Below are 267,047 nucleotides of genomic sequence, written 5' to 3' on the forward strand. Positions count from 1 at the left end.
CCGCTTTCGAACCCCCACCCACCACCTACCAAACCATCACCCAGACCCTCTATCGACTACGTGATCTAGTGCTCGGGAGATATAACTTCCAAGTCCTCTTGGTGACTTTCTTCTTCACTGCGCTAGCAAGTTCCGATACAAAGCTGCTCGTTCAATACATTTCCAAACGCTACAATTGGACCTTCGCACAAGCGGGATACCTGCTTTCAGCCAAAGCACTCGTGAACCTCACGTTGCTGGTCGTAGTCGTCCCCCGGCTTATCAGCACGTCGATTCCAGCAAAAGCTGTGATAGGCGATGATGTTAGGTTGAACGTGATGGGCGCGAGGGTGAGTATTGCGGTGTCGGTGCTGGGTGTGCTTTTTGTAGCTGTGGCAGGGAGGTTTTGGATGTTGCTTACTGGTACGTTTTCTCTTGCATTCTCGTTTACATGGATTATGTGAGCTGATGTGTCTAGCACTCATTATATACGCCCTGGGTTCTGCTCTGCCGGTGTTCACCATGTCGCTGGTCAAGTCGTCGCTTGTCGCGCTGGAACATTCTGATGCGCAGGACTTCAGTATTGTCATGTTGACTAAGACACTAGGGTCTTTGGTTGGCGCGCCGTTGATGACTGTGCTATGGATTAAGGCTATTGAATTAGGAGGTGCGGGATTGGGGTTTCCGTATGTGGTGTCTTGTGTAAGTGAACACTCATCTTTGGTAAGGAGCATACTGACTGCATCTAGGGGCTGTATATATGTGCATTCGCCATTTTCACGCGATTACGCACTTAGTTGTTCAAAGACTACCGTGGATTGTAAAATGTACATTGGAAGAGATCATATCTACATAAATGGTTAAGTGGTTGTATACTTCGCCCCGTTGTCCATCCAGCTACTCATCTCGTACCGACCGGACATGCCCTCGCTCTCTCCACTGCCCCTCCCCGGATCCATAACCCTGTCTCTCAGAGAGTCTCTCACAGAATCATGACTCACAAGCCTGCCTTCACTCCCAGCTGAATCCCTCTCCCTCCTCGTCATAACTCTCGCCCCGGCGCCATCCATATCGTTGCCAAAATCTCTCTCCATGACCATCTCCTCTTTGTCAAGCATCGCTGTTACACCCCTTCCGTTCCCATGGACAATGATGCGGGTCTTGTTCAGAGAGTGTTTGACTGGCTGTTTTGCGTTGAAGATGTCGCTGATTTCCTCGAGGGTGCGGCGACGTGTTTCGACGAACAAGAAGTAGATGACGATGAATTCGAATATGTCCCAGAAGATGAATAGGAAGTAGTACTGCGAGGAAAAGGTTAGCAGGGGTTATGAGCTGACAAGGTGATCAGACATACCTTCCATCCTGCGCCTGAAAACGCAATTCCAGTAACAAAGGTGTTGTAGAAGTTTGCAATGTTCACCCAGAAGTTGTAAAACGCCATCCCTTTGGCCCTAGATTCATATCGTAGACACTCGACCGGATATAGCTGCTGCAACGGCGTGTAACCTGTCGAATAGACAAACCCGAAGATAAAGAAGAACGCGATCACTGCTCTTGCCTGTCCGATCCTCTCGATTTGCGGTGTATGATTTGCATCGTAGATTGGCTTTCCATCTGGTCCCTTTTTGAGATTGGTGGCAACTAGGGCGCAGACAATAGTGAGGATGCCAACGAGTAGGCCGGTGGATACGAGGAGTTGGGGTCGACGGCCCCAAGAGTCGGTGTAGACGGCACCAAACACTGCGCCGGCAAATGAAACAACGTTCTGCATGCCATTATAAAGAAGGCGCGTGCGATTGTTGGCTATTCCAGCGCCCTGAAGTATAGTTGGGTAGTACTGCAGAGGTAGAGGTACGAAGTCAGTATATGTCTCACATGCACTCCGTACAGTCAAAACTTACGTAGGATACAGGGCCATTACCTGACCACTGTCCAAAGAACGCCATGCAGACTACTAACATAGTTCTGTACCGAGCTTCTCGTGAATTGAAGAGTTCTCGGTAATCCCACCATCTTTTATCTGATCCAGTAACGCTGATATCTTCGACCATCTCTTTATACTCCAGCTTGACGATAGGCGAATCGCGATTACCCTCGCCATGAAAGCGTGCCATAGTATCCAGGGCTTCCTCATGACGGTCATTTGCGATGAGCCATCTAGGCGTTTCTGGCAGGAACGGCGAGCTCACAAACACAATTCCAGCGAATATCATCTGAAGCCATATTGGAAAACGCCAGGACTGTGATCCGTCGATTTTGCTAGTTCCATACGGAACAAACGTGCCTGGGATCCCGCCGACGTACCAGAACGTATTGAAGATTCCTGTGCAAATGCCGCGGTATGATGGGTGTGCCATCTCAGACACATAAGCGGGACCAGCGGTCGAAGTGATAGCAACGCCAAAACCGAGGACGAAGCGACCGCCCATGAAACCTGCTAGGTTGGAGCACGACGCTTGGATGCAGGCGCCGGTTATGATGATGGAGGTACCAATACACATTCCCCATTTTCTTCCTCTAAAGTCTGTTGCAGGGCCAGCAACGAAGGATCCGACCAGATTCCCAATGGTGTAAATGGCATAGACGATTCCGGTAGTAGGAGTTCCCTCGGTCTCGTTAAAGTTGAAATAACTACGATACTGAGGGTAGCTGTTGATTGCCCCCATAAGCGATCCATCGTATCCGTTGATGCACGAGTTGAGTGTGGCGATGAAAAGGCAGAGATATAGCTATCACATCGTCAACACCATCCTGAAACAACGTTTTTGTCATAATACCTTGAACATGGCCTTCGTCCATGGCCGGACATTAGCCTTGGCCGTTGCATCGGCAAAAGCAACATTCTGCACCTGGCGAATCTGCGTCGAGCTGCTGCGCTCCGTATGCGAAGTGTGCACATCCCTCTTGTGGCGGTAATCCATGTCGACCACGGGAAAAACAATACTATTGTTGAAATGAATTGAACAATGAAGTCTTCCTCAAGCCCAAGGTAACGAACAGCATGGCCCACGCATCAGCATTCGACAGCCAGAAACACCGCGGAGCTGCGAGTGCGGACGCAAGGCACAGTAATATATTCCGTCGCCCATCCACGCGACCAAGAAATCCAGATTCGCCTCGCCAGTAAGAACAGCGTGGGCTATACATCCCCGTCCTTAAAGCGCAGCCTCGCATGCATGTGGCACAGTGCAGGGGGGTCCCGCATGATGACCGGGTATTTGCAGACCTGCGGATTCGCTTAAGTCTGGGGAGGAAGCAATGATTGGAGTCTAGCTTGAAGGGTAAGATGAGATGGCTTGGGGTTGTGAGTGGCCATTTCACATGCTGCTCAAGGACATGTAGCTTATGCGACAGCTTTCTGACTGTGTATCAGTTGGGTGTTGGTGGAGGCGCATCCCGCATGTTGGTGGAAAAGCCCTTGTACCGAATGGAAGTATTCCGTTTCAGAGAGTGAGACCTCGCGGAAGCGATGGAATAATCGAGGAAGCCACCGAGGCCGCCCATTCGTACCATGCCGCAATCCCTTCGCTTCGCGACTGCCTGGCGTTCTGACACAGGGCAGATGCAGGCGTCATCGCACGCCCTTGTGAGACCTGGGCTGAGCTGCAGTATCGGCGGCGAGAGCGACGTTTGGCAGTCTGCGGTACATGTTTGATGCTATTGTTCAAGAATTGTTGCCAATGTTGATGTTTGCGAAAGATGAAGTCTAGAAGACGGCCCTGCCGCCCTCCACCCGCAAACCGAGCTAGCGGACCGAACAATCCGGGGAACGCAGGGGAGGGCGACCCGCTGTCCAGAACACCTGAGCCGTCTTCAGCTTTTCTTCGCGACAATTGCACCGACAAATGCTTTACGCTCACGAGGACAGCATTTACAGCTAGCAATGGTCAATTAACAGGCTACCTTTCAAATGCAGTCTTGTCACTGAAAGCCAGCCCCGCTCGCCACTACTCGGCCTCTTAATATACACATATTGAGCTCCACCTCCACTACCGACATAGTATGCCAGCGGTTCCTGAAAGACCAGGGATCTTCGTGTCGTGTGATCCGCCATACCTTCTTCAGGGTTCTGGAAGCCAATACATGTCTCTGTCATTACATCACCACTTGCGCACGCTGGAGTCATTAATATCAAAAGTAAACCCTCTGGCTATTATACATGCATCCTAGTCTAAAAGGCGACGGGGAAAGGTGGCTCTACAAGCCTCCCTATAACCTATGATGAATGCAAAAGCTACCTCCTCCACTGCGACGTCCAACCGCCAATAGGCTGATAGTACAGAAACACACTGCTCACGCTCAAGTCCGACGACGTCGTTTACTCGTCGTCGTCCGGGTTCGTGTCGGACTCGTAGATAAACTCACCCGGAGTGGAAGCCTCGGCCTCGCCCTCATCCACCATGTTATCACTGACCGGCGCTGCAGCAGTTGTTACTGATATGCCTTCTGGTCCTTGATCTCCTGAAGAGCCCGACGCGCCTGGGGCAGGGGCAGGCACGGCCTTCTTTACCTTGAGCTCTAGGAGCGTCTTCGGTTCTGAAGGCTTCGTGTCTGTGAGAAGAATGACACCGAGTGTTGGCTGGTGATGGGTTAGCTTAAGGATCTTCGGCATGGTGAGCAAATGACTAACCTTCTTCACTGGTACATATCGTTCGCTTGGGAAGCTGATGTACTTCACTTGGGGCGGCAGTACACGCGACATGTTCTCCAGCTCGTAGCCAACCTTCTCCTTCTCAACCTTCTTCTTTGAAGACTCCACATTTTGGGCACCGTCAGCCTTCTCGCCATCTTCCTTCTTAGGGTCCTCGTCTACGTCCATCTTGTCGTCGTCCGCAGGCTTGGGTGTGGTAGGAGTGTGGTCCACATCCATGCTTTCCCTCCGCTTTTGGCGCTCCTTTACCATCCGTCGTCGCTTATCTTGAGCGGTGGTGGATAGGACTGCGGTCTTGATCTTCTCGGGCGCCTCTTCTGCCTTGACCTCTGCGTCTGGCGGGTAATCGAACATGCTTGGCCTAGTGTTGCTGTGGAACTTGAACGACGGGATCTCCAACTCTTGGTCTAGACCAATGACGGCGGTAGACGTGAAGCTCAACGAGAGGAAGTGAGTCAGAGGGAACCAGTACCAGTACTGGGTGAAGACGGCCATACCGACGATGGCCGCCATGTTCAGGTTGCCGGTCGGCGTCTGCAGACCGATTGTGCAATTCCTGCCTCCGGCATCAATGATACCCAGGGCAAGAGCAGCACCGAACTTGGCCATAGCATCCTCGTGGCGATCGCTCACCACCTTGGCCAGCTGCTTTCGGATAGATGCTACCTTGGGGTTCATTGCCTCGTTTTGCTGTACCATGATCATGGACAGCGCAATCAAAGCACCTTGTCGGACGAAGTCGGTTGAGTCCTTCATCATTGGCTCCAACAGATCTACGGCCTCTGGGAGACCAGTTCCCGCGCAAGCAATACCCAGAGCCATGGTGGCTCCGTATCGAACATGTGGGTTGTATGACTCTGCGAGAAGCTCAACCATGCGGGGAACACTGCCTGGCTTCCTGAAGAGGATGAAACCCAAACTCATGACTGCAACTCTTCGTACATCATCGCTGACGTCACTGACGGCAACGTGAAGTAACCTTCGGACGGCCTTGTTACTACCTGTGCCACAGTACGCAAGAGCGATAGTCATGATACCTCCGTATCGCAGCGTTGGGTCTGGGTCGTCGAGGAGACCGTTGATGAGCTCGTCAGCAGCCTCTTGTCTGCCGTACATGATGAGTGCCATGCCCATGGCTAGACCACGAACAATCTTCTCGTGCTGTGTGTCGTGCGCGTACTGGATCATATCTTCGAGTGCCTTGATGTTGCCAGTGCCGAGCATGACAAGACCCATGGAGAGACCGACAGCCTCACCGTTGATGGCGGAGTCTGTGTACAGAACGTTCTTGAACGCCTCGAAGATCTCCTCGGAGCCAGTGCCCATGCCAGCAACACCAAGACCAAGCGCACCACCATGCTGGATGACCTCTTCAGATGCGTTCTGGAACTGCTTCAGGAGGAGATCAAGAACGTTGGATCCGTGGTTCGCGTAGATCAAACCAAGAGCGTATAGTGATCCACCCTGCTCGTAATGAGAGCCCGATGAGACACTGTCCTTGGGCAGGTAAGGCTCAAGAAGCTTCTGCCCTTGTGTGATGTTGCCGCGGTGGATGACACCCAGAGCAGCGGTCGCGGAGAACTTGGACCAGTTGACTGCCTTTCCTAGCCATTCCAGGTTCTCGCGGAAGAATGTGTCATTGGTAGTGCCAGCATTCATGAAGGCGTTGGCGAAGGTAACACTGGAGTGGAAGATGGAGTTCCTAGCCTCTAAGCTGTCGCGGACCTTGTTGAGCACAGCCTTGTCTGTGCGGTTGTTTCTGTACAGGAACTCGAGGTTCAATTCGATGCTCTTGGTTCCGCGGAGAATGTAGCGAACATTGTTGTAGACCTTGATCTGATCTTCACTCGCCTGGTCACCCTTTGAGTTGCTAGTATCCACATCTGCGAGCAGAGAGTCCGACTCGCCTGCATCCGATGGTTTCTGCGCGTCTTCCTTCTCAGCTTCCGGCAGCTCTTCCATGATCTTTGTGAGGAACTCTTGCGTGCCGTTCTCGTAGAGGTCGAAGGAGATCTGGTATGCGACTGCGCGAGACTTGTCGTCTCCTCGCTCAATCAGCTGCCGGATGAGCTTCGAAGCCAGCGAGTGCTGGTTGAGGTATACGACACACTTGGCGATGGAGAAGTAATCGGGGTTCGGGATTTGGTCGTCGTTGAGGAGATCCAGAATCAGGCGGAGGATCTCGTTCCTGAGGCCTCGCTCTTGTACCACGTTCATGCAGATGTCAAGAACGTATTCCATCAGGTCCTCGCTCTGTGCGGAGGGCTGCGCGGGCTTCTTGCCCTGCTTCTTTCCGTCCTGGCTTGCGCGGACAATCGACTCGCGCAGGACATCGAGATTCCGCGCCTCGATGGCGATTCCAACGACCTGCTTGTAGTTGCCGCTCTCGTAGCAGCTCTCGAATATCCGCCGTACAGTGCTGTGGAGGTTCTTCTGCACGTTTCGCTGCAATACCATTGGGGTGGGGTGAGCCCCTGGAACGCCGGCATTGCCTCCTCCGGGGAGTGTAGGGTCGAATGTCGACGAGTCTTCTCTGGAGAGAAGCGACTTGGAGGGTAACGCGGACTGGGAGAAGGGCGTTATCGGCGAAGCAAGACTGGCTGCAGTGCTGGCACCTCCTGCCGCGTTTCCGGAGAAAGATGTGCTCAGTTGAGGAGGGGCCTGGCTCGCCTTGCTGACCGGAGTCGGGGGGTTGTGCATGACGGACAGCGCAATGTACGTGTCTAAGCATTTGGCTGGAAAAAGCAAGTTAGCAAACTGTGCTCGAAGTCTGATGAACCCGCTGTTTCAGCTCGTGATGAAGGTGAACATGAGCTGAAAGTGAAGCTCGGTTGTCCGCGGTGTCTTACCCAGTATGGTCTCCTCGAACTCGGCTGCCTTGTGGATGTCGAAGAGCTTGCCTGCGCCCAGGGCGAAGACCATGCTCTCATTGTACTCTTGCAGCTGGTAGTACACCTTGGCGGCTACCAGAGCGGCCAGCTCTCGCTCGGGGAACGAGTCGTCTTCGTAGAGCGCCTCACTATGACGCACCCATGTTAGCAGCTGTTTTGATGGCGATATGGCGATGAGCGCGCGTAATAGCTCAGCTGGGTTCCTTACATTTGACTGACAGACCCCGCGACCTCTGGCCACAGCAGGTCGATCTCCTCGTTCAGCCGCTGGAGGGCGAACGAGCGCAGGGCCGGGTCGGGTTCCGAGAGGAAGCCGACGACACCGGCGGCGGACGTGAGGCCAACCATTGTATTGTGTCTTGCGGGAGCAATGTATGGCGTCGTGTAGTGGGACGGCCGTCCGCGTGGGTGGTGAGAGAGGGAGCTGTTGTTGCGGAAGTGGGTAGAAGCGTATGGAGCTGCGCTGTGGCGCCTGCGGCTTGCCTGAGGTCAAAGGATAATCTGAGGCGGTGCTGCGGCGGACTCTATGGTGACGGTCGCAGTGAAAGAGGGACGGGAAGATGGAGGGTGGGTGGTTGATGGGGGATGGCGTGGCGCCCTTGTGGTGTTCGGGGAATCGTGTACGTGATGGTCTAAACAGTAGCTCGTGAGTTTCGGAAGCGGCGACCCTGGTCCACTTTGAGCATGACATAATACGCTACTGGCGCATCACTCCTACGATAAGCTCCGGACTTCCACGTCACTTTGAGCATGCACTTGGATGACAGTCTGCATGGTACGAACAGGGATGAAACAACTCATCCGAATTACCAGGTGCTCTGAAGTCTACATCAGCATAAAACCAGGAGTTTGTGAACATCCTAGGCTTGTGTCGAGAGTGATACTTTATAAGAGGTAGGTCAAACTGGGTATCTTGATTCTAAAGACTAAACTCCGTATAATGCTGCTGATCCCATCTTCGTTGTGCCTCTGGAGATGTAACGCCGCAAAGATCAGATAATAATAATACAAAGCACCTCGTGCAAGGCAGAACCTGAACAGGCCTGGCGCGTACATTGGAACAAAAAATGAGCATAGTTGAACACCTAGCATCAATGTAGGCTCCACGGTGTTGAGTTTTCCCCTTTTCTAAGCGGCATGCGTGATTATGCGTGACGCAACCCGCAGATTGTTCATCATTCCGCTGATTATGTCCTCAAACTCGGTAGGCTGCTTGAGCCTCACCTTGTCTGCCTCAGCGATGAGAATATCAGAATCCAACTCCAACTCCAGCTCATGGTTCTTGCTAGTGCCTTGTGTGACCTGCGTGAGATCAATTTGGTATGCGCCCAGCCATGAATAGGACATGCGGTCTTTTTGTCGCTGCATACTCTCCAGCGTCTTTCCTGGCTCTAGCGCGGCCTTGAGGCTGTCAATCGGGCCTGGGAAGTCGATTTCGAGGTTGATACCGATGCGATAGTCCCACTCTGTCTTAGGAGAGCTGATCTCGAGGTTCCCTATCCGATGTTTTATCATGGCTCGCACAAAGTCGCCCGTGTTCTTGTCGCGGGTTACGCGGACCCTTTGCCGGGTACCGGATGCGCTGATGAGACGCTGGACTATAGGATTCAACGTGGAGAAGCCTTCCTGGTCGAGTTCGTAGAACATGTCCGTCTCGTAGGTATGTCGGTAATCGATCGGCGGGCGCGGAGCACCGGGTATCTTCGACTGCTGGACCTGCGCGTTGAGGGCGTGGTTCATGCGCTTGTGTTGCAGAGCAGTCATAGTGCTTTCGAACTTGACATCCAAGGCTTCAGACTTGATAACGCATTCTGTGTTCCAGACCCCGCGCAGTCGCTGGTCAGTCTGCTTTTCTAGGATCTGACCCCAGCGCGCTTCGACTTCCAGTTGCACCTTTGGATCTGCGATCGCGTTTCGTACCGCCTCGTTGTTGACGGCTGTGGCCCAGATGAATTCGCATACTTCGTGCGCGACGACGTCGTAGAGTTGCGCATCGTGGAACATTGGCCGCGCGAAGCGAGAGAGTCCAGAGGCAGTGGCGGCTGGAGGAGGAGGCGCGCCGGCATCGCTGTGCGCGTGTCCGTTTCGTTCGGCGTTCGGAGACGGTTGAGGTCGCGGCGGTGGAGGGTGAGATGGAAGCGCAGGTTGCGCGCGTGAGTGTGCCTGGGGGACTACAGCAGGCGGAGGGGGACGCGACTGTTGACGTTGTTGCTCTTGCAGCTGCCTGAGCTCAGGCGGAAGCTGTTCGCCTTCGCGATACGCCCATATGGGCTTGGGGTCATGGCGCTTCCGTTTCAGCGACATCTGCTGCTGGCTGGGTTTAGGCGTCGGTATCTTTGCGGCGGGAGTGACAGGGGAGGATGCGGGAAGGGAATGGGGGTGGGAGAGTGAACGGCGCGGTAGCACCGATGCTTCCCCATCGTGATTTACTAGCGCAGATATGTCCATCGTGGGTTGTGGTAGGGTTGTGCGTCGGACTCACCATCGTGTACAGATGCCTAGTGTTGCTGGGCGCACGGACGATTCCACTCTGGGCTCCTTTGTTCCAACGTTGTGCCGCCTCAGGTACCTGGGTAGCTACTGCCTATCTAGCATGCGACCATCACTTGGAACTTGTGCGAAGAGGTAATCATTAAAGAGTTTGCTTGATCCGCTAGTGTTTACACCAAATCTTGTGTCCCTATGCGCCAGACCGTCATTTGCGCAAACGAGTCATGTATATGCGCCTCCTTGCAGCGCACTCCACACCTTCTATCTAAACAACCAAACGTCCGCTCCGACGCTACCTTCACGCGTCTTGGTCAAGGCCAAGGTCTTCCTGCGCTGGGACAATGCGGAGTGTGTTGGTGTGTCCCATTCCTCCCCTCCAGCCCTGTACGCAGATAACTGGATCTCCCTTGCTGAGAACACCGAGCTTGATGGCGTTCATGATTCCCCACTTCAAACGGCGGTCAACATCCTCCTGCCATGGCTCCGTCTTGAAGTCGGGCTTCTTCTCGGGGAAGTAGAATGGGTAAACGCCGCGGTACAGGTGTGAATACTACGCAAGTTAGCCAAGGGAATCCCTGTGCACTGGAAAAAGCAAAACTTACCCTAGCAGCCATCTCGTTGCGGGTAACCATGATGATAGGGCAGACGGGGCGGTACTTGGAGACGAGGCGGGCGGTGGTACCACTAATGCACGTTAGAATCACAAATGTACAACATGCTAGGAGACTCACCTCGTGGTCAGAACCAAGATGGCGCCAGCGTTCTGCTCAAGACTGGCACTGACGGCAGCCATGGCACAGGTCTCGGTAGTAGGGCATGGGACGGGTGCCAGCTTCCTCAGCTCATCGAACGCGTTGACGTATGGGATAGCGACCTCGGCGAGCAGGCAGGTCTCGTGCATCATGGTGACGGCCTCAACGGGGTAGTCACCCTTGGCGGTCTCTCCAGACAACATGACACAGTCGGCACCGTCGAGAACAGCGTTACCGACATCGCTGACTTCAGCGCGAGTTGGGCGCGGGTTGTAGGTCATGGACTCGAGCATCTGGGTTGCGCAGATGACAGGCTTTCCGGCAATGTTGCACTTGGTGATCATCATCTTCTGGGCGATGAAGACCTGGCTGGGCGGGATCTCGATACCAAGGTCACCACGAGCGACCATGACACCGTCGGTCTCCCTCAGGATCTCGTCGAAGTTGTTCACACCTTGCTGGTTCTCGACCTTGGCAATGATCTGGATGTCCTTGCCCTCCTCGCCGAGCACCTCACGGATGGCAGTGATGTCGCTGCCACGGCGGATGAACGAGGCGAAGACCATGTCGACCTTGTTCTTGACACCGAACTTGAGATCGGCCTTGTCCTTCTCGGATAGCGGGGGAAGATCAATGTCGGTCTTGGGCAGGTTGACACCCTTCCTTGACGAGATCTTGCCGTTGTTGACACACTTGCACTTGAGTGTCTGGTCGTCTGTGATCTCGAGGACCTCAAATGAGAGGACACCGTCATCGACGTAGATTATGCGACCAGGTGCGATGACCTTGGTGATGTTCTTGTAGTCGACGTACATGTTCTTGTCGTCGCATGCCGTGGCATATTGGTCGTCGGTGGTGATGTTTATGATGGAGCCAGCCTTGATGGGGATGTCGGCATCGCCCACAGTGTTACCAGTTCGGATCTCTGGGCCCTTGGTGTCAAGGGCAATAGCCAGAGGCCGGCCGGGTTGTGTCCTCTCCGCCTCGCGCGCATGGTCGATGACGGACTGGTGGTACTCGTAGGAGCCGTGGGAGAAGTTCATGCGAACGACATTGAGACCAACTTTGCGGAGGGAGTTGATCTTCTCGGCGGAGTTTGTCTTGGGACCGATGGTGCAGATGATGGAGGTTCTTCGGTACTCCTTGGCAGGTGTGTACTCAGTGTTGAGCTGGCTGAGCCACTCGATCCTGGTCCTGCCGGAGTTGAGGTGGTCTAGACTGTATTGCTGTCAGTAGGTGTTGGAATTGGATGCTTCTATGTAGAAGCAACTTGTAACGCGTGAAGATCTGAGCTCAACTGCTAGAGTTTCTGTGAAGAACTGCTGGCGTTCTGTTGTAAGAGAAAAATCTATACGTACGCGTTCGCCATTTCTGCTGATAGTGTTCAGAGAGAGGGCTGTGAAGAGGGAAGACTGAGTCGCTGTCGCGGAGTGCGGGGCCGGTTAGAGAGTCTGTGTGAGGGACTCCAATTGAATGCGCGACGGCTGGGGGATGAGAGGAAGAGAGAAGAACAAGCTGCTCTCTGGAAAACGGCGGTCGACGGGTTTATCTTGTGCTGCGACGGGCTAGAAGTTTTGTTGGCTGTTGAGCGTGTTTTGGAGGGGCAGTTAGTAGCGCGCTAGTATGCTGCTTAGTACGTGGGGCTGCTGCACCCTGCGGCGGTTTGGATATGAGAATTGGAAACAGATTGCAGTCAGAAAATGGTCTGGAGACGGTTTGGTTGAATAAGAGTCTTTCGTTATGCGCCGAACCCTGGGCCGACTGCCTGCTGGACACGTCCCATGGTTGACTGTCGTGACGCCCATTTGCTTCTTCCACTCCGCCCACGTTGTCGCCTCATTGCCCTTGAACATCCCGCCCAGATAAGCCAGCCATCCGACGCGCATTTGCAAAGCGATTGAAAAATCTCGGCGCCTGCGCTCTGGGCGTATCCGGCTAGTGGGCGGTTGTGCTGGTGCGCGGCCGGCTGCTGGCGTGTAATGGATTTTTCAGTGGGTTACCCGCGCGGAGATGGTCGTGTCTTGGAGGTTTCATGGGGTCAAGAGCAAGACATCGTCGCGGCAGGCCCTTGTTATATAGCAGGCGCACCTGTCGTAGGGTCCGCTCCTAAATCACCCGCAGCTGCTCCGCATGCTTGCCCGAGGTCAAAGGGAAGGTCCCATTGATGCGACAATACGGTCCAGTTCCATATTAGTGGGGACCGTTCTGCGTATCTGAGCCTGTAGGACATCGCGGACAGTCGCATAGGTAGTCGATAGAGATAGTCCCGCGACGGACATGCCCATCTACGGGTAGCACCTGAGCTCGATCGAATTGATGCACCTGTCACATCGGCTTTTAGACCCTCTACACTAGGGAACCCTGAGGTCGTGTGCCAGCGCAATCACATGCAGACAAGTGACTAAGGAAGGGCACCAGCCACACCTCCACTCTACACCGCATCCCGCATCCTGCACTCAACAACAACACCCACACCCACCGAACCTCCTGAACTCCAGTCGCCACGCTCTCCCCAAGCAGCCTCACGTAGCCTCACATTCATCCGCCACCTCCCACGTCGCCCATCATGGTCGTATGTCTACTACTCTACTACTGCGTTTGTGGACCACCGAGTCGCATGTTCCGTAACTCACACAAGTAACAGCTCGGCAAAGTCGCACATTACGCCTTCGATGCGGTATTAAGTACGCACCCTCACTTTCGCCCCAACCATATCTATTGCTAACAGCCCCCCAGTATCCGCCTTCCTCGCCGGCGTCCGCCGCTCAACTGGCCTCACGTATGTCCCCATCCATCCCTCCTAAGCGCCACCCAACCCACCCCTCCTCCACAACCCCCCGTTTCGAGCCGCGCAAAACTACAAGATCGGAGCTAAAGCTAAACCCAGACCCAGTGTGAAGCCAGATACTTTCGGCGAAAACCCCAGCGCCCAGAAATGGTTCGAAAGCTACCTCTGGGTCGGCGAGACCGTCATGGACCAGAGCGTCGCCTTCTTCGGTTCCAGTTCCTACTTTGAGCGCAAGCGATAGATGCATTGTATACCCTTCAGCGACGAAGTCACGGCGAAATGTGATCTGCGGATGTGCGGAAGATGAAACGCTACACGAGGCGGGCGACTAGAAGCTCTGGCAGCCGGGGCTGGCTAGATGAGTCGTGGTGCGTAGGGCACAGCTTGGCGATACCTTGTCGGTATGGAAGTTGGATGAAGAGCACGGCGTCGAGTTTCCCTCTCGATTAGCAGGCAGACGGCGTTGGGGCGAAACCATTGTCTATGAGATTACGAATCAAAATTATTCCAACATGCCCCCTCTTCGCTATCGACGAATTCAGGCCTATTTGGCTATCACTACCCACTCCATGCAGGGTATCATACGCGTATATGTATAAATCGAGAAACAGGCTGATGACCACACACTTATGTCCTCCGTTTGAATCTAAATCCAGTCTCCTCATCATCACTATCGTCGTCCCTTCTGCCGAACCTCCCCTTCTTACTAGCAGGTTGCCCACTCGCAGCGTCAGATCCTCTCTTCTTCCCCCTCTGCGTCTGCGTGCCCTCAAGCTGTGTCTCTACAACCCTCTGCGTCCGCCCACTACTCTTCTGTGTTCGTTGTTCCGGAACCTCCTCATCGTCCGGTCCGCTGTCTTCAACATTAATCACTTCTTGCTGCGCCTGAGACTGCGTGGTCCGTTTTCGACGAGTGAAGCCACCGACTTCTGGCTCTGACGAATCGTCCGCTGCTGCGTTGCGACCGCGCCGGCTATCGCGTGAACGGAAGGAGGGCTCGGTGTCTTCGAGGAAGAAGGCGTCAGTGAGGCCGAAGCCCTTCTTGGCTGGTGCTTCTTCAAGCGTGACGATGACTTTGTGGGCTTGGACGCCCTGTTCGGCACCACGGCGACGGAACCTCTTAAAGTTCTTGCGACCGTTCCACTCAGCGTTCCAGCGCTCGTTATTGGTTTGACTTTGATTGCGCGAAGGGCCTCTGTTCTGCCGAGGTAGAACGTCCATCTCTTCTATTTGGGCCAGGTTCTTCAGCTCAGTGATGTCGATACCTTCAAGCGCTTCTCGCAAGCTCTCCTCGTCTGCCTTGCGACGCTCCTCTTCTTCTTTGATGCGCTTACGAGTATGCTCGCGGATATTGAGTTCCTTTTCGGACTTGTCTTTTGCCAAGTTGAGTCGCTCCCGAGCAGCTGCTATAGTGGATGCTCTTTTCACCGGGCCCCCTTCTTCGGGCTCGACAGAAGCCGATGGCGCACGCGTAGCTGCTCTTTGTGCCCTCATTTTGGCGGCCGTCGGGAACAGGGTATCTATCTGCTCTTCTTTCTCGATCGTCTTTCGGGCGTTTGATGGCGGAGAAGCTTGACTTGGTGTACCTGATGCGTTGCGTGCTTGCGAAGCTGTCATCGATGGTCCTCGTAGTGGTACAGACTGCTGGACGTCTTCCACTGGAGGATTTTCGACTTTCAGCTTCTTCTTCGGGATGGGCTCGTCATCATCAAAGCCCGTGAAGCGGCTCGTCTTTGGCCGGTTGATGCGCTTTCGTGGATTGATCTTTGCGGGCTCTTCCGTAGGAGGTTCGTTCTCCTCGGGGGCCTGCGACGGTGCTCTAGATTCAGACATTGGTGTTGGTTGACGCATAGACCGGCGACTGCTTGCGGCCTCTGGTGGTGCAGTAGCAATCACTTCTACAAACAAGCTTTGTATTGAGGCACGGTCCCCCGTGAGAATCGTGTCGAGAAACTCCTTCTGTTCGATTGAGCGCTGCCCAAGTGCCTGATCGACGCCGATCCGAAAGCTCTTGAGCCATTCGTCCTCGACTAGTACGTTTAAGCGCACCGTTATGACAGGGAGCTTGTCGCCAGGTTTGCCGCGTCGCTTCTTTCCTGCCACGTTGTGGACGTGATTGACATACTCGTCTACCGTTGTCTCGCCAAGTTGTAGATTGTATAGTAATGCCTTGCCGCCTCCACCAGTGACGGGATCCAGCAAACTATTGTGTTGGCTTTCGCTCAGAAATATAAAGGTCAGCCCAGAGAAGACTTCTGACCGCGAGGGATCAGGTAGCAACATCTCATGTGGCTGGTGAACCGGCTCTTTGTCAATTCCAGGTATATATTCCTTCTCCGCTGGCCACCATGCATCGAAATCCTCTTCTAGCTTCGAAGGCAAGTAATTGTTTTCTTCATCGACCGATGGAGCAGCCACAACGAGGACTTTATCGAGGAATTCTGTAGTGACGATGTGTTTGGCTGAAGTCAGACCCGAGAGGACTTTGGGAAGGTTCCGTTTCGCGGATATGACGTGGGTGGTCTTGTCGAATACGAAATCGGTTGTAGTCTTGATATCTAGGGTGTGTAGTTGCGCGCTGCGGGCTTTATTCTCTTTTGACTCCTTCGAAGCATATGTAAAGACGACTGGGCGCCAGACGATCTTGAATGGCGCATAGCTGGCAGCCAATCTGATGGTATGTTCGGTGCCTTTCAGGGTCTCGCGGCTGTATTCTATCGACCCATCGGAGGCCTTCTGGCTCTTCAGGGTAGTTTTCTCGTCGATTGTGACTCCCTGCCTGCAACTCAGATCCGTCACCTCAATCTGTGACCTCTTGTGAAGCTTTGTGCCGTCTTCTGGTGCTGCGTCATACACCTTCAGCATAACATGCTTGCGCGAGACCGCCTTGTTGTCGATTTTCCAATTTTTCCCTTGTGGGCCGTCTTTATCGTCTGACTTGGTGCGACCGAACAGTTGCTGTGATCCGGGGCGGAGCCAGACGCGCTTGCCTCCGAAGAGGCTCTCGTGCTCCAGGAACCACATTGCGGGGGCGTCGGTACGAGAGGGCTACAAGATGGGTAGAGAAACGGCGGGTGGGATGCGCATTGTTGTTCTCGCGGTGAGACTGCGCGTGCAATTGTCTCGTGTGGTGTTGGCTGTGTTCACGACTCTAGGCTGAAGTGCGCCGACGCCGAGTCCATGCGCGATGTCGCGGTGTCAGGTGAGACGCTAGCGCTCCTGCTTCCTCTTCACGATCCCAGCAACCGCGATCAGGCATCACCCATCACTGATTTCAGCGTCACAACAAACTTCAAAGTCACCCTTCTAGTGTTACCATGCTATTGCACTAAGCTTGGCGTCTTTGCATGGACCAAAACTGCGACTTTAGAGCTTCACGACTACAATTATCAACCTGGCCAAGGATCCCTAACCCGCAACCACCTATTATACTCATTCTCCCATGCCGAAACTCTTCCTGGACATCCGGTAGATCCCCAGAGACACGCTTTCACGATGAGCTTTCACTTGTGACGTGACGAAGGTCAAATGTCCATTAGGATATCTACAGTATTCTACCAGCAACACGCGCAACCCAAAACTATGACCCTGTTGGGTATCACAAAACGAACAGCAGACGAGCGATGGACCTAAAAATAACGACAACACAACATCTTCATCCATCCCATTTCATGCCTGCACCTCAGACACAGTCTCTGAAGCTTCCCGCATTGCTTGTTTGGCAGCGGCGTTCTTTTCTCTCTCCTGCTGGATTCGCTCAGCGTACAGACTCTTAGCTCTCATGGTAGGGCCCCATTTGTAGATGAAGAAGACCGGGGCGCAAACAAGAGCGGAGATGGCGGACAAGACCCAAGTCGAATTTGTGACACCGAGCTTCTTGTACATCGGACCGGTGTAGAAGGAGCAAATACCGGCAAGGACGTCTCGGGCGAAGCCATTGCCACCGGTGGCTGAAGCGGAATACGTGCCTCCGTACGCGGCAACCATGTAGTCGATCGTGGCGAAGTAGATGGCGAGATTTGCGCATCCGATCAGGACCGCGAAGATGAGGGGCGCAATCCAGGGAAGGGGTGGGCCAGTTACTACAAACGCTGACCCGAACAGGCCAATTGGCAGGAGTAGGACGATCCAGCGGAGGGCTGATAGTCGGCTTTCGGGGCTCAACACTTTCCCGTTGCTGCGCTGCTGGTTGTGTTTTCGGATGACGGGTACGTAGAGCACTGCTGCTAGCCAGTAGCCGATGAAGAGAGCGAACAAGGCGAGCCCTAGCTGACTAGGAGTGAAGCCCCATCCCTCCTTGCCGAACACGTAGCCGTATGACTCGAGGAAACTGAAGATGAGGGCGTCGCTGAATCCACTGAGCAGCGACAGGAAGCCAACGATCGGCTCGCAGACTAGCATCTTGTATGGTCGACCCATGATCTTGCCACATTTCTTGAGGTTCAGCTTCTCCGTCTCGGTCGGACCGACGACATTGGCATCTGGATTCTGCTTGCGTTGCTTCTTGGCTACCTTGTTAAGCATAATTGTCGACCTGGTCTCCGGCACGAAGCAGAAGTGAACGAACTGAACAGTGGCGCCTAGGATAAGCTGGATCCAGAAGTTCCATCGCCAGTGAAGGAATTGCTCGATAGGACCTCCACAGATGCCGCCAATTACTGGAGACAGTTAGCATTCCATTCCTCAGACATCTACGACATGAGCGTTACATACCTGAACCTAGACAGCTCCACAAGCTGACCCAGAGGATAGGGAGCTGCTGATCTTCGGGATCGAACATGTCCGCAACCATTCCGAGTGTGACGGAGCCGCCAGCAGAGCAGATACCGCCGAGCAGACGCGCAGCCAGCACATGGCCCCAGGACGTACTGGCACCGGCCATGATCTGCCAGATGTTGACGGTGAAGAGGGATATCTGCATGACTGGCCAACGTCCGTACTCCTCGGACCAGGGTGCCCATAGTTCGCACCCAATACCGTACAGGATCAAAAACCAAGCCATACCCGCTCTTGCGTTGGTGAAATGGTTGCTGCCGAGATGGTAGTGCTCGTTGAGCGGCCCAATTGCGTTGGAGTAGACCGCTGCGTTGTAGTCTGTCGCCTGTTAGCCTCGTTCGACTAAACGGTTGGCAAGACCACTTACTCATGCTGGTTTGGCAGAGTCCAACGACAGTCAAAATTGCCCATTTCTTCTTGTTTGAGAACGCATACCCGGTCTTCTCATATGCGTTCACTTCGTTGAGCTCCAGGGGGCCGCTGGGTTGGGCTTGACGGCTGTGTGTCGCGACCATCTCTATCGCATCCGCAGCTTGCTTGTTGCGGGGGCCAGAGCCACCAGAACTGGCGTCGCTGTCGTTCCTAACTTGGGTCGTCATGATTTGGGTGTTATCAGTAAGTTCAGTCGTGGAAGTTGAACAGCCTGTAAGACACTGAACTCTAGATAAGGCAGAGTGCAGTCGGCGGTAAATCTGGGAATGTGAAGGTTGAAAGATGGAGAGTGCGGGGAGGCGACAGATCTTATGGCTGGCATGCACGACGGTGGAACTTGGGACGAGAGTCCCAGCTCTGTACTGACAAAGGTCAGCACATATGCAATACACCTCGATGTAGTGGACCCCGTTGACGGAAGCGCGAGACGGCCCGCCCCTTGCTACCATGGTCCTCGAATGCGTCCGCGCACATTTGCTCGCAATTACCAGCATCATTTTCTTCGATTCAATATTAACATATCTCCGCTTTTAAATGGACTCAAGCAGAGATACTACCAGCCTGGAATGGCATCAAAAAACATCTCTCGCAACATTTGCTGCTCGACAGGCGTAAGTTCATGCACACCAACCCCTCCCCAGGAATGAAAGTCTGGTTCGGAACAACGCGGGGAAGCATTACCACTACAACCACTACAATCATGCAGGCACATCACGGGTCGAAACCCCTCGCTCAGAAGTAGCGTACCAGTTTACCATTTCCAGCCATTTTGAGAGGCACGTGAGCAACACCCTCTCGCGTATGCTCCCCACACTCTATCTACATCGCTCTCCATTGGCCCGAGCAAGTGCGCAAGTCACATGAACAATACCTCATCACCACCTCACGATGCTCCGCCTCTCCAGCCGCGCATATGATTATCAGGACCAGTCGAACACACCGTCCCCCTCATTACTGCCATCATCGCTCCACTCCCACTCTTCATTACCCCACGGCCGCAACGGTGTCCAACTGACTCCCCTTTTGCACTCAAACTCGCGCTGTAGAACTTGGAAGTGCGCGTCCAACTCTGCCCTCAACTGCATAAAAGCCGCCTTCTCGTCCTCGGCACGGGATGTCGAAGTTATGTGGGTCGTATGGTTGCGTATCTCATCTTCGCTGATGGGTTTGAAGAGATGCACCAGTGGCCGGGATTCGACTGGGGGACGGGAAGTGGAGTCGCAGTTAAAGGATGTGAGTGTGATGGATGGCTTGCCGTCCTGTTCCATCTCGAACGTCTTTGTGTCTGGCATAGGCGTACTTCTTTCGCTTGAGTTCATATGCTTTGCATAGTCGTAGGCCATCTCTAGGTTGATCGAGGAGTCGCTATTTACCACTTTGGTACTGAAAGCGCCCCGTGTGGCTTCGTGCTGCGAATCTTGGCGTTGCGTTGACATAGCGGCGCTGATACTCAGCTATTACCAGCATGAAATGAAGAGTTGTGTCACTTCTATACGCACTACAAACGCGAGGTTGAAACGTCACAAGCAAGCAGTCAGTCGCATGTCTCTCTGTTCGGAGACAAACGCTCATTGTTCGGTGATCAGCAAACGACCAACAATGAGTGGTATCAAAGGATTTGCCACGAGACTTCACAGTGCACGAGTTGTCTAGATGCGCAATGATGTTCGTGTCATGTATTGTTTCCACTGGTGGCGACGACATGCGTATGCACCAGTCGCAGACGTCGCTCCTACTGTGCGACGATGTTCACCAGTGTCCTACCCCATCGAGTAGCAGAGTCCTTCCACTTTGACCACAGTAGTCAAGAAGATGGGCATACTAATGATCAAGATAATCCTTCCCCGAAATTCCGACTCCTCAATCAGCACCGAGCCTTGAATGGTGCGGGCGGACGTCCGCTCGTGAAGTGAGAGCCTGTATGTGTTTGTGATTAGCGTGAGTCTGCCAGGAAAGGAAGTATATGCATACCACATAAGCCGCCGTTTCAATGCACACCCGGGATGTGACACAGTTCATGCCGATCCCATAGCCTCCCACCATTGCTGGTGAGCAGAGCAGACCTTGACAAAGTATCTGTCAAGCTCGGCGCGCTGCATAACCATGAGCTCGCGCTCAGGTGCCACCTTCTCAAGATCCATCTCATGCTCCATTGCGCGTATGAGCATGATATTCTTCTTGGCTTCGTGGTCGAGAGGAGCGCGGTTGGTGGTGTTGGTGGTAGCGACAGTCGTGGGTTGGATACTAGGCGTGGTAGACTTCTTAGCAATGCATGCGTTGAGCAAATCTTGTTGCACGCGCAAGCCCTAGAATCTGTTAGTGGATATACATTGCATAGATGTGTTGAGACTCACTTCTTCAACATGATCGATACCGGTTTCTGACATAGCCACCTTCCAGGCCAAAGCCTCGCTCTTGGCGTTGACCTGTTCGTCAACTACCTTGACTGGCGCCTCGAACACTTTCGCGTTCGGGTTCAGGTCTAGCGAGCTGAGTTGTTTGTGAGCTTGGACGAGGTCGTCGGTCTTGGTCCTCAAATGAGGAGGTATCGACTTCTTGCGGATGCTCTCAGGGCGAGGGCTCTTTGTACTAGCAGTCAACGTATCCTGTCCAGCGCCTTCTTGCATGGCTTTCTCAATAGCGACAGCCCAATCTGGCGGTTGGCTCTGGGTGGGTGATGCTGAACTTGTGGAGGCCTTCGGTTTTACTGGGTTCTCTGGACGGCGAGAGTGTGATACGAACATTGACTCCATCGTTCCCTTAGGAGGACCCGCGACACGTGTGGCTGGCTTGATCGCGGACAGCTTGGGCCTAGAGGTCTGAACATGTTCTTTGACAGCGTTCGCTGGAGGTGAAGCGGGACTAGCACTTTGGATCACGTCTCGAGGGAAGCCGGTGCTGCGTGCAGCTGGAGCTGGCCACTGGCCGATTCCACGGCCCAGAGAGCTTCCGTTCACGGATGAAGATGAGGCACCAAGCTGGGTTGTGGCAAGCATCTTCGCTTCCCGTCGGAACGATTTACTGCGGCGGTCGTGTTCCGGATCGCGATTGAAGCGCGGGTCCGGAAGACGTCCAGGCCTAGCGATGCTGTCTGCATCCGGTTGCCCTATATCGCTAGGTCAGCGTGCGTGACGAGAATTCTCATGTCTGAGATTACATACACGTCTCAGCCTCCGGGGGCGGTGCAGGGAAGGCATCCCATACAAAGGCCGGGGCCGCGCTCACTATACATCTGTCAGTTCCCACGCCAACATAGCAGCAGATTGACCTGCAGCGTCATCGAGCAAGCTCACCTGTATTCTTGGGCGTGAGGAACGGCATTCTCACTATGTGAGCGCGAGCGCTAGGAGATACTGAGTTCGCAGATGTTGAGACAAGGTTGGAAGAAGAAGTGCGGCCAAACCCTGGAGGTTGTTGACGAGGCAGCCGGCTAGCTCTTGCCGCCGATTGGAGTCGAGGTGAGCGCGACTTCCCAAAGCGGAAGCAGCAGCCTGGAGCACCAGCAGCTGAAACCTTTGCTGGGTGACCACGAAATGACGTGGACCTGCTAACTTCGAAAGACCAACAGGTAGGCGCGGACTCAACTAAGAAGCTTACTCGAATGGATTTATAGCTATGCGATGGAAATTTGTGGATATTGCTGTACGTGAAAAGACTATGCTCGGAAAAGCGAGATGACAAGATGATCTGAAGACTAGAGGATAGAAGAGGATGTAGGACTGGAGAGAGCAGAGTCACGTCACGGGGCAACGGCGTCTCTCACCTCGGGAGGGACATAACATGTTTGACTTCCCACAGCTTACCAGGATAGATAAATGCTCTTTTGAGTTACTGGAGTTTTGCAGATATGGAGTAGTTGGAAGCTTCTTGTTGTCCTTATCAGGCCCGAGCGGAGGCCATGAATGAGGGTGAGATTGAAGACAACGGGGGTGATTCGTCGCAAAGCTCGAAAGCTGCGCTTGCGACCTCAGAGAACGCGTCTTTGTCTACGGCTACGTTGTCATCCAGATATGCGTGTAGCTCCTCTCCTGGATGATGTGCCCGGCGAGGTTTGTGCTGCCTCAGAAGCGGTGCCGCTAAGAGCCGGCCGCTAACCAAATTGATCGTTGATGACTACTAACTACTATCCCACGTGAGACCGCGACAAGCGGAGATCTATTTCTACATCTGATCGTCGTGCACACAGGTTCGTTGGGCTTTGGGATTTCGCGTAGGCATCGTTCGACGGTTCAGGGAACGCAATCACTCCTACGCACCGTACTCACGCCCTGAGTTTGCTTGCTTAACCACCTGCAGCGGCTGTTGCGCGTGGTAAGCTGCTCAAGGCTGCGAAAGCACGCACACTGGGTCTCCACGACCAGCTTCACTCACTTTCCTTTCTTCGTCATTCTTTCATTTAACGAGTCGCTACCTTAATTGGTAATAGGTGGATCAAACTGCACCTGCCACAATAGAGCAGCCTCGCACTTTCTTCGGTTGCGGCGAGGGAAACTTGCTCTCCCCAATCCGAACTCGCCATTTTCGCACTTCTCTCAAAAGTCATCAACTTCTTCCGCAAAATGGCGGGAAAAGTCACTTATTCACGGCGCCCGAACAAACGCCGCGCACCTCACGACCGCGATCCAGCAGATGAGAACGACGACCGTCACAAGCGGAATAAAACAAATACCGAGCCAAATGGATCGCGGCTACCGACACCACCCTCAAGCCGACGAGGAAAGAAATCCTGGTTCAACGGTCCCGTCTCCATTCCTGATGACGACATGAACCCTCCGCGCTCCATCTTCGATAAGGTTCTTGAAAACAAGAAGCATCAGGCCCCAAAGCCGCATCAGCGCAGTGTCCAGGGTGACCGTGAGAACTTCAAAGGCCTTATGAAGACGGGACAAAAGTCGAGAGAACAAAACGGCTGGGCGAGGAACGGCTCTCTGCCAACGCCACCAGCGGAGGCCCAGAAGAAAGCCCACCAGCAAGCACGGAGAGATGAGAATTTCGCGCGGTACAAAGGAACTATTCACAGGAACGAGCCGGCGATACTAAAGTCATCGCCCACGGCGCCAAACCAGACATCGCGGCTCTTCGAGCGGGTCATTAAAAACGAGCAGCCGAAAGCACCATATAAGCCGAAGGCATACAAAGCTGAGGAGATCGCAGCACCACGGCGAACTATAATGGGGGAACGTCTGTCTAGAAGTTCAGACCAAGCCCGCAAGTACGTCTCAGACACCACTGACCTCATGCACAGGACTGACTGTATCAGATTCAAAACGAACCAGACCGACTCGCCTCTCCTGCAGCTCCCCGAAAACGTGAGGAATCTCATCTACACTTACACACTTGGTGGTAAGACTATCAACATCGGCTACCAGACCTATCACCTTACCTTTGATCCCACAAAGCCCAAAAAGGTAAAGCGGGTTACTCCTATCTTCAAGTACCAGTGCACAGTATACGATGGTACTCAGAATCCCTTTAAGACGATATCCCAGCCCTGGGTCAAGAGGCCCACCGTGTTTACCTTGCTCAACGGTGTCTGCCGTCAGATGTACCAGGAAACAGCGACGCTGCCTTACAGGCTCAACCTAATCGCGTTCGACTCGTATAGCATCATGTTCAACTTCTTGTTCCTGGAGAGCCGCCTGCACCGCGAGCATCTCGATGCCTTCACCGAGCTTTTACTACCGAACCAGCTACCCGGGTCAAATGCACTCGCCCGCTTGAGCAACGTCAGCAAGGTGTATCTAGGAGTCACACAGGAGGGAAAACCTAAGGGGTGGTACCGTGTAGTGCGTACTCAACGCGAGGAGCCGAGACTTGCAAGAGTCATGAAGTAGTGTGAGGCATGCATGGTAGCATGAATGTGCACATGTTGGCTTGAAAGGAGTTTCGGTGCGACTGTATGGCATTATTGTTTATTAGTTGCATGATACCCGGTATGGCAACGACGTTATGATCCAGCTACACGCCACCATCTCATGGGCGAGGCCAGTATCCATCGGGTAGCTTGAAATAGATTCTCAGAACAGAGGCGATTTGCTGCATGGACAGTTGCGTTGTTTCTTTCCTTTTTTGTACACGTATAGAGGTATAGAGTGTTGAGTCAGTTGGGTGTGAGTCTGACATGTGAAAGAGGCGCCAGCTGTAAGCCGGTCCGTCCGCCTATGCGAATGGCCACGACTGACTGTGGCACACCCATATTCTTTTTTGAGGGTGCATTGTCTCATGCATAGAGCCTCGTGGACTCACAAGATCGAAGATGGCGGTCAAAACAGGTAGGGATGGCTGCCCCACGTCTGCAGCTTTCTCCAGATCTGCCGTCTGCAGCGCGGGATCGCGATTTCGGACGAGTAACTATTCGCGGCGCTACACGGCCTTTCTGAACTAATGCTGCGTGCCCAAAGTTCACAATTAAGGGCTCTTGGGAGTCGAGCACATCAACAGGTGGTCAGAGGACTCTCGGCCTTTGATACCAGCTACACGTAAGACACATGATCCATGGTGCATGTGCAGTAGTCTGCCAACACTGGACCTGCAGGTACAGGTGGAAGCTGCGTGTCGTATCAGCGTCGGTTGACGACTACTGCCGACGCGACACCCTCGCCGGCTTTGTTTAGTTGATCCTTGCCGATGACGATGTACCATGCGCATGTCCCCACGCTCCCTAGCATGCGCTGCACGCATCGAATACTTCAAAGGCGTCAATGCCGACCTTTCTCGCGCTCGTTTCGTCGTCCGGCGACAACATTGCACAAGTATTGAAGTGGCAAGCCTGTGACGCACCTTCCGCGACTTGCGCGACCGAGGCGCATGACCACCCGCAGTTGACCATCTCCGGCCACCCTACACCGCGTCTTCTCGAAAAGCACTATTACTAGGCTACAGGCTCCCTCGACCGCGACAGACTCCCTGGAAACCGACTTTCCTACTTCGACACCACCGCACGCTGCCTTCACGACCACTCGATCTACCGATCCTCCTACCACCGGCTAAGCCAGGCTTCGTAGGATTCGCGCATGGCGTGTACCGGCGCTCGATGTCATTGCTGTCTGACACCATCTTTACAGGCGGCAGTACGCGACTGCACGTAAGAGGAGGACAACATGGGCAGAAATCCATAAGGAAGAGCAAAAGCCATGGCGGCTTCCTCGGACCCCTGGTGCAGCTGGCCAGGAATCCGTTGGGGACTCTGGGCGACCCAGTGGGCGACTACCATGTTCCTGAATTAGCCGTGGATGCTGCGGAAGCAAATCGTAGGCAGGTCCTGTACCTGCACATGAAAGACGTGGGTTCCTCAGATTGGTCGTGCCCTTTCACATGCTGACGAGATCGCCACGCAGGCCGAGACATACGACCAATGGAAAGCCGCCGCGACCGAGCTCGATATCCTAGAAGGAAACGAAGCCTGGAAAGAAGAGGACGACACTCCGGAATACAATGTGGATCTGGTTGCTGCCCGGCTGAAAGAGCTGGACGATGCTCGCATGAGCTGCGACGTGAAGAGGATGCTGTTCCTGATCAGGACCACCCTCACACGCGGTTTGGGTGACATGGGCGACCTGCGTCTGTACAAGCACTCGCACATTGGAACCAAGCGTCTGATCGAGAGGTACATCGAGTCGGCTCAGCAGACTATGGCCGCTTTGCTGGACGTCTCGGAGAAGCAGGGAGATCAGTGTCCTATCGAGCCGCGGCGACTGGTCGATCAACTGCTTCAAACACGCCAATCATTCGGTAGGAGCGCATTGTTACTCTCAGGCGGTGGGACCTTTGGGATGAACCACATCGGCGTTGTTAAGGGTCTTTGGGACGCTCGTCTTCTCCCACGCATCATATCGGGAGCCTCTGCAGGAAGCATCGTCAGTGCGGTCCTATGCGCAAAGACCGATGCAGAGATCCCGGAGGTTATGCACCAATTTTGCTTTGGAGACTTGAACGTATTTGAAAGCCCGGATCACCCAGAAGGCCTGATCAACAAAGCAATGCGCTTGATGAAGTCTGGAGCTCTTTTTGACATTGCACATCTCATGAGAGTTATGCGTGATCTGCTAGGCGATTTGACCTTTCAAGAAGCATACAACCGGACTCGACGTATCTTGAACATTCCAGTTTCGACTTCGTCGCTCTACGAATTGCCCAGGCTCTTGAATTACATCACAGCGCCGAACGTGATGATCTGGTCTGCAGTGTAAGTTCACGAAACCAAGGAACCATTATGGCTATGCTAACGCTACGTAGATGCACGTCTTGCTCAGTTCCGCTCGTCTACAAGAAGGCATCTCTGCTGGCCAAGGACCCGAAGACCGGCCTGGAAGTACCTTGGGATCCAAACCCTGACGCGACGTGGATCGATGGCTCAGTAGACAACGACCTACCGATGACCCGGTTGGCCGAGATGTTCAACGTGAATCACTTTATTGTCTCGCAGGTCAACCCACATGTTGTTCCCTTTCTGGCGAAAGAGGAGGAGATTGTCGCTGCAGAAGCCCAAGGCGCCGCCAGTGGTCCCGGTTGGATGAGTCTCTCAGCTAGTCTTTGCAAGGGTGAGGTAATGCACCGCCTCCAACAGCTAGCGGATACTGGATTCCTCCCAAACCTTGTCACAAAAGGACGTTCGGTACTGAGCCAGAGATACTCAGGCGACATCAACATCTTCCCCAAGATCAACTACGCGGACTTCCCTAGAGTCTTGAGCAACCCCACGCCCGAGTTCATGGTCGGATGCATGCTCACTGGACAGCGAGCTACGTGGCCAAAGCTCTCGCGGATACAAAATCATGTCGCCATTGAGCTCGCGTTGGACGACACGATCCAGAAGCTCAAGGGACGACTCGTCTTTACACCACAGCAAGACGTCAATATCAGGCGGACCAGCTCTCAGGATAACGATCTCGCTCAAAGAAAGCGAGCGAAATCGACGCATAAGATGACGCGCTTCGAGCTCAGGACGGAGCCTCCTAGCCCTGTGCTGCGGAAGTCTGCACCCACCAGTCCTCTCTTGTCTCGTGCAGCCTTGAGAGCGTCCTCCCAACCGCTTTCCGTTGCGAAGCAAGCTCAAGGCGCAAACAACGCAAGGCGCCAGTGGACCGAGACCATCCAACTCGATCCCATGTCGTCCACGAACGACACGTCTGACCACGACTACTTTGCCGATCCCGAGTCAGACACTACAGACAGGCTCTCTTCACCCTCGCCTTCTACATCGCCCACCTTCACCGGTCCCACTCTCTGGCCTTCAACCCCTCAAGCCATGATGCAAGCCGCCCCACAGCCCACGCTACAGCCCACGCCACAGCCAACTCAAAGTCCGCTCAGTCGTCGTACCAACACGCTGTTCAACCTCACCATGACCTCGGCCGCAAGGTCCCCCTCCAATCCAAACGTACCAAGCTCACCAGAGCTGCGGTACAAGCGCCTATTCCACCCTCCAGGGCCCGCTACACCCGATGTTAGTGTAGGCCCACCGATACTGGATGTAGAGCCCGTCAATACAACACGTTCTCCGTCTGCTAGCAGACCTGGTAGCCGTCGCGGCAGTGCATCGGGTCTGCCAATCGATCCATCAGGGACGAGGGGCATGCTGCTAAGGAAGAAGAGTTACATGTAGCGTGGATCGCTGAGCTTGATGTCTTTTTCGCGATTATCCTTCTTATACATAGTCTTTCACATTCTGTTCACCCTTTGACCTTCTTCACACACCTTTTCATTTGTTCAACCAGCATGGAAGGCGAATCAGATAGGTCGCCATACGATCCGAGAGAGTAGACTGGAATACCAACAGCAACAGCACACAAGAGTAGTGATACCCCTTCCGTGTACTGTATCTCTATAAACATACATAAGACGTAGCAGAGACCAGATCATACAGATGATGATATAAATACACAATACAAATCCAACATTACACGTCGCCATCATCATTACCTCCATCCCTCACCCGTTCATTACCCACCCATCAAACCATTCATTCATTCATTCATTCGTTGACCCCTCCCTCTCCGTCTCCCTAAAAACCTGCTTAACCTCCTTCCCCCTCCACCGCTCAAACAACTCATATCCAAATACCAACACAATCGGTAAACTCACCATTATCGCTGTGACACGGCGCGACGCGGGTTTGTATTTGGGTGGCAGCCTGATGTCGGGTGTGGGCTCGATGAGGCGCGTGGGGTGTTGGCGGTGCGGTGGGGACGGAGGTGCTTGTTGGTTTGAGGGACGGATGCTGGTTGGGTAGGGGTTTGGCGGTATGTGGCGGGTGGAGGTTGTGGGTTTTGAGAAACGTGGGTATGGGTTTGGAGGTGGGGAGACCGGTGAGGGTGCTTTTGTGGGGTGTGAGGGGAGGGGGATTGTTGTTGGGCGTGGAGTGGTGGGATTCGTAGTCGGTTTTGGAGGAGGAGGCTTCGTGGATGCTGATACTGCTGGTTTCGACGGCGGGGACGCTGGTTTTGTTGTCGGTTCCTGGGTCTGGGGTTGTGGCGGCGCAGTCTTCTTGTCCGTACTCGACGCTACCTTCTCCACGACCTTCGCAGCAGACTGTGCCTTCTTGAACGTCCCTTTCGCTTGTACCTCCTCTAATATCTTGCTTGTAGACGGTGCGACGGGCGTGGGTTGTTCGAGCGCAATTGGCGACTGGGGCGCATCTTTCTTCGCGGCAGGAGTTGCAGGAGGAGCAACCGTCTTTGCGCTTTTCACAACCGTCTTCTTCTCTTTCTTGACCTCCACAGGTTTCGCCTTTCCAGCGGGCTTCGCGGCGACCTTCTTTACGGCCGCCTTGCTCGCTTCGACCGCTGGTATCGCCCCCGCATCCTCGGCTACGACTTTCTTCGGGCGTCCGCGTTTCTTAACCGCTGGGGGTTCACTCGGTGGTACTGATGCCATTGTCGCTGTTCAATTGGCGTGCAGACAGCATGCGCAACGTGTCTGAGAGAGTAAGGAGGGCGAAATGGGCGTTGCGACACGGCGACTAGGGCGGGCGCATTTCGAGGGGTGAAGCGGGAAATTTTGGGCGAGTATGATTTAGGCGGAGATGAGATGCGATGCAGGGATGCGCGCGCATCCAACGGTTCGTAGCGTGTCTGGGGACAGGCGTGACTTTGCTGCATGGCGACTAGTTTGCATGAAGATAGCTAGGCACTCCATGTGTACTTCATTTCATTCATTCAGATATCTACGTTACAGCATTTACAAACTCCATGACACGTGTTATACCGGCAATTCAATCCAACACCATCAACGCCTTATCGTATCGCAATTACTTCTGCGCTTCTTCCCTCTTCACTCTGAAGAAGGCCAGTTTGGCGAAACGTCCTAATTGTCCCCAGTAGTGCCGACCAGCAGAGTGGTCCATGATTCTCTCTAGTAATCTCACGACTGCCATCCTGACATCCTGTCGGGGATGAAACAAGCCTAGACTAAGATAGAAGAGGCCAGCATCTGGGATCACACAGAGCAGCTGCAGGATGGTGTCGTACTGGAGCTGCGAATTCGCCTTGCGCTCAGAGTCATTCGCGATGGAAAGTGACTGGGCCATGGACGACAAATCACTCGAAGAGGCATTCGCACTCTCACTAGGTGGTGAACCCGCTTCTTCAACGCACCGCGCGAGTGCAAGATAGATGCCCGCAGATTGATCGTGCGTAAGTTTCAAGCATCGCAGCTTGTCGTGCTGGTGGCCAATGTCAAGACCACGCACTGGTCTCTTCTTCCAATGTCTCGCTAGATCTTGAACGCAGCTGTAATAACTCCTTGTGTTGCGCCAGCCCTCGATGCGGTGTACATTTGCAGCGAGCTCGCGTAGCTTGTGGTTCTCGTCTGGCCAGACGTAGCCATGTCCAGAGACACCATATGCGCCAACGTCGGTCTCGTGGGAGCCAATGTACAATGCCGAAGCGCCATAGACCGTCTCTTCGAAAGCGGCCGCGATGCGGGTGAACTTGAGCACCCACGAACGCCACTTCGCTCGGATGGCATTCTCGCCGTGACGGTTGGCGATGCTCTCGAGAAGTCTGTCCATAAATTGGGTGTCGCCGGTAGGGTCGACGCCGCCGCCCTTGCCGTCAAAGGCTGGTGGTGCCCCTGGCCCATTCAGTGGTAGGCCCTGTTGCTGGAAGAACATGGACCCCTCTGTGGGTGATGCCGTTTCAATGCGATTGCTGATCTTCATGCGACCGGTCGGCAGATCGCAGAGCAGATCCCACCACTCGGGCTTGTAGGAGAAGGCGGGGTTGGTGACGCCAGCAATAAAGCCAGGTACCTTCAGCAGGTCATCTACTTTGGTAAGATCGGTATATGGGAACGCATGGCGAACGAAGCCACGGAGAATGCCACCAGAGGCCAGAGCACATGCTGCCAGTACAGCTTCAGCGACTTCGCCTGAAGGACGATTATGTCCGATGAAGATGATGCGTTTTTGTGTGAGGAGGGCGTTGACGAGGACGATGATGGGGTGAGTGAATGCGCCGCTCGTAGTCAGATGTGGGTGTAAAGCGAAGGGCTGCGGTTGCGCAGCATGAGGCGCGGAGAAGGTTTGGATGAGCTTGATCAAGGAGAAGTCGCCCACAGTCTCTGGACTCAGAGCGGTGGGTATCTTGACGGGGACAGGTATGCCGTTGTAGTTGATCTTGGACTCGAACTCGTGCGTGTCTCGCGGGACAGTGTATGTCTTCTTGCGCGACTGAGGATCTGAAGATGTTTCGACAGAGTCTCTCGCTGCATCGAGCTTCTTCCGCTGCCGGACCATGAGCTCGAACTTCTCCACGAACATGTCTTTTGCGTCGCTGGCGCCAAGCACGAAGTTCTCCAGGGGGGAGAGTCTCGGGAGAAGTGAGAGGTCCATGGCATTGAGGGCGTTGTATAGAGATTCGAGGGTCTCCAGGACAGGTGCCCTGAAGTATTCCTCAAGAGCCAGCAGTAGCAGGGGCTTGTATATGTGCAGGAAGGGATGGCGCGTGCATATAGCCATGGCTTTGACGATGGCACCTCTACATAGTGTTAGTCTTGCCAAGTTTATGGAAATGTTATTCCTACCTCTTCACTGTATTGTCCTGCTTGGTGTTGACAAGGTTCAAGACATAGACTAATGGGGGCCCGTCGGGGTCTGGCTCCCCCTCGCTTTCGGTGTCGTCGTCGCCGTCATCGTATTCGTCGTCTTGCTCTTCAGTACCGGCAGTCGCATCGTCGTCGCCGTCGTCTTCCAGGCCCTCTTTCCGCCGCCGTCTCCGCCTCCTGCGCTCTCTCCGTGCTTCGCGCTCCTCCTCTTCGGCTGTGGTGTCCTTGTGCAGGAAGAAGATGGTCCAATCTTGACTGCGTACGTGCGCCTGATCGGGCAACATGAGCTCTGCTAGCATAGTCTCGTCTCCACTGATAGCCGCCGGGTACTGGTGCTCCATGATGGAGCCGCGGTCAATGTCGAACGAGGCGACCAGGATGTACTCGACATGGTTCTCAACTGCGTCGGCGGGATACTGCGAGCGCAACTTGGCGGTTCCTCTGGGAATGGCGGCCATGGAGGACTGGTACGACTCGTCGTGCGAGGACTGGATCGAGTCGTCTTCGTCGCCCTCGCGGAGCATGGGGGGTTGCGGGGAGCGAGCTTTCGGGTGGTGGCCATTGCGGGTAGAGGGCGATCGCGAGGGAGGGAACGAGGAGAAGGAGGGCTGGCGCTGCAGGGAAACAGGCTGAGCGGCATTGGGCCCGCTTGGCCGCTGTGCGATTACTTCAGCCATGAGTGTCTCCATCTTCTTCTGTACGGGCACCTGGCGACTCGGATGCTACATTATAGATCGACGGCGCTAGGGGAGCCTAATGTAACCGTCCCGAAACAACATGACGCGCTGTAGCTGGCGGCGATGGGGGATTGATCCAGCAGGCCGTGGGTCTGGGAGCGTGAATGGCTACCGCATAGTATCCGGAGCTGTGACTATGCGTGTGACCCGCTATGCTGCCCGCAGAGAGTGAACGAACCCTGCATGCCCACGCCAATTACCCATGTCAGCTTATCGATAGGCTCGTTGCTAGGCCATCCCATTGACAACACCAAACAACGCGACGACCAGCGACATCTCCAAAACGAATATACGCACCATGGTATGCTGGACCCTTGTGAACTGTATGAATGCGACTAATCCAGATATGCAGTCTACAACGCCAACGCCCTACAAGCCCTCGCCCCTCTCCTTCAACAGCCCGCGCCAGTCGCCCTTCCGCAGACCAGGCTCCATCAGAGAGAGCTCACCATCTACCCTGCGACCATCGACGCCAAACAGTTCGCCTCTAAAGCCCAAAGAGACTCCGACATCCCCTGCGCAGACCCCCAACCGTCTGTCTATCGGGGGCAACCCATCGCAAAACCCGCCATCCTGGCTGAATGCACGGGGGACGACGGGCACCCCAGAAGCGCCCAATTCGCCTTCTCGAAATCTCTCGCCTGGACGCAATGTCTCGCCAACGCGGAATGTTTCCTCGTCTTCGCAGATGACGGTGCGCCCTCTAAGCACATCATCCATCGCAGCCAAGTTCGAGGCCGCCGGGAGGGACGACGCACCACCGCCTCTCTTCAGCAGAAAGAAGTCACCACCTGTCGAAAATACCGAGCCAATTGAGAGTTTCAAGCCAGCCGAGATTCATACTCCGGTTGAGGAGCTCAAGCCGGCGGAGACATACAAGCCAGTTGAGACGTTCAAGCCAGTCGAAACCTTCAAGCCCGTCGAGACCTTCAAGCCTGTCGAGACATACAAACCCGTCGAGACCTACAAGCCAGCAGAGCGCACAGCGCGACCAGCACCCATGCAACGCATGGCCTCCAGCGACGCCCTCTCCAAACTGCCCCCACCCCTCCTCCACAGCATGCGCGAATCCTTCAGCGTCATGGACCGCGACGACGACGGCCACGTCAACTCCGCCGACGTCGCAGACATGCTCTCCCAACTCGGTCTCTCGGCCACCCCCTCCCAACTCTCCACCTACTTCAACGGCGCACAATCCATCAACCTAGCGACCTACCTGACAACGCTATCCGACCTCCTCGGCAACCTCTCCCACCAGAATGAACTGACCGCCGCGTTCGAAGCCTTCGATGATAATGACGATGGGCAAATTGATCTGGCGGAGCTGAAGGACGCGCTGTTGCATACTGCGCCTGAGGCTGGGGAGAGGAAGTTGACGGAGCGGGAGATTGATATGGCTATTGAGGGGTTTAGTGGACGGAGGGCTTTCGCTAAGGGAGGGAAGAGTTTGGGTAATAGGACCGAGGTGTTTAGATGGCAGGAGTTTATGTCTAGTCTTACTGGTGGGGGTGGTAATGGTGGTGAGAATGGCGAGGGTGCTGCTGCGCCGGCGTAAATATATCCACGGGAGGCAAGTGCAATTGGGTTCTGGGTTTGAATTGGGATTTTGGGTTTATGCGCAAACAAGTGCGGTTTTATGTATACCAACGAGTATTTGATTTATGCACGAGCAGCGCTTATTGTTCTCTTATCCGATAGTGTCATTTCCTGTGCCTGCCATTGAGATCGTATACTCTGTGAGTGGCTCAGCGTCCAGGGTTCAGCGCAGAATCGACCAATGAAGTAGAGCACAGCATTTCCAATATTGCTCTTCTGACACACTCCCTTGAAACTAGGTGTGTGTGTGTGTGTGTGTGTGTGTGTGTAAAAGAATACTTAATCGCTCAGATGATACCGGAGTCAGGCTGCATGCAACCCGAATTCAACCCGAATTCATGGTTGCCAAAGGCTCATGATATCTGGAGCGCGGGCCCAGATCTTTCTTTGAAGTCCTTCAAGATCTCGAGAATGAACAAATCAATCGCTTTTGTAAAGCCTTTGGTCTCCCTATAACCCAGCAACGACTTGTAGATCCACCGCAGATCCAGCAAGTCGTCTGTTCTCTCGATCTTGGTATGTCTGGCCTCCTCCTCCCTCTACTCCCCATGCACTGTTCTGAGAAGTTTCCTACGAGCGGCCCGCGTCTTTATCTCATTAGATGTATACTTCCAGTTCGAATAAGCTCCGGGACGTGTCCAATATGCATTTTGGAGTTTCTTGTAGCGTTCTAGATTTTCCTGTAACTCATGATCAGTGTCCGGGTCGTGTACGGGTGGACGTTCTGAAGCACGGTCAATGCAGTGGACGATCGCATCGACGATGACGGTGGGCGAGATGTCGGTCGTTGTTCTAGTGAGTTTGAGTGAGGGGTCGGGATTAGGACCCAGACTTGCGTCAGTATCGGAACCCCATGTCTGCCATCCGGGTGCAGAGCATACTACTCTGAACAGCGGAGTCAGTTCGTCCTTCTGATTTTTCCTGGATATTTCGAGAGAATGGGTTGTGGATAGGTGATTTCCGGAACGCTTGTGTTGTCGAATGTACTGAACAGTAGCTGGTTGCATTTGTTAGTCTTGGATATACATACAGTAGACCAATACAAAGTTCATGTCGCTGCGCGATAAGTGCTTGTCGTGTTTTGTTGTGTCCATAGTCATGTTGACTATGAATCGGAAAAAGCAAGCTTGTGCGCTTCATACATGGAGCTTACCTGATGAATCCCGGAGATTGACCTGTCTCTTCTCGAATATGCGTGCCTCTGCTTTTCCATGCCAGCCCTCGAACCACACTGTACCCTCTCTGAGATCGATATGCAGGTTCCCGGTGGGGCTCTGTGAGACCGGTTGCATGCGACAGCAAGTCATGTATAGATGAGCTGGCCATGGTGGAGGAGATTCGTGTGATGTTTTCGCGAGTTTGTGTGGCTTCGGCTGCTCAACGTCTTCTGTCGCTTTGCGTTTGAGGCCGCTCTCTTTGTCGACCATTGATGAAAAGATGCCGGGTTCTTCCTTTGGAAATTTGGTCGTGATCGCAGGCTTGATCATAGGCTTGACTATAGGCTTGACGGGGCGGGTTTCCGTTGTCGATATAATGCTAAGACCAGACACTGGAGGCTGAACGATGCGTTCCAGGATGGGATCGGTGCTCACGGTCTGGATAGTACTGTTCGACAATTCGGATTGCACAGCAACCTCGGGCATTGTCTGCGTAAAGGCACATGCTGTCATGCTACCCACACTGGAGCAGCGCAAGCCTTGGAATGTCCAGTCCACGACTCCGCCATTCTCACCTTGATAATTTACCTTGAGCATTCCATCGTTCTTGATCAGGCGCAGACCCAGTCCTACAGCGCTTAACTCAAGGCTGGATCTCATTTCTGTGGTAGTGTCGTCAAAGACTTCGTCTGCACTGTCCTCAAAGTCTTTGCCATCCAGTACATAGACCATTGGCTTTCTGTTAGGCCGTTCGTGGAGTATTGTCAGTATGCCGGGCTGTAGGTCGTAGATGAAGAGCGTGAGTCCAAGGACAATGACGGGCAAGCCTCTCGTCTTCCTGATCATCTCGTATTTGTGAGCACGATGGCGGAAGCTTGGTTGGGAGAACTTTGAGAACAACCACGTCGGAAGCTTTGACAAGTATCTCGAAGAGCGAAAGTAGCGAGGAGGTTGTGAAGCAGGTGAACATGAGATCAGTAAACTCGGGTATAAGAAGCAGGAGAGGCAAAGGGTCCGCTATCACTTGGATGTCTCTCATCTGTGCATGGTGAAGTTCGTCTCTCACCGTAGATCTGAATCTGACCTGCTCACCTCCTTCATGATCAGGGCACGAGGTGAAGGTCGTCAAAGAATTGGCTACGATGCCCGGTCTGGACATGATGTCACTCTAGGATGCTGTGTCTGTCATCTCACGACTGCGATGAGTTCTGAATCGGAGATAACATTCCCGTCTTCTCTGAGCTCGTAAAACGGAATCGAATGTCGTCACTTCCAACATTGAGGCTCTGCAAACGTGAACGGGCTACGCTCGGCGATGAATGTTCGGGCTGATGGCACAACATACCAGCCTCTTCCTTTCTCAAGCCGGCCGGATTGATCCCGAGACGGGCCATGAACAATGACGGTGAGCAAAGATGGGAAACAAAGAACATGTTGGTCCATTAGGAGCCGTTGCCGTGGTTCATGCATGGATGGAGGCCTTGAGAACCCTGTTGCTAGCGTAGGCTGGACACGTCCGGTGGCTCCTGCCATTGGAGGACGGTACACGTGATGTACAACACATCGGCGCGGATTAGAAAGCTCCAAAAATTGCCATCCACTCGTTGGATAATGGCTGTGAATAGTGTTGAAATAGACCTGAAAGCGGCTAGCACTGGTGAGCTGGCCGAAAGAGGTCGCAGCTATAATATGTCATCGGGCGCCCATTGGTTTAGACGTTGCAGCACAGACGCAGTTCGCGCGCTGCATGAGCGATTGGAGAGCTTCCACCATTTTATATCTTGACCCGACCCCTCCTCACATCCCACCGTTGCTCCATACCGAACATGAGTGGCCCGGGAGAAAATCGGTACGTCTGAGCAATGCGCACGCGAAGCTGCGGGAGCCTAAGATACTGACAACTGCGACAGCTGGCGGCGGCAGGGTCAAGCCAACCGCAACTCCAACTCGGGCGCAAACACCCCCACCAAGGACAATGCAGGCCGGCAGCAGGCCATGCCAGCGCCCACGGGGAACGTATGGGGAGCCAAGCAGGGGAAAGGACCAGGCCCTGCGGCTGCACCAGCTCAAGCGCAGCCCGACCAGCACGTACCTGTGAAGGAGTTCAATGCGAACGAGGTCAGGGACTTCCTCAAGAAGAGTACGTCTATGGCATTGCTGGAACACGATATGGCATGAGCTAATCGATTGCAGAATACCTTGAGAGCACAGCCAGTATGAACCTCTCCATCACCCGCGCGCATGTCTAGAGGACTAATATGCATTCAGACCAACCCTCGGTATACCACAAGGTCCCCGGCGACTCTGTTTCGACCCGAAGCACCGGCGCATGGGGCAAAGGAGGTAAGGCGTCATCGAACCACCACCGAGGCTGGCATACTGACAGAGACCAGGCACCATGACACACCTCATGCCGACCGGCCAGGACTTCTTCACACAGCTGAAGAAGCAGATCGCCAGTCTCGAGCAGACCAAACCCGCGCAATAATCGCATACACACCCGATATCCATTTCAGCGGCATTATGAGGGCATTACAGGAGTTCTGTGGGCATTGAATTGCATGGGTGCTATATGGCAGTACCTATAGCGGCATGAGTAAGGTCGTGTTCAGGCGTCTTGGAGTTTGTGAGCGTGTTTCGGCCCAGCTTAGGATGATCGCACGCGATACCCATCTTGAAAGTGTTTGGGGTTGAGGTTACACAGCATTGGAGAGCGTTCGGATGCAAAAGGTCGTATTGTCTGTCATGTGTCTGAGTCAAAACGTGCTATCAGCTATGAAGAACCCACGGTCGTTACTATATCAGACACAACTGCTGCGTACTAGTAAATGAGTGAAATACGAGCCTCATCGTATCAAGGTGACCTGCTACCAGGATACCCATACCCCTTTCACTCGTGCAAAGAAGGGTCCACAAGCCTTTGCGCAAGCCACTAATTCCAAACACACGGCAAGCGTCAACAAACACCAGGCTCGACGGCTGGACAGCAACCGAGGCTCCATCGTTGTTATTTCGCACGCCTTGACTGCACGCGCTCTATCGCTAAGCGGCACAAGCCACTTATCATCACGCATAGCACTTGGTACCTGAGGCGCATCTCCGCAGCCACAGCCAAGGCCGCACCATCGCTGAAGGTCTGAGGCCGTCAAGACGCCGATACCCCGCCACAGGACCTCCTATCCCAGCGCAATTACATAGACTTTTGGCGGCTTGTTAGGGCAGAGCCGCGTCGTGCAGGTGCTGCGAGGCTGACGCGCAGTGCGCGCCCTGGATCACGGTTCACTCCCGCGTAGATCTCCGACTGGGGACTCCTAATGCGGTCCGCCTTTGTTCATTTCCGCGACTTCACGAGCCTTCGACGTGTTCGGAACACCGGCGACTATCGCAATACCACGACAACGCCATGTCGTCCCCTCCCAGCACTCCCACCCAGCGGCCTGCATCTTCGCACCGCCGACACCCCTCCAGTCTAGACATGTCACACAACACCTCGTCGAGACGGCAGTCCTTCACCCGCCGCAACTCTGGCTACTCGCCCATAACGCCGCGCTCATCGCACGAATTCGAACACAGCCCCGCGCACCAATTCGACGGCGGAGGAGACGGCAATGGCTTGGGCAACTTGGCCGACGAGCTCGGCGAGATGTACGACGATGATGACGAGGGCATGGAGGGCGAATACGGCGAGGAACTGGACGAAGCACAGGACGAGAACATCGGCACGGCTGTAGAGCACGACGGCTCTTATGGAGTCGACAGCGCAGCTAGTCTCAACGGTGTACGGGATAGTGGGGTTGCCATGCAGGACTCGTCTCCGGCGCGCCTCAGTCCAGGATCGGCCGTTAAGACGAAAAAGCACACAAGGCAACGGTCGCTGTACGATGGCTCCGACTACGGTGACGACTCTGACCTGGAAAATGAGGGCATCTCGCCCGCGCTCGACGCGCGGATGGCGGCTATTGAGAGTCTGGCACGGAGAGGCATGGAGGAGAACGGGAGCGCGTCGGACGAGGTGGTGAAGAGAGTCACACAACAACTCCGAGATCTTGGCAGCCAGATTGCTATGGAGAACGGAGCGACGAGGTATGCTTTCATTTGCAGGCATATCGAGTCATTGCTAACAAAATCCAGACTGAAGACTGCCCATGAGGCTCTGACAACGCATCTGACACACCAATCGCGTACCCTCACGTCCATCGCCGTATCCTTCTCAGGCCCCTTCGCCATCCTTCCCGACCCGGAAGACATCGACGAACTACTCCCCATCATACAGACCACACTGGAGCTGCTACCCCACCCTTCCGCCGATCCGCTCGTTGCCATCTCCCACCTTACCCACTCGAGCCGCGAACTCATCCAACACCTCTCAAACGTCAGCGATACCCTACACATGTCACGGCAAACAACCGCAAATGCAGCCAGAAGGCTCAAAGTCAGCAAAGAACAATTGCAGGACTGGAAACGCGACAACGAGAAGACGCAAGAGGGACAGGAATATATTGAGCATGGGGACTGGGACCGACGACTCAAAGAGAGGGAGGCGAAACGGGCATGTGCGAATGTGCTGGACGGCTTTGAGGATGTCTGTGGGCAGTGGAGGAAGAGACTCTGCGAGGGTCTGGGCGTCGCGAGTGCGTAGATCTACCCTGCGTGTCTCTCTGGGCTGTTCTACCTCAGCGAGTCTTTTGCAGGGCTCTCGACTGACCCAGTACAGGCGCGGATGTCCCGGACGAGGACGCATATATTCGCCCTTCTTGGCATCCTTGCTCCGCCAGCACAGCGCCGGAACCGCCGGCAGAGTCAGACTGGTCCGACTGCACTCCAGTGAAGGCAGCGCCCAAGAAGCTGACTCAACAAACCAGCACAGACTCGATGTTTCCAAACTCTTCGGATGAGATGCATTGATCACCACTTCTTTTTCCTATGTTGTATTTGTTGCATTGATATGGCATGGCAGTAAGGTGTTTTTGGCGGCGGCAACTGATAGATGGAGAACCTGGTAATACCCCATTTATATCTATAGCTTCAGGACAAGCGCTTGTCTCATTTGTAGGAGTTGGGGGCCTTTTGATAGATGAAGAATGAAAGGCATTACAGTATTGCAGGTGGGGAGACGCTTTTGGAAGTTGTTGTTCGGATATGGCTAACTAGGAGATGTGCTGATAGTTACAGACGATACAGCTCATGCTAGCTTCCGGATCGAGCTCACGTCGCTTACTCCGGTACCTTCGACTACCTTCGCTTCGATGACCTCGTACACAGGCACCTCCTTGAGTCTCTCGACAATGTGATGCAGCGTTGGCAGCGCCTTCCAGTCTAGAGCATCGAAAGAGATCTCAGCCGAACTCGCCTTCAACGTCCGCTCGACCTTCTTCTCCACCGTCTTCGCATCCTCCTCACCCGGCAGAAAAGCGGTGTATTCCACATCCGCCTGCCCGCGCTCCTTGCTACCCATGTTACCAGTAGCCGGTACATACTTGTGCAACAAAAGGCCCTCGTCATTCGGAAGAGGAGGAGAGAGTCTTGGCGCCTCACCATTCGTTGCAGAATGTTCCTGCAGTCCGGACAGTGACATGCTGCAGAACTTGGATGACATCCAGCCTGCGTCTAGCGTCCATTTGCCGCCGTCACTCTTCACATCGAGCTCGGCGAAGAGCTTGGGGAAGCCTAGCTCCTCCCTTCCACTCAGTATGGGATCAGCCAGGTTCTCGAAGAGGACAGGCAGGTATGTGCCCGTCACCGTCTCGCCATCCGCTTTCGTGTGCTGGATACCGTGGATGTACAGCCCGAAATGACTGTATCCCCTGCCACCAAGCCACTCGAGATTGTCTAGCTGCGTCACCGCAAAACTCGCATAGCAAGCCGTATCGGCAGCCGCAAACTTCAACTTCTCTGTCGGCAACAGGTTCTCCAACACAGTCCTGCTCGTTTTAAATTTGATACTAGCAGTCTTGAACGTAGCCTTCGACCCATCTCTCGGCCGACCAGCGAAGTCTTGTCTCGGGCCTGGCATCGGACCAAAGGCCGTAGGCATTCGCCAGAACAGGCCTTTCTTGTTCTCCCACTCCCACTTGCGGAGCATTTGGCTAGAGTAGTCCCATTCGTCGTGGCCGAAGTTGTAGTTTGTGAACTTGTGGGGGTCGACTGGTGGGCCGCTGCCGAGATCCTTGCCTGCTACGCGGGAGTACTCTTGGATGGTGGAGGCGCGCTCGTATCTGCATTTTTCGTAGAGCTTGAGGCGTGCGGGAATGGAGTCGAGGGGTGTGCCTAGGGGGAGCATGACGGCGAGGGAGGCGGCATCTTCGATGGCTTGGCCTGCGCCTTGTCCTTGATCTGGGATGTGGTCAGCTTGGTTCTCGTTACTATGATGAAGCGAGGACTGAACTTACGAGGTGTGAATGGATGTGCAGCGTCGCCAATAAGCACAAGCTTCTCATCTGTCCAGGTCGGCAGTTGGTCCATGTCCAGCAACTCCCACACCTTCAACGTCTCCTCGTCCGCCATACCCAGCAACTTGAGAATCGCAGGCTCAAAGTCCTTGTACACATCCAACATCTTGTTCAGATTGCCCTGGTTCTGCCAGTCGCTACTCCCAGGCTCTTTCGGATCAATCTGACTCTCAGATGTCGGATGAATACAAACAAAGTTCAACAGTGTGTTGTTGGACGTCGGGTACACAACCACTCTGCGATCCCGCGCAAAGATCATAATGAGATGGCCCTCCTTCTCAGCAAACTTGCGCGTCATCTCATCATCCAGCGCCCGCTGTCTGGGGATCAGGAAACGGAACGCACTCTTCCCACTTCCAAACGTCTTGATGTTCTCCGCGCCAGGAATCCGGGGTCGAGTCTTGGAATGCACGCCATCTGCGCCAACAACAACGTCGCTCTGGATCTTCTCCCCATCTTCTAGCACAACAACACCCGCCTTAGCATCAACATCCACAACCTTCGCCCTCAATCTAAGAACAGCCGGCTTCCCCTCCCCCTCTTCACACGTAGCCAATCTCTTCAGCTCACTGTGCAGACTCACGCGATGCCCAAGCTGCCAGGGATGCTGCCACCTCGCCGCGTCGTGCTCGAGCGGCACGGTAAAGAGTTCCTTGCCATTCGGCAGCATCTGCGTCATCAGACGACATGCTACCGCGCCTTGGGCTTCTGGGACCATGCCCATGCGGCGGAGGAGACCGTTGGCGTTGGGTGCTAGGTGCACGGCTGCACCGAGTTCGTTGGCGAAACGGGAGGCTTCGAGGAGGGTTACTGTGTGCCCGCGTTGACGCAGGAAGATGGCTGCGCTGAGCCCGCCGATGCCAGCGCCGCATATTGTTATCTTGAGGGGTCGTAAGGATGGGGTTGTATGCCCGTTGATACCGTTGGTACCGTTGGTACCGTTCGTAAAGTCCATGATGGGTGTGTATGAGAGAAGCGTTGCAAGAAGCTTGAAGTTGCAACAGCACAGTATGAGAAGAGAGCAAAGAGTACGTCTCAAGCCCCAGAAGAAAGTTGTCTAGATAGCTCTGCCAACTAGATCCCTTCTACTTCTGCCGGTTCACAAATCGTGTTTGCCTTGATGATCGGTTCAAAATGGGGATGGGCCCTCCACTTCCCGGCGCTGTGGGTGGGCATACGGGTTAGTATGGGTGGGTTGGTTGTAGACTGATGCAGGGCACTGCGAAGGCGCCTCTCGGAGTCCGAAGGTGATTACTATCGGCGGAGTAAGTGTCAGGCTAAATGCGATGTGGGTGGTGGTTGGTGGCGCATGCTGACTGAGCCGAGGATGCGCGTATGTGGTGTTCGCTGCATGTATGTCATGAGGGACGCCTGAACGAGATCGACATGCGCGTTGGGTGATATACTTTGGAATGAATCATAGAGCACTGCAAACATGATCGTGATGCTTCACAATAGATTGCAGCAGTATCATGGATGTAGAAAAGAATTGAGAATTGCGAGCGCCGTAAAAATGTTGGTCTATGTACACCTTGTCCCTCACCACTCCCCACCAATCTTGTATCCAACATTCCAGAATCGCCCCACGGTATTCCGCCACGCTTTGGACATTGTCTGTGTGAATATCAGCATGCATGCCCTCCTAATCAAGCTCACATACTCACAGATTCCAAAAACACGCCTGTGAACATAACTCCAACAAACGCCTGCTCAATGCCGTTCAAATAGACTCTGCGCTCGCTTTGGTCGAGTTCTTGGTTGATCGGCCGGTACGCAGGCACACGGCGATGTTCCGTCGGCCAGTCGCTAGGGTTCTGCTGCGATTGCGTTGACGACGTATTCGGTGCGGGATGCGCATTAAGGCTTGTGTCGAGTCCTTCACTTTGTTCTCCGCTGTGATGGAGATCGTAGTCTGCGAGGGTGGCCTCGAGGTTGTAGTGGATCGGGTTGGCGGTGGTTGTTACAGACATGTTGACAGCGGGAGTGGCCTTGATGGGAAAAAGTTGGACGTCGTCTATGGTATCAATCAACAATATTACTACCCCGAGCGACGTGAGATGGAAGTACGCGTCCCTCGCGGTCCGAAAGTTGGAGACACGCGGAGAAGCTGGGGCAGGGGTCGCAATCGTCGGAATGTGGGGGGGTTCATCGCGCCCGCGTACTGTCGGCAGCATTGCCGGCGCAAATGGGCTGACTGCCGTGTCAGAATATCCGTACACCTCCTAGAGCTTACATTACATATCGCAGTCTGGAGGACATTTCTTCTGGAAAATCTTTGTTGTTGTTCAGTCTGTTCCTGCCATTCGTAATGTCGTCGCCCATCACCCCCGAAGTTGCGCTGGCCAACCTGCAGGCGACTGCGCTTACTGCCCGCTGCCACAACGCTCTCTTCCGCCTCAAACAACTCAAATCGCTGCACGATGTGTTGCGCAACAACAGCAATGCAATCGCAGATGCGCTGAAGCAAGATACTCATGTGTCGGATGAAGAGGCGATCACCGAGGTTGCGCTTGCTCTCGATGTGGTCAGGGAGCACTATGGCTCGATTGATGCGGCCAAAGAGCTGGAAGCCGAGTACAGAATCACCAATGGCAAAGATGCTAGTGATAAGAGAGAACCTTGGGGTGTTGCGTATATCGAGCCTCAAAGAAGTCACACGCCATTCTTTTCGGTCATTGCACCTTTGAGCGCTGGTCTCGCAACCGGCAGCTGTATAGCACTGAAGGTCAGTTTTCTGCAGCCTTCAATCCAGAACGTCATCTAATAATATTGCAGCTCGAAAACAACCTTCGCGCACTTCCTTCCCTACTCCGAAAACTGCTTACCGAAGCTCTCGAATCAGATACCTTTGCTGTCATCTCCTCCGACCCTCCCTCAGACTCACTATCAGCCTGTCTACAAGTATTCCAAGAGACACAAGTCAGCTCGCCAACATACACACAACTCGTATCACCACGAAACAAAGTTGTCGCAATTGTAGACCGCACAGCAGATCTCGCATCAGCAGCCGAGCAACTAGTAACAGCACGCTTCGCATTCGGAGGAACATCACCATATGCACCCGACATCGTCCTCGTCAACGAGTTTATCAAGAAAGAGTTCCTAGAGCACGTTCTTCGACACGCTCTTCCCTTCCTGGCTGGATCTAGTGGCGTGTCAAACGGCTCAACGCACGCGAGAGAGCACAAGAAGTCTTCCCGTGTGGCAGAAACCTTCCAAGCACTCACAGACAGCAAGTCCTGGAAGCTAAACACCATAACACAAGGCGACAACGGCGCCGTCGTCGAGCTCACCAACCTCTCCTCCCTACCATCCAAGTCCCCACAGCCCGTCTTCTGCGTCTCAGCAATAACATCTTTGGAACATGCCATCAGCCTCGTCGAGGACGACCTAGACCCCCAACAGAGTCTGCTAGCTGCATACCACTTCGGCACTCCGTCTACGGGAAAGTACCTCTCACAGTTCGTCAACGCCGACGCGTCGTTCACGAACAACATCCCCTTCCGTCTGTTCCTCGGTCCGGCTGCTCCATCTTTCCAGCCCGTCGATGTAGAGAAGCGGTACACAGCTCAGCACTTCACTCGTATCTCGCCTGCGTATATCGCAGCACCTGCCTCGCAAGCGACAATGTCAAAGGTTCTGTCGGGTAAGGACTCGAAGAAGGCCGCGGCAGAGCTGCTTAGCAAAGCGACACAGGAGATTAAGGAGAAGAAGCGCGCTGAGTCAATCGCTATTGGGTACTTTGAGCAGGGTATCTTCATTGGGTTGGGTGTCTATGGTATTCCTATTCTGACATGTATTGGCTCGGCTCTTTTCTTTGGTGTGCGGGCGGGCTTGAGGAGGTGGGCGTTTGTTTGAGTTTGAGGTGTAATATAGATTGAATGGTATTGCGCATTCTTACAGAGAGCTAGGTTTTTGTGCTGCGTGATTGTCGTGACGCGCTAATCATGAAGATGGCAGCGCGATGCTCGCTGGTCATCAAGAACACGGGCGGCAGATTTAGGAGAAAGAGCTAGAATCACGGTGCACTTGGACACCACGAGGAAACCAGAGAAAACACGCTCAATGAAGACGTTAATCCGAGATTGAGCACTAACGGAGCTACTCAGCAATATTTACCCCAGGTCCGCATCTCTCACTACAAACCCGCGCCCTCGGGAACCCACTTAGCAGTCCAAATCCTCAACCGCTTCCCCCAGATCAACATGGGAATCGTCAACAACCCAAACACACCCATCAACATACCGAAGATACCAAACGGCTCCGCAGCACCCTGATGCGTAACCCACTCGCCCACAAAGAACGTCCACGCAAAACTAATGATAGCCCGCACACACGTTACAGCAACGAAGCAGTCTCCAGCAAGCACCCCGTAGGATTCAATCAAGTAGTTGAAGCCAACAGAGGGCGCTTGCATGAGCCCGAGAGCGACAAGTCCGAAACCGAATTGGAGACCAACCCACCCGGTAGGCGAGGGGTTCTGCGCTACGAAACCGAAGATAAGAGCGCCGATTGTGGCGAGGGCGAGTGCGGGTAGTGCGGTGACGAGACGGGATTCAGGTTCTGAGAAGCCGTGGAGGTCTTTCTTTGCGAGGCGCTTGGTTGCGAAGTCGGCGATGAGGTAGGTGTAGACCTGGAGGTAATGTATTAGTAAACGCTAACCCTGATGGTAGGGTTGTAGGGGCTTACGCATCCGAGAAGAGCGCCAAAGATACCGCCGATGTTGATGAGTCCGACGTTCTTTCCCCATAGATAAGGCGGCGCGGCAACGAGTTGAGGTCCCACACTCGACATGGTGACGATGAGACCGACAAGTCCGGCGTACCACCCTGATACTAGCCACACACCTGGTAGTCTGAGGGTCTTGTACGGAGCGAGGAAGTTTTGCACGAGACCGGGGCGGTAGGACCAGAGTCGAAGAGACTTAGCGTATGAGTAAGACGGGTAAGAAGACGGGGAAGCGGCATCTGCGACGACGACTCTCTCTTTGGTCTCAACGGTTTGCTTATCGGGGTCGTCGGAGAAGGTGACGGTGGTGGATTTGCGGTCGTAGAGGGTTTCGGCTTGGAAGAAGAGACATAGGACGAATGTGATGGCGGAAAGGAGCACGTTCATCCAGTGGAGCCAGGAAAGGCCCATGTCGGCGACAATGTAGCCACCAGCGACTGCGCCTACAAGGGAGCCGAAGGACAACATGACCGTGTATATGGCCTGTGGACTTTCTGTTAGTGCCAGTTTACTCCTGGTATTTGGGAAGACTTACCAAAGCACGTCCACGCTGATGCACAAAGAATATCTCACCAACAACATCCGGGCTCACAGCATCAGCCGGCCCACCCCCGATACCCATGAAGATCCTCGCAGCCACCAGGCTGTTGAAGCTAGTCGCAAGACCAGCCCACATACTCGAGAAAATCAGGAGCAACAAGCTGCCCAGAACAACCGGGCGGCGACCAAAGGTGTTCGCCAGCGGTACCCACCACAAGTTCGACGCGCCCAGCATGAGAATGTTGCACGCGATGAAGTACGTCAACTGCGAGAACGTCTTCGGCGGAAAGCCAAACACGCCCGTGGACGCGTAGATGGGCAATGCACTCGAGATGGAGGCACTGGTGAAGTTTACCACGAATGGATGTATTGACATGACGGCCAGAACTGCGAGCTTGCGCCACATAGGCAGGTTGAGAGGATCCGCTGGGTCGGCGGATGGCTGAGGCACGAGACGGATTTCATCGTGATTTGTTTGCGACGCTGTCCATTCGAGATGTTCTGATGGTAGCTTCATTAGCAAGAAAGACGTTCAGGGGAGTTGGTGATATCTTACCGACGAGCGTTGCAGTTCCTGGCGGTCGGGCATTCTTCACCTCCTCTTTCGATATGCTGAACGCCTGCTTTAGGGAAGTCATCGCGATGAATTAGTAACAATCCGATGAATCAAAAAGTAAGCCCGAGAGTCACGGAAATGATTATGCGATGCCAACGATATCCAACAACAGTGGTGTTTGCGGCCATAGTCCTCCAATCTAAATAGACCGCACGGTCGAACCGTTGAACAACACGCCTTTGCAAGGCACGTCGGTGTGTTACGCCTGGCATCTCGCCGTCGACAAATCAGACAGGCTTCATAGCGCCTCACAACACTCTCATTGGACGCTTGGACTCCGTCGCATCCCCAGTCTGGGGTAACTCGGAATGTGGAGGCGACCAAGACCATCTGGATACGGCCAAGATTTGCGGGGTTTGCATCTGGAGAAAGCTAGTTGCAGCGGATTGTGCAAGGGAGAAGCTAACATGACGGCGCGAGATCGAGTTTGGAATCCTTGGATCTGACCTTTTCCGGCTGTGCGGTGGAAGGATGCAGCGAGATGCATTGGCATGTGGAGAACGGGTGGGGAACGTGCGCGGCTTTGCTGCATGTGTACTGTGACAGTATTGCCTTGGCGTGATGAGCAAGCATGGGGCATTTACGTGCGTTAGAACCATCCAGAGCGCTGGGCTCAAGGTCGGCACCAAGGATTGATGGTCTTGATCGCTATTCACAGGCTTGGAGCGGGAGTCGTCCATTCGCATGGGCTGGCTCTCGGGCGTTGAATTAAACCGAACATCTCATAAATGAGATGTGACTATTACCAAACGTTGATGAAGTATAGCAATGCGCCGGCGCTTCATGAAATCCTACATATAGTCGTACATGCGCGAGTCCAAATTACCATCATTCATGCTGACTCGTTCATTTGATGGCAGATCGCAGGCCTTCCAGCAATTGCACCAAGTTGCCGACCAGCGGCGGAGAGGGTTCTGACGCGTCATGATGCGCTCGAAGCAGTTGCGTCAAACCGTCCATGACTCCACAAACATCGCTCAAGTGCGTAGGATGTTGTGATCCGGAGTTCTTGATCGCCGGTATACCGCGATCCAGAGTGATGAATTTGCGGGCGCTCAACGAGTCGTCCCCGTTGAGCACAACAGCCGTATCAATCTGTTCCGTTGTTACAGATCGTCTGAGAAAGCCGTAGACCCATAGTATGAGCCCCGCATGATACACAGCAATGGCGTTGAAGTTACTAAGCAGAGCTTTTGGTAGCACCTCAGCGGCGCGCAAGATCTGACCAGCATGCCACAGTGCTTGACGCGCTGAGGGAGTCTTTGCCCAGTCTCGAAGGCCGGGGTACGCGCTGCGTGCTTCTTCTTGCCCTTCGATACCCGCGAAGAGCTGAATGTCATCGAGAGGTGCGTTGAGATGAACTAGCAACATCTCCAGTGTTATCTCAACGCTCTTTGTCATGGGAGGTGTGCTGAGCCTGAAATCTTCCAGCTGCTTTGTGAGCTCTTGGTAGCGCGACGACAGAATGAGGCTGTTCGTTGACAGCGACTGTGACCTAGATGTCAAGGCACACATCTGACGATATTCCCATATTGGACCCCACATCAGGTACAGATAAGTCGAATTGGCATAGTCGTGTTGAGTGAGGTGCTCCAGATCAAGTAGGCATTCGGTCGCTGATGGTCGCTTCGCAGTTGCCGATGCGTCATTCAGATACGCCATTTTCCAGTTCGCAGCGGATTTGGCCTGCCATAATGAGCTCGGACTCGGCAAGGGTAATTGCATCTCCGCGTAGGAAAGCAGTGGTGGCTTAAGCAATGCCATCGACGACTGCCGATCGAACTCGAAGGCGCGATGAACCAAGCGAAGAAAGGACTCTTGGTTAACCCAACCCAGCCATTTGTCTTCCAAAACAGAGCCCTGGTCGTCAGGGGACGGACTGATCTCTTTCCAAGTCGAACGACGAAAGCGACCACCACGGCGAAGCATCGTCATCAGCGGCTGGAGAAAGCTCTCTGCAATCTCCATCTTCCGGCTGATGCCACTCCACATGCCAACTTTGAGTTGCAGCAGGAACGTCTGCAAGTGCTGAAGATCCCTGATAGCTGTGTTGTCCTCTTCGAATGATTTGGACTGCCCTAATCTGGAAGCCTCATGCAGAGCGTAGCCCAGCTTTCGCAAAGATATGTCAGGAAGAGTGGCCGCTCCAGCAGACACGACAGAAGCAAGCAACTCCGGGTTCAACTTCGAGGGTGAAAAAGTAGGAAGGTGAAACCACGTTGGCGCGTCTATCGATGGCGATGAGAGGAAATACTGGATCAGACCGTCCAGTAGTTCCATACTAGGAAATGCCGATGCAATACGTTTGACGTTCTCTCGGCTACAGGTGTCGAGAACCAAAGCCATCAACCGATCGCGGCTGGCACGTGGTAGTCTAGAAGTAACGTCAGTATAGATCTATCGTACGCCATAATCGCGGAGCTAAACATACTTCTCTGCCACGACGCGGCGGTGTGTGAAGTTTGAGCGTCTATAACCGTCCTTCTCTGTGTCCGGGACAGCCAGGTTGACTTGTTCCGCAGTGGGGTTCCTGGAACGTTGTGGAAGATAACGCCAGATGCTCTGCTTGAATGCTTCCGCCCTCACAGGAGCCGTATCAGTCTCGGGTACGGGTTGCTCAGCGCCATGGGCGTCCGTGGATGGTGTATCAGCAGCGAACGGAACCTGGAAGTTGTATTGATCAAGGAGACCGAGATCAAGGTCGGTCAAGCCAACATCTAGATCGAAACTGAGGTCCATGATACCCCGGGGAGTTGCCTGGCCGGACAGGAACGCTTCAAATGGGGGCATGCTGCGGAAATAGTCTGGCAAGAAGGGATTGTGCCCTGGCGTATTGTCAAAGTGCGCAATCGAGTTATCGAAGAAGGGCATAGATGCGCTCGGGTCTTCGTAGTTCTGGTTCATCGCGACAAGGCCGCCGCCGTTGTTGGGCGGTGGTGGCTGCATGTCGCCCATACCTGCTGTCCTTGTCTCGAGATCGCTAGACGCTACGGAGTGTCGGTGCATTGTATTCGCGTCGGTAACGACTAGGGTCGCGTGGTTGTGAAATGGTTCTGGAGTCTCTGAGGTCGTAGATGCAGATGTGTTGACGCTGCCGCCGTGAGCCGGCAGCGATGAGGGGTAATCGAAGCCATTCGACAAATCGAGAAGATCCTGCGCCGCATGAACTGCATCAATCTCATGTATGTCGTTTTCGTCTGTAACCGGGACTTCAGGTACCCGGCAGGGTATCTTCTTCTTCTTGCATCGACTGCATGGCTTCTCGTCTTCGCAGCGGAGATGGCTTTGGGAGCAAGCTTCGCAGGCCTGAACGACTCTGGTATCGCGAGCGATCTCGCGCTTTTGTCGCTTGCTTGCAGGCTCTGTGTCGTGATTTGTTACGTGTCTTTTGAGTAGATCTCTGTAATGTGTCAGCGGAGTTTAACTTTTTGCATGCAATAAAGCACTCACATTCGCGCAAAGCCTTTAGAACACACGGGGCAGATGTAAGGCTTAGATTTTGTATCTGTGGGTGCTGGATTAGCATGGCGAATGGGACAATATGAACATCAAATGCGAACAAGATGCTCAAGACGCGAAAAAGCAGTTCTTTCGGCGCGAGTCAACAACGCGAACGCGTCTGACGCCATTATGACGGCCAACTAGCTTCAATTGCAAGTAGTCAGGCACACGGCTGACGGACCACATTGTTCACTAATTCTAAAAGCACTTACGCGCCCTCACGTGCCTCGTAAGGTGATCCGCTCTCGTGAAGGACCGTTTGCAGGTGCTACACTGGAATAGGCGTGGTGGTTCGGCTTCTGCACTGGCTAGCTGGACATTTGCTGATGTCGGGGCAGTCTGCATGCTGAGGTGCTATCGGGTGGCTTCGAAGAACGATGGCATCGGGACGGAGGGACAGAGGAAAGTGGAGGGAAGCTGGAGATAAGGTTGTGGGTGGAGAGGAATGCGGAGATCGACAGGACACGGGCGTGCCTTCTTCCCCTCGGCTAGACGCTCGGCCTCTCCTCCAACCCTCCCCACATCACGACTTTTGCCGCCGTAAGCACCTGGGACTGCCTATACAGCGCTGATCATAATGGGTAAAGCTTCCAGTGAAGCCGCGTGTTGGACACGACGTTTGCCAATTTGGCCGTGTGATATCAATATCGCGACAAGTCCGCCACAACCTCGCGACACGGACATCTAACCTGATCATCTACTATCTTGGTCATCCCTTCCAACTCAGTCTACGGCTGAAACAACACACCGCAATGGCGCCACCCGTCCATTTCTTCTCCCATGGCTCAACAATGATGCTGGGCGAGGAATCCCAATCCGCCACCTACTGGAAAGCCTGCGGCGACGAAGCCCTCTCCCACGGCTTTAAAGGCGTGATTATGATGGGCGCGCATTGGGACGCCCGCGGCGTAAACCGCATCGACGTAGCCATGAACCCCAAGCCCATCAAATCACCCGTCGCATACGTCCACCCCCGCAAATACAAAGACTACGAGCTCGTCCCCGATCTCGAGAGCGGAAAGAAGTGCATAGCAGCGCTGCGAGAAAAGGGCATCGATGCGCGACCGAATGAGACCTTTGACTGGATCCACGACACGTACTTGATTCTCATTAGGATGTTTCCTGAGAAATGCCCTCCAACAACGATCATCAGTATGAACTCGCGATTCGACCCACATCTGCACGCGCGTGTGGGTAACATCTTGGCCAAGTTCCGCGACGAGGGCTACCTGATCATCGGGACGGGTGGCGCGGTACACAACCTGTACAGGAATCACTGGGCACAGATGTTGAGGTATTCGGACAACTTTGCCCAGCCTTACCCACCAGAGGCCCCGATGCTGGAGTTCCGCCAGAGTGTCGAAGACGTCTTTGTTCGCTGCTGCAGGAAGGATGCGAAGAAGGGTAGTCTGACTCGTGGTATTACAAGGTTGATGAAACATCCCATGTTCAGGGATGCGCATGCCACCGACGATCACTATATGGCGGCGTGCTTTGTGGCTGGGGTTGTTGACGGAAGCAAGAGGGATGGCGACGAGTGTGTGCTTGGGGCTGAGGATTGGGAGTTGGTGAACATGTGCAACAGCCAGTTTACTGTTGGAAGATGGGAGTAGAAATTTTGAGCACTATATATATATCCAATTCACTTCTTGTCGCATTATGACTATCACAACATTGTTACTCCCAACGAGTTTGCGATCTCACGTCCTTCTATAATGAAGACCCGAATCAACGCTGTTCTTAATCATTGGTGTTTCGCAATGGGTAGCTGTGACTACGCGACTTATGATGAATGTATGATACTGCCGTGATGGTATGGACAAGTTGATGTTGCAACACACGAATTTTCTTCTAGACTAAGTTTCTACTGATCTATTTAGGTGGCACAATCGGCAGAGTAACATAGTTCACAGCCTTCTCGCTAAAGTGCAAATGATTCCACCCCGCAAACTTCTCCTCACTCCTATCCTCAGGATGATTGTGTTGGAAGATACCACTACCTTGTGTATCACCGCTGCTGATCTCGAACACGATCTTGCCACCCTTCTCAACGATGACGTTGGTCGGCCAGACCTCCACATCCACGGCGTATACGTCGCCGGGTATGACGGGCTGGACATCTGTGCTGAAGTAGTCTCTCCATGGGAGGTACTCGCGGTGCTTCGGATGGTCTGGGTTGGTCTTGCGGAAGCTGACGCGCAGCCAGCCCTTGGCGAGGGGAATGGGGTCGCCTGCTGTGCCGGTGTAGTAGACTTCCTTGCCTTCGGGTGAGATGTAGCGTAGTGTGAGGAAGAGGTCGATGTCGGATGGCGTTACACCGTTGGAGTGCGCTGAGAGGGAGACGTTCAAGTGTGCGACAATATGTCCGGTAATCTCAGTCTCCTCCTCGAATGGCGCAGTGGTAAACTGGAGAAGCTTGGGGTTGTCGAGGGTGCCAAGCGCCTCGTACGACAGCTTCTGTGGCCTGTTGGTGATGGGCTGGACTTGCGTCAAAGTCTGGGACGGCGTAAGGTAGAACTTCGAATAACGTGTTCGTGCAATGGGCCACTCGTTCTCCGTTCGTCTCTCGTACACCTTTTCTTTCTCGGCGTCGTTGAAGCCAATGTCGCCTTTACGCAGGACCATGTCAACAGGAGGAAGCTTGCCCTTGACAGACCACCCAACTCTGTCATCGCCCTTGAGGAAAGCATCGAGGAAGCTTCGTTGTATCTCCACTTCCTCTTTGTAGTAGAATGGCAAGTCGTGCCTTCCCGTGATCATCCGTAGGTACTTGAACTCAGAACCGGCATGTGCGTAGCCTTCGATGTTTCCGCGGAGATGGAGCAGAATGCCACCCCAGTTGCCGACCGAGAGCAGCGGTACTTCGATGTCGCTCATGTCGTACTCTTTGCTTGCATAGTATAATTCGTCGCGGTACTTAAATGCGGCGGTATCGATCGTCTGGTCTTGTCGGTTCTTTGCGCGCACTTCTTCCGAAAGGTTACCGTCGACGGTGTCCGGTCCCCAGTTGCGCTCTGCACGACCTGGGCGACCATATTGGTTCGTAATGACCTGGCGATTCCTGGTAGAAGCCAGATTAGCATCCGAAATGCAGCAGATTGTGAGAGATACTCACCACCAGAAGTCGATGAACTTGTTGCTCAAAATACCTCCATGGCGGCATCGATCACGGTAGTAATCGCTCATGCCCTCCCAGGGAATAACCGCAGCCAGCCCCTTGGGCTTGCGCGCTGCCACACGCCACTGGGATCCGGCATAGTAGCTGATACCGAGCAGGCCGACCTTTCCAGAAGACCACGGCTGCTCAGCGGCCCACTCGACGACATCGAAGAAAGCCTCGCTTGTTCCGCGCGACATGGTGTCCAAGAAGCCTGGAGACTGGCCCAAGCCACGTTCGTCAGCGCGCACGATGATGTAGTCATGCTTCGTCCAGAAACCTGGGTCTGGCGTCTCCCATGCTGAGTGATCGGAGTGATGTTCGGGGTTGACTTCGGCGAACGACTTTCCGTGAAAGCTGGAGATGTTAGCTGCTGCACGACCGAGAACCTCCGTTTCGACTTACTCCTTGTAGTGGATATCCTTTCCATATGGTCCATACGTCACCAGCACAGGAAGCTTCGTGCCCTCCTTCGTGGACTTCGGCCGGTACACGTTGCATCGAATGATGCCTTTTGAGGATGTCTTCAGCGGCACTGCGACATTCTGCTCGTACATGTAGGGAAACGACGACTCGTCAATCGAGTAAGCATCTTTGATTTCTAGCTGGTCAGACATTTTGTGTAGCTGGTACTTGGGAAGGAGGAAACATACTTCATCCAGCATTTGGATATATACATCATATTGCGACGCGTAGTGGATGCTCGTGCCGACAACGCGCCGCTGGTAAGGTGCGGCGGCAGTGTTCGAGGGGCACGTTCGGAATGTGGAGGTGCCGCCTTCCAATTGGCGCGTTACCTAAGTTGACCTTCCACGATTACAGACACGCGAACAGGTGGAACACGCCTTCTTACAGACCCAACATCTGGCACCTGGTCTGAACTCGTACGAGCTTTTCATTTTTTGTTGCCTCGGGACAATTGATCAGCCGGCGTCAGCCGAGCTTTCGCTCCCTGTACTAACAATGCCATTTCAACTTGGGCCATAAAGGGCAGTCGTATGCCGCACTCACGATGTCAGGAAATTTAATTGAAGCTACATATGGCACAGCACGGCTCAGAGCAAGATGATGTATATGCGCGATGATGCGATGGCTTCATGTTTCTACAAGTAGTACTGCGACTACGACGATGCTGGAACACCCTGCATGTTTCCGTAGTCCTCCTTCAGGGCCTCACCACCGACCTCTACTGGTTTACATTCTTGTAGAACATACATCATGCGTCCCCAAGACGTGGTGCTGGTGTTTCTCCAAGCGTGCATCGTGCCCCTCTGGATCGCAACATCTCCCCTCTTCATCAACCTTGTCTCTCCCGAGTCCAGTACCAACTCCATCTCACCTTCCAGCACGACACCGTAGTCAAGGGAGACTGTGCGATGCATAGGTGAAAGATGACCGGGTGCTACGTCTACAAAGCGTAGCACTGTTCCTCCTCCAACGACCAGACCTGGAGATGACTCGAGGTAAGGCTTGTAAACCGCGAGGTCGGCGTCTTTGTTCAGATCGACGGGAAATCCCTTGGTAACGTATCCAAGCCGGAAGTCCGCATTGGGAATGTGGTCGACTTTGGCTTCTTCTGGGACTGCATCGGAGAATATGGCTTTCTTGGTGGTGGGATCGTGGGTTGTGATGAAGCGGTTGACCTTGGGAAGGTCATTGGCGATTTGGGGTTTGGAGGCCATCTTTGGAGGTGATCTGGGGGTATAGAGAGGTAACTGAGCGTCAAGATTATCTGATTGTAGTGTATGAATACAGACACTTCGCGTGATTTGAAAGAAGATCCAAGACCTGATGATCATAAACATCTCAAACGCGTCGCGCCGAACCCGTCTAGTGAACTCATATACAGGATCCCGATGTGGAGGGCAGAGACCCTGCATCCGCCATCTGCCGGCCTAGGCTCGGTATATCCCGTGCGGGGTTCTGCATAGCACACAAGCTTCCCCAACTGTTTTGAATAGAGTTGTTGGATGGGGATGTACGAAGATCTTTGATTTGGAGTCAGGTGTAAGCAAGCGATACAGACTGCCACTGCTTGGGAGCGAAGATGACGCGTGTCCTGCTTATCGATTGACCGACGCGCTTGCCCGCTTCCGTGCTAGACCGAACGCGTACGGCCGACGGTTGAAGGTTGTCCCGCGAAGTTTGGACTGGACGCGATCAATAGCTGCATCAACGTCAGCCGGATAACCATGGAACGCTCAGTCTCCACTCTCGACCATTGCCGTGTTCAGCTCCGGACATATTAGCTTACAGGAGTTGATGGGATGTGGAGGAGCTGTATCCGAGATGGTAATCCCCACCTACACAATGTCTCGCGAGCTTAGGTTCGGGTTAATGTTGGTAACTGTAGTCTGGAATCTGAGTATTGCGAGTTGGATATCGCGTATCGCTCTTTGCTAACAAGTCGACCGAAATCTTGACACCAGAATACCTAAAACTCACGACACAATGGCAGACGATTACGCTTCGCACTTCGGTGTCAGCAACATCCCATACGGTATCGCAAGCTCGTCGAAGCGCTCTGCACCACAGTGTACCACACGCATCGGTGACGAGGTCATCTTCCTCGCAGAGCTCGCGGAGCATGATTCCCTCAAAGCGATCTCAGCACCGCTATCCTCCATCTTCCGCGAATCCACGTTGAACACATTTGCTGCGCTGGGAAAAGACGTACAAAGTCAAGTACGCTTTGCGATACAAGAAGCATACAAGAGCAATTCACACGCCAATTTTTCAGAGAACATCAGCGATGTTACGCTCCATATGCCAATCAGTGTCGGAGACTTTACAGACTACAGCGCTTCCGCGAACCATGTTCTGAATGCGGGAGAAGCGGTGCAAGGAGTTCGTGCCTACCCACCTGCTTTCATGAAATACCCCGTGGGCTACGCAGGCCGGTCGAGTTCAATCACAGTCTCAGGGGCTTCCGTTACAAGACCTCTGGGTCAGTTCATCGAGGACTACACCGTTCCGGAGAAGAACATCATATTTGGCCCGTCACGGGGCTTGGACTACGAGATGGAGATTGCGGCAGTCATCGGCAAACCTGTTCAAGCTGGATCTTATCTAAACGCAAAGGACGCGGATGAGCATATCTTCGGACTAGTTCTGCTGAACGATTGGAGCGCGAGAGATATCCAAGGCTTAGAGATGAATCCGCTGGGGCCTTTCAACGGAAAGAATTTCATGACTTCAATCACCCCTTGGGTCGTTACGCTAGAAGCATTGAAGCCCCACGAGGTCCCGGCCCCGCCTCGCATGGAGCCTGTAGCTTCCTTCATGGACGATCCCAAGAGCATCAACTACAACATCCAGCTTGAAGGTCAGATCATCCGAAACGGTACTCAGACTACAACCTGCAAGGTTGGCTTCGAGACGATGTACTGGACCTTCAGGCATATGTTAGCGCACCACACTATCGGCGGCTGTGGACTCCGCACGGGAGATCTGGTAGCTAGCGGGACAGTGTCGGGCGAACAGGAACATGAGCATGGATGTTTGCTCGAACTGACTAAGAACGGCAAGGCTCCAAGCAAACTGAGCGATGGATCTGAGCTACGCTACCTCAATGATGGGGACGAGGTGCGCTACACAGGCGTTGTTGGAGATGGAAGCACTGGTGTCGGGTTTGGAGTATGTGTTGGCACAGTGAAGCCCGCCCGGAAGGTTTAAGAGCTTTCGGATGCAAGTAGGCTGAGCAATCGTGGTCTATCTTCTGGGTGGGTTGACCAGTGGTTGGGTAGCGCCCTAGTTAATAATTGGTCGGCAAGCGTGGTACAGATGCGAGTGGCTGCATACTACCACCAGAGAGATCATTGAATTCAAGCCTTCCAATGAATCTTCGGTCCTTTGGGCCTTGCACATTGGACCCTAAATATCTCTAGCCACACGAAGCCCAGCCTCGTGAGCTTTCTCGCACACAGCCCTTGAGTTTCAGCTTTCATCACACTCCTTGACGCCCTCAGATATTGCACCTTCAACTCTGCGTGAATTCTCCTCAACCCATTGCAGTCTCTCAACCATACGGAGGCCGGAAGAGACTGTTACACATGTGCTTCGCGCACAGCCTACCTAGGTAACCGTCTGCAGGGCTGAGCCAGCTTTGGACTCTGCGTAGACACAGCAACCACAACCATGGCAGAGTAAGTGCGATACAACCTTGCTCGAAGTGTTGCATGTTTACAATCAAGTCTTAACATATCATCCAGATTCTCTCAGACTTACCTGCCGGATCGACCATCGAAGCTCGCGTTCGGGAAACGTCTTTCTCACAAGTTCAAGCCAAAGAAAGGGAGACCCAAGCAGTCGATAACCGAGTCTTCTCCCGTCACGCCTAATGCCAGTCATCCTCAAGTTGCACTGCCAGTGTCTTGCGCGCGAGAACCACATATGGCTGACCACGTGCGCACGCGCCGGATTACGTCACAGCCCGCCCCACGATCGCTTCTGAAGACTCGTCCACAAACACAACACAGCGAAGTTGTCCAGCCTGGAAGAAGTCTCAGCATCGCTTCGCTTGTGCTGCCCGAGCCACACCTTGTATACCCAATCTCCGCGCAACCATCTTCGTACGATCCCTTACAGTCGGATGAACAAGGCGACGTGCCCCGGATACATAGGAAGGAACCTCCACAGTTGACAGTGAGAGACGCACTCACCGAGCAGTGGGGGAAGCTGCGACTGCCGAATGTGCCACTCGCACCTGCCGACTTGTCAACGTCTAGTAGTGCAACAAACTTCTCACTTCCCCTCCAATCTTCTACCTCAACCAAGACCGTAGCTGCCAAAGCAGCATGGAACAGAATGGCGGTCTCGAATCCCATCTTGCCGAGCTTTCGAGAGGAGCCGCATTCACAAACGACACAGCCGGGTGTGAACCGCCCTCGTCAGGGCCAGACACACAGTGAGCCCATAATGATCAACGATGACAGTGAACTTGATGCGACTGCAGGCTCGAACCGCCCTGGAGGCAATTTCGAAAACACAAACTTCTTCCAGTCAGGCGGATTATCACGACAGTCGCTGAATCGACGACGAACTCGAAAGGCGAGGTTTCTACGAAAGAGGCCTGACCATCGATGTCAAAGTCCTGATTCATCGAGCAGTGGCTCTGAGGATATGCTAACACCCGATAGCTCGGAAAGCTCAGAGAGTTCGGAGTTTGACCTCGCAACTTGTGTTGCGCAAATCGAGAACCAGACCCCAATCCGAGCTACTAGATGTACACGCGGGCGGGGCTTTCCGCGGGGAGATGCAGATTACGGAGCTCAAGAAGAGCAAGACCGTCTGTTGGCTGAGCGTCTGCAATGGGAAGAGGATGCGACCTATCAAACCACAGCGTCGCGCATTGCGGAAGGGTCTGAGTTATCTGCACCTCGAGCTGCGTCTCCTCGGGTACCGTCTCAAAAGAGTGGACGATTGGCCAGTTTGCGGCGGGCCATTACCAACATCGGCACACGAGAGCATCCTATCGATCTAGACCCCGAACCCGACGAGCCCAAAGTTGTTGCCCCCAAAAGAGCGCGAATCCAAGACTATGTGGCGCTGTATGGAGAGCCTATGGATATTGATGGTGCATCGCCTAGTCATCAATACAACGCAAGGCTGGTCGATACGCCACAGGCTACGAGCACCTACGTAGATGAGAGAACGCATCTGCGGAGTCGTGATTGCGTCGTCTGCGGCGATAGCGTTCATGTTGTCGACCTACCCTCTCTTGCTGAATGCGATCATCGACCGGAGACGTGTGCGGACTGTTACTCAGGATGGATAACCGCGCAGCTCCAAAGCAGTAGTTGGCGCGAAGCCAAATGTCCAGGGAGCAAATGCGAGACAGTGCTGTCATACCATGAGATCCGGCTATACGCGCAACCGGAGATCTTCCAGCAATACGACACATTCATCGCCCGAGCAGCTTTCAGCGAAGATCGTAAGTCGTAGCAGCAACCCTCTTAGGTTTCAAAAGCTGACAATGGCACAGCCAACTTCCGATGGTGTCGAGCGTGTGACTCCGGTCAAATCCACATGAGCGGTGTCGAGGGCAATATCTTTACATGTGTAGCATGTGGACACAAAGTCTGTATCATCCACGAGAACACATGGCATGAAGGCGAAACTTGTGAGGAGTTTGAATATCGATCTTCTGGTCGCAAGGAGCGAGACCAGAGAGCACAAGAAGAAGCGAGTCTTCAAGCGATCGGGAAACTGACCAAGAAGTGTCCCGGTCCCGGATGTACGTGGAATATTGAGAAGAATGATGGTTGCGACCACATGACATGTAAGTTTCGCGTTGCTTTAGACGTCAATGACCGCTTGCTGACTTTCATAGGCTCGAAATGCCGCTTTGAGTTTTGCTGGATCTGTCTTTGCAACTACAACAACGTCAGAAGAGTGGGCAACTCGGCCCATACGACGACATGCAAGTACCACACAGGAAGACTGGTGTAGCGGTGGATGGCGGTGGATTTCATTGTAGCGAACTTTATACTTTCGCTAAGCACATGCTGGTCCTGGGAACTTCTAGCATCAATTAGCATTCGGGGTACTTACAAAGATTACGACGTCATGTCACTCTCTCAGACTTCACGTCGCGACGTCAGGCACTCCACTGCAAAATTACATCCGTATAGCGCGTATTTACCAGTAGCGTCCCATGTTGATGTCACGGACTCGGGCCCTGCGCGCTCCGATTGGCGCAAATTACCCCTAGCCCTGAGCAACTCCCCGAATTCATACTACTTGTCAACAAACACAAAGACTTCACCGCCGCTTTTTGTGCCATTGGTGATTCGCGCGGTGTACATAGCCTTTATGATCGTGCTGTGACGGCATTTGTACCTTTTTCAGCGGCAGTTCTTCTACTTCATATCTTGTCATCTTTGCCAAAGATTCGGCTTCATCTTTTTCGAGTCTGAACCCCTTGAAGCAGCGCGTCGCCACACCCGCACCTACAGTAGCCATGTCAATGCGAGTGACGCGGTCGCAGGCCGGCAAGACGCCCCAGTGAGTGAATGCCAGGTCGCGCGTGCATACTGTGCAGACATGTGCATTAGTTGCTGACGTGCATAACGCAGAAAGCCTGACCGTCCTGGCTTTGTCGAGACCCCCGGGCGCAGAAAGTCGCAACGCAAATCGCTTGCGTCCGATGTCGATGACGGATACGAATCAACGCCCGAGCCAGAGAACTTCTTGAAGCCACTCCGATCTGGCGACAGCGATGTGAAGCATGAAGTCGAGGAAAAGAGCAATGGCCATGCCAACGGAAACGGACACGCCAACGGCTACGCGAATGGACACACGAATGGAAACGCGAACGGGCGCACGAAGAGCGAAAAGGAGATCGTCGAGCTGGACTACAAGATGGAGGCGGAAAAGTTCTTCTCGGCAAAGGACAAGTCCGGCCTACACGAGTTCGGAGGCGCCATTGGTATGGGCAGTATGATGATCTGCTTCCCAGCGCTCATGTACTACATGTGGATCGGAGCGACCTTCTATGACGGCAAATTCCCTACACCGACCGCGGGCCAGAGCTACGGCGACTTCTTTGGACACATGTGGTATCTGGTAAAGACCGAGGCGTTCCCGAACAACAAAGCGTGGCAGATCTACTGGTTCTTTGGACTCATGCAGATGGCCTTCTACATGCTCATGCCGGGTGTCTACCGCAAGGGCAAGGCTCTGCCTCATCTTGGTGGAAAGCAGTTGGACTACTACTGCTCGGCCATGTGGTCTTTCTACTCCAGCATTGTCATCATGCTGACCCTCCACTTCACTGGTGTCTTCAAGCTGTACACTCTGATTGACGAGTTCGGCCACATCATGAGCGTAGCCATCCTTTCAGGCTTCCTCTGCTCGACAATCGCATACGTCTCAGCTCGCGTCCGCGGCGCTGACCTTCGGATGACTGACAACCCCATCGTCGACTTCTTCCTTGGTGCGGAGCTCAACCCCAGGCTCTTCGGCATTCTGGACTTCAAGATGTTCCTCGAGGTCCGCATTCCGTGGTTCATCCTCTTCTTCCTTTCGCTCGGTACCTGCTTGAAGCAGTACGAACAGTATGGCTACGTATCCGTAGAAGCCATCTTCCTGCTCTTTGCCCACTACCTGTATGCCGGCGCCTGCGCAAAGGGAGAGCATCTCATCATCACAACCTGGGACATGTACTACGAGAAACTCGGCTTCATGCTCATCTTCTGGAACATGGCTGGTGTCCCTCTATCGTACTGCCACTGCACCCTGTTCATCGCCAACCACCACCCATCCGAATACCAACTCCCCACCTGGTTTACCGCTCTCCTCACCCTTGCCTACCTTGGCGTCTACTACATCTGGGACACTACCAACTCGCAAAAGAACCAGTTCCGTCAAGAGGAGCGTGGTGTTGTCGACGAGCGCACTACCTTCCCTTACTTCAAGTACGGACGCATCGCTAACCCCAAGACCATCCAGACATCGCACGGCAACAAGATTCTGGCTGACGGCTGGTACGGCAAGGCGCGTAAGATTCACTACACGTGCGATTTGTTCTTCGCAATTAGCTGGGGTCTTATTACCGGCTTCAGCAGCCCGTTCCCATGGTTCTACTCCGTGTTCTTTGCGGGTATGATCATCCACAGGGCGCTGAGAGATATTGAGAAGTGCCGGGAGAAGTACGGCGAGGCATGGAAGGAGTACGAGAGGCAGGTGCCTTATTTGTTCATTCCGGTAAGTCCAACCTATCGTACCCTGACTGAATCATCGCTAACATATCTACAGTACGTGTTTTAAGTACATACCGGACCGTTGCTTTGATCTTTCACCATCTCGCGAGTCTTCGGACACCTTTTACTTGACGGGACCATTTTGTAGTATACCATAGCATTCTTCTCGCATTTCGACGGTCGTGGCTAGGGCGGGATAGCATTGTAATGGTTGTAATGGCAGTAATGGCAGTAGTAATGTATGATGTAGCAATTAGCAGACAAAATTGACGTGACAAGATGCTCCCACGGATCTCTGTAAGCACGCGAACCCCTACGCGTGCCAAGCCTTGCGTCAGCGTGCGTGCGGGCCAAAAGTTCAGACCCTCACGCCTCGTAACCGCAAAGTGTCCTCCCCTCCCAACCCAACCCAACAACCCGCCCAAGTCGCCCTCCCAGCGCACCACCACCCACCATGGACGCCCTCAAATCCGCCATCCAACCCATAACGCACAACCTGCCCCAACCCATCGCCGACGTCGGCATCTCGCTCCTCGGCCCCAAATGCTACAAAACCCTCATCTACAACGTCGACATCACGGCCACGGAATGCGTCAAACTCGCCATCTCCAAGGGCCTCGGCATCGGCATCATCGGCGCCTCCTCCATCGTCAAGATCCCGCAGCTCCTCAAGCTGCTCAACTCGCAGTCCGCCGACGGCCTCTCGTTCCTGTCCTACCTCCTCGAATCAAGCAGCTACCTCATTAGTCTTGCGTACAACGTCCGCCATGGATTCCCGTTTAGCACGTATGGCGAGACGGCGCTTATTCTCGTGCAGAATATCGCTATTGCGAGTTTGGTGCTCAAGTACAGTGGACGGGGTGTTGGTGTCGCCGGATGGATTGGGGGATTGGCGGCGGCGGGCGCGGCGCTGTTTAATGACCAGTGGGTTGATAATGAGAAGTTGAGCTTGTTTCAGGCGACGGCTGGGGTGTTGGGTGTTGCGAGCAAGGTGCCTCAGATTCTGACGGTGTGGAGTGAGGGTGGGACGGGCCAGTTGAGCGCTTTTGCTGTAAGTCTTCTTGTTGCTACGATACAGGAAATGGATTTTGTGGCTAACATGGTTACAGGTGGTCAATTACCTCCTCGGATCTCTGTCTCGTATCTTTACAACTCTTCAAGAAGTCGACGACCCACTCATCCTCTACGGCTTCATCGCTGGTTTCGCCCTCAACGCTATCCTCTTCTGCCAGGTCGTGTACTACTGGGACGCGCCCGCGACCAAGAAGACGGAGTCGAAGAAGTTGGAAAAGCCCATCGCGGCTGACAGGAAGGAAATGGCGCGTGCTGTCTCGAGCGGTGCTACACCTTCGTATGCGAATGCTGCGGGCAAGAGTCCAAGCACAAGACGCAGGGGATAGGCTCATTCCTCACTGTTGCTTCTTTCTTGGGGATGTGGGCTGTTGAATTAGTAGTTGTAATACAGACTTCACTTGCGCGACGTCTTGACCATGCTTGGGTGAAGATTACACGTATATTCAATACACTAACATGCTAACATATGCTTGGTCGCATGTCTAGAAAAACAACTCCGGGCGTTTTGCTAAACAAGGCTTTTCGTATTCCTGTCAAATCTGCTGAGGCGCCGTACTTATAGCATGTGGCGGTGGCATTGGTGGAGCGCCTCTGCTATCCGCCAGATCTCCCGTAGGTGACATCGTCCTCTGCTGGTTTGGTATGATGGTATTGACTGGAGGCGGTGGTGTGGGTACTGGGGAGAGGCCCACTGGCGGGTGGTATCCAGTGTCTGTCAACCTCCCAGATACTGGGTTGTACACGCCAGTCCTTGCTTGCAACTCGTAGTTGTCGTCATCTTCTGAAGACGAATAATCGTAGGTATCCATTTGACGTTGGCGCGCGACATCTACTGCGAAGGGATTCGTAGCCGGCAACTGGTTCTGGTATGTGTGCACCTTCGACGTCATGGTGGACCCCATCGTGCCGGTTCGGTAGTTGCTTGATGCCGCTGTATCGCTGCGATCAACGCCATACTGCGACCCTGATTCCTGGCGTCTGCGTTGCGAGTTGTGGATCTGTTGGCGGAAGACGTTGCCCGTGTGTTCGCCGCTACCTTCAGGCACTGCCGTTGTAGAAGAGTAACCAGACGCCTCTCCGCGTTCCTCGTCCACCGGCTTGGCCATGCGCTGCAGCGGTTGTACATCGTCGTCGACCATGATCGTAGGCTGCGGTGGTGCGCGCGATGCCTGACCCCAGGCTCGAATTGGGTATGCGCGTCCCTTGCGCCATGTCTCGGAGACAGGAGGGAAGTATTGGCGGTAGGAACCCCAGGACACGAGTATGCCGAGTAGGGCGCCGGACAGGACGTCGAATGGGTGGTGACGGGCATCCATAATACGGGTTCCTGTGATCAGAGCAGCTCCAAGTGCAGGAACCATGACGAGGAATGATCTCCAGACCTCGCCCTTTGCATCGAGAACGTGTAGCTTTCCGGCGAGGTAGATGGAGAGGTAGAAAAGACCGGCGAAGGAGACTGGAGGGCGTTAGTAGAGGCTTTATTTGTGCGGTTATATCGCATACCGCTGCTGTGCCCAGAGGGGAAGCTCTTGAAGCCATCTTGTAGAATGTAATTGTCAGTCTGCTTGCAGATGTCGATGGTTTGTAATGCGTATTTTTCAAGGTTGAGCTTGGTTTCATCGACGATGCAGCGGCTGATCAGATCCGGCCGCGGCTTGCCAATGGCGTTCTTCAAGGCTCCCGTGATGGTGAAGGCGGCGCCAATGCTCAGGCCAAGGCCAAGGATGCCACAGTTCAACTCCCACAACCGATCCTTGAATCGATATCTCCCTGATAGGCGCTTGATGCCAGCCCTGCCTGCGGGCATTGTCGTCTGGTGTGAGAAGAGCCCATCGATGACCATGGTGTAGAGTGCGATGACGGCAGCGGGAGCGAGGATAACGTAGACGCATAGCCACGGGACGGGTACGCGCTCATGTTCGGCGAACGGGTAGTGCAGGGTGTAGTTTTCGAGGGCGAAATGCTGGTGGAAGGGCGGGATCTTATCGACAATGGTGAAGGTTATCATGAGAACACTATGGCTTTGTTAGCCGGATCGAGCTGGGAAGGAGGTCGTGTGACGCGGAGAGGGTGGGCTTGCAGTATGATGAGGTAGTCGCCAATATATCTGTGCTGGTCAGTTTCTACTACTCTTATGCATGCATAGTCGTACGCACGAGAAGATGACCTTCTTGGGAAGGCGCTTCTTGGAGAAGGGAAGGCGCTCAGGGAGCTGTTTCGACGTCCAGTCGTCCATGATGCGCTACAGGACCCAGCCAATCGCGGATGCTTCGTTGCGGTCTCAGACTCAATGGCAGTCGACTGCTCTAGTATCGTAGTATTGAACTATGCGAAAATGTAGGCGTGAATGTTCTCGGGGGTCCGCAAACGACGGCACCAGACATGCGACCCTCCTGGGGGATGGCGCAGGGGCGGAGAGGAGAAGGAAAGGGAAATGCAAGGACAGCGAGAAGATAAAAGACAGTGGGGTTGGTCAGAATGCAGTGGTTGTCCCCGGGTCAGCAACGCCGTGGGCAGGGAGGATGTGTAGAAGTGCAGGGCCGACTACGCAGCGTCTCCGTGCTCAGCTTGTGGCTGTGAGGATTGAGCTGACGCGCTCCCAGACTTGGCTCACTCCACAGCAGCAGGGCTAGCCGCCTCGAGATCAGCGCCAATTCAACTCGGCCTTGGTACGCGGAGCATTATTTCACGTTACGTCGCGATAAGGTTCGTGTGATATGCATGCGGCAGCGTCTCTAGTAAGGCCGGCCGCATGCACGGCAGGCGATGGCATCCGAACCGAGCTGTAAAAGAAATACGGTATGGCAACAATGGGCCTGTTCCATGTGGCGCATCCAGCGGAAGCGGCGATCGCTTAGCGCCATGGCGATCAGCTTATTCTTCCACCGCCTCAGGGTCCGACTCTCTACATCTATTCCTGTATCGCCATGTTTTCCTTATTCGCCAGCGAGAAGCCCCAGCCCAAAGCCGCCGAGGTTGCCATCCAGAGGGTCTCCAACATCACCGCCACCCAGCTGTCCCGCTTCGAGCGCCTTCCCAAGGTCCAGCGCTATGCCATCATAGGCGCTGCCTCTGTTGGCGGACTATCCATCCTATGGGCTTTGACTTCATCTTCCAAGTCTGCCAGACGGCCTCCGATTGCTTCTCCCAGGGATTCCCTGCTACCGGATCTGTCTCCCGAAGGCGCTGCAGAACTTCCATACCATCCAGCTGCACTGCCCGGAGCCCGCGATGTCGATTCACCTTGGGGCACTATCCGCGTGTATGAGTTTGGCCCCAGAGATGGAGAAAAAGTTTTGCTCATCCATGGCATCTCGACTCCGAGCATTGCCTTGACTGACCTGGCTCACAAACTGGTTGGCAGGGGCCGACGTGTCATGCTTTTTGGTGGGTCCTCCTTGCTGTCACTGCTAGTCTTTGCCCCATCACTTTCCTCTTCGCTGTTTCAAAGCCGTGAAACCAAACACCGTCTTCCTGAACATAGAGAAGATGGTTTTTCTGCGCAGTTTCTATGATCGCCACATCTGCATGCCCCACGTTGAACCGGGCGTAGGACTGTGTCATGGGGTTCCTTGCTTTACCCGTTTCGGCAAGGCACCCGCCAGCCCTACCAACGGTGAACCACGTGCACTGCAGATGCGATTACCGAACTGCATCGTAGACAGTCCGTGCAATGCTACAAAATTATTATACTAACCATATCAACAGACCTCTTTGGTCGCGGCTACTCTGATGGCCCTAACCCGGACACAACCAACTATGACTCCAGCCTCTTCACCAGCCAGATCTTGCTCGCTCTACAATCTTCGCCCATCCACTGGTCACATTTCACCATAGTCGGCTACTCTCTGGGAGGCGCCATCGCTGCAGACTTCACATCGTACTTCCCCTCGCTGGTCCGCGGGCTCGTCCTCGTCGCTCCTAGTGGGCTCATCCGCAAAAACCGCATTTCCATTTCCAGCAAAATGCTCTACAACAGCTCCTGGATGCCGGAATGGATGGTACGCAAGTTTGTCGCAAGCAAACTATGGACAGGACGCAAAGTAGTCGAGAGCGACCCTGAAGCAGTAGAGAATGCGGAGACTACCACGACTGCGAGCGAAGGAGACAAGACATATTTGAGCAGCAACCAAATGCTCTTGCCCGGCAACCCGCACTCTACCGTCTCCTCCGTCGTGGATTGGCAGATACAAAACCACAAGGGGTTCGTGCCAGCCTTCATATCCACCATCCGTCATGCGCCCATCCAGAATCAGCAAGAGCGCTGGGCCGTCATCCGCGAAAACATCGAGAACCGCGCCGGCCCACTAAAGGAAGTCTGGCTCATCCTCGGCGAAACGGACCCCGTTATCAACGCCGACGAAGTCACCGAGGATGCAAGAGCAGTACTGGGTGAGGAAAACGTCAGGGTCAAGGTACTCGACGGTGTAGGCCACGAAGTCGCCATCGAGCGAGCAGATGACATTGTCAGGGCCGTAAGAAGGGTTGGTAGCAAGCCCGAGGAGGTCAGAGAGCAACAGGAAGTAGCGCCTGAGGTGCCTGAAAAGGACCCGAAGCCTGAGAAACCCGAGAAGGCTGAGAAAGAAAAGAAGGACAAGAAGGAGAAGGAGAAGAAGAGCTCGAGTCGGAGGAAGCACGGAAGCTCACACGCTGGCTCTAGCGCGAAATAGGACTGAAGCCCAGTATTGAGATGGTTTACGAGGCCAAAGAATGTACAAGAATATATAACAAGAACAATTTCACAACGCTTACATGCGACTCAAATTCCTCAACAAAGCTGAAAATATGCGACATGAAAGTTTCATTCTCAAGTATATACACGAAACTAAATATCTCCTTATTCCCCCTCACACTCAGTCCATCTAACCACTCCACACAGCGGGGCCAGGAGGAGTGTAGCTAGTTGGAACCGGGTAGTAAATGTTGAGCTGAATGCCCTTGTCGTCCGCCTTGTACGCACCCGGGAAAGCGACCTTGGGTCCCGGGGTACCGCTGCCACCGTTCTCAACCTTCAACTGCGCACACGAGATGTAGAACTGCGCACCACCGATCGTGGACGCAGAGTGCACAGCAATGTGCTCAACGCGCATGAGGTATTCGCCCGAAGGAAGGGATTTGGGGAGTGTGACGTCGACTTCTTGCTTGCCTATGAACCGATCATGTTAGTGAAGTGTTCCTTGGCGGGGGAAATAGAAGGAAGACATACCGTTGCTCGGCCAGTTCATCTGACCACCAGAAAAGGTAGCGCCCTGACTGAAGATCTTGAACCACACATCGCCGCTTCCATCCCAGGTCGCAGCAGTCTTGCCCTCGGGGACCTTGGCGAGGTAGAACTGAAGGGGGCCCGGGTGCGAGATGCTGGATGCGGCTGTGAAGCCGACGGAGTCGCCGGCGTTGACGGTGTAGGTCTTTGAGCCTGTGCCCGGGGCGAGTTCGTAGCAGCGGATGGCGTCGGCGGTTACGTCTGTTGTGGGACCTAGACGGGTGTTAGATGGGTGTTTGGAAGGGGAGTGATGGGTATGAATTGGGAGGCGTACCGTTGGACTGGTAGTTGGCGGTCTTGCGGACGTATTGCCACAGACCGGTCTTTTGGCCCTTGACGACGAGTTCGGGGAAGGTGTAGTGGGCGCTGGCCGTGCTGGCGACAGCGAGAAGGGTGGTGAGGACGGAGCACTTCATGGTTGGTTACTGTGAAGGAGATGTGATGATGGGTATCTTGATGTCTATCCGAAGTACCAAAGCCCCCTCTATATATACAACCATCCTGCTGGCTTGGTAGTGGAGCCGTCACACATCCAGGTTCTTCTATATTGCAGTACTATGCGCCCCAGACTCAGGCGTGTGGTACTTCATTTTTTTCGCCGCCTTGCGCACGAGTAGGTCGATAATGTTCCGGCGGGTAAAAGAGATGGTAGGTGATGGGGCGTTGCCGAACCGAGGTGTTGAAACGCGAGACCCAGTACAATTAATTCATGGGAAACATATGGATGTTTAGATGAGGTTAGTGGCGCTAGCATGTAGTCATTGGTCGGCAGGCAGCGTCCCCCTGTCCGGTAGTCGAAACACATGACCCGGTTCCGATATTGCGACAGGCGGCTTTGCCATCCTGGTAGATTGAATGGCGTCTCTAGTTGCACCACAAGCGTACGTTGGATGGAGGCGACTACTCGAAGCGCTGCACGGTGGCTGCTAGAATATATTGATCGTGTGGACTGCAGTATCGTGGCGGCATGGAAGGACTTGAAGAAAACCCGGGACGAAGATGCGAAACACTATGGACATGAAGCTTGTTTTCGTTAAATCCGATCGCGACCTTCTAGATGCGTGATAATGACATATGATACAGTGGGGTATGGAAACATGTACCTGTTGATCGAGCGATCGTCAACGGGTGAGCGGGAACGGTGAATGTGCTTGCCTGACAGCGAGCATGCAATGTGGGTCTCCCAGGTACGCCAATCTCAGGCGTTTCGTCTGCTCTCGACGAGGGCCAATTGCTTCTGCTCCTCTGCTTCGAACTCGCCGGCTTCGTAGTACAGATCCTCTTCGTCAATGTCGGCATAGCCGAAAATGCTGCGGTAAATACGTTCTCCAAGTCCCTTCTTCTGGGCCATGGCGAGTACCATGACAATGGGAAGGTGCCAGATGCTAGCCCAGAACAGACCTCTAGCAGTTCCTTTCTGTCCCTCAGCCTTCCAGAACTGCCAGGCTTTGAGTGCCATCCACCCATTGACGACGCTGCTCGTGGCTACGTAGCTCCAGTCGGTTACGCCGCAGTATGACAGACCGATGCAGACGGGAAACATCAGAATTGAGTATCGCAGTGCGACACGTCCATTCATTCCAGGGTTCACCCAGGCTGTCATGCGGTAGCCCGCGTTCTTGTACTCGTCGCGGATGGCCCAGCTCAACGCGTTGAAGTGGGGGAACTGCCAGGCGTACAACAACGCAGCGCACAGCCATCCTCCAGCCGAACCCTCACCAAACAGCAGTTCTTCCCAAGTTCCGTCATGGGCGTACTGACTCGCTGCAGCCGTCCAACCCATGAGCGGCGGTATGCCTCCCACGATCGCGCCAACCCAAGTGTTCAGTATGTGCATGCGCTTCATGGGCGTGTACACGGCCGCATAAAGGGCGATGTTGGCGGCGCCAAGGAACGCTGTCGTGGGGTTGACGCCGTAGTAGAGGGCGCCGGTACCAAGCACCCCGCACGCGACGGCGAAGATGATGGCGCCTCGTGTGCTGATAAGCTTCCGGACAAGAGGCCGATTGCGCGTACGACTCATCTTAGCATCGTGTGCGGGCTCCATGATCATATTGAAAGCGTTTGCGGATGCCGAGCACAGCGCCGTGCCGGATGTGAGGAAGAAGAGTGTGAGGGTCGAGAGGGACGGAGTGGCTGTTGCTGCGGGGGCAAGCAGACCTGGTACGGGGTATAGCGAGTATGCGGCCGTTGCACTGAGGACGACGAGGAAGGAGAGGCGCGGTTTCGATAGCGAGAGGTATGTAGTCATCATGCGCTTGAGCGACTGCTGCGGGAGGCTCGAGGATATGTGTGCCAGCTTGGACGACGCATCGTGTGGTATTGGATATGCCGCCTCCGAATTCTCTACTGCCTGCTCTTTTGCTTTCTTCCGCCGCCTATGTGGTAACACTTCTTCTGTGCTGGGTGTGCCATCCTCCTTCGCCGCTTGCTGCCCGCCTGCGTTCGCCGATTTGACAGACAGAATCGAGCTCTGTAACTCTGGCCCTGACCTCCAGAATGTGTCCTTCAGTAATGGGTTCGCCCGGAAGTAGTCCTTGCCGAAAGCAGTACCGCCTCGTCCGGCTACTATGGCGTCGTCTCTATATGACGGATTGAAAGAAATTAGTCTCCGGGACTGCAGCGGCGCTTTTGCAAGTCTGCGCCAACATCGTAGACATAGTGTGTTCGCATCCCGCGCTGCAATTGGCCGCGGCAGTATTGGTCGAAAGCTCATGGCGGCATGGGGTTGAGCTCCAGCGGACGGTCGACATGAGAGCGATAACTTTTGGATTGCACCTGCCAAGAGCCGAGGCGCGCTAGCCACTCAGACATCCCGCATTTCTACTCCACAATCGTCCCGTCTCCTTCTCAGCCTCACCACGTCTTGATAAGCGACAACCGTCAGCACTAATCTGCGCTCTTCACCGGATATCGCAAGACGGATCAAAAATTTGCGAGTCGCTCTTTTGCAATCATCCGACCAGGCATCAGCGGACTGGCATGGAGCTCCTTCGAGCTGGAGGCGATGCCGAATAGCACAACAGCTACAATACGCGGTGCCTCGGATGCTCCGTAATATGATTACGCCGCAAACTTGTAGGCAACGTTCAGCATAGGGCCCTAGAACCAAGTCAACTCTCGAGTAATCCAGAAATCGGATCGGAGCTTCATACCATTTTATCATGCACGTCCAACTGTTCGATCCAGACCCGTATGACATCGCTCGTACCCGTCCTAGCCGCATTGCTGCCCCCGGCTTGTACATGCAGCATGGCCCCCACAAGTTCAGCTCGAAACTGTCAACACAATTCCGTGTAACCTGCATGGGCTCGACAACCAATGGATGGTCGTCAGCCTGCAGCAAAGCGGCGAGGCTATGTAATACCTGGAGAAGAGCATGAAAGAGGCTGTGTAAGCCACAAGGCTACGTGCATTGATTTCTATTGCCAGTGCATCGCTCCCCGCGTCCGCTGAACTGTCGTTCGCATCGTCTACGTTCAAATGGATCCTATTAGCATCATCGCGTCGGCGATCACCATCGGTGCAAGCGCAGCCCAACTCTCGCTTGCTCTCTTCAGCGTAGTTCAGACAATCAAGAATGCGCCCACAGAAATAGCGGAGATCGGTAGGCCCTGAATTCCTGTATTGAGCGTACATCATACTCAACAGAAATAGCGGATGAGATATCTCTACTTGCGGGAAGTCTGCAGACCCTTGGGGAGATTCTTGATGCTCATCAAGACTTGTGCAAGCCTGCATTTTTCACCAATACTCGCTCAATCATATCACGATACGAACGGGTCGCTGCGGAGATTCGGCTACTAATTGATAAGAGACGAAGCCTGGTCGGGCTCAAATGGCCGCTGAAAAAGCCCAAAGCCAAAGGTCTTTTGAAAAAGGTCGAGGGAATCAAGACTGCATTGATTCTGGAGTTGAACGTTATTCGCCTCGCCAGAGAAGAGGCTAGTCGGCCGTAAGCATGATGGATTTTGTCTCCTGATTCTCGTGGTCGCTTACATCACCAGAACTCCAGACTTCAACTCGAGCGGTCAAAACCATGGTAGACCTAGATTCAATCGGTTTCGCCGGATTGTGGAAAGCGCTGTCCAGGCGAACAGGCACGTTGTAGAGAGTGCACAACAGGAAGACGAAAAGCTCGAGGCGGCCACGCAACCTTCCTCCTCGGCTGAACTAGCCCTATGGAAGAGTGGCTCCTCTGACACTGCGCCCTGGCTCTATCAACTGGTTTTCAGCTCTGGCGACACAAGCCCACCGCCACCATACCTACAAACACGTCAACTCCACCAAGCATCCGTCGTTGATGAAAGCGCCGAAACGGCCACTAGAAACAGTCATGCATCATCTCCAGAGCCCGTCGCAGTACCCGAGAGACGACCTTCAAGTCCAGATGAAAAGGCCATGATCTTGTGGAGTAGGCAAACGGAACCTGATCTGGTTGTAGACAGACTACTCTCCTCATGGACCACGCTCTCGCCGAATCAAATTAGTCTCAGCTCAACTCGTCAACACGGTGTCGAGGGCGTTGTGGAGGACGATGCCTGGAGGGAGGATATTCTCAGAATGGTAGAGGAAGCAAAGAAGGACGACAACCTATCTTTTGACGAATGGGAAGAGCAGAATGAGCCTGTCGGGTCCGACGACGAGGCATTCCAAAGTGCCGAAGAAGACAGTATGGTCGATACTAATGCACCGCCGTACAACTTTCGCAGTAACACCCAAAAAGCCCGCATAAGGAGTGCAAAGAGCTCTAACCGTACTGATTCACGGGCTCATACATACGAACCATCACCAACCTACGGCGACCCCCCGTCACCCAGACGCAAGGCTCGCGAAGTACATGTGACATTTGGAAAAACGTCAACCGGCCATCCACGTCAACATGTATCTAAGCAAAGGAAACACGGTGTGAAGCCACTACCTGCAGAGACTGAAACCAGACAGCGTCCTTCCAAAGTCTACACGATTCATAGTGATGATGATGAGGATGATGATGGAGTTTTCGACAGACCCTCCCGTGACAGGGTCAACATTCGCGATCCCAGGAACAAGTCCAAATCAGGGTATTCAAATCCCTTCAGACATGGTCACATTCCGCCCCCTGTCAATTATGGATACAGTCCGCCATGGCAGGAACCACCACACGTGCTCCCGCCTTCTGAGCCGCCGAGACAAGCATATACATCCGATCCATACCCACAACACCCTCCAAGTCATCAGCCAGCCGTTGAATCCCCTCCGCCGTCTCCTGCCCAAGCTCAAGCTCCACCGATGCCTCTTCCTCCACCCCCGCCGCCTGCTCCACCCGTGGAGATGCAGACAAGAACGGCCGAGGATGAGGCCAGAGAAACCGCTGTTCTCGCTCGGGTAGAGACACTACTTCAGAAGCGCAATCAAGAACCCCGCATTGAGTACGAGGACTCACCGTTCTCGAAACTGGCGAAGATATTCAAGGAACAAGAAGTCCAAAACGAACGGGAACGTGCCAATGCAACAGCTGAGGTGTACATGAAGCAGATGCAGGATGCCCATGAAAAGGACGAGGAGAAAATGAAGCATCTCGAAAGTCTCGTAGCAGCTCAAAGGGCAGAGCAAAAGCGCATGGAGGTTAAGTGGAATGAGGAAAGGAAGGCTATGGAAGTAAGAGCAACTCAACAAGCCCAACAGACGAGGGATCTGGCAGCGAAACAGATTGCTGCGGCACAGTCGGCTAAGGAAGTAGCTCAAGTAGCTCTCAACACTGAGAGGCTGGAAGCCGAGAAGGAGGCACGGAGAAAAGCCGACGCCATGGTCATAGCGGAAAGACAACGAACCGACGAAGTGCACAGGTCGCAATTGCAGCGTTACGAAGAGCTACTTCATGGGATACAAGAGCGGCAATTGAGCTCAGAGCAAGAAAACGATCAGACCATAAGACGGACTCGCATAGCCGAAGGCAATCGCAGCGTGGATGTAACAGAATATGCGACAAGCAGACGACCTCCGCTTACAGCATCTTCTTCCACCCCATTCTTGGACAGTTTCGCGCGCCTGGACATGAGGCCGAGCTATCGCGATCGTCCCCAAAGAACTTCTCGTCGTGACAGCTTTCGCAGTTCCATGGGCTCAATGCATGCTTCGCGTACTTCATTAGGAAGTACAGCCACGTTGGAAAGTAACTCACCGTCTCAGCAGATGATCGTCTTCCCCGTCAAAGCCGACAGACGCTCTCAAAAGATGGACAGGCTGCAAAAGTCGTTGGCTGGGTTTGGAATTGAATCTGTCTTTGAAGACGCTGAAGACCATCCGTTTCACACCAGTCAGCTCATCCAATATAATCACGACAATACGGATGACCAGATTGTTAGGAGTACTATCTTTTGGGAGTCGTCGGCGCTTAATCTAGGAAGCGAGCTTCTGCTGACCATGAGGCAAGCCGGATGGAGGACACCCTACACTCGTATATCAGGTAATGATGCGTCACTAAAGTTTGATAACCATGTACTAACACTGTCTAGGCAAAGGTCAGACTCACTATCTAGGGAGTCAACCGATACATACATACTTTTTTGACCCTGACTACGAACCGCAGTTTTGCCCATCTGAGACAGCATCAGGCAAAGAATCGATCACTATTCAGAAAGCCCTTGTGGAAGAGTATGCGCTGATCGAGCTTGGCTTCCAATTTCAGACCAACGATATGGGTTTATATATTCTCGACGGTAGATTGACATATGTAAGAATCTATGCAGCTTGCGACTGTGAACCCGAAACTAATGCGTAGCAGAACGACATCGAGACAGTCATTGAACGATCGTTCCTCATGAGAGAAAACAACTATCGGCGCCTCCACCGTCAGCTACAATGGCATTTCGATAAGGATCCCGAAGTACCCTTGAGTGCCTACCCGGCAACGTATGCGCCATCAGTGCACTCCGTACCTTCCGTGTACTCGGGTGAGAACTCCACTGTCTGCGACGACACAGATGCAGAGACGCGAGGCAAGAAGAGCCCCAGTTCGGCGGGCTCCGATGCCGATCAGTCCGATATTGGCGATGTCAGCAAATTCCTTGTTCCTCGATCTGGAGCATCGAGAAGGTCAGCAGCGCCGTCTTCTGCGGCTTCGCGCACTTCGAAATCTACGAATCCGTATCGGAAGTACATGAATGCGGGGGAGGATAGTGGGGTCGATAGTGTGTCTAGGTCATCTCGTTCTCCAAGTCACTTCGACTGAGGATGTATGTGTAGACATCAAGCTAGACGCAGGAAGTGTATGAAAAGGTGTGACTTCTCTAGTTAAAAGGGCTTGTTATTCCTCACTGCCCTTGCGACCATTGAGCTCTCTGCTCTGATGCAGTTGCGATCATCGTCAATCCATTGTATACACACATCTGAATACTTATATCTGCATCTATCCTGTGTAGCTCGCAAAGTGTCTTCGCGCCGTGAGTACCTAGGTAGTTGCGCAGGTGTTCTCCCGCTAGCCCATGACGCAATTGGCATCCCGAGAATCGGTATCATTCCGAGGCAACACCCAAAACTTCGTAAGCATCGCGCCTTCTACAAGCTACCCTGTAAATTCTGCGCTGCATCTCCCACGCGCATTCTGTACATGCGCTTCAAGCACTTCCTCGCCCTCTCAGACCCACGTCTTTACACCCTCGCCAACTTCCGCGTCCGCTCACATTGGCGCACCATGGCCGCCGCCCCGCCCCCAGATCGCCCGATAAAGCTATTGATGCTTCACGGGTACACGCAATCCGGATCACTATTCCAAGCCAAGACCGGCGCACTGCGCAAGACATTACAAAAAGCCTTCCCCAAAGGCATCGAACTCGTATACCCTACTGCGCCGATACGTTTAACACCCGCCGACGAATCGTTCCTAGCGGGAAACACAAGTAAAGATGGCGAGGGCAAAGATGCAAAGGACGGAGAGGAGCAGGTAATCGACGCATGGGCTTGGTGGAGAAGGAAGGGCACAGGAGAACCATACACATACGAAGGCATGGAGCAAGGGTTGGAGCGCATCGCAAGCGTGTTGAAAGAACAAGGTCCTTTTGACGGTGTCGTGGGATTCTCACAAGGTGGAGCCGCGGCAGCTATGGTCGCGAGTTTGCTCGAGCCAGGCCGTCGCGCCGCGTTTGAGAAGCTGTATCCTGAGGGCGGCATGAGGTTCCCAGAGTCTTTTGAAGAGGACACTGGGTACATGGAGGGCACAATACATCCGCCGCTGAAGTTAGCGGTCAGTTATAGTGGCTTCGCAGCGCGTGGGAAGAACCCTTATCACGCGTTCTATGAGCCTAAGATCAAGACACCGATGCTGCATTTCCTGGGTACGCAGGATGTCGTGGTTGAGGAGGCGCGGAGTCTGGCATTGGTCGAGGCCTGCGAGCACAACGCGGAGAAGTACGTTGTGTACCACCCTGGGGGTCACTTCCTTCCAAGCACGCAAAAAGCCAGCGTCAATGCGTTGATTGGGTTTATCAAGGAAGTTTTGCACGAACAGCAGGGTGGTGGAAAGAAGGAAGAGGAGAGTGTTGAGGATATGGATGTGCCGTTCTAATGTTGAAGGCGGACATATTCAGAGGTCTTGAGAGCGTTGGTTTCTACACAGGAGCGAGGCGTTTAGGTAGACTCGCAATAGACAATAGACTAAAAACGGCCGCAAACGTGCAGCTCTTAATGCAATGCACGACGCGGGGAGCGCTGTCACAAGACCAGGCGAATGCGCACGGGCCCTCCTACCCCATTGTTTGGGTTGGCGCCTTCCATGTTTACATGAGTGCTGTCATCCCGAACACCACCACCACACACCAAATCGCGACTCCACCATGGCGCAAGCAGGCAAAGAGAATATCGCCGACGGTCTCATCGCGAATGGCTCGTTCAAGGCGTCGACGCAGCCTTTGAAGAAAGCAGCATTATCACCAAAGAAAAAGACGCGTAGTAAGAGTATCGGCCCTGGAGGTCTGGGGGAATTGGAAGCGCCTCCGCTGAAGGAGAGTTTTGGAAACCGCAGAAAGGTATGCCTCGTACACGCAATTGTAGGAGTGAATGCTGACCAAATAGTCTGCGTTTATCCCCGCCGTCAAGTCCATTCTAGCCTCAAACGATGAAGATGAGAAGAAGCGGCGCGAAGCGCGCCGCAAGTCGCTGGGTACGTGTTTCGAGCGTGAAATCAACCTGGAGGCTTGACTAACAAATGTATAGCAAGGCGACGCGTATCTTTCGCCCCGGAAGCCACTCTACATACATGGGACGTAGTCGAGTACATGCGCGATGCGACCACCTCGTCCGCCTCATCGGAGGCCACACGCAGAGCCTCGAACGTCTCACAAGCATCCACACCGGCATCGCCTGCCCCTCCACCGGACCCCGCCGAACCTCCTTCTACACCACCAGAACAAGCCGAAGAGCCTCAACCAGAGCCCAGTTCATCGCCTGAAAGCCAGCGCGCGCAACACCAAAAGAAGAACCGCCGGAGTTCGGGCATACCGCCGATGAACTTCAACAACCCCGACGACGTCTACTCCTCAAGCCCGCTAAGCGGGGACAATGCTTCGCCCGGTGGAAACGATGACGGAAGCAGCGAATCTGAGGATATGGATATCGATGATGCCACAGAAAGTCTAGGAGCTTCACCCGATGTTGAGGACTCATCGCAGAGCAGCGCTCGACTGGATGCTGCGCTGCGCGAGGCTGCAAATTTGGCAGGCACTCAGAAGCTGGATTTCGACGACGATGACGGAGACATGAGCATGGAGATTGCCCAAGACGAAGTCACTGCATCTTTCAAGCCCTGGGCAAAGAAGAGCTTCGTCGCACAATATGATAAGGAGAATGCAAGCCCTCTTTTCTCCCCAGCACGCACCGTAGCCGGCGAGGACGACGACATGAGTATGGACATCACGCGCGCAGTAGGCCGCATCGTACCCCCACCACCACAACAAAAGCAGCCGGAGCAGCAGCAACAACAACGCTCAGACGCAGCGAGCTCTGACGTCGACGACGATGACATGACCATGGACCTTACTATGCCACTTGGAAGCATACAGGCGATGGCGGCATCTTACAAACCAGCAAACAGGAGAAAGAGTCTTAAGAGGAGGGTCTCATTGCTCGATGAAAACCAAGGTAGCCCTGCAAAGCGCACTGCAAGCCGGCGTACCAGTTTGCGACAGCGTCGACAATCCGAAGAGCACGGCGAAGAAGACGCGACCATGGACCTCACAATGGCAATTGGAGCGATTAAGAAAGCGCCACAGCCGGAGCCAGCTAGACGTGCTAGTGTTGGAAGCGTCGTTGATGATGCGACGATGGACTTCACACTGGCTGTGGGCAGCATTAAGAATGGCAAGCAACAAGCACAGGAAGATCAGGAGGATGAGGTCGAAGATGAAGACCTTTCCATGGAGTTCACCAAGATTGTTGGACCTGGTATTAGGCGCGCCGGCAGTTCAACAACGACACCACAAACACCCGTAGACGACACACCCGCTTCAGCAACCAAAACACCGACACCGCGAAAGTCTCCGAAGAAGTCGCCTGGGCGAAGAAGGAGCTCCATTCTGGGGACCGAGGCCGAATCAGCGCCTCATGTCCTGCAAGACATCACTCCCAGTACGACCGGCGATGTGGCATATCCCACCCTTGACCCTGGTACGCCAGAGATCGTCAGGCAAAAGGATATTGAGGAGGTCGAGCCTTCGCCGTTTGTGCGCCGGACTCCGCTGAGTGCAACCAAAGAGAAGGAAGCTGTTGCGACTCCTTCGAACCCTACGCCGCAGAGGACACCCATGATGATTCCTGAGGACCCAATTGCAGCTACAATACTTGACCGACGTCGCTCGTCCTTGTCCGCAGTGCAGTTCAGTCCTCTGAATGCACCACGTCAGGAGCCTACACTCAAGAGCACTGCACTTCTGAGCAATAGCATCAAGCTGTTATCCACCCCGCGAAAACAGACATTAATGTCGCCAGTGAAGAAGGGGATGACACCGAAGAAGTCACAGACTCCTCAAAAGCAGCCAACGCCGAAGCAGCCGACACCGACACCCAAGAAGGGGAATCTCAGGCAAAGCATGAGCCCAATGAAGCGCGTCGCTTTTGGTGAAGAGCCAGAGGAGGAGAATAACGACGAGGGTGGCGTGGCAGAAGATATGTCGGATGTCGAGCGAATCTCTTTACAAGACTTCCTGGACATGACCAAGATTCGCTTCATGGATCTTAGTACGACCAAGCGACGCCATACTGCTGCTCCTTCCGCTTTCCACGATGTGGAAGTAGAGGAGAAGGAGGAATCTCTAGATCGCTACGTTGTGGCTGGAGCGTGCACCTTGCCTGAGTACGAGCTGTACCAGCATGCATGCCACGAGATGAAGAAGTACATCTCAGATGGTCGCCACTTTGTCCGTACTATGGAGGCCAACGTACTAGAAGAGAACCCACTGCTCTTCAGCGAGTACCTCACTGCACCCCCGGACCAGCGCGCTGTCATGGACAACCAGTTCAAGAACCTCAAGACCAACGCGCGCCTCGAGGCTCGTGGAGAGTGGTATACATGGCGAAGCACGTTGCTGCACGATCTCAAAGCTGGTCTCCTCCACACCATGGACGGTTTCAACCACGACGAATCCACACTCATCAAACAGGAGCGCCTTCTTGACGAGACATTGCCTCCTCTAGTTGAGAAGAAGGAACGTCTGTCCACTGAGTGTAAGCAACTACAGCAGCGTCATGATGAACTCAACAGCTGTGACCGGGAAGAGCTTGAGCAGACGAGAGAGAAGCTCACTGCTACTGATGCCGAGTTGGAAGAGAAGAAGCTGCTTCTTGTACAACTGCAACAAGAGCTTGCCGACAAGGAGACAAGCATCGAGGCAGCTAAAGACCGCAAAGTAGAATGCATCCAAGAGATCAAAGCAGCGGAACGTGTACGAGAAGAGTGCCGCGGCTGGTCTACAAGCGAGGTCAGCAGTCTGAGAGGTATGTAATGCTCATTCCCTGAACGCGAACTACACTAACAGCACACTAGCGAAACTCACTGCTCTTGAACAAGCCCACGGATGGAGCATAACGTCCGCTTCCTCGAACAGCATCACAATGACACACATGAACGACCTCGAACTCTACTTCGTACCTTCTTCTTTCGCCACTGGCTCCAACACACCCAACGGATCTATCTCTCTTGCCTACATCGGTGATTCAGCAACACCACATCCTCGTGCGTTGACAACAAGCAAGCGCTTCTTCCTCCAGCTCATCCGCGCACACCTTCATGGCATCCCTCAGTCGCAGACCCGCATCTCATCGCTCCTTTCTCTTGTCAAGAATTCCTGGGCTACCGCCATTGCAGTCGCAGAGGGCGTCCGCTGGCTTGAGCACAGCTACATCACCGAAGAGTTCATCCTCTCGGACGAGCGCATGGCAATCTCCGCGAACATGCTGTTGCCAACCCTTCAAACAAAGGTCAAGGCTACCTTTGAAGTCGGTGTTAGTCTAGGCAAGGAGGGCATCGAGACCGACGTCAATATGAGAGCGGAGGTTGTCTACGGTGAGAAATACGGCGAGGAGAAGATGGGCGCGTTCTTGCGCGACTTCTGTGGGAACGAGATCAAAGAAGAAAGGGAAATGTCTGTCTGGGCGGACGGTATGATGGATCTTGCTGCAAGGTTGAAGAAGACCGGAAGGAAGGGCGAGAGGAAGTAGACGTGAAGCGTGCCTTGTATGGTTGGCATTACGATGTTACGACTTAGCTTTATGGGTTACGACGGCGTTGATAGTAGACAGCTTGAGCGTCACCTGGGCAATGCATTCTTCGATAATCTTCAACAATCGTTTCTTTGACATGATGCCGTTCAGATGTCGCGACTTCCACCATGCCACATCCGCTCTAGTCACGTCAGCCGGAGAAACTCATGATCGACGTCATACGGAACATCTCCAGAGTTGAGTCTAACCCATTTCCCCAGCAGAGGCTCGGCGCAAATTACACCGAATGTCGCGATTCATGGACGACTGTTGTTGACGTTCATTCCATGCTATCCTGGTTTTAGCCGTCCCCGCAATCCGGACGCCGGGAATGAGTTGCTGTAATTTGCGGAGAAGGGGCTAATATGGCATTAGACTTACCTCCAATTCTGTATATGTACATACGGCCGCACCTGTTAGATCGTAAGTTTCGCTAGAGACATTGGATGCGATGTTACTGTCCGTTGCTTCTGTGATTCTCGCCTTCGTGGCAAGCGGCACATCCGTTTCTGCATCACCAACCCAGTATCCCCATCAAAATGCATCTAACCCCATCGTCCATCTCGATTACGGTACCTTCCGCGGCGCATCATCCTCTCAGTACAACCTAACATACTACCGCAAAATCCCCTTCGCAGCATCAACAGCAGGCGAAAACCGATTCCGCGCACCCCAGCCACCGCTCCACATCACCAATGGCACATACGACACCGACCAGGCCTTTGACATGTGCCCGCAGCGCACCGTAAACGGTTCAGAAGACTGCCTCTACCTCGGCCTCTACTCGCGCCCCTGGACAAAAAAGCAAGACCTGCGACCCGTCCTCCTAACCTTCTACGGCGGCGGCTTCATCCGCGGAAGCGCGAGCTTCAGCATCCCGCCCTCAGGCTACCCCGTGCTAAACGTCTCCAGCAGTAACGACTACATAGTCGTATACTCCAACTACCGCACCAACGTCTTCGGCTTCCTTCCAGGGTCGAAAATAGCAGAACACCCTGACGTCGATCTCAACCCCGGTTTACTGGATCAGCAGGCTGCGTTGAAGTGGATACAAAAGTACATCCACCATTTCGGCGGCGACAAACGCAACGTCACGATTTGGGGACAGTCGGCGGGCGGCGGCAGTGTAGTTGCGCAGACGATTGCGACGGGGAATCGAGGGAAGGGATTATTCACGAAAGCCCTGGCGAGTAGTCCGTTTTGGCCGAAGACGTATCGCTACGACAGCGCGTGGGCGGAGGATCTGTACAGTCAGACGCTGAGCGATGTTGGCTGTGCGGGTGTGGAAGATGAGATTAGGTGTTTGAAAGAGGTGGATGTGCAGAGATTGAGGGATAGTGCGTTGAGGTTGAGTACGAGTCAGCAGTATACTACTGCTTCTTTTACGTACGGGCCGGTGATCGATGATGGGTTTCTGGAGGAGGAGTTGAGTAGGGTGGTGGAGGAGGGGAGGCTTAACGCGGAGATGGTGTTGACGAGTTATAATTTGCATGAGGGGGAGAACTTTATTCCGCCTGGGTTTGCGAATGCTAAGACGGGGAGTGATGGGTTTAATGCGTCGGAGGCGTCTTTTGATGGGTGGTTAAGGGGATTTCTGCCGGATTTCACGGAGGGGGATAGAGAGGAGGTGAAGAGGTTGTATCCGACGGTGGGGACGGCGGAGGAGATTAGTTGGAACTCGACGTATATCCGCGCTGGCTTGTTGTACCGCGACCTCGTTCTGGCATGCCCGTCGTATTGGCTTTCCAAGAAGGCGGAGAAAGGGTGGTTGGTTGAGTATACTATCTCGCCTGCTAAGCATGCGAGTGATGTGCAATACGTAAGCTCACACTGTCTCCATCATGACTACATCAATTACTGACTTCATTAGTGGAACACGATCGGTTCAATCCAGCAAACAGATGCTTTGACTTACCAAGGATATGCTGGCGCCATGGGTTCATTCATCCAGAGTGGCGATCCAAATGCGCACAAGGTGACGAATTCGAGTATACCAGGCGTGCCGGATGTGGAAGAGGGAAAACAATTCCTGGTAACTGCGAGTGGGCTACGACAAGGTGACATCGCCCTGCTAGAGGAGAGGTGTAAGTACTGGGCTGGTGTATCTCAGAGGGTTCCCGTGTAAGCAACATCATGTAGAAGTAGTGGAGCGGTATACGTCAGGCGTACACGAAAAGTAAAATTTCAAACTATCATACAGCCCCCAGGAGGTCCTCCATCCTCACCACAGCGACACAGCTCCCCCTCCCCAGCCCACGTATCCGCCCGGCATACCTATACCGTCTCCCTCGCCCTCGGTTTGGCCTTTGAAGGTCCCCACGGACTAGGACTAGTCATCATGTACGATGAACTTGTTCCTGTGGAACACGCCCATCATCATCGCGCGGTTCGCCTCTCCAGTCGCCCCAAAGGCGAAGAATTCGTGACAGTATGGCAGCTTCCAGAAATTGCCCATTGGCATCTCTACACCCTGGAGCCCTTGCGGGTACTCCTTCAGGTGCTGCTCCCGCTCCACAATGAAAATGTATTCGTCTTCGTCGTGGTCGAAGACAATGTGGATCTCTTGATCGAACTTGAAGAGGTTTTCAAGAACGATGAGCATAAGCTCAGCGGGCAGATCGGTCATCAATCGCGAAGCGATGTTCGAATTTGCGGGCCAGTCGGGGATGTCGTGGAATCCGATCTGGCCAAGATCGTACCATGGGGCGAAGATCTTGTTCTCCTGTCCGGGCCGCATGGTGAATTGTGTTTCACCACAAAAATCCATCCCGGTGACAGGGAAGTCCTGGTCGAAATTGTCTTGTACTTTCAAGACATATTCGTCGATCTTGTGCTGTACTTTGAAGACATATTCGTTGATCTTGTCCTGTCTTTCATGGAATCGGGAGCCCCGCCGCCATATGCAGGCAGAAATGTCCCTCTCCGTGAAAACGACCGTCTCAGATCGCAGCATTATTGTCGCCAGATCCTGGGCGGCGGTGAGTCGGACTCCTCCACTCGACCACTCGGAGTGTAGTCGAGTACCTCTGGTGAGGATTTCGCGGAGGAAACGGGGAGCTGCGAAGGCCTTGTAGACGATTCCTCGGAGGTCTCTCCACTTCTCGACCTCCTGTCTCCCTGACGAGGTATGTGCCCAGAAGACGAAATGAGCTTCGGTCAAGGTCGCGGGGTCGTATACCCTGGGGGCGGGAACGTCGTAGTATGGATCCTCATACATCTCCTTGATGTACGCTTTAGCCATGCGGACGACCGCGTCCCTGCTGTCAAACTCGTCCCAGTTTTCGCTCTTCAGCATCTTGATGATGAACTCTCCATACTGCGAAGCGAAGTGATCGCGCGCGCCCTCTGACGGGAACCAGTACTCGCGGCTTGCCCAGGGCGGAAGGAGGGAGGATGCTTGTGACATTGTGTATGACTTGCGACTTGCTGATAGACGCTGTGTGTGTGTGTGGTGTGAAAAGATGAGAAGATGTGCTGGCAGGTCTGTAAAATCTGGATTTTTTGGGGAGCGCGGGGATGTGAGTGTGCGGTCAAAGCTATCGTTGGGGAAAGGCGAGAAATTGCATACAAACAAAGGCCTTGTGCGCGCTGGGACCACCACGTCATACATGTCCTCGGGCAGCAACAACAACACACCGACAGGACTAGGAGAGCTTGCCGCATACGTAGCAGCAGAGGTGTATATCCAATGTCTTCTCAAGCTCCCCAAGCACCTACGATGCGTACTGTGACTGTCGGCTCGTGGTGCGAAGACACATGACAGCTCCTCAGCTCCTGAGTCCTATAGGATTGAGCCTCTTGTACATGCATGAAGCACGTGAGACTGCTATACGCTCTGACACAAGACAGCCAATATCCTATCGTAGGATCCAAGCTGTACCAGATCAGCGAGAAGTGGCCCGCTCTACGATGCCAATGGGTTGGCCTCAGGTGCTCGGAGAATCGTCTAGACTTTGGCAGAAAACTGAGTCGGCAGTGCACCGCTCCTTGTACACCTGCGTCGCCACATTGCCAAAAAGAGAAATTTGCAATACGCCCGGCGATCGTAAAGGTCGGTCGCTGGTATCGAACTCTTGAGCCTAAAAAAACTGCAAAAAAATGGTTTCTTCTCTTTGCTTTGAGCGTGTCATCCTTAGTGCAGGGGCCATGCTAAGCTTCTCTGTATCGTTACAAAATGCCAGATGCCCGAAGGCGAAGTAACTGGGAAATAGTAGACTTATATATCCAGGGCATTGTTGTGGTGAAGGGCTTCGTGGGCTGGAGGTCGAAATCCCATGTGCGCGGACCGTGCGTGGCAATCTCCTTACGAGCAACATCATGGTGACCAGAGGATTCGATTCAGAAAATATGCTGAGTCCCTGAGGTGGTTTGTCGTGTCGCTGCTGCTGACAGAAAATCGTGAGGATGGAGGAAGAAAGATGGGATGAAGTTCGAGAGGGCGCGCGAATCATGTCGGAAGCCATGCCTCAACGGGGAAGGGCGAAGTTTACGTCAGTGCATTTTCGACGTCGTTGCATGCCTTGGAGATGGCATTTCCATCATCATCGCATTAATATCCATCTGTTTGAGGCTTGAGATCGCTCGTCGCAGTGTTGCAGCTCGCGTTGAAGAGGCACACGCGCCTCCTGAAGACATTCAAGGCTGCCACGTCTTGCGGCGACGTGGGGACTGCACGCAAACAGTTCTTTCGCTCACAGCAGCAGCAACAGCAGCAGCAGCAGCAGCAGCAGCAGTATGCAAGCGAGCGAAGTGCCCACGTTCGGCCGCTGATGATTCTAGATGCATCAAGCGTATGCTCATAGTACGGCCTTCTCGGGGGTGAGCAAGGGCGACTCTGCTCCCTCCTCGCTCGTCCGCCGCCGTCTTGCTTATCACGCTCTCACGAGACACGCGTTGGCCGTCTGCTATGCATGCAGCCAGTGTGTTCTGCTGTCTTGCAGTGCTCGCTCATTCGCATCGATGTTCGCGGCGCCGCTAAACGACAGCTTCGTGGCTTCCCTCATCGCCGCCGCAACTTCTCCCCCACCAACGACATCCACACCACCGCTTCCACGGCAACGACAGCATCTACAAGCAGTCGGCACTCTGCTGACACGCCTTCGCGACATCGTCGATTTGATGCTCGAGGTAGCAATTTCCCGCCCCTCCTTAGGCTGCCGCAGCTTCGTTCGGATGCCCGCCGCAGACACAGGACTCTACACTCTCCACACCAACGCCACGACGATCATACAAGGCAGAGGAGGCCTGGAAAAGGCGACTTGGACATTGAAGAGACTGCCCAGTCCATTTGCAGCACCAGCAGAAAGCCGCGACATCGATGGCGGCGGCGGACGGAGATCCGGAGGCATCTCCGCAGTCATGACACGACCAGCGACACCACCAGAGCGATTAAGGTCGGGAGAGCTGGTTTCCGGCGACTGCGCATGATGGCAGCTTCCCTTTACTTGCGACCAGAATGCTCTCGTGAGTCTGACATGCAGCCGCGATACCGTCCTCATCTCTACCTCCCCGCTGCTACGACGAGCAGAACAGCATACACATCCCGCCTATCGATCGCAACACCAGCTTGCGACTGTATCTTCATCGCATCGACAGCAGATGACGACGCGGACATCGATCTCGACGGTCGGATAAATCGCAGCCCCTCGAGCGGAGCGTCTGCCTCCAGGGCGGACGGCCGACGACACGGCGAAAAGCTCACTTCCGATGTACACCCCTCAGTTGGGATCACGGTCGACCTTTACCATGATACGGTGGTAATGCGGGCAGGCTCAGCGCTGGTTGTCTCTTACTTGCGACTTCAGCGCGATGTCTGTACCACCTCTTCAGACAGGCCCGCCGCATGCGCCGCGACAACTTCCACCCCATGCAAAGACGGCATCCACTACTACCACAAGGAGTCCGGGATACACTTGAAGCTCGCAGTACCTTAGTGGGAAGCTGGCGGTACGATCTATGATCTGCGCTCGCTGTCAAGACTGCGTGGATCGAGCATCGACACCCACCCAATACGACAGGGCCCCTTGTTCTACTTGGTACCGCAACGGAGGTCGAATGCTGTGACCGCCAGCCAAGAGCGCACGCGAACGGCACTGCCGCGAATAACGAAAAACAAGATACCTCCGGACGGCCACGGTAGACCCAGGGTTTTGATGTTGATGAACCAAGGTCAGAGTAGGAGGCTAGCAGCAAGAACACCAGGAGGATGTCTTCAACCCCGGGCATTGCAAGAACAAGCATTCAGCTGCTTGACTGCTCAGGCTAGCAACAAAGTCTGGCGTTGTGTCGGGCCACTGGTCGATCTGATCGGACCGGCCATGTACAACAGCAGCATGGCACGCCCGTCAAGGTTGCAAGCTCCCCTCAGCGCCGGTATCGAGGAATGCCGGATCGCCCCGTCCACTAATCAGCTGAGAGAATTGTTCGCGTTCGTGGTCTCGATGATAGGTCTTTTAGCCTTCGGACGATGACAGTTGGTATCTGGATCTCGTCATCGACGAGATGGCCAATCAAGCATGTGGGCCTTCCCGGTCATGAACGTCCACAGCCATGCATGGCAACAGTCTTCCCACTCCCAAGCGCCAGCGAGGGTACTTGCGAGGTCCAGTGCGTCCATGCAAGGAGATTGTCCCCGAGACACACAGGAGTTGACAATCTTCGTCATGGATGATAGATGATTGTGAAGTAAGTTTCCTTTCATCTTTCGCCAGAGATACCATGTCAAGCAAGAGATGGATAAAGACGGGTCATCAACGTCAACGGGACGTTGGGGTCGACAGCGAAATGTTCCAGGACAGGCCGACCGACAGCGACCTTCATTCTCAAGCCCAGTATGGAATTGCGCCAAGTTCTGCTGTAACGCATCTCCGGAGGATAGAGCAAACATCATCATCATCGACAAACTTCAACGAAGTCTCCATCGTGTTGCCTTTTATCGAGGGCCGGTTGTGTCGAGTCCGCTCAGATCTGCCCAACCTTGTACGCCTGGGTGATGTTCATAGGCAGGCAGCGCGACGCCGCCCAAACTTGAAGTGGAGATTTGTCGCCGCGGGCTGAGGATATCTTGTACTCGGAATCATTCGGTCCGTCGCCAGTCATGCTTAGCATCCGCCGTCGCCGTCGCCGTCGCTTGTGTATTCCGTCCAGGTCAGAGCAGATAGATGGCCGGTATCCTCGGGAGCTTGGCTTGGCCGTCTACCCTCGTCCCAGTCGTTCATGGGCGATGTCCTCGAGACCATCTCAGCGCTCTGTATTCCTCAACCGGTTTATGTCTCAACGTTAAGACTCAACATTGTGGTCGTTGTAGCCATGTCGCTTCGTCAGAGCCGATCGGTCGAGGGTCTGTCGTGTAGTCTGGCTCCCTTCGATGAGCTGCGAAGGCGAAACTCTATTGTATTGCAAGGTCTTCGATGATTCATTGTTAAGGCGCTGCTTCGTTGTCCGTGCAGACATGCTGGTGGGGCGCTACTGGCGACTCGGGCTTCGGGTGTTTCTTGCTCGGAGAGGCGCTGCGATATGAGGAGAAGGAAAATCGTCTGAGTCTCTAAGCACTGCCGCAGAAGCAGAGAAGATGATTCCCAAGCTCGCTGTTCCTGCATCGCTTGATGCCCGCCCGTTGCTCTCATGATGTTTCCAGGCGCAGCCCGCGAGGGGAGGTAAAGGTGGCCGCCTCATACCCACACGTTCCTCTCTGCGAATTGCCTGAAGGTCTCCGTCAAGCCAGTTCATTGCGTGACCCTGTCGTCGCCGCCGGTATAGACAGTTGTCGGGCGCTGCGGGGATGCCTTCGGGGATGCGACAAAGTCGTCGGGCAGACACCTCCGCTTCGATGGCAAGGCTCCAGGGGTCATGCGGCTCGCGAGGAAGGAGGTCATGTTGCGCAAAGGCTGCTCGATGGTGTTGCTGTCTAGGCGCGCCCGTCGTGCGAGGGTACTGCTGTCGCAAGAGGTCCGCTGTTAAGGGAACGCTTCCAGCGGCCTGGCCAGTCTCGAATTCAGCGAGAGCAAGGCTGTTGAGACCTGCTCCGGCATCACAAGAGCTTATCTGCGGTGGTCAGTAGCTCTGCTGTTGTCGGTTTGGTGGTGCTGGTTGCGGTGATCGTGGTGGTCTGGAGATGGTGTTGAGGCCGCGGAGGAGACCAAAGCCAGCGCCAGGCTCAACACCATGGCCACAGAGGCGGCAAAGGACAAGAACATGATCTGGCAGTGCCTCGCATTGTGAAAGCCTTGTTCCTCAATAGGAGCTCTGCAGCAGCGCCGCAGTGATTCTTCATCGACATTGAGGAGTTGCAGCTTGCGGTCTGCTGTTGGTCGAGGCAAAGGGTTGTTGTGGTCTGCGAGGATCATCATGAGATTTCAGGATCGCTTAACAACAAGCATTGAGGCGCTGCAGGCTTGCTGCAATGTTGCACGACCCTTTGAAAGCTCATGATTTCAGGTGGCCAACCCCTAAGTGCTGCCAATGGACATCAGACATTGCATTGAGCCCCTGCAATGAGTCTCAGCATCAGTCGAGTCCATCTCAAATGCAGTATTAGACTCAGAGAGCTGAAGGCCTCCTATTCCATGGGACCTGAAGTGCTCATGAGCCCTTCGATGCTCGTCGAGGCATGGGAGCAGAAAGGGCATGCTGTCAAGGGATACATACGCCTACTGACACGCCCCAATGCCGTTGCCGTTGCCAGGGCCGCAGGCCAAACAAACTGGACCCTGTGTGCATACAATCCCCGCAACGCTGCCGCCTCGTCGTCGTCATCGCCGCACAACTCTCTCGCTAAGATCCCACAAAGTCTCACCAACTTCTACACCAGATATACCCAAACTCAGGTCCTATCAAGATATAAAGGCCTCGAATGTACTATATTCCATCATCCCACCTCCGCGGTGAAGACGCATAGCGTAATGGAAAAGGCACCTCACCTCTTTCCGTGGTTCACACCCAGGTTCGATCCTGACCGCCACCCATCAGGCGGTATATAAATATGGTGGGCTAAGGTGCGTCTTGCGTTTCATTATTGTCATTAACAAAGAGGTTCGGCTGTGGCCAAGAGGTATAAGAAACATGTAGGATCCATGCAGGCAGCTTCACAGTTAGCTCTCTGCATGGATCCGAAGTTTTTGTTTTTTGTTTTTCCTTTTTGCTCTGCTATGTACATGATTTCCTGCTCCTGTCTTCTTTTTGCCTCTATCTCTCTTTTTGCCGCTAAGCGAGCACACGCCGTTCTGCCACGCAAGAGTGCTCGCGATTCTTTTAGGTGAAGATGCTGTATGCTTACAATGTACGCATTATGCTTGTATTAGCATAGGTAAGGAGCTTAGAGAGTAAGAAGTCGCCGGAGTGTTATCGCAGCCTTGGGCGAACATGACTTTGCGATCAATCGCTGCACCCTCGCTTTCTGCATTATCAAGCAGCTTCAGCTGCCTTGTCTAGTACGACGAAGACAGAGCGAGCATCTGCCTTAGTCTTTGTGCGACGCAGCACGCTCTTGTACCTGCGAGTACCTACTTTTTATGATTCTGGAGTGACAAGATAGACGCAGTAGATCACAGCACAGCACTTGAAAGCGTGCGTTGAAACAAGTAAGTCAAGCTACTAGCAGAGCAATGCAACACCCATCAAACCGCATTCGGATGGCGAGCTTTGGTCTAGTCTCACGAATTCCTACACTCCCACGGACTCCAAGAAGCAATGCGAAGAAGACTCATGCTATGTCGCTGATGAAAGCCGTCAGCGTAGGCAATAAGCCCGTCCTCTCCTTTGAGCCACGACTAGTTTGTCAGGAATACAGCTCCTGAATCAACTCGGATTGAGACGTGCGTCTAAACAAACTTCTTACGGATCGAAGTCACATAGTGCGAAAGATTCACCACAGTCAACACACTAATCTTAGCAGGACCTGCATCCAATAGGATGGGTATCTTGGTTTCACAGCTACATATGTTTCCACCCGGTCTCAATAATGACTTGCATCTCGTTGACAAGGCAAAAGCCGCCGGGCTCCGACTTCTTTGTTTCCGCAGTCCACTTTGCCAACTTCATACGTACGATCTGCTCCTTGAACAAACCGGTTGTAGTCCACCTCAAGATGCGACTCCGCCATAACGATCGGAAGATCTGAAATGGAGAATATATGACCTCCGGCGAGTGTACGTCATCATGCGAGGTACCGTTGTAGCCGACTCGGACATTGGGGTTGAGGAACACGCCCTTGCTCGCGGAGAAAGGGTTATCGGCGTGTATCAGGCAGCACTCAGACGCTTCGACATGTGATGTTGCGAGGGAGTCGGGTATGCCGCGGAAGCGTAAGGGTGGGCTGGCGAGGAAGGGCTCGATGGGCATAGCAACTGCGCATTTATTAGTAAGTTCTAAGGAGGTAAGAAAGTGGCGGACTTACCAATTCCATTCCAGCATGACGCAACGGGCACCGGCAACAGCTTCTCGGCTGCGTGCCTCGAGGCGTAGGATCTGAAGTAAGGCCAAGTTTGCATCAAGGCTTCATGGCCGCTTGAGTCTCGGAGCGCAAACGTGTCGTAGAACTGCGGTGGCTTCTTGAAGTCGATGGAGCAAGCTGCCGCATAATGTCCGCCATTGGTGTCCAGCAATCGCAGTACGTCCTCCGGCGTAAACACCACGTCGTTGAGGAACAGTATGGTGTCGAAACGCTCGCCCTCCGCAGCTAGGCGTTCCAAGGGCTCAAAGACATGATTCCGTATGGTCGCCAAAAATGGCATTCGCCTCAAGTATGTCTCCCCGTCTGATGCCTTGATCCATCCGTGGTCCGCCGGCTGCTGCGCGATCTCATCCGCGTGCGATCTGTCGGAAAGCTGTATCGACCTCTTCACCTGCAAGGGTTCCAGCGCAGCATCGAGTTCTTCCAGTACGCCCTTAGTGTAATCATAGCTGCCGCTCTCGTATATCGATACGAACACGTTCTCGACACCCAGCTCTTGTACCAAGGCTACCAGCGCATTGTTCCAGTGTTCCCGGAGTAGTCGCGCATCGTTCCAATGCTGAGAGGCTATGTATATGCGCTTCGTGTTTCGAGGTGGAGGCGGGCCGGTCGTCGCAGACGTCTGGTACTTGGACAAGGAGAGACAGTGCAGCGAGTCCCAGACAAGAAAGAAAAGGACCAGTATCCGGAATGCTGAGTATAGCGGATGGCGGCGGAAGGAGTAGAATCTATGACAGCGCATTAGGAAACTAGGTTCTTGCGCAACTTCAATGCCATTGAGAAGGGAAGGTTATGGCGCTCGCGACGAAGCAACAAGGACAAAGTGTGTAGTGAAGGCGCGCGAGTGAAAGAATGGAGCAGGTGCAACATACCACGAAAGTCGTTCGCGCCTCCAATTGAAGCTCCTGACCTAGACCTTTGGGCGAAGCAAACGTCCGGGCCTTTGGTACAAACCTAGTGTCCTGCTAGGAACGGCACTTGGGTCGTATTGTAGTAAAGCCGAGATGGCCGTTTCATCGAGGGGGCACGATGGTGAACCGTGGATTTCACTCGGCACTCTTTTTTTAGTCCAATCAATTTCCCTTCCGTTCCGTAGAACCCGTGTAGAAGTGATTGCGCGAGGGTGATACGACGTAGAAGTGCAGCTGGTGGGCCATCTTGTGGTAGTGTGCTGGGTGACTTCTGGGTGACAGCGACGGCGTCAGGGGCCAGACGCGACGGACGCGTTTACGTCAGTATCCCCGCATCACGTGCTTGCCCCACTCAACATTACCTCCCTAGGTAGGTAGCTCTCGAGCCCTGGAGGCCACACAGAACGACTTGGCCTTGGACCTTTCCTGACTTTTTTCAAGTCGACTACTTTCTTTTGCGACATCGAGGCATGTATGCGTTTGCGATAAGACATCATAGTGCTTACGGCTTACGCCATCAACAAGAGATTTGGCTCGACGAATAGCAGAAGCTGCGAGCAGCCACATCTGATAATGCAGCCTTCCTTTGTCAGCAGCTCCGACCCTGCTTTTTCGCACATACAGTATCGACTTACAAATTCCGGAGAGTTTGTGGTTTCGGACGAATATTGTCGAACGTTTCCACCGGAGGACTATCGATACCCTGTATACTGACAATCTGGTAAGCCTGCCATCAGTAACCTCATCATGATCGAGTATGCATTGCTTTCTCATGGCTACATTGATAAGATGACTCCGACCGGAGGCTTTGAGGCTGATCGGTGATTACTTCTTCCGGGTGGTACATGCTTACCTCGCTTCCTATCCCGCCAATCTGGTGTCTCGAGCATTCGCATCTCCGACCTCTCCGCACATTCGTCCGTCCAAGCGACGACCCTATATGTACACACTCTACACATGCCGCAGGTATTGGTCGATGAATCATCAGATCTGACGTCCGATCACGTTTTATGTCCGCTGACTCCGCTAACACCAGAGGCTTTTCGTTGAACTAACGTCAGAGAAGTGTCCGACGAGTTGCAGCGCTGGAAATCTCTAGATCGGCCTAGTACTCACTGCAGCCTGCAATGGCGTATCGGTACGTGGTCGATAGTGAGACTTATCCTCGTAGATTGTTACCGTTTTGGGAGCTATCGGGGACATATGCGAACAACACGCTATCGCCATGGCTCAACTCGCTGACACAACGTCCATATCGTGTCGTTTATTTTTCGCGCCAAGAGCTGTACCTTCAAGTTGCGCGAGAGTCTGACAAACCCAGATGCTGGGCGTGTGAGACGTGGAGTTAAGATAGCAGCCACGATGGAGGATATAAGCCTGTAGCACAGACTCTCGGTGTTGTGCAACATCACCACGTTTCAATACTTATCTTACAAGCCCGCCTTCCTCGGAAACCTTCCTATCTTCCTCACATCTGGCAGTCCAGGGCCGCTACTGCTATCTCTACTTACCTCTTCGTTCTGTCTAGCATCTCTTCCCAATCGACAACAACCTTGCGATAGCATCGCCAAAATGTCATACCTTTTCAAGCACTCCTTCATCGGAACCTTAGCCCATTACATCAAGCATCGAAAATTTGACTATGCGCGTACAAAAGCAAAGCCAATATCTACTTCGTCGTCGACTGACGATCTCCCTTTCCCAAAGGAAGCCGTCCCTGGAGCTGGAGATGCTGTTGGCACAGAGCTTAAGCAGCACCAGACCACCCTTGTCGACTGGGATGGACCAAGCGACCCAAGCAACCCTCAGAACTGGCCTCAGTCTCACAAGATACTTGTGACTGTGCTACTATGTGTCTACACCTTTGCCGTGTACGTCGGCTCTTCGATATACACGTCCTCACAACAAGCGGTCATGGACAAGTTCGACGTCAGCCATGTCGCCGCCTCGCTCGGCATTGCGCTCTACGTTCTGGGCTATGGTATCGGATGTCTGCTCTTCTCGCCGCTATCTGAAGTACCGGCCATTGGCAGGAACCCTCCGTATGCTGTGTCCGGCTTCTTCTTCATCATCTTGTGCATACCGACTGCGCTGGTGGACAACTTCGCTGGTCTGATGGTACTGCGCTTTCTCTTGGGATGTAAGTGACGCTCTTGGGATCAATCGTACGACACACACTGACTTCGACGCGCAGTCATGGCCTCACCCTGTCTCGCCACGGCCGGCGCATCGCTCGGTGACATCTGGACGATGGCCGAATTTCCATTTGCGGTTGCGCTCTGGGCGGCGGTCGCGACACTCGGTCCCGCGCTTGGACCTACACTATCTTCGTATGCCGTCAAGGACTTGGGATGGCGCTTCTCAAGCTGGGAACTGCTCATCATCGCAGGTCCAGTATACCTCGCCATATTGTTGGTCTTGCCGGAGAGCTCCGGACCCACCATCCTGTACTACAAAGCGAAGCGCATGCGAGAGGATACAGGAAACCAGGAGCTTATGTCGGCCTCCGAGCGAAAGCAAAAGAACATGAAGGTCAGCAGCCTGCTCTTCGACGCGCTGGTCAAGCCTTGGGAGATCAATGCCCTCGACCCTGCCATCTTGTTTACGACGGTGTACATGGGCTTGTGCTACGGCATCTACTACTCATTCTTTGAGGTAAGCACGCACTTTGCTCAGACCACAAAGACACTCACTGACGCATCTATCGTAGTCTCTACCTCTTGTCTATCCTGTATACTACGGCTTCAACGCCGAGTCGACGGGCCTCGTCTTCCTTTGTATCCTCCCAGCCTGCCTTGGCGCCTTCGCCGCACACGTGCTGTACCTCAAGTACCGCGTCTTCCCCCGCCTCATGAACGGGACATTCGGCGAGCTCGAAAACCATCTATGGCCGGGCATGGTAGCTAGTCCCGTCATCGCCGTAGGGCTGTTTATGTTTGCATGGGCATCAAGACCTTCAGTCCACTGGATGGTGCCTACCATCGGTCTCAGTCTTACTTGTTTTGGGATCTACTTCATCGCGCAAAGCGTTCTGCTGTACATCCCTAACATCTATCCGACATACGCAGCCAGCATCTTTAGTGCCAATAGTCTTAGCAGAAGCGCGTTTGCGTTTGCGGCGATCCTGTTCGCGAGGCCCATGTTTCAGGGTATTGGTATCGATGGTGGTGTGAGTTTGCTGGCGGGATGCATGGTGTTGTGTTCGTTTGGCATATTTGCACTGTACAGATACGGCAAGACATTGCGAGAGCGGAGTCGCTTTGCTGTCGCTTGATGAGGGTGAGGTAATGAATGGAGGCTTGTGAGCTGCGTTACGTCAACGCCGACTGGAAATGAGACGACATGGACGGGCATGCTTTGAAGGGAACATTAGGAAACTTACGGCTTCTATAATCCATGCTTAGACTGAATAGATAGACACGAATTCTGTACGACTTCACTCACCACTGTCGTTCTCCTAGGCGATGTGAGGTCTGCTTAAGCTTGCAAAGAAGAGTGCCGCGCGGTCGTATTGGATGGGGATCGGCGAACGCAAGCCCATGATTTGCACTGGGCACCCACCCGCCGTGGGTCTGCACATCACCTCGCACCGACTGCGCAACCCGTTCACGTTGCAGACCCCGGACCCGTCATACCGCGCACCACTGCGTATATGTCATGTCCTTCTGGCTTTCGTGCGCGAGCGTGAAGAGTCTTGTCGCGAGCTCTCAAAGAGGGCTCCAGCGCAATATACATGCGCGCCCTTCCCAACTCGTTCGCCCAGCAATCTGCGGCACGCGCGCGCACCGAGGTTACATTCCAAAATCCTGCGACATGCTCACGATGACGGGACATCGGCACTGCAGATGACTCAGAAGCACGAGAAGCTATCCTTACGGCCGATTCTGCGATGCAGCTTTCAATAGCTCCCGCCGTGGTCAAACCATTGGTCCCGCGTCAGCACGTTTGCTAGCCCTTGGGCGTGTCATTTTCGCGATGCCAATGGATAGCCACTGTCGCGAACCTCCCGCAGGAAAACTTAGTCTCAGGCTAGACCCACACACCTCCCCACCAAGAATACTGCGCCGTAAGTCTTGGCTGACTGATCCGGCAGAAGAACGGTCAGGCGGATGATATGTATACGAAGGGCGCTGCCAGATGAACAAGGCGTAAGTGCGCGAGCAGACCATGTCTTTGTATTGATCGCTACGGTCACACAAGCCAAGACGGCTGAAGAACGACACCCTTATTTGAAGGATGCGGTTCTGACAGGGCTGAAAGGGTCTGTCTCGAAGGGGAATGGTTAACGCTCGGTGCCCCTGACTTAAGCATCGCTTGAGCCGTAGCCGACGCCATCCCAACACCAACTCACCAATTTGTTCGGACCGGCACCCCCATTGGGATGAAACCACTGCAACCATGCAGCCATGAGAAGATTCCTGCAGGCAGCCACCGAGAGACCCGGTGTTTACACTGTCCACGGGTACCGACTGCAGATTCAGGAGGTCGCTTTGGCACCAGGATCTTCTTCTTCCAATTCACCCGGGATTGCCAAACCAGCGCAAGACGCAATACCAACCCGAGCAGAGGTTGTTGGCTTTATGTGTCTGTCCATACTATAGGCATGCAACAAAGACGCCACCGGGAAGCTGGACCGAATGCCGTCCTGAGCCGTTCCATTATGCATCAGCAACTCTCCTTCCTTTTGCTGACGGTCGAAGGAGCACTCTCGACGGTTTAACCGAGATTGATGCTATCGATACTTAGACACGGCCCATTCACCGGTCTTGAAGCTAGGGTGAGGCATCACATGGAAGCGTTTCCAAAAGCCATGTTGATGGTTAGCGCTCGCCTAGACGCAGGTACTGCTGGACGCCCGACGACACTTCAGACCCGAAGTAGTTAGGATCCAGGCACCTCTACCAATGGCACGGAACTATGGAAGCCATCGTTCTGTTCCTGCAGGCACACGATGTCTGCCGTCTGAATCTGCACGATGGCCTCATGCCACCAAACGGCGCAGTCAGCGTCCGACCCTTCTCGCTCATGCAGGTACAGCCCTGTGGGCCAAGACTAGATATAGTGCAATCTCCCATGTCTTCTTTTCTCATTGTCAGTCGCACTGCTTTCCAGTTCGTCGTCAAGTCACTCTTTCGAGTCTACATCCTAATTGCAGCATTTTTGCTTGCGTCCTTTCGTTGAGCCCGCTCATCACGATCTTTACTGGCCCCGGCCGTCCTATCCTTCAAATCGCATATCGTTGTTTATATCGCTAATACCATAATCATGTTTCCCTCGACCTTCACTCGCGCTGCTTTGGCGGCTGGACTCCTTGTCTCTGGTGCCGCTGCGACTTACAATGCTGCCGCTAAGACGAACATTGCTATGTACTGGGGACAGGGATACGATCAGATCCCACTGATCGATGTTTGCACTGACCCGAACGTTGATATTGTCAACATCGGCTGTAAGTTATTCTATCTTTCATCTATCGACTAGGAAGCAGGGCTAACGGTTCTGGAACAAAAAGTCATCATCAAGTTCCCTACCGTGGTCGGCGCATACCCCGGAAGTAACCATGCCAACGCGTGTGGTGATGCTGTATATTACGATCCGGTCCTGAAAGAGAACAGCACTCTGTTCAGTTCCTGCCCTGGCATAGAGGAAGGCATCAATGCTTGCCACAGGAGGGGCAAGAAGGTTATGCTCTCCCTCGGAGGTGGCTGGCCTACGGACTACTACCTCAAGGACAAAGACGTCGCAGAATGGACTGCTGAGTTCCTGCTCGGCGCCTACGGCAAGGTCACCCCTGAGTGGAAGGCTGCCGATATGCCGCGTCCGTTCGGCAACGCGTTCGTAGACGGCTTCGACTTCGATCTCGAAGCGCAATTCTACAACATGCCCGGAGGTGATGAGAAGTTTATCTACGCCAACTACGAACACTTCGGCAACTACGTCAAGACGCATTCGAACATGCTTCTCTCCGCTGCTCCCCAGTGTGTTGTCCCCGATGCTAGGATCTCCCCTATCATGAAGAAGTTGTCATTCGACATGATCTTCACCCAATTCTACAATACCTGGGAATGCTCTGCTGCCAAGGAGGTCGATGACAAGAAGAAGAAGCAGCCCAGCACTTTCACCTTCCAAAAGTGGATCGACGAGATCAAGGCCTCCGCGAACCCCAACGCCAAGTTCTACATTGGATTGCCTGCCGGTCCTGACGGCGTCGAGAACCATAAGGACCACTACCTCGAGCCCCTTGACGCAGACTTCTTGCTTCGATTCTACAAGAACGACCCCAGCTTTGGTGGTGTTATGCTCTGGGAGGCGACTGTGTCCGTCAGGAACCCTACATATGGCCAGTCGTACGGTACTTGGATGAAGAAGTCTCTTGAGGGTACCTTCATGAAGGATTTCCACCCCGTCGTGTCTTCCAGCACTCTGTCCTCTTCCACCGTTACCCCGACTTCGACCAAGCTATCATCCTCCAGCACCCCTGTCTCGTCTACGATGGTCTCGTCTTCCACTCCCATCTCCAGCAGCGCCATGACTTCCAGCACTCCTGTCTCCAGCAGCATGGTCTCTTCTAGCACTCCTACTCCCAGCACCATGATCACCAGCAGCAGTGTTTCATCTTCGTCTGCCTACATCACCTCGAGCTCAGCTTCCAGCAGCAGCTCCGTCCACGTTTCTTCCAGTTCATCCGTCGCAGAATCGTCTTCCGTAGCCTCCAGCTCCTCTTCTGTTCACGACGAGAGTAGCTCAGTCTACAGCGAGATGCCCACTGCTAGTGAGAGCGCCAGCTCCGTTGCTACCGTCAGCAGCACCATGATCGAGCCCTCGTCCATCGCTACCATCTCAGCATCTGCCTCCAGCAGCGAGTCGGTCTACGTTCCTCTCCCAACTGAGACTATCACTGCCAGCTCCGTTGAGTCTGTCAGCAGCAGCATGATTGAGTCCTCTTCCGTTCCGGAGATCACTGCTACTGTCAGCGCCAGCTCGGTATACGTGACCTCCAGCTCCATCGAGACCGTCTCTAGCACCCTTATTGAGCCGTCATCTATCGCCACGTTCTCTGCTTCCGAGACCGCCAGCAGCTCCGTCTACGTTCCTTCCCCGAGCGAGACCTCTGCTTCTAGCGAAGTGTCCTCGTCGGCCTCAAGCTCTAGCGACATGTACCCTACTGGTTCAGTCTCTGCGACTACCCCCGGTGCTTCAAGCTCCAGCGACATGTACCCCACCGACACTGTCTCCGCGTCCACCCCCGAGGCTGCGTCTTCTACCCCATACGTACCTTCCATGGAGTACAGCATGTCATTCTCTGCCGTTTACCCATCCGGAGCCCACTCGTCTGTTGTCTACTCATCCGGTGTATCCTCCACCGCATCGCCGATGTACCCCACCGACACTGTCTCTGCTACATACCCTGCTGAGAGCTCCAAGGGCTCTATTGCATCCAGCACTGGCCACGTGAGCGTCCCATCGGTGACCAAGAAGCCTGAGTACCCTGAGTCTTCCAAGGTTCCCGCCGGATCCACCACCTCAGTCGTCACAAGTAAGTCAGCAACAGACCCAATAATACAAAGATCATCACTAACATTTCCTAGCTACCTACGTCGATGTTTGCCCTACTGGCTTGACCACCGTTACCACCACCTACGTTGCGACCGTCTGCACCAAGTGCGCAAAGCCCACCGGCTCAACCGACGTACCTGAGGGCTGGACCACCAGCGTCTACACTGCCAGCACTGTCACCGTGACCATCACCAAGCCCATCGCTACCGCCACCCACGTGCCCGCATACCCATCCTCTGCTCCTTCCGTCGCATACCCTGCAGACTACCCGGCTAAGCCCGTGTCCTCAGGCAAGCCTGCATACCCTGCCGTCCCTGAGGCGTCTATGCCCGCATACCCTGTTGCGCCTGAGGCTTCCAAGGCTGCCGAGTACCCCGCTGTTCCTGAAGCATCGATGCCCGCATACCCTGTCGTTCCTGAGGCTTCCAAGGCTGCGGAGTACCCATCCGTTCCTGAAGCTTCCAAGGGCGCTGAGTACCCTTCTATGCCCGAGGCCTCCAAGGCCGCAGAGTACCCTGCCATGCCCGAGTACCCCAAGAAGCCAGTCGAGCAGGAGGCCACCAGCACCATGTACATGACCCTTACCAAGGTCGCAATGTCCACCTATACTCCCGCTCCTTACCCAACTGCTGGAGGTGCTCCTTACGTTCCCGCCGGCCCTGCCATGAACGGTACCAGCATGTACGTGCCTATGCCTACTGGTACTGGTAAGCCTACCATGCCTTCCCAGTACATGCCGCCTGCGGAGTTCGAGGGCGCTGCTAGCCGTGTTGGAGCTGGATTCATGATGTTCGTTGGTGTTGTCGGTGCTGTTCTACTTCTCTAGGCTGGATGATTGAAGAGTGTTGTTTAGTAGTTGGATGTTTACGTTTCTCATGTCACTTCGTACGTTTGTTTAGATACCACTAGGTGTAGTTGTATGCCATGCGAGTACGCGCGATTATTCTTCCTGTTCATACTTCGGCAATATCAATTATGCCCGCCAACATTCACAACGATGCAAGCCTAGAAGATGCTAGAAATCCACACACGTCGTAGAGACAATGACAGCATGCGCGTCAAGCCCAAGGTCTTTTGTCGTGATGAATGAATAGCGCAATATTCGCGGTAATGTCGTGACTGTTGATATTGTCGAGGGCTGGCTCCAGCTTTTTAATGATGCATGGGGGGAGACGGGTGTTGGGGATCGGCTGCGGGAGGCCGCGGGGGTGAAGCTTGGAGCTCCAAAACGTGGGTGGAGTCACCTTTCGTCATTCCCTCGCGGCCATTGAATACACGCGAACGCGCAACTTACACCAACGCCACAACCCCTTTGTCGCGATGCCAGTACAGAAGCGATTTCACTTGCGTATTGTGCCACCTGATTGACTTATCTGCACAGCCTCACATCGCACTCGCTCAGCTGTTTTTGGAAGCAACGCCTCCGGTACCTCTTGCCTCTCGCGACTTCCTCGAGCTACGCTCAATATCCATCCAGCCTCTAGCAAACTACACAACGTGTCACGATGAAGTACACTGTATACGATCGCTTACTTAAGCGCGAAGTCGGACAACAGCCTAGGAAATACTCCGACATTCGATCGATATACGGCGACCGCAAATGGGTGGACGACCTCGATATCGTGAACGAACTAGAAGGCCATAACGGATGTGTCAATGCTCTCAGGTATGTCACTATTCTCCTTGTACATCTGTGGCATAATCTGAATCTACCAGCTGGTCAACCTCTGGCCGCCTCCTCGCCTCTGGCTCCGACGACCATCGCATCAACATCCACTCGTACCACCCCGAATCGTCGACGTCGCAGTTCAATCTCACCACCTCAATCCAGACAGGGCATAGTTCCAACATATTCTCCGTGAAGTTCATGCCCTACTCCAACGATCGCACAATTGTCAGCGCGACAGACGATGTACGGATATTCGACATCGAACATTCAGGCCACTCGGCCCTCCGGTCTACAGGCAATGCGGGCAGTACAGGCAGAGCGCGCCGGAGACTGACGCTCACAGAGGGAGATACCAACGCGAAGGCATTCCGTTGCCACGCCGACACGGTGAAGCGGATTGTCACTGAAGACAACCCCTTCTATTTCCTTACGTGCTCGAATGATGGCGAGGTACGACAATGGGATGTACGCCAACCCTCCAAGGCATATCCGCCCCCACGAGACACCATGCTGCCCGCATGGGCGAGAGACGAAGATGCCTCAGACAGCATCCCGCCGCCACTCATCTCATATGCTCGATATGGACTGGATCTCAATACAGTGTCGTGCTCGCCTAGTCAGCCGCATTACATCGCGTTGGGTGGGGCACATCTCCATTGCTTCTTGCATGACCGCCGGATGCTTGGTCGCGATTTGAACAACGAGCGTGGATCTAGGCTTTCGAGTCCAGAGAATTGGAACGATAATGACGATGAGCTATTAGGGAAGGCGACGCAATGTGTGAAGAAGTTTGCGCCCAACGGAAAGCAGCGCATGAAGAGAAATGATGGCGGTCACATCACAGCATGCAAAATCAGTGATGCCGAGCCGAACGAGCTCGTTGTGAGCTGGTCTCAGGATCACATCTACAGCTTCGATATTCTACGGGCGCCAGATGCTAGAGAGAACGTGACGCCCATCAAGACCTCGAATAGTGCATCTGGCCATCGTGTCAAGGACACGAACAGGAAGCGCAAGCGACCGAAGTCTAGTACCTTGTCTCAAGAAGGTGTTGAGAGAGCCGAATCAAGACAACGCACCGAAAGTGCCGATGAGGATCTGGCACTGCGAGTGACGTACGGCAATGGTCAAAGCGAAGATATCCGCATTCATCCTCCTGCCGAGAACCGCATGACCCAGGAGGAATTGAACGATCTACGAGCATCAGACCACTACCGCATCGCAAGTACAACCGTCAAAATAGCGAAGCGAATTTTCGAGCTAGGTGAGCTTGGAGAGTCTGGAATCCACCTTGCATGCACGTCCATTGTAGGTCTAGCGAACTCGATCTTGCCCGACATGGACGACATCGATAGGACGTGGGGCTACCCCATCGATCCAGATCCTGTGGACGTTGCAGTACAAAACAAGCTTCGCGATAGTAGGGCAGCGTCTCGTCGGTTCGTTCAAGCAGCCGGGACGTTGGCACGGGTACTGGGAGGACAGCTCTTGACTGGATCTAGCTCTGACGCCTTGATCGCCCAGTATTTCGCCTCAATACAACCGGCGCCCCGAGAGCGCGATCCACCACAACACGAGCAGTTTGGATACGACTTTTTGAAAGCTATACTGTTGTGGATCGACAGTGGCCCTGGAGCAGTTGTTGAAGGATTTTCGAGCCGGAGTGGCAGTACTCGCTATCCCATCCCCCATGGTTCGGATATGGATTCCATTCAGGAACGACTGATCCCATATCTAATCGAATTAGCAGACGACACCAAAATCATCAATGTCGATGCCTCCAAATATGAGACCGATAGCACTCGAGTCTTGTACGACTCTGAGTTTGAGGCTGTTGATGCGTTCGGCCATGCAATCACGATACCCTTTGCTGATCTCACCGGCGAGAACGAGTCCACATCAGAGTCAGTATCTTCTGGCGAGCCCACACAAACCCGAGCTACGGCAAAACGAAGATGGGTGTACTATGTTGGGAGGGGTGTTCTACGCAATGCCGCCAAAGATATCAAATTCGCTTTCGTAGACCGCGCTTACGGCGGCCAGGGTATATCCGACAAGACGATTAGAGCGGAAGAAAAGGCGTTGAGAGAAAAACAGGAGGACATCGATCCCTCGGTAGACGAGGGTCCGGTCCGCGATGCAGAACTTATCGGCACACCAACACGAGAGGGTAATGATCAGGAAGAGGTTACCTCCAGCTCTGCCAACGCGAACGAGTCGGGTTCTATGGCCATCGAGAGCGCCGATGAAGAGGACGAAGACGGGGATGAAGAAGAAGAGGACGACAATGATGACGATGAAGACAGTGATGGTGATATAGAATCGGATGATGGAGAAGACGAGGACGACACTGACGACGAAGATGAAGAAGGCTTATCACGCACAAGATCTGGAAACATGTTATGGCGATCAGATTTTGGCCGCAGTCGTTACGGGCGATGGAAGGTGGAGCGCGATATACCTTGTGTACCTCATACACGTGTCTATACTGGGCATTGCAACGCCAGGACAGTCAAAGACGTCAACTACTTCGGACTGCAGGATGAGTATGTGGTCAGTGGAAGCGACTCTGGCCACGTGTTCATCTGGGATCGCAAGACAGCGGAACTTGTAAACATCCTGGAGGGAGATGGAGAGGTGGTCAACGTCATCCAAGGCAAGGAGAAATGAGTACAAAACCAAGATGATACAGGCTCTAACATGTTTAGGTCACCCCTATGAACCTACGATGGCGGTTTCCGGTATCGACCACACGATCAAAATCTTCTCTCCAGATGCGCAGCTCCAACGTAACGCACGGAAAGGTGTCGGAGTGCATTCGTCCGATCCGGCTGCTTTCTCCAGTCTGAACTTCGGTCGTCGGCGTCGCAACCGCGCTGCCGAACCCGAGGCTGAAAGTGAGCCTGCCGTCGATGCCCCTAGCGATAGTGACGATGAGGTTGCCCCTGGTGGACTCAGTAGTCGACGAAGGATGCACCAAGCTTATCAGATTACAAGTCAGAACGATATGGACCGGAAAGGCGGAAGAGACGATTACTTCATCAGTCAGGCTGTCTTCGCGCAATTGGCTCGGCATATTGCCCGTGGGCAGGGCACTGGGAGTGGAGGTGATGAGGAAGGAGAGGGTGGTAGACCGGTTGTCATCACAGAGGAGAACTGCAATGTCATGTAGGCGAGACTGAACATCTGAACGACTTCATTATGCCTCTAGGCTCTCCCGCTACCAATCCAATTATATTGACGCAACTAAATGTTCTTGCGCCGCTCCAAGCTGACCCCTTTTGTCGAAGATTATTACTCGCACCCAATGTCGTAAGCGTTTATGAGGCCTTCTTCTGCTTAGCCTTGAGTGCCTTCTTCCGATTGCTCCTGATCATGACCACTGAGAGGAAGCTGCCGACGACCGTAGTGCCCAGGATGAGGAGGATGACGGGGATGCGGATGGCCCAGACGCGTGGGAGGAAGAGGGAGTGGAGGATGTGGTCGTCGTCTACAAAGGGCTATATAGAGTCAGTATATGTACCAGAACGAAGTGATCACACAAAAGCATACCATGAACAGAGTCCAGACGGTGTAGTAGACGAAGATGGCAGTCGCTGCGACGAGCATGCTGAGGCCTACGAGGCGGTCGGCCTGTGATGGTTGGTCAGTACACAGCATTCCATTCTACGCATGTTGAAGCATACCATTGTGAAGATTGGCGAAAGAGTGAACGAGTGTATTAGCTTGGAGTAATGGTGGTTACAATCACCTCGCTGGCCCTTCCCCCCAAAGTCGCGCCAAGCCAAGACCCCTGTCGGCGAAACCGCGGCCCGTTCGCCGCAACCTTCGATCGCCCAACCGCCTGTAAGCTAAACTTTTGCGAAGCGCGTCACTCTCCGCCTCAACACTCGCCATCCTCCACCTCCAACACGACCCACTGCGCGACGATGGAGGTCGCATCTGCCGTCCGTCTGCCCTCACCGGAGCCCGAGCTCGACGCCAAAGATGTTCCGCGCAAACGCGAGCGCTCCCCATACGATGGACCGAGTGCTGGGCCATCAAAGCGAAGCAGGAGGGATGAAGAGGAGGACGACCGTCGCAATGGCGGCATTGGCCGTCGCCCCCCGCCAAAGCCTACGACTCACGACCTCCCCGATGACGACTCGCGGTTGAAGCTTTTCCAGAATGCCTTCAGCGCGAACCGTAAGCTGCCCGTTGACGACTCCAAGACACGTGCTGGAGGCGCGTATATCCCGCCTGCGCGCCTGCGCGAGATGCAGAAGTCGATTACGGATAAGAGCAGCCCTGAGTTCCAGCGCATGGCGTGGGAGGCGCTGAAGAAGTCGATCCAGGGTTTGATCAACAAGACGAATACGGCGAATATCAAGATGATTGTGCCGGAGCTGTTCTCGGAGAACCTGGTGCGCGGACGTGGGCTGTTCTGCAGGGCTATTATGAAGGCGCAAGCGGCGAGTTTGCCTTTCACGCCTATTTATGCGGCTATGGTCTCTATTGTCAATACGAAGCTGCCTCAAGTTGGCGATCTGCTGGTTCGGCGCCTGATTGTGCAGTTCAGGAAGGGTTTCAGGAGGAACGACAAGGCCGTGGCGCTATCGAGTACCATGTTTCTTTCTCACCTCGTCAACACGCAAGTCGTCCACGAGATCTTGATCGCCGAGATCCTGCTCCTCTTGCTGAACAAGCCCTCCGACGACTCCGTTGAGATCGCCGTCGGTATCATGAAAGAGGTCGGCGCTTTCCTCGACGAGATGAAGCCTGCGATCGCGAATGCCATCTTCGACCAGATGCGCAACATCCTCCACGAAGCCGACATCGACAAGCGCACACAATACATGATAGAGGTTCTTTTCGAGGTCCGACGCACAAAGTACAAGGACAACCCGGTTATCAGGGAGGACTTGGACCTGGTAGAGGAGGAGGATCAGATCACCCACAACCACACACTGGAGGGTGATTTGAAGGTTGAGGACGGTCTCAACCTCTTCAAGGTCGATCCCGATTATGAAGCGCACGAGGAAGAGTACGCGAAGATCAAGGCAGAGATTCTAGGCGAAGAGGAGGGTAGCGACGATGATGGATACACGGATGCGTCATCTGAGGATGAAGAGGACGAGGAAGTGAAGGCCATGGACGTCAAGGATCAAACCAACGCGGATCTCGTTAACCTGCGAAGAACAATCTACTTGACCATCAAGAGCAGCGGTGGCTTTGAGGAGTGCGTGCACAAACTCATGCGCATCAACCTGCCACATGGCTTGGAAAACGAGCTCACTACGATGATCGTCGAGTGCGCCAGCCAGGAGCGCACATACGAGAAGTTCTACGGCATGATTGGAGAGCGCTTCTGCAAGCTGAACAGGATGTGGACCGACCTTTTCGAGGAAGCATTCGCGCACTACTACGAGACTATCCACCGATTCGAAACGAACCGCCTTCGTATCATCGCACAGTTCTTCGCGCATCTGCTAGCATCCGACGGTATCGGCTGGCACGTCTTTCAGGTGGTCAAGATGACGGAAGAAGATACCACCTCTAGTTCGCGCATCTTTGTCAAGATCTTGTTCGAAGAGCTGTTGGCTTCTCTCGGGCAGAAGGTCGTTGTGGAGCGCTTCAAGGACCCCATGCTACAAGACAGCCTTACTGGACTCTTCCCCACCGATGCCGACGACCAGAGCAAGACCCGCTTCTCGATCAACTACTTCACTGCGATCGGTATGGGTGTGCTTACTGAAGGCATGCGCGACTGGCTCAAGAACGCTGCCCCCAAGCCGAAACCGCTACCCGAGCCAGAGAGCGACTCCGACGACGACCGCAGCGTTTCGTCAAGATCAAGCTACAGTTCGAGCAGCTACTCACGCTCCCGAAGCCCGGTTCGCAGAAGGCGCGACTCAAGATCGAGGTCCAGATCCGACTCTAGAGGACGCTCATACACACGCAGCCCTACGCCAGCCCGCAAACGTGGAGGCCGCGGTAGAAGCGACTCCTACAGCTCCGCATCCCGTTCGCGATCCCGCTCCCCAGCACCCCGCAAACTCAAGAGCAAGCGCTCCTACTCAACCTCCCTCTCTCGATCACGCTCCCCCGCGCCCAGGAGACGCGGCCGCAGCCCCTCATCCTCTCGATCCCGTTCTCCACCTCCGAAATCCAAGTCAACACGCCGCGGCCGCAGCCCCTCCGGCTCGCTATCCCGTTCTCCACCTCCGACACGCCGCCGGAAGTACACGTCTTCCCCCTCGCGTTCACCATCCCCACCACCGCGCCGTCGTGGTCGTGACTCTAGCACTCCGCCGCCCAGGCGTAGACGCGGTTCGAGCAGTGCCCCGCCATCGAAGGGGAAAGGGAAGGCGAGGGCGGATAGTGGTAGTCCGCCGCCGCGTCGCACTCGCAGGAGGGATACTAGTTCCCCGCCGCCACCGTCGAAGGCTAATGGCAAGGCGAGGGAAGTCAGTGAAAGCCCGCCGCCGAGGATGAAGAGAGACGATAGTGGGAGTCCGGCACCGAGGGTCAAGAGGGATGGTAGTAGTCCGCCGTCGAGGAGACGCAGGGATTCGTAGGATGGGTTTTGGACATGATGGTAGCTAGTGTGGGAGGAAGCATGACATCGGAGCAATTGGCGTTTATGTCCTTTTGTGAGAAGAGAGATTGAATGGGATTGTAGCATTGCATATTTTTCCTGCAAGCATAATTGCGATGGTTAGGCGAGCGAGGTATGTGGTAAAGTCAATATCAATGGACATTAGTATAGCTATAAAAAAGAGATATCATAGCATCGGCAACCAATCCTCAGCACTTCTCCACCAGCCATCCCGGTGTGTACTGTCCACGAAGTCCTGCTTGTCCGACTTGTCCAAGATCCGGCTCGCTGCGTGTTTGTAGTGCTAGTAAAGATGCATCACCAAATGCCGTTTAAAAAGCCCAATAATGAAGGAAGCATCCAACAAGCAACCTGCAACGCGCCACTGGCAACTTCCGAGACACATGCCAGCGCCATACCAGCGGGTCCTCTCAGTGAGATGTCGCAAATATAGAAACCAGAGCCCTGCCCTCTCCCCCTCTCCATGAAATTTTCACCCCAGAAAGCCTCGATCTGGGAATGCCGCGTTGTCTCGTAAGTTGGATACCGCGGTGCCCCTTTACACTCATGGTATGGACCATCTCAGCACAGCTTTGCGGTCGACTGGGCGCAGATCGGTAACAATGGGGATGTTTGTTGGCAGCAGGCCTGCGCCAGGGCAAGCTGGTATGAATCGACGGCGACATTATACTGCTTGACCGAGTAAACTGTCGAGAGGACGCCAAACAGGATCGTTAGAAGGAAGACTCCGAACACAGCCCCCCACAATGTTACGAACTCTACAGGATTTCTTGTATCCTTCAGTGCTTGAAGTACAGTCTCCGGACGACTGTTCAACAGGTTCAGCAAGTGTGCGAGACGGCTTCTCCAGTACACGAATTCGTTCAATTCAGTTGCTCGCGGGGACTGTAATGGGTTCTCAATCCACATTTGCACCCCAGATTCTTTCAGGAATGCTATTGTCTGCTTGTGGCCAACCGGAAACAAGAGGTCGAGAGTTCGAATGGCTTCGTTCAGGATGTCCGCTGATATCATCGGTGGTGTTGATCCGCTCCGGTGGTTCACAAGACAAGTCTTATGTCTGTAGATGAACAATCGTCGGTCTCCAGGGGACCCTTCAAGCTTCAAATGATCCACCAAGCTATCGGTCCAGAGTAGATTCAATCGGTGCGTATTCTTCAGGCCCATGGCGGTGAATGACGTGTCCAGCGGACAATTCTGTACGGACTGTGCTGCTTTCGCATGCTGAGAGAACTGTGTAGCGATCGCATTCTCCAGAGATTGATCATCCGCCCAAGGGACACATGTATCCATCGGGTTCTTGACCAGATTGGGCGATTCTTTGGAGTGAAGATGTATCCCCAGCCAAAGCTGGACTGCAAGCTCAATGGAGCCCGAGATAGGCTCATTTTCGAAGTTCTTAAGGTACAGACTCTCAATCGTAGCGACCAACACTTCTCTCGTGCTATTCCGATCGGACCTTAGCTCACTCACTATAGCAAGAATGCCTCCCCACTTTTCTGTCGCAAATTTGGAGTTAGGGGGATGCAGGCTCTGCAGTGTAAGACCCCAAAAGTCTAGCAAGCTTGCATATTTCTCTTCGCTGTAAGTATCTTCTGAAAGGTTCAGGTGAGGCCAGAAAGAGTTGATTAAAGCACATTTCTCCTCTGGTGTGAAGCCAAGAATGTCTTGCGAATAGGACTCAGAGAACAGATCTTTACTATCGAGCAACATGGTAGCGGTTCATTCTAGGTTTTCGAAGTAATCACGACGCTTTCTTATGCGGTAAGGAAAACTGAGTGCATCCTTGTGTACAGGCGTTGCCCTTCAGTTGGACGCGGGGTATGCGCTTCAAAACGCAATAACCTGCTTTTCCAGTCCCAGCCTCAGGACGTCAGCGCGCATGTATTTCAGCTGCGACGTAGCTCGAGTTTATCCGGTCAAGCCACGCACACCTCCAGCTGATGCCCCTCATCTTTTGCATGCTCAAGACACTGCTCCCACTTTCTACGATGGCAAGCATCCATGACTTAGTGTTTTGACTGAAGCCATATGTCATGCGCGTCACTTTGTAAGTTTAGATTCAGATATTTGAGTGTTCTACTTAGTCGCAAGGCTGACAAGTCACGACCTAGTGGCCTTTTGAGGGAACGCCTTACTTCTCCACTCCAGCTACTGATCGTATACAAGGGCTACTAGCAATAAGACCCATTCAATATGGTCTTTTCACATAGCAGGTCATTTTGGAACACACTAAGCGAAGAAGAATGAACGGAGCCCTGTCGCCCCTTCAAAAGCGAGCGCACTCAAGGCCAGTCGAGTTGTGTCATACCAGAAGAATTGGTGATTACCGTGTAGGCACCTTGAGAGATGCTCCGCCTCCACTTCAAGTGCAGACAAAGTTCAACACGATTCACGGACAACTTGACACTATCCTTGCAGAGCTTACAAAGACGCTACCGTCATCGGGTCAAAAAGAGGGCCGAAGAAATTCCATGATAGCTTCTTATCTGTGTATGGCTGTCAAGCTTACCGTCATACAACGTCTCTACGACAAACGTCGATCTCCGCAATACAAGATCCTGCTGGAACCCACGATTTGGATCGAATGCCATAACACGACGTGGATCAAGCCAGTCTTGCGATCGCTATCCTGTGTCACCTGGCTTGAGGAATTTGTGAAACGACAGCAGCTGTCGGGAATGCCTTATATCTCCGCTAACGGTCCACATCCTCTTGCAATGAAAAGTTCACCACGTCTAGCAAGTCGCGCACCGTCGTTGGCGATCCAGAATGACTCCCCCCTCTTGAGCACCGTGTGCGGTGCTAGAGCTAGGTTTATAATGGCAACGTCGGATGGTACTATTGAGTGCTACTCCACTATTGGCGGATTGATATATGTGGACGACAATCTCTTCGCGATGACGACTGCCCACGCTTTCATGCCTCATGTTCTCGAGTCACCTCAGCTTACTCTCATTGGAGGCATGGAGCAAATATCAGATGCTCCTTTTCCTACAGCATCATATTCGAGCACTTGGACGGAGTTGTCCTTTCCAACGACCTTCGCGTATCTGGACAATACGTACCTCCGCGGGATCAGCGTTGACAAGCCGATTGTTGGCGCTTCAGACTTTGCCTTGGTAGATCCCACATCATTCATCATTTTATCAAACACATACTACGACACAAATCGCAAGACAACCGAGACGGTCACCAGTATCGAAAGAACATGCGATCTATGTGCTGGACCTGTGTGGATCATTACAAGTCGCAACAAGTACCTGGACGAGGGTTATATGGTGGAGGGGGATGCTTCTATTATTGTGAAAGGTGTTGTTGTGTCTACAAAGATGATACAAGTCACCATAACTCCAGGTAAGTTTGTATATCTAGTGTGCTAAGAGATGTCTAATGCTCGAAATAGGTCTTGGCTTATCGGGCTCTTGGGTGGTCCGAGAAGGAAAACTTCTGGGCGTCGTATACGCAGGCAATGCTTCAAGCTCATACCTCCACATGCTCCCAGCTGAAAGAATGTTGGACGACATAATGCGGGTACTTGGTGCGACCGTAGCGAGAGTTGCAACTCCGCGAGATATCGTCAATTACGAGGCTCAAAGGACACTGCGTGAGAGAAAGCATGAAGGTGCGATTCACTCAACCAATATGATTCATAACGCCAAATTTACTAACAAGCGGAAGACTCCAGGCTCTCAACCCCTCTGCCAGACAACCATGTGTTTGGATTTTCGCAAGCAGACACCTCGAGACCGTCAGTCGACCCAATAGACACGTCCAGATTGGCCGAAGACGACAGCAACTTTGCGAATCTTGCTCAAAGTATCAAGAAACCTACGCTTCGTGAGAGATATTCTGTTGCTAAAGCCCTCATCATCTACTGGGAGAGATGGGATAAATCGGAAGAGTACACCAGAGAAACCGACAGACTGAAAAGCTTTTTTCAGGGCTTACTTTTCGAGACGGAGACTTACACAATCCCTGCTCAACAAAGCGAACTCAAACTGGAAAACTACGTGTTAAAGCAAGTACAGGAATTCGCACAGCGGACACGAACTTTTCAAGACCCATCCATCCTGATTATCTATTACGTCGGCCATGGAGGCGAAGATGACAAAAAAGATGTTACTGGGACTGGCACATCCCAAACCTCTCGATTAGTCTGGCGACCGTGAGTTTCTGACCTCTAAAGTCTAATTGATACTAACATTGCGCAGCTTCCCTGGTAGTTCAGCATCCGTGCGGTGGTATAAGATACAAAGAGCACTCGACCACGTTATGTTCGACGTTCTTCTTCTCTTTGACAGCTACCATCTCGCACAAGTGGAGAGTGCAAGAGAGCAGACAGTCGGCGATTCGGATGCTCGTATGGAGCTACTTGCAGCTACATGCAACGAAAATCAAACGCTCCAACGGGGACCTGGATCCTTCACGTTTGCTATCGTCGAAATCATGGAGGATTTCATCCGGGGATACAACCGTGTCGAGATATCTGAGCTCCACAGTGAACTACTTGATCAGAAAGCTAGCTCGTACAACACTCCATCCCACGTGGTCCTTCGCGTCGGTCCCTCGAATCGCAGTATCATATTGGAGGACCTCAACGTACTGCAAGGATATGAAGAGAGCAATGCACCTCCGGGTCTTGGCATAACCAGTGAAGCTCTCAGGTAAATTTTGACTGTACGAAGTGCATGTGAAACATATACTGACTTCGTACCTCTACCTCTGCAGAATACCTGCATCTGAATCGTACGGAGAGGCAAGCCAGTTGATTCCGCGTCAAGCCATTTATCACAGTTCTATACCAGAATCCAAAGAATTGGGTACACCGACCAAGCCCACCATATCTTCAGATCGACTGCTGGAGCAGTACAAGCAATACTCTGAATACGAGGACCCTTCTGTTATCGAGAGACTGAAAAGACGTGTGGCGTGCCTCGCAGATGTCCTGGAATCCCAGAAGCATGAGTCGTTCCACTGTCTCCAGCTACACGGTTGGAAGCACGAACCACATCATCGCCGCTTCGTGTTTTACTTTCAAGTTCCCATCGATTACGGTAATGAGTCCAAAACCCTGTACGAAGCGATTACCGAACTGAAGGGACAGTCACGACCCACACTCGAAGAACGGCTAGCTATGGCCTTCCACATCGCATCAGCGGTCCGAAATTGGCATGGAGTCGACTGGGTACACCAGTCCATATCGTCTCACAACATCATCTTCTTGAAACCCTCCTCAGGAAGTTCGAGTGATAGATGGGATTTCGACAGACCTTTGCTGCAAGGTTTCGGCTTTGCGCAACCAATGGCGCCATCTACGATCGAACGCTGGTTCGAGAACATCGAATTTGACATATATCAGCATCCCGATTGGCATAGGGATCCGAAAGATAGTCCCAAGAGAGAACACGATTTGTACTCTTTGGGTGTCGTCCTATTGGATATTGGACTCTGGAAATCGTGTCAATCCGTGCTTGGGAAGCATAGAAAAACAATGAACAAAGGAGAGGTACCGAAACTACTGATTGAAGCAGCTAGGGACGACCTGGCTTATTGTGTCGGTTCCAACTATCGGGATGCAGTGCAGACTTGTCTCACATCGGAGTTCAGCGCAAAACATTACGATGGAATGGAGATCAAGCTACTCGACGCGGTGGAGGAGATGGTATTGCAGAAGCTTCGGCCGAAGCCAATATTGTAGAACGTACGACATGGAGAAGTACGTAAATCAGTAAGCCCGGTAATCGAATGTCATCAACTGTGTCGTTGTCATCGACCAATCTTGCGCAAAACCCATCAAATGCAATGTATGGGCCTACATACAGGAGGGAACGATGGATACCGCAGGAAAAACACTCAACATGAATGCACTTGTTCCGTATAGCTGGGGATGTGATACAAGTTGTCGAAACATATTTCGTGTAAAGCTGTGATTCAGCGTAATGTTGCTGTTGAGTAGCACGCGGTCCACCTCTGGCCAGCATGATAGTGTAACGCGCTTCTCACACCTTGACCTTGGGTACAGACGACTCCCTTCGACACGGCATGTAGACTTCTCGAGCTTTTAGATGGGCTTTATAGAGATTTGGGTGAATTGAGATTGCAAATGTTTCCGATGACGTAATTGCCGCCGTTAAAGCGGAGCTTGTCGAATGTAATCCTCTTCTCCTCAACACAGCGCTCTAAGGTTTGCGTACTGTCGCAACTCGAGGACAGTATGGGACGTTAAGACGATGCATGTGCGCGACAAAACCCAAAGGATGGTGGCCGGCGGTGTGGAGCGAAGTGAAGATGTAGCATCGCTACTGCTGTTTGTGGACGTGCGAAAAGGGGACTACCGACAGGGATTATCGATAGCGAGGCAACAACGATGCGGTTGCTCGGAACAACAAAAGTCTTACGACTTCAATCCTATTACTTTTCTTTCAATGCGTCTCTTGCGATTGTCGCTCTCACATAATACGACACTTGTTTGCAGAAGCGTCAAAGGGCGACGCGCGCTCGTTGCAGACGTGACATCTCCACAGTCGCGTCTTTGTCTTCATCACCCTCTGTTTACGCACCCCACTACGACTACAATCCATCAGTGCGCTCCCACATATATGTGTCAAATGTAACTGTGCACGCAATCATTACTCATCGATTTCGCGAACTTCACGTCCACACCTTGTCAATCGAACGCGCTTGCTCGAGCGACTCAACACCTTCGCAACTGAATACCACCGGGATGACCACCAAATACGACTCTGTAAAGTGCAAATCATGTGCTAGAGTCCTCGCCGTGGTATCCGCCACTGGGCTTGTACCTACGACTTCGCCGGATGCCTCCCATGCAGGATGCAGCACATGTCAGCGATTCGACTCTCTGTATGACGCGATTAGAGAAGCCGATACTGAATGGGCTGTACTCGAAAACAAGCGCGACTCAATCAGTAAATCATTCGCGCGAGATAACCACAAGCGGGCTCACATGGAGTTCGACAACTGGTTGATGACTGTCGAAGCGCCTGGACCAGCAAGAGACGCGCAGAACGAACACTCAGAGAACAAGGACCATGGAGGAGGGGACTTTCTCCACGACGACAAACAAGATATAGCTGGTCCCAAGCGTCGAAGATCTCACTCGCCTACTACCCAGCGGTCTGGAGAATCATCCGATACAGCACCACATGGACAGCAAGGCATATCGCTGTCTCTCAGGCCATCGCCTAAACGATCGCACAGCTCATCAGCTTCGATATCACGCAAGCGGCTCAAATTTTCCGATTCAGTCGAGTTCCATGAGAATTACAGGACCAGTGAGCAGTATCACCGTCCGAGCGAAACGTACGCGCGAGGGAGAAATGCGCCGCCTGAGGGTTCCGAGTACATGGACACTAGTGGATCGGGTCTGACCTTCCTGAAGTTCACCGGTATGAAGAAAGTTGGCGCCAAATGGGTTGAGCTGAGCGAGGAAGAGCTTGCAAAGCAGAGCGAAAAAGCAAAGACTTGGGCGCAGCTGCGGAAACTCGCAACTGCAGGGAACCCGAAAGCTGATACACCGGAGGCCGATGCAGAAGTAGAGGTGAGGCAGGATGACGATGCTCCTCAAGATGCTCGTGCAGCAAGACTTGCACGAAGAGCTAAGGGAACAAGCGCGGAATCAGTGCAAGCTCGGGGCACGACAAGTAGACGGGGCCGGGGCACCTTGCGAAAAGGGAAACAACCATCGCTTGTCAGCGCAGTGGATGATGTCCCAGAGACTGCGTGTGACTCTACCCTCGTCTCGAATACCACAACAACAACACATGGAAATGATCATCATTCGGACGGAGATCTAGGTCGGGTGGAGATCATCGCATCTGGAGACGACGGTCTGGAGCGAAGACATGACGCTGTTCCCAGAACAGAAACCACAGCGGCACTGGGCGCCGATCAAGTACGAGAGCCAGCCACACCCCACGAGGAGCCCCACAAGGATATGCAAGTGACTAGCGAGGCAATGTGCCAGAGTATTGCAGCTCAGCCAAACACCAGTAGTGTGGAACCTCAACCAACAGTCGTATCTGGATACGACCAATCGCAACTCGAGCCAAGGAAGAATGCCTTGTGCACAGATCATGATGCACCGGAAATTGAGATACCTGAGGCGTCGTCTGGGTCTCGAATTCTGCGACCGACCTCAGGTAACCTTGATTATACCGGCATCGCAAGTACGCGAGACCTAGACCATCTCTCAGATGCTCGCCCCAATTCTGAGAAAGTTCCAGTGCGAAAGGAGGATGCTGTGCGCGAAGACCCTGGAGTGTCAACTCAAAACACGCCTACTGCTGCAGAGAAGGCTATCGCGACAGGAACATCTCTGCAACAGCCATCCGCGGAGCGTGAAGACCTCGTCACGGAGCTGAACACGTCTACATCAGCTGATAACAAGCTCCAAGTGCAGGGTCACTCCAATGTGGACATCGTTAGCGCCACGATACCGCAAGACCCTGATCGCCCTCCTGCAGCCAGAATGCCCACAGAAGAAGCGTAGATCCTCGCAGGGGGCATGATCGACGAAGCTGGAGACGCTGCGAGTCAATATCTAGGTTAAAGATGCGTCCCACAGAAGGATCCAGTCGCTCTCGTGGCCGTAGAATAACAGAGTAGGGATGGCAGAGGTGGCCTCGTTTGAGCAGGGCCCTTATGTGGGTACTACAGCGTGATTAGCGGCGAGTCCGTGGCGGACACTTGCCGCCGGTCCACAGTTCGGCGTACATGCCGTGCCGCAAGCGCCGCAACTCTTGTGTATGATAGCAGTAATAATTGTCGGTCTGTAGACGCCGATGCCTATGCGATTCCTCTGATGGTGTCCTCTAAATGCCATGTGTGTCTGTGCGTTGACCACACGAGAGCGATACTGGTACTGTCACTTTTACTTCCATGGAACAGGTGAGGGGGAGGAGCATCATCATCATGACTCCGCTCCATCGAATGGCTCCTCTAACGCAGCTTCTAACGCATCTTCTATTCCTTCTCGAATGCAGCTAGAGCGCTGAGCTAGAAAACATCAAGTAAGTCCTGTGCCCTTCCCGTGGGACCATTACGTCGCATTCGTCTCGAATGTCGCATTCAGGAACATGATGTAGTCAAGGAAGACCCACCACCTATGGCCTCAGCTGCGCCTCTACCTGACCCAAGCCTCATCCAGACAACAATTCTCCTTCTCCCAGCGTACGGGATGCCGCTATGCCTTTTCGTATCGTGGCGACAACAAATTTCCTCACCGATCAATGCGCAAGTGGAGCGATGACATGGCCCAAAGAAGAAGGATTGATTGCGGCGGAAGGGCCGTTCCAGCTCTGCCGGTGTGCGTAGCCGTAAAACGTACGACTTTTCTTCTTTGTGTATGCTGCGAGATTGCCGATACCCGGTGTTGGCTTAGATCTAAGGTATGGTGTTGATCAATGCTTGGTATTCCAGGCGGCAACTAGCCTTTTTGGGTAGTACATGGGCGGGCTATCACGATGTGGTGAGGTGATGTTGTACGTTTTGCGACTGGGTTGATGTACGAGATTGCGAAAATGATAGAAATTCTCGTGGGGAGTTGAGACTGATAGCGAGAGTGGGACGTGGGAATGCGCATTGTTGCATGTCCTTGCGGCTTGAGCTCTGAAACCTTCTGCATCCTACTCTTGCTTGCTTTTTTTTTTGGGTCAGATAACTCCTACGTCGAAGTGACGTTGAAGGCCTAGTCTTGGCGAGAGGACTTAAAGACAGAGATAGTACGAGGCTCGAAGCTGCTACGAAGTACCTGAATTATGTTCGACAGACTTGAGTGTAGGAGTAGGAGTAGAGCCTCCTCTTCAGCTTCGGTATAGCAGCTTTCGGATTCGGGTTCGCATACGTTTTCTCAGCCTTGCCCGCCTCGCTCTTGCCCTACCTAGATCTTCTCGAAGTATGGCAACACATACTGGACACGACACTATCCAACGCCTTCAAATCCAACCTCAACCCTTTGAAAACTTCTCTTGCTTCATGGGTGCGAAGCTCCAATAACCTTAGAGATCCCCATTTCGCCGAACGAGCTCGTCGAACTTCGGCAGCGTCCAGCCGCTCGACCGCTGCCGCCTCGCAATATTTTCGGTGTCGGCCTGAGACCGGCATATACCGCTACACCAGCTCAACGTCTTCATCATGGCGACAGGAACTGCCTGCGCTGCAGCCCGAGAATTGCAAAACGAAAGCTGCACGTGGGGAGCTGCGGGATTCCTTGCGGTGACGTCATGGGACCCCTCGCATCCATGGATGGATCTTACCAACGTCGACAGGGTTATCGTGTGACCGTCTCGTCAATACTTTCCAGGTATCAAGCGGCGCGATTTACCTTTGCACCCACATCCCACGTCTCAGATACCGGGGGAGGGGATGTTTTTCCCTCGAGGGTGAAGATTGCCCCCCTCAAGGTTCGGTCTTACTAGAGTATGTCATGCATGCCCACGGTTGATTCCGCGACAACGGCGAAAACACTATGAGCCCGCGACATTCCACCCACTCCCTTACCCCGGCCCGGTTCCAAGCACATGTCAACAGGACAAAACATTTTTGGCTGACGCACGCACGGTCCTCCGGTTCCATCGTTCCGTCGGATAGATCTTTCCAACCAGCTAACTGGGATTCAGGGACCCGCCAATTTACTTACCGCGACCCCAAGATCAACACCCCTCATCAAATCACCGATTTGCGATGACATCGCCACCCCAGTCGCAGACTCAGACCGAGGTTGGCCGCTCTCTCTGCCAACAAGGTCGGCGATAACAGCTTGCGGTTGATACGAAACGACCTCAGCCTGCCCGCGAAGGTGTAATGGATATTGGCAGTCGGCTAAATCGGAAGCAGGTAGCCATTAGCGCGACAACGTGTTTCTCAACACCACCAGGGCAAGCGGGATGTGGAGGGGTGGCTGGTAAAGCTCAGACCGGCTACCGTGGCCGTCGTATCGCACGCTGTCGACAGCGCCCAGCGTTGCGGCGGTCAGTAAAAGCGAGAGCTGAGGCAAGATGCGACATGAACCGAGGCGCTCAACAGCATACTTTGATCCGCGTACACAGCCTCGTGTCTAGTTCTCAAAGGCCATTCGGTTTCCAGACTGCATTTTGAATTCGACTATCGGCAAATGCCTGCATGGGCCATCGAGATGCCGTGGGGGATTGCAAAAGCTGGTATCGGCGATGGATCGGCAGCAAGCATAGTGAGTACTCTGGAGCAAGTGCAACTATCAATTGCTTGGACAATGTCTTAGCTCGAGCCCAACCACGAGGTATGCACGTTGCCATGCATCAAACTATCTCGTGCATTCTTCCACATACGGCCTAACAGGGTGCTGAGACACCTTGCGCGAGCGTCTTGACCTACTGTTCCGTTGGCCGAGCTAGAGATTACTAGCGGATTGAAACTTCTGTCACACTTTGGAACGAAGTTTACGCAAGATTATTCGAGACATATCACAGGACTAGGATGCGATGGCTATTTCGGCTGTACAGAGGTCCGCAAACAATCATCTCAAAGCTCAAAGCAGTAGATCCATACGTCATAATCAGACCACAAATCTCACACCTACTTTACGCGTGTTGCGTTTCATCGCCCAACTCACGGCAAAACCCCGGAGCCGCAGGTGCTGGCCCCCAAAAGGGGAATCCGGTGATCCCTACACCATCAGCCTGCCCGCGCACTAACGAAATGCATGAAAACCTGCAGTAGCGTGCACTACGCGCCGTTAAGCCTCACTAACCTGCAGCAGGAAATCTTCGAGAAGCCCTTGTATCCTATCCTTCGCTTATCCATGGTTTTCATGGCTACGCCATCGTGCATAGTGGGAGCGGTGTCTTGCTTGCATGTGCATAGGTGCCGTAGCTGCAGCTTTAAGATTAGGAGACCTGGGAGACGCAGCCACCGTCCGGTCAGGTCAAACATCGACCAGCTAGCGTAGTCACAGCGTTGCGGTGTACAAGATGCATAATCTTCACGCTGTAAACGCGCCGTGGGACGCCCGCAGTGCTCGTCGGCCATACTTTACACAGCGAAGGATTCAAGGTGCATGAGAGTGATGTCATGGAGGCAGTTCCCGCTCGCCAGCCAGCAAACGCGTGCATATTCAAGGCGTGGAGTTATTGTGCATCATCAGACTACCAAGCATCCTCCACAAAAGCCCCCCGCCAAGACACCGAGCAGGGATACCCTGATGCTAAAGCCCCGACTCGTTACGAGGCACGCACGCACCTCGTCTGTTCCCGTCCCAGGCGTTTCCTCTAGGGACCAAACTCTAAACCACGTTTCTCTATTCGCCGAGAGAATATCACCAGAGAACGCGTCCGAAGCGATCAGCGACGCCTGCCACCAACCTCACAATTACGTGTCTTGTGACAGCAACCGCATCACGGATTGCCTAACAAGGTGACGGATAAGGTGACCTGTGATATAATGATCTTCGTTGCGCCGAAGCACCGCCACATAGGACCGCGGGCAAAGGCTCCGGCTAGCAAATTGGAGCACAACGACCATGGGTGTCTCAGACATTGCCAAGGTATAGCACGCATGTATTCAGGCGTGCGTCATACATCGCCAATCCATGCTCGAGCAAATTGGGCCGCCGTGATTGCAAAGAAGTACAGGCCAATATATGCAGGGCTCTCGATTGTGTCTCGCGCGTAAGTAGCCATCCGGTCGCGAACCGGATCCGCACTGGCGGCGAAGGCGGAAAAGTGGGGGTTCAGATGAGACTTGCGCTCGTGGTCAAACACCGACCGGTGTAGCAGCGTTTGCTAGACAACGACAAGTCTGTCTTCTGGAAGGAAAACTCGTGCGTATAGTTGAAAGTGGAGGAGCTAGAATCGTAGTTTACAAAGTGGGTATGGGGTACGGATCAAGCTACCCGGGTAAAACGGCACAGGCGGTAGCGGTCAAAGGGTTCAGCTTCGAAATGATGTTGTCATGTTGTTTGGTGCATCGTGACTATAGGGTAGGGTTGAGCGAGTTTGCAGGTCACACGTGCAGACAAGATACGTGGGCAAAGTAATTGGTGTAGAGCCTGATAAGCTTCTATGGTGATTTTGTATATGTGTTATCTAGATTGGAATGGGCTAATACCGCAATCCTGATTTCTTCTAGCTATCTAACCTTCTTTCTACACGTCTCTTCAGTAATCTGAAGCATGCAGCCCGTGCGGTCGCATTGCAGCAGACCGTCCGATCATCGGCGCTGCGCTCAAAGGGGCCTGGCAACATGTGTCGGCTTGGAATGACAGTTCGTGTTGCTCTAGTCTTCCGATAGTTCCCGCACCATGGACAAGGGCCAGGCGCACGCTAGTGGCTCCTCGTAGCAGGTACTCTGCATCCCAGACTAAGCTGTCGGGAGGTACCTAGACTCATGGCTGAAGCTGACAGCAGGCTGGCGGCGGGCTTGCTAAGGGCCCAGGGGACAAAGTTTGTGGCTGGTTGGATGCCTCCAAGTGGAGTGCTCATGGTACCAGGCCCTCTGATTCTTCGCCTTGCCACTGCTCGAATAGCTGGCGCACGCGGTAGTCGGTCGCCCAACCAATGTCCGACTCAATGTCTCGTAGGAGATGTAATACGACTTGGCGCTCTCGAGCATCGCTGAGGCACTGACCCGCAGTGAACAGGGGCTGCACAGAGTGGATCCGGACCGCTTCATCTGACCGAGCGAGCGAAATGCCAACAATTTCGCGGCTGTGCTTCTGGCACATGGCCAGAACGGACTGGTACGAGTTCATGCGTGCGACGACGGTGCTGCGCCCCTGGGTGGACTCGTGTGGCTTGTTCATGAACAGGAGAATCTGCGACATGTGGTATGTCTGCATCGTCGAGGCGCACATGGGAATCGAGTACCAGACCTCTGCAAACATGGAGGCATTATCGTTGTTGAACATCGGTCCGGATGTTTGGGCGGGTGCCACCCTGGCAGAAGGTTTGAAAGTCACCGGTAGTCCGTCGTGCCACACCTGGAACTGCTTGCGGAGACTAAACCAGTAATCCAGAAGGGTCCGCTGAGGAACGCCAGCCCAACTCATGCCGGCTTCGTTTGAGACTTCGTCTCCCGCAGCCATGAAGTTGACTAGCTTGGCCATGAGCCAGACCAGGGCGTTGCAGATGAGGTCTTCCCTCATCACCTTCTCCTCGTCGGGGTAGCCGGTTGCTGTCGTGTTGCTAGGCATAATGTAGCCTCGCTCGTCGATCATGAGGCCAGCCTCTCTCCACAGCGTCAAGTCATCGGTGTCTAGCCTTGTGTTTGTCTTGTTGATGAAGGCTGCGAGCATGTCTTGTCTGGCAATGTTCCAGAACGTTGCTCGCCGAGCTTTTGATGTGAAGTTGAAGTTTGCGGATGGCATCGATGATGTGGGTGTTGGTAGTTGTAATGGCATAACATGCTCTTGTGAAAGGACAAGGAGGGACTTTGCACCATTCAGGTGCTTCGCCCAATCCGAAACGGAAGTGTCTAAGAACTCATAGACACAAAGGATAGCAGATGCGGCCAGCAGTTCGTCGGTGTTCGCTACGAATGAAGTGTTGCTGGAAGTCCGTCGTCGCTTGTGTGCTGGCCCATCGTAGGCGGAGTTTTGATGTCTTTGCTCGCACTCTGACTCGTCGGGAGAGGAGGCGACGTCCATCTTGAGAGCGTGCAACAGTAGTGACACAGCAGTATCATAGTATACCGCTGCCTTGTGCTTCCAGTCGACCAGTGGTGCCTCGGGGTACTGCTCCATCCTAGCTTGACGCGTTACACTGCCTCCCATGACAGGCTTACGACCCTGAACACGAGCAAGAGCCTTCGCCGCACAGGCAACAGCTGCGTACTTGAGTAATGGGTTGTCACGCGCCTGTACGGGGACGTAAGACGCGAAGTAAGTGCCAAGATCGAATAGGTCCATCCAGTAACCGGGGCCTTCTGAGAACCACCGGAGAAGGAACGCGATTTCGTGGTCATCTTGAGTGGACATGCTGACGTCCGAGCGAGGTGGTGATCGCCGTGAGCTTGATATCGAAACTGAGCGGTGCATGTGGTCGGCCGAGTCGTACGGTGAATTGAGGCGAGGGTCTATGGGCGGCGACGCTGTGGAAGCTGGGAATTCCATCACGGGATGTATTCTTCGGTTGCATAATGATAGAGGAGGCGAGAGTGGGGTGCCTACAACAGATGCGGGTGGTGACTGCATCAGTGGTGGTAGGCTTTCTAGGTCGGGGGTATAACAGAAAGGAACGCTGGTAGGAGGCATCTCGGGCCCCATGCTCGATGGTGTGCTGGTAACTGAATGGAAGTTGCTGTGTGTGCGCCATGAAGGTAAAGAGCGAGCCTCGAATGGGCCAGGCGACTCCATGGAAGCTGTCGACATTGTGTCAAAGTCGGGTGTCCCGGGATCCAGGTACGGGTTGGTGGTGTTGATGAAGGTGACTGGGCAAGGCGTTAGCCAAGCTACATGGGTTACGTGAGACAGGACCTACCATGCTTGGGGATATCCATCCAGATGGCGTCCTCATCGAATGTGTTTTTGTAGGCGTAGAAGCCCTTCAGCGAGTTCTCGTCCCCTGAGTCTTCGCCGTTCATGGAGGCATTGTGTTGGTGGCGAAAGACGATGCCTGAGGATGGAATGCATTCTCTTGAGGCCTTGGTGCATTGTCCGCACACGGGCTTCTTCTCATCACACTTCAGCTTCCGCTGACGGCAAGTGAGACTGCGGGAGGCGTCAGTGGGCGACGACGTGGAAAGACAGGTCGACATACCATCCGGTTCGTGATCGCATTTCAACGTAGTTCAATCGTGTGGGTCTTGATGCGAAAAGCTTAAGATATCATAGCCTCGAGCCGAGGGAAGTGGGTAAGAAAAAGCATCCACATGAGTCGGAGAGAGCTGCCCTATATCTATACCAGTATGTCGCGGGCGATAAAGCGTTTGATACTCGATGGTTAGATGCGGGGTCTAGCATGGGTTCGCGCCAGTTGCGGATCCACCGTCACCATGAGCAAGGTTACGAAAATCGACGAAAGGCTTGCTCCTGGGCTAGTGCAGTAATCTGAATCGCGCTCGCGTTGCTCAATTTAGCTGGTGTGTGAGAAGCCAGACCTCAGTGTAAGGAACTAACCTGGGCCCGCCGCGCCCACGCCAGGTCGCGTCAAGCGCCGCAGTCAGCCGAGCCATGGCCGAGTTGCTATGCATACACCACTTGCAGACGCTGCAGACGTGCGCTGGGGGAAGACTAGCCGGATTATGGACGCTAACTTGCCACTGAATTTAAACTTTTCTCCTGGTCGCTGCGCGTTCGGCTAGGGATGCAGGTCGGCCCTTCTACCTGGACTACCAACGCATTAGGGGCGGTTTTCCCTGTCTTCACAGCCGGAACTTCACTTCCTACAACCCCGCCAAGAAGCATAATAACCTATGGGAAATGTCGGAATAACCTCCACGACCTGAGCGAGCTTTGACGATAAGGCGCTGGAAGCGTTAACAGCGGCAGCGCGATGAACCTCTCTCATCATCGCATTTCCCAATCTTCGATGAGCACGCAAGCATCGGATGCTGGTGCGGCCGCCTTCACCGCCGCCCACCCGCCCACCCGTGCGCGCTTACGGTTATTGCAAGGGCTGTCGCTATTGCGACACCTTCTGCTTCTTCTTGGGACGTTCTGGTACCGCCTCGCCGGCGTCACTCTCCGCATCTTCCATTTCAGCATCGCTGTCGGACCCGCTGCTCTGATGGTCGGAGTCAAATTCCTCGCCAACCTCCGACTCCGAATCGGCCTGGAAGTCCTCGTCGACACTTTCGTCATCTTCGTCGGCGCTACCGCGGTTCGCTGGAGCTCCATCGTCACTGGACGCGAGGTCCTCGTCTTGGAGAGCAGCTGCCAGAATGGCTCCGGACTATATCGTTATGTCAGCACGTCTCAAGCAAAAGGAACATTGATACTCACGTCGTCCGCCATCTCGTTCTTAGTCTTGATGCCCTTTGCACGGAAGAAGTTCTCGAGTGGTTGTTGCTCCTCACTACGTGGTGTTAGCTCGGCTTTTCGGGTTGTGGGGGTAAACTCACCGATTGATGTTTGAAAACTGATGTTCAGCCATGCCGTTCTTCATGCTGAAAGTGATGTCAAATGTGCGGCTGGCGGCCATGGCTCCACCAACACGCGACATGGTCACAGAGGCAATGTTGTCCATGCTGATGTATGTCGCAGGCTTAGGGATGAACATGAAGGCCTTGTCGAGGCAGAACAGATGACCCTCGTTGGCCTTGATGGAACATTTGACACCCGACTGCTCGTGGTGGCTGATGAAGTCGCGAGACGGCCTGGTGATGCGCTTCCCACTGAGTCCCCTGAAGATATCTGCCACAACTGTAGCAATCGGGGCTTCGTAGTGCGACTGAAGCTTGTCCTTGTACTTGTCCTCCAGGAGGTCCCCCTTCATGTTGAGGTCGAGATTAACTTCCTCGTCGCGCTTGAACTGCATCACGAGGAACGGGTAACGCGTTTGTCCCTGGCGAAGTGGAGGATCGAGACCGACGGTGATCAAAGTGTGCATGTCGTCGGGTTTTGGCAAAACCATGAACTTCTTGACCGAGTCGAACTGGATCTTGTAGTCGTATGTTTTACCGCGTAACCGGAAGGAGCTCTCGTACATGTCGATATCGAATCGACCTCTGCCAATGGGTTAGTATTTGCTCTGAAACTGCAGATACGAGCGCCATACCTGGGAGTGAGATGTAGAATGTCCAAGAAAGTGGCAAATGTGTCACCGGCGACCTCTCCAATCTCGGCCTTCTCCATCAGCGTCTCGTAGAACAGGTTGGCGGCGTTGGTCTCCTCAACGTCCTCGGCCCCGGAGGCGTCTTCGCCGTCCTCTGTCTTCTCCTTCTTCGACGCAGTACCGGGTATGTAGAAGCGCATCTCGACAAGCTGGTCGCGGGCGCCTGCCGACTTCTTGCCTCTGAACCTTGCGCCTCCCAGATTTCCGTTTGCGCCAGCGTCGCCATCGGCAGGCAACGAGAAGTCGACGGCGACTTCGTTCTTGCCTGCCAGATTTGTGTTGGACACTTCGGTGTAGGGGACTTCGAAGGCGGGGCGGTTGGCTACGTTGAAGGTGAGTTCAGCCTTCCCAAAGTCGGCCTTTCCCCAGTTCCAGCCGCGCAGGGCATGCTCCCGGTTGTCCAGACCTATGCCGTACCAAGTCTTGAAGACTTTGGAGACGCGGTCGAAATCCTCCTGCTTGAAGCCATCGAGTTGTATCACGCCGTCGTTGCGCGAGAGAATCTTGACTTCGTATCCGCGTGATGCTCGGCTCCACTGCGCTTGTTGGATCTGTGACTGGTCGCAAGTGTAGGTTTCGCCGTTTGCGGGCTTCCAGCCAAAGCCGGAGTCGGAGAATCGAGTCGCGCCAGGCTTCCGCGAAAGGTTGAGGTAGATGTCGTTGAACGCCTCCCTGCGCTGTGTTAGCTTCGCCTGTCCGGTCTGTCGCGGACTTTAATTTCTTACATGTTTGCGGTCGCGTCAGAATATTATGATACTTGTGAAGCAAGACGACAACGGTAATGGGGAGTTGGAGGCGCGACGGAGGTGAGTCGTTAACGGAAAGTTGGTGCTCTCACTTCGTAAACGCGCTGTTTGCTTACCTAAATCCGCTAGTTGCAGATCGCACGTGATAGCGCGATTTCCGTCGCGTCTTCTGCAACCAACTTCACTTGCTACTTCCATCTCCATGATGATGCCACGAACACCAGAGAGTCATTATCAGTCGCTACAGTTTCTCGGATGACTGGCCAACGTCAAGGATATACTACCGCCTCAACGACGCACCAGACACTCCAGGGAACAACATCAAAGCTATCGCAATCATACCACATACCAAGGTACCATCTCAATGACCTGCCCGAAGGACCAGACCGCAGTCTGAGTCAAAGACGCACTCTATTCATTCTGCCCCTCTGTCCAAGCAGCTGCACCCAGGATTTTCGTCCGTCGCGCATGCCGTCATCTAACCAAGCATCTGTAACCGATCACGACTATCAATTTGAGTCGCGCATGGCTGTGACGGACCAGACTCGCTTTGCAACAGAAATCAGTCTCCTTCAGCCTGAAGACACCATGCTGTCACTTCATAGTTTCATAGCTCGTATCGCAATCGTCTCTGGAGCTATCCTGGCCAGTCCTTTCCCATGCCCTTCTTCGAATCAGTCTGTCCTATCAGTGTGATGAGGTTTGAGTCATCTGCAGCAAGGATTCATATCACAAACTGGATGATCGACCTGTTCTGGACTGTTCACTACTTGTGGCGATATGCCACGTCAGTTGCGGCTGTGCCCTTACAGTACATTACGGACCGCAGCTCATTTCGCCTCAAAGCTAATATCATCACATGTTTCTAGTCGCATCACCTTTATCCATGTCCAGCCAACACTCCACTTGTTTCGTCGCGCACAAGGAGTTTAACTTTAGGAAGGAAGGATACTGTCCTGCCGGTGTACGCTCTGGTCATCAGTGTCCATTTTTCAAGGTCGAAGTCATTGAGTTTAAACTGACCACTGCGCTGGAACCTTAAATCACTTGTGTCAGCGTGAATATGCAATGTCATCACTTCGGCTGCGGAGCGCCTAAACGCCCTGTACACTAGCTCCTGAACTGAGCTGTCTAGACTGAAGTTTGAAGACTTCGTAAGTAACGCATGCTGAACTCGGTCCGGCTGTACCTGACGCGACTCATCCCTATCTGGCCTTTGGAAGAACGAGGTCTGACTCGTTGCATTCATCAAGACGTTACAGATATGTCGTTTCAATGATGCAATTTGGGTTCTGGTGGATGGATACATTGACTGTAATACTCCTGGGCGTGCATGCACGCCACTGGAATGCACGAGATTAACCGGATCAACACACCCTTCGATCACCTACAATGCTCTTCCAGCCCCCACGGCTGTTATGGTAAAAGTGATGAACATTTGCCCGAGCATTTGCCCCAGATTAAGGTGTCGACGAACGACAGTAGCGTACGGCAGGAGTATACTCCGGGAAATGGTAAATGTCGCACGGGAACTCAAAATCTCGCATGTTCTGTAGCCGAAATGTCTAATTCTAGTTAGGTTACTAGGTGAAATGAGTCCACCTTTTCGGAGTTGCATCCGGATGCTCTTTTATATGTTCCGCCTCGAAACGAATTCTGGTCACTTTCAGGAATCTTGAACCGAGGCTTCTCATCTCGTATCGGTCACTGCCTGGGCAGGTTTTGGGGAACGCACAAGTCATCGCGATCTATGTTCGTCATAGATTTGAATCTGCTGTGCGAAAGTGGTGGACACTCGGGAACGGTGTAACTGTTATGAGCTTGCACCCAGGTACGTACCGAGCTGGGTGAATTGCGAGCACTAAACAGCTGCAGGACGCTTCGTCAAGGGAACGGGCGCTTTCCTCAGATTCAATGCACATAAGTTCTCGCAGTTGCGATACCTCTCATTCGAGAGCGTCTCCTTCCGTATGAGCCGTATGAACTGCGAAAGGTGCGGTTGGCTCGTCGTCTCTAGTTCGCCTCTGGGCCATCGCAGTACCATGGGACGGCGGCTGAACGCATCTAAACAACGATGCAGAGCAAGGAAACATTTACGATGATGTTAATTGAAGCATCTAACAGAAAGCTCCTATGACGTTATCTGGTGCCAGTCTTACTCAGCATGCCCCTCCAAGTGAGCTCGGAGCTACCCCGCCATGCCGGTACTTCGCTCAGCTCCTTCGACACGACCGAACACCCCCATCATGACACCATGACGGATACGAGCGCACAACAGGCTGAAAGCCACTATTTTGCCAATGAGCCCCCGCCAAAAGATCTCAAAACGAACACGACACTTGCGCGCGAGTTCATCACGCGTCATGCCGACGAGGGCCGTCGCGTCGTGCTTGTCACTTCAGGTGGCACCACAGTGCCTCTAGAGCAGCAGACAGTCCGCTATATTGACAACTTCTCGGCCGGTACTCGGGGAGCTACAAGTGCTGAGTACTTCCTCCAAAATGGCTATGCCGTCATCTTCCTGCACCGACAGTTTTCGCTATTGCCTTTCTCACGACACTATTCGCACAACACCCGTTCATTCCTGGACTACATGAAGGAGGAAAACGGACAGGTTGTGGTGGATGAGCAGCACCAAGACCAGATGTTGCGCGTATTGCGCCAGTACACGGAGGTCAAGCGAGAGAACAAGCTATTGATCCTGTCCTACGTGACCATCACCGAGTACCTGTGGAATCTGCGCGAGGTTGCGCAACTCATGCGTCCACTTGGGCCGAAAGCCATGTTCTACTTGGCCGCCGCCGTGTCTGACTTCTTCGTACCCCAAGACCGCATGGTCGAACACAAGATACAGTCCAACGAAGAGTTCCACCAGGGCCCAGACGGCGCCCGTGGGGGCGAAGTAAAGCCACCGGCTGCGCGCACTGAAGGAAAGAGTCTGATCATCGATCTCGAGCCGGTACCTAAGTTCCTCAAGCAGCTCGTTGATGGCTGGGCGCCCGATGCGATGATTGTGAGCTTCAAGCTGGAGACTGACCCTGCCCTGCTGGTTACCAAAGCCAAATACGCCCTGAACAAATACTCGCACCATCTTGTTATCGGAAATCTACTAGCCACTCGGAAATGGGAAGTCGTGTTCGTGTCCGTCTTCGATGACGAAAAATGGATACGCGTACCCACCAGCCGTAGAACGAAGAGCTTGTCAGGAATGCCATCACTTGTCGGGTTGGCCGATCCCTTGACCAAGAAGGACGTTCAAGCAAGCGAATCACTTGCAACAGAGAAAGGGGTACCGCAGGGCGAGCCTTCTCTGGAAATCGAATCTCTTATCATCCCCGAGATTGAGAAGATGCACACCAAGCTCATAGACAAGACCCCTGCATAGCAATCCCAGACATGATGAGCAAGCGTTGATTGTACTTTGCCTTCTACGGCATGTGTTCCGATACGGGTCATTGGATCGCACGGCGTCTTACACGTGTTCATCAGGCTTTCAATCTACATATTACATTGGTTTTTCCGCATTGCTCACTCTAGGATGACCCTCCACTGTGCCGAAGTGTGGCGTATGCTGGCGCCCCAAATAACCAACAAGACAGCACCGATGCCGACTATGCCAGCGAAGACCCCAGCCAGGGTACCGAAAGCTCGGACAAAACCCGCCTCTTCAGCCCAAGGGATTACACCGAAGAGGAAGCCAAATGCCACGATGTTCTTCAGCCCGTTCACAAGCAGCAGTACGTCCGAGTTGACTGGGAATGCGCAGTCGCTCACATACGCTATAGTGATCGTTGGCATGGCTGTGAGCGCAATCGAGATCATGCCGTACCCGAAAAAGAGCGAAACCCACGACAAGGCGTTCTGAACACCGTAGCCGAACACAAGACAGCCTGCTGTTGTGATCACCAACGGAATGCCCACCAGGTATAGTCGGGTTTCCGGCTCGTAGATTCCGAGCATCTTCCTTGTTCGCCACCTACACCACATGTCCACGAGGTCACCTGCATTCAGTCAGCACGTTTCCTAGCCGCGTGGTGCTCAATTGTGACTTACCTCCTGCCCAAGCCCCGATGAGATTGCCCAAGAGGCCTGGGATATTGATCAGGCCGTTGATCTGTGGGCTCCAATTGTACGGAGGTGCTTGCAGCACGAACGGATTGAGAATATTGACCGCGATAGTAATAACCAGGGATATGGAGTAGCAGAGAAACGCGTATATAACCGCGGGGTACACAACCATCGGCCACGGTCTGCTAGATGTTAGTATCAAGTTCCCACCGAGCTGGACTATTACATACCGTAGAAACAGCTTCACCAAACTCGTCTCCGAGACACCACTCCATAGGCTCAGCTCCTGCCTCCATGTATTCTTTACCTCCTGGTGCAAAATACGATTGCTCGACTTTGGCCGGAGATGTTTCTCGTCTGCCATGACAATCTTATCGTTCGAAGGGCAGATGGCCACACCAGCGCCTTTGATATACTCACGCGTGTATCGAGTCTCAGGGACTAGGAGCAGTATCGTGAGGAAGTTGAGTGCGGTCAGAATTGCAGCAATCCACTTGTGCCATCGCCAGCTGAGATTGGTCGCAATGAAGCCGCAGACCAATGGTCCAACCGTATTACCCCCTGCTATCGCGTTCCTGTTGTAAGGTCAGCGTGCTGAAAAGAGCCCCTAGGGAGAGGATATGTGCTCACATATAGATACCCATCTTGCTGCCTCGTTCATGCAGGAAGAACAGGTCCTAAGACAATTCAGTCAGCTCGTCGGTCAAGATCGCTCAGCCCATTGCCCTTTGATTGGGTTTGAATATGAGCAAGTAGTACAGGATTACTCACGTTGACTATTGCAGCACCCAAAGCTTCCGTAGAAGACCCTGCGAACGCGGCGACAATGTTACTCCACAAAAGGCTCTTGAACGAGTTCGCCATGGCGCCCCAGACGCAGCATGCGCATAGCAGGGCACTGGCGAATACGAAAACCGGTCGTTTCCCGAAATGATTGGCCATTGGTACCCAGAAGAAATTGAATACGCCCAAGACCAAGACAGGGTATAAAAGTAGATGCGCAGTCTCGTCCATCGGCTTATCAAACTCGAGCGAGAGAATATGGAAAGCTGGCGCTAAGCCTGCGATCGAATAGTTTGTCAGGAAAGTAAAGGCGCACACCGAAGCGAATGCGACATGTTTCTTCCATCGTGGCCAGCGGAGAGGGTCGTTCGGGTCGGTTGGCGAGGGTTGTGGGAAGAGGACGATGTCTACTGGTGCACTTTCACCATACCCAGCTGCGGGCGCCGAATTAGCTCCGCATTCAAACGGACAAAGACGAGCATCACCGTACCTTGTTGCAAGACCACCGTACCGTCAGTGCGATCCAAAGCCCTCAGGCTGGTGAAATGGAAGCCCATCATGATGTCAAGAGCCTTGGAACCAGCAGGAATCTCGACCTTGGGATCCTTTACTTCGGGTAGGAAACTGCCACTCAGAACCAGGACCAAGCAGGTGCGTCGCTATCGCTTTTAGTCTTGTCTTTAATGGGCGACATGGGGAGCACCCAGCGGAAGGTAAACATTGTTGACATGTGGTCGGACGCATGCTATGTAGGGCTTACGGAGTTCCGTGCAAGGCAAGATTACAGTTGCAGACTAGTCAACCAGGAAACTTTCCAAGGTTCTCACGCGCAGCAGGCGCCAGATTTGTTGATATACACATGCGGTCGTGTCTGCATGCTTGCTTGTTTGGTTGGCTGAATGGAGATGGCTAATATGGGTATGGGGTCTGTCTGGTGCTGACATGCTGGACGTTCATGCAGTGCCGGGACATGCGGGGCCGGTCGAGATCCCGTGCCCACCATGATCGACGGCCAGACTCGATTCTGAAGGCCCTTCTCTACAAAAGAAACGTTCAAGTGCCATGGGAGATGCCGGACTGAAAGGCAGTAGCGTATATTCGTGCTTCGACTGCCGACTGCCACGATCCCGTTGCGTGGATCAGTCGATGGCAATGTGAATGTCGATTATGGTGTCAACAACCAACTTTGGCAGCCGTGCCAGTCCCTGTCGTACACACGATCGGTGGTAATCACGACTTCGTGAGATTGCGTCGCTATGCGCTCATCTCTTTGCTTTGTCAACCTGTGAGCGCCCTCAATCGCTGCGCCTGTCCCTCATGAGACGACCTTGGAACGAGTCAAACATTCTCCATGTTACCTACCGCGGATGGAGATTCCCCGAGGTCTGAGCCAAGGCATCTCCACCACGCGACGAGAGGAGGCTTGCGTCATGTCGGAGACTTATCGATCACTTTAGTGACGCTCAAGAAGCCGTGCATCTTTGTTGTTGCGGCGCCATCCCGTCCCGTCTCGCTAATCGTCGCGCCAAGCCTACCAGCGTGAAGGCCGCGGGGGACTCGACCTTGGAACCACAACTTCAACTCTCCACCCAAGCATCCCAACTAGCACACCACAGTGGATTGAGTCGGCTTCTACCGCTCAGGTTATCAAATCACGTTGCTAAGGTGGTGGTCGCGCGGCCCGTGCTCAGACGCTCGACGATACGGATGGAAGCCGAGCTATGCTTCCCGGATGCAACGTTGGACGCATCGCAGAACATGACACGGAGGGGCAGTTCAGATGGATCGTATGGCGACTGATCGATTTCAGTGTGAAAGGTTTCCTTCTCTGATGACGCTGACGTTCGCATCTATGGCTTTATCTGACGCGACAGCTCGTTTTTCCTTACGCCACAACGTCTCGGATTGCGCGCCCAGTCGTCATGAAGCTGTAAATGTATCTTCGTCATATCGTCCTCTTCAGATTGCGACACGAATCATGTGCGGTCTTTTCTTCTTGCCTCGAACAATGAAGGGTCTCAGAATGAACATGGAGTTACGTTTCAATGACGCCGTACGACAAGAACGAGATCCAATACAATACCCCACGGCCATGTCTACGACCGCACAAATGAGTCCGAGTGACACAACTTCTTTGCTAGCTGAATTGGGTGGATATACTGCATTTGTTCCGATTCCCCATGGCGTCCGTCAAGAGGATCAGCAGAGCCATCAACGCGCGCTGCAAAGCATACCGCATGCGCAGGCATATTTGCAGCGTTTTAGAGCGTTTCTCGACAGACGCCATCGCATGCTGACAAGACAGTGCTTCCTTGCACCTTTGCTTTTCGCCCATGAACCCTGCCCATCGGGTCCACGGTGACGCCTTGCGTTGCACGGCGTGGCGCCTATTGGACCAAGCACATATCGCATTCCCGCTAAACAGCCAAAGAGACGCGGAGATCTTACTGCTACTGCACGTTCATCGACCGAAGATCAATAGAGTACAGCGCTGTCGAATCCGCGGATGCGGCGCAACGTGACGCTTGATCCTAGCCTACACCAAAGTCTCTCTATCGGAGTGTATCCCCGCCACCGCCAAAGCATGGTGACTTGTTTGGATTAGACTTATAACCTGATAACCACCCTGTCTCACCGCTTGGCCCCGGTACCCTGGACTCGCACCAGTATATATCGTCTACGGACCCAGACTCTTACCAAAGTTTCTTCGCATCATAGGCCCAACACCTCCCTTTCCTCACGCTATCACTCCTCACCATTTCCAACACTGAAACATAGCCGCTATATGGCTACATCGACCGTGGCCAGACTCGCGCCCCAGAACTCTCCAGCCCTAGCAAGAAACCCATCACCTTTCATGGATCCCCGACCACCACCAGGAAACCCAGCGACGACTGCGGAGATGTGGGACAGGTACGAGAGGCAAGCTGTGGAGACGGCCAGAACGAGAGAGAGGACTATGCAGCCACCACAGCCCCACCGCATAGTGATTCCAATCAAGGACAAGAGGCATAGACCAAACGACGTTTCACCGACAATACCGAGCTTCGACTTCAGAAGACGTGGCCATACAACAACGGTCTCGACTACGTTGGCTACCTGCAAGTCCTGTACACTTCCTATCACCTATGTCTCTGGAGTTTGCGAAAGCTGTACAAGAACCATCATCTTGCCATCTTCCAGCGGCGAAACCACTCCGCCTATCAGTCCAGCCTCTCGGAACTTCGCCTCTACTGACCTCATTAAACTGCGCAAGAACTCATATGGGGAAGATGTCAACATCCGAACATCAACAACATCATCGCGACGAACGTCGTACTGTCCACTACCAGCGCACCTTGCAGACCCCTCATTCCGGCTGTCCACACTACAGCCACCCCCCGAACTGGAAGCTTTCTCCAACGACCCCATACGAAACAGAAGAAAGACATCTCTCACAGACCCCAACGAGCCATTCCTCCGCTTACAAATCGCGCAACAAGCACCTTTACCCCGGTCTACAATGAACTCACCACCAATAACCCCTACATCACCACCGCCATGGGCAACCCACTCTCGCTCTTCCACGCGAAGATCCAGTCTAGCAAACGCGGCAATACTGCCAAAACCCGCCTACCCACACGCGCGCACCGACAGTGTAGCTTTATCAGAATACAGCACCCTCTGCCCCATCCAAACCACACTAACAACAAAACTGGACAACACAACCAGCGCCTGGGACGACTGGGACAGCGACAACGATGACGCCGATAGAGCGGGTCTCGCGAGCTGGATGGGCCGGCGCAAAACCAAGGGTCGCGGCAGCGGACCCAGAGAAGGCAAAGGCAGTATGGACAGCACCGAGAGCGACAACGACGCCACGAGGCCCAGTCTGTGTCTGAGAGAGACACCCAAGAAGGCAAAGAAGAGCATGAACATCAGCAAAGAAGATCAAGGTTTGGAGCGCGCTAGGATTGAAGCTGCGGAGAATGCGAGGGCAAGGCGGCGGGACGCGGAACAGAAGCTTGCGAAGAAGAAACCGAGTGGGTTTATCAGGGCGATTACTTGTGGGAAGAGCGATACTGATGGGTAGGTTTGTTTACGCGGATACCGCTTTCCTTGCGTTTTGGTTTGAGCAAGGCGTTTATGATGGGCGATATTTTTTAAGGATGATACCACGCAAAAATGTTGGACTGGTGTTTCGGTATTGGGTTCTATGGTATACATGTTTTACGACTATATAGGCGATTAAGCTATCTTAACTCATAACGTATAATATATTTTTCAGACGAAGTTCATATTCATTCTTTGTCACTTGCTTTGTTATTGCTTTCGCGATCTCACTCAGTGATACATCCTACTTCTCCCAATAACAGCGCGGAAGAACCATGACAAGCCCATCCACCCCATTCATCCCAACAAACCCATCCCTACATTCTCAACCCTATACTCGAAGCCAACACACACACCCTCCACCGCTAAACGCCCTCCTGCACATTCCCGCACCCGCATCCGCATACTTACCTACATACCTACCTTCCTATCTCCCTCCCTGCTACCGAAGTCGCGTACACCCAGCCGCGCGCTCCCGCGCACTCCACCCGGTAAGAGGTGAGAATGCGGGTAGGCGAGCGGTGACCCCATCGCTAGTCTTCACAGGGTCGCTGGCCGAAAAGCCCGCGTAGGGTGGTAGGGGTAAGCGAGGATGCTGTGGGAGGCGGTGATGTGGCCTGGGTACGACTGACGAGGCGGATGTGTTGAGGTGGGGTGGGGGGTTTAGAGGTCCGATTCTATGGTGGGTAGGAGGTATCTGAACCAGACGGTGGAGTGGATTGCGAGGGTTTGCGACTGAGTGCAAGTATGACAGTGCAAGACATCATCATGGCCCTGCTATAACCTCATCCATACTACCCATCACCATCATCATCAAACCCCTTCAACCAACTCCCTAACACCACCTACCACCCTCCCACGCAATGTAAAACCCATGTATCAACGTCGCACCATCGCCCGCCTCGACCGAGGCCGTGGACATCTGATCAAGCTGGTGGTATGTGAAATGCGGATGTCGTGGCTACGCTGTGTGCTGCAAAGCATCGGTGAGGTCACCATACTGAATTAGACGCTCCATTGTGTAACGTGTTGCGGGGCTGAGCGGTTGTAGGCGAGCGTTACACGAAGGGGGCGGGTGGGCGGTCTGGGCTTCTGAGGTTTGGGGTTGTTTGTGCGTGTGTGCGTGCGCTGTGTAGGTTTGAGACCTGGGTGCTGTGTGTGTGGTTAAGAGTGTGCGCGGTACTTGGGTGTTAGTTGTAAGTTGGCGCTGAATTAAATGATGGTTTTGCGCAAGACCATAGATAGCTGGACAGGCTGCGATATCGCAACTTCGAGATGGTGGTATGCGCTCGCGCATCACAAGTGGCGGTGTAGAGGCACGATAGGCGTTGGCCACGTCTAACAACTCGTCGCACAGTGGCGGACGCACCTACAATCGCTTTGAGCTTGTCGGTGCACATGTCAGCTGCCAGTTAGCAGGGCGAAGATGTCAGTTGTTTCGGATATACCGCCTTGACCTTGGCTTCTAGGAATCTTGACCGAGCCCACTACAGGATGTGCTTTCGACGACAAATTACAAGTGTTGATGGAAGGGCCAGCTGCATGTTTGTGTTTTCTTCATTTCCTGGCGTGCGAAGACGGATAAATCCGCGCTGTGTAGTTTCGAGGCTGAAATGTCGTTCTTGGCCGCGTGCGACATGTCGAAGTTAAAGTTTGATCACACTTCAATCTCCATATGGTTTGATAAGTTGACAGCGGGGGTAAGGAAGTGATGCAAAGCTGTTGTCAACTCATTCAGTGACAGGCGAGGGTTGTAAGTTGCGAGCAAGTCGACTGAGATTGTGTAGCTTCGCACGAGCGTGTAGAGTGAACGTTGAAGGTCTCGGGCGGGCCGAATGTGACTAACAATTAACAGTTACCAAAATCGTCTTCGGTTCTGCACCCCCTAGTCATGACCATGACATTAGCAGTAGGAGAATGCGAGGACCACGTGATGCTGACCGTTGGGTTTTGGGTTGAATCACCACGCCGGCATCCGGTCACTTGGCCCAACGTTACTGCACATAGCTACTCCTTTTCAAATGAGAAGACGTCATTGTCCACAATCGATACGAGTCGGAAACGACGAGGTCCGAAATTTCGACGAGACAGAAGTTGCGGTGGTGTTGGCAAGCTCATGCAAGCTCAAAACTAGCAGCAAGCCTTTCAATAGTTTGGGGCCCATCAACGACGGGCTGCTGGCTACTTCAACCGATGCTGCCGCGGGTAGAAAGGTACCTGAACTACCGACAAACACCACAGGGCTTGCGGGAATAATGGCGCGGTGCCACGAAAGCTCGAAGCGTGAAGACAAGGAAGCATGAAGCTGTTTGAGACGTTCTAAATCGGTACAACTGCCCGACTTAGCCCTGCAGTATGTTTTGATGAGCTGTTACAGATCACGAACAAAAGAAATCGCTGAGCGCAAACATTTCAGAAGTCAAGTCGGGTGTCGGCACACAATCGGGAATTTGTGAAAAGAGGGGTGGGCGACGAGCATGGAGGTAGTGGCGGTGCTGGACGAGGTGGTTGGCGCGGGGTGGCTGCACGCCTTGGTGAAAGTTAAGGCGGTCGGTCAAATCTCAATACGTCGGTGTTGTTCCGGCATTGGCAGTCAGCAAAAGGCGCGACGCCTGAAGCATGATGGATGCGATAGAATTGGCACGGTGGCGTGAGCGTCTCTCGTGATCTGCCACGAGGTAATTTCCTTACGAACTGCTCATTAATCGATACGCGGACGGGCCAGAGATAGACTTGATCGTCTTGCATCATCGTTGCCTGTCGTTGCTTGTAACCGACCGCGCGGATGTCACCAAAGCTTGTCGCTTCGTGTCGGGTCCGGAGAACGCGGCACTGGTGATAGTGATGGCCCACCTTGTGGGCTAGAAGGATGGCCGGTGTGTGTGGGAATACGGGAGCGGCCAGGGTCTGAGAAGGCCCGCCGGAAACTATGGAAGCGGTGTCTGTGAGGGCGGCGTCAGCAGCGTCAGATTGTTGTTTGTTGACTGCTTGAGCGCTGCTGGGCGCAGGGTTTTCTTTGACCTTTGACGCAACACGCAGGTGCGTGTCTTGGTGTTGCCAGTGTGTTGGTCGCACCTTACCCCTGACGCAGGTTGTTCTGTCAGACTAGCCGGATCGGGCGGATCTGTGGGGTCGCTTGTTACTGCATCGGGCCAGATGGCTGCCAGGCGAGCCGTGGGCGCAATCTCTTCGACGCCAGCTGGCCAGCGCCTGAAGCTTATCTGGCGTTAGCGAAGGCTTGAGTTCTTCCGTCTGCTTGGTGACAGCGCGACAACGTTGTCAGGACGATCCTGCGTTGGCGGGTTAGGCCCTGAGTTCTGCGTGCCTTATCAATAGCGCCGCTGTTGCGTTCCACCTTTTACGAGGGCACATGTGGACGTTCAGCATCACCATCCCCACCACATCATCGGATCAGGCCCAGCGCATGCCGCTTGCCGTGCTCCCCTCTCGTCGTGTAATGCGAACCAATCCCTGCGCCCAGAAATAGAAGCTCGACGAGGCCAATCCCCGCGATGATCTTACCGCACAGTGCTCGCATTGGCTGCGCTAGGGTGGAGATTGCCGCTCGTGCCCCTTAGGGCTGTCCTGAGCAATACCGTTATTGGTCGATGCGTCCAATGTGTGCCTGAATTTTCCTTTTCCAGTCGCAAAAGGCCGACGCGATGACTAGCATGGCTGAACGTCCTTCGTATACGCGGCATCGTCGTAGGTACTTGAATCTGGGCGCGCCCGCTGCTATCCTCCTCACCTCCATCGCTGTAGGCGCATCTCAAGTACCTGCCTTCAGCACTTCATTCTTTACCACCTCTCGGCCGCTGTCACTCGTTTCCAGCTGCCCTGACCCCATACAGCAAACCTCTAGTAATACTTAATTTGTTTTCGCTAGGTACGTACTTTCCTTGATGTTTTCGCTACCGCGCGGGGCTCCGCAGCCGCTTCCCAAAAAACGTTGTTCTGCATGCTGGTGTTAGCCTTCTTTTTCGCTACACCAACCTCGCCATGCGACGACGTCCTACCCGCCCGCCAAAAACCAACTTCATAACCGTTGTGCCGCCGCCCCTGGATCATCAATGCTATTCATCACCTACTTATACCCCTGCTATCCTCATTCCACAACGACATCGCGGATGACTACCCGGCCACATCTGTCGGCTTACACACTCTTTCTACCACACTCGTTTCTAACACCCCGCCTAGGTGAACCCTCATAATGAAGGCTTCTCTCTTCGGCCTCGGCGTCCTCGCCGGTCTGGCCAGCGCAAACATCAACTTCCTCTGGGTCAATCCCACGTGCGACCACCTAGACCCCAACACCCTCTGCCTGACTGGCCAGCACTGCGACGAAACCGACTGCTGCGTACCTGACCTGAAGAGCGAGTACTCCAAGCTCGTCTCGCGTTCATCGCGCTCATCTCTTCGCGTTGTTCCCGCCAAGAGACAGGCTGCCAAGTACTCTCAGGACGGAAAGTGCGGCCCTGCTAACGGCAACCTCCTCTGCGACCCCAACAGCACTGTCTACAAGGGCACATGCTGCTCGCAGTACGGCTGGTGTGGAAGCACCGCCGCTCACTGCACACAGGGCTGCCTGTCTGGCTGTGACAACGGTGCCTCCACGCCCGCTCCCCAACCTAGCAAGGCTACCACTTCAGGCGCTGCTAAGCCCAGGGACGACGGCAGGTGCGGAAAGGACTTTGGTGGCGCTACATGCGATGCCAACGGTGCTTACGGCGGCTGCTGCTCGTCTTACGGATACTGCGGTTCCACCGACGGTCACTGTCTCGCTGCCAACGGATGCCAGAACGGATGCAAGGGCGCCACTGCTACTCAACCCGCCAAGGGCAACCCAGCCCCTGTCAGCAGCCGTCCTCCCTCCACCACCACCTCCGGCGAGCCAGTTCTTGGTAAGCCCTCGACTGCTCCCGCTTCCAAGCCCACCGGCGTCGCCACTACTGATGGCAGCTGCGGTGCCAAGTTCGGTAACACTGTCTGCGGTAACTGGGCCCAAGGTAGCTGCTGCTCCATGTACGGCTACTGTGGTAACACCACCTCTCACTGCGGTGAGGGTTGCCAGAACGGTCCCTGCCTTCGCGCTCCTTCCGTTCCTGCTCCTGCTGCCAGCCCTGCCCCTCGCGCCGCTAAGCCCGGTAGCATTCAGCTCAAGGGCCGCTCCGGTGTCCCTGCTATGCACGCTGGTCTCATGCCCAACGGCAAGGTTGTTTTCCTTGACAAGGTCGAGAACTACACTGAATTGAAGCTCGGCAACGGCCAGTACGCCTACTCTTCCGAGTGGGACCCCGTCACTGACAAGCTCACCCCCTTGGCCTACAAGACCAACGCCTTCTGCTCCGGTGGTATCTTCCTTGCTGACGGCCGCTTCGCTTCTCTCGGTGGTAACGCTCCTCTCGACTTCATTGACCCCACTGTCGGTGATGGTTTCAGGGGTATCCGTCTTCTCAAGCGCTCTTCCTCTGATGCTTCGCTCGATGGACAAGCCTGGAACGAGCCCGGTCCTCAGCTCGACACTCCCCGTTGGTACGCTTCCGTCCAGATCATGCCTGACGACTCCATCTTTGTCGCATCTGGATCCAAGAACGGTCTTGACCCCTCAAAGCCCGAGAACAACAACCCTACCTACGAGATGCTCAACGCCGACGGTTCTCCTCGCGGAGTGAGCAAGAACATGGAGATCCTCAGCAAGAACCAGCCCTACTACATGTATCCCTTCATGCACCTGATGAAGGACGGTAACCTGTTCGTCCAAGTCTCCAAGTCTGCCGAGATCTTCAAGGTCGAGACCGGAAGCGTCGTCCGCATGCTGCCCGACCTCCCCGGTTCCTACCGCACCTACCCCAACACCGGTGGATCCGTCATGCTCCCTCTCTCATCTGCCAACGACTACAACCCCGACATCGTCATCTGCGGTGGTGGCCCTTACCAAGACATCACTGCCCCTGCTGACCCATCCTGCGGCCGCATCAGGCCTCTCGATGCCGACCCAGAGTGGGAGATGGACTCTATGCCCGAGGGCCGTGGTATGGTTGAGGGAACTCTCCTGCCAGATGGTACCGTCGTCTGGGTTAACGGTGCTCAAGAGGGTGCTCAAGGTTTCGGTGTCGCCCAGGACCCTGCTCTCGAGGTCCTTCTGTACGACCCCAACCAGCCCAAGGGCAAGCGCTTCACCACTGGCCCTGCTTCCACCATCGCCCGTCTCTACCACTCCGTCGCTCTCCTCCTCCTCGACGGCACTCTCCTGATCTCCGGCTCCAACCCCGTTGAGCAGCCCATCCTCAAGCCCGACGCCAAGAACCCCTTCGTCACCGAGTTCCGCAACGAGATCTACACTCCCCCTTACCTCCAGGGCAACCCCACCCGTCCCTCAGCTGTCCAAATCTCCCAGAAGGAGCTCAAGGTCCAGCAGCAGTTCAACATCAAGTTCACTGCTCCTGCCAACGCTAAGAACGTCAAGATCTCGCTCTACTACGGTGGATTCGTTACCCACTCTGTCCACATGGGTCACCGCATGATCTTCCTCGACAACACCGGCTTCAAGGCTGGCGCCACCGCCCAGAGCTTGACCGTCACCATGCCTCCTAACAAGGCTGTTGCCCCTGCCGGTCCTTACGTCATCTACGTTGTCGTTGATGGTGTTCCCGCTATGGGACAGTTTGTTCACGTTTCGTAGAATGGGTCTGTGAATGAGAATTGGATGTGAGACGAAGATGTAGCTGATTGTGATAATATTCCTTGTATCATCCTTGAATTGAGTTGGTTTATTTCGCTTTCGTGCATGTGTTATGGTGGATGGCTATTGATTAATTAGCGATGCATGTCCTATAGAAATAAAGAATTGTCATGATTTCACTTGTTGGCTACGTTGATGTTTTGTGTTGTGAAGTGTTCATTGGACGGGTCTTTGAGGACTACATACAATGATGACGGTGACTTCTCACAGTGTCCCACGCCCTTGTCGTCCCCCGGCATACACATGAGCCATACGCTCACACACCCAAACCCCCAACTTAGCCGTCCAGCTCCCCCTCATCCTCACTCTCAACCCTCGCCCTCTTGCTGTAGTCCGCAAGCGGACTCGCGCCCTTGCGCTTACGACCCACGACGACGTTGTCGGCTCTCAAGCCCCCCTCACCCATCTTCTCTCCACCACCACTCTTCTTCTCACCACCCCCCTCCTTCCATCCCTTCTCCTTCCGGCCGCCACCCCCCTTCTTCCCCCCCATCCAATCCACCGCATCAACAGTCATACTGCCATGATACATATCTCTCAAATCCTTCGGGACGTGAACGCGGTTATCACCGATGATCTCCCACATCCACGCCATGGACTCCCGCATCTTGGGTGCTTCGCGTCTCATCTCGCTCAGGGCGTCTTCCATGACCGCGACCCGGTTCTTGAGGGCCTTGATCGTGGCCTTGGCGGTGGCGGTGGGGTCGGACGGGGCGGAGACGGTGCCGGCGGTGGTGGTGACGGCGTCGGCCATGGTGCTGTTTGAGGACGACGATGGCGTGGTAGATGTAGTCACGACGGGAACGGCGTGGTGTGTAGGCACTACAACACTCTTCTTGACGTTCTCCAACTGCAAACGCGGATGTGTAGTCAGTAAAACATATTCCATACATTCCATTCCAGACAGTGCCAACAAACCTCCTTCCTCAACTCCGCGTTCTTGCGGCAGACACGGTACGCCTCTTCTGCAATCTCAGCCGGAGTCGCGTAGTTGTCGAGGCGGGCGCGGATGCGCTGGGTATCGGGGTCGTACTCCATTGGGACTGAGGAGCGGAGTTTGCGGGTGTAGGGTAGCGATTTCTTGATGTACTGCTTGAGTTTGTTTTGGGTGAGGCCGCTGCGGGTGCGACGACGGCTGGGCATGTACTGGTGGAGTGTGTTAGGATTGTGGGCAGTGGGTCACAGCAGAGGGCAGCAGAAGATGTTCGGCTGGTGTGTGGTGGTGCGAGGATGGAGGAGCGCGAGGAAGAGATGTAACTTTAGGCTGCGATGCAGAGATTTTGTTAGTGCGTTTGCGCGTTTGCATTGGGCTGGTTTTCACTTTCACTTTCACTGGAACGTGGTGGAAGTTCAGTGTTGACGTCAGAGTGTAGGTGGACGGGCGCGATAGGAGGTGGATGTGCGGAAACGCGAACATCAGACCGCCTCAGAAGACGGAGAGACGGGGTTGATTCTGGGCCTCTTGTAGCTACTCAGTCAATTGTTCATTGTCAGACCTCTCCGCTGGTTCCTTCTTCTCTGGCTTCTCCATACGCCTCCATAGACCCAGGAAGCCACCTCCGACAACCATTTGGCCAGCTTTTGGTCGGCACACCATGACCCATTTCTCCTCCTGTTTGCTCAAATCTTCTTTAAGCTCGTTATCCCGCCCTTCTTGGCCGGATTCCGAGTCTGCGCTTTCATCGCTCGAAGGCTCGGAAGGTTGCTCTGGCTGGGCCTTCTTCATAGGCGCTCTCGGTCTGACTGCGCGAACATCCCACTCACGAATTGTACCTGCTCCTAGCTCAATGACCTGGTCAAGAAGGTAGGGCATCTTATGCTCCCGAATAGCTTCGACGCATTCAGCGATCTGGGTGATGCTTGGGTTGAAGACGGCGAGCATGCCATTGACGTGCAACGCAGGAGCGACATTAGCAAGGTGACTTGTCGCATTGGGAAGATCCAGGAACACGTGAGTCAGGAATGGCTCCTCGGTCTTTCTCGAAGCTCTCTGTTTGGCGATCCACTCAGACACGTCTCCTACATGAAAGTCGACGTTGCCTGCGTACATGCCATGTCGGAAGCCTTCGACTATCTTCTTCGCATGTACGGAGTGCTTACTGGATATATCCAGGGTATGTATGATAGCGTGACGGTTCTGCTTCCACGACGATAGTGCTGATTCCTGTAGGTCTGATATGGACTCGCCGAGGTATACTGCGTCTTCGGGTTCTTCTTCGGTAGTGACATAGGACGGCGTTCTTGGAATTGGAGGGTTGCCGGCATGTACAGCGCGAGAGAGATGCAGCGTCAGCGCTCCATGGCCTGTGCCGGCTTCGAGGATCTCAAGAGGTGGTTCGGTGCTGGGGGTAGCGGATGGAGTATCTACGTGGATGTCGAGCAGGGACACTATGAGGTTGGTATCTGAAGGGTAGATCTGTATTATGTCAGCATGAGTCTTCTGTCTCGTCGTGGCATGGAATACGCACTGGAGTAACAAGGCGCGGTGTCAATCTGACATATTCGGCCAACGTAGGCTCGAAGATGCGGAAGGTGTCGCCCTTGTGGGAACGGACAATTTGCCGTGGCTCCTTCCCAATGACATCTGCATGCTTGACGACGCCTCGGTGTGTGCCAATGGTCTTGGACGCCTGCAGTTTCACGAGGCGCCCATCCTGCGTCTCTTTGCTCTCGCGCAGGAGCACAACATCGCCTTCTATGCGCCTGTGAGCGGGGTCGGGGTGGTGGAAGCGGAGGTCTTGCCTTGGAAAGCGCGATGGAGGCAGGAGCTACTGGTAAAGTGTCGCGCACGCGGTTGGAGTGCAGCACGGCGTAGCTGGTGGAGAGAGGATGATCGCATGGCTTTGTAAGAAGAAAGATGTGCAGATGCGGAGGTGACGCCTTCTCCGCACCAAGCGAGCCGCGACCGCAGGAGGGCATCGAGTATGCTCTGCAGGCGTGGGAATGCAGTAGATCTTACATCGTGAATTACGCCTTTGTTTGTGACTTCTGACCCTACTGCATGCTATGCCAATATATCTACTCTACTGTACTGCATAATGCATAACGTCACAGCGGTGATTCTGATCCCTGCATCGCCATTGACGATCCGAGACTCCAGGGTTCGGCCAAGAACAACATGGAGCACCTGCACACTTCCAACGCATGCGCCTCGCCCAACACGCTTAACTTCACACCCTCAGCAAACGAGCCCATGTCATGGAGATGAGATCGCGCTGCTGCGAAAGACACATATCCTAAACCCGACGCTGGCTCTATGCGCCACTACTCACACCTTCGGGAGCCTCCACCATGACGCGCCGTATAGTACGTACAGCATATCGCTTCTTCCGCCAGTACTAACAGTCACAGGTACGGACGGGCATTCAGCTCATAGCCCTCACCATCGTTGTCTCCCTAACCATATTCTTCCTCGATAACCGCTACCGCGTCCTCCCCCAATCCGTCCACAGTCACATGCCACTGCACCACGATGGCCTCGTTATTACCGATATCACCGTACAGACATGTTCGACCATCAATCCCCTCTCCAAGTGCATGCTAGATCAGAAGAAGTGGCATCGCATAGAGAAGGACCTATACCTCGGCTCCGGATGGGTCACCAAAGGATACGTCCACATCAAGCGCAAGCGGGAGGAGGAGCTCAAGACAGAGGACAAGGTCATCATCGACGTTCGCACAGGCAAGCTTGATCCCTCTGTGGGAGAAAAGGCCCAGGCGTCGGAGAAGTGGGAGTCGCGCCCAGCTGGCCTTTGGATCAAGCGCTCGCTGAAGCGTCACGCGAGCGACGACAAAAAGGCAGTGACGGCCGTAGACATCCTATTCGGCGCCGACGCAGTAGAGCCACGCCCTGGCTGGGAGCTGGTCAAGAACGGAGCCTTACATCTTGAGACGGGCAAAGCAAGCACAGATCCCCGCCTGAGCATACGAAGAGGACCAGCAGCCAAGCTCGAGAAGCCCGTACCCAAGATCAGAAAGGATGGCAAATTCAAGATTATGCAGATCTCCGACCTGCATCTCAGCACTGGTCTCGGCCACTGCAGAGACGCAGAGCCGCCAGGCCACAACGGCGGACACTGTGACGCCGACCCCAGGACTATAGAGTTTGTGGAGCGGGTACTCGATGATGAGAAGCCAGACTTTGTAGTCTTGTCTGGCGACCAGGTCAACGGCGATACAGCACCTGATGTGCAGAGCGTATGACACCTCCCATGCTTTACACGACACAAAGCTAACCATCTCACAGGCCATGTTCAAGATAGTCGAACCCCTCGCAGAGCGCAAGATACCGTACGCAGCCATCTTCGGCAACCACGACGACGAAGGCACCCTCTCCCGCCACGCACAAATGGACCTCTACGACTCGCTCCCCTACTCCGTCAGCGAACCCGGTCCCAACACAATCGACGGCGTAGGAAACTACTTCGTCGAGATCCAAGCCCACAGCAGCAAGCACTCCGCCCTAACCCTCTGGTTCCTCGACACGCACGCCTACTCGCCAGACGAAACCCACTACCGAGGCTACGACTGGCTCAAGCCCAACCAGATCGACTGGTTCAAAGCCACCGCCGGCGGCCTAAAAGAAGCACACAGCCACTACACGCACAAACACCTCAACATGGCCTTCATCCACATCCCCCTCCCCGAATACGGCAACCCAGACAACGACCGCGTGGGCAACTGGACCGAGCCCATCACCGCCCCTGCTTTCAACACGCACTTCAAAGACGCCCTCGTCGAATACGACATCAAAGCCGTCTCCTGCGGCCACGACCACGTAAACGACTACTGCGCCCTCTCCAAAGAACCCGAGACTGGTGATCCAGAGTTGTGGATGTGCTATGCGGGCGGTAGTGGCTTTGGTGGCTACGGGGGTTATAATCACTTTCACAGGAGGTTGAGGGTGTTTGAGATCGATACGAATCAGGCGCGCATTGTGACGTGGAAGAGGTTGGAGTATGGGGATACGGGGAAGAGACTCGATACGCAGATTATTGTCGATTCGGGGAATGTTATGCCGATTCAGGTTGCGAATCAGGAGTGAGATGAGGGAAAGTGGTTGTTGCACGGTTTGGCGTTTGGGTGTAGTGGTATGGATGGATGGAAGGAAAATCACCGCTTTTTTGTTTGGGATTAGCGTTGAGATGTATACGGGATACGTCAAGACGCCTTGTTAGTCTTCAATTGAAAGTTCAAATCCATTCGTGTAATCGTTCCGTGGAAATGCGTGTGCTTCTGTCTACCTCGTGTGTATGTGTTTTGACTCAAGCAATAGTACTGTAATCTTCTATTCATTCATCAATCAACCGTTCTATCCACCTATCATCCCTAGATGAACGTCCTCATAAACTCTCCCAACGCCATAATAGCCATAGCCTGCCCATACGGCATACTCGTAATCTTGATATCCTTGTAATGCTGCAAATCATGACCCATACCCGTTCCAAAACTTGTCTCCGTCAGCTCACCCTCCGCGCTAATCTTGCCCATAACAGCCTTGATCGCCTTGACCGCGCTCTGCAGATACACATCCCCACTAATATACCTCTTCCGACACGCCTTGAGCATACCATACGCGAAACCCGCCGTAGCAGACGCCTCCTCGTAGCTACCTTCCGATACAGGGATATCGAGAAGAGTGCGCCACATGCCGTTCTCCCCTTGCAATTTCAACAGCGCTTGACATTGCGACTCGAGGATACCAATGAGGAACTGGCGCAGCGGATCCGTCTCCTTAAGATCGAGCAGTTCAATGAAATCCGGAATCGCAATCGTCAACCACGAGTTCCCGCGCGCCCACCGTGCTCGCGCAAAGTTATGTCCGACTTCCAAGCCGCCCTTGTCCTCCCACTTCCACCCGTGGAAGAACAGGCCTGTGGATGTGTCGCAGAGGTACTGGCAGTGGAGGATGAATTGGCGCTTTGCTTCTTCTACGTATTCGGGTCGGTTGAGCACAAGACCGATTTTGGCGAGGGGCAGCGCGCTCATCATAAGCGTGTCGTCCCAGAGTTCGTCTTTGTTGAACGAGTTGTATGTCTCGTGTTGGAAGCCGCCGAATTTGGTGCGGGGCAAACCGTGCATCACCCATTCTGCCCATGTGTCTAGCCAAGGGACGAAGGTCTTGTTTCCTGTCTCTTCGTATAGGTATGCTAGTGTGAGGAAGGGGCTCATGGTGTTGATGTTTTTGGTTGTGCCTTTGCTGAGTTGCTTGGAGAACCAGCCTTGCATGATGTCCATTGTTGCCGTGCTGCCTGTCAGCGTGTAGTAGTGCCATAGCCCGTAGAGACCGATGCCGTGTGTCCACTCCCAGCCGTCCCAGCCTTTGGTGTCGATGATGCGGCCATCGTCGAGTTTCAGCAGGAACTCGCCGGTTGTGTCGTTGATGTTGATCAGGTTGTGGGTTAGGAGGAGGATCTTCTCGTCTATTTGGCCTTTTGTGAGGCCGTGGACCGTGAGTGTGGACATGGTGGGCGCGTTTCGTGATTACGTCGCGTTCGCAGCGGATGGTCGCAATTGACTGAGGATTACAGCAGTGCAAGCAATTGGGGAATGTAACGCAAGTATTAGAAGAAGACAGCAAGAGAACAGATGTCATCACACGCGTAGTCTAGCAAGTGGGTATTAGATACAGGCCGTCGGTCACACGCGTCGGTAGAGCTCAACCCAGGAACAGAGCGGGGAGCAAAAACTGGGGAACGCTCAGGGTCCTCAACCGCGTAGATTGCATCGAATGCTGCATGTCACTGCCAGATTTCGTGCCCTGTTGCACCGACTCGTCCATCTCTACCCCGACTGGGTGCTGGGCACACGTGGAGTCGCTCCAGCAGATGGGTTCCTGGAAGGCGCGGCTCTTTTCTCGTGTCAAACATCAACACCGAGACCACGGACGCCTGCTGCTGACATCCCACTCTAGGGTTTCTGCCGCGCTCGCAGTGCATTGTACCGAGATTCGCTGATCAGTAAACTGACAATACCGGCGTGAAGGTCACCAATCGCTTACCTCTTGGAGGGCCGGAAGACACCGTGGAGGGAAGTGCGACCGCCGTGAAGGAGCTTGGCTGCCTGACACGACTCATCCTGGGAAAGCCAGCCGCCGCCAACTCGCTGCAGGCGGACGAAATCTTCCACCAGCCGCCTTGGGCCCAGCAACGAAGCTTCGCATGACACTCGCGCGAGCTTGACCCATCACATGCCTTCACGAGTGACGCGGGTGGCCTTTCGGCAGCATCTACGCCGATGTTTTACCACAAACGGACCACCGCCAAGTGGTGGCACTCTCCACACTGCTTGATCCTACTCCGCATTCCCAAGCACTCCACTATCTGTATGGACGGCATGGTGGCGGGGTTGGCGAACCCCAGAGGCTAGCGACTCAAGATGCAGCGTTGGCGCCGACAGGGTCGCGCTTGCAGCACGCCTTTCCAGAATCCTACCTCGAACTGGGGTGCGGAAACAAGGAGATGATCACCAATAGTCAATACCCGGCTAGACGTTGAACGTGCAGGTTCTTGGATCCCAGGATTTGCGGAGTAGCCTGCCAGCCTGGGGTAGCTTGAGGCCGGGGAACGCTTGGACGGAACAATCTAAAATCGGGTAGAAATATCAACTCGACCGCTCCTCCATCCTGGCCAGCTCACTCGCGAGTCCTGGGGTTTCTTCTTTGCAAACCTCATTCTTTCTTCCGCTGTCAAGCCCTCGGAAGTTTCTTTTCAAGATGGCTACCACCAGAGCCAGTGCCGATGGCGTGCACAACACACCCGAGGTTGTTCGCCATTCGGACGATAAGCAGGACATTAGCCAGGTCGAGCGCGTGTTCTCCGAAGGAGGAGACGAGAAGGGCGACCATGCCGACTACAACCGTATCGACAAGGAGGTTGCCAAATACGCAAATGCTTCTGAGGTTTTCATCTCGGAAGAGGAGAACGCCCGGTTAAAGAAGATGATTGACCGTCGTGTACTGCCTATTATGGTCATCACGTACTTCCTGCAATCGCTGGACAAGGGCACAATGTCCGCTACCTCCATCATGGGTATCCGTGAGGATATTCCCGCACTTCTTTCCAAAGAGACTGTGAGTTGCAAAGTCTGTGGGCACTAGTATCATGCACTGACTCATGACAGTTTGGGTGGCTCACCACCTGTATCTACCTCGCTGTACTGGTCGTCGAATACCCAACCAACTGGATTCTCCAACGAGTACCAGTAGCCAAATACCTCGGATTCAACATTCTTGCATGGAGTACCGTACTTGCCTGCCATGCAGCCTGCTTCAGCTTCCCTGCGCTCGTCGTTTGCCGAACACTCCTTGGTATCTTCGAGGCTGTCTGCCAGCCCGCTTTCCTCATCATGACTTCTCTCTGGTACAAGCGTGAGGAGCAGGCCCAGATCGTTACCTACTGGTACATGATGAGTAAGTTATACAAGATCAAAGACATGCAACACCAACTAATCTTTACCTCCAGACGGCATGCAACAAATTGTCGGCGGTCTCCTCGCATACGCTTTCACCAACATCAGACATCCTAGCTTCTCTGCGAACCCCGGTAACGCTTCTATCCGATCCTGGCAAGCTATATTCATCACATACGGTTGCTTCTCCTTCATCTGGGGATTGTGGGTCATCTTCCGCCTCCCCGACAGCCCCATGCGCGCCAAATGCTGGTCAGAGGAAGACAAAAAGCTCATGGTTGAGCGTGTACGCTCCAACCAAACCGGTCTCCAAAACAAGAAGTTCCGCGCCTACCAATTCAAAGAAGCGCTCCTCGACCCCCAAACCTACTGCTACATGGGCATTCAGATCTTCACCACTTTACCCACGTCAGGCCTCGGCGCCTTCTACAACATCATCATCAAAGACCTCGGTTTCGATACTCTCCAAGTCCAGCTCCTCGCCATGGTCCTCGGTGTCGTCATCATCGCCACACTAATGGGTTCCGCCTGGATGGTCAAGAAAACAAAGCAAAACTTGCTTACCATGGCCGTCTTCATGATCCCCGCCTTCGTCGGCACAATCATCATCATGACGGTTAAAAACACAAACAACGCTACCAAAGCCGGTCTGCTCATCTCCTACTGGATCGTCTTCACCTTCTGGGCCGCCCAGGGTCTCGGCATGTCCATGCTTACCCGCAACGTCGGCGGGCAGACCAAGAAATCCGTCTGCATCACCATGAACTTCTTCGCGTGGTGCGCGGGTAACGCGATTGGACCCAAGGTGTTTTTCGATGGCGACCCACGCTATCTCAAGTCCCTGGCTATTCATCTCGGGTGCTACAGCGCGCTGCTGGTTGTCATTGCGTTTTTGAGGTTCAACCTCACGCTCAGGAATAAGAAGAAGGACAGGGAGTTTGGAAAGGATATTAGCAATGCGCATGGCTTTGATGATTTGACGGATAAGGAGAACCCTAACTTTAGGTATGTTTACTAAGGGGGGTTTTGGTTGGAGGGGGATGTGTGGTCGAGATAGTGTTGTATGAGCTATGAAATATGCGTCGCATGAGCTATTTTACGACTTACTTATCATGTTGCATTGCTTCTTGTTTCTCTAGTCCTGGTGATAAGCTACAATCTCTGCCCAGTACTTGCTTTCTTGTGAAGTCGTCGCTAACACCATTCCATCCCGCGCCCGTGGATGGGAATGGAGACGTACCGGTACGGACCTGACTCTCTCGGAAAATCAGCGACCAATATGCAACACTCAGAGTAATTGTAATCGGATCATCACGAGACGAACGCGAAGTTCATCCCCACATGTTCAACGGACACCTCCACCCGTGCTAGCGTGAGAGCTACGCGATTTGGGGCGTTGGCTTGGCGTGCGCGTCCCTGTTACATCATCGCTCTCAGCGCGCGTGCGAGCGAGAACTGCTGTGCCGCAACGATGCATCTTCACAGCTAATCATTCTACGACCTACGTGTACGTCGCACTGCGCACTGCGCATATTCTTATCGTTATATACATGTCGAGTTGAAGTAAGTCGCATTACCCGCTTCGCGCCGCTCAGCTTACCCCAGACGGTAAGATGCTCGGACTCCCTGATGCTTACAAGTTTCTAGCAGATTCGCGCGCCCTGAAACACCTTCCGTATACCACGACCGAACGACGGTACCTGATACCAAGCGAACACACTGTTCTCCACGACACGCTGTTATCCTCCTACGCTTTACCGTCGACGCAATCGCATTCTTGAACGGGACGATCCGCGACAATGGCAAGAAAGAGGGGTTATGAAGGAGGATATGGCAACAACAAGAATAAGAAACGAAAGCCCGACACGTCAAAGCCTGACACGCCAAAGCCGGCAGACGAGCTCATAGCCGATCTCGATAAACTCTATCGAAGACCTGCGCCGGAAGTAGCGGCGCGGACTGCGAGACTGCCTCGCTCCCAGCTTCCCATCGAAGAATGGGGACTGTTCGTTGACAAAGAGGCATTCGGCACATGTTATTCAATACTGGGACATGTGCCTGGTATATACGAGGAATATGAATATGCCAGGCACCATGTGCTTAAAGGCTTCAGTGGGAACGCAAGCCTGAAGCATTCGTCTGTCGATGAAGCATGGGCTTGGCTGCGCGCAAGGGCTCCCGCAGTCGACGAGGCACTTAATCGCCCAAAGGGTCGCGCTTGGCTGGCTCATCTGGGCGTTCGGTCTCAGCAACCTCAAGGCATTCAGCAGCATGGAGCGGTGCAACAACAACAAACATCTCAACAGCAACAACAATACCAGCAGCTTCAACAACAACACCAGCTCCAACCACAACACCAGCAGCTCCAACCACAACACCAGCTCCAACAACACCAGCAGCTTCAACAACATCAGCAAGTTCAACAGCATCAGCAGCTCCAACAGCATCCGCAGCACCAACAGCATCAGCAGCACCAACAGCTTCAGCAGCACCAACAGCTTCAGCAATACCAACAGCATCAACAGCTTCAACAACACCACCAACATCAACAGCTTCAGCAACTTCAACAGATTCAGCAGCTTCAACAGCTTCAACAGCACCAACTTCAACAGATTCAGCAGCTTCAACAGCACCAACAGACATCGATGACTTCAACTCCTCAGCGCGCATCCTCGTCGAACTCGAGGCCACCTGCCGGGTCTTCTGCCACCACCTCATCATCTCAAGCAATATCTGGGTCAGGCACAGGCAATCCTGAACCTGAGGTGACATTGAGTCGCGAGCAAGAGAGGGTGGTAGCTCGCATCATGCAAGGGCGCAACGTCTTCTACACTGGTTCGGCTGGCTGTGGAAAATCTGCTATCCTTAGAGCTTTTAAGACAAGACTGGGAGCTGCGGGCAAACGAGTCGACGTGATCGCACCAACCAACCTTGCTGCACTGAACGTGGGAGGTATCACGCTACACAGCTACGCGGGCTGGGTTCCGGTTGATAATCCAAAGAAAGATGATTATTCAATCGATGAGCTTAAGAAAAGACTTTTCAAGAAGAACAAGGACGAAAAGACCACTGCGTATCATTTCGAGCAAACTGATGTCCTTGTCATCGATGAGATCAGCATGGTGGATAGCAACTCCTTTCGCCGTTTGAACGAGGTGATGAAGTGTGCTAGAAAAAGCACTGCAGCGTTTGGTGGCGTACAGATGGTTGTCACAGGAGATGTATGTTGACAGGCCCACCTCAGTGAGTTCAACAGCTAACGACTGTAGTTTTGTCAGCTCCCACCAGTCAAGCCCTTCGAACGTTGTTACCGGTGCGGGAAAGTGCTTGTGGAACATGAGAGTAAGGATAAATGCATGACTCATCCGAAGAATGTTAAATGCACCGAGACCGAGTTTCTAGACAAAGATAAATGGGCTTTCCGTAGCGATGCGTGGCGGGTATGTAGTCTTTGCTTCTATGACTTCAATCGTGTTACTAAATACGGCAGGAATGTAATTTCGAATGCATTCATCTCACGAAGATTTATCGGCAAAGCGATCCAGTATTCCAGTCCATCCTGCAGGAATATCGCCTGAGTAAGTACATCAGATCTTGACGGCCTTGACTGTCTACGACATGCCAACATTACTAACAATGGTCAGCTGGCACAGTTCCGGAACATCTTCAGAGAATTTTGCTCCAACCGCGCCCAGAGCTGGAAGACGCCGTTGTGTTATTACCTAAGAATCACCTGGTCAAGAGAGTCAACCGGGAAAAGCTGAAGGAACTGAGCACGCCTGCTCTGGAGTATACATGCAGGGATCACTTCAACTTCAAAGATCATCACAAGGGTGATACTTACTTGCAAGAGATCGACAAGCAAAGACCACGCATCGTAGGTAACCAAACATCTGCGTCAGTAGTCACTGACACATATACAGGGTAGTCATCGTTACGACCACAAGGTGCAGCTCAAACAAGGCATGCGTGTTCTATTGCTGCAAAACCTGGCCCCGGAAGAGGATCTTGTCAACGGATCACAGGGCACGATAGTTGATTTCGAACCCTACGATGAGTCCAGGCTGCCCGACAAGGACAATGGACTCTCCGGCCCCCACGCGAAGTACTGTCACTACCAAATACTTGAATTCGCGCAGAAAAACGGCCGCCAGTCTTGGCCGGTCGTCAGATTCGACAACGGCCGAACCAGGACCATATTTGCGGACTGTATGGCGTCTGAATATGGACATCCCCCACCCTACAGCCTTCTTTCAAGGACGCAGATACCTTTGAGAGCTGGCTACGCCATGACCATCCATAAAGCACAGGTAAGAAGACAGCTCGACCGAACCGGCATCTATTCTGACAAGTGTACCAGGGCATGACACTTAGCAATGTCAAGGCTGATCTATGGACGGCCTGGGAAACAGAGATGGTATACGTAGCCCGTACGTACCCCTTTCACTTATCATCCAAACTGCGAATTGTGGCTAACGGTCCGCACAGTCAGCAGAGCGAGGTCTCTCGAAGGTCTGCATGTCGTGGCGCTTCCCAAAAAAGACCTAGGCGGGCCAAACCCGGAAGTCAAGGAGTTCCTTGATAGCTTCCCGCCAGAACACGACTAAGCACTGAGGCATGTTGCACGTGTCGTCAGCTTTCGGGAAATGTTCACGCGCATGGCGTCGGAATAGACATATGGCGCCGCCTTCATTCACGTTGTATATACTGCTTGTCTTGGAGTTTGGGATAGGGTGTCGTGGAGTGTTTTTTGGTAATAGATATCCCTCAATTTTACAATGCATCACATCACTTTTCGTCTCCATCTACATCTCCAACCCTATCTAATCTCTCGTTCTTCTTCGCACTCCCCTCCAACCCCGCCAAAATCGCCTTATCCTCCCCCGGTATCCGCATTTCAAACGTCTCCCTCACGACCGCATACTCATAATACCCACATCTGGCAATCGGTTCCGTCTTCCTCACATCGATCTTGCCGTCCGTCAAAACACGCTCATCGATGTGTACACCAACCACCTTCCCAATCACCACATCCGCCGACCCCATAGGCGGGTTTCCAGGAAGGCGTAGGGTGGTGTAGTACTCGCACTCAAACTTCACCGGACTCCTCTTAACCATCGGCACCATCATCTCCCTCCTGCCCTCCTTCCCTTCCTCCACAACCCCTACAGTACTTAACCGACTATCTTCCTTCTCCACCCCCGCCGTCTCAAACTCATCAACCCCATACTCTTCCTGCACTGCACTTCTATTCACCTCTTCTCTCAATTCATACGTCGCTAGACTCCAAACAAACTTGCCTGTAGCTTCGACGTTGCGGACTGTGTCTTTCTGGCTATTGGATGGTGTCTGGTTTGCGCTGAACATGACGTAGGGTGGGTCGAAGGTGAGGTTGTTGAATTGGGAGTAGGGGGCTAGGTTTGCGTGGCCGGTGGGGGAGAGGGTGGATATCCAGCCTATAGGGCGGGGGAGGACGCATGCCTAATGGGTGTTAGTTTGTGTATTTAGTTGACGATTAGGGACTTTTGGATGTCTCCAGTGAGGTTCATAGATATACATACTTTGAATGGATCATACGGTAGCCCGTGGTCTTCTTTTCCGGGTCGATAGAACATCGTGCCAGCAAGAGCTACGTCATGCAAAAGGCCACTTATCACTTTCTCTCAAACGCAGTCGAACTTGTGATGATTGTTGTACCACGACAACATCGCCAGATAGTCTTTATATCCTTCTTCAAAACCAAACCCGTAATGCGGGTCGATGCCCGTTTGCCGCCAACGGGTAGACTGCGGGGAACCATCGTCACCTCCAGATCGGCAAACCTAGGCGGCATGGACTAGGACCCTGAGGCTCTTCACCCCCACTACTTCCGACGCCAGGACTTTTTGTAGTATAGTTTCCTTTCAACAAAATTGCCACTTTGAGACATCTTTCGTAGTACATCGGCCATGGACTTGCATATGTTTTTCTGAGAACGCGCATAGCTCGACCATCACAACACCACAACCCAAAATGCCAACAGAAAGCATCATAATAACAGGCGCATCCTCGGGTCTCGGTCTCGCATTCATCCAGCACTACGCCTCCCTCCCAACACCGCCAAGCATAATAGCCATAGACAACCAGCCATTCTCTCCTCACATCGCGGAACAATATGGAGCCGTCGTTCATTCCAACCAAATCGACATTACCTCAGCCCAAAAGATCCAAGACCTCGCCTCTACCCTGACGTCTGGCCCAATAAGTCTCATCCTCCACTGCGCTGGTATCAGAGGGCTCGTACCAAGAATCGTCGCCGAACAGAAACAGGGCGACAAAGATGTTGCAGCCACCGAGACACTGGAGGCCATGGATCACGCAACTATGATGCGGACGTTTGAGATCAACACTTGGGGCACGCTTAACGTTGTTAAAACGTTCTTGTGGAATCTCCAACTCTCTGCTGATCAATCCGCATCGAAACCTAAAGTTGTCATCTTATCCTCCCGGATGGGCTCCATATCTGCGAACACGGCGGGTGGCGGGTACGCGTACCGCGCTAGTAAGGCGGCGTTGAACGCAGTAGTAAAGAGTCTTACCATCGATGTACCCGATGTGCAATTTTTGATGCTGCATCCTGGAAGAGTAGAAACGGGGTTAGTGGAGTGGAAAGAAGAAGGGGCGATTGGGGTGGAGGAGAGTGTGAAGGACTGCATGAGGGTTTTGGAACAGATGGATGAAGAAGGGTGGGAGAGTGGGAGGTTGGTAGATCGTTTCGGGGTGACCATTCCTTGGTAGGATGACGGTGGGAATCCGTCGAAGGAGGTGGAGGGGGATGGAGGGGAATGCGAGAGAAGAGGTGAGGAAAGATGATATATTTTCGCACGTATATATCCGCGCCTATCTGGCATTGTATTTTGAAATGAAATTGCTGAACCTCTGATCTCCCGCCTTCGCTCATCTATCCGTACATTCTCTCCCGCCTCAGATGTTCTTCCATAACGCCATAATATGCATGATTGAGATCGAACCACTCTTGTTCAACCAACGAGCTAAGAGATCAGCCGCGTGCTCGATTTGTGCTGATGGACACAACTCAAGCCACAACCGAAGCAGTGACGGTGGTGTAGTTAGTAACACCATCCATCGTTGTTCCTATAGGCTTCTTAGATGACGCCCGAGGAGTCTGTACGGTGGTGTAGTTGGTAATGCCTCCGATCCTTGTACCTGTAGGCTTGGCAGATGTAGGAGTCGCTGACGGATCATAACCGCTGTAGTATTTGCCGCCAGTGTGTGTGCCCACGGGCTTGGTGAATGTCGCCGATGATGCTTCCAATGCTGGAGCCGCCTCGGAAGCCGTCAACAAGAGACGTTTGTTGTGGAAGGTGATGAGAGTCGTGGAGGATGCTGAAGGGTCATAGGGAGTCATGTTATTACCGCCAGTTAAAGTGGCAGGCAGTGTCATAACCTTCGTTGACGTAATGACCGTTGTTACGGTAAATACCGTGGGCGCTGCGCCGTAGAGAACCTCGAAAGTTGTTGGAGCTGTGGCGGATACCGAAGAACTGTACGGGACGTAGCCAGATCCGTGAGTCAACGTCGCTGGCAAAGTTATGATCTTCGTAGTGGTGATGATGGTAGTCGTGACAGCTGGAAGGGGAGATTGCTCTGCAGTCATCGCTGAGAGGCGCTCATCTTTGGATGAAGTCATGGACGTTCGGAGCAGAGAAGGTAAGAGGCTGTTATCCTGGTAGCCAGCACCGGCATCGTTCTGATAAACTCTTACCGAGTTGATGAGATAGTACACTTCGTTGAACTTGTCGGGGTTGGTTGCAACGAAGTGAGCGCAAGATTCGTCGTGAGTCTCCGCTGCGCAGTGTGTGTAGCCAGACCATGCATTGCCTCCAGCCATGGAGCCGCAAAAGGTAATGTTGATGATCTGTTCCATGTTAGTAGGCACTCACATCCACGAAATTGAGTGCACTTACGATCTTCATCTTCTTGAACGTATTGCGAATATCGCAGCCATCCCCAACGAAGTTCATCACAGGCGTGCCCCATGTGTTGGGGTCAGGATTGGCGCTATCCCAACCCGATGGCTCGTGACCCCGAGGAAAGAACCATGCCTTGATGCCATCGTCCTCGACTTGGGATGCCCAGACACCGCCTCGGTTATCGTTGAAGGGTTGGCCGAAGGAGCCCTCGGGACCATTGACGCCGCAGTCGCGATGTTCCATGCATTCGAGGTCTGGGCGCGTCTCGCCTGATCCGCCATTGTCTCGCATCTTGCATGGGGTGTGACCGGTATGGAGGCTGAGCGAGTTCCGCGAGTTCATGGAGACACCCTCGATGATGTCGAACTCGGAGTACCAGTCCTCTTGATGACCTGTGTCGTGGAGAAGCCAGCTGCAGATGATTAGCATGTGTACATGTCTGACACGCCGCACAGACGATGATGAGCGCAAGAGAGAGTGCTGGAGTCGGTACTGACTCGAAAGTCCGAGAAGGTGAGGGATGGTGGGAAGTAAGACTCACAACGCAGGCCACATGCCACACCCACTAGGTAGGTGCTCAAAGTCGGCAATGAAGAGTCCGTTGTCGAACGTCTGCACTCCTTCCAGTCGGACGCTCTTGCGGCCATAGCCTTCACCGGGCTCTTGCGGAGGGAGTACTTGGGTTGTATCAACTCCGAGATGTACCTTACCGTCGTCGGTGCGTGCAAGTCCAAGTGAAGTTGCTTCTTCCTTGGAGACGTAGAGAGCCATGCCTTGGGTGAACTGGTCCCAGCCGTTGTAGAAACGGAAGGAGCCATCGTCGAAAAAGTTACTCGCGTTGTATTCCGCCTTGAGCTCGTAGCCTGTGGTGAGGCAGAGCACTGAGGCAGCGACGAGGAGGGTGCGTAAGATAGCCATGATTGATACTTGACTGTAAAGCTAGGGAAATGATAGGAAGTAGAGGTAGGGAGTGATGAGGAAGCTTGACGCAGAGAGGTTTGAATCATATAGTGGGTGCCCGTGCCCATACCGTCCCGCTTCGCTTGTAGTGAGAGAAGGAGGGAGGAAGGAGCGACCGGTAATACCAGAGCGGTGAGCAAAGTGAGAAAAACCGTGCTGAAGCAGATAGCCTTTGTCTATTACATCGCGGCATGAAGCAGAAATAATACGTGGTGCTTGAATGCTAAAGTAGCTCACACTATGCAGCTCGCAGTCTGTGATGGGTATAAGTATACAGTAGGTAAGGAAAGACGGCGTCGCACCGTGGAGTCAAAGCCAGCATGAGGATGTGGCTCGTGAAATGACTGACTGGCTTCTACAGAGGCGTGTATGACTGTTAGATGTTACGGCATGGACGCTCGAGCTGAGCAGCCAAGCACGCCACCAACTATCAGCCGTCTCTGAGTCAACACAGTGGTAGTAGCAAAGAAGCGCGTGCTCGATACATATGCGCACTCAACGGGGAGTGTGCCAGGTGACCTGGAGCCACTTGCGAAACGGCAGAGCATACCAGCATCATGCTTCATCACCCACCGTCTTCTCTACGTCGCCCTCGTGAACATCAGTCAAGGTGCCCTGGTCTTCCTCTCTTGACCTCGCACCTGAGATCTTGCTGGCAGTCTCCAGTCCTCTTTGAACATCCTGCACTAGCCCATCCAACGCGTCGAAGATGTCGCCTTGCTGTTCCCTCGCCTCGGTCAGCCTGTCCTGCCCAACTTCACCCTTGCCTTTGCCCTTGCTCTTCCTCGGTATGTCGATGCCTTGTATGCGCAGCATGTATCCTTGATCCGGCGAGTCCTCATCGAACGAGGGAGCTATCCGTACGTCCGTGTCGGTGATTTGCCACTCTGACGAAAGCGACTGCGCATCTTCGACTGTACGCCCGTCTGTGCCGACATCGATTATGAGGTAATGCTCCTTGACACCCGGTATGGGCGGGGGCAGCGGTGACTCGACTGGTGAGTCTTGCTCGTCTCCTTCTTCGCTCCCTTGGTTGCGTCGTCTCTCCCCTCCACCCGGCGCATCATGCGGGAGGTACCTTGTATCATCCAGCCCCAGGCCTCGCATCGATGCAGCAGTTATGATGGTCGGGTCGTCGTCGGCAAAGACATAGTGTGTATACGGGTGGTAGTGCTCGCCCGACGTCGTGTCTTCGATTAGGGTGAAGAAGGGTCGGAAATTCGGCGGTGGTAGCAGCGGTTGCTCGTCACTAGGCTCGGGGTAGGGTATGTCGTCCTCATCCTCGTCTTCTGGCGCATCGCCAGGCTGCTGTTGCTCGTGGAGCTCGTCGTCGGGAGGGTCTTCGGCGCGCTCTATTGACTTTGATCGTGGGGAAATCGATGCGCGACGATCTGAACGGTACTCTGCAGTGTTAGGGTAGCTAGACATGTTGTGGGAGTTGATGGAAGACTGGAGTTAACGGAGTTCGGGAGCTCTAGTAAGGTGCATGATCGATAAGGGCGTGGTCCATGCACACTACCTCATCAACCCCAAGGCAGCAAGTCAAGTACGGAATGCGGTGAAAGGCCCCTAGCTCAAAGGCTAAAGTATGTAATGCAGTCCTTAGGGTATCATCCAAATCCAAACGCCGAGAGTAACATCCGTGTGCAAACCAAGGTATTGAAGTGCCGCTTTCCCAGCTTCCATCATATGCCTGCAGATCGAGGTGACGACAAGCTTCACAACGAGTTTCCGTAATCGATCGCGTGATCCGAAAGCTACAGCGGGCTTGTATCGGGTTCTTGGGTCGGTGCCGGGGTTTCGGTGGCTGTCGGCGCGTCTTGACTCTTCGACTTGAAAGCTGGATGTACAAGTTAGCTGAAGATCTGGTAGGCCACTTGCGTACATACGTTGTCGGCACATGGGACACTTTTCTAAAGAGCTCTCTTGCTTCAACCAGGAGAAGATGCAGTGCTGAGACGTGTTAGTCTTTATCACCCAGGGTGACTTCATGGGTATGGAGGCGTACCATGTGAAAAGAGTGGTTGCACTCTCCCAGTACTATCTCACGTTAGTCTAGACCCAGCATCATCATGGCCAGACATACATAGCGGACACTCATCGCCAGGGAACTTGCACTTGGAGCAAGTGCTGTCGTAAGGGTTACGACAGATACCACAGACATCGTCGTCTGGCATATCCCAGCGCCACGCAGCGACGGCGTTCCACTCGCGTATAGTGACCTTCATCGTGTCTTTCGTCGCTTGGAAGGTAGAATTCGAGGTCGGCGCGTAGATTGGATGGAAAACAAGATCAACAGCACCAAAACATGCCGAGGCGGCAGTTTACGGCGGTGAGGGGCGGCGATTGCGCGTTAATTCCGCAGGGGTCTGAGCTCAAGCTGGAGCTCCACGCTGCAGAGCGACTATCACGCATCACAAACACACAATCACGCAATTTCTGTTATACAAACACGCCGTGCTATGGTGCATCTATCATGGCCATCTGATAGAGGCTACGCCACCGATTGCTGTCATAAGTCAATACAGGGGGCAAGGAGATCAGACCCTCTTCAGGTTTGTTGCAGTTCCCCGCACTAACGCTGAAGCTCGATGCGGACCCTCTACGCTGCACGAGGATTGTAGATTAGGGAAGCTTCACCTCGCCGTCTAGCTCCACAAATCTTGTTTCCTTCTTCCCTTCCTCGCCGACCAGAGACACCTTCTCAATTCACGGTAGCTATCATCAAATTTCAACATGTTCGTCTCACGCTTCAGCTGCTCTTTACGTCCGCTGTCTTCTATCACCTCCATCCGCTTCCACACAGCTGTAAGCAGCAGACGAACAATGTCTTCTCAACCGGCCCTCTCCTCTTATCTCGTCACGCCATCCGAGCTCAACTCGGCATTGAAGCACAATGCCAGCAAACTTTCTACAGAACCCCGCATTGTCCCACTTTGCGCTTCTTGGTTCTTGCCCAACGACGGTCGCAATGGCTACGACACCTTCCTTGCACAGCGCATCCCCCGCGCACGCTTCTTTGATCTCGATGCCGTCAAAGACATCCATTCGCCGTACCCGCACATGTTACCCACTCCCGAAGACTTCGCAATCGCAATGAGACATCTTGGTATACGACGGGAAGATAGCGTCGTTGTCTACGATACAAAGGAATTGGGCATCTTCTCTGCGCCGAGAGTGGGCTGGACGTTGCAGGTCTTTGGTCATCCGAAGGTGCATGTGCTGAACAACTTCCGCAAGTGGGTTGAGGAGGGCTTTCCAACGGAGAGTGGAGAGCCAAAGGACGTCGAGCCGACGGAGTATGCGGTGCCAAAGTTGGAAGAGGAGAAAGTCGTCGCTTTTGAAGAAGTGAAGGACATTGCGAAGGAATTGGGCAAGGAAGGCGCAGACGAAGTGCAGATACTGGATGCCCGTAGTCTTGGAAGATGGAAGGGCGTTGACCCAGAGCCCAGAGAAGGTATGTTCTGTCGCATGCGACACGTCCCAATTTGGCTAATCGATCTCATCAGGACTCTCATCTGGACACATTCCCTACTCCACCTCCGTACCAATCACAGATCTCCTGGACCCGAACGACAAGACCCTCCTTCCTGCCTCCGAACTCCAAGCCATCTTCAAGTCGAAGGGCGTAGATCCTTCCAAGCCAATCATAAATAGCTGCGGCACGGGTGTAACTGCAGCGATCATTGACGCTGCATTGTCGGAAGCTGACTACCCCACACAACAGAGACGGTTATACGATGGCAGTTGGACCGAGTGGGCTCAGCGCGTAAAGCCTGGTGAAGGTCTCATCCGGAAGACTGAGTAGGTTGGTCATGGCTATGAGACATCATTTCCTTCCAAAGTTGATACCCATTTCACTTTCGTGCATGTAATTTGTATTGACGAATATATGATGCTTTTCCGCCTCTATGACGATGATGAAGAATTAGAATGCATATCTAAAGTACAAATGTCGTATCCAACGATTACCAATAAAGGGGGGGTATATGCAAACACATATATGGTTCAGCCAAGAAGACTACCATATCCAAATAAGAAAATGCGCGACAGGCGGACGACTTGTACGAGAAGGGAAACGGTTTCGAATACACAACAAAAAACAAAGTAACGTGAAGGCAATGGCGCTGCCAAAGACTACAGCCACTCCTGCGATGCCTGCGATAATTGGGAGGAAGGAGGCAGTTGCGACGACGGAGGAATTTGCGACTGCGGAGGGGTCTGCAGTGCCGAAGGAGTTTGCAATGCCTGTAACCTCGTCGATGGCTGAGGGGTTTGTGGCGTTTGCGGTGTCTGCGACGCTTGCGATGGTTGAGGCAATTGCGATGACTGTAGCCCCACTAAAGAGTGCTCGGTCTGCGAAGACGGTGGCATTTGCGATGCCGAACCCAGCTGCTTCTTGGGGAAGTGCGTTTCGAAGAACTGCTTGACCAGCGGATCAGGCCCACCGAGATTCCTCTTAAGTGCTACAACCTTGAGGCCTTTGAGTGAGCGTGCTCTACTCACTGTCGAGCTGTCAGCATCAGTTGTCATTAATGGGATTGTGGTGTTGACTTACGAGCGACGTAGAACTGACTCGTCTCAAAAGCTTCCGCGAGATCGACAATGACACGATCCAGGGTCATGCCCTGAGACTTGTGCACAGTGATGGCATAGCCCGCCATGAGTGGGATCTGCGTTCTTGATAGCAAGTTGATTTTGCTGAAAGATCTGCCTTCGCTGGTGTCTCCAATTTCGGTGACAGGACACTCTGCGTAGATAGTCGTCGTTATACCATTGTCAAATTCAACAATCGGCCATGATGGTTTGCCATTCGCAAGGGCAAAACTTCTAATCTGCCACTGAGCATAATGAGCATGGTCACCTCTAAGACCATCCTCGCCGTTCTCTGCTACGCGTGGCAGCTTGCTGGCCTCGAAGGACTCAAAGCCAATGACGGTACCTTGTGCACCATTGACAAGACCAGCGCTAGGGGCTATATTAGATACTAATATCACGCGCATGTCTTCCTTGAGATGCACGATGGCTTCGAAGCGGTCCTTCTTCTGTCGAGCAATTAGTGGTATTCCGAAAGACAGTGGAGGCAACATACTAGACACTTCAAATTGTCATTGTCATCCACATGGGTATACTCCTCCAACGTTGGGTCCTCATCATCGTTCCAGGCGAAGTTATCCAAGCAGTTGTAAACGTGCAATTCTCCAGGGAGATCTTTGATTTTTTTCTTATTGGTGTCCTCGGCATCTTTCTTCTTCGCGTATATTTGGATGGCGCCTTCAGTCTCAGAAGGATGATTGAGTAAGATCTTCGCGTGGTGAGGGACGATTATTCCATCTGATCCACGTTAGCAGGCTGCTTCCTAGAGCAACAAAATGCAATGCAACGCAGCTTTCTGAAAGCGGGCGATAGTACCTCTGCGAATTTTCTGAAGGATAACTTTGAACCTTATGTCGTCTTGTCTGTGAATCTTCTCAAGATTGATATGTTTAAAGTTGCAGTTCTGTCTGCGTTAGTGTGTTTCCACAGTAGGTGTAGGGAGCACAAGAGCAGTATAACATACCTGCCATGCTCCGCTGCAGAAAGCCCACTTGTCCGCCCTTCGCCAGGAGACATAGTGGCATTGCTTGTTATCACAAACACGTCTATGTTTCAGTCGGTCCTTAGCATGCTCAGATTTAAGCGGAAACCCACATCCCAGACAGTGCGCGAAAGGGTCAACGGGTGCAAGTTGACAGAACTACGATTATCAGCGTGGATGTGACGGATTTCAATGTTGTGACTCACGTCTCCGGTAACCACGACCTGGACACCACCGAACGGTCGATCGGCCATTTCTTTTCCAGCCCTGCTGACCTTCATGACCTCACTCAATCGCTCGAATGCAAAGTTATCGACCATGCTTATTTCGTCCATGATAAGCACGTCGATATCGTCGAATTTCTTCCACTGTTTCTTTCCGTGAGCAGCAAGTTTCAAGTCGTCCAACTTCATTCCCATTTGTTTGGGATCGCAGACCTTCCATCCCGCAAAGTTGAAAAGTGTCTGGCCACCGATACTGTAGGCAGCGAGGTTGGTCGGCGCAATAATCTGTACTTTCTTTCCCTGTGCTCTAAGTAATGGGACGATAGCCTTGAGGATTGTGGATTTTCCACAACCTGCAGACCCAGTGAAGAACACGTTGTGGCCATCTACGATCGATTGCACCACCTCCCTTTGTTCTTCGGTCAATTCGATTTTGGATTGGGCCGCAGAAGTGTTCAGCATAGGGTTGGGTGGTGGGAGATTTGACGGTTTAAGGATCGATCGCAGAGGTTTCGATGTAGAAGAGTTCTTTGCATGCTGCGACTGCCTTTCACTTTGCGGTGGTACCGATGGTGATGTATTGTAATGCGCAGATCCATGAGAGCGCTCTGATGGTGATGGTGTCATATAGGGAAAGCCGGATCTAGAAGTATACAACTGATGAAAAGGCGACTCTGGAGACGAAGGCGTACGAGGAACCACACGCGCATGGGGTGTTGGCGGACGATCGCGAATTTTCGATGACCTTCCTCTTGGTAGCTGTTCTGGGCTACAAGTTGTCTCGACTGGGTCGTGTTGGGTTCCCGTCCACGAAGCGCTGTGGGGTTGGGGATGATTGTGGGTCACACGCTGCGGTCCAAGGCTCCTTGATGGGGATTGTTGTCTTGCTCGCGTTTTGGATGCGCTGAGCTTGTCCTCCTCGAGTTTCCTCTTTCGCGATATCTGCGCCGATGCGTCGTTCGTTCCGTATGAAGTCATGGGCGCTATGTTCTCCTTGTTTGATACTGGCGGTAGCGATGTGTTTGTAGGTGAGTACGTCGAGTAATCGAAAGGCGTGGCAAGGTGGGGTGCGCGATGCAATACGGGGCTTCGTGGGTACGGCGATGTGGGTTGCTGGGGGTACTGCGCTATGGGGCTTTGTGCATGCAGAGGTGGAAGCTGCATGTATTGTGGTATAGCATGGTGCGCATGCTGCGGTGGGAGTTGTGTGTGCTGTAATATAGAAAACTGTGTGTGCCGTGGTGGGGGATACTCCGAATGTGGTGATGTAAACTGTGGTAGATGATACCCCGGATGCTGCGGTATGGGTTGTTGCATGTACCACTGTGGAGAAAACGCAGGAGCGGCAGCAGGAGAGAAACTATCCCTTTGCCAATGGAAAACACCATGGCCGTCTAGACCACTCCTCATAGCTTGAAACGGTCAGCTCATCCTTCTAACTGGAGAGAGGAGGCACCTACCGGCGGCCATGCGATCATAATCGGAAGGCTCATGACGTGGGCCATCACGCCATGCCATGATTCAAATGGCCGTCTCAACGAAGCATAAAGAATGGAAGAGAATAAGAATAATGCTGTATGGCTGAATGAAAATGACCAATGAGGGTAGGTTGGTACGATGCGTGGGGTTGCGCGATGATGAAAAGTCGCGCTTCGTAGGGGCCCGACGCGCCAAATCGCGAGGCTGGCTGTCGCGCTAGCTCATTTCAGCATAGCTCCCGCACGAGATCATGTGGGGTACCAGTTGACGTAAGTACCTGGGTACATGTGCGATACTGAAAGGGACTTAATGCTAGCGATATGATAGTAGTGTAAATAGTGTTATTGGTACTATTGCTGGCTCGAGTTGATGATCCTTCAACGTTGCTTTGCAAGGAACGCGTCTCTACAACTAGCATTCCTACTCCTCCCCAGCACTCAAAGCCGCCTCCGACACTCCCCGACTACTACTCTGCCCCGTCCTCGCCCTCTTACTAACCTTCCCAGCCTTCGCCCTCCCATTCCCCAACCAGCCCTGCTTCGCTGTAATAGGCCGCAAGAACCCATCAATATGCACACCACCAACCGTCCGCTCTTCATTGTCCGAGTCATTAGTTCTAGGGTCGTAGCCGTGAACTCGCATGCAATGCTCGACGACGCGGTAGGCCAACGGGGCGTCTTCCTCGTGCCTCCAGCAATCCGTATGCGGACAGCGTAGTGTGCCGATTTGGAAGAAGGGTCGTTTGGGTGGCGGAGGCTGTGAGATCGAGAGCATGGTCGGTGGGGGTATGGTGGATGGTGTGTATGATACTGGTTCGGGGGCGGCTTTTGTTGCGAGGGCTTCGTGGAAAGGCATGAAGGATATACCTTCGCCGAATAGATTTGCGCAACGCTGGGCTGTCCGCGCGACAGCTCCTTCGTTCCAGCCTTTTACAGCTGCTAGACCGAGCACTTCGCTCCAGTCCAAGAGCCCTTCTCTTAGTTTCCCTTCTTCTCCTGAACTATCGCTATCGCCCATGCTGCTTGAGGACCTGCGGCGCTTCCGTTCGCGAGGGATCTTGTTGGACTTTTCCCAGTCAGATCCTCCGCTTGAAATGTCATCGTCATTGGCGGGCTCTCTTTCATCTGTTACCTTTCTGGCGGCTTTTGTCTTTTGTCGTACTGTGCGATCAACCTCTCTAGACGTTGCGCGCGAAGGTGGTCGAGTGCTAGATCTGCGGCTTGTCGCACTCTTCGATCGGGCTCTGGATGTAGACCTTGATCTCGGATTGCTCGACTCGGCACCTGAAGTGTATTCGCTCATGGAAGAATCGCCTGGCTCTCCACGACCAAAGTGATTGACGCGCGTTCGGCGAATGGCTAGCGCAAGCTCGTCTAGCTTCCCCATCATGTTCTGTATTGTAGGCTGGAGAAGTCGCTGTGCCCTAGCGTCGTCTGCTAACAAAGTCGGCTCCACGAGTCTCTCTGTGCGAGGTTTTCTGCCACGTTTCTTCCCAGTCGTCTGATCGCGTTCGGTATCATTGCCGTCCTCGACTTCGTCCGTCGTGGCTTGTACCCTGGGCTTGTTGTTCGGTTTCGCAGTATCGGCGCTTTGTGATCGAGATCTGCTTCGCGAAGCTGATATGTGGTCTCCAGCGTCGGAGTCAGACGAGGGCGATTCGCGTGAGTTCCACTTCTCTTTAGCCAGCCGCAAGAAAACAGCTAGGAGTTCCTCTCGCAGGTCGTCTCCTGCATCCTCCGTGCTTGCGCGTCCCATAGTCCATTCGTCCACATGGTCGCTCGGAGGCTCTTCGTCTGGAGGGATTGGCCATGCCGTCCACTCTTTGGAAGGCACAACCGCCGTCTGCGTAAATCCTGCCGCATCCACGTATTCAAGGTCCTCTCCAGTCTTGAGCCAGTTGTCCCTACTCTGCCAGTTCTTGAACTTCGCCGTGTCTGCTGGTGGTCGTCGTAACCGCCGCTTGAGCGCATGCGCGTTATACAAGTGTACTGTAAGATCTGTCTCTTGCAGCTGATCGAGGGAGTCGGCTATCTGGCGATCCGCTTCTGTGTAGCTCTGCCATGTTTGGGGCGGTCCGTCAAAGCGATTCGGGCGCGCCGGTACCTCGTCGTCGTCGTCGTCTTCTTCAGACTCGTCGCGTGCCGACTCGCTATCGGTATCTAGGTCATCGTTTACGTCTAAAGAAATCGGGATAGCGGGAGTCTGTGCTTCTTGCACGTTGCGCGGGTCCGGGATCTCCTCGACTGACGGCGACGAGCGCGCCGATGAAGACGATGAGGTTGTGGATTCGTAGGAGGAGGGCGGTGGCGGAGCGCTACCACCAAATAACGACATCTTCGTTGCAGTAAATGTCGAAGCGGGCTTGCGGTTGTCTTGGCGTCAACATCTGCGTTATGGGATCCAGCAGTTGTGGGAGTGTAGAGGCGCGCTCAAATTTTGGTGGGGTTCCAAGGTTCTCGAAAAAGACGCGCCGTCACGTTGCCGCTACCATCATCCCTGGTTCACAATCTGCGACCCATCTGGGCAGCATCATACCACCAATCCCGCATCTAAAGCCATCTTGCTAGTTCCCCATTGGTTTCTGATGTTTTCATCTACACGTTGAAATTGCTTCAGGCGGTCGCTGCAATGACATCTTAGTGCCGGCATTTGTTAGGTCTTACACCCTCGAACATGGAAAGCAGGATCTAGGCACACCCGGATGACTACAGAGAGCGACCGTGAAGCGATCGTCATCTTACACGGCGTCTCGGTAGCTTGGCTCCATCTTCGCGCTGTGATGCACCGGCGCATTACACTTGTGATCTGTTCACGCACGTGCCATCGCTGGCAACTGCCCAGGTGGGCGTCAGCGAGGCTACCTTATTAACCCTCTTTTTTGCCGTAGCCTCCAACGACCCATCAACACCACGAATCCACTTTCACAGCCACCTTTGGCTTGGCCACGCGTTAGGTACGCCCCAAAATGAGGTTTGGGCATCCTGCTTTCAGGAGACCATCAGTCGGCATACATCAAGCTTTGCGCTTACGTATCAGAACAAGCTATGTCCAGCAGCAAATCATCATTGGTGGGAGCTAACCACGAAATTCATCAATGCTCTATATCGGATCTCTGCGGAGGCTTCATGAATCACGGGACAAGAGCCTTCGCAGAACGTCAATCGCGTACAAAACATCGAGAACGAACTCTCTTACAAACATAGTGAAAGCAAAAGAGGTGCCGACTGCCGCATGGCTGCACGAAGACTGAAGTGTACCTCTCTGTTCCCCCACCAATCGTCGATGCTCCAAGGATTTCAAGAGGAACCCAGGTAGTGCCGAGAGCCTCAACGGCCCATGAACACGTCCTAAGCGCGGACGAACGCCCCGAACGCGGCGCTTTGAGCGTGGTCAGCGTCAGCCTTAACATCAATACAGCATCTCCACCAGCAGTGAGCTAGCGGCGAAATTTATCATGGTGTCGACTCCGATCCGGGGAAGTGGTCCTGAGCCAACACCACATGGTGATCAACGGCGTGGCAGGATGCCCAAGCTGGCGCATCGATACTAAGGAATATCACTACAAACCATGAACCTCATACAGGCTTCCGGGTAACGCCATATAGCCGATGAACGCCTCGTTATTCTCCAACGTTGAATTCACGAGATTATGGGACAAGCCGACGACTAGTAGGCTATACGAGATTCTAGTACTCCTTTGTTGTGCTTCGAATTGCAGTAGCTCTACAGCGCCCATCAGCACTACAGCACACACCCTGGACTGTTCCCCTTGCAGACGGACTCTTGACGCCCCATCCAAAGCTAGTAGCGATGCTTGTCGTCGATTCTTCCGAATGCGCGGTCCTACTTTGATTACACCTCGATCCACACAGTAGGACCGAACTGGAAGAGCCACCGCACATAGGTCGACCATGCTTGTGGCAATATAAATACAATAGGTCTGGTATGCCAGACGATCACCAACCTCAGTCGCTCTTTCAGCTTTCATATTCTCTTGCAAGACTAATTCAATCATGCGTTCCTTCATTTCAATCACCGCCGCGGCGGTGGTCGCCCTTCCTTTCGCTATGGCAGCGCCCAGGTCGTCCAAGATGGAGGCCAGGTACTACAACCCGGAGCAGGTTATTGACACTGATGTTGTCATCATAGGAGGTGGAGGTATGGGTGCTTACTCTGCCATCCAGCTCAAGGACATGGGCAAGAGGGTCGTGGTTGTCGAGAGCTCGCACCGCCTTGGAGGTCACACCGAAACCTACATGGACCTCGAGACTGGATTCCCCATCGACATGGGAGTCAAGCTGTACCATGACGAACCTCTGGTGCACCAGTGGTTCGCACGCTTCAACCTCACTCTGGGCCCAGCAAGCCCGTTCCCTACCGGCCCAACCCAGCAGGTTGACTTCAGGACTGGTCAGGTGATGCAGGGCCTCCCTCCAGCCAACCAAACAGCTTTGGCTGTCGCTCTCGCGAAGTACGGCGCCGTTATCGCACAGTGGCCTGAACTTGAGGGTGGCTTCTACCTCCCCGACCCCGTTCCCGAGGACCTCTACATGCCGTTCGGCCAGTTCGTTCAGAAGTACGACATCGCCGATGCAGTGCAAACCATCTTCGGTCTCACCTCCGCCTTTGGTGACATCCTCGAGCTACCTGCCATCCAGCAGATCCGCACCATGTCTCTCGGTCTCCTGAAGACCATGCAGAGCTTCAAGACCAGCTCGGTGATGAACAACAGCATGCTCTTCGAGGCACTCACTGCCGAGCTGCTTGCCTCCAACTCTGTACTCCTGTCCTCCAGGGTCCGAAAGACCGCGCGCGTGAGCAAGGTCGACGGCGGAGTCAAGGTCCTCGTCGATACTCCCAAGGGCCAGCGTCTTATCCAAGCCAAGAAGATCCTCATGGCCATCCCCCCTACGCCCGAGAACCTCACTCCGTTCGACCCCAGCGGTGATGAGATGAAGATCTTCAGCCAGTTCACATCTGTCGGCTACTACACCGCCATCATCAGGCACGCCGCCCCTACCAACGTCACCCTCAACAACCTCGCACTTGACAAGCCATACGCGCTGCCACCCATGCCCGCCATCTACAACGTCTTCCCCACCGTCAACCCTACACTCAACCAGGTCTTCTACGGCACCAAGGTCGGCCAGCACCTCAGCGACGAGGAGGCCCAGGCTGCCATCCTTGCGGACCTCAAGCGCTTCCACGCTATGAACAACATGACCGGCCCCGAGCCCGAGATTGTCGCTTTCAGCAACCACAGCCCCTACAACATGATGGTCGGTGGCGAGGCTACCAAGAACGGCTTCTACAAGGACTTGTATGCTCTGCAGAGCAAGCGCAACACTTTCTGGACTGGTGCTGCGTGGAGGGCGCATGACAGCTCCAGCAGCTGGGCTTACACTAGCAGGAGTGTTCTGCCTGCGCTTGTGGCTAGCTTGTAGGTTTGCAAGCGGTGGTGGTGGATCATTTGGGTTAATTGATAATGGAGCGGTTGCTCCCTTGGACGGTCAATGGCGATGTTTTTCTTATACGCCGCTTTACGATACCTTCGATACTTGTATTAGTAGATGACAATAATCAAACGCCATTGTCCGCACTGATCGACCATTTTGCTAGTCTTGATGATAGCCTTGTTAAATCTATGAAGACTAAGCATAGTTTCGTGCCTCCACATCGACCTAGGGAAAACCTGGACACTGTAGACCTCGGGAGCCTACAATGACGTTGGCTTACCTACTTTACACGTTTTTGTCTTGATGTAGTCTGCAGACCTGTTCATTTTTGCTCTTGTACGAGGCGCCTTAGTGTTATTCTTGAGCGTTGGCTAGCTTACTTCTTAACCTTGGTTCGCAGCAAACATGCAAATTTATAAAATTTCTATTACACACTGCCGCTTATATCTAAATGGATGAGAGAATGCAAGAGTTTGCACATACGCTCAACTCTAACACCTCTAGACACTTCCTTAACACATCTCACCGTCTTGAAACTCCTGCACTCTACGATGAGATCTATTCGACCTGCTAAACGTGTTCGATTTGAAGGCGCACATACTCTCTCGACGCCCGTCCGCTTCCTCATATTCTCGGATACGCATGGGGCTGAATTACCGGGAAGCCTCCCGCCATGCGATGTACTCCTTCACTGTGGCGATCTGACAGAAGATGGCACCCCGGAAAGCATCTCTGCGGCCCTCCGGACGTTGGGCAAAGTCGAAGCCAAGCTGAAGCTCGTCATCGCTGGTAACCACGACATCTCTCTCGACAAACCATACTGGCTCTCTCAGGGTGGAACTGAAGCCGATGCAGAACGAGCCGATGCAATGGTGAGCTCAGATGCAGGCTCCGAAGCAAGTAGAAACGGCATCACCTTCCTGAAAGAAGGCACACATGCCTTCAAGCTAGCATGTGGCGCGACATTCAAAGTATATGCCTCACCATACACGCCCCTCTACGGCGCATCAGCATTCCAGTACCCATCAAACGAAGACCGTTTCAATCCCTCGGGCACTCCACCGTGGGCGAAGAACGTCGGTACCGAGACCTCGAGCATCCCCAACAACGTCGACATCGTCATGACCCACGGGCCCCCCAAATACATCCTAGACACGACCTCTGACGACCAATGCGCAGGCTGCGAACACCTGCGCCGCGCCATCGCAAGGGCACAGCCACGACTGCATTGCTTCGGCCACATCCACACCCCTCGTCGCTGGTTCTACCAAGCCCACGTGCTGGACTTCAGAAGGCAAGCGGAACTAGATGCCAATTCCGACACTATATCGATAACCAAAGTCTGGATAGGCGAGAACTCAGCACGCAGAAAGGGGTTCAAAAGCCTGCCACCAGGCCCCGCTCAAAAGTTCCGAGACAACAAACAGCAGACGCTGTGCGTGAACGCGGCGATGGAAGGCACTGAGCCCGGCGTTCTCGAACACCCACCCTGGCTCGTCGAGTTAGATTTGCCCGTACAGAGAGACATGGGAATGGGAGATGCCGTCGCTGAGGAAAGACATCTCACGTAAGCGCACCTGGGGCACGCGAAAAAGGGAGTCGCGTGTTGGGTTCGGTGATGAGGGAGCGGCGGTGCAGCTCGGCGTCCGCGGGCCCCGGTAAGGTGGGCAGCTGCCGTAATCTGCATCTCGCGGTCGGTGGTAGGGAACTCCGAGTAGTTAGCCTTGCGACAACATCGCGCAGGGAGTTTCACAGCTTATCGGCGTAGCGCAATGGGTTGAAGTTTTAGGTAGGACGCCGTGGACGCCGTACAAGAATATGAAGCGTACATATGTAGAGGTCCCGCTGCTTGTGCCTGGGGCTCTAGTACACATTCCCCCAGCGAACTCGCAACAATACTGCATCAATAGCTATAGCTACTAGCAACACATATTACTATGACAGTCTCATCATCCCTCACGCTCTACCGCCCAGGGCCGTCCACCTCCCTAACAACCCGCTCGTTTTCCAGCTCCCTCATCTCCTCCCACCTCTTCACCCAACAAACCGGCACAGCAATCCTAACCGAACTCGCCTACCGCATCCTCATCGACATAATAAACCGCTTCATACACTCCTTCCAGCGCCTCGCCTCCCATGGCCTCGACTCCGCATCCTCCTTCATAGAGCGCAAATTGCAGGAACGTCGTGATCGGCTGGATGCTGCTCCATCCGGTACTGGGAACGAGGGTCTGGAGATCGTTAAAGAGGTGGGCAAGCTGGCGGAAGAGAGGGGCTTTGTTACTTGTCCGTTGACGGGGACGGATGTGGGCAGAGAGGAGGGGATGAGGGGGCCACCGAGGTGGGTGAGGGGTGTTTTGGATGGGATTGATGAGGGGAGGATGAAGGAGAGGGATTTTTGGATTCATACGCATACGGGTTGAAGGAGGGATATCGATGCGCTTGATTCTTCCTAGGAGTATAGCGATACCTGACGATGCTCCGATGGCTCAGCAACATGCCGCTTCAGCTCGGGAAGCGACAGCTTGCGCAGCAAGCTCCACAAGTACAGCAACATTGAAAACCCTCAACCGCAACGTATGCCGCAAACTCCAGAAGTGCGGCAACTTCAACGGTTGCAGACGCTACGTATTCAGCAAACACAGCCAGCGCCTCAGCTGAGTCGCCGAAATGAATCGCACCGCTGCCTACGAGCAAGCTCTGCTCCACACGATACACCGTTTGACCCGCCTCTACCTGGGTATCTGCCCTTAAATATGCTCTTGTATGGATGCACCTCCGCCTCTCTGTAGCGACCGCACTCTCCGTGCCCGCGCTTCGCATTATCCCGATACCCGGCGATGAAGGCGCAACTTTATCTCTCAGGCCACGGGACAGCATACCGACACATGAGAGTGTCGAATCACGAAGCCTCCTATAGCTCTACGGCGGCCCTCTGAAGTGACCCGGCTCTGTCTAGCAGCTTCTAGTTGACCGCCGGTGCCAGTCAGGCGCTCAGGTTCTGGTACAAGGACAGCGTAGTCCACAAGGTTTTATATGCTCGCTGTCAACACATTTACTGTCTATGGCGCTCATCTCCTCCCACGATGTTTTACCGCTATCAATATCACATGTCTCAATTCGTATCCGTGTTCCTACTTTATCCTCATTGCCTGCTTGTCTTCCCAGATGTGATACATGGTCTCTCCCTGCCGCGCAGGCCCAATTGTGTCTGGTCGGTGTCTCGTCTCGTATGCTCGTCCTCCGTCTGCCGAACCAATTCCGCATCACTACAGCTGCTTGTGTCCTATGTGAGGTGAAACTAGGCGCCGCGTTTGTATGTTGCACGATTCCGCTTCGATGACATGCTCTTGGTCAGCGCGAGTGAGTAGCAGCTATGCAGCGCTGGATTGGGATTTAAATCATCGAAAGATACTGATGCTTGCGCCTCTAGTTACTGGTTACGGCACTCAACTTTGTCGCTGCTCATCCTCGGCTCGGATCGTGGATGCGTACTGATCTCGTCCGCCGCAGGTGAGTACCGGCGTCACGGAAGCACTCAGTCACATGCCTGGGCCATGAGTATAGCGGCATTGATCTTGCACATTTGAAGAGTGTATTTCTCGTCGTCTCGGGCTTGTGCCGTTAGTCTGGCCTTGCTGTCGTCATTAAAAACCCACCCTTCGAGGTCAGCAAGCTCAACTCCTTCTAAGCAGTTCCAACAACTTCGCTGAGCTTGCCCTAAGGCGCTCATGTCTCACATAACACAGCGAGAGGCATCTAAGAAGCATTCCCCGAGCGGATGCCACAGCTTTGGCTCTCGAAAGCTCGCCACGTACTTCTACGATAATAGGCTAGCCTTGATACTTCTTGCGCACTGAGCACGCTGTCTTCAAGATTTGCTACAAGAACAGCGCATAATCACTTTCCAATCTCGAGTTTCGATGTTCTCGCGTATCTTCACGTTCGCTCAGTCAGTCGATACCTGTGTACTATCGCACTGCCCGTGAAGCACACCCTCACTGGCTTCATACATGTCAGCAAACCCATCACATCTCTCAGTCTCTGCTTGACCTGCTGGTATTCCGCGTTCTCGTTGCCTGATGAGGCCGCACGGGCCACTCCACCTCGCGTATTTTGACTTGGTGGTTTCTCACTCTCACCTGGCAACGCCCGCGCGGCCCTCCACCGCCGACGAAGCCCTTCTATACCCGCCTTCACCTGGTGTTTCCGACCTTCCTGTCGCCGGCAAAACACCGGCCGGAGCAACAGCGCCGGCTCCTAGCGCCTGCCCGTGCGCAGGCTCTTGGCAGCCACATATAAAGCCCATTTCCCCCCTCCGACCTACACTCTTTTACCACAAACCCCGCAATCTTTTACCCCAACTCGAAGAATTCCAACTACTTGTCACTCATTTCTTCAACATACTTCCTTCCTTCACTCACTTCGACCATGGCTCAACACTTCATCACTACTTTGGATCACTTCCACTTTGTCACATGACATCATACCTTCACTCATATATGTCGACTACTTCCAACCTTACTGAGCTTCACTCTTCTTCAATCAACATCACTGCTCAACAACCTTCACACCTTACTTGGTCATCGACACTTCATCCAAGCTTGGTCCAACATCACATCCATCGATGATCAACCTTCCTTCACCATGAGCCATGGTCACTCTTCCAACATCCTCCTTCGCCATTGAACATGGTAAGTATCTTCCTGGCTTCTTCTTTATTCAGTCTTCTAACCTTTTTCAGCTTGCTGTCGCCTTCTACCACACTCACTTCGCTTCGGATTGCTCCAACCTTCGCTCAACATCGTCGCCAACCTCCTCAAAGCCCTACACTCTAGGCCACGATCGAGCCCTTCAGCATCCACCTCAAGCCCTTTTCAGGCCAGCATCGCATGTTCACAACACCCCGGGTCGCACGAAAGTCAAGTTGTTTGGATGGATTGGATACTTTGGTGGAGGAAACATACTGGTGGGAAGTGCAGGATACAATGGTCAAAGACAGTAAGAGACGGACTTTACAGATCTCGCTGGGATCTCGCTTTGGGCCTACAAGGCTTGCTTCGGCAAGGCCCCATGGCTGGTGGACATGATCTGGAGGAGACTTCATTCTCACATCAAGGTGCTGGAGGACAGACAGTCTATGGTACTTCGGTACTAAGCTGGGCCTACCTTGGAGATTTGAAGTTCTTCGCCAGTTTGAGCTTGCTCGCCCAGATCATTCCTCTGCACACTTCTTGATGGCGGCTCTTAGGAGTTTGGATCAATTCGAGAAATGCAGCATGCGAAAGGTATAAGAGACTTGAGGTGAGAGTGCCTGCAGTCGGTGGTCGATGTTTGGATTGGGGTTTAGGTTAGCTTTGAGGTTTTGGACATTAGTTTGCTGATGGCTGGTGGATATGGGCTTCATCTGGTGGTTGGACTTTGGTTGGAGTGGTTGGATACTGGGTTGGACTTCTTCTCAAGGACACTTCAAGGTTTCGCCTCAGCTTCAATAAATCTATCAAAGACCTCACTTCACTTCTTCTTTGCTTTGATGACTTCTAACCTGACTTCTTCTTTGCTTCACTTACATCTTCCTTAACTTAACTTCTTACTTACCTTGTATGTTTGGCTTCTTCCTTGCATCTCGCTTTGACTTGCTTTGCTTAGACATCTTGCCACTTCTCTGCCTTGATAACTTAACATAGCTCGTACTTCACTTACTTCTCTTATAGACCTGTTACTTGCAACAAACATACTTAATAACTTAGACTTCTTGCAACTTCCTATCTGCTCGCAGTGCATACACTACTAGATATTTTAAACAAGTCTCTATCTTCACAACACTCTCTCTCCCTATTACCTCCCTACTCTAAACATGTCTCCTCCTCGCCCACTTGGTGAGAAACTCTCTCCCCTCAATCCTCCAAACATCCTCCTCAACATAACTCCCATTATACCCCCTCCCCTCCGCCTGAAGAACAAGATCCAGTCCCCTTCTACTCTTACCCTCGTCATATTGCGGCCACCTGGGCAGAGCTTCACCATTCGGATCACCCTTCGCCACAAAGCGAATCCACTGCGCACTCATCTGCTCCGCCAGCTTCTTGTACTCCACCCACGGGCCATAAAAGTTAGGATTAGCAAAGACAAAAGCCACCTCCGTGAAATGCGCGACGCCCTTGTAAGCGCGCGGGTTGCCGCCTTCGCTGGCAGTGTTACTGTTCTGCCAGGGGAGCGTATTGAAGCGGTATATGTACGTAGGTGAGTACTTGGAGTAAGCGCGGGCGTCGGCCAGGCGGGTCGCGTGGTAGAAGACGTCGCCCATGATGGCGGCTATGCGCTTGTACTGAAGTCCTTGTTCGGCGAAGAGCTCGACGCCGGTGTTGAGCGGGATACCGATGGTGGGGTCGTTGGGGTAGAGTTGCATGATGCGCTTGATGACGGCGTCGGGCAAGTCGAAACCTGTGCTGTTGGCGAGGAAGGCGTATAGGTCTTCGTCGGTGTTGATGACGCCGCCGGCGGGCGCGTTGTCGGTGCCTTCGTCGGAGTTGGTGCCGTAGAGATGCGGGATGTGGGCGAAACGGCCTGAGGCGAGGAGTTCGGTGGGGTAGGCGGGGATGATGTCGCCGTCAACGATGGGGTACCAGCCTGGGCCTTGGCTTGGGGCTGCGAGGAGGGGGAAGATGGCTTCGTATGGCAGGGTACGTAGACAGGCGAGCGTGTCGACTTCATCTGTGCAGTTCGCTTTGTCAACGATGTTGTCGTAGATGGGCTGGTACCAGTCTGTGCCATTGTACCATGCCGTCGCCGCAGACCCAGACTCTTGGATGCTGCGGTGAAACAAGTTGTCTGTTCGGCCGCCGTACGACATGAGTAGCTGGCCTACTGCGAAGCTCCCAGCAGACTCGCCCCAGATAGTCACGCTGTCCTTGTCGCCGCCAAATGCTTCAATGTTCTCTGAGATCCAAGCAAGTCCTTTGCGCATGTCTCGAAGCGCAAGGTTCGTCTGGCCGGTACCTTGGATCTCTCGCGAGTATAACATACCCCATCCGCCTTTGCGGTAGTTGATGCTAGCTGCAATGATGGGCTGGCCGATTTCCACGCTTCTTTGAACAATGTATGTCAGGTTGTAGTTCGCAAGCGCACTGGTGCCGACTTGATAGCTTCCTCCATGAATCCATAGCGCAACGGGCAGCTTTGCGTAGTCGTTGTCTGAGAGACCCGCTGGACGAACGATGTTGATGCTCAAGCAGTCTTCGCTCATGCTGAAGTTGGCAGCCGAGGGATCCGGACAGCTGTCTCCGTACGATTTGGCAGGGCGCGTGCCATTCCATGTCGTTTTCAATGATTGTGGTATGCGAAAGCGATTCTGACCTCCCGTATCTTGCGCATATGGGATGCCCAAGAAGATGTCTTGATTGAACGAAGGGAGATGTACGCCTTCGTATGTTCCATTCAGCACTGTGACCGTGGGCTCAGTAGCATGCGCTATCGTTGCCAGAAAGAACGTTGTGAGCGCCCCCACTTTCCAAGCTCTTGCAATAGCTGCCATGATGCTGGTGACTGCCCGTCAAGATGAATGCGCGCGAAAACGAAAGCGGGGAGAAGCTCTACTTGTATATTGCAGCTGGCAGTGTTCCAAAAGCTAGCAATGATAGGGCGTATCTTAAGAAGCACCGAAAGGACCCTGCATCGTGACGTGATGGCTCTCCCACTCTTGTGGTGGATATGCATGTCCGTGGTGATCGGCAGAGGTGCACCTGCACGTTCGGCTGTGCGCGCCAATCAGGAAGGTAGGTACGGAGCTGCATGTGTAGTCGCACCGACGAGGATGCCGGCACATGTAAGCTGCGACTCTTGCTCGCTATCATACAGCATTATGAGATACTGGAGATGGTGAGAAGCGAGGCGGAGTCCAGCAATGTTCATGATGCTGGCCTAGAACAGCTTGGATAAAAAGCTTCTCCTCTTCTTCGCTGGTTCTTTCTCCGGTACACTCGCCATCGTATATGCCGGGGAGAACATTGCTTGTCCAGGAAGTTCTACTGGTACATCGACAACACCATACTCCGGCGTCTTATCCACGGGCGCGATGTCTGGTACGGCGTTCTGTTGTACAGGGCTGACGTACATCGGCGCCGGCGTACTCGGCACTGAGGTCGGCGACACCGGCATGGCCATTGGTAGTCGAGAAGCACTGACAATGTGTGTCGACTGCGGGTGAAGATATGTTTGCGCTGGCGATGGTTGCGCATGCACATACGGTTGTACCTGCGGCTGATGCCAACGTGGCGCGTTGGCAGTTTGTAATCGTTTGCTTTCAGCGGCCCATAACTCGAAGACTTGATTCATGAGTCGCGTCCATTCTGAGGGACCTCCTTGGAAATTGTAGTTGACGCGGCGGTCTGTGAAGGCGATGAAGTAGTGCTGCTTGTTGTAGGGCGAGATAGCGACATACTGGGTTGCATCAGCGCTGTACTCATGTCATCATGAAGGCTTGTTTCCTGAACTCACACTGACAGCACCCGGTGCACTTTCCATCAAAATCTTGTTCAATCCAGTGTAATAGCCGTTGAAGTTCCAAGCCAGATGTCCATCCGCAAACAGAACGAACCAGGCATCTTTCATCCCAAGGCCAACACAAGTCGGCGTGACCAGCGACTTCTTCACTCTATCCTCGAGACCTGAAGGTATAGCAGCCCATATCGAGCCCTGTCCGGGTGCGCATGCGAAGTAGCTGAACTTCTGACCGAAGGTGACGAAGCACAAGCTGGCTGCATTCGGGAACGACTTCAGCCACTGCGCGAGATCGGGATAGTTGAGATCAAAGTACGTCCGTGAGTGGACTGGTTCTGATTAGCTTGGTAGGTGCGATGGGGCTGGCCCGCGCCGTCATCGCCATGCGTTTCATGGTCGCGGAATCTGGGCCGGGATGCTACTTACAGAGCTTGTCCTCCCCATCTAACGTCTTACACCCGATATACCAAATCGGCTCCGGAGAGTCTCCCTGAGGCGCAAGCGCGAGACAGTAAGGGCTTGCGACTCTCCATGGATTGCTCATGGAGCTCTTGAACAACTGGCGAAGCGTCTGCGGTATCTCGTGGCTGCACCCTGTTAGCCGCGCCTTCCTCACCAGCATGCGCAACTCACAACTTCCATGTTTGGCGACAGTCGAAGAAAAAGCTATTGCGCGGTCCAAACACGAATGTAATCTCTGGCATCTTGTTGATTATACGATGAAACTGTACATGCGAGGCAGAGAAACGAAGGTGGGCTGCTCATCAGCAGGCATGCGGCGTACGCCCAAGGACGTGGCGGCGCGTTGGGGGCCGCAATCAGCAGCACCAATTGAACGCGACGTGGGCTCATCAATACTGCCGTTCATGTGTTCCGAGTCTCTCGATCTTCAAGCTGCGCATACGTGAAACTATCTAGATGTCTAAAATCACAGGAAGCCTAAGTCAGTATTCTCGTAGACATCGCAGATGCTTGTCCATCGTGCCTACCCAACTAGGTAAGCTCGCGGCATGTCATACTACAGCGGCACGCTTTCAAGGTGCGACTGTTGCTCATGCGGTATCATTACCACAGGGACTAATAGTCCAGCGCAGACCGCTCTACGACATCACAATCTCCAGAAGCGACCTGAAAAGGACGAGCAAATGAATAGACTTCTGTCGTGATCATGCCATTTCATTTTCGCATCTAATCGTAGACTGGCCTATCTACCGTGCCTTCTCATTATCCAATCTCGCCCAGCGTCCACCGCTATAAGACGGGTATGAGCCCTAGGGCTATCTCGTTTCGTGGTGTCGCGTCGTCGGTATCGGGTCCTCTAAGCAGCGGTGGTCTTCTCCTTAGGCAGGGGGGTGAATCGAAGGTAGGGCTTGACAATGCGGATGTCGGGGAACATGCTTTTCGCATCCTCGGTCTTGACGGCTGGGTGAACAATGACGTCGTCACCAGGGATCCAGTTCTGGTACGAAATCAGTATATGTGGCACATGCACTTCGTACAGTCAAAACTTACGATTGGGGTGGTAATCTTGTGCTTGTCGCCAGTCTGCAGGCTGTCGAGGACGCGGAGGACCTCAGCTGTGTTGCGACCCGTGCTGGCGGGGTATGAGAGGATGAGGCGGATGGTCTTCTTGGGGTCGATGATGAAGACGGAGCGGATGGTGAAGGCAATGCCCTTGCTGTCGACGTTGGTCGCGTCCTGGTGGTCGATCCTGTTCATGTCGTTAGCCATGTCGCGAGTCGTAGGTCGCAACGAATCTCTACCTACATGTCGTATGCCAACGCGATCTGGCGGTCCTTGTCGCCAATGATGGGGAACTTGAGCTTGCTGCCGGAGATCTCGTCAATGTCCTTGATCCAGCCATCGTGCGAGTCGACGGTGTTGGCAGAGAGACCGATGAGCTTAGCACCGCGACGGCTGAACTCAGGCTCGAGCTTTGCGAAAGCGCCGAGCTCAGTTGTGCATACGGGGGTGTAGTCCTCGGGATGCGAGAACAGGATGACCCAGTTGTCGCCGATGAACTCGTGGAAGTCGATGGGGCCCTGGGTCGTCTCGGCCTTGAAGTTGGGGGCCTTGCTGCCCAGACGGAGAGGCTCTGGTCGGTCGCTCATTGTGTCTTTTGCGCCCATGTTAGCTCAGGTCCCAGCGATTTGCGCAAACATGCGGGGTGGCGGGGTAGGTCGCAAGCAGCCAACGTACCTGGTTGTGTGATTTAGTGTCTGAGTGGGACTGTGGTAGATATCGAGGTATCTCCTAGTTGTAATTTGGGATGTTGGAGCGGTATTATGAGGGAGAGAAGAAGTTGAGGGGTCGATGATGCCTTTTTGTCCTCTTGTAAGGCCATACACAACATTGAACGACCAACACTTCCAGCTAGCGTATATTGCGCAATCGTCACCTATCTCACGTGAACTCCACCAGAGCTTTTTCTGCCATTGAATTTGCCCACGTCGTTTGGCCACCGGGCGAATCATCGACGCGACATCTCCGGCGGTATCGCATGCCAATTGTTGCCCCTCCTGCCGAGCATTCGTCGCAACTGGAAGCAGGTAGCAGCCAATGATGTTGTTGTTGGTGATTTCTCAGCGATATCCCTACTTGTCAGAATTCGAATAGGCTCCGAAACCATGTCAGAGCGTTTGCAGACGTTCCAGCGACCGATTTGGCGTTTGCTTGATCCAATCTCTCGGTAGTTTTGTGCATCAAATGCGCGCATTGTCGGTTTGCCGTGTGAGATTGGGTGAGCCATATGCACTTGCGACATTGGGGTACAGCAGCCTCCATTGATATCGAGGCGGGATGTTTGGCTGTGTCGCCCGTACGAACGATTGGGGGAGTCGCACTCTTCCAACTATGTGCGCTCTCACAAACATTAGCACCAGCTGGCAGTGCGGAGGGTACGCGAAACTCTTCTAAGGTGGGTAGCTTCACGGCGGCAAGAATTTCGTGACTGCCCGCCTGAACACACACGCCGTTCCCACGCGTCGCGCGAACTCTAATGTCGCGACGTCACGCTTGTGGCAGACACAGCGAGCAGCCACCTGACTACACCTCCATATGTTACACACGCGTCGAACGTCGCTACTCCCTCCTAGTACAGCTTCATATCGGCAACCTCGGCGGGGTCCTGCTTTCTTCTCGCCTGAAGCCTCAAAGTGAATTTGGGCCGATCTTCCGAGCTGGCTCCCTTGCGGCGACTCATTAAGGACACGATGCATATCTGTGCTGGTTATCGCAGGATCGAGTGACGGTGAGGCTGCTTGCTTTTGCCCAGGTGCCGATACTTCCCGCCGATGATGTCGGGGAGCCATTTGCTTGTCCGAGTCGAGATGCCTTTGCTTGAGGCGCGCCAGACTCCTTCCCGCATGACGCACCGGATCTACCCTGTTCTGCACGCGCTCCAGCAGCCAGAGACTTCGAGGCGGCCTTGGCATGTCGGTGTACACGATAAATTCCCAAGTTTACCCCGAAGCGGGACGCCCCCATGCATGTGGGCCTGGAAGATGGAGAAGGAGTCCTATTCCCGACCAATGCAAACGATTTCTACGAATCCCGTCGGGAGAGAACCGGGCGTCCCACACCGTCCAGTTGTTCGTTGGGATGCATATCGGCTACGCCTGTGGGTTAGCGGACCAGACCTAACCGCCGCTTAAGCTATGAAGGTCGCGCTTTTCAGCGTCACCGGGTTGACGCTTGCTTTTAGACTCTGACGCGTTCATTGCGAAATCCTCGACGTAGCTCTTCGACATTGCAATAGAAGAGGAGGACTACATGGCAGCATGAGTGCAAATCCGGAGATCAACCTCCCGAGAGACTCTGAGCTCGGAGAGTGCGCAGATTCAAGAAGCCAAGCGGGAATAAGCATATTGCCGGATATGCGCAGGCCTTCCGCAGAGGAACCGAGGGATCGAAATTCCACAGCGGAACCACATAACGACCCAGAGACAGACTCCCACTATGGAAAACAAAGCACCAGTAGCGAGTTCATACCGCAAGAGAACGTGCAGGACTCAGAAATCGTTTGGCGTTATCTCACATTCGACACCGAACTCCCACACGCGACCACGATATATCCGACTCAAACCGACCAAGAAGCGCCACCTGAACCTCCGAACCTCGTCAAATACACAAACCCTTTCGACTGGTCAGAGACAAGAAAGAGATTCACGATATGTGTCTCATGCATCATCACCGCTCTCACAGCGTTCTCGGCTGGCGCTTACAGCCCCGGTGTTGAGCAGATGACGCAGGAATGGGGTGTCAGCAGTGTTGCAGCGCTGGTCGGCATCACGACCTTCACCACAGGATTCGCTATCGCGCCGATGGTTCTTGCCCCGTTTTCTGAGATCAACGGTCGCCGGCCAGTCTTCCTCGCTTCAGGCATTTTATTCGTCATCTGCCAGCTCTGCTCTGGCCTCACGCAGTCATATGCTGGAATGCTCGTCGCGCGCTTCTTCTTGGGCGTGGGCGGATCTACCTTCTCCACTATGGTTGGTGGCGTGGTCTCAGACATCTACCATGCTGAGGATCGGAACACACCCATGGCCCTATTTTCAGGTGCTGCTCTGTTTGGTACTTCATGGGGACCTTTAGTATGTGGCTTCATCGCGCAGAACACAACTTGGAGGTGGATCTTCTACGTACAGGCCATTTCATGCGGGGCGGTGGTCGTGCTGATCTGTGTCGTATTCAAGGAGACCCGCGGCTCGGTTCTTCTGTCCAGGAAAGCCAAAGCTTTGAACAAGTGGTATGAGGCACGCGAGCAATCCGGCTATTACGGCTTTAATGTCAACAATACCGAAAAGCCAGGATCCATGGAATCCCTGCGTTTGAGGTGGAAGGTGCGATCTGATGAAGAACGAGCATCGCTTGGCAAGATGATAGGCGTTTCTCTCTACCGCCCATTCCATCTTCTCTTCACCGAACCTGTTGTATTCTGGTTCTCCCTCTGGGTAGCCTTCTCCTGGGCTGTCCTCTACCTCACGTTGGCAGCAATCCCACTGGTATTCCAAAACAACCATGGCTTCTCGCTACAACAAGCCAACGCGGTCTTCGCGTCGATGGGAATCGCCAGTATCCTGTCGACCATACTATCTATTTATCAAGAGAAAATCGCAAAGAAGAGCGGGAAGTTGACCGGCACACCAGAAGGTCGCCTTTACTTCGCTTGCATAGAAAGCGCTTGCATGCCCATCGGCCTCTTCATGTTCGGATGGACAAGCTTCCCCGAGATACATTGGGTTGTACCCGCAATTGCGATCGGTATCGCTACCGTTGGCATCTTCAGCATCTACCTGGCGACCTTCAACTACCTCGCAGACACGTATCATCGCTATGCGAGTTCGGCACTGGCGGCGCAGTCTTTTTGCCGGAATATGCTTGGTAAGTCATCTCCATCCGTCACAACTGGATGCATACTAATATCATCTCAGGTGGCATATTCCCACTCATCACGACCCAAATGTATAACAAGCTTGGATATGGTCCTGCGAGCAGTCTGCTTGGCGGGATTGGCGCGTTGTTGACCATTGTGCCGTGGATTCTGGTGTTCTACGGGCCTAGAATTAGAGCAAGGAGCAAGTTCGCAAGTGAGATTATGGATGTCACCTCTTGAGAGGCAAGATGGTGTTTGATAGATATATCGCATAGCAATCCATTGTTCAATAAAAGGAGAAATTCATTAGTGACTGCTGTCGCCAGATGCAAGTAAGCCTTGGCAGCCGAATCGGGTTAGTCAGGCCAGATGTTGCATCATCGCAGCTGTGACCCGGCAAACTGCAACACTTGCACAGCCTCACAAGTCAGCCCTGCCAGCTGCCAGTATCCACGGAAAGATGCGCACGCACACTTCACCTTCGTCGAAATCCATAGAGATGCATGCGCCTTCCCTTCCGGTCTCCACCACAACCTTAAGTGGCGACTAATGGAACTTGCCATAACAATAAGTGCTCTTTCCGCTCGCTCACAACCATGGACGAACTCCTTCCATCTTACGAAAGCGTAATGCGACGCGATCCTTGGGTGCTCATCGCTCCCTATCTGCCCTCTCAAGACCTCTGCTCAGCAGCTTTGGTCAACCGGCAATGGCACCAGACCTTCACACCAAACCTTTGGGGTAGCCCGGCATCGCACTTTGGAGTCCAGAATGATACAGTATACGGTGTGTTACTATGCCACAAAAGCGGTGTTGTATACTGATGTCCAACAGTGGCGCTCACACGGTTCAAGCGTACATTACCTTACGCCCGAGCAGCTGTACGAGAGCTCACACATACTCTACGTTTCCCACCCGCTCATGCAGAGCTGTATGATGGACCGCACGCAGAATGGCTTCGAGACTGTTTGGAACACCTACCTCATCTGCAGTGCCTAATTGTGGACGGCCTACCCTTCTTCGATCACGCATGTCTTCTGAGTCTGCGACACTCAAGCCTGCAATGGAGGTTGACTCGCCCCAACGCATATCCGGTGTTCAGCCTACGCCTGCTAGATGCTTCTAGCTGTACGAATGCTACATCGATGGGCCTTGCAGAAGCTTTACCGCACTTTCCAGATCTTGTCTCGCTGGATCTATCAAAGACTGCAGCCGCGAGAGATAAGGCGGTTCTTTCGACCTTCAAGTACCTCCGAAATCTGCGCGTGCTGAATCTTCGTGGAATTGGCATCAGGGATGAGGAGTTCTCAGTAGTTGCGCATGCAATCAGCAGCCGCGTCAGAAGCCTGGACATCAGCAACAACCTTTTGACGGACACTAGCGTGCGACTCCTTCTTGAACTGTGCTTGAAAGAGAGGGTTGTTGTGACGCATTCTTCTCGTGGACCACTGGCGCCTGTCGAGAACGCGAACCCAACCGATGGACCAGAGACCTTTGAGTCTGAAAACCTCGTGGGCCATCTTCGCAAGAAGCTTACAGGCGGCTTCATCGGCAGCCTAAGCATTGAGGAGTCGAGCGATGTCGGAGTCTCGCACTTGTATCTCTCCAGTAACGCAATAACTGTCGAAGGCATATCGGCTTTGCTGCGATCAAGACGCCTGCAAGTCCTAGATGTGGGTATACTACCCGCTGTAGTAACGCATCCTTCTAACCTCACGCTCGAAACACCGAACGATGACTTGGAACTACCTAGCGTATCAAAGCTTACTCCAGTACTTGCAGAGTATGCTTCATCTAGACTGCGATACCTGCGGATGAACTACGAGTTGGTGACAGAAGACGCCCCTTTTGAAACGCCCAATTCGCCGCGCGCGGAACTCACTGGGGATCTCGCTATCTACAAACCTTCAAATGCGCATGAGCTCGAAGCTGTAGAGCCACCGACACCCGAACTCGACTCCATCCCAATAGCTGTACACGAGGTTACAGGGGACTCATCATATCCGGTTGAGCTTCCCGGCTCACCTGTAACGCCTCAACTCGCTGAAAACGACAGGCCGGAATCGGAATTTGCCGATGGTGAAAGGCGAGACGCCAAAAGCGTTCCTAAAATATGCGTTACTCCGCAACCACTACAGATTAACCGAGATCCTGCCTGCGCTCCGGAAGTCATACCTGTAGACTCGCCATTGAGTCCTCTTAGCCCACTGGGAAACGGGATCTACCAGCCTTACGCAGCTGCAAACAGACATGATCATGGAGAACGCCTTTCATCATCTACGCCGACCCACGGCAGCAGTACACTGGATCAACCGACCACCAAGGTTACGACAAGGTCACGAGGCAATTCGTTTTACTACATCGAGGACAGAAAAGTCCGACTGGACTTTCGCCAAGCAAGTGAACCTCGACTACATCCGGGGATGCTTCCGAAGCTTCACACTCTCGTTCTGACGGACGTGCCGACCATGACCAACGACAGGGAGATTGTTCATCGGATTATACAGTTTATCAAGGATGCAGCCGAGGAGGCTTCAATCGCCAAGCAACGGGCCAGGCACACTTATGTGCTACCGCCAGGACGTAGGCGTGCTATAGCAGAAGAAGAGTACGCACGAAACCAGTTTGCCCTTCGGAGAGTAGTACTTGAAATGGCGGCCCCACAGTCAGCGCCTAAGAAAATCTCTACCAGTTGGCGGGCTTATCCAACAAAGTCAACTACTGAAGATGCGGACTCTGAAGCATTTTGGGAGGCAGCAACGCATGACTTCTCCTTCTTCGACGATGAGGAGTGTGGACAGCCTGGTCGTGAGCCAGGCCGCACTCTGCCCTTGGCAGCTATGAGCGGATTGGAGCTTGCACCTAGCAATCCCGTCTTACCAGTGGAAACAAGTAAGAATGTTCATGATACAATCCCGCTCATCGATGTAGTGGGTGAGATTGGCAAGTTTCGGCGAGAAAGGAAGGCCGCATACAACAATTTAGTGGAGATGGGCAAGGCTGAACCCGATGTAGAGGGGTACTGGCCTGGGGATATTACGGTTCTGAGGAAGCCGGTGAATTCAGAAGCTGGGGAACTCGACTGTTACGGCAACCGGTATGAGTTGGGTTGGTTCTACCGTTGAACGCGATAGCGTGGCGCAGCACTAGCACAGGATAACGCTTTTACATTCCGATGTCACCTAGTAGGATGATCGGCTATCATGGCACATGTTTGAGTGTATTAGAGACTGTTTTTCAGCCTTCTTGGAAGTATCTGGTCCTTCAGGGTGGATAACCAATTACCGACAAGCTTACTCACCGGTTTGGTGACCGGTTCCAAGGGTTGCAGTGGGCTGACCCCGCGCACAATGACACCCACATCAACATGCTTCTGCGCACTTGTGCAACTGCTCTCGAGTTCTCATTTACTTATGCAGTTCATGGGTACCAGAGCACCGCCCGCCACGACGTGACCGCAGACTTTATCCCAGTCTGGATGCACCGCCACGCAAAGGCTTCCTACGCTCATCCCAAGCACTGTGTTCCACTGATACTGGCTATCGAGCAGCATCGAAGTACTTTAAAAAACGCTCAACATCCTTATCCGGTCTCTTACGGCTTCTTCGTACACCAGATATAACCATGGGCCAGTCGTGGAGCGGTCAGCGAACGATTCAAGCAGCTTATGAGCGACGTGGAAAGGTAGTCGCCTTGAAGTCGAGACAGTCAAAACCTAATAAAAGTTACGACAGAGGCCATAGTTCCTCTTCTGACGCAGACTCGACCGGACAAAATCGGTATGGCCAGGCAACTTCCAACGGCGTGACAGCCAGACCTGGACGCGGAGACCGCAGGTCGGTCTCTTCGCATGTATCACATCCTACCCGGGTAATACCCATAGGCAAAGCCAAGAAAGAGCGTACATCAACATCCGACAAGCATCGACCCAAGAAAGCAGCTCCACACAAGCCAAATTCCAGCAACACCCACAGCAAAAAAGGCGAGAGCGGCAGTACAAGGCACAAGTCGCTCAACCGAGTAGACAGCCATCACCACCAAAACGATTCGCATCAACCCAAGAAAGAAAAGAAATATTGTACAGTATGCACAAATACGCTCTCACTGCACCACTTCCCCGACCGGCCGCCTACCAAGAACTGCAAGCACGAAGTCGACGTATGCCGAAAGTGTCTTCGCACATGGATCGCATCTGAGTCCAGCGCAAAACTGTGGAACGACATAACATGCCCTATATGTAAAACGCAACTGCGATCGGCTGATATGAGAGAGTTTGCACCGAAAGACATCTTCAAACGGTACGATTCCCTTTCCCTACTCCCTTTTCACACCCCACACATCCCCACCCAATCAAACACATCACTAACAGCACAACCAGCTACGCCGCCCTCTCCTCCCGCGCTAGGCAAGAAGCCCGCCTGGGCTTCCACTGGTGCCCCCTCAAAGGCTGCAAAGCAGGCCAAGTCCACTTACCCAACACCCCCAAATTCCGGTGCAACACCTGCGAAAAGACGTCCTGTGTCGTTCACAACGTGGCATGGCATAAAGGAGAGACATGCACAGAGTACGACTACAGAACAAACGGGAAGCTGAAAAAGGAAGAGGAGGAAGCGAGTAGGAAGGTGGTGGAGAAAACGAGCAAGGCGTGTCCGGGGTGTAAGAGGCCGATTGAGAAGAATAAGGGGTGCGATCATATGGAATGTACGTATATATTTCTCGTGGCAGGAGAAGATGTAGCGACTTCGAAATGTGACGGTAAAGCTGACCAATATGATAGGTGCGAAATGCCATGTCCACTTCTGCTGGAAGTGTATGAAGCCGTATTATGCGTCCAGCACACTTGCGCGGAACACAGGAAGCCACTGTGTTTGTCATGGAGGACTTAATGAGGGCTGATTTGCTATACTTGGCGGAAGCTGGAAAGACAGTAATTTACGAAGCCGAGAACAGGGAAAGAAAACTATTACACTCGATTCGCAACGTTTTACACAGTCAACTTCATCAGCAGCGCTGGTACCCCAGCACGCGCCATATACGCAGCAGTCACCCCCACAACGGATGTCAAGACCATGTACTTGAACCAACCGCCCTTCTTCCCTTTCTTCATCTCTTGCTTCTCCATCCAGTGCCACCCCTCAGCACTCTCGTCAATCGTCCTTGTCGGAGCGTAATCCAGTTTAGGCGCCACACTCAGCGATTCGATGAGCCCCGCTTTCTGAGACGGCACAATGTATTTGTGCAAATACCCAGCAAAGAAGTAATTGAAGCGTGACTGGTAGCTGTTCATGCGCGTGAGCTTGCCGCTGGTTTCGACGTATTCTTTTGCTCGTGCGTGGCGACCGGCTTGGTATTCGGCGAACAAGGCGGCGAGATCGGGGGTGGAGATGCGGCGGGTGGGGTTGGAGGCGAATTCGCGGTGCAGGATGTTGCAGAGGTGGACGGCGGACTCGACGGCTATGTTGGCGCCCATGCCGAGGTCGGCTGTCATCTGGTATTGTGTTAGTGATGCGTTCTGCTGGTGATGAGTCCGGGGCGGGTACTTTGTGTGCTGAATCTCCTACGAGAACTATGCGCCCGGCATGCCATTTACTCAGGACGCCTTCTTCGACGTAGAGAAGACCGTGCCGTTCGTTTGTCTTCCATATATCGCCCAGTGTGATGTTTTTTGTCATAGGAAGATCGGCGAATCTCTCCGCCACCGCCTCAATCTCTGCCTCAGTAGCTTTACCTTTCTGCTCTGCCTTTTGAAATTCGTCTTTGAAAGTGATACCCCACATAGCCCTTCCCATCTGCGAAAAGAGAAGCATGGTAACGTCTTGACCGAGAATCATATTCGTGTTGGAGGTGCCGAGTTGAGCATTGTTGGGTAGCGTACTGACGCCAAACAAACCTCTGTATTCTCCGAATGACATGACTTGTTTGTCGGTTTCGGGGATGCTGCCTGGTTCGAACTTGTCGGCGTGGTCCCACATGAGCTTCCGGACATGACTGTGCACACCGTCTGCGCCGATAACCATGTCTCCTTCTTCGATAGAGCCATCGGCTAGGTGGACACGAACACCCGTATCGGTTTGCTCGATACGTTCAAGGCGCCTACTGGTGTGGATTTTGGACTTGTCCGGTAGTCCCTCGTATAGGTGCGACACGCAAGTTTGGCGATCGAATAGGATACTCGGTATTTTGAAGCTTTCGTGAAGTCAGCGCATGATGCATCCACTTCAAACATATCTCGAGAGTATGTAAACATACAGTTTGCTCACAGCCTGCATAGTATCATCGCGACAGATCAGACTTCCGTCTGGCCATCGTTTGTAAGAGGCATCGACGGGCGACGTGGTTTTGGTGATTCTATCGAGAATACCAAATTGGTCGAAGATGCGTGCGACAGCCGGCCAGATAATCAGCGCTGCGCCTTTTAGTGAAACAATCTTGTCGTGCTTTTCGAGGACGACATGTTCGATATTGGCTAGTTGTAGAGCGTGTGAGAGCGACAAGCCGACAATACCGGCCCCAATAACAATGACCCGAAATGGCTTTGGGGATGTGGAATCTTCGTCTGCCATAATGAATTCTCCGATGCTGATGCAAGGGTTGCGCTGGGGAACACTCGGTCTTAGGTGCGAGGCCTAGAGCAAGGGATGGTCGTGACTCGAATCGCTGCCGGCTTTACTATTGTTCTTGGATGACGCCTGTTGGGCCATATAATTTAGCCTGCTACTTTATGAGCCGTGTTGTATCGATCTAAATGGTTATGATTTGCAAGTATCGGGTGGTGCCACAAGGGAGGCTTCCAATGTTGGTGCCTTATCTCAGTTTCGATGATGCTGACACGAGCGCCTCGGGCGTCTTCTTACTTTGTAGGCAAGCCATGTCATAGGGCTTGCGCAATGTATTCCATGAATTGAATGCAGTACAGTCAGATCAGTCGGAGTTGATCCAGGCGCTGTCAATCTGGTGGTGTGGAAGTGAGGATCTTGTTTGTACAGCGTCGCGCCTACATAGTCGATATGGAGACAGCCTTACGCGAGAGATGCGCGATGAGCATCGAGCTTGCTGCAGTGGAAGAACACCATATACCCCGTTCAAACGACGGTTGCAAAAGATCTGTACTCCTTTCCAATAATGGTACGATGCGCATTGTGAGTAGGCGTGGAAAGATCGGCAAAAGAATACTCCGGAACTTGTTGTTAACATCGTAGCCAGGGTGGTTTAGTGGATTGGTAGCACTGCTGACACCTTTAGGTGATGAAGTTGCCGAACAAGGCCGCAATGACTGTGTCCATGCAGGAACCAGCTCGCTTGTGACGTCGAAAACCTGGGGTAGTGGGATCTGCAGCCCTGGCCCGACACAAGATGTCGTGTGGAACTCAGATGTTCCCGGCTGCGCGACTCATGAAATGAAGTTGAATGCGAACCTAGTCTAGTGATGTGTGTGAATCGGTTTACATTTCCTTGTGCAGAAGGCGGCTCAGTAAACCTTCTAGATGGCTGAGTGAAATGGGAAGAACTCCGGTAGCACGTGAGCAGATCGAACTCGGGAAACAACTGTTGTGATAGTCACTAACGTCGGCAGAGACAATTTAATTGCCGAGCTTGGTAGTGACGGATCGGCCTTAAAACGACGCGGTAGGGTGCAGTGAACGGGAGCTGCGACGAACTGCCTAGGTAGCCCACATGTTGCTTGGCACACTAGCCGTGTTGGTCGACCCCAGCTCGCACCTCCAAGCAGGCGCATCACGGTATCGCGCCTGTCTCGCAGCCAACGCCCCTCCGCCCATCGCCCACCGCCGGCTCCCGAATCGATGAACACAGTGCACTCGATTTGCCGGGTGAATACGCGCTTGCCGTAGCTTGCACCTGACAGGACCGGCGCCGGCGCGTCATTTCGCGATCGCCCAACCTCACCCTTGCGGGTCTCTGGACACATCCGCACTTTCTACATGGCGCCTGTTCCTGACACACCACTACCACGCGTGAGAAGCACACGACCGCCCCGGCGACACATATCTGACTCAGCGCCAGCCAGCAAGCGGCGCAAGTACGTTCCAGGCGGACCAGGAGGCGGGGGACGATACGTGGATGACGAGGGGCTGGAGACGCCCGTAGGAGGAACTGGACCTGGAGGATACGCGTATACTGGTCCCCGTGGCCGCGTAGGACGCATCAACGCCGAGCGGCAGGGCCTGCCCATATCAGCGCCGTCACCCTCATACACCAGACCCCGACGCGAAAGGCCGCCAGCTGGACCGCGTTCCAGTTCGGCCGCCGCAGTCGCCGCCGCCGTGGCTCAAAACGATGGATACAAGCCGCGCGAGGAGCGGAGCTGGGATGAATTTCATCCGGAACTGGACATCGACGCCGAGTTCCCCGTCTTCAGCGCAGACCAGATAGATGGCATCAGCCCTGCAGACAGCGCCCCGGGGACTCCGCTCAATGGCTCATCGACGGGCCAGTACGCCGTCGACAGCGGTCTCTCCGCGGTTCTTGACGGCCTACGGACGCAACAAGCAGAGGATGTCGCGCAAGAGCAGGAGGACGCAAGCTTAGCCGTCAACGGCTCAGGCGCCTTCGTCACACCAAAGCGACGCCCAGGTCGACCGCCTCGCAACCGAGACTCTATGCTAGCTGGGCTCGGATCGCCGCCCCGGCCACGAGTCAACCCCCTTCCGACTATGAATCCGAGGGAAAAGCTGAATCTGCCCAAGCCATCAGTGCGTCAAGTCGACCCGTTCAAAGAACACGAAGAAAGCGAGGGCGTCAAAGTCAACTATGTCGACAAGACCATGGCGAACATCGGATACCAAGAGAGCGAGATCTTCACAAGGCCATCGGAAAACAGCCTCATTAGGCTACCAGAAGGCTCCATCGAAGAAGATCTGGATCTTACTCTGCAGACAGAGGCCGAAGGTACTGCAGGTGCAGTTGCTGTAGGTCGCGTCGAGTACGACATGGATGAGCAAGACGACCGGTGGCTGGAAGCACTCAACGTGCAGCGGAAAGAAGAGGGTGTCGAAGGTATCAAGCCTGCGATATTCGAAGTAACCATCACCCAGATCGAGAAGGAGTGGCACGCGCTGGAAAAGCGTAAGTTTTGTGGTGCTAAAACGAAGCGAACGTAACGGCTGACATGTGAAAGGCATACCCAAACCCAACCCGAAGCCACCTCAGACACATCGCCCACGCTCGAGCAGTGCAGCTGCTGTCAACGGAGAGCCTGCTGGCCAAGGCGAAGAGCAAGATACCAAGTGCGCCATCTGCGACGACGGCGACTGCGAGAACACAAATGCAATAGTATTCTGCGATGGTTGCGACTTAGCCGTCCACCAGGAGTGTTACGGCGTGCCTTTCATCCCAGAGGGACAATGGCTGTGCAGACGGTGTCAACTGGTCGGGCGCGGCACCCCTGTCAGCGAGCTTCCGGTATGACCTGTTCCTTGCTGCTTTACCAAATGCATGCTGACACTCACAGGGTTGCATATTCTGTCCGAATATAGACGGTGCATTCAAACAGACAACCACAATGAAGTGGGCACATCTGCTGTGCGCCATGTGGATACCAGAGGTATCACTGGGCAATGCGACATTTCAAGAGCCAGTGCAAGACGTTGAGAAAGTACCCAAGACTAGGTGGAAACTGGTAAGTGATCGAGATTCCTCATTGTTCGAGTAGCGCACTAATTGCTTTGTAGTCTTGCTATATCTGCAAACAGAAGATGGGCGCCTGTATACAATGCGGCCACAAGTCCTGTTTCGAAGCTTTCCACGTCACATGTGCACGGAGGGCTAGACTATGTCTGCGCATGAAGTCTTCGCAATCGTCGAACCCGCAGGATACGACTGTGCTGAAGGCCTATTGCGATCGACACACTCCGTCCGACTGGAAGCGTGAGTTTGATGTGGAGAGTGCAATCGCAGATGCGAAGGCCTTCTACCGCCACACCATGCGTCACATTCGCTGGCCGGACAGCCAAGCCTACGCGCTTTCCATTGGATCTTCGCACGCGATGCCTTCCATCGAAGGACCGGATGACGACACCCCTGGATCCAACAAGCGGAAACGTGGACAATCTACCAAGTCTTGGAGACTGCCATCTGGAGCTCCGGTTGTGCCCCAGGCTGTCTACCACAACGTTGAAAACACGCTGATCAAGTTTAATGTACGGAAGCGTAAGGAATTCGTGCAAGAAGCCTGCAAGTACTGGACGCTCAAGCGCGAGGCACGACGAGGCGCGGCCCTTCTCAAGCGTCTTCAGCTTCAAATGGAGGCTTTCTCTTCTATGGAGATCACTCGCCGCAACTTTGCAGGCATGGGAGCAGCTGGCAGGCCCCGACTCCAACGACGCATTGAGTTTGCAGAACGTCTTGAAGATGACATGGAGCAAATCCGTGTCCTCTGCGAGATGGTCAAACAGCGAGAAGCTGAGAAGCTCAAGGACGTCTTGATACTGCAGCAGATCGTCGATTGCATCTACTTCCCAATACCTCAGCTACTGCAGCCTATCCTGGTGCGAGCACAGACGTAAGCAATCCACCTCTAGATCTTGAATCCCTACTAACTTCGCATTAGACTTGATAGCAGAGGCTACTTCAGCGACGGATTCAACAAGCTTCAGACCAAGCTCGATGAGAAATACTATACTTCGGTGCAGACATTCAACGACGATGTGGCCGCGGTCTTGAGTGCTGAGCTTGGATCTGCCGCTGTCCCCAACGTTGGCGATGCTGAAGATCAGCTGAACAGGAGTGCGCACAGCAGTCTGAGCTCTGAGCAGAAGGAATTGAAGAAGGTCGTTAAGCGAATCACCAAAAGCCTACAACCTTACTTTGAGGACGCGATCCGCAAGGAGTCTGAGCTGGCTGGTCGGCCTTACGAAAAACTACCGGACCTGGAGACACTCCTCAACCAGAAGCTGCAACGCAGGCCGAGCGTCCTGTCTCACGACGAGACTGTGCGACAAACGACGGAAAGCGACCCGACAACTGTTGAGGAAGCTCAGGAAATTGCAGTTGATGGGGAAGAAGCTGCTGTGCTCACTCAGAAACCAGAGGAGATGCAGCTTGCGCCCACACCGGACGAGAACGCCGCAGACGCACATCACGCACACCATGCACATGACGAGGCGGCAGACGAGGCGGCCATCGCCATTCAACTTGGCCAAGATACTCTTCGCGTGTCCAGCAACCAGCCCGAGAACGCAGTGGTGGAAGCCCGTGTGGAGACCAACGGCCGACCCGAGCCTCTCACGCCCCCAAGATCCGAGAAGAACTTACTCAACACTCTGGGCAATGGCGGTGTTCCCTGGTACTTTGAGCACTTCGATGTGCATGGCACAACCGTATACGAAGAACGGTACACCGGTCGTGAGGTACTCCGAGACATGAGCGAGGAGCTTAGCGAGCTAGACGACGACGAACTCGACGGCCTGGCCGACTCTGATCCAGTTCGGCCCACAGACACGCCCGAGTCGAATGTCGCCGCAATCAAGAAAGCGGTGGCACGCAAGAGGCAGAAGAGATCGAGGGGATGGTAGATGATTGGGTTCACGTTTGTTTTATCCTTTTCTTTGGCATGTGCTCCCTGAGCCATGTCTTGTATTATCATTGGCATTTGCAGCATAGCTACCTTGATGGGTAGATGAGGTGCTACTGGCGCAAGGCGTTCACATTCGGAGTTGGAACATGATACCGCACTTCGATGGATTGTTTCGGCAGAGCATTCTTGCAGGAGTAATTGGAGGAAGGCTGGTCGACTCTGCATGGCGTCTAGCGGGGTTCGGTCAACGAAGCGCCCATTGCGATTGGCTTGATTATGAATATACTTGGTGGTAATGCGCATCATCGATTCTCACTTGACCGAATGTTTCACTCGGTTCGTGAAGGTCCTCTGCGGGAGAGCAGAGCCTCACTCGTAAAGAAACGGCGGTGCACTAGTAATATTGACGCACGTTGACGTTGACGGCTTAGACAGGGCGACCAGGGCGCTGCTCCTGCCCCTAGCAGTTGCCTCACTCGAGCCTGCGCAGCTGCCGTCAGGACAGCCAGGACAGTCCATTGACAGAACGAACATCGCATTTAGCTACAAATAGCATCTGGCCTCCGCTCTCTCATCACCTTTTCCACTTTTACTCCACTCACTTGCAGCAGCTGTCCTTAGCGCGACGCTTACTAAGTAGGGACGCGGCTACCGTCGATCAGCCCTGCCAAAAAACTGCCCAAACTCGCAGCTTCAGCAAACACCTCTCCTCAACCAACCAACTACCAACTCCCCCGACCCACCACAACATCATCACCATGGAGTACGAAAACGAACAGCGCGGCTACGATGGTTTGTCTCCCGCCCTGTGTGATGCCAGCGCCCTTACTGACTGGTTTGCAGACGAGCCTCGCGGCTATGAACGCGACCGCAGCAGGTCTCCGCGTGGTGACCGTCGCGACGATGGCGCGCGCGCCCGCAGCGCCTCACCTGGCGGCCGCGACAGCCGGTATGTATCTGCTTGCTTGCTCGTCTAGATGAAACTGTCGCTAACGAATGCCCAGTGGCCCGCCGCCAGAGCGCAGGGACGATGACGATGAGAGCCGCAACTCAGGCTCCAATCTCTTCGTCACCGGCATCCATCCTACTCTCAGCGAAGAAGAAGTCACCCGTCTCTTCGAGAAGTATGGCGAGGTAGAGCAGTGTAACATCATGCGCGATCCTCACACTAAGGAGTCTCGCGGCTTTGGCTTCGTCAAGATGGTCACCTCCGAGCAGGCTGACGCAGCAAAGGAGGGTCTACAAGGAGAGGTCCACCAGGGCCGGACACTCAGCATTGAGAAGGCTCGCCGTGCGCGTCCTCGTACTCCCACCCCGGGCAAGTACTACGGACCGCCCAAGCGTGGTAAGTCTGCTCGCTGTCTGCAGCGTACATGCCGTGCTAATTACATTGCAGAGTTCGGTGGACGTGGCGGCCGGGGCGGCGGCCCTCGCTACAACGATCGCTACACTGATGACCGCCGCGGCGGTTACGGCCGACGCGACGACTACGGTTCCCGCAGCTCAAGATACGACGATCGCGGCTACGGTGGCGGCCGTCGCGACGACTACGGTCCTCGTGGCGTCGACCGCTATGCTTCTGACCGCAGCTACGGTGGCAGGGACGGCGGCCGCGATGGAGGACGCGATGGCGGACGCGATGACCGCCGGGGTGGTGGAGGTGGCTACTACGACAGGCCCCCGCCCCCAGCTGCTGGCGCCTACGACGCCCCTCCTCCGCGCGAGGCGTACGGCGGTGGAGGACGCTCGTACGAGGGTGATTACGATCGCTCATACCGCTAGCTCTCAGCTGACACAGGCAGAACCCAAGCGGTACTAAGTTAGGGTTCGTATGGCTTCCTCGGTTTGTCGCCTCTCTCAGCACTTCATTCCTGTAATCCCATGGCTACTTCACTGGGTTCAGTTTAATACGGCTTTCACACGCACACAAAGGAAATGTGGTCGACAAAAGTTCTTCGAATGGTTCGCAGCAAGGTGAGATCACACCATGATCTGGCGTCTTGCAGCTCGACATCGTCTTAGCCCTTCGTCGGCTCGGTATTTCCTTGGAGAAACGGTTCAGCACTTCGGTAAATGCTTTCAGGGCGACGTCTATAGCCCTTGAGAGCACCAGTCATCTTGATCGACACCAAATTGTACTTCTATCTACTGCCTCACGATGCAACCTGGACGTCCAGTAACCCGTCCACACCACCTTCCGCATGACCAGCACTGTCTAAATACTCTTCCTATCATCCACCATGAACGCATCCATGTCAACGCAGCCCCGACCCAGTAACATTAATGGGCTTGCCCGGCTCGACCCCCGACCATCACAGCATCTCGCAATGTAAACTCGCTCCGATACGTAATGGATGCTTGAGATGTATCCACACAGCATTCCAGTTGCGTGTCGGTGTCGCGCAACTCGAACAGCATAGTTGGGCACCTTGCCTGAGGTCCAAAGTCGACGCCAGAGCCCGTGATGATAGCTTGCAGACGCGTCGCGATTGCTCCATGCAAACGAGGCGGTGTGTGCAATCTATGCTCCGGGGGTAAGGTACATTCGAAGGTGCGTGCCCTCCAATCTCGTTTGTGTTACTTCCTTTTTCGTCACTCGTGCTTTCCTCACCATGCCACTCACAAGCTGAGTCGGAGTCATGCAAACGTCGACTGCAAAACAAGGTAAACTGGTGAACGCGACACTTACTTGATCTTGGCGACAGTAGAGCGGAATGTTGGCATCGTCACCAACTTGTAGATGTGTGTGCTGCAATGAGCACACGGTGCAAGGCGTTGCGCAACGGCTACGCCGCAACATCACACTTCATGCTCCCGCGACCAAAGAGATTTAGTCATCTCTGTCGCACGCATGTTATCACCACTATAGGACTTTGAGGCGTCCACAGTCGCTTGATGAATCAGACAGCCAACGTCAAACCTAATGCGCGGCTAATTTTCCTCGGCCCCTGCAACATTTGCAGTTTCCGTAGAGCCATGTAGAATGCCAATCATGCCAAGTCCATCTTTGATCATGCAGAATGCCAAAGTGAGATACACTTCGACGCTTGTGCCTGGCTAAAGAATTAAGCTGTTCTTGGAGATCCACGGCAGGCGTGGAGCCGCGGGGTGCCCCGACTGAAAGGCCGATGCAGGGTTGAATGCAGCCTGCAGCAGGTAGCGGGCCGTCTCTGGCTTCTAGCACGACCGAACCTCAGCCCAAAGTCATCCGTAGCCATCGCTGCGGCGTCCGTCGCGGGCCACAGGTGCAACGCCTGTGTCTTGTGCGTTGTGACTTGGGTGTAGCGTCAAAGTCCATGGTCTTGTATATCTGGTCTTTTCGCGATGCCTCGCCTCTTTGCTCATACGCGCTCCGGTGGCCTATGTCATTCGTTCGTCGTTCCACGTTCGTCACTGCGGAGCTTTCCTTCGACCAACCCCAGCTGCCGCGCGGCGACTCCACCAGCACCGTGAGCTTGACAAGTCCGATCCCAAATATGCCCGGCTAACAATGCGACAGTATAAGACCATCCGGACCTCACGCTGACCTTGGCGATTTACGCCTTTCGCCCCCTGCCAGTCGTTCGCTCTCAACTCACGCAGGATGACCCGACGAAACGTCATTCCAGTCCTCGCGCTAATCCTCACACTATTCGTAGTCGCATTCTTCTATTCGGGCATAGACTCCAGCCAGGCATGGCGGGGTCTACCACAACATATCGGTCTAGGAGACCACATTGGCAGTGACGAGCGGCCACCTCTGAGTACCGGCACCGTCGAGCCCTCGAAAGATGCGACCAAAGACCCAGATTATGCGAACTGGAACCCGACCCCCATATTCAAGCCAGGCTCACCAATGCCTGCACAACACAACTATACCTCGACACTGGTGATTGCCAAGACGAAGCATGAGAGTGTTGACTGGATCCTAGACAAGATGCCGGAGCAGCAGACAGCCGTCTACGTAGCCGACGACCCCTCCGCACCGCTACATCCACCCAAGAACAAAGGCCACGAGGTCATGATATATCTCTCATGGATCATTGACAACTACGACAACCTCCCCGACGTCGCCATCTTCATGCACGCGCACCAGTTGTCCTGGCACAACGACGAGATCCTCGGCAACAACGCGCATCTGCTTATAAGCCGACTCAACCGAGCCCGCGTTTGGAGGGAAGGCTTCGTGAACATGAGGTGCAGCTGGCATCCCGGCTGTCCCGACTGGATGCACCCGGCAGCAACCGAGCTGGACCCCCAGAAGCAGGAAGAGGTCCTCCTAGCCAAGTCGTGGAGCGAGCTCTTCCCCCTCGACGAAGTACCCACCGTTCTCGCACAACCTTGCTGCGCACAATTCGCCCTCTCACGAGAACGCATACAAGCAAAGCCCTACGCGCAATACGTCTGGTACAGAGACTGGCTATTCAACACACGTCTGGAAGACCGTCTTAGCGGACGCATCTGGGAGTACGTATGGCAGTTCGTCTTCACAGGCCAGAACGTCTTGTGCCCCAAGGAACACATCTGTTTCTGCGACCAATTCGGCTCTTGTTTCGGCGGCGAAGAGCAATACGCGAATTTCATTGCCCTCAAGAACGAACTTGGAGACCGGGAAAGGGATCTTAGGGAGTGGGAGGACAAGCGCAAGGCGATTGAAGAAGCAGTTCGAGATGGCGATCAGACAAAGCTGCAAGATCTGGAAACACCAGAGGTAGGGAAGGACGCTGAATATAGGCGGGAGATCGATCGACTGAGGCCCATTGTCGACAGCCTGAAACATGATGCTGAGGTGAGGGGGCAGGATCCGAGGATGAGGGCTGAGGAGTTGGGACGAGATTGGCATGAGGGCGATGGTTTTTAGATATTCTTCTTGATACCCTGGGTTTTAAGCCGGCGTATCATGTCGTGCTGTATGGCGTTGATTTTCTATGATCTTAGAAGGGCGTTTTAGCATGCTATCTAGGGGCGGGATACTGTTGTAAGAAGGTGGATCAAATATCATATACTGCATTCACAACATACTCGATGTTACCATTTCATCATTCGAAGAGTTAAGGTTGCTCTCTTTCGTAAATGTTCAGATGGGCGCGTTGGGAAGGCGGCTTATCTAATCGTCCGAGCTCAGTCACATGCGCGCGCGTCATCGTGCAAACAAAGCAAACTCAACCCCATCCCGAGTTGATTTGGCCCGCTGGCTGGCCCGCTTGTCGTTCTCACACGACAGCAATCAGGTGTGTCTGCTGATCTGATTCCTACCATCTCGCGTCAAACCAAACCACGATCCTAATCTCCGCACCTCGATGCCAGCTTACGTCGCCGAGACGGATCAAACTGCACTCCACCCTCTCCTCTTGTCGGGTCAAACCATGCTTTGCCCTCTCCATCGAATCGCAAATGCTGCTCTCTTGCGCTCAAACCAAAACATGTCGCTGCTTCGGTGTCAAACCAAACCTCGTGGGCGCTTGCGTACAAAAGAGATTCGGTGTCGCGCTCGTCCTGTAGACGTATCGAGTCGTTTTCCACTCGCAGTCCAAGTTGCATGAACTCAGTTGCCGTCTCCATCTCAACATTTGATCCAAAGACTTACCATCTGTGCATTGACAGCTCATACGACCGATCCCTCCCAGCCCTGTTTGGCTCCTACCGTCTGGCCCGTCTGATCTCGGGGGATACGAACCACGATGCGGGCAAACGTCGACGCGCCATACTACCAGATGCGCCCCGGCCAGTTCGTCACCACGCCCAACAGTACAAACGGTGCACCGCCCCCATTCGTGTCCGACGACGATGAATATGACTTATCTGGTCCCGCTCCCCTCGCATCGCCGCCCCAACATCATCTCAACCCACACCTGTTCGCCGAACACACTGCCCGTCAGACGTCAGACGATCACACTCTGGAGGAGAACCATAACCTCGTTGAGTTACTGGAGGCTGCAACAGCTGCAGGTCAGGTGGCATATGCTATGGATACTGGAGATGCTGGAACGGTAACTCTCCCACTACAGGATAGAGGCAAGAGAAGAAGAGGTACCAGCTCCCCGGCCGAGGACCCATCGCATCATGCCGATAGGCCTGTCAACTCTAAGCGACGTAGAACTGGCGGATCTACCGATCCTCGGCTGCAGGACCATGGCCATGATATGCATGGTGATTCTGTCCATGACACTGTGCCGCCTTCCAGTGAGTCTCTATTGAACGATGCCCGTGCCGCAGGCGTACACTCAGCCGCCGCTCTCTTCCGCCGCTCCTCCGAAAGAACGTCTCGCAAGTACACACGGCCGCCAATGTCAAAGCTGTTCATGTCCCTTCAGCTAAGCCCAGAGAACTTCCTTCAACTACAAGCTTTAGCAAAAGGCTACATGCTCGATGCATCACATCCTGAACGGCAGAGCTGCGTTGGAAACCGTGGTAAAGGTGATACCGACATGGTCAAGTTGCGGCTCTTCAACTGCGTCCGGGACTTCCTGAACGAAGGCGTTGGCGAGCAGTTCTTTGGCGAAGATGTGGAGAAGCCGGGCGAGACGGACGCGATTGAAGCTGCACGCGCACTAGGAGAAGACAAGACTCCTGATGCTGGGGAAAGACTGACATGGCCAAAGGACGGGAACAAGATTATTAGCCTCGTTACTCCGTTGATGCGACGAATGGTCACGAACGAGCGGCAGCGACAGTATGCGATCGAGACTAGGAAGGGCGGCGCGAAGAAGAAAGACAAAGAAGGTAGTGCCGAAGCTGTGCTCCAGCAAGGCGATGATGATGCAGGACGTGGAGTCGAGCAGCATCCACAGCCGGTCTTCGATCACAGTTTGGAACAACATCCGACGCCGTCACAGCAGACAGCTTCATCGACACGACTCACAACCGTGACGCCGCAGCTTTCCTTCCTAGGCAAGGATGAAAAGTCAGATTCCAGAGAAGCGGGAGAGTCCAACGCAACCTCACAGCCGAGTTTGAAGGTAGGGTCGATTCATTCATGCTCTTAATATGATTGACGCTGCTAACCCATCAAATAGTTACCCACAACCAGCCCTACCGAACCCAACCTCTCGCACATCAACATCTTCCTCGTACTTGCCTCATCGAGCGGCAGACCAGGCATCAAACTCGACGAGAAGCGCATCACAGCCGAACCACAAACACACCTGGCATGGTATGACTACAACGACTTCATGAGAGAGGTCATCCTCCTCCTCAAAGCCGCCCAGGATACATACCCCGAACTCAGCGTAGGCATCGGATCTCGAGACGTTGAGCCCGGCACAGACAATCTTCGTGGGCTCGCTGCTGCCGCAAACGCACTGCAAACGGAGCATGCTCTCCACGGAACATCGTCTCCATTCAACGGTCTCCCTCAATCATCCGAAGATGAAAACGCTTCTATCCTTCCCACACCCACTTCGGCAGTGAGCACTCACCCTGTCTTCCCTGTCGACAGTCATGCGGAAACCAAGGCTCTTCCCCGTTACGCTATCAAGTCTATTGGTCCGCAGGGGTGGCGTGATATTCGCAATGCGGATGATTGGTATAGTGTGTTGAGGGAGAAGGCGTTTGCTGTTTGGGCTGATGGCGTGTGTAATGTTATCGTTGAGCTTGTGGACTTTGGTGGGGTGGTGGGGTAGATTTGGATGGGGAACTGGGTGTTGTGGAGTATGTATTCTATGGGAGTATGTGTTACCTGTTTCTATTGCTATGGAGTATCATTTACATGATCTGATAACCATCTTCCTCCGAGCACTTCACTCAGTAGCTGCGGGCATCACGTACTTGGGCCTAGGCTGTCGATCATGGCTCCTCTTCCCACCCTTCTTCCCCGGCGCAAGCACCTTCTCCCAGTCCTCTTCGCGAATCACATGACATCCCGCACACCGCCTATGACCACATCTTCTGTTTTCATTCCTACCTTGACACCTACCTTTTCTCCAAACCTTTCGTTCCGGGTCGTACTCCGTTCGCCTAATGCCAGTGTACGTCATCCTGGGGGCAGGCCGGTAGAACCCGGCGGGTAGGTCACAAACGATCCCGTGGATCACGACGGTGGTCTCCGGGACATTCGCGTAACCTTCGAACATCTCGCGGATACCCTCATACATATCGTACTTGTGTCGTCTAACCTTGACGGACGTATCGCGGAAAGTGTCGGAGACATCCTCACCATTTTTGCAGTGACAGCATACGTAAGTCACGCTGGAAACCTTCTTGAGACGCCAGGGTGCGGTGTTCTTCCAGTGTCGGACATGGCGAGGTCGGCGTGGGAAGTTCCTGTGGGCTCGTCGGGGAGGGTTGCTGTTGTCTACGCGTTGAGATCGTCGGTGATTGCGGTGGTTCGGCGACTTGGGTATATCGCCGCGGACGCCGCTACGCGGAGGCTGGGTGTTTGGGGGGTCTTGGTTGGATACAGTGGGTTGTGGAAGAGGGCCCTCGTTCCTTCCTGGTATATCTCGTGGGTTTTGGATGGGCTGAGTGTGCGAGGCTCCAGTGTACAGCTTGCTCCTCCTTGGTACGGGGCCAGATGCGGCTTGACTAGCATTAGTAGATACGCGCCGGTTGGGATTGTCTTGAGCCATTACTTCGTAAGGAAGTGGGTGACGGTGGAACGTTTAGGTGGGCGAGCTGGTAGGCTCTCCTTTTATGCAGGAAGAGATAGGTGCCCTGGAGGTGATGTGACCCTGATGATGATAGTCAGAAGAACGTGATATATATGAACGTGATGAAGATCTTGTGATAAAGATAAAGGCATGACTTTGTTTGCTTGAGTTCATAAGACAGTTCATGTAGTGTCTGGTATTTCTGACGTTATTCTATCATCTTCGCATGTTTGAAGCAATGGTGTTTGGGCTGCATGGAAAGAAGTGGTAGTAGCGACAAGATGAATACTGTCTTCTGAGAAGGAGACATATAAATCATCGTCGAGTCTCGTCTGTATCGAAAAGCGCATTCTTTTGACTGCTGTGTCTATGGCGTTGCGCTGCAACGCTCCACGCTCGCTCTTCAAAAGGTCTACCGGTATCCGGCAGCTGGACCAGCATGTGTGCAAGTTAGTCAAAGAGCACCTTTGCCAGTCATCAATTGTCTGACTACCGGGAGAGACCGTAAGAGTGATGACAGACCATAATACCTCACTCCCACGCACGTCCCTTCCATCTCATGTCCCCCCGTTCCCAAAACTGCGATAAGGTGTGTATCCCATACCAGGCGACGTGCGCTGTCCGTGATAGGCAGGCGGGTGCGCCAAGCCATGGATTGTAGCGAACGTCGTTCGCCCAATTTTACCCCTCCTTGTCAGGCACACAATAAGCTTTCGGAACATGGTAGCGCGCGCACCTGCACCCTTTTCAACGTCGCCGGTTACGTCAAGCGTGCCCCGGTGTTCTGGACGGATCGCGCGACATGTGGGGACATGGCCTGAGGTTTGGTGTTGGGTATGGCGGCGTGGTTCTGTTGATGACTCTGGTTTGAGAGACGCAATGTCATCGGGGGTTGGTCTGCGCATGCATCCACCTGGGCTACAATCAGATCTCGAGCGCACCGATGCTACCCACGATCATGGCACACATGACGTCGCCTTTTTCGGTTCGCTCTCTCCCGTCACTCGTCTCCTTTGACGGCTTCTCAGAAGGACCTTACTGCACTGCGATTCCGTTCAGTTTCGTCAATGTTCGCCACGAAATCGCTGGGATTAGCACTATGCGAGACACCCGTACCATGGCAGCCAGTACCAATCAATTCCTTGCACGGATATTCTTTGGCCTCTACAGTCTCGCAGACATGACGCCGATCTTGGCAGGGTGCCACGAACCGTAGAAACTGGATGCTCATGATCCCATGGAAGCTCCTACAATGTTCGACTGATCGACGGGAGAAGTCTCTATCTGAAGTACCAAGGCTACTGATTCGGGGGCAACATCTGCCGTATAGCACCTCTGCGACTTCAGCTCTTAATGACTTGTCACGCGCGAATCTGCGTAGCAGGAAGCTAGAGTAGCTGTTGAAGGCACTCGAAGAGAGCGATTGTCGGTGAGCGCGGTATTGTCACACATGTCTTTCTCCTCCGTCTATTTAGACGTACGCTCATTGACGACATGGTGCGCAATTCTCACCTCTCTCTACGATGCGAATGGCGACAATCTCCCTGTCCGTTCCAAACGAGAAGTGCCGTGCCTCTCGGAGGTTTACGCGGGAGACAAGTGCCGAAATCTGGAATTGATTGCAATGGTGTAGCACCGTGGCTAGGTCTTCAACATTAACGCGGGGATTTCTCAAAGTCATAGCCGTTATTGGTCACATGCATAGGTCTTTAATCAACGGATAAAGCATATCCACACCAGACACCATGGATGCCATGGAGCAGGTTTGACAACAAGATACCAAGACTCGAAGCTATTGACAATCCTTCAGCTTAAGATCGTGGGCGGTCCTTCGCGCATCTTCCAGCAAGAATACACCCACAAGAGCCATACAAAGATACACGACAATGAAGTGGTACCAGATCGTCGCTCTCGCAGTGCCTACTCAGGCCGCACTACGCTTCGGATGCTCAACCTTGAGCATCCAACGGCTTGACCCGCTCGTTGAGCCAGGTAAACTTCCTTCAGCTCATGTTCATCAAATTGTTGGTGGCAATGCTTTCAATGCGACTATGCAGGAAGACCCATCTACCTTGGCTACCTGCACAACGTGCACGTTCTCAGAGGACTTCAGGTTTGGTAGCCTGTTCACGTCTTCCAACTGAAGCTGATATATATAGCAATTACTGGACCGCCGCAATGTTCTTCAAACACACCAACGGCTCTTACAAGCGAGTGCCTATCATGCAGAACAGCGCCTTGCCGAACGGCATCAACGGTGGCATGAGTGAGTTCTAACGTACTACACGCAGGTGAGACATACACTGACTGGTTGTCTACCTCTTCGCAGCCATCTACTACACACAGCAAGACTTCAACGGGAATGGTAACCAAAAGATTACCGCGTTTCCCAAGGTCAGTCATACTGCGACACATGTAACACACTGCTAATTAACTCAGGGCTTCCGAATGACTGTAGGTTCACCTACAACCAACACAGTAGAAGACGCGAAGAGGCACCCAGGCCTTCGCTTTGTGTGTCTGCAAGACAAGAACACTCGCTTCCCAGAGAGCCCAGACTTCCCGCCCAAGGCCTGCAAAGGTGGCATCATGACTGTGCATCACTTCCCGTCGTAAGTCGTTGCCTTGTAGCAGACTCATCTGAGAGGGTACTGACATATGCATCAGTTGCTGGGACGGCAAGAACGTCGACTCGCCCAACCACCAAGATCACATGTACAATACAGCCAAGGAAGCCTTCGCTGTCGCTGGCGCATGTCCGTCTTCGCACCCAGTGCGCATGCCACAGGTTGCCTATGAGACACTCTGGGATACTACTCAGTTCAGCAACATGTGGCCCAAGGATGGCTCCAATCCCTTCTTCCTTTCTTACAACGATAACAAGGGCTATGGTACCCATGCGGACTACCTCTTTGGCTGGAAAGACGACAGTTTACAGAAGGCGATGGACAACAACTGCATGTTCCAAGCTTGCGAGAATGGAAGACCTCTGAAGGTACGTGATGCAGTGTGGGTTCTTGAAGCATGGTGTGGCTGCTGACGAGGAATTGCAGAGCCAGAATGTTCAGGCTATGAACCAATGCCAAGTCAAGAGTGCTATCAAGGAGAATATCGATGGCTGTAAGTTGTTCTTCCAGTCACACTGTGACGTTCCCATACTGACAACCCTTATCAGGGCTTGACCATATGCCCGGTATGGCGATGTAGATGAGCGGTAAGGAGAAGCACGAGCCAAGGGCTGTACTTTCGGCGATACCAAATTGTGATCTACTTCATCTACGGACTTCGTATCTACACAAATTCAGTCGTTTCTGAGTCGCGTTTTCCCGTCACTTTTGCCATATTCTCGGAGATGTTTTGTCTCTAGAGACGGTGTTGATGAAGACTGTCCCGCATCGCAGTCTAGACTCTTCGGCAAGCGAACCCGCAAGCCATCATATGCTTTTTCTCCCATCCAGACCCTCAAACGCCACATTCCAGCCCATCCATACATACTTACCATGCAATGCCCGCCTCCTCCATCGTGAGCCTCAGATATAGACACAGCTTACGCACTAGATCATGCGCGCGACACCGTGCAGTGAGATGCATAGCTCAGCGGTTTCACCACCAGGATGGTGCTCCGATGCAGCCCGACCTTTGCGCTGGCTCCACCGCGATGCCATGTGCCAGGAACCCGCAATTGTCAGACAGCGGCGGGCCGTGCGTCGACGGAAACCACGTTGCAACCACGTGGTGAGCATGCATTTTCATGCAGGCGCTCGGACGTTGGATGAAAGGTTCTGTCGTGCTGCCGCTTTGGGGAGCATGTGGGGTTGGGCAGGCGATTGCGCATGTGAGGATGTGGTTGGAAGGCGTATGGGTTGGTGGGCAATGAGGGACGGGGTTGAAGCTTGGGGTCGCTTTGGCTACTGGTGGGTGGGCAAACCTTATCGGCGACCCATCTGCAAGATCATTTTGACGTGCATTTCCTCACGTGCGCTCGCCAAATGTCAGATGTGGTGGTCGAGATTAACTGGAATGGAAAGGGGGCGGCACTCTGTGCCTTGACGTTTAGCTGCTCATTGCCAGACTGCAGCGTCCTCCGGTGCCCAAACGCCTGGGCGAGCTGATTAACTAGTGCGAGGGATCAGCTGCAGTCACTTCAAAGAAGCCGAGACGCTGCATTGATTAACCTAAGGACTTCGGGCTGACGGATGACGGGGCATGCGATACTGTCGATACTCGCTGCTCCCGTTTCGCGAGGAATGGATGTCTCATAGATAATGCAAGGAGTTCTTCAGTCAGGGAACAAGTGCATGGCTCATGCCATGACCAAACCAGGAGCGGCAATGCGCGGGCACCGGTGGAGACGAAGCTAAACCTAAGCAACACGGGGCCCTGTAGCGGCCAACGTGGGTTCTGGGTTCCCGCAGAAAAACGTGGCATAGGCGATGCAAGCGTGGGCGGTGGTCAAGGGGATTGGTCGGGTGTCGCGGTCGGCGTGAATGGCTTGAGTGGAGGCTGACTGCATGCAACTCACTCAGCACTTTATCGAAATGCAAGTATCCCTAGATGCAGTATCCTTACGTGCGGCCGTTTCAGAGCCGTCTGGTGGATGTCTTGATGCCGGTGGTGGTAGTGGTGGAGGGGTCGCTCTTTCCTTGCTCACAGCCGCCGCTGCCTACATAACCGCGTCGTGTTCGTCGGCGAGACTCCTGCTACGCGTCTTGACCACGCACATGCCGCTGCTTGTCTGCAAGGCTGACGTCTTAGAATCCTACCAAACATCACCGCCGCCCGTTGCGACTCGCTAACCGTGGTGCCCCTGCGCGTGCATCTTGCTACTCACGACGCCCCTTGCCGATCTGGGCCCTTTGAAACGCGCAGGAGTAAGGCAGGCTGAGCACAGGACTTCTACCGACTACAACACCCATCTCCTCGCTTTTCTCTACAGACCCAGCACGGACACCGGCCTCTGACTGCTCTGTTTGCGTGCGCCCGCTCTTATACCCTTCAATCGCCGTCGTACGATTGCAGTTCCGGCGACCTAGCAAGCAGCACGCTATCCCCGCCCACCTACTAACCACCGGACTCGCCGTGGCGCGCATCATGACAAACTCTCTTGAGTCCTCGCGGCCCATGCTTGCCAACGTAAGTCATTCTCCCGTATCCACTGCCCGTTTCAGACGTCCCCTGCGTGTGGTCGATGCTCGCCGAGGAGCACCTGCACTACGTGCTTGACATTCACTCCTTTGCGCCTTCCTCTCCCTTCACACTCACTACACAAACACCTGCCTTTGCGCTCCAACACACCCGCACCAACACAAACACGCACACCACACGGCGACCATGTCGGAACAAGCACAAGCACAGTCTAACGAGAAGAAGTCGGCCGCCAACCGCGCATCAACCCGCATGTCCACCTACAGCGCCACACCCACCCTCACACCCTCCATCGCGCCCTCGCACCTCTCGCAAGCCTCGTCAACAGCCGGCGACCCCAAGTCACACGACATCAAGACATGGAACGCGGGGTTTGACCGCCTCGAAGACAAGCGCCTGGTCCAACAACGGTACGCCCTCAACGAGCGCAAGACAGACGACATGAGCAAGCTGGCGCTGGGAGCAAAGCTGGACCGCGCACTCGCACGTCGCATGTCGGGTCAAGACGCCGTCTTCCGGCCAAAGGGCGCAGAGAAGAAGGAGATTCAGACATAAGCCATGAGGATTGTCGCGAACACCACTTTTCATCTTTTTTCGTTCAGGGAAGCCGCGATTCGACAGCTGCTCGCAGCCACAGCCGGCCATGCACACGGTCACATTCCTTATGGGGCACGGATTTGGGGGGTTTAGCATGCGAGATATCTGTTCTCGCGCGGGAGGGAGCGCACGCAGGTACAATCGAGGGGCCAGGCGGCGTGTTGCTAGGCCTGGGCGACAGCCGGATCCGCAGCAGGACATAAAGGCTGCGAGTGCTGCTAAGGAGGACCATTCATCACTCTCCGAGACATGACGGCTTCGGATTGAGAGCTTTCTTCGACACTACTATACCAAGGCGTTACATTTCCTACTACTAATTCCATTTCCCGTTCCAATGCTGCATGTTGTACTCTTCACGGGCTTTTTCACGTCTCCTAGCGCCTGCCTCCTTTCACATTTATCTACTGAAATGCGAATGACTACAAAACACACCTTTGCCTATCAGTATCAGTATCTCTGCACGTGAAAATCGCCTCATTGTACAGTCTGAGTCGCAAAACGCGCGTCGCGCAATCAATCCCACGCCAACCCGTCCCGCACCACACATCATCACCATCATCATCATCATCATGCCAGCCTGCCGCGAATTAATCATTAATCACCTGCACGCGGCACGTCAAACGTCAGTTGTCAACCCACGCGGCTCGGCACACGCTGCATGCGTGTTGATCCCTTTTGCACGGCTTTGTTTGTTTGGTGCGTGCTGATCACCATAACCTGCATATTACTGTTTCCGCGCCTTGCTGGCGTCATTGTGGAGAAAGAGGATGGGTAAGGGGTTTTGCTGGTCCGCTGGTTTGCTGCCCCCCTAAGATCGGCGCTCGGAAGGGCTGTTTTTGGGTTGGTGGACAGGGTGGGTTTAGGACGGATTGGATGGATTGGATGGACCCCGAGTGGCGGAGTTGGGTCCGCGTTTGACAGACTTGACAGGAGGGAGGGAGGGGGAGCCGTTGGTGCTATTGGAAGGGCAGCAGTTTATCGATGTGATGGAGTAGTTTATTGTGTGTGAAGTTTTTTTTCTTTTCTGAGTTGTTATATGGGCTAAGGAAGGTTTTCGCGGAGGGAACGGAGGGGTGTTTTTCGATAGATGCATTCGCTTTCGTGAACTTTGTTGTTCGCTACATGTACTATTGGCTGCGTCTGCTTGCTATTGTTGTTTTCAGATACGCATACGGGCTTCGCATTATGGTGATCCATTGTGGACTATTGGGCGTATCTAGGCACATTAAGAGCGCGTTACTCCGTCTTCCATTCGAACCCGATGCTATGCTCCGAGTAGCGATCGCATTAGGTGCCTGCGATCGTGATAGGTACTGAGTACAAACATCTCTGCTTAGCATGTTTCCCTTCCACCATCTCCTCCTCTTTCGCCATGCCAATCCTACCAGCCTACCAAAACTTCCCAGTCTTCCTTCGCTCGTTGGCCAATTCCAGCTGTTCTCTAATCCCCCTCAACTCTCCCCTGTGCCTTTCGTGCGTCTCCTCCAGTAGCCTTGCATGCTCTTTCTTCAGCTCGACAAACTCTTCTTCCAGCTTCTCATGCCACGGGTAAAGTACAAAGATTTGGAAGCAGAGGGCTGACGAGCCGATGAGGAAGTTGGTGAGGGAGAAGGTGCGGGTTATCATCATTGTGGGGGGATTTGTTGTGTTGGAAGCTTTAGATGTTCGTCTGAAATGAGGAGTTGAGAAAGCGTCGAATGTAATCTGGCTGTAGAAGTGCGGGTTCCCAATGTGTGTAAATTGAGAAGTAGGCGTTATTTTGTAGTCAGCCTATTTCGCACACCTTGTTGCGAGTGCCTTTCTGTGCTTCGTGCTCGATCTTGGAGTCTCTGCGCGAGTATTCTCGGTTCTGTGCGATGGAGGTATTCTGTAACGGTGGTTTACCAGGTTGTATCGCGAGTTACCCGAATGGTAGATAGACTCCAAGGTCACAAAGCCGCGGAGAGTAGTTTGCGCGATAGAGAAGGAGGAAAGAATGAACAACGAGGAAAGAACAACAGGATTACGGTAGAGAGAGTAAGACCGTCGCCTCCACAGACAAGCAGTATTTCAAGCCCCGAAAGTCGCTCAACATCAGTCACATGCAACGGTCCCTTACACACCTATTGGATCGCGGACTTGAAAGTGGCATGATGGTTGCTGTTTTGGGCCAAATGGGACTAAAGCCGAAAGAAAATCAGACCACCGCGCGAAACGAACGGCATGGCTATGCATCGGCGAACCGGTACATTATCGGCGATCGAGAGCTATCTTCTTTGTTTGAAGCTGCAGCATAGAAGAGAAGGAAGGAGTTCATGTGTCACAAGAGATTCAGTTTGGTGGTGCGTCGTGGTGATGATGGTTGCGGGAGGCACGCGACACCTGAGCGTGGACTAGCGCCGCGCTAACCCGAATGCCAACGCGCGTTGAAAGTGGGAAGAGCTCTCCACTTCTTTGCTACATTGCAAGCTGAACAACTGCTCTTTCAATTCAAATGCATTCTTTTGATGGAAATATCCAATTACCTTCGGAGTGCTGGCAGTCAAACAGCAGACCCTAATGACGTCCTCTTCAGCTACTTCAACATACGTCATCATGATACGAGTCCACGGGACCATCGGTAGTGCGGGTATAGCGCATCTATGTAAGCAGTGATACTGCAGCATCGATGTCTCCTCTTCAAGAAATTTCACATACGAGAGACACTGCAAAGTGAGAGCCAAAACGCAAAATGACGACCCCCAACATCGAGCTCCTCACAGCGGCCACACCCAACGGCCAAAAGATCTCCATTTTCCTCGAAGAACTCGGCATCCCCTACAAGACCACCGCCATCGATCTATCCAAAGATGAGCAGAAGTCCGCCTCATTCCTCAAAGTCAACCCCAACGGTCGCATACCCGCGATTGTAGACCACAGCCGCGACTCGTACCCCGTCTTTGAATCTGGAGCCATCTTTCTGTATCTCGCCGAACACTATGACAAAGACTTCAAGTTCAGCTTCCAGGATAGTGACGAGCGGATGGATATGATACAGTGGCTCTTCTTCCAGAACGCCGGCGTGGGCCCAATGCAAGGACAAGCAAACCATTTCGTGCGCTACGCACCCGAGAAGATTGACTATGGCACCAAGAGATACAAGAATGAGACAAAGCGCCTCTACTCAGTTTTAGAAGCGCGACTCCAGGATAGAGACTATCTCGCAGGCAAAGGTCGCGGCAAGTACAGTATTGCGGATATCACGACCTTTACATGGGTTCGGTGGGCACCATGGGCGGGGATTGAGATGACCAAGTTTCCGAAGCTGAAGAAGTGGTGTGAGGAGATTGAGGGGAGAGATGCGGTCAAGAGAGGGCTCTTAGTGCCGTCGGGCGAGGATCAGATTGAGAAGTTGAGGAGGAATCCCGATGTGCAGGATCCGTTCAAAGCGTGGGTGAGGAAGGGCCAGAAGGAGATCGCGGATACGCATGGGAACTAGTAAGCTCATAGTGCAAAACGTTGCTAAACATGGTACCCAGGCAAGTATACACCGCCTCGGAAGCTATCTAGCTGTTAAAAATTACATGTATGTATGTAGCAACGTGCAACCCGAGTCCTAGCCACCCATAGTGCCCCTACGGCATGAACCTACGTATGATCCTCAGCATACTCCCATTCTCATGAACGAGATCGAAGAAACCTTCCTCACGGTTGCAGGAAATGTCATGAAGGAAGGCAGGACTGAGTTCCCGAGCTGTTAAGGTTCCGTCCTTCAGAAATTGAAAGATAGTGCCATTTGGGAGATTGGGATCTAATCGAAATACCGAGGTGTCCTCCTTTATGATCATCTTATGACCACGAGCGATAGGTCGAATACGAGTTTGATACGGCTCTACATCGGTGGGCCGGAAATACTGTATTTCCAACAAGTCATGCTCGCCGAATCCCTCGGTAACACCCATAAGGTGACCGTAAGGAAAATTCATCTCGAGTGGGGGTTGGCTGGCGAAGAAGGTCGGCGAAGCCCACTGGTTGATCCCTCGGTGCAGCATCTTACGGAAACGGACCAGCTGGAGCCAGCGAGGGATGTTTGTTCCTCGATACCACACGTCCTCATCGGGGCGTCTGCGTGCTGTTAATAGAGAAGTAAGGACATAGTAGGCAATGAGCCGACGAGCTTTGCGCTGCAAATCCTCGACGAGTTGGGGGAAGACAGACTGGTCGTAGTACATGAGGGCGGCGCGGATACATTGTACTACAATCTCGCCTTGTTGGTGATCCAATAGCTCCGTAGCCTCTAGACACAACTCTTCGATGTCAGGTTCGTGCGCAAAGAGCGCAGTAATAGCTGCGCGACCTTCGCCTGTGAGACGTGTAATCCTGCGAGACGGTGGCTCACCAGTGCCAAAGAACGTAGTAACCACAGCGCGACCCATATCCACGATAGATAGTGGTTCCCTATAGCTTTTTGTCTGCTCGATAATCTGAGACGCATTGCGGTGATACCATTCGTCTAAGAAACAGGGAAGAGCAGACCAGAAACCGTCTTTCTGCAAGGCATCCTCGATAGTCGGGCCAGAAGGATACAGGAGGTGGGGATCCTCGGTTTTGTCGTCGTTGTATTCAATCTGGAAATGAAATGCCACAAGGTTGTCATAGAGTTGGGTGGTTTGCTGGTAGGTATCGTTCGCGCTATTCGGGGGCTCCACAGGCGGCTGTGTGATCTTCTCGAAGAGTTCGCGACGGCAAAATGGACACAGATTGCTGACTTCCTCTCCGTCTTCCGTTGCAAAGGTTATGAGAAGACAATCTTTGTGGAGAGGATGTCGAGAGCAGTGAGGGCTTGGCTCGACGACTTCCTGGGCCGGATATTCCCACTCGCCACGACATATAGCACACGTCGGCTCGTCCGCTGGGGGTGCGACTGAGCGTAGGTTGGCAATATATTCTTGTTTCGGCGGCAGCTATTCCAGCTCAGCCACGGTCTCGTCGCCGTATTCTGTAGGCATCCTGGTCTAGCGATGCGCGATCGAGAAAGTGGTGTGGTGGGTGAAAAGGAAGCGAGCAATTACTTAACCGGCCAGAGTAGGAGCTCGTGTGCTAACAATGCGCAATGGCTATGTTGTGAAAGTGAGATGTAGAAACGTGTTCTGCCGACTAGATTAGGATACAAGATAAGGTCGACAACATCCTGAAGTAATGTGGACTTTCGTATGAGATGCTCCATCAATGGAGTCGCCAAAGCATCTAGTTCGAACTCACCATGTAAAGCCTATGTCCATCGCTTGTGACCGAGTCTAAGCCCATATGATATGTCTTCTAACCAGATTCACTTCCTCAAAGGTCGAATTTGCACGTTCGCCACCCTTCCAACTATCGATATTCAGCGGTGAGACTGTCGCACTTGTCAACGACCTTTCCTCCACGCAATCTGGATCTTCATCGGGTTCGGGAGGTTCTGTCGGGGGCGCTCGCTCAACCTTTACAAGCATCGAAACCGTATTCAAATCCCCATTTGGTATGAAAACACGGATCTCAGTAACCCATCGATTGTGGCCAAACCGAGTCTTGTGTTGGAGGAGGAAGAACATTACTGCTACAAGGTTCGGCGATCCTAGAGACTGGTAGTTAGTGCATACCCTGTAACTGTTGAGAATTCGAGAGCTTCTGGTGAACAAATCAGAGAAAGCTGCAATCGTATACATACCCAGCAGAGCAATGAAGTTCTCATTGTCAGCTCTAAAGGTGTATCCTGGAGCCTTCGGTACAGCATTCTGTCCCATGGCTCTACTGATGATCTTGCGCGTTTCCGGGTTCACAACTGCCACCGTGAAGAAGTAGTTGATGTTGGACAGGCTTTCTTTGCTATGCCTATTCCAGAGACCCCAGGTAAGATCCGAGGTTCTTTGGAGTTTAGGCATTTCGTCCGGCTTGACGGAGGGTACGTTCCATAGCGTTCTCGCCGCGTAGGTGGGGCTCTCAAGGGTCAGAAAGAAGATAATACCAGCCTTTGGATTTATACCAATGGTGGAATCCGCGCCGGTAACCTAGAGCAATGTCAGCTGTATTGCGTCAAGTTGTAGCCATGTCGAATTCTACGTGCTCACATACCCTGTATCTGCGCCCTTCAACTTTGTAGTATTGATCCCTAGGATCTTCTGGTACTTCACCGTTCTTATCTTTCTCCAAGGTAGGTCCGTCTTGATGTTGGATTGTGTGACAGATGTTGTCCCCTCCATCGCGTGAATCTCTATCATCTGCGTGTAGCTCTTTGAGCATATCTTGAAGGCCGTGGTTTTCTTTCCCCATGACACAGTTTTCGTCAGAGTCTTCAACTTCCGGGTAGTCAGGTTCCGAGTAGCCCCAAAGTGCTAGTTCGCGTTCGAGGGTTCCATCCCAGGGAGTTTCCATCTGTTGATAGACCTTGGCAGCCTCTGGAAGGTTCAAGCTCGTGGCTAGTATCAACATCCGGCCTTTGGTTAAGGCAGCATTCCATAGAACGTCATCGGCGGGTTCTGTCGTCTCGGTGTCAACTAATACGGCGGTTTCGATCCTGTCTTCGTCGATAGCAGCGCTGGAGACATTGGAGTAAGACGAGTCGAAGACGTCAGCGGTGGCAGAGGCGAGAAGAACAGCACCGAGCGCCAAGAGCTTTGAGATCATCAGGGTAGAATCTAACCCTGGTGGAGGTATTTGCGAGAGTTAAATCGTTTCCAAAGTGGAGCTCCCTGGGTACATATTTAAGTAGCTGGCGCGTAAAGGCCACACAGGTCCGGGCTTTTTCCGTTGGTAGCAATGAAAGGTCGACCAGCGCGAAAGAGCAGCAGTTCCTTATTCCCTATCGGCGATTTGATATATGAAGGAAATGAAACGTTGTAGCTACCGAGAGTCACTGTATCTCACGCCGCGCGGATCTACTTCCTCAAGCGACGTTTTTGACCCGAGTACCCCAAAGATGAATGCTACCTAGATACACTTACATGTGCGAACAGATCACTCTGAGTAGACGAGACGTCGTCGCAGCCTTCGAGATAGTTTTCAAGTAGAAACGTGGACAAAAATGGTGAAAGGAGCTGCTGATTTGGATACGAGCAGATGAATGCATTATGGAGGCCATGGCCGGTATCTGCACGACATAGTTAAGCCTAGTAAATCTCGCCATCGCCTTCCTCGTCATCGTCATCTCCACCTTCATCATCACATTCATCAGATGCCCATGACGAGTACCACTCATTATCCATATCGCGCACGGTATTGGTACCGCAGTGGACCTCGCCGCCGTAGTTGTGATGTGTGTTCCAGTCGTCGATGTAGATGACATCCATACCCACACTGGCGTACAGCGACTTGAGCTTCTCGCCAAGAACATCCGTTCCGTTCACAACGGGACCCCAGGGGTTGGGAGCAATGTATGTGTCAAAGTCGGTCAAGACAATGCCGTTGATAACACCGGGGAAGAGCGCACCGACCTTCAGCTCATCTGTCGCGTTATCGGAAGAGTTTCCGCCAAATGTCGAGCCACTTGTCGCATTACCGGAAAGAATTGCGGAAAGGTCGCCGAAAGGATTTCCGTTAAACATCTCAGGTAGGCGAATAATCTCGTCATCAGTAACTCCTGTTGCTTCCTTGAGGATCTGTAGATTGCCCTCGATACGATCGGCGCAGCGCTTCTGCACAGACATGAGATCCTCATTGGCAAGCAACTCACTGATAGTGATTGGCGGAACGGGAATGGCAGCACAGGCGAAATCGGAGGTGCAGTTAGCGAATGATTGGCTATCGTTCTTGCGCGAAAAGGCGTGCTCTGAGCCGTGTCCACTGTCCTTTAGCTGCTGGAACATTTCGACGCCCATCATGGGATCGGTGACCATAACGACCCAACCACGAGGCGAATCGACAGGGATGAACTGGATAAATTCGTCAACGTGGCCGATGACCAGCCAGTCTGTATCGAGAAGAAGGGGATCTTGTGTCTCTTGAGCTTGGAAGAAGGGAAGCAGGAAGTGTTTCTGCTCGCCATGGTTGCCAAGAATCAGACGACCGGCAGGCCAAGTAGTGCCATTAATCTCGTAGGGAGGAATAGTTTCGATGTTACCACCGGAGTTGATCTCATCGCGGGCACCACCAAGCTGCTGGACAGCACCGATACCAGTGTCGCGGTAGTATTCGAAGAGCTGTCTGCCGGCAACGCGCTCGTCCTGGGGAGAACGGATCATGATACGCAGGGTGATGGGTCCGTCGGGACCGGGCATCGAAGCGAAGCCAGGCTCCATGAAGTCCTGCGCCCAGATATCATCGCTTCCGGAGAAGAGGTAAAGTTCTTCTTCGAGGCCAGACTCGTTGACGGCTGTTTGAAGGGCGTCGGTGAAGCGAAGGATCCATGGATTGCCGGTCTCATTACCTTTGACAGCAATGACCTGCTGCACAGGGTCGAGATGAGTATGGGTGAGGACAGGTGCAGCGCGAAGCATGACATCATCAGAAGAGGCACCTATCGAGCTCTCGACATCGAAGCTAATAGTAACGCGGCCGTCCCAGCCATTGGGTCGACGGGTGTCGCGTCCGTCAACACCGAGGACAAGACCCTCACGCAGAGCGGCTGCGCTGAAAGTGGAATTGCCGTCGACATAGCTCCAGGTGCTGTTTTCGCTCGCCTTGTGGAAGATGCGGACATACTTGCGCTGCACGGGATCTTTGATGTAGATGCGACCATGAGCGTCATCGGGAAGCTCAGGCAGTGGAACTGTGCGGAGCGGAGCGAGATATTGCTCGGAGCGCATGACATTGTCAGAAGCATCGTTGCAAGCATCAATTCGCTCGTTGCTGACCGAAGGACCATTGAGGAGGGCGTTAGAGCAACGCTTGTTCGTGTCTCCAATGTTGGGGAGAAAGATGGCGCCATAGTCGGCAGTCCACTCGGTCTTGCCGTCGCAGTCCTCGCAGTCTTCCACGTCTGTGATGTCGACCGTGCCGTCTCGATTGGTATCAGCTCGGATATCGGCCTTGACCTTGCTGGTTGTAGATGCATTGGTTGGTGTTAGATCGATTGATGCGTCTGATCCACGCGAGACGACTCCGGCAAAGGCGGGACACGCAAGGCCTGATTTGAATTAGCTTTTGTCCATCTGAAAAACGATTGAGTAATGGGTAAGCTTGGTCTGATACTTACAGAGGCCTGAGAGAGCAAGAAGCGCTTGAGAACGCATCTTGAAGCTTGCTCGGAACGATGGATGTAAACTGTTCCCGACGCTTCACCGGGTGTTTATAGGATGGCCGTTCTGGAGCGAATCTTAGATATAGAACGAGATGATCTTCCACTCAGTTAAACGTTGCCTCTATATACAGCTTCCCGATAGCGAGGACGTCACCAGCCGATGCCAATCTTGTTGCCATGACGTTTCCGAAAAGGGCGTTCCGTCGACAAGACCTCGGGAGGCTGTGTTCTCTGTAGATAGGCATCATACAGCCGGCGTATAGCTTGCACAACGTTACCCGAAATGAGTCGACTCCAGTAGCTTGTTAACGAGATCAGTGGATGTTGTGGATGCCCAGGTGTTGTCGCAGTGGAGACGGAGGTGATGACAGTCAAATTGGCGTTTCCGACCGGCGGATTATACGCTGGAGCCAATCACGGTCGTCGTGTCGGGCCGATAAGATGAACTAGAACGCATGATCGGGACTCCCATCTCCTTGTTCTTCTTCCTAACAATTGCGCGTCCTCAGCCCTTACTTCGACTGTGGCTTCTTTGAAAAATAGCACCGCCTCAACCATTTTGAGTTTGTGGGTGAACTCGTATTTATAAGGTGAAGTACCCGACATACGCCACAGCCAATAACATGATCATGGATCTGCCGGTATTGACAAAGGGCCCTCGAGTGCGCACCTTCTCTCCCAAAGTTCGCACAGGATGTAATACATGGTACGTTCTCCAGAATCGTGGTGAAGTGCAGCTGCCTCATCTTCTTTCGTTCCCTCTTCCCACTCTATCGCCTCTGTACCTGCGATCCTTAAGAAACACCGTGTTATACACCGAAGATGACCTTTCTGCGCGCGACAATTTGGGTGGTCGACACAACGGAGCTTTTGCTAATGTGCTTTCGCAGCAAGTAAGTGTGTTTGGGCGTTATCTCCCCAGTGCACCACCTCTTTCTTCATACCAGGATTTTGTGTTCCGCAACTGTGTTTGGAAACAGCGTGGTATCCACGATCGCCCAACATATCAGGCTCAACATACTGACATGCCGCGTGTTGATCTACAGAATACGCCGAAAGAAATGTGACGAAGAGAAACCAACCTGCCGTCGATGTAGAGAGGGCCAAGTGAAGTGTGATGGGTATGCGCCACTGCCGCCTCAAAAGAAGCAATCACCTACTGGAGAGAAAGCCATCCAAGCCTCTGCAGCAAGCAAGTGTACCGTCGCTCGTCGTCAGACGCGTAGCATATCCCCAGACGTCGGATCTGGCTTTGGCCTTTTCGGTAGCGCGCGCGAACGGCTCTTCTTCTACCATTTCTGCTCCATCACCATCGTCGATTTCGTCCGTCTCGCCACTCCGAAAGACTTCTGGTCCCGAAGAGTGCTTCCAATGAGCCATAACGAGCCTGCGGTACGACATGCAGTGGTTGCGCTCGGTGCAGCCCATCAGCTCTACCTCCAAAAGCTTTCAGCGCCTCTTCTGGATGATACAAACGAGTCGATGGCCCGTCTGGAAGTCATCGCCACACAGCATTATAACAAAGCCATTGGAGACTTAGTGAGCATCAAGGATTCTCAGACGTCAACAACCGTTAATGCTGAGGTCACGATTCTGACCTGCTGTTTACTCTTTGTGTGCTTGGAGAACTTGCTCGGTCGCTTTGACGAGGGCATTCGTCACATGCGGGCCGGCGCACGTCTGTTGGAAACATGCAACCTGTCGGCCGCTTCAAACGACTCAAAACAGCTGATGCAGGAGATCGGGACCGTGTTACTTCGCTTCGGTGTGGACGCAGCCATGCTCGTCGACGACGAAGACGTCATCTCCGACATGACACCATACGCCACGCCATTGATCGAAATTGACGAAGAGCGTACACCATTTTCAAGCGTCCCAGAATGCAAAGAGGCCTTATGGGACCTAGAAATCAGGCTGTTCAATACCGATCCTGGTTGTGATGGAGATGAAGAGACTACGATAGATCGTGGTCTAGATAACGAAACGATAGAGCTCACCGCATCTTTCGAGCGTTGGAAGAAGAAGTTCGACCTCCTCGTCTCAGCTTTGGCCGACTCACGGAGTTTACCGAAGGAAGTTCAGCGCGAACTACTTGTCCTCATGCTTCGCAGATGCGCACTGGAAATAATCCTACTTCCAGAGACTGAAGACAACGACGAAGAGTTATCGAGGCTCAACTATGAGCTCCTGGACATGGCGGGGCATTTGTATAGTATGGAGGCATCGTGGTTGGGACGGCCAATGTTCACGCTGGATAGCGACACGATTCCTTCGCTGTTTTTTACAGCGACATTCTGCGAGGACCCTATCTTGGTTCAGCGCATCATCACTCTTTTACGCCAATCTCGGCGGCGAGAAGGCCCTTGGGATAGCTGGGAAGCTGCGAATAAGCTTGAGCTAGGGCCAAAGATACTGTGTAGTGTTAGCAATTAGCTGGCTTCAATTCAACATACTGCTCCAACTAAGCTTGAGAAAAGCCATGAAAGATGACTGGTCAAAGCCGTAGTTCAGCGTCGAATATGGTCTTGCGCAATCAGTTGCGAAAGAAAAGATGTAGTGGTGGATCCGAGGTGCTCTTCTTCTGCTTCAGCCTTGTGGTGGATTTGCCACAAAGACTGGATAAAGTTCCTTGGAGAGTGTATACGCATCATATAGACGGTATGCGAAGGATGGTGCATTGACAAGTCTGGTTGGAGGGTATAGCGAAGGAAGAGGAGAAACGCGCGATGATGCGGGTAGCTGTGCGGGGCTGCCAGCCATCAGGCTCACAACGCGCCTGCCATCTCCGCCTCCTCACACAAAGTCTTCTCTCAGTATTAACATCACCACTACGTCCTCAACTATTTCGGCGAATATAAATGCATATCGCATTGATCCTGTTCAGAGCAGCAGCTATCTTGATGTTGGTGTAATATGTGAGAAAGACCTTGTGGCACTTTATGTCAGTGCCACTAGGATCCGTATCGACCGCGGAGCGCGTCTCAACCCTCCAGGGCTGATGTCTCTTACCAACACTTCTTCGCCCTCCATGTCCACGCAGCCACATGTGAAGAGCGGTCATTGATCACTCTTGGCTCGACCGACTGATTTCATATTTGAGTCTACTGACGCGACATGCACACGCCGTAGCTACTGGCTGAGAGGTGCAGCCTACCCCATTTCATTATGACGACACGATGCGCGACGCGTTCTGGGGCAACGTGATATATCCTTAGGTCTCGCCTGGATTGGAACAACCGTCTACCATACAAATAAGAAGAACAAGTAAGGTATTGAGCAACCAGCTGAACCTGAAGCATCATGGACACCATCAAGAAAGCCATCGGCAGCGCCTTCGATCCCAACACAGACATCCCCGACCTCAGCGGAAAGGTAAGCTTATCCCTCCCTCTACATGTGCAGGTTTCTAATGCATCTTTCAGATCTATGTCGTAACAGGCGGCTCCGCTGGAATCGGATACGGCATCGTCGCGCACCTCCTCCAGCACAACCCCGCGAAAATCTACCTCCTTTCGAACAAAGAGCAACACGCCGACGAAGCTCAAGAAGCGCTCAAGGAATGGGGTGACATAAGCAAAGTGGAATGGCGCAAGTGCAATCTCGAAGACTTCAAACAAGTCGACGAAGTAGCCAAGTCGCTGGCAAAAGAGCTGGACAGGCTTGATGCTTTGGTCTGCAATGCGGGTTTGGGCGTTGGCGTATACAACGAGACTCGGGATGGTCTGGATAGCCACATGCAGGTCAACATCTTCTCGCAGGCCCACCTCACGCTCATGCTATTGCCTATACTGCAGAAGACACCCGACTCGCGCATTGTACACCAATCTTCCGACCTACACAGGGGAGCCGACTCGAGCATGAAGTTTGAGTCCATCCAAGAGATCAACCAAGACATCGGTGCAATGAAGCTCTATAACCGCACCAAGCTAGCGCAGATCCTCTTTCTTCGCGAGCTGTACCTCCGTATCAAGGCTGGAGAGTTCGGTCAAGTCACAGAGAGCACGGGCTTACCGTGGATCAACGCGACGCACCCTGGTGGCGTGATAACGGATCAGCAAGATCAAGCAATCGAGGCCTATGGCACTGCTGGAAAGATTGGGGTCAAAGCCGTGCGACCGTTCATGAAAGACCCAGTAGCGGAGGGGTGTCGCCCAGCCTTGTTTGCCGCAGCGTCGCCCGATGTTCCGAAGGAGCAGATTCAAGTAAGTCGACTCTGGAAGTCCTCTTCATCAGAAACTCAAGCTAATTGCCAACAGAACTCCTACATCGTTCCTGATAAGAAGGTCCAAGAAGCGTCCAAGCAGGCCAGGGATGAGAAGTTGCAGAGAAACTTGTGGAGGCTAACCAAGGAAGTCCTGGAGTCGAAGATTGATAGCTTGCCATACGAGATGAAAACTGAAGTTGTCAACACTGCGTAGACCGAGGGTAAATAGCGGTCCGATTCTGGATGGATAATGTCCGATTATGACTCAGGTGCTTGTTAGATACGCTCCACAGTTTATCACACTTGCGTCTAATGAACGATGCCGCATACTCAAGTTCCATGGAAGGGAGACGAACTAAACGCGACTCACGCGCCAGCTATGTGTATGACGCGTTACATAACCCGAAATTCAACCCCAAAGCAAGGTCATATCCCACTACAAAGCGTATGCAGCGTCTAGATCAAGACCTATAAGCTGCTATCACAGTCTTGATCGTCGCAACCCCAGCATGTAGTTTGAAGGGCGTGTTGTGGTGCCCCGCTAACGTCATAGTACCAAGTGGGGTTCCAAGAGGCTCTGGGCAACTTCAACTGTACAGTCATGATGCGGTATATAATCGCCAACATCGCTTTCAAAACCATCATTACAAATCTCAGTTGTCTCAAGTGTCTCAAACCCAAACACAATTTTATCTTTCCACAACACACCAAACACCATCATGTCCAAGCTTACCGACTTCAAGCTCCTCTCTTTCGATGTGTATGGCACCCTGATAGACTGGGAGGCGGGCGCTTTGACCGCCCTCCAGCCCCATCTTAAGAAGTCTGGTCAAGAGAACATGGATCGCAAGCACATTATGCAAGTCATGCACAAGATCGAGGCCAGAGTTGAGAGCGAACACGGCCATCTCAAGTACTCAGAGGTACTCGCCATGGTGCTTCCTGAGTTGTGTGAGAAACTTGGTCTGGAGAAGCCCAGTGAACAAGAGAACAAAGCATTTGGAGCGAGTATCGGACACTGGCCTGGATTCGCTGATATACCATCTGCTTTGGAGAGGTTGTCCAAGTACTTCAAGCTTGTCGTTCTTTCCAACGTCGACCATGATTCATTCAAGATCGGAAATGCGAACGGGCTCAAGGGATACAAGTTCGACGCCGTCTACACCGCCCAAGACATCGGATCTTACAAGCCCGACCTAAGGAATTTCGAATACATGCTGGCCAAAGTGAAGGAGCAATTCGGAGTCGAGAAGCACGAGGTGCTGCAAACGGCGCAATCTCAATATCACGACCACCACCCAGCAAAGGACATGGGAATCAAGAGTTCATGGATTTACAGGCCGGGTGCGGTCATGGGAAACCGCGATGATCCTGTATATAACTGGAAGTTCGACACGTTGGCCGACATGGCGGATGCCGTGGAAAAGGAGGCCGCAGAGCAGGGAAAGTAGGCAGAGATGGGAGATTGTGTGGTTGTGTGCATTGACACTGGAGGTGGGGGACGCTAGAAGTACTCCAACTTTTGTTCTGGATTCAACAAGGAAGATATCAATGCAAAGCGCAGCCTTGGCGCCAGTTACTTTTCGGACCCAGAACATTTGCCGCGCGAGGCCGCCAACACTGTGATTAGTCTGCGTTAGCTTGCGGGGTGCAGATGCTTTCTCCTCCTCCGGACGCCACAATCTATTGCTTCGCTGTGAACTCAAAAAGCTTTTTCCCAATAGAAATGAGCTGATCATCCCAAAAGCAGACTGGGAGGATAGGGTCTATGTGCGATCTTCCTGCGCGATGCAGTTCTGTTCTGCAGCTCTGTTCTGCAGCCGTGCCGTACTAATACAGGCACGTAATCATCATGGATGCCCAGCTGCGTCCGGTGAGCGGGCGACGAGAGAAAATTGCCTCCACGGACCTTTACTCAAGCGCCTTGGAGAGGGAAAGTAATCTTTATGGGGGTAAGCTTCGGAGGCAAGTGAAGATGCAAGTTCACAACATGGCTCCGGACACCCTTGCACAACCGATATCTTGACTCGGTAGTGCCCTATCGTGGCTCGGCAACGTCATTATTCGCCAGCCACGTGCCGTTCTCACCCTTCAACACCAACGTTGTACCCATCACGACCGCAAGCTAGCGCCAACGCGAATAAGCGCATGCGAGATTATCCGTAGCAATAGTCACATCGCCTGCATCCCCGCAGTCTCTCCGCTATCCGTTGCCGATAGCGCCAGTCGGCACCCATGGCGGACCGACTCCCTGCACCGCCATCGGCAGAAGTACGGGAGCAGGAAAATACTATGAAAGCAACCCATTTCTCCCCACGATGGTGGAAGCGAAGGCTAGCCATCATCATGATTTTCTCCGGTAGCACTGCTTTGCTATTCTGGTACTTTGGCGCTTTCAGCCAGGCCAGGCCATACCAGCCTGGTACACCCCAACGCCCGGATCCTCCGAGTTATGAGACACCAGACGGTTCTCTTCTCGTCACCCTGCCGGAGTATGGATCTTTCCAGGGCACACAGCTTCTTATGAACCTGAAGAAGACGGAGACTTTGAGTCGGCCAGTGGATGCGTGGATGAATGTTGAGTACTCTACGCAGCCTGTTGGTCACGGAAGGTTTATGCCAGTAACATGGCCCGAACCATTCGATGGTACAAAGGATGCGACATCAATTGGACCGGCTTGCTTCCAGAACATGTACGGCTCCCTCGGGCAGTCGGAAGCTTGCCTTACCATCAACGTATACCGACCCTCGGGTATCCCTATGGACCAGAAGCTCCCGTCCATGGTCTTTTTGCACGGTGGCTCGTTCGTCTCGGGTTCTCACCGCAGCTTCGACGGTCCGCTATTCGTTGAGCAAAGCCCCGAGCCTGTTATGGTTGTCACCGTTCAGTACCGACTGGGTGCGCTCGGCAGCTTGCCAGCCAAGTTCATGCAAGATGAGGGTCTTCTCAACCTCGGTATCCGCGATCAGAAGATGTCATTGGAGTTCTTGCAAAAGTACATCGGCGACTTTGGAGGCGACAAAGACCAAATCACGCTCGCCGGTCAAAGTGCTGGCGGCCACTCGGTCGGTATCCACCTTTTCCACAACTACGCAGAGGATGCCGGAAAGCCTTTGTTCAGCAAGGCCATCTTGTCTTCAGGTTCACCAACCGCTCGCGCCTTCCCAGGTGTCGACTACCCTCTCTACCAAAAGCAAGTCGCAGACATCATGGACTACCTAAACTGCCCAGAGTCGCCCAGCTCAGCCGCTCTTGACTGTCTCCGCGCCGCAGAGGCCGATGACATCCAGTTCATGTCTTCCTCGCTATATAACGCTCACAACTACAACATCACATGGCCATGGCAACCCGTCTCTCCCGGTCCCCTCCTTGAGAAGCGCGGTTCAACTTCCGGCGAAGACGGCACTTTCTTCAACATCCCGATGCTCATCTCATCCGTGACCGACGAAGGCACAGGCTTCGCGCCCCAAGACCTCCGTACCAACGCCGAGTTCCTCAACTTCTGGAAGACCCTCACACCCGGCCTCACACCGGAAGATCTCGCCGATCTCGAGACCTTGTACCCAGATGTCAAGCCCCAGCAGGGCACACTAGGTTACGTCTCAGACCAATTTGCCCGCGTATCCGCAGCTTACGGCGACTACTCCTACATCTGCCCAGTTCAAGACACCGCCTCCGTCATGGCCTCTACCTCCGCTCCCGTGTACAAAGCGCGCTTCAACACACCAAATTGGGCGCCGACATACCTGGGTGTACCGCACGCAAGTGACTCCTCGTATTTCAACGGACAGGCAAACACACAGTACCCTGAGATTGCAGACATGTACAGTGCCTACTGGGCCAGCTTCGTTGTCAGTGGAGACCCAAACACATACGCCTTGGGATACAGTCCCAAGTGGGAGCAGTATGAGGGTACCGGCGGTAGGCAGCTGGTGATCAACCCTCCAACAGAGGGTGGCTCGATGATGGAGGATGAGGGTACTGCTATTAGGATGGAGCAATGTGCTTGGTGGAGAGACCCGGAGAGGGCTAAGAGGCTTAACAAGTAGGGGTTGGTCTCTTTTCATCTTTGATGATGTGTATATATCATGATAATAAACGTTTGATCTGCAAATTAACACTGTTACGTGCTTGATGACTATGCGTTTTTATGATGGTGATAATTGAGGAAAGGTTTCGCGCACCTAAAAATTATATGATCCCAGACTGTATCTACGAGGAAACATCTCGGCCTAGGGCAACTGTACTACTCGGATAGATAACAGTACTAGATCCATGCTAAAACGGCTGGTCAGGTTGTGCAAGGAAGTCGCGTGGGAGGGGCTGAGATTGCAGGCATCTACGACCCCGCACATGTGTCCCAAACTGTCACGCATTTCTCTTATCCCTTTACTGTGCCGCACACCTACATGTACCGCCACGTCACCATCCATCTGTAACGCATTAACTATGCCGTGCATCTACGTTCCTGGTAAAGTTGTGCCCATGATTTTTGAACTCGCATCGACTTCACGGCGAGCCTGGAACACAACAAAAAGATCCTCGAACGTCCTACATCGATACTCCCTTTCAGGACTCAACCCGCGCTCGCGACGACCGTTTCTAGGATGATTTGCGATGTTTGCAAGCGATGTCTGGAGGGAATACACGACCCCACTGTCACGCCGCGCCTTCGAGTCTTACCAGTAGAAGATGACAGCTCTCGGGGCACCCAGTTCAGAGAACGCTGCACCCTGTTCGACATCGAAAATTATGAGTTTGGGCATCACCGTACACAGGATTCATTGATACAGTCTATGGAACAGCAGTGCCTAGTCTGTGCTTACTTCAGATTCTCTGCTGTCTTCAGATACGATGGGCATAAAGTTACATCAGCCGACGATGGATATTTCACGACATTTAAAGTGTCGGTCGACAAAAAAGTGCTAGAAATGGATCTGATAAGCAGCGAAGGGTATTCTAGGATGTCAGCATGTCTTAAGCCCCTCGAAGTTGTGCAGAAACGCAACAAGTTGGCCCTTGAGCTGGACAACAACACCGGTGGCCAGTGCACTCGGAAGCTGATCAACGAATGGGATAAGAATTGTCTCGCGAACCATATGTACTGCGGACAAGCCAGTGACTCTGCTTTCTTGCCTACGAGATTGCTTGAGATCAACGATGTTGGTAACCCCACTACATGTCGCCTGGTTTTACGAGAAGAGGTGCCTTGCGCCTCAAGATACACTGCGCTGTCGTATCGCTGGGGTGCCATGAAGACAAAAGGCGAGACCCGTCTTTTGGAGTCTACATTCGATACGATGCGCACTGGATTGCCACTCAGTTCCCTTCCAAAAACATATGTCGATGCCATTGATGTCACATCATGGCTAGGTATCCGATATATATGGATTGATGCAATCTGTATTATACAGGACCTGTTACACGATTGGCGAGCCGAAGCTTCTACAATGCAAGCTATCTACCGCAACTCCTACCTTACCATTTCAGCTATTGCGGGGACTCACGACAATCCTGGTCTGTTCTACGCACGAGACCCTGTCAGAGTCCAGCCAACTATCGTCAATATCGCATACACATCGTGCGACAATCCCGTGCCTTTTGTACATCGTGATGAAAAAAGGAAGGAGGCAGAGTCTTTCCAGATGGGCAACGTCACGATGGAGCGTGGCTGGTGTCTTCAAGAACGTCTCTTATCACCCCGTGTCTTACACTTTGGGTCACATCAAGTCTTCTGGGAGTGTCGCGAACAACGCGCATCTGACAAAACCCCGGAGTCTTTGGACGTTGGTAAACAGAGTCATGTATTGGAAGGCGGACGAACAAGACTATGGAAACTGTTTATTGGTGACATACAATTTCGCCACGGCAGAGACCCTTATGAGGACCTTCTCAGGGAGTGGTATGATACACTGCGCATATACAGTACCTGCCAACTCACTTATGCGTCTGACAAGCTTGTGGCTATATCTGGTTTGGCAAATGACATGAGATCAGCGTTGAACACTCGCCGACCTGGTAAATACCATACATATCTTGCTGGCCTCTGGGACAAAGATGTTCGCTTTGGGTTGTGCTGGCGAATGAGAGGATTTGGTAGGAGACTAGCTGTTTATCGGGCTCCTTCTTGGTCTCCAATGTCAGTTGATGGAGCGATAATTTACCCTAATTTGCCAAAGAGGGACAGATTGACATACTATATCAGCGATGCGGATTTCATGGCGATAACGCATTGTCTGAATGATTTAGATACGGGCGAAGTCACTGGCGGACAGTTCGAGCTGAGAGGTCCCTGGGTCACCATCGTCACAACAGGAAAAAAGGGCATTCTGGACAACAATAATTTCCTGGCCCACTTCCAATATCTTGATCCGAGTTCAGCGCTCGAAAAACCTCTCGTTATTGAGACTGATGACTCGGTCTATCACGACACCGAGATCATCTACGATACCCAGGACGACATGGTGAAACAAGCCTTCTGCATGCCTATATGTACATGGCGGAATGAGCTTCCTACCTGGCACTTTCGTGGCATCGTTCTAGTGCCAGTAGAAGACGGAGGCTTTAATTACCGCCGCATCGGTCTGGTCGACGGTTTCTTCAAGACTGAAGAGGAAGCGCACACCTTCTTCTCGCAATTCCCGCGAAGAAGTGTTACAGTTACATGAGGTCTTCAATTAGTACCGTAAATTATCTAGACACTATCAATTTGCAGCATATATGTATTTGTTCAATAGCTGTACAAAAGACCAAGTACTACTATAGAGATATGTTACTTTTCTTCGCTAGAATGCCTAAAGGCGTAGAAATCAGCGAATACCCCCAAGCCATATTTTAGCACTGCGTACAGCTACCGTGATTGCAGCGTATACCTCGACGATAGGTTTTGGTCATGCACACAACGTGTAAAAAGGCAATATCTTTGCATAACAGGTTCTTTGATCTCATCTCAACAGGGTGGCGATGCCGTAGGCTAGTGGTACACGACAGAATTGGGTGAGGGCCACGACAATGGAAGCTGGGCCGCGCGATGACCTCCGGGCAGGGCAACGAATAGGAGTACCATACTTGAAGCTTGCTAGCGAAGGGATGTTAAATGTCGTCTGAACTCGCCTTTCTTGTCAAACGTCTTTGGGGCAAGTTGATGCCTTTGCCTTCTTGGAAGGAGTACATACATGGCGAGAGGACGTTCATCCGCAAGGGTTTCAGCAGCCACCTATGTCTGTAACTTCGATTAAGCTTGGGTGTTCAAAAGCTGCTTGGCGCAGCGGGAGCGCGACGGGGGAGTAACGGACTGTACATCTCAGCCCGGGACAGACCAGACAAATATACAAGAGATGTGGCGACATCTTGAAGCAGAGCTGCGACCGTTCTAGTGTGCAGATACGGTTTCGTAGGGTGTAGTGGTGGGGTAAAAAGGTTGTGGTGATGGAAAAGCCATCCACCAACATCCTCAACACCCAAAAAAAGAGCTAAAGCGACCAAATGAACCGAAACAAAAAGACTAGAACGTACAAGCCCGACGTGGGGGTCGAACCCACAACCTTGAGATGTACTGAGTAATCGTGTCTGTTAGACCGTGAAAGACTAAGAGTCTCACGCTCTACCGATTGAGCTAGCCGGGCTAGTAATGTTGTTCGATGGAAACCAGTTTTTGAACAAACATTATATACCAAACAATGGAATCTCTAGCTCGAGAGCATGGTTGTACAGCTTTCCAGGATGAAGTTTGCCATGACTAGAAGTATAGTAGGCGGGGCGGGGAGGATGTCCGCGGGACGCTTAGAAAATTTTATTAGTGGAACACTAACTATCTACATGCTTAGTAAAGCACTACTATAACCTACTAGCTATTAGCTATAGCTGTATTAGTTATTTTATCTTAAAGACATTTGTAAGATACTTACTTTTTAGACTTATAATTTATTGCAATAGTAAGATAGCTTAATAAAGACTACTTACTAAGTAGTCTTTAAACTACTATTACTATATACAGGTACTATAATTAAAGAATTACACTATTTTTAGGTAGATATATAATAATTTATAGGCTATAAATATATAGTACTATTTTAGGCGTAGCTAATACGCCTATAAGTATAAGTAAATAAGAATAAGCTATAGCCTTACTCTACTAATAATCTATATAGTTCTAACTATTAAAACTAATATTAACTTTTTAAAAGAAGTATATTAATATACTTATATTTTATTTTAAATAGCGTAATAAGTATTTTAAATCTAATAAATTAGGTTTTAAATAAGTAACTACTTTCTACTAAGTATTTTATAAAAGTATAAAATAAAGTTTAATATATACTTTATATTTAAGGTATACGTAAAAGTATACTAAGCTTTTTTAGCTTAGCTACTAATACTTTAGTAAGTAGCTTATTTTAAAAAAATTACTATATAAGTAATATAATTACTTTATTATTTTTCTTAAAATTTAAATAAAATAGTAATATAACTATAGCTTATTAGTTAAAAAACTATTAAAATAAGTTATAAAGTAAGTTATAAAGTAAAAATACTATATATTTTTATATATAAGTTAGTATATTTTTTTATATATTTACTACTACTTATACTATATTAAAACTTTTTTAAATAAACTTCTACTTTTAAAGCTATTATTATATAATAAATACTTTTAATAATACTAATATTTTTATTTTATATAATTTTAAGAACTTTTATCTCTAAGTTTTATACTTTAGTATATCTTTTTTATTAAGACTTACTTTTATTAGCTTAGTAAACTTTTATAGTATTATTAACTTTATTTTTAATAACTTACTTACTTTTTTAAATTAAGTTTCTAACTTTTATATAAACTTAAGTTTTACTTAAGTTTAGTAATTTTATAATAAGAAAACTTTTATTAACTTTAAAAAAATATATTTAAAACTTAAAAAGAGTAAAATATAAGTATATACTAAGTATTTTAATATTATTACTATTAATACTACTACTTTAAAAAAATACTTAAAAGTAGTTATACTAAGTAGTAAAAATACTAAAATAGTAAAAGACTAAATTACTACTTTATAAAATATATAGTAAAAAAGAAATATAAAAGTAAATTTTATATATAATAACTACTAAGCTTATATTTAAAGTAAAAAAAGTATTTTATAAATAAAAAAAATTTTATATTTTATATATAATATTTAATATATAAATAAAAATACTAGTAGTAGTTATTATATAGTTTAATACTACTATAAAAGTTAAAAAAAATAGTTATATAAGTTTAGTATAGTATTATAAATAGCTATTAAAAATAGTAATTATAGCTTTACTATTACTATTATAAAAATAAATAAGCTATATATTATAAATTTAGTATTATTAAGCTACTTAACTTATTAAAATTATTAGATTTAGTAGTATTATTAGTAATTAATTAGATAAAATAAAATTTTATCTTTATAAAGTGTAATACAAACTAAGGCTTAAGGCCGCTGTTAATGCACTTGCAAAATGCACATTCTCAACTGTGTGGCAGATGCACAGTTTAATGAGCTCGGCACTTTGATATATGAGCAAAATTCTAGAAGCGTTCTGTCGGTTAGATCTGATCATCTTCGATGAGTTCAACATGCCGCAGCACGAACCGGGCTGAGAGAAATTGTAGTGTGCCCGCCTTACAAGCCGTATCGGTACTTGGCGCAGTCCGGGCAGCCGAATGGTATTTTGGTACTAACAGGTGGTTAACAGTATTGCGCATCGTAGGGTAGACATGTTGACGGATGGACTTGGGTATTCTAGAACAAGGCCTTGGGAAAAGGAATAAAGAACGTTGTTGGGAGTCTCAGCATGCAGACTTGGCGCAACGTCAGGGTCTCCACCGAATCTCTCCCCACAACGTGGCGCCGCGTAATGTCGCTGCAAGTAGGGTAGTTTGCAGCATTCGCGCGTGCGTGCAGCGTGGTGTAATTTGAGACATACGGCCAAGGGAATCCGATATCATTCGTCGATATATCGAGACCCCAGGGGCGCGGTTGCAGCAGGTTGTCCAGGATCGGGGTAGGCACTGCCTCAGCACTTGGGTCCGTGCCTCCATCTTTCGACGACGGGCAAGCAGCGAAACCTTGCAAACAAATCCGCGACCATTGCCAGCGCCGGTGAAAGGGTGACGTTCGCTTTTCCACGATATACACGCGATCACGACACATTGCGCGCAACCCGTACAAACTCAACTCCGAAACGCCGGCCAAGCTGTGTGACCTACTATTACCAGGGCGGCTTACGAGGAAGCTCCGCAAGACCTCCGTACTCCGTATACCTCCGCGACGCGCCCACACACTGCAGCGCAGACGACACACTGGCGACCCGTACATGAAGTGGTAGAGAAGCCGCGCTCTTCGGAGACAGACGCCCAGCACAACATTCGGCCGCTATGGCCAGCCGGCCGCCGGGGGGACCGTCTCACAGCGAGAACCTGATCGACTTCGACGACCACCAACCCACATACTACTCGGGCGCACCACCACCCGCAAACGACCATGACCTCCTCCACCGGTACGACATAGACAGCTCCGACGCGGCGCCCCAGGGCCGGCCCTCGGTGTCCTACGATGACTTTGTTGGGGGTGGGAGGGCGACGGCAGGCCTGCCGGGCGGGCCTGGCGCACCAACGGGTACCTCGCCCTATCTGGGGGGAGCAAACAATAACAGAGCCTACTCGCAAACGTCGGACCTGAACAACTACCAACGGTACTCGGACGCGGACATACCACACGACGACGATGCCTCAACACAGGGCTACTATGCTGCAGGAGGGGCGTATGATCAGGCTTCACCAGGTATACAGCGCGGGGCATCCAAGAAGGCGCACAACAGGAATAGTATCCTGAGCCTCGGAGGTGGTCTGACGGGGAGGGTCAAGAACATGTTCGGGCAGGGGAACGAGTACTCTGAGATGGACCTTCCATTGACTGAGAACGCAGCACACCAACGGCAGCCCAGCGCGACCGCGAGCGCACGCGACGATGGCCAGTCGTCAAAGACAAAGAAGGGGCTAGGCACGTTCAAGTTCGGCTTCGGCCGGGGTGCGCCAGACCCATCCACACTGGGGCCCCGAATCATCCACCTGAACAATCCGCCTGCCAACGCCGCGAACAAATACGTCGACAACCATATCTCCACCTCCAAATACAACGTCGTCACCTTCCTCCCGAAATTCCTCTACGAGCAGTTCTCCAAATACGCCAACCTCTTCTTCTTGTTCACTGCCATCCTACAACAGATTCCCGGCATCTCGCCCACTTCGCGATTCACTACAATTGTCCCGCTCGGCATAGTCCTATTGGTCTCGGCGGTCAAGGAATACATTGAGGACTACCGGCGAAAACAGTCCGATTCCGACCTCAACAACTCCAAGGCGCAGGTTCTCAAAGGCTCCTCATTCGTGGACACAAAATGGGTCAACGTGGCAGTAGGCGACATTGTGCGCGTCGAATCTGAATCACCTTTCCCAACTGATCTGGTCCTACTCGCTTCTTCCGAGCCGGAGGGTCTGTGCTACATCGAAACAGCCAACTTGGACGGAGAGACGAACCTCAAGATCAAGCAAGCTATTCCGGAGACAGCTGACTATGTCAGTCCTGCTGAGCTAGCGCGACTGGGAGGCCGTATTCGATCGGAACAGCCGAACAGTAGTCTATACACGTATGAAGCAACCTTGACTATCGCAGCAGGTGGCGGAGAGAAGGAACTACCACTTCAACCCGATCAGCTGTTGTTACGTGGAGCTACATTACGAAACACTCCTTGGATACACGGCGTTGTTGTCTTCACTGGACACGAAACCAAGCTGATGAGGAATGCGACCGCTACACCTATCAAGACTACTGCAGTGGAGAGGATGGTCAACAAGCAGATTCTCATGCTTGTCGTCATTCTCATAATCCTAAGTATTATAAGCTCAATAGGCGACGTCATTATCCAGTCCACGCAAAGAGACAGCCTCGAGTACCTTAGGCTTGAGACTTTCAACGGCGCCAAGCAGTTCTTCCGAGACCTTCTGACATATTGGGTGTTATACTCCAACCTGGTACCCATCTCACTTTTCGTGACAATCGAGATCGTCAAGTACTATACTGGCAGTCTGATCGATTCCGACCTGGACATTTACTACGAACCAACGGATACACCTGCGAAATGTCGAACTTCGTCATTGGTCGAGGAACTGGGTCAGATTGAATACATCTTTTCAGATAAGACGGGTACTCTGACCTGCAATGTGATGGAGTTCAAGCAGTCCACAATTGCTGGTATTCAGTATGCCGATGAGGTCCCAGAGGACAGACGTGCTACGATCGAGGACGGCGTTGAGGTTGGTATTCACGACTTCAAGCAGCTCGAGCAAAATCGCAAGACGCACCACAACAAGTACATCATTGACCAGTTCCTCACACTTCTTTCAACTTGTCACACAGTCATTCCCGAGCGAAAGGGTGAAAAGGCCGCTATCAAGTACCAAGCTGCGTCTCCTGATGAGGGTGCTTTGGTTGAAGGTGCGGTGACTCTTGGTTACAAGTTCATTGCTCGAAAGCCGCGCGCCGTTATCATCGAAGTCGATGGTCGTGAGCTGGAATACGAGCTCTTGGCCGTTTGCGAATTCAACTCCACCAGGAAGAGGATGTCGACTATCTTCCGCACTCCCGAAGGGAAGATCGTGTGTTATACCAAGGGTGCTGACACCGTCATACTGGAGAGACTCAGCAAGGACAACCCTCATGTGGAAACGACGTTGACGCATCTTGAGGAATACGCTTCCGAGGGACTGCGCACATTGTGTCTTGCTATGCGAGAAATACCAGAGAACGAGTTCCAGGAATGGTGGACCATCTTCAACACTGCGCAAACCACAGTCAGCGGAAACCGTGCCGAAGAGCTAGACAAGGCCGCTGAGCTTATTGAGCGTGACATGACTCTACTTGGCGCGACTGCCATCGAAGACAAGCTGCAGGAGGGCGTGCCAGACACTATCGCTACTCTGCAATCAGCCGGGATCAAGGTCTGGGTTCTCACTGGAGATCGTCAAGAAACCGCTATCAACATTGGCATGAGCTGCAAGCTGATTAGTGAAGACATGAGTCTGCTCATCATCAACGAGGAAAACAAGGAAGACACACGAGACAACATTCGCAAAAAGTACCAAGCAGTCACTAGCCAGAGCCAAGGCGGTGCAGAAATGGACGTCCTCGCTCTAGTCATCGACGGCAAGTCGCTCACTTACGCTCTTGAACGCGACCTTGAGAAGGAGTTCTTGGATCTCGCTGTCAGGTGCAAGGCTGTCATCTGTTGCCGTGTCTCTCCTCTCCAGAAGGCCCTTGTTGTCAAGCTTGTCAAACGCCATCTCAAGGCTATCCTCTTAGCCATCGGAGACGGTGCGAACGATGTCTCCATGATCCAAGCTGCCCACGTTGGTGTTGGTATCAGCGGTATGGAGGGATTACAGGCAGCTCGCAGCGCAGATATCGCGATTGGCCAGTTCCGCTACCTGCGTAAGCTTCTCCTCGTTCATGGTGCATGGAGTTACCAGCGTGTTAGCAAGGTTATCTTGTACTCCTTCTACAAGAACATTGCCATGTTCATGACGCAGTTTTGGTACGCTTTCCAGAACGGTTTCTCCGGCCAGATTATCTACGAATCGTGGACACTGACGATGTACAACGTGTTCTTCACGGCCGCACCGCCTTTCGTCCTGGGTATTTTCGATCAGTTCGTAAGCGCAAGGCTTTTGGACAGGTATCCACAACTCTACCGACTCAGTCAGTCTGGTGTGTTTTTTAGGATGCACTCTTTCTGGTCATGGGTCGGAAACGGTTTCTACCACTCGCTAATCCTCTACTTCGGCGCTCAAGCATTCATTCTGTGGGACTGGCCGCAATGGGATGGCCGAAACGCAGGTCATTGGGTCTGGGGAACTGCCTCCTACACAGCCAACCTTGCGACTGTTCTTCTCAAAGCCTCTCTCATTACCAACATATGGACGAAGTACACTGTAATCGCCATTCCAGGCTCTATGCTGCTATGGTTCATCTTGATGCCCATCTACGCCGTTGTAGCTCCCAAGGTTAACATCTCCACCGAGTACGTTGGTGTCATCGAGCGTTTATTCCCCGACCCGCGCTTCTGGGCAATGGTCTTGGTGTTGCCGCCACTCTGTCTTATCCGAGACTTTGCGTGGAAGTACGCCAAGAGGATGTACTTCCCGCAGAGCTACCATCACGTCCAGGAGATTCAGAAGTACAACATCCAAGATTATCGGCCACGGTATGTTTACTCCGTGTTTACCCTTGCTAGCAACAGCTGACTGACTCTATAATAGCATGGAGCAATTCCAAAAGGCAATCCGAAAAGTCCGACAAGTGCAGCGCATGCGCAAACAACGTGGTTATGCGTTCTCTCAAACAGACGAATCGCAAGCTAGGGTGCTGCAAGCCTACGACACCACACAGCAACGAGGTCGGTTCGGAGAGATGGCGAGTTCGCGGAAGTAAGCCGGAATCTGGGGACGATCGCGGGAATGAACTTCACTCATCGGTGTTTGCTTGGCGCATGGGAATGGGCGGAATGATATTCGTGTACGACTGCGCTCCCAGTGGGCATGATGTCTTTGATATCGGTACTGCATAGTGTTATTGATGTTAGCGTCAATCAACGAAGCTTTTGCTCGTAGTTTCTAATGACTTAACCTCTATCCAGCTTTGATTTTGTCGCTGATGTGCTGTAATGCCGCTTCACTCCCGGCTATTGCAACAATCTCAGCGTCATGTCGCATGTCCGAAGAGCCTCAAACGTTTCATCGCCCCACCACGGCATGCGAACAGCACAAAAAGAAATCCCACGCCGGCTCATCGCTTATCCAATGCCATGGACGAACGGTAAATCACGACCATGGCGCGTACTAATTATCCGGTGCCTCGAGCTGTCCAGACTAGTAGCTACTTTACCCGTCGACCGCGTGGTGGCAGGCCAAATTGTGGGTAGGGAGGGGCACATGGTACCCCACTATCGTCACTGTGGTGATCGTGATTGCAGCTGCGCTCTTTTGCCAGCGTTACGGCGCTCGCATGCAGTTTCAGGACGCAGAAGTTTCTGATTGAGCATTGTTGAGACGAGCCGCTATTTACCCATGTATTGAGAATTGCCGGACAGGAGGAAGGAAGGAAGAGGCATTGCAGTAGCATTTTGCAGGCGACGCCAAACACCAAGGCCGACCAACACGCTCAGCATCCGCCACAAGCATGCGGCGCAACAAGGATAAATAGGCAGGCGGAACCATAACCCATCAGGGTAAAGGCGCAGACTCGGCCATGGCAGCCCAGTCGTCCGGTTGAAGACGCAGGGTCATATGGTGATGCTAGCCTCTGACACGGCGTATATAGACGGCAGGCTGTTGTACCTGGCGCCAAAATCTGTTATTCCGTCTGCAAAATACACGTATATACTACCCCCAGGGACATGATTGCTGGGCGCTTCAATTGCCGTGCTAGCAGTATTAATACGCTGCGTGCCGCCTGTTCTTCTGCCGTTGCTACTACTTCCAGACCTCTTGCTTGTTCCTCTTTTACTCGTTCGACAAGACCTTGCTTTGGACGTTCACCTCCTACGTTACTACAAAAGAATAGCTTTGCGCATCGCAACTTCTTCGCTACCATGGCTGTCAACACTCCCTACGTTACGCTCAACGATGGCAACAAGATGCCCCAGGTTGGCTTTGGACTGTGGAAGGTCGACAATGCTACCTGCGCCGACACTGTTTACAACGCCATCAAGGCTGGATACAGGTTGTTCGATGGTGCCTGCGGTACGTTCATCCCCTCTCCTCATCCCCAGAGCCGCAGTTGGCGGAGGTCTGGGGAAGCGGTCTGAATTACTACGAAACGCTCCATCGGCCCGTAAACCGTAAAGAGCAGAGATCTATCGGCAATCGCAGACGGGGTTTTCCCTCCGATTTACCGGTGGCTTCTGCATGCTCTGCAAGGTTACATTGCGTCGGAATGCTAGCGCCCTGCCTCGGAACAGCGCCGCGCATGATCACAGCTGACAATCCAATCTACAGACTACGGCAACGAAGTCGAGTGCGGCCAGGGTGTAGCCCGCGCCATCAAGGACGGCCTCGTAAAGCGCGAAGACCTCTTCATCGTCAGCAAGCTGTGGCAAACATTCCACGAGCGCGAGCAAGTCGAGCCCATCTGCAAGAAGCAACTGGCCGACTGGGGCGTCGACTACTTCGACCTGTACATCATCCACTTCCCCGTCGCGCTCAAGTATGTCGACCCCAAGGTGCGCTACCCACCGGGCTGGTTCGTCGACGGCGAGAGCAAGATCGAGCACAGCAATGCCAGCCTACAAAGCACATGGGAAGCCTTTGAGGAGCTCAAGAACAAGGGCCTGGCCAAGAGCATCGGTGTGAGCAACTACTCGGGCGCCCTCCTCCTCGACATGTTCACCTACTGCAAGACCAAGCCCGCCACCCTCCAGATCGAACACCACCCCTACTACGTCCAGCCCTACCTCATCGAGCTCGCCAAGCAGCACGACATCAAGGTCACCGCATACTCTTCCTTCGGCCCCCAGAGCTTCATCGAGTGCGACATGAAGATCGCGGCTGACACACCCCTCCTCTTTGACCACCCCGTCATCAAGAAGATTGCTGATGCGCATGGCAAGACTCCCGCGCAGGTCCTCCTCCGCTGGTCGACACAGCGTGGTCTTAGCGTTATCCCCAAGTCCAACTCGGCGAACCGCCTGCAGCAGAACTTGGATGTTACCAGCTTTGATCTCAAGGACAGCGAGATTGCGGAGATCTCTGGTCTGGACAAGAACTTGAAGTTTAACGCTCCTACCAACGTAAGTTTAGATGTGTATATTTGTGGTATAGGATGAGTGCTAATGTTGTGTTGCAGTACGGTATCCCTTGCTACGTCTTCGCATAGATGGATGGTGCTTGGAGAGAGTGGTGGATGAACGAGGATGACGATATGAATAAATAGATAAACGGCACGGCGCGTTGCACTGCACCGATAGCCAGATAGCAACGCCAGATGGCGAAAATGAATATATCCTGTCAAAACATTCGTCCACAGTTCAAACCACACGGTCAATTATCGTGAATGAGTGACGACGAACGAAAACCGAATCGCGACCCTTACCCGTGCTCCGAACGAGTGGTCTCAGTCCCTTCCAACACGCACGTCAATGCACCGTCACACCCCCCTCCTCGCCGGCTTTCAGGCAAAGCCAAAGCACACCTAACCACGCCGGACTATCCGATAACACACCAATACCGCACGCCAGTTTGTTGTCATAGCTGTCACACTCGCTCTAGCCCCTACTGCATCATCGCGCCAAGCACATCATGCACCTAACGCGTCCGCTCCACGGTACAAGCCACGTCTAGAACCCGTTCTGTTGTACCAGCCCTGCAGGCGCGTGAGATCGTGATGCGCTTTGCTGTGCTGGTTGTGCATGGGACAGGGTGTCGTTAGTTTTCGCATTCAGCATTCAAGATCTTCTGTCTGAGCGACCGGGGTGAGAGATGGGGATGTGGGTGATTGGTCACGGAATAAGGAAGCGTCGGCATCCGGGTCTTTTCTGTCGAGAATGAGACTCGGGAGATGCGAGATGGGGTATGCGAGAATGCGCATGCAACAATCCCATCATGAAAACTCCATCAGCCATGAATATGCACTACGCCCTCAGTTGCGGGGCATCGCATACCTAGGCAAAAGACACCTGCCGACAGCCGTACAAGCGCGGCATATCCAAGAAAGAACATAGATAACGTTTGGACCTGGAGGCACGGAATGACGCGCTTGCGATTCTAGGTCTTCGAGGTTCTTGTTTCCGCTAAGCTCCGGAAGGTGCTCCACTGGAACAACCGCTTGCCGCATGATCCGCATTGGCATTGGCACATACACCACACATGGCAAGCGCTGGGGGACTAGGGCTAGATCTGTTTGTGTGATGCGTTTTGTTGATGGCGCATTTGGACTTCAGAGGTGAATTGTGCGCGTGTATGTGAAGCAGAAGATTGCGTGAAAGCTCCTCAGCTTGCGCATCAGTTCCACGAAGTAATTAAAAACGCGCGTGCGCATTATAGCGACCCAGACCAGAAAGATCCTCAACCCGTGACATCACTCCGAGTCGTCCGCCGCACATCGCAGGGCAGCACCTCATAGTGCATCCTGCATCCGCGGATCCCGGAGCTAGTCCGAAAAAAAAGCTCATGCCATGTGTACTAGGTCACGACAAAGTTAAATCTTTTGCATCGGAACACCGAAACGCAGGACCGATTAACAATCCAGAGGGCTCTTTCTATCGGCCAACTCAGGCAAAACTGACATCAAGCTTCCGAGGTCGTTGGCTATTTACTTACCTTGACTACTGCACGCGACACCACGTTTTCTCCTCTTGACTTTGACTACTCTCCGGCAACCGGCTTGCGATTATTGCGATTACGATTGTACTACTTACTAGCTACCTGCTAGCTAGTTCCCCCGCGAAAAGACTACGATATACATACAAGAAAGCTTCGTGCCGGATCCTTCGCTTTTGCTTCTGCCTCCTTCCTGATCCTGAATTCCGACGCGCCGGTACTGATCTGCTGTTTGATACCCACCCCCGGAGTCTGTCTGACGTATTTGATTTGAATCTGCTTTTTATACGGAGGTTTAACGCGCATCACGCCGGAACGAATCGAAACGCAACGCAGCGCAGCGCATTGTTACTTGGAGTCTTGAGCGAGGCGCATCCGCATCGACGTCTACATCCACATCGTCATACCTGAACCCCATCCTCATTTCCCTGGCCTGGACCGAACGGGAAACATGGCACTATCGGTCGAGCAAAGGCAGATGAGGTATGTCCGCGAACGCGCGAAGCTTGCGCCATGCAGCAAATACTGACTTTCGTCCCACAGATTCCTAGCCGTCGTGCTCCCCTCCCTCACACTGTGCACACACACGCTCCTCGCCCTCTCCTTCCTCCTCCCAGGCTCAGATCCCAACCGCGCCGTCTTCTCCATCACATACAATGCCATCGCCGGCAGCGCAAGCATATTAGGCCTCGTGGGCGCAATACGGGTAAGCAAAACAAGCTACTTTCTTCGTCCCCGCGATTCGTGCGACTGGCGGGTCTTGGATGGGTCCGGATCGCGCGGAGGAAAGCAACATCCAAGACATGTGCAAGACAATTAGTAAGACAAGGCGGAAATGTGCTAACGCCCTGTTTCTAGTTGTTACCGCGCCTAGTGTCAGCTTACACCATCGTCCACGCCATCACCCTCTCCTTCGTCACCATCGCGCTCGTAAACCTGATTCTGCCCTTCGACTTCCGGTTACTTAATCCGGTCATTCCGAGCTATGCTGTTGATGGGTCGTTGTTGTGTCGCGATATCGATGCGGGATTTGGGTGGGATGACGAATGGTTGGAGAAGTGCTCGATGACTTTTGTTGTCGTCAAGTTTGCGATTGCGGGGCTGGGTTTGAGCTTGATGGGCGCGCAGTGGTGGGCGCTGTGCAGTGTGAGGGCGTGGGGGCAGGAGTTGGGTGGTGAGGATAGGAGTGGCGAGGGGGACGTGGAAAAGGCTGGCCTTGTGCCAAGGGACGATTTTATGTTTGATGAAAAGACGGGGTTCTAAATGAATGATGAATTAAAGAGTATGAACAAAACTGGCGCAAACCGCGAGACCAGCTCGCGTGTGAAGTGTAGCTTTCAAGACTGGTTGGATCGCGACTGAAGCTCAACGCCGAACAGATCCCTCCACCTTCTTGGGTGATTCATCCAGCACGGGAAAGTTGGTGACTGACACAGTGCCGATCGCATCCTCGTGAGTTTCCCGAACCCAAAGTCGACCAGCTCCCTGCTCCCCTGGTCTGGGAGTCTCCCTCCAGAAAACGAACTTTGGTTTCTCTTCACGCGGTGTGAAAAATCGGATGTACGTCGTTACTTCCCCAGTCAGACAGGTTTGGCAATCGTAATTGCACTGGTTGGAATCCCAAGGAGTCCCTCCACAGTGTAGGCATATCTTGATCCTTTGACTGACCCAGGCGTTTCTTGCCGGAAGTATGGTATTTGGCCCGGTTTCGACATCCATCGCAAACCTTGCAACATGGCAGAAGCAGACGTTTGGTGGCAGTTCGATAACGTCGTGCGGTATGTTGACTCTCGCCATGGGCAGACAGGCTGGACTGAGCGATGACTTAAAACTACCGATCGGGCATGTAACCCCGCATAGGATACAGTATCGATGGGTGTGTTTCGAAGACGGTGGAGCTAGATGACGTTGAATGACGCGCTGTACACATCGTGGGCGTGGAGTTTGCCATCGTCGCTGATTAAGCCATATTATGCTGTTGAGGCGTCGTTGTGTGAGCCCGAGGGCGACTATCGCATCATGCGGAAGAATGTCTGCGATATCGAGGATAAGCTCAGTCGGGAGATTGATGAGCTGTGCTGGCATGTCTTCCTGTGCGTTCGGCAGAGGTCGCTGTTGATACTTCGTGGGTCTTCGTAATCTGAGGATTGGAAACAGTCGTAGGAGGAGGTCGATGCAGTACGCTCGCACACAAGGCGAGGCCCATTTGCAGAGCCATATCGGTGGAGTCATTCACAGTGTATAGCCACCGTTGTGACATTTCACGTCCGACTGTAAAGACGAACAGCGCCCATCTGTCGAAGGGTGAATTCGCTACTAATAAGGGATCCATGAATTCGCCTCCTTTCCAAGGGCGGTGTCTCATATTCATGCGTGAGGTGGGCGTTGCGCTTCATCATGTGTGACGGGCTTATCGGGCGTATATGTTGCAAGGGAGGATGAGTGGTCATGTCGGAGGTGTGGCTGATGGCTTCAGTGATGCCTAGACTCATGATCGGTGGCAGGCGCGTGATGTCAAGAAATGAAAGGGGAAAGAGCGTTGGATGCTGATGACTCGAAATGTGTGATGACGATGGAATGGAATGGACAGGGTGACTGAGCGGATAGGCGAGAGGAGAATACATTCCTCAGGATGACGTGTGCAAGGCTTACTTTTGGAGGCTATAGCGCAACGGCGGAGTGTAGGCGAAGTTGGCGAACTACAGAAGCTGGGGTATGCGGGAGCGCAGGCCTAGCCGAATGGGTTGTACCCTTGTCTGTGTTGGTCGGTTCACGCACGTGCCATTTTGTTATTGCGCCTACAGTGAGGTGTTTTCGAGCGTCGGCCGGCTTTGTATAAAGACTTGTGTATCTGGAGACTCGGCAGCGCATTCCGACCCCCCACATCGAGGATGGATACTGACGTCGCATATCAGCATGCGAAGCTCGGCGTGCATGGCGTTGCTATCTTGACTTTGTTAAACCTCATCTGGAAACAAGGCCGGCACCGACGCTGGCCATCTTGGTCGTCTCTGAGCCAAAACTGCTCAGGCGACGACCACACCGATGGTAAGAGTATTATCTCTCTGGTGGATGTGCATGTGCTATGATGGAGAAGCAAGCCACAAGTCGATATTTTCACGAATGTCTGTCTTTGGTGGGTGCTTATTGGAGGCAGCCCACATTGCTCGTCCGATTGCCCCGCATCACAGCCCAAGCGCTTCCACATGGTGCGTGATGGTGGAGGGCAGTGATCATGCTGGCAGCACGGCGTGGCATGCGTCGGCCTGGCAGCCATGGATTGCTGCACTCGCGGGCGCACTGGCGGGGCACTGCGAACGCGAGGTTCGCAGATGATGGCCGCGACGCAGCTGTCGATGTCTATGGGAGGACGCAGACCCTGAGTCGGTGTATGTCAGGGCCGTGACAAAGCCAGACCGGTAGGGTCCACGTGTAAAGGAGACGCGCGGGGCTTTGTTGCGAATAGCCGACGACAGATAGGGTGGTGAGAGCCCGAACGACGGTTGCAGGTTCGCTAAACGCGCCCGCTGCTCGCACTGCATATCCCGCAGTCCTCGACGACGACATGCAGCTGCCCCTCTCGGACGTCATCCGCCAGCTCTTCCACTTCGCCGACTGCTGAAGAGCCGTAGAGTTGGGCTTCCAGGACAACGGCAGCCACCAACGCGAGGCTGCGGCGTCCGTCATACGAAGTACGCGGTTGGACCAGGACGGGATGGAAGGCATGTCGAACTAATTGCATGCAGCTGGTGAGGCCCGTGTCGTCGAAGCGGAGATGAATTAAGTGGATAGGTCGTTGCTCGGCCTGCTTAGCGCGAGGAATCCAGCATCCCCTTTCGCCATGTCCTCACATTCCCGCGATATCTCCCGAAGTCCCTCCCTGACCCCTACCCGCTCTCAGTTGTGCTTTTCCTGGTGCCTCACTTGCTGCCTGCCCGGTGAACAGCTGTCGCTCCTTTTTCGCGGTGAAGGTGAGTTCACGGTTCACTTTCTTCGGTACGCGGCACGACCCTGTCTGTCCAAAACATCTCCGCTCTCCACCAAAATTTTCCGCTGCCCGCCTCGACCTCATTTCCCGCCCCCATATCGTCAACACGGGCTGCCGCCGACCGCCGAACCTCTTGTTGCCGAACCTCAGTCGCCAATTGCTGCGTGCCATTGCTGGACCAGAACAACCGTACTGACCAGTGTACCCAGAATATCTAGACTAGTCCCGCCCACGAGCCCTTTGGCGTTGCGCAACTACCCCGACTCCCACGAAGCCACCGGACTGCCTCTTGCCCGCCATGTCCTACTACAACGACGCGTCGTGGAACACACCCGCTCCCGGCCGCCAGCAGTCATGGGAGCAGCCCCAACCGCCCTCGCGCTCAGGTACCGGCCACATGGGATTCAACGGCGCAGGTGCAGCGATTCACATGGATGTAGGCACGAGCTCCACGGTCAACAGCGAGGTCGCCAATGCCTTTGCCTCGCAGTTTGAGGGTACGTAGTTCCGGCGGTGGGGTCTGTCAGAGCCAATGCGACCCGACATGGCAGTGACAGGCCCCGTCGCAACCATAGGCGAGGCGAGTGCTGACCAGTCACCACAGAGGTCGACCGCGCCATTGAGAACCTCAGCAAGAGCGGCAAGCCCCTCGGCCCCGGCTTCCCTCCCACCCCCATGGGCGCCAACCGCCGCGAGTCGATGCCCATGATGGGAGGCGCGCCCCGCCCATACCCCGACTTCGGTACACACTTCTGCCCACGCATGCCCCTCCACACCACTGACATGTGACACAGAGCAGCAGCGCATGGGCGGCCCCCAGCGCCACCACTCGGTCAGCGAGTACGACGGCTCCCGCTCCCACTCGGCGACCAACGTCCAGGGCTTCTACCAGAACCAGCGCGGCTATGCGCCCCGACCCAACGACGCGGACCAGATGGCACAGGCGAAGCGACGGATGGCGGCTCAGCGTGAGCGTGAGCTGCGCAACTATCATCAGGAGCAGCAATACCACAGAAGTAAGGACTCGGAATCTGGGCAACAATAGGCAGGACAGTTGGTTGACTAGGGTAATACAGACGTTTCAGGCTCAGGCTCCAAGTCGGACCGCTCCATGAGCCCCAATGCCATGAATGAAGATGAGCGCCGCGAACTCATCGCCCGCCAGCACCGTGCTTTGTATGGCGAGACCTCCACCCTGTACAACAGCAACCCCACCTCGAGCCAGGATGTCCGCGTTCAGACTTCTGCTGCCGGCCGTGGCCCCTCTCCGCTCGCCTTTGACCCCTTCGGCATGCAGGCCCAGTCCGGCGAGGGCTCCGTCCAGATGCCTCCCCGCGACAAGGACGTTACTGGTGGTGCTCAGGATGCTCGTGCCAACAGCACCTCTTCGCCGTCCGGTACTCAGAACCCCGCGTTCAACCTCTTCGATGCGCAGCAGGCGAACCGCACTTCCAACTCGTCGCCCGGAGGCTCTCCTCCCGTGCCCGGTCAGAAGGCCAACGGCTCTGGTGTCGCCCCCATCGGCACTCGTCCCCAGAACCAGAACCTGCAGCAGCCAGGTGGTGCCGCCCTGGGCAAGCGCGCAAACTCACCGCTGCCGTCGCCTCTCGGCTACAACTCGTACAACGCGAGCGAGCAGAACAACATGACGACATCTGCTTCTATGAACCCTTCTTCTACTGTCACTGACAAGGGCGTTGGTATTTGGAACAACGGACCCTGGAGCAACACCCCCACCCAGGGAGTCCAGGCGTCTGTTTGGGGTTAGAAAACGGAGTTTTGATTAGGGAGATAGGATGCACCTCCGGAGTTACTGCATTTCAGGTGTCTCGGGCATACTGTGTCGGTCTTTCAGATACAACCATAGGTGGAGCCGGTCAATTGGTGGTCGGCGAATATTTCCTGTGGGTTTGGCGGCGCACTTGCAGCATGCTCGCCTACGTTCCACATCTCTGGGTCTGCTGAAGATAATATACCTCTTACGGGCGGTTACATGGGTGTTTGCTAGGCAAGGTTAAGGGTCGGCATCGGTTTACGGGGCTTGCGGGAGTTTGCTTAAGGATGACTTGCTATTACCGGTTGCTAGCTTTCGGATCTGGTCGAGGGCATCTACATCATCGAAAGTGGGCTAGGTCCTACGCGGATGATATTGGGACGCTATCTGACCTGGTATATCAAACGGTCTAATGGGAAAAGTGGCTTGGGACGAACCATCCTTTTGGTGAAAATGCCTTGCGCGATGTCTCCAGTGAATTTCTTCATACCACCGCTGCGTTCATACACCTGCCTGTTCGGGATGACCGCTGCCGTGGTGAAGGAGCTAACACGTGACCCTTGCTAGCGGTGTTCTAAGCGAGGCAGTCGAGGTCAGGGTTAGCGCGGCGCGGCAACCCCAGCTCCAGAATCGTGGCCTTTGAGAGCCGCCGAGCGACTATCACCAGCTGCTTCCACAACATCTTCCATCACAACCACTCCGTCCATATCGCCCCGGTCACCGTCAAAAACACACATCATGGTCAGTAACACCTTCCTTGGCGCTAGAGACGGCCATTGGACACACGAGGACACCTGGCTGTCGTTCCGGAGCATGCGACAGGAGAGCAAGAGCATGAGGACATGTCACAGAGACTATTGGACTGGTGTCGCGTGCTGCCACTTCTCGACCTGTCTGCTATCCGTTCAGACGTCATGGTTTCTCGATTCATCCAAGAAGGCCCGCGACAATGCCCTCACGCACAAGCCAAACCTCAGAACACGAAGATCATTGCTAACATCACGGATAGTCTGCTGCACGCGCTACCTCCCCCGCCACGGGCTCTACCGGCTCAACAACCGCGCGTCCTGCGTCACCAAAGCCCCCAGGTGGCCCCGCGACCGTTATGCGCAGGAAGGCTGCGGCTGACCGCGCCGAGAAGACCGCGAACCTGCGACCAAGCAGCACAAGGGCGGCAGGTGCTGGCGGCAGCTCAAGCACTATGCTGAGTAAGTGCACTCCGAGCTGGGTAGAGAACGAGAAGAGGAGGATGCGTAGTAGAATGAGCTGCTCAGCTATGCTAGCAGCGGATTTGGCATGCGGCGGTTGGCAGAGATACAATTGTGGGACATTGGCTAACATCCATTTCCAGGGCTATACACCGATGAGTCCCCCGGTCTAAAGGTCGACCCTGTCGTGGTCATGACCCTGTCCGTTGTCTTCATCTTCAGCGTTGTCGCTCTTCACGGTACGTACACCGGAACATCCTAATTCAGTATCAATCTAACAGCTCTCAGTCATCGCCAAGGTCATGCGCCGATTTTCCGCATAAACACATCTTCCCAGATGCACCCTTTACAATATTCGACCGATTCCCCCTACGTTGAGGATGGCCCTCTACTGCGGCGACCTCAACATTTCTCACAACCTCTATTTGCGATTACCCGTGTTCATTTCCTTATCATCTATTCCCGATCGTTGGGCACAAGCATAGAAAGCATGGGACGAACCGTAAAAGCATTGTATCAGGATATCATCTTGACCGTTGACTTGGCAGGACGATGGAAAGCTCGTATGGCCAGGGACTGCTAGTTTTGCTTGCTGTATTATAGGTCCCCATTGTAATCAGGAGTTTTGACAATGCGTTCTTACTGAAGTCTGTTGAATCAATTCACCGTGATGGAACCGGCAATAGCTGGAGTCTGGGGCTCTATTAGCAGGACATTGGTTGCAGCCGAGATGCATGCTGTTGTCTTTCTTTCTCAACGTCACAGCACATACTAGGCAATCTCCAACATTTCAAGCATTCCGGACATGTTGCTATTAAGATTCTTCAATCCACAGGCCTTTCTATGTCATAATGTCGTATCTGTATACGTCCGCCTTTCTCGTCCGAAGTCTCCATCGAACCAACGCAAACTACAAAGGGGTATTCTAAACTCATTTTGAAGCAAAACATCCACCCAAACAATGCAGCACAGAGCCTACACAATACGGCTCGCCCGATCAACCTCGATCTTGAACTCCTTCTTCTTCCCAATCACCAGCCTAGTTCCAGACTTGGAACCGCTCCCCCCATCCGCAGTAGCCCTATCCATCTCCTCCCTCGTAATGCTCAGACTCCTCTCTCCGACCCAGACCTCCGCTTCATGCCCACGATACATGTGCGTAGGACGAAAATGCTCATCCGCCGTCATGAATTCATTAGTATGCCCCGGCGGCGACGCTCGCGTTGGACTACTAGATTGCATCGATTCGAGAGCATGGGAGCCGTCTTGATCTCCTAGGGACTGCTTGCTCGCCCGCCGGCTGGGTAACGTATCCATGAGATAGGATTCCGAGATGTTATCCGCCGACCGCCTATGATGGCCATGATGGTGATGGTGACCCATCATCTGTCTCCTCGATGGCGGTAACATCCCACTCGAATGCGTCGTCAACGCACTTTCCATCCTCGACCTGCCCCCACTCCCACTCCCACTATGCCCCTCTCCATACTGCTTATACGTACTACTCACGTACTCCTTGTCAAACGGCTTCAAGAACGGACCCATACCCGTTATCGTACTCGACATGATCGCATACCCCATCTGCCATTGCGTAGCGATTACATAGTCGAAAGTGAAGTTTGTCCCGCGAAGTCGTAGGTCCAGGTAGTAGAGTCGGATTCCGGCGATTGCGATCACCGGAAGGCGGGCGGAGAAAGCGAGGATTACGAGGAGTTTGGCGAGAAGGCGCATTTGGAGGGAGTAGATTAGGTGGACTGCGGCGAGGAACATTAGGAGTTCGGTTAGGATGTCGAAGGTGCCTATGCTGAGCCATTTTGGCCACTGTGGTGGTGCGTTAGTATATGGATGATGGATGTATTTCATCGAGGAAAAGAATGTGTTTAGTCGCCTAGAATAGTCGACTTACCCTGTTCGTACAGTTGCCTGCGTCTATATATGTTTGCGCAGGATTGCATGGTATAGCAATCAGGATGACGGATACCAGCGCCCATAGACAGGACAGTGCTACGAGCGACCATGATGCTATGCGATGAGATCCTCCCGGCGATAGTCTTAGGTACAGGGAGAGCACCGATAGCTTTGAGGCGAGTATAACGAAGATATAAATGATCTGCGACGCGAAACCTTCCTGTTGGTTGTTAGACGCGGTTTCCCCAGATGTTCGGCGGTTCACTCGGTCGCGGCTGCCCTGCGGGCCTGCGCGAACGCCAGAAGGAAGCAAGGAGCCGACACCCACGCGCGGATCCAGAGGGTCGCTGAATCGCCAAAACTTAAACACCACGTACATTTCCAAGTTGCTGCAGTTGCGACAACGGTACTCCGACCTGTGAAGCTCCCAGGCCTAGGTTGACGAGATGGAATATGATTCCTGATTGTACCGTGTCGAGCAATGTCGCTATTGCGAGCCACCAATCTGCACACACGCCATCAGCACAATGTCTCAACTCGAGTACAGACCGACTCTAGGGCACTTGCCATCAGATCGCCACTCCCTCGATTGCAGGCGCAACCATACCCGGATCAGAAAACAAGACCAGACAAAAGCCAAGACAGCTGCACCAGTCACGACAATGAGCCCGCGCTTGTCATCCGCAGATATAACATACGGCGGAGGAATCACCTCTCCAGCCATCGAGCATCAAGGGAAAAATTGAAGAAGAAAGGTACAACAGAGTGGCGGCCATAAGATGACAGGCAGACAAATTCCACGGCAGTTGTCAGAGGGCGACCCTTTGGGTTCTGTACCGCTGCTCCTGCGTCTGACATGTACCTATACCGCCTGTGGTTTGCACACAGCCAGCCCAATGAGAGCTCGCGCGGACGTTATACCGCCCATGTCACTCCCTTCACGTCGTCCTCCCTCACGCTCATCGCTTATTGATCAGGACCGAATGCGACCCATGTACACGGGTTCACGGGAGATCTTGTTGAAGATGGCGTCTGATGCTAAGCGAGCCATGACCAAGTACTCCTAACGCATAAGGGTCTCTTCGTCCTTGTATGTGCTACAGTGGCTGACGCCAACAAGGCTCGGCGCCCGGCGGAATGACAGCCGCATGCTGCCATACGTTGAAATGACATTCAGGTAGCTAGCGCGGAGAAAGCGGTTTACTGAACGGTGGGACAAGAAATTCTTGTGAAAGTTTACCGTTCCCTCGGGTTTGATGAGCTCGGCTACCAGCATGACTGATTTGAGATTCCCTAGGTAATATCCGTTCGAAGCAGCAATACGGTTACAGAACGCTACAAATCTACAAATCGTACCATGAATTACGAATCATACCATGATCAACATTCGCTAATCTGATGTTCACCCTGGCTCCCTTCAACCTCGTAAGGCTGGAGAAGGTCCAGAACGAATTCTTCCGCTTCCCCTAGAGAGACGTTTCCACCTCTCACGAGCGTGTCATCTCGGCGGATTATCTTTTTCCTACACAAGCCTGCGGCAGATGCAACTACATGTAATCAATGTACGACTCCTGCAGCGATAGCCTACGGCCCAGCCGCAGCAAACCCCCATATAAGGAAGCGGGCCGCGTGGTGTCGCGCTAGCGGCAGGGATAGTGGCATCTGGGCGGACAGGACGTCAAACCATTCATGGCAAGTCGGAGGGCCACGCACTGTGTACCGCGATGATCTTGTTGGTTGACATGTGCACCGGAGTGTATCTGCACCATTGGACCCTGGCTCCGCTCGAGAAGAAGAGATGCCGGGTATGTGAAGGGGGTTTGGGTCTAGTGCACCCCACTTCTTCGTGGAAGCGGCAGACAAGGCATTTCGCAGCGGCTGGACGAGCCCATCTCGCCAGCATGCATGTGCACGCCCTTTCGTGTGTCCGTGTGGGCAATCCCTTCTTCTTACTTACCATCGCACCGTTCTCGCTTGTTCGTTTGCGTTTGCTGTTCCTGTTTCTTGGGTCTCATTTTTATTGAGGCGCTGCGTTCCTGCATATCTTAAGGCGCGCATCTGGTTATGGCTGCTTACGAGGCTCAGCCGCTTGGCAGTATGGATAAGCAGGCGACGTTGGAGTCGCGGGCGAATGCGTCGCGGTCGTTGGATGAGGATGAGAGTCAGGAGTATCACCAGTCTCTGAGGGGTTTCACGAGGGCTGATCGCGCGGATATGGAGCGCATGGGCAAGGTGCAAGAGCTGAAAAGAAATTATCGGCCGTTGTCTGCGTTGGCGTTTACCGTTATCTTGCAGGGTACTTGGGAGGTGCTTTTGACGTACGTTACCTTGGTACTATGGATGTGGACTAGGAACTGACAATATCGTAGTGCAACATACCAAGGCCTTCTCGATGGAGGCCCAGCAGGTCTTATCTGGAGTTTCGTCTGGACATGGTTCGGCTTCAGCACTGTTATGCTGTCGCTAGCAGAGATGGCATCGATGGCACCGACTGCTGGTGGCCAGTACCACTGGGTCTCCGAATTTTCGCCTCCAAGCGTCCAGAAGCCATTCAGCTACTTCATCGGCTGGATGTCAACACTTTCATGGCAAGCCGGTACAGCTTCCGGACCTTTCCTCGTCGGCACCCTAATCCAAGCCTCTGTCATCGTCATGTACCCAGAATACGAGCCCAGCAGCTGGCACGGAACGCTCATGGTCATTGCCGTGACCTTCTTGGTCTGGGTCCTGAATATCTGGGGCTCAAAGGCTATGCCTATTTTCCAGAACGTCATGTTGGTCGTTCACGTATTCGGTTTCTTGGCCATCATCATTGTCTTCTGGGTTCTGTCGCCACGGGCTACTGCTGAAGTGACTTTCACCCAGTTCAAGAATGGCGGAAACTGGAGTTCAACTGGCTTGGCTCTTATGGTGGGTCAGGTGTCAGCCATCTATGCTTGCATCTGTAAGTCTATATCTCTACCAAGCGTCATCGTTAAAACATAAGCTAACATCCAATCACAGGCTCCGACTCCGCAGCCCACATGGCCGAAGAGATCAAAGATGCCGGCAAAACCGTTCCCCGCGCCATGATCGGCGCGTACCTCATGAACGGCTCCCTTGGAATAGTCTTCCTAATCAGCTATATGTTTATGATCACCGACGTCGACGCCGCACTCGCTGAGGACTACCCGCACATGTGGGTGTTTGCCCAAGCCGTCAACTCTGGTGGTGTCGTAGCCCTCAACGCCATTCCCACGGTGCTCATCTTCGCCGGCACATTAACTTTCAACTTGTCGACTTCACGCCAGACCTGGGCTTTTGCTAGAGACAAGGGTCTTCCCTTCAGCAACTGGATTGGCCATGTCGATCCAAAGTTGGAAATTCCGGCGAATGCTGTGACGGTGACCTGTCTTATTACGGTTGCGCTGAGTCTGATCAACATTGGCTCGGATACTGCTTTCAACGCTAGTATGTTTCTTCCTTTCCATCCGCACATTTGTACAATGTCAGCTAACGCACTACAGTCATCTCCCTCAACGTCGTAGCTCTCATGATAACATACATGTTCTCCATCGGCGCCGTCCTCTACCGCCGCATCCGCCACCCCGAACTCCTCCCCAACTGCCGCTGGTCCCTCGGCAAATGGGGCGTACCCATCAACATCGGTGGCGTTCTCTACTCTTCCCACGCCTTCTTCTGGTGCTTCTGGCCTGAGTCTACGCCTGTACCTTTGGCGTACTTCAACTGGGCTGTTGTTATGTTTGTTGGTGTGGCTGTTCTGAGTGGTATCGATTATGCTATTCGAGGACGCAAGCAGTACAAGGGTCCTGTTGTGCTTGTAGATGGGTTCAAGGGCGAATGACAGATACGTGGTTTAGAGATAAGGGATGAGGAAGATGAGGGAGAGGGCGATGAGCTACTTGGGTTTGATGTTAATAGATCTGACGATGAAGACGAAGATTGAATATAGACTTTTTCTCCACTTAACTTGATCTAAATGGCACGTGCCGCGAACCATCGTGCCCGCGGGCATCCGTAATACGGCCTCATGCAACAAAGGTATCGCAATTACATCGTATACTATAGTGGCATACAATGATCACCTGGACAACCTGAGCCAAGAGTAGGCCCTGGTCTGAGTCGAACGCGTACTCATTTCCTCGTTGATACGAACTCATTGTAACGTTGTGAACCGTGACTGTCACCAGCGGCCTTGGTCTCCGCACATGTGTGTCCACCAGCGGAGGCCTGACGTGGAGATATAGTCGAGAAGCGGTCAAATACGCGACTTTCCGGTAGCTGCAACCGAAACTAGGCTGTCATTGAACACCGTTGAGTAGTCAGGCCCTTGATTGCTCACCTTGGCAAGACACGAAGGATGGGCAGATGCAGTTGGAGTGGGGCATCAGATAAAATTTGCACCGGATAATGCTCGGATCTGATAAGATGCTCACCCATCCACCAATCGCAAACCGACCACCACATCCGCGACGATGGTGGATCGCTCGTGTACTTGCGAATAGCTTAGTTGCTGGCGCGACGATAGTTAGCTGATTCCCGATGTCGGTGTGGTGTATGTGTGGTGCGCTGCCGGCATATAGAAGTGGGCGTTCTGCCACCTGCACTTCTAATCTAATCAGATCATCTTCCTCTCATCCCGCCCTGCCAACATTCCTACACCCCCACGACCCCTCCTTTATCAGATCAAATATTCACAATGAGGCTCCAAGGCGTTACAGACACACTGGGCAACCTCAGCCTATCAAATCCCAACCGCGTACTCGTTGTCGGCTGCGCGTATGGAGGCATCTCTACTGTCGTCAACCTCCTGGAACTCTCACAAGGGAAGGCCCGACAGAGTGTCTACCCAGGTCCTGACTTCAAGGGTGCACGGAGTAACAGAGGGGTTGAAATTACTGTCATCGATGAGCGCGATGGTTATTGTGCGTCACTCTACCCCACTAGCCGAGGCTCAGCATCTTCACTGCCCCACCTTGTCACCCTGCGTTAGAGGAAGTTTGGCTAATGCTTGTGTCTTGCAGTCCACTCGGTTGGCGCACCGCTCGCCCATGTTACACCAAAGTACACAACCCATATGTGGAAGAGGTACAGCCATCTAAATGAGCTGAAGCACCCAAATCTGCACTTCAAGCATGGAAGTGTGAAGAACATCAACCCGGAAGCCAAGGTTGCAGAGTGGTGCGATCGCAATGGCAAGACACAACACCAATCATACGACTACCTAGTCATGGCCACCGGCCTGAAGCGACCGTTCCCTGCTGTACCGAAGTCCGGAAGCTTCGAAGAGTACCAGAGAGATTCAAAGGCTTTCATCGAGAAGATCACTGGTGGCGACTCATCGAAGTGTGAAGGAAGAAAAGTTGTAGTCATCGGCGCTGGTGCTGTCGGTGTCGAATTCGCTGCTGAGATCAAGAGCTACTATCCTGAGATCGACGTCACACTCGTGCACTCACGGAGTGAAGTACTGTCTTCGGAGCCGCTACCAGCAGACGTTAAGGAGCGTGCAAAGATCCTGCTCGAAGAAGAAGGCGTCAAGCTGATCTTGGGTAGCCGCGCATCTATCACGGAACAACCGAATGGTCAGTTCACAGTCACACTCGCGAACAACGACACGATCACAGCCGACTTCGTCATTGATTCGACAAAGAAGGGCACACCGACCACGGGTGTCCTGCCTACTGAGTGCCTGAACGATGACAAGGAGATCATGGTCCACCAATCTCTGATGTTCAAGGACAACATTCCAAACGCATCATCGCACTTCGGCGTCGGCGATGTAATCGCCTGGACCGGTATCAAGCGCGCAGGCAGCGCAACAGTCATGGGTCAAGCCGCTGCACAAAACATCTACTCCGCCATCCTAAACTCAGAACTTGCTCCTTCAACCGAGCAGTACACCCAAACAGAGCTGCCAGCATGGGATGCAGTCATTGGTCTAGCAGTTGGCAAGCAATGTCTGACATACGACCCGAAGAACGGCATCAAGTATGGTGTTGAGGTCATGAAGAACTACTTTGGCGATGACCTCGGTTGGTCGGCGAGCTTGAAGTACATGGGTCTGACTGATGTTGTAGAGAGGGCGGATAGCCCGGTGGAGGAAGTGGAGAAGACGAAGATGACCGAGGTCGGCATCAAGCCTGTCAGCGCGCAGGCGTGAATCTAGATGGACAAGAGTCTGCAGGCGTTATAGGTATAGGAGCATGACAGGAAACATGCATTTTTTATACAATCCGATTAGCATTTTACATACCGTCCTTTCGTTGTGTCGAGCGCTCGTGTTTGGAGATGTTGTGAAATGCAACAGATGGCGCTGAACTCGTTTGAATTTGGGGAGCTGTCGACCACAAATGACCTCGGAAGGTATCACAAACACTTGGCGCATATGCAGTCACTGCCACAAAATGCTGCGCGGAGGTTTTCGAAATCATCCGGTCGTTGTTGCCGTGCGCAATTCGTCCACGAGGCGCAGCCAGGTAACTGCGCCTGCGTATTCAAGTACTCTCAACCCTTGCACAGTGCGCATCCACCATATCAACCCAAGCAATCCAAATCCGCAGTCCTCACAAACAGCCATCGCAGACGGCAACATGGTGCACCTTACTAAGATCAAGGATAGTAATGCGCAAATCGACGAAGAGACAGCGCCCCGGATCGCAGTGTTTGTCGGTGGGACCTCAGGCATAGGAAAGATCACGCTGGGAGCGATCACAAAGCTGGGAACAAACTTCAAAGCCTACGTTGTTGGAAGAAAAGAGAGCAAGGCAGCGTTCCAACCTTTCATCGAAGAGCTACATACGGCGAACCCGAGTGCGAGTATCATATGGGTAGAAGGCCAGGTCACGCTGCTGTCTGAGGTAAAGCGGATATGCGACTACATCAAGAAGCTCGAAATCAGCATCGATCTCCTTTTCCTAACAACCGGATACGTACCATTTTTCGGACGAGAGAGTAAGTCCCATTCTACCTTGATCCTGTCAAACTGCGCTTCATCAAAAACTTACATGCCCAGCTACATCCGAAGGCCTAGACATCAGCCAGGTACTAGAATTCTACGCGCGATTCTGCTTCACACAAAACCTCCTTCCCCTCCTCCGCGTTTCGGATCGCGCACGCGTAATAAGCGTACGCGCGGGCGGAATGGAAACCGACTGGTTCTTCAAACCAGATGATCTACTACTCGAAGCGCCAGGCGCCTTCGGAGGCATGACTACGATGATACATATGATCAACATGGCCACGCTATCACTCGAACGCCTCGCGGCAATGTCAGAGAATAAGAACATCGTCTTCATACATGCGGCTCCGGGGAGTGTGCGCACGGGAAATCTGTTCCGCGGGTTCAAGGAAGGGTCTTGGGGTTCGTGGGCGGCTTGGATGTTCATGGATCCGGTTATCAGAATTATGACCTACAGGGAAGAGGAGGCCGGTGAAAGGTACTTGTACCAAATTACCAGTGCGGCGTTTGGAGGGAAGGGTGTGCCGTTGAGGGAGGATATCGAGGAGGGGAAGAACACAGTAGGACAGAAAGACGGAGGCTTGTTCCTAATATGGCATACTTGTGAGACGACGCTGAATGAGAAGCCGCTGGCGAGACTGAGGGCGAGCGGCGCCCAGGACAAGGTTTGGGCCAAAACACAGGAAATTGTTGGGCCATATGCTTAGCCTTTTTACGTGTTTTACGTACGGTTTACTCGCTTCGGTCTATTGGAGCTGCTGATCGGGTCGTTGGCCAGTACCTGGGGAGCCATAACGATGGATTCTTTGAGGGGACGCCATACTAACGGCTGAAAAGCAGAACGGTTGGGACTGGTAAAGTTTACGGGGAGCTGGGAGTGATCCGGGTGTCATGGACGCGCTGGAATAATCACAGACAAACAATAGACAACCTTGGAGCTACCATTGTGACACAGGAATTCCGGAGTTTGAGATCCCAAGTGACCGGTTCCACAGGATGTCAAGGCATCCCTAGTGAGCGCGAACGGCTGGGTAAGCGAAGGACAGATATGGGGTATCTGGGACGAAAAGGCGTGGCTCAAAATAGGGTGCGCTAAAGGGGTGGAGCCCGCTATACCACATCCCGAACCCGTTTCGCTGCACGTTGACTGACGTGCAGCATGCACAATGCAGCCCAAGATAACTCACCTTATCGCAAGTCATCTCATCTCATCACGAACGTCTGACAATGATGCCACTGTCCCCTTCAGCACCATTTGCGCAGTGTTTGTGGCCATTGTTCTCATCCGGAAGGTGTTTGCCGCGCCGTCCTTCGTCCCCGTTCCAATTTCCCGCACAGCCCGGTTCTCCGGAAAAGGGGCCACTGTGGCTCGTAACGTTACTGCCCCTAACGGTCATCGCAATGTACACCATTTTGCGATGAAACGGGTTTGTTTTCAGCTGTAAGATGGGCCTCCAAGCTGATCGAGTTGAGAAACAATGCTGAGATCATGTTGGGCGCGCATGGCAGGAGTCGCGTCCAGCATTCTCAATCGATAACGTTGAAAACAACAACCGCGGGACCCGCTTGCCACCCGCATTCCGAGATGCTCTCAGGCGTTCTAGAAGCGGCCGCTAGCTCATTTACGCAGAATTTGGATGTGAACGCCTGTTCGCATGCTGGCCGATGCGGCATGGGGGGCGTGTCATGGTTGCACAACTAGGCACCAGAATAATCCGTATCCCCATCCCGAGGTCCCCAGTAATGTTTCCATCTCTTTACGCATCTTGTTTACTTCTCCCATTTCGCATAGTCTTGACGCGCGCTGTCATTGTGTATTTGTAGTACCTCTTAATCGTAATCGCGCGTTTAGCACTTTGTATTCTATCAGCAGTAGAGTCGGCCCGAGTTATACCACCCCAGATCCGAACACGCGATGTTTCCCAGTGTAAAGGATAGAGCACGGCAGCTTTTTGGAGAGGCTGCGGTTCCTGATGCTGCTCCTCCGCCTCCGGTCGCGACGGGAAGGAGAGGCGCGCCACTCAAGGCTTCTGCTGCAACTAAGGCGACCCCGGAACCAAAGACGCCCGCGAAAGCTTCCAGGTCAAAGAAAGATGCGCCAGTGGTCGAAGAAACACCAAAAGCCATAGGCGCATGGCCAAGTCCTTTCGATTCGTTCAAGGCGAGAACATCGCCACCAGAGAAGCCCACGCCGCCAACGCCATCGAAGTCGAAGTCCTCCAAGACAGCTACCGCATCGAAACCCTCCGCGCCGCCAAAAACCAGCACACCTTCTGCATCAAAGGCAGAGAAGTCTTCAAAGACCGAAAAGTCAGAAAAATCGAAATCCGAAAAGGCCGAGAAGTCGTCTAAATCGGAGAAGAAGTCAAGTTCGCGACCGAAAACTCCCCCAACACCCAAAGCCGCCGCGCCACCAAAGAAAGCCCCAGAACCCAAGATTTCTACCCCGTCACGCAAGAAGACCGAATCAAAACCCGCGCCCAAACCCAAAGAACCCTCGCGCCCTAAGCTCGATGCTCGCACCTCCTCGTCGCGACCAAAGATGGAGCGAACGTCCTCTTCCTCTTCCCTCGAAGACGATGAATACAGCGATCTACGCGCCGCCTGCCTGCGCGAAGCGTCCAACGTGACGGGTCTCAAAGGCAAGAACCTAGCGATATCGCTGCGTCAGCGCTCGTCTGGCGGCTGGTACGCGGCGCTGAAAGACGTCGGTGCAGATAAATACCTGAAGATGTGGATGAATCGCGATAAGACATTCAAAACGCAAGATGAGGCGCTGGAGGCGTATCTGGTGTTTGTCAAGAAGATGAATACCGATATGAAGCTCTTTGGGCCAATGAGCCCGAAACTTGGGTCTGGGAAGAGCAAGGGCTTCTTCTAAACCTAAGATGAAAGAGAGGAGCTGCACGCGTTGATGTCACCGACCGACGCGACTGAGACGTGTTTTACGAGAACATGTCATCTGTAATATATGTAACACCACGACTACTACGGGATCCGGGACCATTCTTTCCAGCGAGGCGTTCTTTTTTTGGATCCAGTTACGAGACCCCGGTTGGCTCGCAACCTTGTTTTAATACGCTGTAACATTATGTACGATATGTAGGACTACGCGCCTTTTTTGGATTTTGGATTTTGGACTTTGGATCTCTGGCATTAACGGCACGCTACGACGAACTGGACGATCTTGCGCGGCGACGTACTGGGCCGGTTGGATTCCTTCGGTTCGCTATATACCCCACTCAAGATGTTGCTCTTCCTCTATCTCACGGATATGTCTTTGTTCGTTGACCGAACGAACGTATCGCCGTTTACATATGTTTGTAATACATAATACTTCTCCTCGGTATCAGACCAGTTATTACATGCTGTTGAACTCGGATGTCCATTCTATCCAAGTCCGGCGGCCAGGCTGATCTCTCTTTCTCTTCTCCATTTCTTCGTCCGAGTCCACGTATGGATAGAGATGACGGACGCCGTCTGCATCTCCGTCACTGACTTTCCATCGCACGTCGATGATTTCTAGGTCGTCTTTTGTGACTGGGTTTGGTGGATCGAAACCTACACCGCGGTGTTTCCAGAATGCTAATGGAACTTGTAGGACGTCGTCTGTATTGGCTCCGTCGTTTGCGAACTCCGCGGAGGTATACAACATGATAGACTCATCGTCAAACTCCAGGTCACTATTGATGTACAATGGTAACTCAATACCCCCCTCGCGGAGAGGCGCGATATGATCAATGGTATCGTAGTCTTGAACAGCAGGGAAATCGTATTGGAGAGCTAGACGGTAGTCGGCGCAAACTTGTTCCATGGTATGTTCTTTCGCCGCATCAACTTTCGCTTTCGCAGCTGCGTAACCCCGCAGTTTGGAGCAGTCGAAGTGAACGTAGTCGTTGCGGTCTTCGCGTTGGTGCTCGTGCCAGAATCCGAAGAGGTGGCCTAGTTCGTGGGCGACGGTTGTGATCCAGTAATCTGGCGGGTACTTTTGCTTGAATGACAGACCGAGATGGATGCCGTGTCGGCCTTGCTCGTCACTCCATTCTTTTGGTATGTAGCCTGTGACCGAAGAAGCTTGAGTCTCAGTATCTTTGGATTCGGCGATGACGGCGATGTCGTTTTTGACGTGCTTGTTCCAGACCCAGGGGTCTTCATCCTTTTCGCGTTTGTTGTAGCAGTACGGCCACACGCCTTCCTTGACTCTGTACTCCCTGAACTGAAGTATGTGACCGCTTGGGCAACCGGGTTCACCGATCTTGTCCACCCAGAGTTTCCAAGCTGCGTCGATGTCGTCCTTGAAGTTATTGCGAGCACTCTCGTCTTCAAAACAGTATCGGACCAGCCCGTCGGGCCACACTGTACGAGGCTGTCCGGTCTAGCTGAGCGGTCAGTTGGACGTCATGCGTTGGGGCGTAGGGATGAGCATACCATAGTTACGATCTCAGTCCATCTGCGACTTAGTGAAGAAGATTCGTCTCTAGATACAAGTAGGCTAGAGATCATTTGTGATGTCGTGTGGGTATCATTGGCTACATATTTGAAGCTGTTAAGAGGCGGTGGACAAGCGGTGACGAAGGCCAAAAAGAGGGAAAGGGTTGGCAACAACATGGCGGTTTCGGTGGAGTGATGCCTGGGTTGCTCATCGAAACCTTGAAAGCCTATACTGGAACACGCAATCTACCCTTTCGAGAAAAAGCGCAGACCTTCCATAGTACAAGGAAGTGGCGTTGAATTAAGTGAAAGCTTGGATGCTGAGGCGCTCTCTCCAAATATGAGGCCTGGCGTTCTAGTGAAAAGCGAGCCCGGTATGCGCTTGTTCACCAACGTCTACCTCCTGATAAAACTCGGCCTACCCCAGCACATATAGCTGCACGAACTTGAAGTTGTCTGTGTAATCATTTGTTTTGTTTGGCAGGATAGCTAAAGCACAGCAGTCTCTAGTCTTCAGACTAGCTAGGACTATGTATCGACAAAGAAGCACAAGTCTAGAACGAGATGACAACTATGAAGGCAAAAACAATACAAGCAGCAAAATGTAAGTGGATACAGCGAGACTCGAACCCGCATCTCCTTCTGCTGTGCTAGACGTTACCGTCTAGTCCAGCGTCACTCTCACTTTCGTAAGAGTGGGCGCCTTTGCCATTAGACTATGTACCCTTTGAGTGAGATTCAACACGGATAATACCTCTTAAATGCTGCTAAGATGTCCTTAATCGCGATGTGCAGTCCTCGTAGTGCTTCTTTGTTGCATTCGTCATGGCTGTTCTTTGTTGTCCCTCGCCAGACATCTCTAAGTCCATCTCCAATAGACTAGACAAAGAACGATCCAAGGAGCAAAAGGTAGTTGGATATGACGAGACTCGAACCCGTATCTCCATGAACCGTCGAGCTCATTAGCCCGACGACACCCTCGAAAGAGTGGGCGCCTTGACCATTAGACTACATACCCTCTGATTGGTGTTCAGTGCCAACAAAACCTCTTATACAGCCCTCAAACACTCTCCATTTGATATGTGCAATCGCGATAGAGCCTATCCTTAGCAACACATCAGAGCTGTTTCTTCCTTTTCATCCCACAAACATTCCCAACTTCATTTCCGATAGAGCAGTCCAAAACCACCACTAACACCACCAGGGAAACCTGTTATCACGACCGCGCCACGCCAGGTGGTCGATAAGATATCCCCCGCAATCAGTACTATCCATGAAGCTCTTGGTCATGACCTCTCGCCAGTCAAAGGACAAGATCCTATCTTCCAAGTCGAGCCCAAAGGTGAGAACTCCCTCGTTACTATCCGCAGGGCTAGCAGTGACGCCATCCAAAAGTCTGACAAAGATCGCACGGTCGTGATCTGGCCCTTTCAATTTCGCCAGCACTTCAAACCCCTTGTTTGTCCATCCCCTTTGTAGTTTGTCGACGTAGAGACACATTCGCTGCGTGTCAATGTACTGAATGAATGGCCGGTCGTTACGGCTCATATCGAAGTAAGCAAGGGTTTTGTCTGGGGAGTATCCTTTGAAAAGACCGCGACTGCAGGATATGGTCGATTTGTTTTTTCTCTGATATTCGAGGGATACCGTGAGGAAATTTGGGAGGAAGATGGTGCTGGTGTATATTTCGACGGCAGCCTTCAGATTGCTGGAGACGTGACGGCAGGAAAGCCAGAGGTGTTCGGTATCGTCGGAATATGCGAACACCAT

At 53.2% G+C, this 267,047-nt stretch overlaps 97 protein-coding genes and 3 non-coding genes across 100 annotated transcripts; 53 read left to right on the forward strand and 47 right to left on the reverse strand.

The window, feature by feature from the left end:
• Positions 1–839: 839 nt before the first annotated feature.
• J4E79_000752 (uncharacterized protein) lies at positions 840–2,900 on the reverse strand (the record flags this gene model as incomplete). The annotated part of the gene is made up of 4 exons (XM_049349667.1): positions 840–1,280; positions 1,334–1,816; positions 1,881–2,708; positions 2,757–2,900. 4 exons carry the CDS (start codon positions 2,898–2,900, stop codon positions 840–842), a joined length of 1,896 nt encoding a protein of 631 aa, XP_049216454.1.
• Positions 2,901–4,297: 1,397 nt separating this feature from the next.
• J4E79_000753 (uncharacterized protein) lies at positions 4,298–7,869 on the reverse strand (the record flags this gene model as incomplete). Its single annotated transcript, XM_049349668.1, has 4 exons — positions 4,298–4,558; positions 4,610–7,365; positions 7,480–7,649; positions 7,730–7,869. The coding sequence occupies 4 exons, from the start codon at positions 7,867–7,869 to the stop codon at positions 4,298–4,300; spliced, it is 3,327 nt and encodes a 1,108-aa protein (XP_049216455.1).
• A 780-nt stretch (positions 7,870–8,649) lies between these two features.
• On the reverse strand, positions 8,650–9,969 carry J4E79_000754 (uncharacterized protein; the record flags this gene model as incomplete). Its single annotated transcript, XM_049349669.1, has 1 exon — positions 8,650–9,969. The coding sequence occupies one exon, from the start codon at positions 9,967–9,969 to the stop codon at positions 8,650–8,652; it is 1,320 nt and encodes a 439-aa protein (XP_049216456.1).
• A 340-nt stretch (positions 9,970–10,309) lies between these two features.
• On the reverse strand, positions 10,310–12,132 carry J4E79_000755 (uncharacterized protein; the record flags this gene model as incomplete). The annotated part of the gene is made up of 4 exons (XM_049349670.1): positions 10,310–10,561; positions 10,614–10,695; positions 10,743–11,981; positions 12,122–12,132. The coding sequence occupies 4 exons, from the start codon at positions 12,130–12,132 to the stop codon at positions 10,310–10,312; spliced, it is 1,584 nt and encodes a 527-aa protein (XP_049216457.1).
• A 1,197-nt stretch (positions 12,133–13,329) lies between these two features.
• Positions 13,330–13,792, forward strand: J4E79_000756 (uncharacterized protein; the record flags this gene model as incomplete). The annotated part of the gene is made up of 4 exons (XM_049349671.1): positions 13,330–13,335; positions 13,408–13,447; positions 13,500–13,542; positions 13,657–13,792. 4 exons carry the CDS (start codon positions 13,330–13,332, stop codon positions 13,790–13,792), a joined length of 225 nt encoding a protein of 74 aa, XP_049216458.1.
• Positions 13,793–14,178: 386 nt separating this feature from the next.
• J4E79_000757 (uncharacterized protein) lies at positions 14,179–16,575 on the reverse strand (the record flags this gene model as incomplete). Its single annotated transcript, XM_049349672.1, has 1 exon — positions 14,179–16,575. One exon carries the CDS (start codon positions 16,573–16,575, stop codon positions 14,179–14,181), a length of 2,397 nt encoding a protein of 798 aa, XP_049216459.1.
• Positions 16,576–17,220: 645 nt separating this feature from the next.
• J4E79_000758 (uncharacterized protein) lies at positions 17,221–18,926 on the reverse strand (the record flags this gene model as incomplete). The annotated part of the gene is made up of 3 exons (XM_049349673.1): positions 17,221–18,209; positions 18,265–18,645; positions 18,695–18,926. The coding sequence occupies 3 exons, from the start codon at positions 18,924–18,926 to the stop codon at positions 17,221–17,223; spliced, it is 1,602 nt and encodes a 533-aa protein (XP_049216460.1).
• Positions 18,927–19,679: 753 nt separating this feature from the next.
• On the reverse strand, positions 19,680–20,195 carry J4E79_000759 (uncharacterized protein; the record flags this gene model as incomplete). The annotated part of the gene is given in 2 exon segments (XM_049349674.1): positions 19,680–20,044; positions 20,060–20,195. The coding sequence occupies 2 exon segments, from the start codon at positions 20,193–20,195 to the stop codon at positions 19,680–19,682; spliced, it is 501 nt and encodes a 166-aa protein (XP_049216461.1).
• Positions 20,196–20,774: 579 nt separating this feature from the next.
• On the reverse strand, positions 20,775–22,080 carry J4E79_000760 (uncharacterized protein; the record flags this gene model as incomplete). The annotated part of the gene is made up of 4 exons (XM_049349675.1): positions 20,775–21,065; positions 21,114–21,865; positions 21,921–21,983; positions 22,053–22,080. 4 exons carry the CDS (start codon positions 22,078–22,080, stop codon positions 20,775–20,777), a joined length of 1,134 nt encoding a protein of 377 aa, XP_049216462.1.
• A 1,238-nt stretch (positions 22,081–23,318) lies between these two features.
• J4E79_000761 (uncharacterized protein) lies at positions 23,319–24,593 on the forward strand (the record flags this gene model as incomplete). The annotated part of the gene is made up of 2 exons (XM_049349676.1): positions 23,319–23,971; positions 24,020–24,593. The coding sequence occupies 2 exons, from the start codon at positions 23,319–23,321 to the stop codon at positions 24,591–24,593; spliced, it is 1,227 nt and encodes a 408-aa protein (XP_049216463.1).
• A 1,199-nt stretch (positions 24,594–25,792) lies between these two features.
• J4E79_000762 (uncharacterized protein) lies at positions 25,793–28,363 on the forward strand (the record flags this gene model as incomplete). Its single annotated transcript, XM_049349677.1, is given in 4 exon segments — positions 25,793–25,843; positions 25,868–26,041; positions 26,055–26,944; positions 26,995–28,363. 4 exon segments carry the CDS (start codon positions 25,793–25,795, stop codon positions 28,361–28,363), a joined length of 2,484 nt encoding a protein of 827 aa, XP_049216464.1.
• A 444-nt stretch (positions 28,364–28,807) lies between these two features.
• Positions 28,808–29,634, reverse strand: J4E79_000763 (uncharacterized protein; the record flags this gene model as incomplete). Its single annotated transcript, XM_049349678.1, has 2 exons — positions 28,808–29,220; positions 29,256–29,634. The coding sequence occupies 2 exons, from the start codon at positions 29,632–29,634 to the stop codon at positions 28,808–28,810; spliced, it is 792 nt and encodes a 263-aa protein (XP_049216465.1).
• Positions 29,635–30,007: 373 nt separating this feature from the next.
• Positions 30,008–32,492, reverse strand: J4E79_000764 (uncharacterized protein; the record flags this gene model as incomplete). Its single annotated transcript, XM_049349679.1, has 2 exons — positions 30,008–31,736; positions 31,783–32,492. 2 exons carry the CDS (start codon positions 32,490–32,492, stop codon positions 30,008–30,010), a joined length of 2,439 nt encoding a protein of 812 aa, XP_049216466.1.
• A 346-nt stretch (positions 32,493–32,838) lies between these two features.
• J4E79_000765 (uncharacterized protein) lies at positions 32,839–34,095 on the forward strand (the record flags this gene model as incomplete). The annotated part of the gene is made up of 2 exons (XM_049349680.1): positions 32,839–32,841; positions 32,893–34,095. The coding sequence occupies 2 exons, from the start codon at positions 32,839–32,841 to the stop codon at positions 34,093–34,095; spliced, it is 1,206 nt and encodes a 401-aa protein (XP_049216467.1).
• Positions 34,096–34,806: 711 nt separating this feature from the next.
• Positions 34,807–36,139, reverse strand: J4E79_000766 (uncharacterized protein; the record flags this gene model as incomplete). The annotated part of the gene is made up of 2 exons (XM_049349681.1): positions 34,807–34,928; positions 35,290–36,139. The coding sequence occupies 2 exons, from the start codon at positions 36,137–36,139 to the stop codon at positions 34,807–34,809; spliced, it is 972 nt and encodes a 323-aa protein (XP_049216468.1).
• A 980-nt stretch (positions 36,140–37,119) lies between these two features.
• Positions 37,120–37,781, forward strand: J4E79_000767 (uncharacterized protein; the record flags this gene model as incomplete). The annotated part of the gene is made up of 4 exons (XM_049349682.1): positions 37,120–37,142; positions 37,204–37,433; positions 37,562–37,636; positions 37,687–37,781. The coding sequence occupies 4 exons, from the start codon at positions 37,120–37,122 to the stop codon at positions 37,779–37,781; spliced, it is 423 nt and encodes a 140-aa protein (XP_049216469.1).
• A 915-nt stretch (positions 37,782–38,696) lies between these two features.
• J4E79_000768 (uncharacterized protein) lies at positions 38,697–39,932 on the forward strand (the record flags this gene model as incomplete). Its single annotated transcript, XM_049349683.1, has 2 exons — positions 38,697–39,376; positions 39,425–39,932. 2 exons carry the CDS (start codon positions 38,697–38,699, stop codon positions 39,930–39,932), a joined length of 1,188 nt encoding a protein of 395 aa, XP_049216470.1.
• Positions 39,933–40,475: 543 nt separating this feature from the next.
• On the reverse strand, positions 40,476–42,697 carry J4E79_000769 (uncharacterized protein; the record flags this gene model as incomplete). Its single annotated transcript, XM_049349684.1, has 2 exons — positions 40,476–41,626; positions 41,683–42,697. The coding sequence occupies 2 exons, from the start codon at positions 42,695–42,697 to the stop codon at positions 40,476–40,478; spliced, it is 2,166 nt and encodes a 721-aa protein (XP_049216471.1).
• Positions 42,698–43,281: 584 nt separating this feature from the next.
• Positions 43,282–43,712, reverse strand: J4E79_000770 (uncharacterized protein; the record flags this gene model as incomplete). The annotated part of the gene is made up of 2 exons (XM_049349685.1): positions 43,282–43,356; positions 43,407–43,712. 2 exons carry the CDS (start codon positions 43,710–43,712, stop codon positions 43,282–43,284), a joined length of 381 nt encoding a protein of 126 aa, XP_049216472.1.
• A 338-nt stretch (positions 43,713–44,050) lies between these two features.
• Positions 44,051–45,600, forward strand: J4E79_000771 (uncharacterized protein; the record flags this gene model as incomplete). Its single annotated transcript, XM_049349686.1, has 2 exons — positions 44,051–44,467; positions 44,518–45,600. The coding sequence occupies 2 exons, from the start codon at positions 44,051–44,053 to the stop codon at positions 45,598–45,600; spliced, it is 1,500 nt and encodes a 499-aa protein (XP_049216473.1).
• A 280-nt stretch (positions 45,601–45,880) lies between these two features.
• Positions 45,881–47,648, reverse strand: J4E79_000772 (uncharacterized protein; the record flags this gene model as incomplete). Its single annotated transcript, XM_049349687.1, has 4 exons — positions 45,881–46,375; positions 46,432–46,953; positions 47,006–47,511; positions 47,567–47,648. 4 exons carry the CDS (start codon positions 47,646–47,648, stop codon positions 45,881–45,883), a joined length of 1,605 nt encoding a protein of 534 aa, XP_049216474.1.
• Positions 47,649–48,472: 824 nt separating this feature from the next.
• On the reverse strand, positions 48,473–51,472 carry J4E79_000773 (uncharacterized protein; the record flags this gene model as incomplete). Its single annotated transcript, XM_049349688.1, has 4 exons — positions 48,473–49,946; positions 50,058–51,026; positions 51,077–51,131; positions 51,340–51,472. The coding sequence occupies 4 exons, from the start codon at positions 51,470–51,472 to the stop codon at positions 48,473–48,475; spliced, it is 2,631 nt and encodes an 876-aa protein (XP_049216475.1).
• A 407-nt stretch (positions 51,473–51,879) lies between these two features.
• On the forward strand, positions 51,880–52,740 carry J4E79_000774 (uncharacterized protein; the record flags this gene model as incomplete). The annotated part of the gene is made up of 1 exon (XM_049349689.1): positions 51,880–52,740. One exon carries the CDS (start codon positions 51,880–51,882, stop codon positions 52,738–52,740), a length of 861 nt encoding a protein of 286 aa, XP_049216476.1.
• Positions 52,741–52,999: 259 nt separating this feature from the next.
• J4E79_000775 (uncharacterized protein) lies at positions 53,000–54,901 on the reverse strand (the record flags this gene model as incomplete). Its single annotated transcript, XM_049349690.1, has 3 exons — positions 53,000–54,188; positions 54,243–54,641; positions 54,690–54,901. The coding sequence occupies 3 exons, from the start codon at positions 54,899–54,901 to the stop codon at positions 53,000–53,002; spliced, it is 1,800 nt and encodes a 599-aa protein (XP_049216477.1).
• A 504-nt stretch (positions 54,902–55,405) lies between these two features.
• Positions 55,406–55,966, reverse strand: J4E79_000776 (uncharacterized protein; the record flags this gene model as incomplete). The annotated part of the gene is made up of 1 exon (XM_049349691.1): positions 55,406–55,966. The coding sequence occupies one exon, from the start codon at positions 55,964–55,966 to the stop codon at positions 55,406–55,408; it is 561 nt and encodes a 186-aa protein (XP_049216478.1).
• Positions 55,967–56,735: 769 nt separating this feature from the next.
• On the forward strand, positions 56,736–57,959 carry J4E79_000777 (uncharacterized protein; the record flags this gene model as incomplete). The annotated part of the gene is made up of 1 exon (XM_049349692.1): positions 56,736–57,959. One exon carries the CDS (start codon positions 56,736–56,738, stop codon positions 57,957–57,959), a length of 1,224 nt encoding a protein of 407 aa, XP_049216479.1.
• Positions 57,960–61,245: 3,286 nt separating this feature from the next.
• Positions 61,246–63,053, forward strand: J4E79_000778 (uncharacterized protein; the record flags this gene model as incomplete). The annotated part of the gene is made up of 3 exons (XM_049349693.1): positions 61,246–61,289; positions 61,361–62,990; positions 63,042–63,053. 3 exons carry the CDS (start codon positions 61,246–61,248, stop codon positions 63,051–63,053), a joined length of 1,686 nt encoding a protein of 561 aa, XP_049216480.1.
• A 387-nt stretch (positions 63,054–63,440) lies between these two features.
• Positions 63,441–64,386, forward strand: J4E79_000779 (uncharacterized protein; the record flags this gene model as incomplete). The annotated part of the gene is made up of 2 exons (XM_049349694.1): positions 63,441–64,037; positions 64,096–64,386. The coding sequence occupies 2 exons, from the start codon at positions 63,441–63,443 to the stop codon at positions 64,384–64,386; spliced, it is 888 nt and encodes a 295-aa protein (XP_049216481.1).
• A 207-nt stretch (positions 64,387–64,593) lies between these two features.
• Positions 64,594–66,296, reverse strand: J4E79_000780 (uncharacterized protein; the record flags this gene model as incomplete). The annotated part of the gene is made up of 4 exons (XM_049349695.1): positions 64,594–65,516; positions 65,564–66,075; positions 66,141–66,167; positions 66,217–66,296. 4 exons carry the CDS (start codon positions 66,294–66,296, stop codon positions 64,594–64,596), a joined length of 1,542 nt encoding a protein of 513 aa, XP_049216482.1.
• Positions 66,297–66,987: 691 nt separating this feature from the next.
• On the forward strand, positions 66,988–68,730 carry J4E79_000781 (uncharacterized protein; the record flags this gene model as incomplete). Its single annotated transcript, XM_049349696.1, has 2 exons — positions 66,988–67,447; positions 67,769–68,730. 2 exons carry the CDS (start codon positions 66,988–66,990, stop codon positions 68,728–68,730), a joined length of 1,422 nt encoding a protein of 473 aa, XP_049216483.1.
• A 192-nt stretch (positions 68,731–68,922) lies between these two features.
• J4E79_000782 (uncharacterized protein) lies at positions 68,923–69,739 on the reverse strand (the record flags this gene model as incomplete). The annotated part of the gene is made up of 3 exons (XM_049349697.1): positions 68,923–69,206; positions 69,267–69,536; positions 69,598–69,739. 3 exons carry the CDS (start codon positions 69,737–69,739, stop codon positions 68,923–68,925), a joined length of 696 nt encoding a protein of 231 aa, XP_049216484.1.
• A 782-nt stretch (positions 69,740–70,521) lies between these two features.
• On the reverse strand, positions 70,522–72,039 carry J4E79_000783 (uncharacterized protein; the record flags this gene model as incomplete). The annotated part of the gene is made up of 1 exon (XM_049349698.1): positions 70,522–72,039. One exon carries the CDS (start codon positions 72,037–72,039, stop codon positions 70,522–70,524), a length of 1,518 nt encoding a protein of 505 aa, XP_049216485.1.
• A 2,555-nt stretch (positions 72,040–74,594) lies between these two features.
• Positions 74,595–77,868, forward strand: J4E79_000784 (uncharacterized protein; the record flags this gene model as incomplete). Its single annotated transcript, XM_049349699.1, has 4 exons — positions 74,595–75,762; positions 75,914–76,038; positions 76,090–76,400; positions 76,764–77,868. 4 exons carry the CDS (start codon positions 74,595–74,597, stop codon positions 77,866–77,868), a joined length of 2,709 nt encoding a protein of 902 aa, XP_049216486.1.
• Positions 77,869–78,136: 268 nt separating this feature from the next.
• Positions 78,137–82,013, forward strand: J4E79_000785 (uncharacterized protein; the record flags this gene model as incomplete). Its single annotated transcript, XM_049349700.1, has 4 exons — positions 78,137–78,328; positions 78,375–78,462; positions 78,516–81,290; positions 81,340–82,013. 4 exons carry the CDS (start codon positions 78,137–78,139, stop codon positions 82,011–82,013), a joined length of 3,729 nt encoding a protein of 1,242 aa, XP_049216487.1.
• A 493-nt stretch (positions 82,014–82,506) lies between these two features.
• On the forward strand, positions 82,507–84,180 carry J4E79_000786 (uncharacterized protein; the record flags this gene model as incomplete). Its single annotated transcript, XM_049349701.1, has 2 exons — positions 82,507–83,874; positions 83,926–84,180. 2 exons carry the CDS (start codon positions 82,507–82,509, stop codon positions 84,178–84,180), a joined length of 1,623 nt encoding a protein of 540 aa, XP_049216488.1.
• Positions 84,181–84,384: 204 nt separating this feature from the next.
• On the reverse strand, positions 84,385–85,461 carry J4E79_000787 (uncharacterized protein; the record flags this gene model as incomplete). Its single annotated transcript, XM_049349702.1, has 1 exon — positions 84,385–85,461. The coding sequence occupies one exon, from the start codon at positions 85,459–85,461 to the stop codon at positions 84,385–84,387; it is 1,077 nt and encodes a 358-aa protein (XP_049216489.1).
• Positions 85,462–91,985: 6,524 nt separating this feature from the next.
• J4E79_000788 (uncharacterized protein) lies at positions 91,986–93,247 on the reverse strand (the record flags this gene model as incomplete). The annotated part of the gene is made up of 2 exons (XM_049349703.1): positions 91,986–92,398; positions 92,449–93,247. 2 exons carry the CDS (start codon positions 93,245–93,247, stop codon positions 91,986–91,988), a joined length of 1,212 nt encoding a protein of 403 aa, XP_049216490.1.
• Positions 93,248–94,988: 1,741 nt separating this feature from the next.
• On the forward strand, positions 94,989–96,690 carry J4E79_000789 (uncharacterized protein; the record flags this gene model as incomplete). Its single annotated transcript, XM_049349704.1, has 3 exons — positions 94,989–95,556; positions 95,611–96,071; positions 96,127–96,690. 3 exons carry the CDS (start codon positions 94,989–94,991, stop codon positions 96,688–96,690), a joined length of 1,593 nt encoding a protein of 530 aa, XP_049216491.1.
• A 1,991-nt stretch (positions 96,691–98,681) lies between these two features.
• On the forward strand, positions 98,682–101,796 carry J4E79_000790 (uncharacterized protein; the record flags this gene model as incomplete). Its single annotated transcript, XM_049349705.1, has 3 exons — positions 98,682–98,862; positions 98,926–100,950; positions 101,003–101,796. The coding sequence occupies 3 exons, from the start codon at positions 98,682–98,684 to the stop codon at positions 101,794–101,796; spliced, it is 3,000 nt and encodes a 999-aa protein (XP_049216492.1).
• A 679-nt stretch (positions 101,797–102,475) lies between these two features.
• On the forward strand, positions 102,476–105,811 carry J4E79_000791 (uncharacterized protein; the record flags this gene model as incomplete). Its single annotated transcript, XM_049349706.1, has 3 exons — positions 102,476–102,636; positions 102,687–105,295; positions 105,348–105,811. The coding sequence occupies 3 exons, from the start codon at positions 102,476–102,478 to the stop codon at positions 105,809–105,811; spliced, it is 3,234 nt and encodes a 1,077-aa protein (XP_049216493.1).
• Positions 105,812–105,959: 148 nt separating this feature from the next.
• On the reverse strand, positions 105,960–106,328 carry J4E79_000792 (uncharacterized protein; the record flags this gene model as incomplete). The annotated part of the gene is made up of 3 exons (XM_049349707.1): positions 105,960–106,139; positions 106,192–106,272; positions 106,326–106,328. The coding sequence occupies 3 exons, from the start codon at positions 106,326–106,328 to the stop codon at positions 105,960–105,962; spliced, it is 264 nt and encodes an 87-aa protein (XP_049216494.1).
• A 240-nt stretch (positions 106,329–106,568) lies between these two features.
• Positions 106,569–108,916, forward strand: CWC22 (pre-mRNA-splicing factor cwc22; the record flags this gene model as incomplete). The annotated part of the gene is made up of 2 exons (XM_049349708.1): positions 106,569–108,512; positions 108,632–108,916. 2 exons carry the CDS (start codon positions 106,569–106,571, stop codon positions 108,914–108,916), a joined length of 2,229 nt encoding a protein of 742 aa, XP_049216495.1.
• A 1,184-nt stretch (positions 108,917–110,100) lies between these two features.
• On the reverse strand, positions 110,101–110,950 carry J4E79_000794 (uncharacterized protein; the record flags this gene model as incomplete). The annotated part of the gene is made up of 2 exons (XM_049349709.1): positions 110,101–110,122; positions 110,145–110,950. 2 exons carry the CDS (start codon positions 110,948–110,950, stop codon positions 110,101–110,103), a joined length of 828 nt encoding a protein of 275 aa, XP_049216496.1.
• Positions 110,951–112,732: 1,782 nt separating this feature from the next.
• J4E79_000795 (uncharacterized protein) lies at positions 112,733–114,938 on the forward strand (the record flags this gene model as incomplete). The annotated part of the gene is made up of 4 exons (XM_049349710.1): positions 112,733–112,862; positions 112,919–113,405; positions 113,452–113,904; positions 114,035–114,938. 4 exons carry the CDS (start codon positions 112,733–112,735, stop codon positions 114,936–114,938), a joined length of 1,974 nt encoding a protein of 657 aa, XP_049216497.1.
• Positions 114,939–115,964: 1,026 nt separating this feature from the next.
• On the forward strand, positions 115,965–117,752 carry J4E79_000796 (uncharacterized protein; the record flags this gene model as incomplete). The annotated part of the gene is made up of 1 exon (XM_049349711.1): positions 115,965–117,752. One exon carries the CDS (start codon positions 115,965–115,967, stop codon positions 117,750–117,752), a length of 1,788 nt encoding a protein of 595 aa, XP_049216498.1.
• Positions 117,753–122,714: 4,962 nt separating this feature from the next.
• AMTR1 (Transcription activator amtr1) lies at positions 122,715–125,012 on the reverse strand (the record flags this gene model as incomplete). Its single annotated transcript, XM_049349712.1, has 3 exons — positions 122,715–124,663; positions 124,714–124,943; positions 124,993–125,012. 3 exons carry the CDS (start codon positions 125,010–125,012, stop codon positions 122,715–122,717), a joined length of 2,199 nt encoding a protein of 732 aa, XP_049216499.1.
• Positions 125,013–125,856: 844 nt separating this feature from the next.
• POB3 (FACT complex subunit) lies at positions 125,857–128,114 on the reverse strand (the record flags this gene model as incomplete). Its single annotated transcript, XM_049349713.1, has 5 exons — positions 125,857–126,126; positions 126,177–126,249; positions 126,296–126,901; positions 126,952–127,680; positions 128,104–128,114. The coding sequence occupies 5 exons, from the start codon at positions 128,112–128,114 to the stop codon at positions 125,857–125,859; spliced, it is 1,689 nt and encodes a 562-aa protein (XP_049216500.1).
• A 1,804-nt stretch (positions 128,115–129,918) lies between these two features.
• J4E79_000799 (uncharacterized protein) lies at positions 129,919–131,139 on the forward strand (the record flags this gene model as incomplete). Its single annotated transcript, XM_049349714.1, has 1 exon — positions 129,919–131,139. One exon carries the CDS (start codon positions 129,919–129,921, stop codon positions 131,137–131,139), a length of 1,221 nt encoding a protein of 406 aa, XP_049216501.1.
• A 143-nt stretch (positions 131,140–131,282) lies between these two features.
• Positions 131,283–133,326, reverse strand: J4E79_000800 (uncharacterized protein; the record flags this gene model as incomplete). Its single annotated transcript, XM_049349715.1, has 7 exons — positions 131,283–131,755; positions 131,808–132,004; positions 132,053–132,397; positions 132,453–132,499; positions 132,594–133,039; positions 133,096–133,264; positions 133,309–133,326. The coding sequence occupies 7 exons, from the start codon at positions 133,324–133,326 to the stop codon at positions 131,283–131,285; spliced, it is 1,695 nt and encodes a 564-aa protein (XP_049216502.1).
• A 2,819-nt stretch (positions 133,327–136,145) lies between these two features.
• Positions 136,146–136,677, forward strand: J4E79_000801 (uncharacterized protein; the record flags this gene model as incomplete). The annotated part of the gene is made up of 2 exons (XM_049349716.1): positions 136,146–136,183; positions 136,317–136,677. The coding sequence occupies 2 exons, from the start codon at positions 136,146–136,148 to the stop codon at positions 136,675–136,677; spliced, it is 399 nt and encodes a 132-aa protein (XP_049216503.1).
• Positions 136,678–140,907: 4,230 nt separating this feature from the next.
• On the forward strand, positions 140,908–143,379 carry J4E79_000802 (uncharacterized protein; the record flags this gene model as incomplete). The annotated part of the gene is made up of 1 exon (XM_049349717.1): positions 140,908–143,379. One exon carries the CDS (start codon positions 140,908–140,910, stop codon positions 143,377–143,379), a length of 2,472 nt encoding a protein of 823 aa, XP_049216504.1.
• A 337-nt stretch (positions 143,380–143,716) lies between these two features.
• J4E79_000803 (uncharacterized protein) lies at positions 143,717–144,582 on the reverse strand (the record flags this gene model as incomplete). Its single annotated transcript, XM_049349718.1, has 2 exons — positions 143,717–144,289; positions 144,358–144,582. The coding sequence occupies 2 exons, from the start codon at positions 144,580–144,582 to the stop codon at positions 143,717–143,719; spliced, it is 798 nt and encodes a 265-aa protein (XP_049216505.1).
• Positions 144,583–144,907: 325 nt separating this feature from the next.
• J4E79_000804 (uncharacterized protein) lies at positions 144,908–146,278 on the reverse strand (the record flags this gene model as incomplete). The annotated part of the gene is made up of 3 exons (XM_049349719.1): positions 144,908–145,855; positions 145,908–146,134; positions 146,212–146,278. 3 exons carry the CDS (start codon positions 146,276–146,278, stop codon positions 144,908–144,910), a joined length of 1,242 nt encoding a protein of 413 aa, XP_049216506.1.
• Positions 146,279–146,730: 452 nt separating this feature from the next.
• J4E79_000805 (uncharacterized protein) lies at positions 146,731–148,483 on the forward strand (the record flags this gene model as incomplete). Its single annotated transcript, XM_049349720.1, has 3 exons — positions 146,731–146,745; positions 146,791–147,636; positions 147,686–148,483. 3 exons carry the CDS (start codon positions 146,731–146,733, stop codon positions 148,481–148,483), a joined length of 1,659 nt encoding a protein of 552 aa, XP_049216507.1.
• A 284-nt stretch (positions 148,484–148,767) lies between these two features.
• On the reverse strand, positions 148,768–149,904 carry J4E79_000806 (uncharacterized protein; the record flags this gene model as incomplete). The annotated part of the gene is made up of 1 exon (XM_049349721.1): positions 148,768–149,904. The coding sequence occupies one exon, from the start codon at positions 149,902–149,904 to the stop codon at positions 148,768–148,770; it is 1,137 nt and encodes a 378-aa protein (XP_049216508.1).
• Positions 149,905–151,153: 1,249 nt separating this feature from the next.
• On the forward strand, positions 151,154–152,866 carry J4E79_000807 (uncharacterized protein; the record flags this gene model as incomplete). Its single annotated transcript, XM_049349722.1, has 3 exons — positions 151,154–151,510; positions 151,561–151,849; positions 151,902–152,866. 3 exons carry the CDS (start codon positions 151,154–151,156, stop codon positions 152,864–152,866), a joined length of 1,611 nt encoding a protein of 536 aa, XP_049216509.1.
• Positions 152,867–156,636: 3,770 nt separating this feature from the next.
• J4E79_000808 (uncharacterized protein) lies at positions 156,637–157,463 on the reverse strand (the record flags this gene model as incomplete). The annotated part of the gene is made up of 2 exons (XM_049349723.1): positions 156,637–157,329; positions 157,410–157,463. 2 exons carry the CDS (start codon positions 157,461–157,463, stop codon positions 156,637–156,639), a joined length of 747 nt encoding a protein of 248 aa, XP_049216510.1.
• Positions 157,464–157,860: 397 nt separating this feature from the next.
• Positions 157,861–158,404, forward strand: J4E79_000809 (uncharacterized protein; the record flags this gene model as incomplete). The annotated part of the gene is made up of 2 exons (XM_049349724.1): positions 157,861–158,372; positions 158,395–158,404. The coding sequence occupies 2 exons, from the start codon at positions 157,861–157,863 to the stop codon at positions 158,402–158,404; spliced, it is 522 nt and encodes a 173-aa protein (XP_049216511.1).
• A 519-nt stretch (positions 158,405–158,923) lies between these two features.
• On the reverse strand, positions 158,924–160,739 carry J4E79_000810 (uncharacterized protein; the record flags this gene model as incomplete). Its single annotated transcript, XM_049349725.1, is given in 4 exon segments — positions 158,924–159,598; positions 159,614–159,766; positions 159,816–160,233; positions 160,363–160,739. The coding sequence occupies 4 exon segments, from the start codon at positions 160,737–160,739 to the stop codon at positions 158,924–158,926; spliced, it is 1,623 nt and encodes a 540-aa protein (XP_049216512.1).
• Positions 160,740–161,336: 597 nt separating this feature from the next.
• Positions 161,337–162,209, reverse strand: J4E79_000811 (uncharacterized protein; the record flags this gene model as incomplete). The annotated part of the gene is made up of 1 exon (XM_049349726.1): positions 161,337–162,209. The coding sequence occupies one exon, from the start codon at positions 162,207–162,209 to the stop codon at positions 161,337–161,339; it is 873 nt and encodes a 290-aa protein (XP_049216513.1).
• A 329-nt stretch (positions 162,210–162,538) lies between these two features.
• J4E79_000812 (uncharacterized protein) lies at positions 162,539–163,009 on the reverse strand (the record flags this gene model as incomplete). Its single annotated transcript, XM_049349727.1, has 4 exons — positions 162,539–162,621; positions 162,671–162,734; positions 162,790–162,821; positions 162,868–163,009. The coding sequence occupies 4 exons, from the start codon at positions 163,007–163,009 to the stop codon at positions 162,539–162,541; spliced, it is 321 nt and encodes a 106-aa protein (XP_049216514.1).
• A 598-nt stretch (positions 163,010–163,607) lies between these two features.
• J4E79_000813 (uncharacterized protein) lies at positions 163,608–164,589 on the forward strand (the record flags this gene model as incomplete). The annotated part of the gene is made up of 2 exons (XM_049349728.1): positions 163,608–164,238; positions 164,291–164,589. The coding sequence occupies 2 exons, from the start codon at positions 163,608–163,610 to the stop codon at positions 164,587–164,589; spliced, it is 930 nt and encodes a 309-aa protein (XP_049216515.1).
• Positions 164,590–168,482: 3,893 nt separating this feature from the next.
• Positions 168,483–170,396, reverse strand: J4E79_000814 (uncharacterized protein; the record flags this gene model as incomplete). The annotated part of the gene is made up of 1 exon (XM_049349729.1): positions 168,483–170,396. One exon carries the CDS (start codon positions 170,394–170,396, stop codon positions 168,483–168,485), a length of 1,914 nt encoding a protein of 637 aa, XP_049216516.1.
• A 1,733-nt stretch (positions 170,397–172,129) lies between these two features.
• J4E79_000815 (uncharacterized protein) lies at positions 172,130–173,506 on the forward strand (the record flags this gene model as incomplete). Its single annotated transcript, XM_049349730.1, has 1 exon — positions 172,130–173,506. One exon carries the CDS (start codon positions 172,130–172,132, stop codon positions 173,504–173,506), a length of 1,377 nt encoding a protein of 458 aa, XP_049216517.1.
• A 563-nt stretch (positions 173,507–174,069) lies between these two features.
• J4E79_000816 (uncharacterized protein) lies at positions 174,070–175,089 on the forward strand (the record flags this gene model as incomplete). The annotated part of the gene is made up of 1 exon (XM_049349731.1): positions 174,070–175,089. The coding sequence occupies one exon, from the start codon at positions 174,070–174,072 to the stop codon at positions 175,087–175,089; it is 1,020 nt and encodes a 339-aa protein (XP_049216518.1).
• A 4,280-nt stretch (positions 175,090–179,369) lies between these two features.
• Positions 179,370–181,052, reverse strand: J4E79_000817 (uncharacterized protein; the record flags this gene model as incomplete). The annotated part of the gene is made up of 1 exon (XM_049349732.1): positions 179,370–181,052. The coding sequence occupies one exon, from the start codon at positions 181,050–181,052 to the stop codon at positions 179,370–179,372; it is 1,683 nt and encodes a 560-aa protein (XP_049216519.1).
• Positions 181,053–181,438: 386 nt separating this feature from the next.
• On the reverse strand, positions 181,439–182,721 carry J4E79_000818 (uncharacterized protein; the record flags this gene model as incomplete). The annotated part of the gene is made up of 4 exons (XM_049349733.1): positions 181,439–181,957; positions 182,015–182,346; positions 182,444–182,604; positions 182,651–182,721. The coding sequence occupies 4 exons, from the start codon at positions 182,719–182,721 to the stop codon at positions 181,439–181,441; spliced, it is 1,083 nt and encodes a 360-aa protein (XP_049216520.1).
• Positions 182,722–183,335: 614 nt separating this feature from the next.
• On the reverse strand, positions 183,336–184,128 carry J4E79_000819 (uncharacterized protein; the record flags this gene model as incomplete). Its single annotated transcript, XM_049349734.1, has 3 exons — positions 183,336–183,476; positions 183,530–183,728; positions 183,785–184,128. The coding sequence occupies 3 exons, from the start codon at positions 184,126–184,128 to the stop codon at positions 183,336–183,338; spliced, it is 684 nt and encodes a 227-aa protein (XP_049216521.1).
• Positions 184,129–185,796: 1,668 nt separating this feature from the next.
• J4E79_000820 (uncharacterized protein) lies at positions 185,797–187,631 on the forward strand (the record flags this gene model as incomplete). Its single annotated transcript, XM_049349735.1, has 2 exons — positions 185,797–187,399; positions 187,450–187,631. The coding sequence occupies 2 exons, from the start codon at positions 185,797–185,799 to the stop codon at positions 187,629–187,631; spliced, it is 1,785 nt and encodes a 594-aa protein (XP_049216522.1).
• A 356-nt stretch (positions 187,632–187,987) lies between these two features.
• J4E79_000821 (uncharacterized protein) lies at positions 187,988–190,516 on the forward strand (the record flags this gene model as incomplete). The annotated part of the gene is made up of 2 exons (XM_049349736.1): positions 187,988–188,177; positions 188,226–190,516. The coding sequence occupies 2 exons, from the start codon at positions 187,988–187,990 to the stop codon at positions 190,514–190,516; spliced, it is 2,481 nt and encodes an 826-aa protein (XP_049216523.1).
• Positions 190,517–192,375: 1,859 nt separating this feature from the next.
• J4E79_000822 (uncharacterized protein) lies at positions 192,376–193,954 on the reverse strand (the record flags this gene model as incomplete). Its single annotated transcript, XM_049349737.1, has 3 exons — positions 192,376–192,879; positions 192,953–193,577; positions 193,641–193,954. 3 exons carry the CDS (start codon positions 193,952–193,954, stop codon positions 192,376–192,378), a joined length of 1,443 nt encoding a protein of 480 aa, XP_049216524.1.
• Positions 193,955–195,331: 1,377 nt separating this feature from the next.
• Positions 195,332–198,922, forward strand: J4E79_000823 (uncharacterized protein; the record flags this gene model as incomplete). The annotated part of the gene is made up of 5 exons (XM_049349738.1): positions 195,332–196,475; positions 196,528–196,811; positions 196,861–197,028; positions 197,081–197,910; positions 197,959–198,922. The coding sequence occupies 5 exons, from the start codon at positions 195,332–195,334 to the stop codon at positions 198,920–198,922; spliced, it is 3,390 nt and encodes a 1,129-aa protein (XP_049216525.1).
• Positions 198,923–199,682: 760 nt separating this feature from the next.
• On the forward strand, positions 199,683–200,706 carry J4E79_000824 (uncharacterized protein; the record flags this gene model as incomplete). The annotated part of the gene is made up of 4 exons (XM_049349739.1): positions 199,683–199,716; positions 199,768–199,873; positions 199,929–200,269; positions 200,321–200,706. 4 exons carry the CDS (start codon positions 199,683–199,685, stop codon positions 200,704–200,706), a joined length of 867 nt encoding a protein of 288 aa, XP_049216526.1.
• A 1,801-nt stretch (positions 200,707–202,507) lies between these two features.
• Positions 202,508–203,764, forward strand: J4E79_000825 (uncharacterized protein; the record flags this gene model as incomplete). Its single annotated transcript, XM_049349740.1, has 1 exon — positions 202,508–203,764. The coding sequence occupies one exon, from the start codon at positions 202,508–202,510 to the stop codon at positions 203,762–203,764; it is 1,257 nt and encodes a 418-aa protein (XP_049216527.1).
• Positions 203,765–204,584: 820 nt separating this feature from the next.
• Positions 204,585–206,525, forward strand: J4E79_000826 (uncharacterized protein; the record flags this gene model as incomplete). Its single annotated transcript, XM_049349741.1, has 2 exons — positions 204,585–205,862; positions 205,920–206,525. 2 exons carry the CDS (start codon positions 204,585–204,587, stop codon positions 206,523–206,525), a joined length of 1,884 nt encoding a protein of 627 aa, XP_049216528.1.
• Positions 206,526–209,669: 3,144 nt separating this feature from the next.
• On the forward strand, positions 209,670–210,698 carry J4E79_000827 (uncharacterized protein; the record flags this gene model as incomplete). Its single annotated transcript, XM_049349742.1, has 6 exons — positions 209,670–209,757; positions 209,821–209,885; positions 209,931–210,103; positions 210,159–210,486; positions 210,545–210,611; positions 210,667–210,698. The coding sequence occupies 6 exons, from the start codon at positions 209,670–209,672 to the stop codon at positions 210,696–210,698; spliced, it is 753 nt and encodes a 250-aa protein (XP_049216529.1).
• Positions 210,699–212,582: 1,884 nt separating this feature from the next.
• On the forward strand, positions 212,583–213,191 carry J4E79_000828 (uncharacterized protein; the record flags this gene model as incomplete). The annotated part of the gene is made up of 2 exons (XM_049349743.1): positions 212,583–212,624; positions 212,862–213,191. The coding sequence occupies 2 exons, from the start codon at positions 212,583–212,585 to the stop codon at positions 213,189–213,191; spliced, it is 372 nt and encodes a 123-aa protein (XP_049216530.1).
• A 1,278-nt stretch (positions 213,192–214,469) lies between these two features.
• On the reverse strand, positions 214,470–214,862 carry J4E79_000829 (uncharacterized protein; the record flags this gene model as incomplete). Its single annotated transcript, XM_049349744.1, has 2 exons — positions 214,470–214,497; positions 214,627–214,862. 2 exons carry the CDS (start codon positions 214,860–214,862, stop codon positions 214,470–214,472), a joined length of 264 nt encoding a protein of 87 aa, XP_049216531.1.
• A 1,081-nt stretch (positions 214,863–215,943) lies between these two features.
• Positions 215,944–216,690, forward strand: J4E79_000830 (uncharacterized protein; the record flags this gene model as incomplete). Its single annotated transcript, XM_049349745.1, has 1 exon — positions 215,944–216,690. The coding sequence occupies one exon, from the start codon at positions 215,944–215,946 to the stop codon at positions 216,688–216,690; it is 747 nt and encodes a 248-aa protein (XP_049216532.1).
• Positions 216,691–216,826: 136 nt separating this feature from the next.
• J4E79_000831 (uncharacterized protein) lies at positions 216,827–219,854 on the reverse strand (the record flags this gene model as incomplete). Its single annotated transcript, XM_049349746.1, has 4 exons — positions 216,827–218,155; positions 218,525–218,805; positions 218,899–219,238; positions 219,303–219,854. 4 exons carry the CDS (start codon positions 219,852–219,854, stop codon positions 216,827–216,829), a joined length of 2,502 nt encoding a protein of 833 aa, XP_049216533.1.
• Positions 219,855–220,336: 482 nt separating this feature from the next.
• On the reverse strand, positions 220,337–222,397 carry J4E79_000832 (uncharacterized protein; the record flags this gene model as incomplete). Its single annotated transcript, XM_049349747.1, has 2 exons — positions 220,337–222,291; positions 222,361–222,397. 2 exons carry the CDS (start codon positions 222,395–222,397, stop codon positions 220,337–220,339), a joined length of 1,992 nt encoding a protein of 663 aa, XP_049216534.1.
• A 1,379-nt stretch (positions 222,398–223,776) lies between these two features.
• Positions 223,777–224,838, forward strand: J4E79_000833 (uncharacterized protein; the record flags this gene model as incomplete). The annotated part of the gene is made up of 1 exon (XM_049349748.1): positions 223,777–224,838. The coding sequence occupies one exon, from the start codon at positions 223,777–223,779 to the stop codon at positions 224,836–224,838; it is 1,062 nt and encodes a 353-aa protein (XP_049216535.1).
• An 867-nt stretch (positions 224,839–225,705) lies between these two features.
• On the forward strand, positions 225,706–226,823 carry J4E79_000834 (uncharacterized protein; the record flags this gene model as incomplete). Its single annotated transcript, XM_049349749.1, has 3 exons — positions 225,706–225,777; positions 225,828–226,607; positions 226,662–226,823. The coding sequence occupies 3 exons, from the start codon at positions 225,706–225,708 to the stop codon at positions 226,821–226,823; spliced, it is 1,014 nt and encodes a 337-aa protein (XP_049216536.1).
• Positions 226,824–227,328: 505 nt separating this feature from the next.
• J4E79_000835 (uncharacterized protein) lies at positions 227,329–228,060 on the forward strand (the record flags this gene model as incomplete). Its single annotated transcript, XM_049349750.1, has 1 exon — positions 227,329–228,060. The coding sequence occupies one exon, from the start codon at positions 227,329–227,331 to the stop codon at positions 228,058–228,060; it is 732 nt and encodes a 243-aa protein (XP_049216537.1).
• A 784-nt stretch (positions 228,061–228,844) lies between these two features.
• On the forward strand, positions 228,845–230,659 carry J4E79_000836 (uncharacterized protein; the record flags this gene model as incomplete). The annotated part of the gene is made up of 1 exon (XM_049349751.1): positions 228,845–230,659. The coding sequence occupies one exon, from the start codon at positions 228,845–228,847 to the stop codon at positions 230,657–230,659; it is 1,815 nt and encodes a 604-aa protein (XP_049216538.1).
• Positions 230,660–231,574: 915 nt separating this feature from the next.
• J4E79_000837 (uncharacterized protein) lies at positions 231,575–233,278 on the forward strand (the record flags this gene model as incomplete). The annotated part of the gene is made up of 2 exons (XM_049349752.1): positions 231,575–232,400; positions 232,860–233,278. 2 exons carry the CDS (start codon positions 231,575–231,577, stop codon positions 233,276–233,278), a joined length of 1,245 nt encoding a protein of 414 aa, XP_049216539.1.
• An 848-nt stretch (positions 233,279–234,126) lies between these two features.
• J4E79_000838 lies at positions 234,127–234,235 on the reverse strand. Its single transcript has one exon. It is a non-coding gene; the product is annotated as a tRNA-Lys (tRNA).
• Positions 234,236–237,015: 2,780 nt separating this feature from the next.
• J4E79_000839 (uncharacterized protein) lies at positions 237,016–241,126 on the forward strand (the record flags this gene model as incomplete). The annotated part of the gene is made up of 2 exons (XM_049349753.1): positions 237,016–240,899; positions 240,955–241,126. The coding sequence occupies 2 exons, from the start codon at positions 237,016–237,018 to the stop codon at positions 241,124–241,126; spliced, it is 4,056 nt and encodes a 1,351-aa protein (XP_049216540.1).
• A 1,159-nt stretch (positions 241,127–242,285) lies between these two features.
• XYL1_1 (NAD(P)H-dependent D-xylose reductase (XR)) lies at positions 242,286–243,568 on the forward strand (the record flags this gene model as incomplete). The annotated part of the gene is made up of 3 exons (XM_049349754.1): positions 242,286–242,436; positions 242,692–243,482; positions 243,539–243,568. 3 exons carry the CDS (start codon positions 242,286–242,288, stop codon positions 243,566–243,568), a joined length of 972 nt encoding a protein of 323 aa, XP_049216541.1.
• A 1,893-nt stretch (positions 243,569–245,461) lies between these two features.
• J4E79_000841 (uncharacterized protein) lies at positions 245,462–246,273 on the forward strand (the record flags this gene model as incomplete). Its single annotated transcript, XM_049349755.1, has 3 exons — positions 245,462–245,493; positions 245,554–245,716; positions 245,869–246,273. The coding sequence occupies 3 exons, from the start codon at positions 245,462–245,464 to the stop codon at positions 246,271–246,273; spliced, it is 600 nt and encodes a 199-aa protein (XP_049216542.1).
• Positions 246,274–249,296: 3,023 nt separating this feature from the next.
• J4E79_000842 (uncharacterized protein) lies at positions 249,297–250,766 on the forward strand (the record flags this gene model as incomplete). Its single annotated transcript, XM_049349756.1, has 4 exons — positions 249,297–249,495; positions 249,603–249,740; positions 249,793–250,014; positions 250,084–250,766. 4 exons carry the CDS (start codon positions 249,297–249,299, stop codon positions 250,764–250,766), a joined length of 1,242 nt encoding a protein of 413 aa, XP_049216543.1.
• Positions 250,767–251,877: 1,111 nt separating this feature from the next.
• Positions 251,878–252,303, forward strand: SBH1 (Arf guanine nucleotide exchange factor sbh1; the record flags this gene model as incomplete). Its single annotated transcript, XM_049349757.1, has 3 exons — positions 251,878–251,980; positions 252,124–252,219; positions 252,269–252,303. The coding sequence occupies 3 exons, from the start codon at positions 251,878–251,880 to the stop codon at positions 252,301–252,303; spliced, it is 234 nt and encodes a 77-aa protein (XP_049216544.1).
• A 652-nt stretch (positions 252,304–252,955) lies between these two features.
• J4E79_000844 (uncharacterized protein) lies at positions 252,956–253,998 on the reverse strand (the record flags this gene model as incomplete). The annotated part of the gene is made up of 2 exons (XM_049349758.1): positions 252,956–253,779; positions 253,887–253,998. The coding sequence occupies 2 exons, from the start codon at positions 253,996–253,998 to the stop codon at positions 252,956–252,958; spliced, it is 936 nt and encodes a 311-aa protein (XP_049216545.1).
• Positions 253,999–255,952: 1,954 nt separating this feature from the next.
• Positions 255,953–257,732, forward strand: J4E79_000845 (uncharacterized protein; the record flags this gene model as incomplete). Its single annotated transcript, XM_049349759.1, has 4 exons — positions 255,953–256,206; positions 256,258–256,832; positions 256,892–257,338; positions 257,395–257,732. The coding sequence occupies 4 exons, from the start codon at positions 255,953–255,955 to the stop codon at positions 257,730–257,732; spliced, it is 1,614 nt and encodes a 537-aa protein (XP_049216546.1).
• An 855-nt stretch (positions 257,733–258,587) lies between these two features.
• J4E79_000846 (uncharacterized protein) lies at positions 258,588–260,048 on the forward strand (the record flags this gene model as incomplete). Its single annotated transcript, XM_049349760.1, has 2 exons — positions 258,588–258,813; positions 258,913–260,048. The coding sequence occupies 2 exons, from the start codon at positions 258,588–258,590 to the stop codon at positions 260,046–260,048; spliced, it is 1,362 nt and encodes a 453-aa protein (XP_049216547.1).
• Positions 260,049–260,478: 430 nt separating this feature from the next.
• Positions 260,479–261,553, forward strand: J4E79_000847 (uncharacterized protein; the record flags this gene model as incomplete). Its single annotated transcript, XM_049349761.1, has 2 exons — positions 260,479–260,839; positions 260,901–261,553. 2 exons carry the CDS (start codon positions 260,479–260,481, stop codon positions 261,551–261,553), a joined length of 1,014 nt encoding a protein of 337 aa, XP_049216548.1.
• Positions 261,554–262,761: 1,208 nt separating this feature from the next.
• On the forward strand, positions 262,762–263,727 carry J4E79_000848 (uncharacterized protein; the record flags this gene model as incomplete). The annotated part of the gene is made up of 1 exon (XM_049349762.1): positions 262,762–263,727. The coding sequence occupies one exon, from the start codon at positions 262,762–262,764 to the stop codon at positions 263,725–263,727; it is 966 nt and encodes a 321-aa protein (XP_049216549.1).
• A 480-nt stretch (positions 263,728–264,207) lies between these two features.
• Positions 264,208–265,349, reverse strand: J4E79_000849 (uncharacterized protein; the record flags this gene model as incomplete). The annotated part of the gene is made up of 2 exons (XM_049349763.1): positions 264,208–265,221; positions 265,275–265,349. 2 exons carry the CDS (start codon positions 265,347–265,349, stop codon positions 264,208–264,210), a joined length of 1,089 nt encoding a protein of 362 aa, XP_049216550.1.
• A 537-nt stretch (positions 265,350–265,886) lies between these two features.
• J4E79_000850 lies at positions 265,887–266,003 on the reverse strand. Its single transcript has one exon. It is a non-coding gene; the product is annotated as a tRNA-Val (tRNA).
• A 188-nt stretch (positions 266,004–266,191) lies between these two features.
• J4E79_000851 lies at positions 266,192–266,295 on the reverse strand. The gene has a single exon. It is a non-coding gene; the product is annotated as a tRNA-Glu (tRNA).
• Positions 266,296–267,047: the final 752 nt, after the last annotated feature.

This window comes from Alternaria viburni (genome assembly GCF_023758015.1).
Source record: "Alternaria viburni strain BMP 2772 chromosome Unknown scaffold_1, whole genome shotgun sequence".
In the NCBI taxonomy this organism is placed as follows: Eukaryota; Fungi; Ascomycota; class Dothideomycetes; order Pleosporales; family Pleosporaceae; genus Alternaria; species Alternaria viburni.